Here is a 288,358-nt window from a genome sequence, read left to right on the forward strand (position 1 = left end):
CTTTCTTGCCACGCTAATTTCTCCCCCTAACTATATTCTCTAGACCGGCATAGTAAACATTTTAGGTTTTGAGGGCCATATGTTCTCTTTTGCAACTACTTAACTCTGCAGCCACAGATAGTATGTAAATCAATAGGTAGAATTACTTGCAAATAAAACTTTAATTACAAAAACAAGCACCTGGCTGGATTTGGCCATGGGCCGTTATGTGGTGACCCCTGCTTTAGACAACTGAACTACCTACAAATCTGGGGACATGGCATTTTCTTTTATCTCTCGAGTACTCCACAATGTGTTGTCTGTTGGGAATGTCTCTTTCCTTTGTCTGGCTACTTTCAGTTCATTACCAGGTATCAACCTGGATGCTATTTCTTCAAACTTTCCTTAGACTCCCTATCCCTCTACCTCCATCATTGCACTTACCACACTAATATATTTACCTACCGATATGCTTCCCTGTTTACTTGCCTGTCTTCTCCCACTTTTGTATAAGCTTCTGGAGGACAGAAACTACGTTCTGTCCACATTTTAATCCTTAATGCCTAGCAGAGTACTTGGCGCATATAAGCACTTGATGAAACTGTCAGTTTTTCCATTGAATGAAGGAAAAGACCATAGCCCTCTGGCTGACCCAGACCCTGTATAAACCTTCAGGCTGGGAAAATACTGCCTAACTAGACAGTTGTATCTCAATAGAAGCTGTGATCTGTTTTGGGCAAGCCATCCCTTTCCTTTGGCCTGGATGCTTCTTCCAGGACCAACCACTGTATCTCCTCTCAGGCAGCACCCATCCCATCTACCAGGCAACTCAGAGTTGTCTGACCCCACTTTCGGCAAGCATTCTCAGCCACTGATTTTAAAAATACACCCCGAGGGGGAAATTGCTACATATCTTTCCAAAGGCTGTTGTAGATGCCAAGGCAGTGGACAATGAACGATTTGTGGTTAAGGGTGGTGCCACCACCATTCAGCCAAGCATCCTGGGGACTCTCTCTGCCTGTTCAATGTCCTCCCTTTCCAGCCCATCACCAATAGAGTGGGAAAAAAGCAACTTTCTCTGACAAGCCTTCAGGTAATTAAGTACTAGAAGGATCAACCATGTGTCCTGTTCTCAACTAGGGTTAAATGTCAGGTAAAGACACAGCCCTTCCTGTGGGACCTAACCATCTATTTTAAAAAATAATTCAGGCTGGGGAACCTGGGTGGCTCAGTTGGTTAAGCGACTGCCTTCAGCTCAGGTCATGGTCCTGGAGTCCTGGGATCGAGTGCCACACCGGACTCCCTGCTCGGCAGGGAGTCTGCTTCTCCCGCTGATCTTTCTCCTCTCATTCTCTCTCTCTCTCTCTCAAATAAATAAATAAAATCATAAAAAAATAATTCAGGCATGTTTGAACCATTTAGAGGTTAGTAACATGCATTTATTTATTTACTCATTCAACCTAATGCCAGGCACTGTGGGATGCAAAGTCACAAAGACAAAAAGTTCACTCAAGGATATTCTCAGTCAACTAAAATATCCAGGAGGAATATATAATGTGAGAAGGTTTTAGAGTTAAAGGTATCAAAAGCTAAAGTTGTCAGAGAAAGTTCCATCAAGGACGTGGAACTTCAACTGGTTTTGAAGAAGGTATGGGGTACAGATTTATGAATGGAGAGAGAAAAGAATTTCAGAAGAGATGACATGGCCAGAGGTGAGGAGGAAAACCAAGTGTGGAGAGAGGGGAGGAGAGGTCAGGAGTGGGAGATAAGGATAGAGAGAAAATGAAATATTGTAGTGGGAGACCTTGAAAACTGGACATTTAACCCCAAGCGTCAGGGGATAATATCCTTCTTCTTTTCTTTAACTGAGTTTTAGTTCACATACCCTAAAACTCACCCTTTTACAGTATAAAACTCAGTGGTTTTTAGTATAGTCACAAAGTTAGGCAATGATCATCATGATCTAATTCCAGAAAGACAATATCCTTTTGAATATTTCTGAACAGAGAATTCATGGATAAATCTGTGTTTCAAGCAGTGTACCCCAGCTACAGGGGCAGAAATGATTATGTGGAAAGAAACTGGATGTGGAAACAAGCTAAGAGGTTCAGAGGCTTGGAGACCTAAACCAGAATAGGTCATAGGCCACCTCCTGTCTATGATCTCGCTTCATCCATGATAGTGAGGTTTATGGAAGGATAATTTATTGAGATAATAATCTATGTCTTTCTCTCATATTTTCCCTCCCTTGTTCCAAGAAGATAGCAGACATTTGTGTTTCTTAACCTAAGCAGTTTCCAGGAGCTAGACTAAAAGCTAGTTGCCCGTGGACAGCCACCCTTCCTGACTCTGTTTTAGGAGTTCTGAAGTCAATATTGGGATTGTGTTGGGGGAGGAGAGAAAAGAGACCCTTTGGGGGCAGTGGGAGCTGAAGATGAGGGAGCAGAGAGGGAGACTCCCCCCAGATTTTGAGGGGATTTCTGGTTCTGAGAGGCGGGGGGTGGTGACAGCATGCTTGACCCCATGCCCCAGGTCCCAGAGCTTCAGGGCTGAAACCCTCAGAAAAGACTCCTGTGCCCAAGTGTGGTACAGTAAGTTTATCAATTTTGGCAAGATGAACTAAAGACCAGAAGAGCTCTCTCCTAAGTGTTCCATTCAACAAAAATGCCCATTCTAGGAGATGAGGAGCCCCAGCGATAATGGAGACTGCATTAACCACCATTTTGGCAGGTTCAGTTTCACACTTGAAGAAGTTGAAGCACTGGAGACCTTTTTGAGAGGTCGTACAACATAGGGGTTACTCCTCCAGATTCTAGGAACAAACTGTCTGGGACTGAACCCATAAGATGGGCACATAAGGAAAGCTATGTAGGTGTTGAGTTATTATTATTTAATAAGAGGAAAACAAATAAAGGCAAACTATTGGGTGGAAATAAGTGTGGGGAAAATAGAAGGAATGAAGAATTTTAAAAGGCAATATTAAGGATGAAATACTTAAGGTAGATAACCATTTAGACACAAAGAAGAAAGGACAGTAAAATTAAAATGAATGAAGATCAATAGAGATAGAGAAATAGATTATTAGATTGATAGATATGAAATAAAAAGAGATTGAGAAATTAATACATAGTAAGAACATCACAAAGGTAGAACAATGGTGGCAAAGAGTATATATAATATACTCTTATTATATACATAATATATATAACTGAGAAAGTTATATAATTGAGAAAGATCAACTAATATGGTAGATGATAACTCAGAATGAAATATAGGAAATAGCATCCGATGCAACATGGAGAAAAGAGGGGACATAAAGGAAAGACTCAAGGGAGGTGGTGAGGACTTAGTCACAATGGATTGAATGACTCCCAGTCTGTGAGACAGAGGGGCCTACTGTACCCCTGCCTAACCCTGCCCCACCAACCCCCTCCCACACAGCTCAGCTCCATATTCTCTGACTTCCAAACCATGTTCCTCCAACTGAGGACTCCCTGTTCTCTGTTCTGCACAGTTCAGAAGTAATTTTCTTTTGTCTCGTTTTCTAAGAGCTTTGTGTATGCAATTCTTGTCTCCATTCCAAAAGACTGTTTACCACTCTCTCCACTTTCGTGGTATCTCACTCAGTATGTAGAGGAGAGAAAAATATGTGGAAGACTAGTCCCAGTATAGAAGTGGGAATAGTAAGGCTACCAGTATCACCACCCTGTAGGACATCGCCCATCACCCCTGGAAAGTTCATCTCTAAAAACAACCTGGAGGGGAGTGCCTGGGTGGCTCGGTGGGTTAAGCCTCTGCCTTCAGCTCAGGTCATGATCTCAGGACCCTGGGATCCAGTCCCGCATCGGGCCCTCTGCTCGGCAGGGAGCCTGCTTCCTCCTCTCTCTCTCTCTCTCTCTGCCTGTCTCTCTACCTACTTGTGATCTCTCTCTGTCAAATAAATAAATAAAGTCTTTTTTTAAAAAATAAAATAAATAAATAAATAAACAAACAAACCTGAGGGGAACTTGTCTAGCTTGCCACAGCACAATAAAAATTTATGTAGTATGTAATGATCGTTTCCCCTCATACTTCTCAAAGGTCCAGACATCTGTAACTCAATATTTTCCTATAAATAATTGGTTTCCCTACATAATTGTGAGCTCCCCGAGGTCAGAGATTATATGGGAAAAGCTTCAGAAATGCTACAGAATGAGCAAGGGCTTCTGTTCTCTTTATGCCACTCCCAAGCATCTGAAAATTTCTACCATTGTAGTTGATGTGCTCGGTCCTAAGGACAGAAACTGTATCATCAGGAGAAGGGAACTTTGGCATAAGAAAAGAGATCTATGAAGCTCTGTTTACACAGGTCCTGAATATAGGACAGGGCCTTGTAAGGATCCAGAGAGAGTTCTGGTCATTTTGGCCAAATGAAACTCCCCCAGACTGATCTAAACCTGTTCCTTTCCTCCTAGACAAGAGGAAGGAAAAGTCCCATTTGTAACCACGGAGAAATAAAAGTCTTCCTCAGTGATTATATACAATTTACAGCAGAGTGTTTCATCTGCTGTCCGGGAGCCTGTAATAGCTGGAGTTGCCCTTGTTCCTCTTCCTCCCTGAGGGCCAGAGCTGAGAAGTGCCCTGTGATTATGGGTCAGGGCATGGCATCTCTATGCCAAACTCGCTCAGCCTGGTTTGCTATTGTGTGCGTGCGTGCGTGTGTGTGTGTGTCTGTCTGTCTGCTTCCAGAACACAATTTTCCCACCGCCCTGCATGGTTTTTCAGTTCATAAATAATGAGTTAAGATGTCTTTGCCATCTCACCCATACTTACTGGAAGGGAGGCAGGGAAAAGGAAGGGAGGAGATTAGAATCACTCCCTGACCCTACAGCTTCACGGTGGATTGGGAACTCCAGTATCAACAAAGCAGAAAGACTGAAGTGAGTTGGGCTGAAATGTACTGATGTTTACAGTACAGGTGATGAGAACCTGAGAGCAACAGACTTCCTAGATTGTGAAGGCGAATGATGCCTCATGAGATAGCTTGTGACTGGTACTCTCTCTAAGTTTTGGAACACAGAAGCCTTGAGGAGAGTGGTATGCAATAAAATATTAGAAACCTTAAGTCTGGGTTGCAAACTTTTTCTATAAAGGGCCAAACAGTAAATATTTCAGGCTTCATATGCTATATAGTTTCTCTTACAACTTCTTAGGTCTGTAGTGAAAAAGCAGACCTAGACCATATGTAAACAAACTGGCATGGGTATGTCTCAATAAAACTTTATTTACAGGGACACCTAGGCGGCTCAGTTGGTTGAGGGACCAACTTCTGGTTTTGGCTCAAGTCATGATCTCTCGGTGGTGAGATCGAGCCCGAGTCGGGCGCTGTGCTCAGTGCAGAGGCTGCTTCAGATTTTCTCTCCCCTTCCTGTTCACACACTCTCTCACTTTCTCTCTCTCAAAAAATAAATAAATAAAATATTAAAGCAAAAACAAAAACAAACAAACAAAAAAAACCTTTATTTACAAAAATAGCAGATGGTTAGAATTAGCCAGTAGGAGGTAGTTTGCTTAACTCCTGCACTGAGTGTTTTAATAGTCTGAGGATCTGTTTTTGAAAAATCTTGATACTTTTAGAGTAAAGACTAGAAGACAGAAAGGATGGAGAAGGAAAGGAAGAAAACGAAGAGGTAATGAATGGGTAATAACTGTCTTTGGAATAAAAACAACTTGGAGGGGTGCCTAGGTGGCTCGGTGGGTTAAGCCTCTGCCTTCGGCTCGGGTCATGATCTCAGGGTCCTGGGATCGAGCCCCACATCGGGCTCACTGCCCCGCAGGGAGCCTGGTTCCCCCTCTCTCTCTGGTGCCTCCCTGCCTACTTGTGATTTCTCTCTCTCTCTCTCTGTCAAATAAATAAATAAAATCTTTTAAAAAAATAAAAAATAAATAAAATTTAAGAAAAAACAACTTGGAGCATCTGGACTTACAGGTTGGGTACAAAGGAAGTACAATCCCAGTTTGAGTCATTTGTGGGTGAAATTTTGGACATCTTTAAGTGGGGGTTTGAGTACTTGCAAGGAAAGCAGTTGTGATGAAGTACTGAGGAGTAGAATCTGGGTTCTTTTCTTTCTTTTTTTTTTTTTTAAGATTTTTATTTATTTATTTGTAAGGGAGAGAGGAGCGAGAGTGAGCACAGGCAGACAGAGTGACAGGCAGAGGCAGAGGGAGAAGCAGGCTCCCTGCCAAGCAAGGAGCCCGATGTGGGACTCGATCCCAGGACGCTGGGATCATGACCTGAGCTGAAGGCAGCTGCTTAACCAACTGAGCCACCCAGGCGTCCCTAGAATCTGGTTCTAACATGAGAGAACTATCTCTCTGTATTACTTATCTATTTCTGTATAGCAAATTAACCCCAAACCTAGTGACTTAAAGATAAGTGTTTGTTATCTCTCATCGTTTCTATTGGTCGGGAAGTCAAAAATGGCTTGGCCAGCTGTTTTGGCTCATGGTTTTTCATAAAATAAAGACAGGTCAGTTAGAACTGCCATTATCTGAAGGCTTGACTGTAACTGAAGGATCTGCTTACTCACCGCCTGGTGAGTTGGTGTGGGCTGTTGGTGAGGGACCTCCGATCTCCACAGAGATATTTGAGTGTTCTCACAACATGGCGCTGGCTTCCTGCAGAGTAAGTAAACCAAGAGGCCAAGACAGAAGCTGCAGTATTTGTATGACCCAGGATCAGAAGTCGCACACCATCTCATCTACCATATGTCAGTGGTCACAATGACCAGCCCTGATTCAGTCTTGGGGAAGGCCAGTGCCGGGTGCAAATACCAGGAGGCAGGAATCAATGGGGTCCTACCTAAAGGCTGACCACCTGCCATCTAATAACAGAGAGAGGTAAAAGATATGTCTATGATTTCAGTCTAGGATCTGCATATTAAGATGGCTTGGGAATTTGTGTTAGTTAGAATGCATCTGGCTAGAGCAAGAGACCAAAGCAAAACATCCCACTTCAAGTTGCTTAAACATTAAGATTGATTTTAAGAAAGAATCTAGAGTCAGAAGTTTTCAGGGTTAGTCAATTCTGTAGCTCAACAACATCAGGTTCTTGTTCAACCTTTCTGTGGTTTTCTTGGCTTTTCCTTCATGGTCACAAGATGGTTGCCACAGCCCACATTACATGTTTACACAGTTGTATGTGAAAGCAGAAAGTAAGGAATATCTATTGGGTAGCCAGCTAGCCCTGCTCGCCACAGAAACTGGTATGACGCTCTGAACTGAGTAATATGCATAGTGTACTTGTAACTTCCCTAGAACCCCAGGCTCTCAGGGATGACTAAGTCCAGTTCCCATGTAGTGCTTGCATCCATTCTGTTGGATCTAGGGAACATTGTCATACACCAAAATTTCCCCTCACTGTGGTAAAATAGCTTGGCTGCCATAAATATGACAGAGGCTTCTGGTCAAAGTGCAGAATTGTAAGAAATGTCAAAAGTTGAGGCCAAGTTATTTGGGGGACAATCCCTGAGCCCCTCACCGGTAGTAGGAACTTTGGAAGCGCTAATGGAGTCTTTTATTAGGGACTGCCTTGGCATGCTCTGATCACCATGTAGATGGCTATCTTTCTTGCCCTTAAAATGAGTTTCAGAAGAGGCACATTCCCCTAAACAACTTTTGCTTGTAACAATAAAACCCAAAATTGAATAACTAAGACCCAGGGATAAAAGTCACCAGGAGAGGGGTGCCTGGGTGGTTTAGTGATTAAGCGTCTGCCTTCAGCTCAGGTCATGATCCCAGGGTCCTGGGATCAAGCCCCACATCAGGCTCCCTGTTTGCTGGGAAGCCTGTTTCTCCCTCTCTCACTCCTGCTTGTGTTCCCTCTCTCATTGTGTCCCTCTCTCTCTGCCAAATAAATAAATAAAATCCTAAAAAAAAAAAAAAAAAAAAGAATCATATAATATGTAATCTTTTCTTATCTGGTTTCTTTCACATAGCATAATGTTTTTGAGGTTCTTCTATCTTATACCATGTATCAGTACTCTGTAACAGTTAATGCAAAAAGTATTCCATCTTGAGAGTATATGCATTTTATTTATGCATTCCCAGTCTAATGGACATTTGCTTGTTTCCATTTTGGGACAACTATGAATGATACTATTATTTATTCATGTATAAATCTTTGTATAGACCTATATTTTCATTTTTCTTTAACTTTTTGAGCATTTTTGCTCAAAACTATTTTTGGAGGCTGCATCATTTTACATTCCCACCAATAGTGTATGAAGGATCCGGTTTTTCCACAATCTTACAAACTCTGGTTTTTGTCTCTTTTTTATTGCAGTCATCCTGGTGGGTGAAAGGATATTTATTTATAGTTTTCATTTGCATTTCCCTCAGGCTAATTATTTTGAGCATCTTTTCATTTGTTTATTGTCTATTCATATATCTTCTTTGGTAATATGTCTATTAAAATATTTTGACCATTTTTTAGTTGGGTTACTTGCCTTCTTATAATTGAGTTGTAGGAGATCGTTATATATTCTGGATATAAGTTCTTTATCAGATACATGATTTGCAAATCAGATACATCAGATACATGATTTTCCCCAGTCTGTTCCTTCTTTGACTTTCTAAAATGACCATAAAATAAAGCACACTTTTAATTTTGATGAAGTCCAATTTGTCCATTCTAAAATTTTTTATTTATTTTATTTACTTTTTTGAAATGGATCAGTTATTTAATTCACAAACTCAACTTGTGAAAGAAAACACAGAGCGGAGGTAGCCCAGAAGCTATCAAAGAGCTTCGATTTTTGGCAGAATTTTAGAGTCCACACTTTCTGATCAACTTTGAGCTGCTCTGTAGTCCCACATTTCTCTTTCTCCATGTGGTAGGAGAAAGAGAACAAAACATCAGTAAGGTGTTTTGGGATTTTCACACAGTTGATATCAGTTTTGGTAGAGGTAACAATGACAGATTTCTGGAGTGTTCCACACAGGATAACTCAATTGAGGGCCAGAGGGCCAGCCACAAGTAGCAAGTCACTGCTCAGATGCGTCAGGAAAACCAGCATCTTGCCTCTGTGGTGCCCAGTGAGGACAGTGATAATGGTGCCAGGAGTGATCCTAGCTTGAAATTTTCTCACACGCTAACTGAAAGGGTTTTTTTGGTTGGTGTTATTGTTATTTTTGTTTTGTTTTGTTTTTAAGATTTTATGTATTTATTTGAAAGAGAGAGCACAGAGGGAGAGGGAGAAACAGACTCCTTGCTGAGGAGAGAGCCTAACATGGGACTCAATCCCAGGACCCTGAAATCATAACCTGAGCCAAAGGCAAGATGTTTAACCAACTGAGTCACCCAGGCAACCTGACTGAAAGGGTTTTGTTTGTTTGTTTGTTTGTTTTTTGTTTTGCCATGGATCAACAACATTTGAGGCACATTTTCAGTAGGATCATACCTAGGCATTTTGTGAAGTTTAACCACTCCGGGACCACCATTCTTGTCACCACCAGCTGGTTTTATGACAGTAGCAACAACCTTCTTCTTTTTCTTATCACCCATAGATTTTGTAACTGAATACTTCCTCTTGTACCTGGCCTTTCTGGAATAGTTAGCTGACCAGGAATACTGGCCAATTCCTTTGACCAGGACAAGGTTTTGGCTACAATGGGACTTCCACCTCTTTGGCCTGGAGGTTACAGTTCTTAACCTTGCCACCAGCATCAGGCTTCCTCCTCCTCTTCTTCTTTTAAAATTTCTTTATTTATTTGAGAGAGCGGGGACAGTATAAGAAGAACGAGCATGAGACTCCTTAAGCAGACACACCGTTAATTATAAAGCCCACTGCAGGGTTCCATCCCACAACCCCGAGATCAGGACCTGAGCCAAAATCAGGAGTTGGTCATATAGCTGACTGAGCTACCCAGGTGTCCCCAGCATCACACTTTTTGGCTTCAAGTTTCTTCTCTTTAATATCCAGCTTCTCAGATTTTTCACCCACCATCTTTCAAGATAAGAAAGAGCCAATTTATCATTTTTTAAAAAGGTTTTATTTATCTATTTGACAGAGGGAGACACAGCAAGAGAGGGAACACAAGTAGGGGGAGTGAGAGAGGGAGAAGCAGGCTTCCCATCAAACAGGAAGTCCAATGAGGAGTTCGATCCCAGGACTCTGGGATCATGACCCAAACCAAAAGCAGACATTTAGCGACTGAGTCTCCCAGGCACCCCAATTTATCATTTTTAAAGTTAATTTTTATGTGTAGTGTGAGGTAAAGACTTAAATGCATGTTCCTAAAAATGGACATCCAGTTCTCTTCAGAACCATTTGTTGAAAATTTAGCTCTTTGCCCCATTGAATACCTTGGCAGTTTAGTCTAAAGTCAACTTACCATAAATGTGCAAGTTTATTTCTGGACTCTCAATTCTGTTCTATTGATCTTCTATCTTTATGCAAAGGTTCTATTGAAAACTTACTAAAAAGTTAGTTTTAATAATCAAGATGGTAAGTTTTAAAATCAAGAAGCCCTCCATTTTGTTCTTTCTCATAAAAATGGCTATTTGGGTTTTTTAATTCATTTTCATATAAATTTTAGAATTTTATTGCCCAATATACAAAAAAAGGGGGAAATTTTTATTGATATTACATTGAATCTGTCTATAAATTTGGGGAAAATTGCCATTTTAATAATATTGAGTATTGTAATCCATGAACATGGACTGTCTGACCATTTATTTAGACCTTCTTAATTTCTTTTAGCAATTTTTAAATTGAAATTCAATTAGCCCAAATATAATACATCATTAGTTTTCTAATCTCCAATGTACAGGTCTTAAACATCTTTAGGTAGATTTATTCCTTGGTATTAAATTCTTTTTGGTGTTATTATAAAAGAAATTATTTTCTTAATTTCATTTTCAAGTTGTTTATTGTTAGTACATAAAAATAAAATTGATTTTAGCATATTGGCATTATAACCAATGACTCTACTTAACTTACTCATTAGTTTTCATAGTTTTTTTGTTTGTTTGTTTTTGTTTGTTTGTTTGTTATTAGTTTCCATAGTTTGTTTTTGTTTGTTTGTTTCATGTTTTTGTTTGTTTGTTTGTTTTGTTTGTTTTACTTCTTGGAACTTTCTATCTATAATATAATATCATCTGCAAATAAAGACCATTTTACCTCTTCCTTTCCAATCTGGTTGCCTTTTACCTTTTCTTGCTTAATTGCACTGGTTAGAACCTCCATACAGTTTTGAATAGAAGTGAGAAAAGAAACAAGTTTGCCTTGTTCCTTAATTTAGGGAGAAAGCTTTCAGCCCTTACTATTAAATATAAGGTTAGCATAGATTTTTTCATAGATGTCCTTCATCAAGTTGAAGAAGTTCCACTTTATCCTTGACTTTCTGAGTTTTTATCAGAAAATTATATTTATTTTAACAAACTTTTATCTGCTTATGTTGAAATAATTATAATCCGTTTTTAGTTTTTTAAATGGTGAATTACACTAATTTTTGAGTGATAAACCAAGGTTGCATTCTTGGGATAAATTCCACACTGTCTTAGAGAGTTACAATTTTTCTGTATTTTTTTTTATTATTCTTGTTCAATTTTATTTCTTTTTTTTTTTTTTTTGGTGTTTCAAGATTCATTGTTTATGCACCACACCCAGTGCTCCATGCAATACGTGCCTTCCTTAATACCCACCACCAGGCTCACCTAACTACCCCACTCCCCTCCCAAACCCTCAGTTTGTTTCTCAGAGTCCACAGCCTCTCATGCTTCATCTCTACCTCTGATTTCCCCCAATTCATTTTTCCTTTCCTTCTCCTAATGTCCTCCATGTTATTCCTTATGCTCCACAAGTAAGTGAAACCAGATGATAAATTGAATCTCTCTGCTTGAATTATTTCACTCAGCATAACCAATTTTTCTATATTTTTATAATTGATTTGCTAAAATTCTCTTAAGAATGTTTGCATCTATATTCATAGATATATTGATCTAAAGTGCTTTTATTTCCATTGTAATGTCTTTATCTGGTTTTGGTAAGTGGTAATGTGTGCTTCATAGAATGAATTTCTTTTTCATCAATTTTCTGCAAGAGTTTGTGGAGAATGGATATTATATCTTCTTTAAATATTTAACAGAATTTACCAGTGGGCCCTCTGGGTCTGAAATTTTCTTCTTGGCAAAGTTTTTAAATTTTAGGTTATTTATTTAGAGCCATTCAGGTTATTTATTTATTTGAGAAAGAGAGAGGGGGAAATTATTTATTTCTACTTGCATGAATTTTGTAACCTGGATCTTTCAAAAAACAGATCCATTTTGGTGAAGTTACCAAATTTATCGTCATAAAGTTGTTCATAATACTCCTTTATTATTCTTTCAATACCTGTAGAATCTGAAGGGATTTCACTACTCTCATTCCTGATACTGCTGATTTTCATCTTTTCTATTTCATTTTCAGTCTGACTAGAAATCACTAATTTTATTGATATTTTTTAAAACTTCAGCTTTTAGGGACACCTGGATGAGTCAGTCAACTGAGCCTCTGACTCTTGATTTTGCTCCAGGTCATGATCTGAGGGTTGTGGGATCTAGCCCTGCATCAGGCTTCATGCTCAGTGGGGAGTCTGCTTATCCCTCTTCCTCTCTGCCACTCCCCCCCACTCATGTACTCCCTCTCTCTAAAATAAATAAATAAATAAACAAACAAATAAATAAAAAAATAATCTTTAAAAACATTTCATTTCTTAGGTGCATTAATTTTCCTTTTTTTCCCATTTTTTTAATTTTATTGATCTCTCTAATCTTTATTATTTCCTTTATTCTTACTTTGTATTTAATTACTCTTCTAGTGTCTTAAAGTCAAAGCTGAGGTCATTGATTTGAAATCTTTCTTTTTTTTTCTAATATGGCATTTTGTGCTATAAATTTTCCTCTGAATTCTACTTTAGTAGCAGTCCACAAAGTTTTTAAAGTTGTATTATTATTTTCAATTAGTTCAAAATACTTTTTAATTTCCCTTTTTTTTTTTTTTTAAAGATTTTATTTATTTATTTGACAGAGAGAGATCACAAGTAGGCAGAGAGGCAGGCAGAGAGAGAGGAAGGGAAGCAGGCTCCCTGCTGAGCAGAGAGCCCAATGTGGGACTCGACCCCAGGACCCTGAGATCATGACCCGAGCCGAAGGCAGTGGCTTAACCCACTGAGCCACCCAGGCGCCCCTAATTTCCCTTTAGATTACTTCTGTCACCTGTGGATTATTTAGAAGTGGCTAATTAGTTTTCAAATATTTGGAGATCTTCCAGATGTTTTCTGATCTTCCAGATGTTTTCTGTTATTGATTTCTTAATTCTATTGTTGTCAAAAAATATACTTTATATGACTTGAATCCAAACAATATTGGCTTTTGGCCCATAATATAATCTGTCTTGGTAAATGTAATTTTTTTAGTTGTTGGTTTGGTTTATAGAGTACATTTTTGACATAACACACTCCACCTCAAAATGTTATTATACTACTTCATGTATAGCATTGGAATCTAATAGAGTTTCTTTCCTCCTAGACTTTCTGCTATTGTCTGCTATTGTCATACATTTTATTTCTACTCATATTATAAACTCTACAATATATTGCTATTATTTTAATCTATCAGTTATCTTTAAAGAGATTTAAATAAGTTTTAAAATTTTGTATATTCATCAACATATTTACCATTTTTTTAAAGATTTTATTTATTTATTTGAGATAGAGAGAGCAAGTGTGAGAGCGTGCATGAGGGGAGGGGCAAAGGGAGAGGGAGAAGCAGGCTTCGCACTGAGCAAGGAGTCTGCTGCAGGGCTGGATCGCAGCACCCTGGGCCCATGACCTGAGCTGAAGGCAGAAGCCTAACTCACTGAGCTACCCAGATGCCACAACATATTTACCATTTCTGATGCTCTTCCTTCCTTTAGGTAGATCCATACCTCCATCTGGTATCATTTTTACTCTCCCAAAAGGACTTCCTTTAACATTTCTTGCAGGATGAGTCTGCTAGTGATAAATTTGTTTAGCTTTTGTTGGCTGAAAATTACATTTAAAAATAAGATATTTTGGGGTGCCTGGGTGGCTCAGTAGGTTAAGCATCCAACTTTTTTGTTGTTGTTGTTGAGATTTTATATATTTATTTGAGAGACAGAGAATTAGAGAAAGAAAGAGAGAGAATGAGAGCAGGGAGTGTCAAAGGGAGAAGCAGACTCCCCGCTGGGTAGGGACCCTGATGCAAGGCTCAGTACTGGGATTCCAGGATCATGACGTGAGCCCAACACAGACACTTAACCAACGGAACCACCCAGACACCCCAACCATCCAACTCTTGATTTCAGCTCAGGTCATGATCTCAGGGTGGTGAGATCAAGCCCCACATCATGGTTCCTGCTTAGTGCAGAGTCTGCTTAAGATTCTCTCTCTCTCTTCCTCTGCCCCTTCCCTGCTTGTGTGCCTGCATGCACTAAGTGAATAAATAAAATATTTTTAAAGATTTTAACAAAAAATAAATAAGATACTTTGCTGAATATAGGATTCTACATTGACAGTTTTCGTCCAGTATTTTAAAGATGTTTGTTCACCACCTTCTCATTTGCAATATTTCCTACAAAACAAACAAAACAAAACAAAAAACTCTGCTGTTATCCTAACCTTTATTTCTCTGTACATAATAAGTGGTTTTCCTTTGGCTGCTTTTAAATTTTTTTGTTTGCCTCTGTTTTTTATAAATTTATTATAATTTGTCTTAGAGTTTTCTTGATATTTCTTGGGTGTGTGGTTTATTGAGCTCCTTGAATCTGTGACTTTATAATTCTCCTCAAAGTGGGAAATTTTTCAGCCATCGTTTCTGCAAATTTTTTTTTGTCCCCTCCCCAACATCAGAGACTCCAATTACACATATACTAGGTTGCTGGAATGATGCTCTGTTCCCTTTTTGAATTACTTTTCTCTCTGCAATGAGTTTGAATAGTTTCTATTGTTAAGTCTTTGATTTTACTGTTTTCTTCCACAGTGTCTAATCTGTCATTCATCCCACACTGTCTGTTTTCCACCTCAGGCACTATAGTTTTCATCCCTAAAAGTTCCACTTGGGTCGCTTTTATATCATCTGTGTCTCTGCTTACCATGTTTGATCTTTCCTCTAGCTTCTTGAGCATATAAAATATAAGTATAGTAACTGTGTTAATGTCCTTGTCTAATAAGGCTAACCTTTGGGTCAGACATGGGTTGTTTTCTACTTTTTACGTTTTTCTCCTTATTATGACTCATATCATCCTGCTTCTCTTTGTGACTGGTCATGTTTTATTGCATGTCAGATATTTGAAGTTCACCTTCAAATATTGGGGTTTGCATGTTCTCTTATTTCTATGAACATTCTTGGGCTTTTTCCTGGAGTGAATTTAAGTTACTTGAAAATAGATTTATCCTTTTGAGTTTTTCTCTTATTATTTGTTAGGTAGGCCCAGAGCAGCACTTGATCTGAGGATAATTATTCCCCATTACTAAGGGAAGACACTTGTAAGTACTCAACCTAATGTTCTCATGAATTACTGTATTTTTCCATCTGTCAGGTGGGAACAAGCACTGTCTCCAGCCCTACAGAAGCTCCAAGTACTATTCTCTCTAATCCTTTTGTGTAGCTCTCCCCCCCCCCCATCTTTAGGTAGCTTACACATATGCTAATCTGTACCCTGCCGACCACTCCAGAGGGTTGCCCCTCTGCATATCTCTGAGTTCTCTCTCATGCAGCTGTCTCTTGTCTGGTACTCTGCCCTGAAAACTCTGCCTTCATCTCCCACAGTCAACTTCATTTCCTCAATTCAAAGCGTTTACCAGACTCCACCTACATTTCTTCTCTCTGAGCCATGCTTGAGAATTCTCTTAAGACAGTAAACTGGACAATTCACCTCATTCACCTTGTTAATTTCTCATTTTTCAGGGAAACTTGCTCTATGTATCCTGATACATAATGTTTGAAAAACTGTTGTTTGATACATCTTTTCTAGCTTTTTAGTTGTTTTGAACAGGTGGGTAAATCCAGTTCCTGTTATTGCATCTTAGCCAGAAGAAGTCTTGAAAATGTTGCAGAGAGAGGGTCCAGACCCTTAGTCCAGGGCTTAATGATCACTGTTATTAAGGTATGCCTCTTCTGGGGTCTCTACTGAATGCTCTCTACTGAGCAAATCTAATTCTCTCCACTCTGGCTGGTCTGAACACATATAGCCCCGTGACCTCTGCAAATTGGCCACCTTCCAGTGTTCTGATAGTGCTTACCCTATTCCCATAGAGTTCATCCTGTATTTATATGGCTGGATATTGAGCAACAGACTTAAGGGCAAACACATCCAGATTTCTGGAGCTCTTTCTCTACATACTCCTTCTTCTTGGTGTTCTACCCTGCAAGTTCGTGCTGCCTCAGTCTCCTTCAAACACTGGTCTCTGCATCCTCATCTCACTGTGACCTCTAGGCTCTGCTTGGGTTCTGCTCTCCTGCTCTGTGGTCTGGAAAGTGTCTCCAGGAGGAAGGAAAAGGTGACACTAGAATCCACCTCATTTGTTTCCTTTACTCCAGAGATCACAGTCCTATACTGCCCATTAACCAAGGTCTAGAAGCAATTGTCCCATCTGTCGGTGTTCTTACTGTCTGCAGTGGGGGCAACAAATCCAGTGTGGGCTTCCCCATCATGGTGTAAGCAAAAGGCCAATGGAAATTTTTTTTTCATGACAAAATGAAAATCAGAATTTTGAAAATGTTTTTTTCTTTTAATGGATATGCCCCACTCCCACCAAAATTCTGATCACCCCTCCACAAAGGGCTGGGCCCTTGCTGAGAATACCCTGCCTAGGGAAATCCATAGATTCAAAGCCTTTAATTCAACATCTGTTCAGACATTCTATCAACTTTATTGTGTGGCGAGCACTGTGCTGGGTTCTGAATATACAGAGATCAATAAGACACCATTGTTTGCCTCAAGGATCCCACTCTCAGAATGATGACCTTGTCAAATTATTATAATATAACCTGGTAAGGGCAGTGATTGAGATAGGTACAAAGCACTAGTGAGGTGAGGATGGGCAGGCAGTGGAGATGGGGCCACCAAGTCCAGCCTAGAGACAGGAGGAAGGTTATTGGGGATTGCTTCCAGAGGTGGCACTTAAACTGAGTCCTTAAAGATGGGAAGCAATTTGCCAGGCAAAGAGAGGACAGTTAGAGCAAAGACCTGGGGGCAGAAGCAGCACAAAGTGTGCCTGAGAACAACAAGCCATGCAGGGATGCAAAAATCCCCAGAGCTGGAGAGGCCAGCAGAGGTCAGGACACCATGGGCCAGTCGTGCCACACTGGGGAGCCTGCCACTAAGGGCTGAGTCTCTTACATAACCCTGCATGGTGGCTGGCAGGGTGCATGCCCTCCTCAGCACGCAGTAGGTATTATTAGATGATGATCAGGAAAGGCAAATCTGAGAAACCGCAAAAGTCTGAGCAGAGCCAAAATCCCTTACGTTCTGAGGCTCCAGAAAGTTATCTGACTCCTCTGCCCCTTTGCAAATTCAGCTGAGATGTGCTGCCATGGTGGTCAGCCAACACTGAGGTGCTGCCTCCTTGGCAGTTGGCTAGCCCTCTAGGCTTGTATATATGGTGGAGGACAGTGGGGGGGAGAACAGGGGAGCGCGCGAGAGAAGAATGACAGAGCCAGGAGACAGGAAGACATAAAATGACAGCAAGATGGGAGCTCAGATTGAAGGATAGATCCAGAAGATGATTTCTGGGGTGGAGGGGAGGACATGGACTCCCCCCAGCAGACTCTGTACATCCTCGACCAGCCAGGTCACAAAGCAGAGGGCCCAGCCACCTTCCCTCCCCAAGGATGGGCAGCAGGGAGTGGAGAACAGTCTTGCATGTGAACTCAGGTCAGGATTCAGACACATGTAGACAACCAGTGGGCAGGCCCCAGCAGAAGTCTATTTACTTGAGGGGTGAGGAGCCTCCATCCTGAAGGAAAAGGGAACCGAAGCGGATGAGCTTGTCCCATGAACAAAGACTGAACGTGCTACAAGTAGGGAATCTGAAAATAAAATCCAGATGAATACATCACCAGAGGACAAGTAGTACCAGTCAGACATTCCTTTAATAAGTATAACTATGAGGAAGAGAACGAAGATACACGTTCCTTCTTTGAAAAAGAACACAAAGCAGTTTTCAAACCTTGAGGGCTTCAGGTCATGAGCTGTGGTGAGAAATGCCATATGCATGGCTGCCAGGGGGAGGTGGCAGGCTGAGGGACAGCATGGTCCACCCAGATGCTCTGCAGGGACCCCAGACAGGAGCAGTCACGTAGTCACAAACACGTGTGAGACGTGCTCTGGAAACTCCACAAATAACCTGGGAACGACTTATAGTAGGGTAAAGTCCCTCCATGTGAGATCGTAGAGGCAAAAACTCCAGAAATTTGGATCATAATGGAGTAAGTCCTGCTTACATGGGTGAGACCGGGAAAAATTGAGTCCCACTGGGAAAGAACAAAGTATGGATTCCTCCTCTGACTAGCTAGCAAGGCAGCACCTGACTTCTCTGGCAGAAGCTGAAGACCTTTGTTCTGGTCCAACTTTCTCTCTTAAATCCTCCCACTGGTAACAAGTTTTATGAACCCTAAGTACCTCTTTTGCTCAGCTCAAAGGCAGGGTTCTTCTTAATCCCTCCCCCTCGGCACATGCCCATGCCATACCTGCCAAGCAAACTCAACCCTAAAACACCAGGGGTAGGCATCCAGGTGCCTGTCTGAGCAAGAGGGAAGGGGAGGCAAAGGGAGGCGGCCAAAGGAGCTCAACGAAAACCTGAGACAGAAGAGAAAAAGACACTAAACACAAATAGTTATTCTATTTTCTATCTTACAATTTTTTGTATTTTCAAATTATCTATAGAAATAAGCAAATACTACTTTTTTCAAAGCCAAATGAGAAAAATACAAATAAACACAACTTTTCACAATCAACATGAGCTAGATATGCTGTCCCTTAGGGTCACTCTGCGGAGCTCGAGCTTTATTATGTAATACACAAGAGTCCTAGAACGCCACCTGCTCGGTGTTACAGAAGTGGTTCCATTGTGTAGGTGATGTGCCAAATTTGACGGAGCCGCACTGAGTGGTACCCCGCTCAGGGACAAAGACCCTGTCATGGAAGGAGACAGACATTAACATTGTTTCCCACTCACCTCCAGTAACTCTTGGCTCTTCCAGAAAGAGTGATTGACAACCCCAAAGGCTGCTGGGCAACTATTCGAAACAGGGGTCCAAAGAGAGGCCTCCCCCACCTGTTACTCTTTTCTCTATCACTTCACATCCATAGGGGTCCCTAAGCCCCAAGAGAAGGGTCAAGTGCAAATCTGGTAAACCAAGAAGCCCGAGCAGTTGTCAACTTAATTAGCCTTCAGGAGAAATATATGGATATATGAGCACAGTGGAGTTGCTATAGAGAAAAGCCCAGGAGGCACATTTAGAACAGGGCCTCATCACATCACCCGATAAAAATAAGACTCAGGCTTTTTAATAGAATGAATTACTTAAGTTTTATATTTAACAGGGACGATACCAAGGCTATTACTGGTTTTCAGAATATTTTAGGAATCTAGACTGCCTGCTTTGGCATATGTTAACAGCCATCACAACATATGCTCTTGTGGCCAGGAATTAAGAACTGGAAGCCCATATGTCTCTCTCCCACCTCCTGAGATGAGAGAGGGTCCTTCTTCCTCTGGGGTTGTCCTTCCTCAATTGGGTGAGAGATTTTCGAAGTGTTTGTGATAAAGGACTGAAGGAGAGCTCTACTGTGCTTTGCACAGGGCTGTTCGCATATATCATTGCTAATCCCTATCACGGGCTTATGAAATGAAGGTCTCATTTTGCAGATGAAAATAATGAGGCTCAGAGAGGTTCAAAATTTTTGCAAGGTCACAGAGCTCACGAATAGTGGAATCGGGACTCAGATTCAGGTGTCCTCCATTCAAAAGCCCATTGCCTTAAAAGACACCACCCACAATCTCTGCACACAAAAGAATCTGGGAGGGAGGGAGTCTCAAGAGATTTACCATTTTTACTGAAGTCTGGTGTGGACCTTGTTAGAGTTCAATCTCTCCTCTGAGGCAGTCCCAAAGTGGATGGGTGCCAAGTGATGATGATGAGCGCCTCTCCAGGTATCCAAGACAAGTGTTCATTTCAGACGGACCTTTTACCATCCAGCATGCTTCTGGGATGCCTCTTCCCTACATCAGCACAGCAAGCATAAATAAGACAATATTCCAAACTGATCATCAGTAAGAAGACATCTCCACTCCTCTTGCATACATGAAAACTTAAATATATGAAATCAAGTGAAGGTCACGTTTTTGTCTTTTGATTATTCATGATTCTCCTACTTTGCAGAGATTCTTTTGTATGATTTTCCATCAAAAGCCTACACAGTAGACTCAACCTGTGCCCACAGGTGCCAGTCACTCACAGTTTTTGGGAAACCAGGGTATTGGTGACAGTGAAGCTGGAAACAAGGTAGTGGAGGTGCCAGGGAGGGACAAGACGTTCGGGAAGCTGGGGGTCCTGGTGCGGAGGGGTTCCTAAGCAGAAGTACATGTATCCCTCCCCATTAATTTTACCAGCGGAGGATAATGGCAGAAGATGTCAGGGCTTCAGGGGGTCTGAGAGAACATATCAAGGGCAAGACTGAAATGCATGGCCTGACAGAAATTCTAAGCAAAGCATCAATCCAAATGAACAGGACAGAAAGGCAGAAGGCAGGTTCAAGTACAGACCAAAGGCTTGACCCAGACCAGAGCAGGAGGCTTGGAAACAGAGGGAAGGGAATGGTGTCTCAGAAGAATCCCTAAACAGTGGGATTCGTCCTAGGAGCTTTCCCCAAGCTGCCCATAACCTCCAGTCTGTATGTGGAAGTGAATCATTTGTGCTATTGAAATAATTCTATGATGTACTTTTAGCTTTTATTTATTTATTTATTTATTTTTAAAGATTTTATTTATTTATTTGATAGAGAGAGATCACAAGTAGGCAGAGAGGCAGGCAGAGAGAGAGGAGGAAGCAGGCTCCCCACTGAGCAGCGAGCCCGATGCGGGACTCGATCCCAGGACGCTGAGATCATGACCTGAGCCGAAGGCAGAGGCTTAACCCACTGAGCCACCCAGGCACCCTACTTTTAGCTTTTAATGAGCTCAGTAGACTCTGTGGTGGGCCAGTCTGGTCATCTAACTTCTACTATAGACAATTCTGTGAGGGGTTAAAAGCACAGGCTTTGGATTCGGGCCAGTTGTTAGCTATGGTAACTCAGGACAGTCACTTAGGTTTTCTACACCTTAGCTTCTTATAAAATGGGAATGCTATGAGTCAGATGCCAAGGATGAACCCAAGTAGGAAAATGGCCAGAGGACTCTGTCAAGGACCAGCACAACTTCTACCTCATTGGTTGGGTGAAGGCCATGGCCAGAAGAAGTTTGACCCTAGCTCTCTCTTCCTTGACAATCCTAAAGCTCCTTTGACCACTTCCCCACACTCCACCACCAAATCTCTATTCTCTCCTGTTAAAAGGGCTTGGTCTTTCGGTGTCCCCCAAAGCTTACCTTGGCATGCGTTACCGTGAGCTCTTTCCATGAAAAAGTCTCTAGGGTAGCTCAAAGGCCACGGTCATCACCTGCCGCCAAGCTTTCCCTATCACCATCTTTACCCTTTGCCCTCTAAATAAGGAAGTCAGCGGCACTGCCAGGCCAAGAACTTTTGCCCAGTTTGGGTTCTGGGTGGCCTCTTGCCTCCCTCTCCCCTGGGCCCCCAGCCAAATCCTCCCTCCCTCAGAGATGCTCCCTGCTTACTTCATTCCTGCCTCATAGCTGGAATGACAGTGGCTCCCAGAATCCCTGGGGTGTGGGGAGGGTGATGGGGGTCTGGGGAGCCAGCCAGGCCCAGGAGCAGGTTAATGTTACAGCCCTGGATAAGTGAGCTGGGACAGTTGACGTCAGGGTGATGATGGGTGGAGGGGAGGGACAGTCTGCTGAACTATAAAGATAGGTCAAATCAAATATAATCAACTCGGGACGGAGCAAGCGGGCGAGCTAGACGCCGTCCCCAAGCCATGGTCCCTACCAGCCTCGGCTCAGCCTGGGTCCCTCTGCTCCCAACCCGAGTGCCCAAAGCAGGCTTTGGTTTCATGTCAGCAGCCTTCATCTGCCTTCCAAAAATAAGCCCCTGCCGCCATGCTGAGGGGAGAAAAACAAGAAGGGCGGTATTTTTAGGGCCATTAATTCTGACCACGTGCCTGAGAGGCAAGGTGGATGGCCCTGGGACAGAGGCTGTTCATCACTATGTCCCGGGGAGCAGGACGTCTTCAGGGCACGCTGCGGGCTCTCATCTTCCTAGGCGTCCTAGTGGGCATGGTGGTGCCCTCGCCTGCAGGCACCCGCGCCAACAGCACGCTGCTGGACTCCAGGGGCTGGGGCACCCTGCTGTCAAGGTCTCGAGCTGGGCTAGCTGGAGAGATTGCTGGGGTGAATTGGGAGAGTGGCTATTTGGTGGGGATCAAGCGGCAGAGGAGACTCTACTGCAACGTGGGCATCGGCTTTCACCTCCAGGTGCCCCCCGACGGCCGGATCAGCGGGACCCACGAGGAGAACCCCTACAGTGAGTGCCAGCTATGGCCAGTCGGGAAGCGGGGGTCTTGGGCTCAAGCAGGGCTAAAAGACAACGGGGACTTGCTCTGGTGCATGGGGTCTTGTTGCAAAAGGGAGAGAAGTGTTACTCCCTGCTTGGATGCTCACAGGATAGCCGCCTCCCCTAGACTCACTTGGACCGTGGCTGGTTGCTCGCTTGATATGCTGAGGTCTGAGCATTCTGGTGTCCTTTGCCATCACCCCCCGGGGCCCCAGTGGCACTAATTACTTCAGCATTATAGGCACATCTATGGCCTTGGACGACCACCAGAAACCATCAGCAGGGAAGCCATAAGGCATGGGTGGAGAGAATAAATGAGGGGACTGGGACCAGGTTAGACTCAAGCTGATTTTTACTTAGCTTCCCTCTTTGACAAGGAAAGGCAAGTGATTTGCAAAATTTCCTGCTCAAGTACATCTTTCTTTTATAGTCCAACCTGCCTTCTCTGTCCTCAGGCTCCTTGTCCTAGGATTGCTGCATAGATAGACTCGCCCGACCAAGAGGGGACAGGAGCTGCAGAATCCAGTTAAGCCGTCAGCCTCTGTGTGGCTGCAGTGTTTGCAAGTTGAGATGAGCTGAGATTTGGTGAAACATGTGGAGAATCAACTTTATGAAAAAACTCATCAGCATTCATTTTTCTACCCCGGGCCAGGACCTCATGTGATTAAGTCAGAAAGCTAATCTTACGTAGCTAGGTTGTAAGCCTTGGATCTGGTGTCAGAACCACCAGCACCCTCCCCCCCCCCGCCCCCGCCCTTGTGGAGCTGGATCTTTGACAGTATAGTGGCAGGACTGGCCGAGTCCAAAGTGAGATCAGGGATACAGGGTCTGGCTTTCTAGGAGCCGGGGACGGGCTTAGATGTCCTTGTGGCATCACCTCTAGTTTGATATCCCATGCTGCTCCACACAAGCCTTGGGTAACGTGCCCCCCCCCCTTTCTTTGTCAGGCCTGCTGGAGATTTCCACAGTGGAGCGGGGTGTGGTGAGTCTCTTTGGAGTGAAAAGTGCCCTCTTCATTGCCATGAACAGTAAAGGGAGATTATACACAACGGTGAGTCTATGGGGCCGGGGGAGCTCCAGCTTAAGGGAGCAACCTCCAGCTGTGAGGGCTGCAGCTTACACAGCTGAAGAAAATGCTAGAAAAGCTTTGAGTAGAGAAGTGCCTATCTGTCTAGAACAAGAAGGAGGGGCCCGTACCAGTAACCCGCCTGGAAATCATACCTCGCTTGCTTCACAGTTAATTCGCATCTGCTCTGGGCCATGTTTCTCCTGACCCTTCCATTGTTGTAATTAATTAGGAATCATGGCTCAGGAGGCTCCTGGTTCTGAAGGAGAGCTGGACGCCGGCATAAAGCTGTCATCCGGGCTTATGGTTGGGTTTGATCCCCTGAGCTGGAGGGGCCCAGAGAAGCAAGGCTTTGGGGTGCTGTTCCGCAAGAACTCCCCTCTGAGAGGTACCCCTACCTATGGTCCAGCACACCTTCATCAGGGTGTTGAGATTTTACTTTAAGGTTTTAAGTCCTCTGACCCCTGATCCCAGAGGCTAGAGAAACATACTCAGCCCACCCTCTGGGCTGACACCCCACCGCTAGTCCCCTCCCCATCACAGATCACCCCTGGGAGGGCAAATGCTAGTCCTTTGGTGAACCTAGCCAACTTCTAAGCATATATACCTAAATCTCTGCTGTCTTTGACCTCCTGAGCCCTGGGGCTCTCCTCTCATGATTCAGCTTATTCCAAAATATGAGCTGGGAAAACATGCCTATGAAGTTGAAACTGGGAGTTCTTTTGACAGAAATAAGAAAGCTACAAAGGTAGACCTCTGAGCAATTGTCAAGGAATACCAGAGTTATTTATGAGAAGGGCGTGGAGTGCTGTTCTACCTCTCCTTGGAGACAGACTGAGCATCAGGAAGTGAGCAGAGAGAGCTGGGATTGGTGCCGGGTTCTGGGGAAGCTGTCCCTACAGAGGGGGTCTGCTCCCTACCCACCCAAAGGGGGTGCTCAGGTGCCCTCTTCTGTCTGATCTTTAGTGCTGACTCTAAGTCTGGGTCGGTTTGCATGGAGACAACGCATGGATTAAAAGTGGGTGTCTGGAGTAAGGGGAAGAGCTGGAGGGTAGGTGGCACCAGGAACCAGAACTCGGGCCCCAGTCTCTATACCACAGGCCCTTCTGCTGCAGGTGTGACACGCATTACCTGCAGAGCCCAGAGGTGGGTCCACTCACAGCCCTGACTGGACATGAGACCTTGGAAACCTTGGAAAGTCCTGCCTGTAAAGGGAAGATAAAGATCACACACACCTCCCAGGGCTGCGGGGGGATAATGCTTGGAAAGCCCTCCGCAGGGTGCCCGACAAACACTAGGTGCTCAATATGGGGCGGCTATTACATTATCTAAGGAGGGCGAGGCACCCCACTTTCCTAGAGGTGAGGCAGGTAAGACCTTTTGCATCCACGGCATCTTGGTGTTCAAAGTGCAGATAGATGTCAGGGACCTCTATCAGAGATTCATATCCAGCAGAGCTGGGGTGGGGGTCTGGATATCGGTTTGTTTGTTGTTTTTGAAGCTTCTTTGGTATTTCTGAGGCACAGAAAGGTGTGAGGACTACCAGGATACATGGCCTTTGGAGGGTTGGGCAGTAGAAACCTAGCATGAGCCTTGGAATTCCCACTCCATTTCTCAGACACCTGTCTGCACAAAGGTGATGGGGAAGGACAAAGGCTGCCTGGGACCAACATAGGTGTGGGTGCAGCAGGGCCCCTTCCTGTGGAATGAGTCATCTCCAGAAGCCCCTTCTCACCAGCCTGCACAGTACCTGGGATCCCACTGACTGGAAAGCCAGGAATGGAGGTTGTTGGCTGTGACACTGTCTGTAGGGGATCATTTAGCAGGTAGATCTCCGAGGAAGGAACCCCAGATTACAGAAGCCCTTCTCTAGTATTGCTTTCTCCTTACCCAGACGGAGGCTCAACTCTGAGCAGGGAAAGGGCATAAATACAGGAGCATTTATCCACATCCCCCTTGAAATGTGGGGCCCTGGCAAGAGAACCTACATGAGATTCCAAACTCAAAGCTTTAATCATAGTCAGAGAAAGTACTGCAGGGGCACCTGGGTGGCTTAGCCACTTAAACGTCCAACTCTTGACCGCAGCTCAGGTTTTGATCTCAGGGTCGTGAGTTCAAGCTCCACATCTGGAAGAAAGATGAAAGGGAAGGAAAGGAAAGGGATGGTGGAAAGAAAACATTTAGATCTCACTGCAAAGGGGTAAAGCATTGAGTAGCAAAAGGGAAGGAGCCATGCCGGAAAGTGGGCTGATTCCTGATGTAGGAGACACATTTGCCCCAGCCACCAGGGCCCATGACTTCAAAGGGGGTCAAGTGGGCCCATTAGCTGGAGGGTTCACTAAGTGAACAAGTCCAGGGAAAGTGGGGGGGGGGGTGCTGTCCTGAGGAAAGACCCATTCACTCTGCACACTCAACCCCTCTCCCATTTCCCAGGAACATTGGGTCCAGGAACACCTTGTCCGAGGTGGGAGCTCGGCCCCCCTGGAGCCCAGGGCCAGGGCACAGAGAGTGGGCCTGGAAGAGGGTGTCTGGCCAAACTGTGCCCCAGGCCTGGGCAACTGATCGGCTGAAGCACCTCTACCCCCTCCTGCTGCCCCTCAGGGGCCTGTTATCACAGTCTAAAAAAACAATTGCCAACTGATCCCCGGAGCCAGGAAGACTCCCGCTGGGTGATGATTTCATTCACACTATTTCCCTTAAGCCCCTAGAGCTGCCTCAGCTCCCCTGGCTCAGCTGCTACAGCCTGCAGCTAAATGAGATTTCTCTTGGGGGGAGGGGACCTGTGCTGGGGTTGGGGACACGGGACAGCTCATGGTCAGAGAATAAGAGCCCTGAAAAGCCGCCCAGGAAAAGTGGCCTCTTATCTGCTTCATCTCTAGGAAAGTGGGGTACACAGCTTCAGGACGGCCTCGCTCTTCTTAGATAATAACCATCCCATATTGAGCACCTAGTGTTTGTCGGGCACCCTGCCGCCCCCAGCAGCCCCGGGAGGTGTGTGTGATCTTTATCCTCCCTTTACAGACAGGACTTTGCAAGGTTTCCAAGGTCTCACGTCCAGTCAGGGCTGTGCGTGGACCCGCCTCCGGGCTCTGCAGGTCACGGACGGGAAGCCCACAGCGGAAGCACACCGGCAGGAGACTGGGGCCCGAGTCCTAGCCCCTGTCCCTCCTGCTTTCCACTACTCTCTCATTTGGGGCAAAATCACTGACCTTCTCTGGGCCTGGACCTCTGCTCTCTTGAGTGTAGCCAGAGGCAGAAATCAGTGAATTCCAATCTCCTTCATCCTTTTAAAAGTAAAATTGAAAAAAATCAAAGGTCTCCACCTGACAATGTTCTATGAGAATCCTTTGGCCAAGAAAAATGTACACAGACAACAAGCTAGTACGAACTGAGCTATGCTTTGAAGCGATTTTAGTTTTACTAATTATAGCTATCTACATCCTTCTCATCAGTAGTAGTATGACAGCGTGCAAAACACGCTGTTTGTTTCATCCATCAAGGCCTTTGATTATTCTCTTGGGCATTACTTCGGGACAGGGGAGGACTCAGCAGCAAAGCTCAGAGAACAGATTCCTGAGGGGATGTGTTGGCTCCAGGGGAAGGACTAGGGGCTGAGACCTCAGAGCCCTGCAGACAACTTTCCCCAGCTCACCGCCTGCCTGCTACAAAAGGCTACACCAAAGGGCACCTGGGTGGCTCAGTAGGTTAAGCCTCTGTCTTCTGCTCAGGTCATGATCTCAGGGTCCTAGGATTGAGCCCCACATCAGGCTCTCTGCTCAGCAGGGAGCCTGCTTCCCCCTCTCTCTCTGCCTGCCTCTCTGCCTACTTATGATCTCTCTCTCTGTCAAATAAATAAATAAAATCTTTAAAAAAAAAAAAAAGTCTACACCAGAATTAGAGAATGATGTGCCTGCTGAAAACCTTTCAAACACTGTAAATTGACAATGCAATTGTGTGTTACCAAAAAAAGGCAGGTGCAATAGACAGACCTCTTCAGGGCTTGGAGATGGTATTTCTCCATTTCTACTAAAGACAGGTAAAGAAACAGTCAGGGGCTGCAGAAGAAAGGGTCTTAGAAAAAAGAGCCTTTTTTTTTTTTCTCCTCACTCCCCACCTCCTTAAATACGTCTTCCCCCAACCCTTCCCAGGCACACACACAACCAGAGTAAGAGGGGCAGGTGGCCAAGGCAGCCCTGGGAGGAAGAACTTTAAAGACAAGCGCCCACCCCCAGCAGTCCAGGTGACTTAGCTCTGTTTGAAGACAAATGATGGTTGTTTCCTCCACCCCAGACTGTAAGGGGCATTTCTGCCAGAGGTGACACACTGAAACAGCCCTCTGCAAAATCCCTCTCCAAAATGCCCTTCTTCTTGTGAGAGCTGATCTCTTTGGAGTTTTGGTTCCTCATTAGACCTACATGGAATTTAAGACGTTGTCCTGGTGGGGCCTGAGGCCCGCCCGGCCCAGGAAATGTGATCTGGTGGAATTATTTTGATTTGTTCGAGTAATCATATATGGTAGCTCCTTTTCTTAACACGGCGTTCACTTGGCACCAGTGCTTTTCTCAGAGCAGCCAGCACTCCCAGGCCACGAGAACGGGGGGCTCAGGATGCCAGAGGCACGGATTAAGGGGCTGGGTCTGGATACCACACTGAGCATCAGGCAGGACAGTGGGAAAAGCCTATTGGCCTGAAGCGTCGGCTGCTTCAAAGAGTTCAGGGAAATGGTCTTGGCTTCCTGCCGTCTGAACCCTAAGGACGGGTGGAGGGGTGCAGAAAGGGGCAGGCAGGGGAAAGAGAGGGCTCCGAAAGCAAACTTCATATTTCACTGTAGATGTGTACGCAGTTCTGGGGAAGGCTGGGAATCTGAGCAAGGCTAGAGAAAAAGAACCAAACGAAAGTAGGAAAACATTTTTGTGAAAGGAGAGAAAATTTGAGTAATCCCTCAAATTCGATGAGCAGAGCACAAAGCACAGTGCGAATAAGCGCCATTGTGCATATTTAACAATGTTTCAGGAGCCCCAGATGCTAGGAAAGACTGGATTCTTAATCCACACATTCTAGAATGGAGGATACGGGCAGAAGGTTCCAGAGTTTCCTGCCTGAACCACTCTGTCCCTCCTCTTTCCCTTCCTCTCCTCTCCGCACGCTGGCACCAGGGTTTGGTTTCCTCTCTCGAGTTTGCAAACCACACTCGAAATCTGTCCCGTAAGCACCATCCAGATCAGAAATTCATTCTCCTGGACACTGACGGTGGGGTACTCTCCAGGGATATCTAAGTTACAACAGAGGGGAAAGTAGTGGGTGGCAGGGGCTGAACCGGACAAGGGCGGAGGGACCACCAGTTTCTGATAGAAATGTTTTCTTGGCTGTGTTTCCTGGCCCGTCTCCTATCCTGAACTCCTTTCCTGCTTTAAACCATCTACTTACATGACTAGGTAATATGTGAACACGGTGGGGCAGGGGATGGAGGGAGAAGGTACAAAAGAACATGCCGTGGAAATTTAGTCCCTTTCTCACTGGCGTTTGAAGCCACTAGTATCTACCTCCCCAGTGAAAGGCACTACCCGGCCTTGTGTGTTGCTCCCGGAAGAACCTGTGTCCCTGTGAGTGTGCCCTCACTGTTACCTTATAAACTCACACGGATAAGAGCACACTACACACCATTTCGAAGCTTGCCTCTTCACTTACCAGTATGGCTTTGAGACCATGTCAAGTTCATGCACATGGAGGTTCCGTATGTTTCATGGCTCACAGTATTCAATTGTAGGACTCTGCCAGAACTGAACTAACTTCTTCCCTCCTAATAAACACTTTGTGGTTTTTGGTCTTTTACTATTATAGAAAATGTTGCAGCGAGTAACTCTTGTACATGTGTAGGAGTGTGCCAGTAAGATAATTCCTAGAAGAAGAATTAGTAGTCCTTTTTCATTCTAGAAGATATTGTCCAATTGCTCTGTATAGAGCTCATTACAATACAGACACCCAGGGACATTAAATGAGAATTCCTAGTCTTCGTGCTCTCACCAAGAGAAGAATATTATCAAGGGGCACCTGGGTGGCTCAGTCAGTTAAGCGTCAAGGCTCTTGATTTTGGCTTGGGTCATGGTCTCGGGGTGTCGAGAGGGAGACCTGAGTTAGGCTCCAAGCTTAGCGTGGAGACGGCTTGACATTCTCTCTCCTTCTCCTTCTCCCTCTGCCCCTCCCCAGCTTGCTCCCATGTTATCTCTCTCTCTAAAAAAGAAAGAATATTATCAAACACCTGACTTCTATTAATCAAACAATTAAAAAATGTCTCACCATTATGATTTAGATTTCTCTCATTGGGTATATTTTCTCATGTTCAAATGAGAATTGTATTTCCTTTTCTGTGAATGGTCTGTTCATAAACAGTTCTCAGTTAAGGGTTCTGCATATAGTACCAAAATTGTACTCTCTGACACATACACATTGCAACTATTTTTTTATTTTTTATTTTCATTTTATTGGGGTTTTGTTATTTATTTATTTATTTTAAGTAGGCTCCACACCTGACATGGAGCCCAGCATGAATTTACGACCCTGAGATCAAAACCTGAGCAACAGTTGGAAGCTCAACTTCCTGAGCCACCCAGGTGCTCCAACATGGCAACTATTTTCTTATGCAACTATTTTTTAACTGAGTTTGCTATTTATATTTTTGTTTTGAGGTAATTTTTTTTTTCCAGGCAGAAGTCAAATTTATTGGTTTTGCTTTTTTTATGGTGTCTAGTTTTCAGTGTCCTGCTCAAAAAGTCAGCTTCCCGACTCAAGACTATTGAAACAAATTTTTTCTGGACTTTTAAGGTTCTCATTTTCACATTTAGATCTTTGCTAGTTGTAGAATTTATTGTAACGTAAGGAATGAAATAACAAGTCAAACTTTATTACTATTATTATTATTAGATATTATCCAGTTGTTCCAACCCCATCTTCTCTCTAGTGATTTGAAATGCTTTTATTTTATATAAATTTCAGATCCATTTTTTATTTTATATTGACATATATTTGGATCTACTTCTGCTTCTGGACTCTATTTTGTTCATCGATCTGCACCAGACCTGTTTTTCTTTTTAGAAAGAGAGAAAGAATACGTAATGTACATGTGCGTGCGGGCAGGTGTGCAGTGGCTGAGAGAGAAGGAGCGAAAGAGAAAATCCCAAGCAGGCGGCATGCTCAGCGCAGAGCCCCACATGGGGCTCAATCCCAGGACCCTGAGATCATGACCTGAGCCGAAATGGACAGTCCAAAGCTTAATTGACTAAGCCATCCAGGTGCCCATGCACCAGACTTTTAATCGGTGTAGTTTTATTTCTCAGTTAAATTTATAATCAATTTTGAGTGTACTTTCTCCTAGCGTTGTTGCTTCAGAGCTTGGCTCACCAACAATCTTAGCTCCTGTGGCTGACCCTACACCCCATGCACAGGTAAAGAAACCATGGTCCAGAGAGGCCCCAAAGAGCAGTGCTGGAGCATCAGCCTCTGTCCAAAGAGCAGTGCTGGAGCATCAGCCTCTGTGTACCCTAGTTCTGTGCTCTTCTCATACAAGCTCAAGGTCTCGAAGTCATTCAGTCCATAACTGCGGAGCTTAAAACCAAAAATGTGTCATAACCCACAGCAGGTTTTGCAGGAAGGGCAATCCAGGTTAAGACAGACTTTCAGGGCTTTTAATGTAAAGTAGTTTGTGATAGAGAAGAGTTATAATAACAATATTTTCTTCTTCACTACGTGCCAGGTGTTATAACAACGACTTGCTGTATGTTATTTCAATTCATGCTCACGCCAGTTCTATGGCATAATTATTCTTACTGTCCCCCAATGTAGAGATGAGAGAACTGAGGTTAAGTCAGAGGAGGGAAGGTTAAACCATGTGTCCCTGTTCACAGAGCTAATTAAGAGGTAAATCATCCTCGACGTACCCTCAAACCAGTGTACACTTATGCTTTTTACCTACTTTGATTAGTTTATTCTCTCTGCCTTTGGGACCGTCCTTCCACAAATACTTACTGACCATCCATAACAAGGCTAGCTTGGGAAAATCCAAGTGCCCAGTGTGCTGCTAGGAAGTCAGCTGGTGTGGCTGGCTGAAGCTTTCATATTCATCCCAGGTAAATTAGCACTTGTGGAAGTGCCTTTTAAACGATAAATGGGGAAAGGAGAAAGGGGCAAAGGTCAGGAGGGGAGTGTGCCCTTCCCTCCTCACACTGCACTGCTCCTAGCTCACTCTCACACTGCATTGAAGGAGCCAGCCATGGAGTCGGAGGGGGAGGGGTATGCACCTGCCTTGCTGTTGCCCCTGTTAAATCATGGTCCATTCAGCGTCACGTACCTGACAAGACAGTCCTTGTCTTGGGCTACTTGGAGTCTATTGGGATAGAAGAAGCTGTCCCTGGGGATCACACAGTCCTGTATGTGCTGCCTGAGAGGTGCAGGTGCCCAAAGGGGGGAGGGCGGGGTGCAGTGGGGGAGGGGCCTGGGAGCCCAGTGAGCTAGCTCATCACCCTCCCTTCATAACAGGAAGAGGCTCTGGTCCATCCCCCGCCTCCACCAGCCCAGGGTGCTCACAGTACGATTCCTTCAGAGAAGGTCAGATGACACCTCTGGCACAGCCGGCAGGCCATTGAGTGGGCTTTTTATAGCCGATGGCCTCAGTCAGCAGGAAGGAGTCAGAAATTACATCCCACCTCTCTCTTTTTGTTTCATTCTGTACTTCTTTCGAGACAGGATCCCAGATCTCCTGGCTCTTATCTTGCTCTTTCTTCCTCTAGAGCCCACAGAGCCGTTCCCTGTCCAATGCACAGAAATCTCCCCAGCCTCCCTCAGCAGTGGGCCCAGAGGCCTGGGGAGGAAGGGCCCTCTTTTCTAGGAATAAAGGACGACATGGGTGATAGCGGGAATGAACTTGTTGATGTGTGACAGGAAGTTCAGCCTTCATTTTCTGAACAGATGGTCCACACACGCTTCTCTACCAAATTAGCACTGAAGGGGCTGATTTATCACTGGCTCCAGACTCCACGGCACCACCTGCCACAGAGGGAACCAGGTTCTCTTCCCCATAAAAATGGCTGCTCCTCACCATTTCTGTTCCCAGACTTGCCATGAATGTCTAGGAGGCACCGGGCCTCTTCTGGGCTCAAAGTCAAAACCAAGAATGAACCTCTTTAAGGGGTTGCAAACCTAGGGCATAAGCTGGAATAGACAGAGTGAGTGGACACCAGGGGAAAGAAGAAATGGTTAACATAGTCAACAGGCAGCGTTGGAAAAGACCTGCCCGCCCAGGACACAGCTTGCAGGAAAGGGAACAAAGGCTGAGAGGGAGATCCTGCCCGAGATCACACAGCTAGAAAGCAGGGAAGTTACTAAGTGGAGCCCAGGCTCCCAGTCCTGCTCCACGAGACCACCTCTCACAGTGGACATGAGAAAACAGCCTGTTGTATCCTTTTCTGAATGGAATAAATTATCAGCGAGGTGCTAAGAGGAGAGCGCCCTTAAATTGAGGGTCAGGAGCCCCACCCCCTGTGATCCAGACCATTGCTGTCCCTGGACCTTGGTTTCTTCATCCTAAAGGAGGGGACGTGAGAAGGACCCAACAGCTCAGAAGTCTCTTCCTTTCTGACCTTCCATGACCCAGTTCACCTAGGATGGCTCAGAATCCCTGCTGGTTGTCTGACAGAGAGGAGGGGAGGCACGCCCGGTAGGGGGCCCGTTACACCTCATTTGTAACTGAGCCTCTGCTGTTTGTCCATTTCTTTGGCAGCCCAGCTTCCAAGAGGAATGCAAGTTCAGAGAAACCCTCCTGCCCAACAATTACAATGCCTACGAGTCAGACCTGTACAGAGGGACCTACATCGCACTGAGCAAATACGGACGGGTGAAGCGGGGCAGCAAGGTGTCCCCCATCATGACTGTCACTCACTTCCTTCCCAGGATATAAGGACCCGGAAAGGAGGCTCTCAGATTGAAAGCAACATCTTTTGTATCAGAATTTTGCACAAATGAACAATCCCCCTTGCCCCCCACGACTCCTGAGTCAGGCTTCTCTTGGGCTTGGGGAGAAGCCATACCAGACCCTATGGTATGTAACCAACCCAAGAAAGGGCTTGCAACCAACCTCCTAGAATGGCGATGGATATATGCTCTGAACTCAAGTGAGGAAAGAAGCTACACGGGGCATGTGACCATGTGCACGGGGAAAGGCCAGCATGGCAACATGTGCATGTGTTGGTGTATAACCACACATCGTTGTATAGACAGTCTGAGCAAAGGCATGGCAGAGTGTCGGGTTTCTTTCTCCCAGGATCACTGCAGCAGGAATCTGCCTGCAAGAATGTCTCCCGTCAAACCAGCAAGATTGATGTGGACTCTCATTGTGCCACTTCCCAATCATCCTTCCATTCAGAGGCCACTCGCATGCACGCATGGCGTGCGCAGGCAGTGGGAGCAGCTGTCCTCTAAGCATGGAGGGCGGGATGGAGGGGAGAGTAGGGTTTATCTGCAAACCAGAAGGAAAGTGGGAAGGCTCCAAACTTCCTGCCTATGAGGGCTCCGGGGACACTGGGCTGCCCTGACAGGGAAGCTGGGGGAGAAGGGATCCTCTTCTTGCAGAAATGGGGTAGAGCTGTGTCTCGAGCAGCTGGGGAAGGCCTGCTGGAAGCGGCGGAAGGGACTGGATGTCCTGCGGAGTGCCATTCGGCCTGGAGGATTCAGTGCTGTGTGTGACTCCAAGAACAAGACGGGGCCAGGCTCCCTGCCCATAACTTTTCCTCACTTTGAACTGGGTCTTATTTTAACCTCAGATGACAAGGATCCTAATAATGGCAACCTCTTTGGCGAGGGGTGAGGGGGTACAAAATAGGGCATGAAGGAAGTAGAGAGGCTTGGACTGCAGATGATGATTTCTCTCCAGCTACGTCCGGGAAACTCACCCAAGTCCTCATCTGATACTCTCACTTCCTTCTTGGTCGTCCTCATCTCGCATTCACACTGGTGGCTGGATGCAGTAGAATGGGCACCATGACCTCCAGACTTTGCCCCCTCTGCTCCCCCTACAGTAAGAGAAGAGTGATAGTTCTATGAACTCAAGCAGCCAAGCTGTAACAGCTCCTTGCTGTACAATGCCTTCTTGCCTCCTGTCCTTTGAGAGTATTTAAAGCAGAGGTTCCCCCCAAGTGACTATAAATGTTGTCTGCCTGGAGCCTTCAGATTCCTGAATGATTGGAATGTTCCTAAATCTGAAACCACAGAGAGCCATATCAGAGTGCAAATATTTTCGGCATACATGAACCATCAAGTTACAGAATGACCTGACACCCTCCGCTACTCTTAGGGGCCCCCTGCCTGGAAGACAACCCCCCATTTGCTGCAAATGCCTTCGCCTTCGACATACCTCTCTATTTGCAGATGCGACCATCTATAGATAGATCTGAGCTGAGTGACTATGAGCTGGACATGGAAGTTGGCTACTCAGCAGAGGCATCCTACAGGCTACCTCTCTGTCTGGCACACATCAGGGAGGACATGTGCTGGATGAGGAGGAAAAGGCCCCACAAAGGTGAGCAAAGATTGAACATACAGTAAGAGCTCAGGAGCAAGAGTAGACATGACCCCGCCTTGGAAGAAACTGGCAGGAGCTGGGGTCTTGGGTCAACTGGAAGGGGGAGAAAACTGGTCCATCTTGACCATTTGGAATATTCAAAGGGCAGGTCTGCTTGGAGGCAGAGGACAAAGCTGATTATCTTGTCCAGAGTAATTGATTAGTTTCTTTGACAGGGTACATCAGAAACTGATGCACTCAGAACCCGAGGCATGTAGCCATACCCAATGGAAGGTGCTGGGAGTGCAGAAAGGCTCTGGGAGTGCAGAAAAGTGTTAGGCCCCAAAGTGTTAGTTCCTTTCTTCCTAAACCTCGGAGCCAACTCGGCATGAGAGGGGATACATTTCTCAAGAGAGTCTCAAGGCCTCAGACTGCTAGACCTTGTCTGCATCTTTCTGGAGGCTCATAAAAGTGCTCAGACAGTGACAAGGAGTTCCTCCAAAAGTCCACTTCCATATCTTGTGCTAGGAATGAGAAGGAGAAGCTAAGACATGCCTGGGACCAGGCAGGCTTGCTATCCAGTCACCATGCAGAGGTACCAGCACACCCATTGCCTATGACTGGAATTGCTTCAAAGTTAGGAATTGCCTATGTCCTAACTGGCACCGGAGCCTATGCTATAGCAGTCGTTGAACATTCTGAATATATTCCTAGATGTGGTGATGCATCATTGACTCTTTAAAATGTCTCCTATCCAGAGGCATTCTCTCCCAAGAGCTTTCTCTTCGATCTGTAAGTGGTTTAGGCTTACAAGTCACTCTCCGGCCATAGAAGTGGGTTAACGGGCAGGAACAAAGGAAGATCAGCAAAGGACTGCTCAGTTCCTTCTCCCCTGCAACTGTGTCTGTGCACAGGTGTGTCTGATCACCATGTCTACTGAGCTCCAAACTGAGCTCTCGGCCCCATTGGATCCAAGAGGCTGTAGCAGACATCACGTAGGCAGGGGAAAGAATGACCTTCGCCTTCCTGCTGCCATGTACTACGAACAACTTAGGTCATCTCTCTCCCAGATCCCGAGCTATGATCCTGGTTTATAGAGTTTTGTAGTCATTGGCTTCTCTCCTATCCTGAACCTTCTCTGGCAGCTCCATGCACACTTGCGACTCCAGAACCCAGACGCTGCCTTATTCCTTCTTCAAGAGCAATCTATAAAAATAGGAGCAATGTACGAGCACATTCTTGGAATGAACTTCTCAGCTGGGGAGACGTGAGCTCAAAAACCATAGGGGACCCGGTAGAGCACCCTGTAGAGTCTGCACTCTCCTCAGGACAATGGGTGGACCTCAGAGGAAACAAAAAAACCCCAACTGCCCCATTGAAACTGTTGATTGTGATTGCTCCATCATTTGCTCCTTCTAATACCCCTTCCGTTCCTACTTGCCATGCGTCTTTGAACCTCCCATGGAAGGCGGCATATAATGTTGTAATCCCCTACCATTACCCGTCACAGCCTTCCCCCTCTGCTGCCACGTCCCACAACACATCCAGCATATGCACCCCATTCTGTGGCTCAGGAAAGAGAATATTTTCTCCTCTCTCCGGATCTAGGCTACAAAACTCTCTCCTTTTTAGACTTATAGGATTTTCTCAGGCCAGGAACCCAGGCCCGAAATTCTCTCCTGACTTTGTCACATGCTGGGAAGTTTGGAATTCTTCTCATGATGGTGCCGAGCCCCTTTCTTGTCCTAGACATCAGAGCCTTCAAGTTATCATTCTGTAGAATCCTAAGAGAGAAAAATGTATGAAAGTTCACAAGCTGTAGTTCTCCTTCCTCCCAGAGTTGTAGGTCCACTGCCCTTGCCCATTATGTGCCACGGCCACTGGTAGAAACATATCTACCAAGAGTAGTCACTGACCCCTAAGACACGGGGTTATTCTCTCTTCTGTCTATCCCCTTCTGCTGCTTTTCACGTGGACGGATGCTAGAAAGCACCTGTAACTTTCTGTCCCCAAAGGCTCTGGGTCAGATGTCACTGAGGAGGGACTCTCTGCCACTTGCCACTTTCGTGTCTAGGAAGTGGGTCTCTCAAATCTTGCCCCCTGCCTCTCCACTTGGCCAGGAATGGCTACTCATTCTGCTACCTTCCAGAATGATTGGGAGAAGCCCAGGAGAGAAGATAGAAATAACTCCATTCTGTCCTTACACCTGAGTTGATGTTTCTTCTTCCTAGAACGGAAGGAGGGAATGATTACACCCAAAACAGATCCCAAATCTAGTCCGTCATGCCAAGAGCCAACACAGAACCATGTTTGTATACCTCATTGAACTACTGAAATTCCAGCACTCAGACAGCTGTGTCCTCATGTGGTTTTCCCCTTTCTATAAATCAATAAGTACCTCAGACTGGGTCCCAGTGCAGAGCTGTCCTCAAGTTTGGGTCAAGTGAGTAGAAAAACCCAGAATTTGTTCAGTCATGTGCTTGTAAAATGTGATGCTTCTATTTTTTAATATGTATGTGCTATGCACAAACCATATCATGTTCCAGCAAAAAGTAAAAGGTCTTTTTATACGTTCCTCTAAACTGTCCGACTCTGCCCCTCCTATTAAAACTCACAATGAATCTCTGGGTTGTTGTTGATTTTCACCTTGATTCTTTCTCATCTGTCAAGGTGGAAGGCGAAGGGAAACAGAAAGCATGGATTCGTGGTGCTGTCCATATTACAGATTCATGGTGCTGTGGGTTATTAAGGCAAAGAGAATTCCTATGAGCCACTTAGTCCAACCACCATATTTTATAAATGGAGAATTCAGCCCCAAAGAGGAGGGAAGTTACCATAGACCATAATGAGGCAGCGACCCTCTTCCTCTTCTGCCTTGGTTAAAGCAAGATATCCCCATTTCTGTGACTATAACATTTACTTACTCACCCATCAAGAAATAGTTATTGAGCATCCTATTTCTGTGCTACATTGGGTGGAGCTTTGGGATATGTGAGTGAAGGAGATAGATGCATTTCCTATCCTTTCACAAACTTGCATTAAAAAATAAAAATCACCCAAGAGTGTGTTAAAATGGGGATCCCCTGGCCGCACTTGCAGAGAGACTGATCCAGACCCCTGGGTAGACCTTAGGAGTCTACCTTTGTAACACACACCCCTGGTGATTCTGACATTGAGAAGCCCTAGTCTAGTAGAATGACTGGAATTATAGAATATTTGAGCCAAGTTCTTTTCATAGGTTAAAAGAAGACGACCAGGGAGCTTATTTTTCTCACCCAGCATCCCAAAGCCAGACAAGAACCCATGACTCCCAAGTTTATTCTCTCTTGTTCCACGTACCCCTCCCCGCACCCTCCCATCCTCACACCTGTGATCTCCTCACTCTGTACCTCGTCATGCCACTCCCTCCCATATCCCTCTTCTATTCCACATGTAGTCCCTAGGGAGAGACTAAAATGTGTGCCCTCCCTTGAGCAAGACTGGGTTCTCAATAAATCTATGTGCTCTTTGGAAGAGCTGCCTGGTCTTGTGGCCTCTGTGCCTCATTCTTATATTTAACCACACAATTAATATTTCTAAAATCTGACTATGTGCCTTGGAATATCACTGTTGACAAATTATGTGTGGGCTTATATACCGGTAAGGGGGACAGACATTACACAAATAACCACAGCAAAATGTGATCAGTGGCATGAAAGATAAAGTCCAGGTGTACAAAACCCAGGTATGGGGGCACAGAACAGGGTCCTGAGCTCATCTGGGTGGACAAGGGCATCCACCCTACAGAAAGTTGAGCTTTGAGGGGTATCAGCCAGATTTGGGTCAGGCAGCAGGGAGGGAGGTCACAGCAGGTGCTTGAAGGTGCAGGTGGGAGCCCAGAGGAAGAACAAGACACTTGGAGGACCTGAACCAGGGCCAGTGTGTGTCCAGTATACAGAGAGAGGGAGGGGTGGGATGGAGCCCAAGAGAGGAGAATTCATTAGAAACTGTATCATGGAGCACCTGGTAAGTATAATAAGATGCTTGAATATACTTCAATTTTTCATATGTAATCCACCCTATTCAAATGTACAATTCAATGCTTTTTAAGTAAAGTTAACCAAGTTGTGCAACCATCACCATATATCAGCTTTAGAACACATTCATTACTCCAACTAGATGCTCTGTGCACATTACTCTTAATCTCCACTTCACCATGTCCACCGCAGGCAACCATTAATCTACTTTCTGTCTCCACAGTTTTGCCTTTTCTGGGTATTGTATGTAAAGAAATCACACAATATTTGGTTTCTTGTATTTGGCTTCTTTCACTGAAGAAGCTTTGATTTTCCTCTAAAAACAATGTGAGGTCCATCCTTGCTGATTTGAAGAAGTAACAGGACCAAACAGGGACTTTAGAATGAAAACTATAACTGTCCTTTGTAGAGTGGTGTGGAGGAGGCCAGTCCTCTGCAGGGAAAACAGCTAGAGAGTTTTGGAGTGCTCCAGGCTGAGGACATGGTGACAGAAGATGAAAACAGGTCTGGCCAATTCACACAGCAGTCCTGGCCCCAGGGAGCTCTTCATAGGCTGAACCTCCTTCTTCTAGAACATGGGAACAAGACTCCACCATTTTCCAAGGTGAATCTCAAGAGATTTCACATTCTCTGTTTGATGAGCTCTCTCATTCCTAGATGGACCAGCCAAAAAGTTCCTCTGCTGGTATCTGTGTCCAACATCAAGACCTTGAGGTCCAGGGCAATGGTTCTGAACATAAGCAAAGGGACTTTACAACCTCATTTTACAAATAATGCTTGACCAGGATGGCTGCTGCCTCTCTTTTCCTCAGGGTTTAAGAGAAAGTGTCAAAAATGCCAAGAAAAGCTAATATTGGGTATTGAACTATTATTATGAAAACAATATCCTGGGAGTACTCTGGAACCTTCCACACCCAGTTAAAATTTCTATGCTATATTCTCTTACTGTCTCCTACAAGAGGAAATGATGCTCAGAGTGAAAATTTCCAGATCTGCAAAATCCTCAGTTGATAAATGCATTTTTTAAGAATTAAGTTCATATTTAAAAAATATTTCAACATAAAACTTTGGGTACTCCTCTGGAAGAGTTTAAAGTTCAGTCTAAAAAAAACCCCAAAATCAGCCAACCAAAATATTCTACTCCTTGAGCATGCCTTCTAAGGTTGCCCTGAAAGGGAGAAGGGAGCCTATTCACAGTGGCTCTTTGGAAAGCTGAAGAGTCACTTGATTGGCCAGTTGTAGTGTTTGCAAAAAATATCAGTGATTAATCATTGCTTATTTCTATAAGGAACCCTAGAGCCCTCCCATCTGGTTTTGTTGGGCCACTCTCCATCTAACAGGCCAGTATATGTCTCCATGAGACAAAGCTACCTGTGGTTCCAAGAGACCACAGGGGTGTTCTCCCTCTTGGAGAGGTGCACAGACTGCCTGGTGTCCGTCCCTCCCTCTCTTTATAAGGACACCACTCCCATAGGATTCTGGTCTGCCCTTATGACCTCATTTAACTCCAATCAGCTCTCTAAAATCTCTATCTCCAATTGTACTTCCATAAGGGAATTAGGCTCCCAAAATATGAATTTTGGGGATATGTAGACATTCAGTCCATAGCAGTCCCCCACCACCATCTGGGGAAGTCTGGCCTCAGACATGATGAACATTCCAGGAAGGAGATTGTCAGTCCGTCCATTCCGCAGACATCCAGGGGGTCTGTTATAATCACAAGTAGCCCTCATGTGGGGGCCCTATTCTTTTGAGTAGGTGACGTTACCTCTAAGGCAATGGTTCACAACAGGGGAAGATTTTGACCTGCAATGGGGACATGTATGGGAGACTTGACAATATCGGGAGACATTTTTGATTGTCACAACAGGAGGTGCAGAGTGTGTAGAACTACTGATATTCCATGGGTAGTGGCCAGGGATGCCAAAGAACATCGGGCAGTGTACAGGACAGCCTCCTAACTGAAAGAATGATCCCGTCCCGAATATCAGAATATCAATAGTGCTGAGGTTGAGGAACCTGCTCTAAAGGGTAGCCCACTTCTCCTTTGTCCTGCTATTCTTTAATCGATCCTCATCAGAAGATCCAGGTTAGGAAGAAAAGGCTGGAAGAGAAGCTTCGGATGCCATTATCAACCTTTACACCCAGACCCATTCTCCAGGAGGTCCCTGTAAGAAGGTGATCAGTGGGTACCCAGGTGACTCAGCTGGTTAAACATCCAACTACTGATTTTGGCTCAGGTTATGACCTCAGGGTCATGGAATTCAGCCCCATGTCGTGCTCCATGCTCAACCTGGCATCTGCTTGAGATTCTCTCCTTCTCCATCTGTCCCCTCCCCCAGCACATGTGTTCCATCTCTCTCTCTCTCTCAAGTAAATAAATAAAAATCTCAAGAAGAAGAAGATGAAGAAGAAGGAGGAGGAGGAGGCGGCGAATGTGATCAGGACAGTGGTTTTTCACAACTTGTACAGAGAACAGGTTGGAAGATGGACACTGAGAAACCTTGCACTTGCGTGTCAGTTTGTATTTTGGGGTCTGCAGGGTGGCATGAGGGGCAGGTCGCTAAGATCAAAGGGAAGAACTCAATAGGCCCTCACTCTTCTTTCTCACCATCATCCTGCTTCTTCTTGCACCTGGACCAGGGCTCTACCTCCAGGCCCAGGACAGCCAAGCAGGACTTTTCGTTAGAACTTTAGCCATAAATTGTTTTTACATATGTAATCTTAATTTCTTCACTTTTTTTCAAAGATCACAGTTGATTCTCATTTCTTCAAGGTTATACAATTAAAACCACGTTCATGGTAAAAAAAAAAAAATACAGAAAACTCAGAAAATTTAAAAAATGACTTCCTCACTCATAATCTCACTCCCCAAAAACCACTGCTGTTAAGATTGTGCTAAGCTCTCCTTCAGTCTTTCATACGTAAAACAAGTGGGACCTGCCCTTGAGGGGAGGCTGCTGCAAACTATTTTATTTCGGTCTCTCCCCAGCCCTTTAAGTTTGCTCCATGGACCTGGCGCACTTGGAGGAAAACTCAGGTACTCACAAGGCTTTTCTAACACTTGGGGCTAATACAAAGCCATAGGTATATCAAGTTGCAAAAGAAACTTTTTTTTTTAGTTTTCTTTTTCATTTGAGTTGCAAAACAGAGCCACTATTCAGAAATGTTAACACCAGAATAATCTGCACTTTGGTCTTCACTCAAAGGTAAGACTTCCTCCCTCAACCCCAGCTGGGGCTGCTGCAGGTATGTGAGAAAGTATGGTCATGGTCAGTTTCTTCTCACTTCCTTGGGCAACTCCTCAGAGACTTGTTGTTCTTAAGGACCCTTTTGGGGTGCAGGAGGGAGGCCAGGAGGAGGAATGGTAAGGTGAGCAACAACATTCTCACCTGAGTGGCCCCATTATAAATTGGCTTTGTGTTCTCTGGGCCTAGCAAATACCTAAAACTCTCTCTTTCTTTCTCTCTCTCTCTCTCTCTCTCTCAACCTTTTTCTCAATCCCATTCTTTCTCAGTGCCTATCTCTTTCTCTCATTAGGTGCTGCTTTAGATTTTTCATGGACTGTCCGTCTCTGGAGAATTCTTGCCTATAACATTCATGACCCAAGAGTTCATCGATTTGGGGGGAGGAGTGGGGAATTTGCCTACTCCCTTTCCATTCCCTTAGAAGGCCAGAAATCCACCTGCAACTTCTTCCTGCCGTAACCCATTATCTCCACAGTAGGCTGTATTGAGCTAGCTCTGAGTCATCCCCTCTTCCAAATGTGACCCACATCCAGTCCTTGGGAAATACACACAATCCTGGCCCCTACAAACTCCAGAACAGAAGCAACCTGCCCTTCACCTGTACCACAGGAGCTGCACTGAACCCTCCTTTCTCTTGCTTTGGAGACCTCCCAGGCAGAATCACAGATTATCTATCGTGTCCCTCAACGCTGGGGATATGTGGTCCACAAAATGTTGTGGGATCTCGCCAACTGTCTAATGCACTCCAGCCCAGCCTAGAGTCCTCTAAAAAGTGTCCTCCTGAAATCCCACTTCTCAAAACCTTATTTTCTGACCCTTGATATAGATGAATCCCACAAATTCTTGAACTCCCCTCAACCCCTAATCTCCCCCCCCAATATTCTTTGGCTCTTCTCCATTCCTCTTCATCCAACTCCGCCTCACCCTTCTCCAGGGTAAGCTGTGGGCTCCCTCTGATTTCCGACAGGAAAATAACACATCCCAAAGTTTTTAACGGTCTTCTGTTCATTTTTAATTGGGAACAAGCAGCAAAACAATTACAAGTGAGTTAAAAAAGTAACCCATAACTCTTGATTAAAAATATTTTAAACCCACAGACAACAATTAGGAGGGTGGAGGAAGAGAGGTAGCAAAATTTGGAAGAGAATACAGGAAATAATACGAATTGTGCTTTTTGCCTTCCATTTATGGACTGTGTTATGTGTTTCTTGACTCGTTAATAAAACTTCAGGAAACTACAGATGTAATTATTTTATAAGGAAGAACAAAAAATATTCAGCAGAAAGAGCCATTTCTTCATGTTTTCCAAATTGTTGAAAAACGTGAAAAGATATAACTTCCAAAAATTTGTTCTTTTTCTAACTTTTTTTCTCTTTTCCCTCCCACAGTTCCCAGTGTTGTTTACTTTTTTGGCCAAGTACATTTCAATCATTGTGTACTTTGGTTCCTTTTCCCTTCAGGGTCTCTCTCTCTCTCTCTCCCTCAATCTCTCCCTTTTTTTTTTTTTCTTTGAACACGACAAAGATCATAAAGATTTTATATCAGTTTCCTGGGGCTGCTGTAACAAATGAGCCCACTCCATGGCCTTCAAACAGCACACATTTGTTTTCCCACAGTCTGGAGGCCAGTTGTTGGAAATCAGTTTCATTGGGATGAAATAAAAGTATCAGTCTCCAGAGTGTCTAAGCCAGACTCTGTCCTTTGAAGACTTCATCTTCTGGTGGCTGCCCCATATTCCTGGTTTTATTACCATCAATTCAATTTCTGCCTTTCTGGTCACATTATTTTCTCCCCCCTTGTCTGTCTAGTTTCCCTCTGCCTCTCCTTTATTAATTTACATGAAATTAACATAACAAAATCAACACAAATTGAATTGAATTCAATTCAATAACAATTTAAACAAAGAGTGCAACTCAGTGGAATTTGGCACATCCACAATGCTCTGCACCCATCACAACTATTTCATTCCGAAAAATTTTTTTCACTCACAAAGACCCTGCACCCATTAAGGCTCCCTATCCCTGGGAACCAATAATCTGCCTTCGACCTCTATGGATTCACCTGTCATGTAAGTCATATAAATAGAATCGTATAATATGTGGTCTTTTATGTGTGACTTCTTTTTTCAGCTTAATGTAAGCTCATCTGTGTTACAGCGTCCCTCAGGGTCTCTTACCCAGAACACCCGACCCCGGAAGGAAGTCAGAACAGCCGATATTAGACCTTTTGGTACTGCCCCCTTGTGGTTGCTTTCTTAATAATGATGATTTCATCCCTAGATTTCAAGATGTTCAAGAAAGAGCCACTGAATGCCAGTCGTGAGTTGGGACGTGGATGCTAATTTTAGAAATGAACGGATCCCAGCTTTGCCTAGAAAGAGATCATGAGTGGAAGACAGTCACCTGCCCAGTTAATGCTGCTCTAAGTCAGAAGACACAAGAAATCACAGAGGCAGAAGTGACTCACGGGAGAGGACAGGTTGGGGAAATGCCTGGAGGAGGGGCCAGTGGGGCTATAGGGCTGCAAGGATGAAAGGCACGTGGAGAACAGGAAGGCATATTCCAGGCTAAGAAGAGTCTGAGCACAGGCCTCGGTCAAAATATAAAACCCAAGCTCTGAAAAACAATCGGAGGGTTTTGAAGGGGCAGGAGGGTGGGAGGTCGGGGTACCAGGTGGTGGGTATTGTGGAGGGCACGGATTGCATGGAGCACTGGGTGTGGTGCAAAAATAATGAATTCTGTTACACTGAAAAGAAGTAAATTTTAAAAAATTGTTCTCCACTAAATAAATAAATAAATAAATAAATAAAACCCAAGCTGAATTTGGCTTAGTGTGGGGTTAGAGCGTGGCAGACGGGTGGGAGGGTCAAACCTTGGACGCACCGTTCAAAAGCTGCAGGATCTTAGGTGAGTTATTGAAGCCTCAGTTTCCTTCTCTATGGCAATGGGGACAATAACAGTGTCTATCTCATACAGTCCTGGTCAAAATGAAATAGATTCATGTACATCCAGTACTTTGTACAGTGCCTGGCCTATGTCAGGGTCCAGTAAAAGTTAGCTACTAGAGGCAAGTAGTTAGGATGCTTTAGAGTGCGAGCGGCATGGATGGGTGTGGGAAGGAATGAAAGTTGGAACCAGGTCTTGAATGCCAAGCCAAGGAGCTCAAAATTCCCTTGTAGACAGTGGTTGCTTCGTGGCAGGCTTTTGCAAGGAAAGTGGGGTAATGAGATCCTTTTTTAAGAGGAGACATTTGGGACAAGGATAACAGATAGGAAGCCAGGAAGATACTAGTTCATTTATTAAACAAGTATTTATTTAAAACCTACTGACTTTAAATAGCCATGCTGGTACTTGTAGAGATCAGTACACTGGAGACAGTGGGCTCCTGTTTATTGGAAGTTTCATTTCAGGGGAGAATAGACCATCTGCTAAGTCTCCACAGCCATATTACACGTCATGGCGGGAGGGGGAGGTAGGTGGTTGGCAAGGAAACACACAGCGCTAAAATGGGGAAGAATGTCAGGAACCTGGGTCACTTAAGTGTTCTGTGCCTCAGTTTCTTCATCCCTTAAATGCCATCAATAACCCTGCTCTGCCTACTGTGCCGTCTGTGTGTAGATTCACAGGACATGGTATTCTGGAAGAGTTTCATGAGGTGTTAAATCACTACAGAAGTAAGGACAATGTGCTAGTTCTTTCCCTGCCGATGGCAGGTTCCTGGTGAGATCTTGGAGACCTATGCTGCAGGATCCTCTGCGGTTGCTTCATCTATCCTCCTGAGCCAGTCCACATGCAAGACGGATTGGGTTCTCCTCTCCCCTGTCCCCTCTCCTGCTTCAAAGGACCAAATGGAGAGACAAAGGCAGGCAAGGAGCAGAAAGGAAGGAAGGAAGGGAGTGCGGGAGGAAATACTCTTGTTAAGTGTCAGACCTGTTCTATCAGTGGTTACCAGTGGGAGCACCAGGACAACCTGGGAGTGTGTTTTGTTGTCACAATGATCGGGGATGCTCCCAGCCTTTGTGAGCAGAGGTCACAGTACAGAGACATCTGCAACATGCAGGACAGTGGTAAAGAATTGTCCCGCACTCCGCTCAACGGTAGAATGTCATACAAGAGAAACGCCTGTTTATCAACCTGAACCTGGACTCCAACTCTATTTTACATCAAGCGGGAAGTGTTTTCCCACCGCTTTCTTAGGCTCTGAACTCTCCAGCAGGGGGTGAGTCCCGGAAGGACTGCCTGCTCTTGGTTTTGCTTGGAACTTTCCAAGAGCAGTTCACCATTTTGGAAAATCTTCTCATGAGGGTGCTCTGGTGGTACTAAATTATCAGAAGAACTGTGTTGTGGTTCCCATATTCACGGTCGTTCTGTGTGTGTGTGTGTGTACACAGATATACTTATTGAGCCCTGACTTCAAAAGTCAAAAAGGCATGTAATTTTTAATTAAACTTTTTTTGCTACTCTGAAATCCGATTTGTCCATTGCAAACTACATAGAAGCAACTACGTTCTTTATTTGGCCTGTTAAAGTAGTTGTGCTTGAACACTTAAATATTGAAATACAGAGTATTTGAAGTTACTTTCATTTCTCCTGCAGTTAAGGCATTCTAGTGATGTTCTTAAAGTGGTGTGTATAAATTCTATTAACTACGAATTTCACTTTAAGATAGTAAACAGGTGGGATGCCTGGGTGGCTCAGTGGGTTAAGCGTCTGCCTTCAGCTCAGGTCATGATCCCAGGGTCCTGGGATTGAGTTCTGCGTCAGGCTCCTTGCTCGGCAGGGAGCCTGCTTCTCTCTCTGTCTGCCGATCCCCCTGCTTGTGCTCTCTCTCTCTTTCTCTGTCTCTGACAAATAACACCTAAAAAAACCAAACCAAAACAAAACAAAACAAAAAAACAAAAAACACTTTAAAAATAAGATAGTAAACATGCTGTTAAAAAATATTTGCTATGAAATGTACTGCTTTGTGTGAGGGGGTAGACAGTTACTGTGTTGGTTCGTTTAACAAGAGCAGGTGAATAGATAAAGCTCCCAGAATTCCCTGGTGACCTGTCATCAGGGCAGATTGAGAACTGTCTCTATTTACCCCTTGCGTCCCTGGCCTTGTGGCTTCCTTGGAAGGTCTGTCTCGACAGCTACTCTGTCTGGTCTGATTTTAGCAGGCTGGAGCACCCTATCGCAAGGACCAGGGCAGGTATGTCCTCACAGTTGTCCATAACAATTCATACTGTGTCCAAAACCCCACACTAAGCCATTATACCCTGAGGATGTGATTGGGGGCAGAAAAAGTCCCCACATTACAAAGAATGGACAATGTCCTTCTGAGGGTTCTACCAGCCTAGGGCCGTCGCAGTCAGTGACCTGACCTGAGTCGCCTGGGCTAAATTTAAGTCCCCAAGGGACCCTCCCCCATCTGGATCCCTCTGGTGATCTGTCCTTCACCCTGGATATGGAGCAGCAAGAAGCTGGAGATCCGCCTCGCTTTCTCATGTCCCTCACAAGCCTGCCATGATCCAGCTGCATGTTTAGCAAACAGAAACACAGAGGCCAGTTAAAATTGGATTCCAGATAAACAGTGAATAATGTTATAGTATAAGTATGCCCTCCAGAGCTCTTTTCTGGACACGGCAGGATGTCTGGCTGAATTATTTCTTTAATCGTGGTAAAACAGACGTATCATAGAATTTACTATTTCAGTCGGTTGTAACTCTACATTTTAGTTGCGTGAAGTTCATTCACACTGGGCAGTCACCGCCACCATCCATCCCCAGATTTTCATCTTCTGCATCTTCTTAAATGGAAACTCTGTACCCACTAAACACTAACCCCTCATCCCTCTCTACCCTCAACCCCTGGTAGCCACTAGTTGATACTTTGTGTATCGACTTTGTGTACTGTGTGTATTTCCAGGATACCTCATATAGGTGGAATAATAGCATACTTGTCCTTTGTGTCTGGCATATTGTCATTCAGCATAATGTCGTCAACTGTTATCTGCACCGCGACACCAAATGGCATCATTAAGCCCATCCCTCCCTCCCTCCGAGATTCCTCTTCCCACAACTTATCCGCATCCGGAACCCGATGATGCGTCCTCTCACACACTTCCACGAGGGGCTAGGATGCAGACTTAGCTGGATGCCGTACTTTCAAGTTGTATAGAGTTTCCTTTCAGATACCCAGTTTCCATTCCTGTGCATCTTCTCATGCTCTGAATGTAGGGTTCCCATATTTGCCAAATAGAAGCACAGAGGTCAGTGAAAGCTGACATTGACTTTCAGATAAACAATGAATCATGTTATAGTATAAGCATGCCACCATGCAATATTTGAGTCATCCGTATACTTAAAAATAATTTGTTCTTTATCTGCAATTCAAGTTTAACTAAGCATCTTGGATCTTACCTGGCAACCGATTCCTAACACCCCTCCATGTTGGTGGGAAAGCCCTTGCCTTCCTAATCTCTCTTCCCCGTATCAGTCATCTATACCTACGGATGCAAGCAGTATGGATCTAAGTGAAAAGAACATTTCAAAATTTCAAAAGACATTTATACTTAGAGGACCTCATCTGAATCTCAGGTCCACATCCAGTTGGTAGAAAATCAGTTGGTCTTTCCAAGTTTTATTTACCTCATCTGAAATGAAGACAGTAACCCTAGCTGCGCAGTGTGTTTAAGAATCAAGTGGTGGGGAAATTGGACGGGGAGATGAATCATGAGAGACTATGGACTCTGAAAAATAATCTGAGGGTTTTGAAGGAGTGGGGGCTGGAAGGTTGGGTGAGCCTGATGGTGAGTATTGTGCAGGGCACGTATTGCATGGAGCACTGGGTGTGGTGTATAAACAATGAATTCTGGTACACTGAAAAGAAATTTTTAAAAAAGAAGAAGAATCAAGTGATACAGCATGTGTGAATTTCCTTACACATTTATTTCTTTGCTCTAACTGTGGGGTTATCTGCAAGGAAGCAAGGATGCCTTTGAGATGTCTCCCATGCCATCACTGTCTGAGTACATCCACATGAGACACCCAGATCAAGAGCCACCTAGCTGGGTCCAGTCAACCTCAGAACCGTGAGATGTATTAATAAAATAACTGTGCTTTTTTAAGCCATTGAATTTGGAGATCATTTTTTTTTTTCTTTGTGCAGCAGTACTTACTAGAAGAAGTGGGAACAACAAGTACAAAGGTCCTGTGGCAGAAAAGTGACTTAGGAGGAAAACACAAGGTGATGTGCCTCATTTTGGCCTTTTTAGATAAAAAGAGTCAGTCCCGTCAAGTCCTATACACAACCCAGTAACTCTCCCCTTCTCCGCATCCTTCCTGTGATCCTCGTCTGCCTCTTGAATACAGTCTTTTCTGGCCAGTGATGGCACTACCGTCTGGCTGCTGCAACCAGTCGTCTGTGATTCCTCTCACCCCTTTCATTGTAGTAAGAGTCAGGCACCCACAGTGGGCCCGGCATTGTGCATACTTAATTCTCACCGTATGTCTCTAAGGCGGGCACTATGACCATTCCCCACTGACTGATGAATGTTCTGGGGACAGATGTGGGGGAACTCGCCTATGCGCACACAGGTAAAGCAGCAGAACCAGGATGCAAACCTGGGAATGTCTGCCTCAGAGCCCACACTCTTACCTAGAGGGCACTACTGCTTTGCCAAACTGGTAAATTCACTGGACCACTGCCATGTCTCCTCATGCCTCTCGTGGATACTGGGGTTGGTGGCAATCATTATCCAGCTTGTCTTTCAGCCATCTCTGTTCTCACTCTGCAGGTTACCTTCAGGTGGCCACTAGAATGATATTTCTTGGCTCACATCTGTAGAATAGGATCTAGACTCCCTTTGCAAGCCCTTCACTTTCTAATCTTTGCAGACTTTCCATACCTCCCCCCCCATCCACCTTTCCCAATGTCACAAGGAATTCACTGTCGCCTATACCTGCTCCTTCTGAGTCTCTACCTATTGCAAGAGCTGATCCTTCCCCTAGAATGCCCTTTCCCATCCAGCGCAATTTCCACTACGCCGCTCAAGCCTCACCCTAGTGGAAGCCTTCTCTCCTCATGGCCCCTCTTCATTCCTTTCGTTCCCTGCACACATTTCTCCTGCCGCGCCGTTATTACACGGGACCTTGCCAACTTCCTCCATTTACTGGTTGTTCTTTGATGGCAGAGAGAGATTCAGGAGTCATCTCTGTATCCCAGCCTCAACATCCCTGCCGGCTTACAACACGTGTTCACTAAAAAAAAAGTCACATTGAAAGAATAAACGAACAAATGAGCATGCTTTGAGTATATGGGATGGGCTAGAGAAGTCATTAGAACATCAGTGGTGCTGTCGAGTGCACAGAGTGAGCCCTTTCTTAGTTGTCGAGAAAATATAACAATCATAAAAGAGGCAGATGGTTGGCCTGTGCACTAACTCACCAAGCTCTGGGTCCTGGGCCATGAGTAAGAGAGCCAACTAGCAAACAGCCAGTAGCTCTGAGACCCCCTCGGCTTCCTGCCGTGACGCGCCACGCCGCCGAGGGCAGAGAGCCCCTCCCCCACGTGCCCTCGTTTCCTCCCTCCTCCCGCAGGGGCTGTGAGTAATCGGAAAGGAAGCTTATGGGGAAAGCCCTACACAGCTGATGAAATGCTAGTAAATGGCCGCGTATGGCTGGCCAGCCCACAAGAAAAACATGTGGCCAAGTGCGTGATTCCTGTCACCTTTAGTCCCGTGCTGTGATTTATCGTAAGCATCTCTCTTTCAGCCAACAGTTCTAGGAATCAGGCGGGACACTGAATCCTCAGACTGCAAGGAACCTACCGAGGCCAGCAAGCCTATGTCTTCCCTTAAGACTGAGCATGCCCCAAGTACTTGCCCCCTTCTTAAATGTCTTCTGGACATTACTCATAGCTGCCTAGGGACACCTGTTCTGGAAGTTTCTCAAGTGAGAAAGTTTACCCACAACCAGTATCTTTTTACATTCAGCTCAATCTCCACCAGGTCATTTTCTGACTTTGTGTGACTCTGTGCTCAACACGGTAGTCAGGCCCTAAGGGAGGTCACCAAGACGGGTAAGGCACTGCTCCTGCCCCCAGGAGAAGTGGAGAGTGCAGAAGCTGAGACACAGCCTCTAGAAAAGGCCCACCTTGAGCCAAATTCTGTCTTCACCACTTCCTACCTACAGGACCTTGGGCAACTCACTTGACCTCTCTGAGACTCAGTTTCTCTACCTGTAAAATGAATGTGATCTTTAGTACCTTCCTTATAGGTCTGTTCTATGAATTAAATGAGTAAATATGCCCAAAGTGCTTAGCACAGCACAGCCTGGTACAGAGTAAGGAGTCCATACACGTCGGTTACGGTTACAGCACTGTGAGGGACTCAGACATGACCACAAGCTATTGCTAATACAAGCAGCATAATGATGTCTTTTCACATATATTCTACATTATGGCATTCTTTTTACACTTTATCTCATTCAATAAGACAACAAAGAGAATAAGAGGTGATAGAGGCCATTATTTGCTGCTAGAATTAAATGCTTGGAGCTGAGAGTAACCTTAGAATCAATCTAATCTCTATTTGGCAGAGAAGAAAAAAACATGTGGCAATAAATTGTCCACACCATACATCTCAGTGAGAGCAAAAACTGGAACTAGATCCTGGTCTCCTAACTTCCCCACATAATGCCCATTCTCCTACATCATCAGCATACATGCACAACTAGAGCAGAGATGGAGAGATGAGGAAAGTCCATCGGGAGAAATCTGTCTGCTTATTCTTTCCTTGGTAGGAATATAAACACAGAATGAGATGGTCCAGGGCTGGGCAGATAAGGTAAGACAGGTGGAAAACCAGCAAAGTTCACACGTCTGGTCTTGGCACTGTCTGGTTCAAATGGATTTTTGCTGAAATTAATTCTTAAAAATTTTTTTAAATGTCAAGGTTAAAATGCTTAGAGCGAGTATTTGGAGAGCTCTCAACTGGGTATAAGCTTTCAATGAACATGAAAAATTAATTAACACAAGAACGAATATTCAGTGTTGTGGTTGATTCTTTTTTTCTTTTAAATTTTATTTTTGAAGCAATCTCTACACTCACCGTGGGGTTGAACTCACAACTCCAAGATCACTTCACTAACTGAGTCATCCAGGTGCCCCATGGTTGATTCTTTCTCTGAAATCAGGAACCTAGAATATTTATCAATCTACTCACTTTTTCATCAATCATAACTCATACACTGTGTCTTCATAAAGGTCTGGCTCTGGGGTGCCCTGGGTGGTGCAGTCAGTTAGGTATCTGCCTCTCGGTTTTGGCTCAGGTAGTGATCTCACAGTCATGATCTCAGGGTTATGAGGTCAAGCCCTGTTTCAGGCTCCAGGCTCAGTGCTCAGCATGGAGTCTCATTGGAGCTCTCTCTCCCTCAGCCTCTGCCCCTCTCCCCCTCCAATAAATAAATCTTAAAAAAAGGGGGGGTCTAGCTCTGAGCTGGGCACAGTAAAGGAAACCCTCAAAGGTTGCCAGGGTAGCTTTTCTCCTGATCGGATGTTGTCACTGTCCCAGGAAAGAGAGCACGGATCCACCTTCTGTACCGACAAAGGCACTATAATCTCATGCATATGTGGAAATTAAGAAACAAAACAGAAGGACACAGGGGACAGGGAAAGAGGGAAAGAGAGGGAAACAAACTATAAGAGATATTTTTTTAAAGATTTTATTTATTTATTTGACAGACGGAGATCACAAGTAGGCAGAGAAGCAGGCATAGAACGGAGGATGCAGGCTCCCTGATGAGCAAACAGCCCGTTATGGGGCTCTATCCCAGGACCCTGGGATCATGACCTGAGCCAAGGGCAGAGGCTTTAACCCACTGAGCCACCCAAGCGCCCCGGAGATTCTTAATTATAGAAAACAAACTGAGGGTGGACAGAGGGATGTGGGTGGGAGATGGGCTGAATGGGTGATGGGTATTAAGGAGGGCACCGGTGATGAGCACTGGTGTTGTATGTGACGAATCACTATATTCCACACCTGAAACCATATTGCTATATATGTGTGTGTTAACTAACTAGAATTAAATAAAAATTTGAAATAAAAAAAAAATGTTGAAGGGCGCCTGGATTGTTCATTCAGTTATGTATGCATGGGCCTTCAGATCACATCATGGTTGGAGTCCTGGGATCTGGTGCTGTGTCAGGCTCCCTGCTGAGCAGAATCTGCTTCTCCCTCTCCCTCTAGCCCTTCCCTCTGCTCATGTGCTGTTGGTATATAAATAAATAAATAAATAAATAAAATCTTTAAAAAAAAAAATTGACCTGGCACAGTACTTTTGTAAAAAGCAGGCATCCAGTCTTTACTGGGTGGATGCATGGACTGGATGGACTAGAGAATTATTCTTGATGGTTCCCTGTTTGCTTGGCTAACAAGTGAATTACCAAACTTTTTTTTTTTCTTTTAACCAAACCCTTTTTAAGCTGAGCATGCTTTTCTGCCCATGGCACTCTCCAGGCTCACAAGAAGTATATGCATGTGCGCATCCCCCATGTGAAAAAGAATTTATGTACCAGATAGTCCAATTTTAAATTGAAACCCTCCAATTCTTTTTTTAAAAGACCATCCTCATCCATCTTCAGTTCTGAAATATTTCTACACTATCCTACCAGTGTTCTTACAAACTAGTAGGAATCATTGCAATACGTAGCTATCCATTGGTCATAGCGCTAAAATCTGAAAGTTATTGCTAGGAGACCACAGAGATCATCTGGGTCTGTGGTTATCAACAGGGCAGCACAAGAGACTCATGTGGGGCTTTTACAGGATGCTGATGATTAGGTTCCCATGAGTCATTTCTGGAATCTGCATCCAAAATCCCTTCTGAATCATGTGTCTGATGTACAGGCTGGGCCTAGTCTACTGCCAGGTGCTAGAATCTTTACCTGGGCAAAAGATCCAGCCCCCTCCTTTTACAGATGATAAAACTGAGGCACAGAGGGGATATCTAATTTGTGGTCACTTCTGACTAACTATATGTTGTCCAGACAACACTGGTTTCCGTGTGTGAGCCTCTGAGGCAGTGTCCTGGTGCTGCCCCCAATCTCCCCTGTAATTCTCTAATGAGGTTAAACTTCCTCTTTGAACCTAAAGCAGAGCTGGCACCCTCCTTCCCCTTCATGATTTTCCCCTCCAAGAAGCCTCAAACTAAACACTACCCTTCATCTTCTCGAACCCCCAGCAAGAGGAGAGAGGAAAGAATTAGCACCAGTCACAGTTTTATAAATGCAAATAGATTGCAAGCAGTCAACATAGCCCATCTCAGTGAATACAACAAAGTCCATCTCAAGTGCCGAAGTGGCAGCAAGTGCAGTCTGCTGTAGCTCAGTCCAACATTTGAGGCTTTTGTAGGAGTCAGTCCGGATTGTTATCTGATATTTATGCTTGACTAGTCTCCTTAAGATGACCAGGATGACCGGCTCTCTCAGAAAATGCTTAAATGGGTGGCTTAGGCCCAGAAGACAGCTTCTTCAACAATCAGAATGGAACCCAGCAGCCCATGTTAACCTAACGCGAAGCAAACGATTCTTTCATTCAGACCTCACTCAATTAAATGAACTGCTTCTCTTTGTTGGCCTCGTGTATTCATAGGATTTTCTTAAAGCTTTCCCACATTTTTGCACGCAAGCTTCCCCAGATTTCTCCTTTTCCATATGACCTGTGTCAGCATCTCCTCTTTAGCACAGAAACAGAGAATTCATAACTAGTCAAGCTTCTCAGTGTGACACTCGAGGCCTCCGGATTTGTCTCTCTTTGTTTCTATCCTCATGATTTAGGTCCTTCCGGAGTTTCAAAGATTCTTGGAATCTGAGCCATACTCAGAGGTACGCTGCTGACAAGTAGGGGTGGGAAAAGAAGGAGAAATTTGGGGTAAGGGAAAGCGAGGGTGGTCAGCAGGCCACCTGGCCTCTGTACCTTTGCATGGTTTCGTTTCCCAGGACAATTGTATCTGTGCCTGGACAAAAGCATTTTCTGAGAAATGATCATCACTGCTGCCCTCCTTCCTGGACCAACTTTGGCAGATGCTAGCCGGAAACAAGTCTTTTCTACTCTTTACCGGAATGGTATCCTGGTTGCTGTTTCTGGAATTCACATGTTATTGATGCCCTGTCCTCTCCTTACCATGAGGAAAGGCGAGACTCACTCATTGGACTGCATCTATGCATTTGGTCCATGCATTTAGAAAACATTCATTAGGTGCCCTCTGTCTGCTCAGACCAGGGTCATCCTGTGGAGGGCATATAGTTACTAGAGAATAAAAATTAATAAAAACACGACCCGTGCTCTAATGGCGATCGGCCTCAACCAGGAGGACAACACAAATGGGGAGATAGAAGCGGACCCTTTCCAGAAGACAACGTAGTACAAACCAGTATTACCCTAGGTAGTAGTTCTCTTCACGAAAAGTGCATCCAGTATAATTTTTGAACCAAAAAATGAACTACAGGCACACTACGTAAACTTTATTTTTTTTTAAGTTTATGAGGAAGAACACTTAACCAATCAGAGAGACCAGCTGAATCAAGTTCTGAAATTTGCAGAATTTCAAATTCCAGAAATCCTTTCTGGTTTTAAAATTCCATAATTCTTTAAAGTCACCTGAAATCTTGCCCTAACCTTAAAGACTTAAAGAACATGAATATGAAGAAAAACCAAGATCAAGGCCTGCAAAATAATTCAGTGTAATTGGGGCAAATACAGAGTTTATACAGCAAATCTCAAAATATTAAAAATGTAAACTCCCTTCTCAAAAGTTATAAAAGTCATAGAAAATTGTAAAATAAGTAAGTGTCGTCATGTTTTATGCAGATGATAAGGTTACAGAACTCATTATTTCCCAACGTTAATATAGACTGATATTCTGGTTAAGGTTGAGAAAGAAATTTATGAGTTTCTTTTCATTCATGAAATGCATGAATTACCATATGGGCATGTTTGGGGTTCCTGACATTTGAGGCTAACGGTCAAAAGAATGATATATCCTGGCCTGGGTTCTACCCCATGCTGTGACCCTAATCAGCTCCGAAAATGTGGACAAGTCATTTCCCCTCTGGACCCCCCTGAAAAATGAGGGGCTGGACTGGATGTTCTCCAAGTCCCTTCCTTCTCCACTTTTCTGAGAAACCATCTTTTGGAGCTGCTGGAGAAAACAGGATATAGGGCTCCACGCCCATGGGTCAGATGCAACAGGGTAATTCTGGCATACCGAAAAGACACCTATGGTGAATGCCTTTGTAAAAAGTTCATCTGTTTTCTGTTATCTCTATTGAAGTTTCTGTGTGCTCATTTGTCATTGCTTCTACATATACAACCCTGAGAGGTTATGGAGTCTGTGAGTGGTCGGAAGGACCCAGGTGAATCGGGGGGTGGGAGATGGTGGGGAGGAACATCTTTGAGATGAATCTTCTCTGAGTTTTGGAAGGCGAGCCAAGTGATGACAACTGAGACTAGTAACATGTGCCCAGCAGTCGTTCAGGTCAAGGGCTGAAGCCAATGAGACCAGCACCTCCCAGGAACAGCCAGCACGTGCAGCTGGGTGGTGTGACCCAGGATGGGTCGGAGCTACTCTGGGCGCCCCTCCTCCAATAAAAAATACCTTTTCTGTGTCACCCTGTTTAAAAACCACACTACCTGTGGACCTCCTGTTACAAGACAATAATTGCATTTTTGTTTAAGAAAATCTGAATCAAAGTTTTGTGTCACTACGTATTGGATTTAACTTACCTCTTAGCAAGCTCACGTCCAGGTTCTGTGAGATCAGAGGATCTCATTTTTATCCCATTGCCCACCAGGGTCATCGGGAGTCCTGTCTGTATCACTGGAACTATCTAGCCGTTAGTGGCTCGGTGGAGTAAAACAACCAGGTTCTAAAGTCATAACTAATCCAGGAAGTTTCTTAAACTAACTAAGCTTCCATTTCCTCATCTGGCAAGGCGGGAATCATGATCTCAGTTTTGTATGGTTATTGTAAGAATTCAATGTGATACTACAGGCCAAATCTCTGGTACATTGGAAGTAACAAGTATTATCATTGCTATATGTGGGAAGGTATTTGCATGTCCACAGAGGCCTGCTGGAGATTGATCCTGGTTTGAAAAAAAAATGAATTTCTGAAGCCCACATCTAAGATGGCCCCCAGAGCAGGTGCCCAGCTTGTAGCAGCTACAGGTTCAGAGGTGTGGGAATTGCCCTAGGGATTAAAAATATCCATGGCTCACCTTGGCCAAGACTAGGGTTTCTTCGGAAATACAGTTCCTTTAATATTTAGTAGACTCCCATCAATTTACTTCTGGTCAGTTCCATGCTTTATTAAATATGGGTCAAAGCATTTCTCTGGATGTGGTCTTTGAGACTCCTGAACAATGACCTTTGTGCTCTGCCCACCACCCTGCACTGGGGTTTGAAGACCTCTGCCCGAGAGTAATCCAAACCATAGTCTCAGGTAGGGTGTCCTCACCACAAAGTTGAACTAGCCCACAGCCTGTTCAGAGCATTAGGTAAAGAAGCTCAAAGGAAGGTGTTTGGGAGAGAACCAGCCAGGAAGGTTTTTCTGGGCCTCACTACCTCCTGAAGATAAGATCCTGCCTCCTTCTCTCCTCCCAGATGGGAATAAGCAGTAAACTTGTCTCTTTCTTATAGAATTTACTAAAGGTCACAAAAAACAGCTGGTATACCAGTATTCTGAATTTTCTCCATTACTATGCCCTAAGGGAGCACTTGCTTACTATCCCAAGGTTCTACTGAAAAGAGTGTCAGTCAATTCCCAGACATATAGGGTCTCCCGCTTCCCAGGATGGAATAGCAAGAGTCTTGATTCTCACTGCCTGTGGCCACACCTCCTCAACTCACCCATTCCTCGTTCGAGGGCACCTCCACTTCCTCGAGCCAAATTCTGTTCATATGCCATCTCTAACTTGAGGCTTATCTCCCACAACGAGGTCAGACTCAGCACTTGGACCAGGAGACACCAGTTTTGTTTGCATGGTGTCCCTTGGCTATTCCCTCTAACAAGTACCAGTTCTCTCCTCAGGCTGGTAGGAAAACAGTTGTAGCAGGACGCCTGGGTGCTCAGCAGGGGTAAGTATCTGCCTTCAGCTCAAGTATGATTTCTCTCTGCCTGCCCCTCCCCCTGCTTGTGCGAGCATGCACACACACACTCTCTCTCTCTCTGACAAAAAGATAAATAAAATTTAAAAAAGAAAAGAAAAGAAAAAGAAAAACTTGTAGCATTTCCTAATGCCACATGCAATCATGATTACATTTTTCCTCTGTTTTTCTTTGGTATCAAGAATTCTCCTGAACCCTGTCAGCAGGCTCTCCTAATGCCTCATTGGTCAAACTGGGCTGTCACTGGTAAGGACAATTGGGATCACCATGGTAGCTTTCAAAGTGTGGTTGGGGTCTCCTAGGGTCCCTCAGATCCTTCTAGGGGGTCCAGGAGGCCAAAACTGTTTTCATAAAAGCATGGACTTTTTCTGTCTCTGTCCCTTACAGTGGGGTTTTAGACTCTGTGCTGTAGGATAACATGATGGACTGAAACGCAGAAGCACATATCCGGCTGTCTTTTAGTAAGCCAGAGATTAAAAAGAGAGTTGCAAAAATGTGAAACAATGATGCTCAATTTGTGAAATTTTTTTTTGGCTTGGAAAATAGCAGTTATTTTCAATAAAATATATTAATAGGTTAACATATAATGGGCTTATGATTGTTACCTTTAATTCAAAATGGTTTTTAAATTCCTCAGTTTTCATGTCAAAAACAATAAATATCAATAGATAGACCCCACATAGATTTAAAAAAAAATCTTTTCGGGTTCTTCAATAATTTTTTAAGAGCAGAAAGGGGTCCTGAGACTAAAAAGTTTAAGAACCAACATCCACTGAGCCTGGAATGGGGTCAGCATTCCGATTCCCCAGGGCTACACAGAGGAGGATAAGAATCTGAACAAATTCACGGTGGTGTCAGAAAGAGGTAAAGGGGAAATATTTGCTGGGCTGGTAACCAACAGTATCCACTACAGCACACAATATTTTTTAATTAAACTGACAAGACCAATGGCTTGCCCAAAGTCATACACAAGTTCTGCTGGAGTCCAAACAAAAAACCAGGACTTCTGACCACGAGTCAGAATTAGTCAAACCTCTGACTGCTATGCTTTCGGCTAAGCCATGTTGCTTTCTTGCAATAGGGGAGTAAAAGGCTGAGAAATCCTGCTGAGTTTAGAGCAAGTTGGGTACGTTCATAATGTATAAAGAGGTATACATAGTACAGCTTTTCCAGAGAGTGATTTAGCAATACGTATGAGGAGCTTTGGAAGTGTTTCTACCCTTTAACCCAGTAGGAATCTACACAAAGGAAACGCTCAGAAATGTGAATGGAGTCTACGTGCAAGGGTAGTCATCAAAATGTTATCTATAATAATGGAAACAACGTGAATGTCCAACAAAATGGGAATACTTAGGTAAGTTCTGATAAAGCGGCTGGCTGTTTACAGTGGTTTTCTTTTGAGGCGGGAATACTCATAAGCATGCAGGTTTCACAAGCATGTGTTACTCTGGTGATCATAAAAATAATACAGAAAAAAATAACTATGATTTTGGAAAACTTTTAATGACACAGGGAAACACAATAGACTATTAAGGAAAAACGCGTGGCTCAATAATAAAAATATCATATGGTAGCATTTATATATGTGTGGAAGACTGCAGGAAGGAAGCATTCCATAATGTTAACATTTGTCCTAATCTCTGGAGTATGAGATAGATTATCGATCATTTTGCCCTCTATTTTTTCCTGAATTTTCCAAGGCTCTGGAACAAGAGCATTTTCTTCTTTTTTAAGTATGGGAGAAATTAAGGTTGTTATACAAATACATTGGTGCGAAAAGAGGAAATGAGAATGTAGTGAAGTCAAACATCACTGCTTACCAGGCGACGGCGGGGGGTGGGGGGCAGGCTGTGGCCGCCTGTGGCAGGCACTCTTGGTTGCCTTGCTATAGAACCCAGCTTTGCCTGGACCAGCAATGTGCCCAACTCCAGGAAAAATGCTTGCTCAGCCTTGCTGTAGCCAGGAGTGGTCCTGTGACCTCTTTCCAATGAAACAGGAGCAGAATTCCACCTAGGGCTCTGGGAAACTACCCCTTCTGTGTTTCCTTTTTCTTCCTGCCTTGAAGATGTACAGGATGCCGGGGAGGTAGAGCAGCCGTCTGTCAAGGCCAAACAATCATAGTCACATCAGCCCTGCTGTTGAGCCACTGAACCATCCCAGCAAACACCTACCTATGGATGTCTAGTTAGGTGACAAGAATACCCGCCCTGTGTGGGAGCCATTGTGGCCGGGTTTTCTTGTAGCCATGCAGGAATGTTGAAAGGACTAAATGAGATCATGTACGGAAAACGTTTTATACGTTGTAAAATACGATCCCATTCGAGAAATAATGACAACCATTGAAAACATCTAGTGAAAAAACAAACAAAAATTCTCAGAACAGCTTTCGGGCATCTTGTATGTCAAGTATGTGGAGGATTGGGTAGATTAACTCCACTTTAAAAGTGGCTGTTTCATATAAACCCCCATAGTCTGTGTGCACTCTAGGTTGACTCTAAACATCTTGCTAACCATATCTGTAGACAAGAGACTTCTTTGGGGACCATCAGTTTCTCCATCTAAAATGACTAGATAACCACTACAGCCCCATTAGCCCTCAGGTATCTTGTTTTAGTTCTGCTCCCAAATCCCTTGCACGGGCAGCCTTGGGCCCAGCGGGGTCAAAGGAAGCTGCTGCACTATACAATGAGCACGAATTCTAGATCTTTCGGGACAGTCCCAAATTTAAATATTCTGTTCCACTCTCTCAGTAACTGTGTTCATACGGTTCACAAAGTCTAGGCAATGTGTCTTGACTTTATGCTTCAAATACTGTCACCATAAACAGAGGACATTTCCACTTCTTTTTTTTTTTTAAGATTTTTATTTATTTGACAGCAGAGATCACAAGTAGGCAGAGAGGCAGGCAGAGAGAGAGAGGGAGAAGCAGGCTCCCTGCCGAGCAGAGAGCCCGATATGGGACTCCATCCCAGGACCCTGAGATCATGACTTGAGCTGAAGGCAGTGGCTCTAACCCACAGAGCCACCCAGGCACCCCGAGGACATTTCCACACCAAGATACAGTCTTGTGCACAACTAAAATATTAAGTGTACTATGGGTCTGTTAAAAAACTCTCTTATTAAACACAATGATCTTTAGTATTCTGGGATAAGCTGATATTTTCAAAAATGGTTTCTAAGAACTAATGAAGAAGGAGCTTAGGCTTTCAGTTCTACGTGAACTGAATGGCTCCCAGCTCTTGGATCCACTGGGCCTTGCCTCATTCCACGTCCTGTCTGAGACCACCTCAGGGGAGGCTCAAGAGCTGGGATGACTCTGTGGCACCTTCCCATGTCCCACCTCCCAGCTCCTGGTGTCTCTCCCTGGGATGACTTAGGACCTCCCGGGTAAATATCCTGACATTTCCATGGCCCCGTTTAAGGACAACAGCAACAATTTATATAAATAAAACTAACTTCTGCTTCCTGTTTCCACACTGTGTAAAAATGCCTGAAAAGGTTCTTTTTTTTTTTTTTTTTTTTTTTTTTTTTTTTTTACCAAATTTAGGGTGTTTCTGCTTGTGCTTGGTATGACCATACATGGGAGTGTCTGGGTGGCTCATTTGGTTAAGTGTCTGTTCAGGTCATGATCCCAGAGCCCTGGGATCGAGCACCACGATGGGCTCCCCGCACAGCGGGGAGTCTGTTTCTCCCCTCTCCTTCTGCCTACTTGTTCTCTCTCTCTTTCAAATAAATACATAATCTTTTAAAATAAAAAATAAATAAAATACCCTACATGGGGCATTTCTGATTGTCCTTGAATAGTCGCTCACATCCAAAGCTAAAACCAAAGTCTCCAAGAATCTTCACACCTGAAAGAAAGCTGACAATGAGTTGGCACCAAATGCCGCCAAGCACAAGGCTTCTGAAAGGCAGGCAAAGCAGCCCTGACTCCGGCTGGATTTATCCCTTCCCCTCCTCACCTGCCAGCATAGCACAGAGTCAACTGGGGAGGACGGTGTACTGGCCGCCAGCCCTTCAGAGAGGGATGTTGTATGGGTGTGTCTGAATGTGTGGGAGAGCTCCTTGGAAGGGACTCTTCAGATACTGTAAATACCAGTGCCATTTTAAAAAAGCGTGTATAACAAACCAAAAAATAAAAAATAAAAAATGCACATAGAGAAACAGAGAAAGACCCAACAACTGAAGCTCCCAGAGGGAGCTCATAGGTAACTGAGGTACAAAGTTGGGGCAGTGGCTCGGCTAAGGGATGCACCCTCCTACTCAAAGAAAACGCTGTTGGCTGGGCCAAAGGGAGATCTGATTTATCATTGGAAGGGAGGCACTCGGGGATAGGTGAAGATGACCGTCATTCCAAGAACCACAATTGTTCCATGGAGGCCGCCGTGCCACTGAGTACTCCAGCTACAAACAGACCCAGAGCAAACTAGAGGAAGGTCGGGACACCGGCCATTATCTACATGCAGCAGAACACACAAGAAGACCTCTCCCCCAGGAGCTAAGCGGGCACTGAGGGAGGAGGGGGGCAGACTCTCCTGTATCCCCAGTCCCAGTCACTCGAGGGGCAAGCCTGAGGTTTTGCTTCTGGTGGGAACAAGGGTGGTGTTTGTGACTAGTTATGAGATTAAAGTTTTAAGCTGCATTTTTCTATTTATCTTTCCCATCTCCTTGGGGGGGTCTCCTCATTGCTACCAACAAGCCCCTCCATTCAGCAAACCAACCCATCAAACAGAAATCTCTTGGATTCCCTGAGAACTGAGACAAGTCGGCATGTCCCAAAGAAATTCTACTAAGTTTTCAGATGAAACAGAAAAGAAATAATGACAAAAAGTTAAAATGTCATAAGGAAAAGTGATTTTTCCAAAAGAAGAGTGTTGGGTCCATGGTTAAAGGAACAAGACTGATACAAAGCGAAGTTCAAGCAAAGCTTTATTTCATGTCAAGCATCGAGAATCAAACTGACCGTTTGGGGCCATTTCTTGCAAAGAGGCTACCCCTCCCTGCCTTACAGAATAACTTTTATTTTTTTAATTTTTTTTATTTATTTGACAGACAGAGATCATAAGTAGGTCGAGAGGCAGGCAGAGAGAGAGAAGGAAGCAGGCTCCCTGCTGAACAGAGAGCCAGATGTGGGGCTCGATTCCAGGACCCTGGGATCATGACCTGAGCCGAAGGCAGAGGCTTTAACCCACTGAACCACCCAGGCACCCCCAGAATAACTTTTATAGAGCAAAGGCCATGTGGTTGAGCCTGGCTACACAGAGGTGGCCAATGAGATTGTAACACACAGAGAAAGCTGCACAGTCATATTAGGTCACACACGGGTGGTCAATTGAATTACAATTCACCCCATAGTAGCTATTTGAACTAGCCTATCACCTTGGTCAAAATTGGCGCACAAAAAAGCACCAAAAGGCAGGGCCTACATTCTTTGGTAGTCAGGGAGATAGCATGTACACTTTACTGATTAAATGTCTCTACCTGGCCTGACTCGTCCTTGCATTCTGGGCTCTGTTATCTCTCCCTGAACTGACACGTCCTGGTATATTGGCTCTTTTATTGGGGCTGGTTGGGCCATATTTTACCGATTTCCCAGACCCATTTCTAAGTGAGTTCCTCTGGGGGGCAGGGTCAATCTAAGTTCACTGCATAAACAACAAAATGGCTGTTCTATCAAGGTGGGGCTTCTCTGGCAGAGTAGGCCCTTACAAAGAGGGTCTGGATTTTGAGTCTCAGGGAAAGCAGTTAGAGTTTAACTTGTCCTAACCCTCTGGTCCTGAGGTGATTTCTGCCCCCTGCCTATACCACACACACACACACACACACACACACACACACACACCAGTACCCATGTCTTGAGGTAACTTGATCTACCTCTCCTTTCTTCCCAGCTTCTCAACACTTTCAAGGCTTGGCTGGTTCCCAGGACCCAATGACCCTTTCCCCTTCCAGACTCCATGAACAACCCAGGAGACAAGAGGACTTCCACTCCAGTTTACTCTCAGCACTCAGTAGGCCGAGCCCCAAGGCAGTGGAGATTGACACCACCAAGAGCCAATGAAAGACTGGGCCCAGCTATTTGGCCCACCCACCCCAGGAGGGTCTGGGGCGGGGCCAAATGAGCATCACCTGTCAGGGGATTGTGTTCTTACATAAACTTTTGTGGAATAGAATGCACAAAAAGGCCTTCAGAATCCTTCTAGAAGATACTGTATGGAGATCAACGTGCAGTTTCTCACCCAATCTACCAAACAGTTCTTCCAGAACAAATTTTTGGAGGGTGGAGTGTCAGATTAAGTTTGACTTGTGTTTAAGGGTTGTGTTATCTTTTTTAATACCAGAAGGTGAACTAAGACTGATGAAGTTCCCAGCAAATTTTTTTTTTTTACTTTTGTTTTGGGAGAGTTTGTGTGCACAAGCGAGTGGGGAGGGACAGAGGAGAGGGAGAGAGAGAATACCAAGCAGGCTCCACACCCAGCCAGGAGCCCTAGACAGAGCTCTAGCCCACCACTCAGGATCAGGACCAGAGCTGCAATCAAGAGTCAGCCACTTAACCAACTGAGTCACCCAGGTGCCCCCTCAGCAAATTCTTATTTTTGATCTTTTGCTGACTCTAGAGCTTTCATCCATGGTAGAGAAAGTCACATAATTTGTTCTGCTGAGCACCCCCTCTTCATGTACCTATCAGGGACTTCATGATGCAGTAATCAAAACTCAAGCACAAAGAATTACAGAACGAACATTATTTAACAGAAACCTTCACAAAGATACCAGGCCAACTCAAGCTGTTAGTTATTTACTGAATTACTTCAGGCATTTGCTTCATACATTAATGGTCAGTTAAGGAACTTGCCCAGGCTGTCCCTGACCTGACTATTGCTATGGAAAGTGGCAGGGCAGTGTGAAATCCAGACAGACCTGGGCTTTAATCCCTACTCTGTATTTACTAGCTGTGTTTGACCTTGAGTTATTCATGTTCCTCTCTGAGCCTCAGCTTTATCATCTGGAACATGGGTAAAATGTAAATGATTAAATGAAGTAATGAGGTTAAATATATAACACGCTTGCCTGATTACTAATGCAGAGTACAAAACTCTCCCCCTCACCCATCACCCACACACAAAGATGTTAGTTCTCTTAGGACAATATTTTCAAATGGTGATTCTGCATCAGAAATCCTTCGATGCTTGTTTAAAAATGCAGATTTGTAGACACCCCACCAGGATCAGACTCTACGGTTGTAGAGTTTTGGAATTTGCATCTTTAAAAAATTCTCCAGTTGATTTTTATACTCACTAAAGACTGGATCAACGACCTTAAGAAAAGTTCTCTGAACTCCCTTTCCTTTTCTATAGACTAGTACTCTCTCCTTTTCACCTAGGAGGAGTCGGAAGTATATGTTCATAGAATTCAGGGTATTCCGTGACATAGAATGCCATGAAATTAAACAAGATTGTTTTTCTATACATCCCAATAGAATAGCAATCGGAAACAAACTTTGTTTTCACTAGTTTTGTTAATGAGAGGCCTGTGCTAATAAAGTCAAGGTCATACACTGACATCCTTGTGAACACATTTTCTTTCCTCTTATTTCAAAGCAACTGGCAGTAGCCTTAAATATGCCACCAAAGCTATTGGCTCAGAGCAAGCCGATCCCCACTGCTGAATGAATTAAAACTCAAACTCTCTGCAATGTGTTTCAGTGCTTTAAGAATGATTACAGTGTTAGAAATCAAAACTTTATTTTCAAAGAATTATGTACAAGGATATTCATCAAATCCTTATTTATAATCCAGAAAATAATATATTATGCAGCATCCAGAAAAAATTACATTTTCAAAAATATTTACTGGTTTGGGGAAAAAAAGTCAGGATTTAGGGCGCCTGGGTGGCTCAGTGGGTTAAGCCGCTGCCTTCGGCTCAGGTTATAATCTCAAGGTCCCGGGATTGAGTCCCACATAGGGCTCTCTGCTCAGCAGGGGGCCTGCTTCCCTTCCTCTCTCTCTGCCTGCTTCTCTGCCTACTTGTGATCTCTGTCTGTCAAATAAATAAATAAAATCTTTTTTAAAAATGTCAGGATTTATCATTAAGTGGTTAAAAAAACTAAAATATACATACTCACATAAAAAACTATAGAGTTGTTTTGGTCATCTATTTTTAAATAACAAAACACTCTAAAACTTAGTGGCTTAAAACAACAATCCTTTATTACTTGTCACAATTCTGTTTATCGAGAATTTGAGTAGGGATTAGCAGGGTGATTCCAGGCGTCACCAGATGGAGTCACTTACTTAGTTGCAGTTAGCTGGTGGCTGTGCTGGACTAGAAGGTCCAAGAAGGCTTCACTCATTTGTCTGGCACCTGCAGTGTTCCTCCAAATGGCTCTTCTCAATCTCTCTCTCTTTTTTTTTTTCTCTTTCTGTCTCTCAGTCTCTTCCTCTCTCTCTCTTTCTCTCACCATGCAACTAGCATTGTTGCCTCTTTACATGACAACTGGCTTCCAAGCAGAAGCCTTCTAAGCACACAAAAACAGAAGCTGCATATCTCTTGAGGCTAAGCCTTGAAAGTTGTACAGTGTCACTTCAGCCATAATCTGTTGACCAGAACAAGTCATAGATCCAGCCCATATTCATGGGGAGAGGAGATAGACTCTTCCTCTCAGTAAGAGGAACGGCAAGGAATTTAATCCATGATAAATCCACCACAACAGTGTTAACTCAATTTTTTAAAAAATGTTCATATGCTTTGAAAAAAGACCAGAAGATAAAATAATCCCAATACAAAACATGTAACCAAATGTCAGAAGGGAAAGTAGAGTTAAATAATAAAAACCTATATAGATTTGAATCTCCCTGATGGCTAATGATGATGAACATTTTTCATGTGTCTGTTAACTATTTGTATGTCTTCTTTGGAGAAGCATCTGTTCATGTCTTCTGCCCATTTTTTGACATGATTTTTTTTTTTTTTTTGGAGTGCTGAGTTTGAGGAGTTCTTTATAGATCTTGGATATCAGCCCTTTGTCTGTAGTGAGCCTGGTAGTGGTTATTAAGGAGGGCATATATTGCATGGGGTTTGGGGTGTGATGCATAAACAATGAAACTTGGAATGCTAAAAAATTTTTTAAAAATTTTAAAAACCTATATAGATATTTCAGAGCTATCCTCAACCTCATCCCCAAACCCAGAGCAGAAGTTTGCATGAAATAGTTCAGCTTTAGTTGAAGGTAAAAAGAAATGGCATGGGAATTAGAAAAACATATACAGAAGTGGAAATAAAGGAAGACAGAAAGAAAGAGGGGAAGAGTGAAGGAAGAACAAAAGGTAGGAAGGAGAAAGGAAAGAGGGGGAAAAGGGAAAATAAAAGCAGAGAAATAATTATAGCACACGAAAGACAGGCAAAAACCCTAGTTAGGAAGAAAACACAACCCAAGAAAAAGAAGGAACTCCTTCATAAGTGTTTCACACTAAAAAGCATATTGAGAATATGAACTCAATAAAAACAAGAACTCAAAGATAAGATCTTTTTAAAAAATAGAATAAGACAAAAAAAAGAGAAGAGGTTGTAGAACTAGGAAAACAGAAAAGCAAAGCAAGATCATTAAAAAAAAAAGTAATAAATAGAGAAGGAACAGAATAGGTAGACTACATAGGAGAATATTTGTTACTGGAAAGGGTTGAGCTGGTGTCCGTGAATAAAGAAAACAGATAAGAACTAATGACAACTAGAGAGAGAACAAGATATACGAAGGAAGGTGAAAGACAACTCAACATAAGATTTTTGTTATCCCTGAGGTAGAGAAGGCAAGAAATAAAGTCGAAGCAATAAAGATAGAATCCAAGAACTTTCCTCGAAACAGAGGAAGAATCGAATCTGTGGAGTGAAAAAACACATGATTCCAGGAAAAACTGACACACTAACTTCAACACCAAGATACATCATGTTCACTTATTGAACTTTAAGAATTCTCATACAACCTGAAGATGGTATGAAATGTTAAATTGATAGAGCAGAAGAATCAACAACAGCCAAACAGTTTCTGACACTTAGGAAGGCCTTCTGAATCAAAATCCAGGCATAAAGAAGCAATTCACCTACAACGAGCAAAAGTTGAGCTGACCTCAGACTTCCATGAGCAATGTTTAATGCCAGAAAATAGTGACTTGAGGGCACCTGTGTGGCTCAGTGGGTTAAGCCTCTGCCTTCAGCTCAGGTCATGATCTGGGGTCCTGGGATCTTGTCCCATATCGGACTCTCTGCACAGTGAGGAGCCTGCTTCCCCCTCTCTCTGCCTGCCTGTCTGCCTACTTGTGATTTATCTGTGTGTCAAATAAATAAATAAAATCTTAAAAAGAAATAGTGGTTTGATATTTACAATGTTTTGAGGAAAATAAAATGGTTTCCAAAATTATAACCTCCAAGAAGTCACTTCACATAGAGGCTAACACCCAGAATTTCTCCAACCTGACAAAATTTAGGTAGTCAGTACCCAGGAACTTCACTTGAGGTTGATTATTTTAACAGAACTGCATATATTAAAATATTAATCCGAATAAAAATTCAGAAAAAGAGAAACAGCTGGAAAAGTACTGGTGGTAAGCACTGAAACTTAGACACGAACCAAGATGAAACAATTGTAGAAATGATGGTTACATGACAATTTTGGACAATATGAACTTTGACAAAAAAATTTTTATAAATTTTGACAACTTAAAATTAATGATATATTAACACAATTAGGGAGTGATGAGGAGAGAGCAGACATGTGAGAAATACTAGTTATTTTCTTATTATTTAATTTATCCTAGCATTTACCAATCAAAACTGCCTAATTTAAATATGAACCCCCAAAACACATAAGCAATGATTCCAACCTTTTTCATAATATTCTCATAATCTATTTTCTTAAATGTGAAAGGATTTTACCAAAACAGTATCTTTTGTGCAGATCACATATTTAACTGAAGTTTACCAAAGTCTTCACCAGTTTCACTTCCATTTCTTCCCTTTCTTCTGTTAAATCTAAGGAATATCTAATTAAAACATTTCTGCTTTAAAAATAGAATATATGAGGCCCCTGGGTGGTTCAGTTGGTTAAGCATCTGATTTCACCTCAGGTCATGATTCTAGAGTCCTGGTATTAAGCCCTGTGTCAGGTTCCCTGCTCAGCAGGGGCCCTGCTTCTGCTTCTCCCTCTCTCTCTCTGTCCCTCCCCCTCGGTGCTCTCACTCTCTCTCATAAAAAAATAAAATAGTTAAAAAAAAAAAAAAACAGAATAGATGACATGATTCTGTTTTTATAAAAGTACTTCTGCTAACATTTCCACCTACCCTTCTATCCATAAAGATTCTCATAGATATGCCTGGAATAGACTTCACTGAAGGGTGGGTATTTGTGGGTGGTGGGGTTTTTATTAACTTCTTTTTACTTATTTTCTTAAATACTTATGAGTGACTTATTTTCACAAAACAAAAAATCAAGAAAGATAGATCAAAAGAAAATACACCAAGTTGTTGTCAAGTAATTACTTACATTCAGAGAGACCATGGATATTTTTAGATTTTGTCCTTTTCTTTCTTTTTTTTTTTATTTTAAAGATTTTTATTTATTTATTTGACAGAGATCACAAGTAGGCAGAGAGAGAGGAAGGGAAGCAGGCTCTCCAGATTCTGTCCTTTTCTATAGTTTTCAAAGTTGCTCTTCTTTCAGATCACAGTTTGGTCTTCATTACTTCCTCCTGGTTATTCGCTGACCCTTGTGGATGAGACCCATTGTCACACCTTCTCATGGGTCCGTGTTCCGTGCTCATTGCAACATTTATCCCGCTTTAATGGTACTAATAAAATTGTCTTTCTTCTCTGCTAACACTAGCCATTTGAGCAGAGGACAGTGTCTGTCATTTTTTTTACTGCTAAAGTATCACATAGCAACTCCACTCAATAAATATTTATTACATAAATCCACATACTGAGGTTGTACCACAGAGCAAATACTACAGCAATATACAGCATACAGCAACTCCCTTTTATATTCTAAACAGACTCCTTTGTGGGGTGCCTGAGCCTTCAGCTCAGGTCATGATCCCAGAGTCCTGGGATTGAGCCCCGCATCTTGCTCTCTGCTCAGTGAGAAGTCTGCTTCTCCCTGTTCCACTCCCCCTGCTTGTGCTCCCTCTCTCGCTGTTTCTGTCTTTGTCAAATAAATAAATAAAATCTTAAAAAAAAAAATGGACTCCTTTGCTTTTGGCAAACCTATCAAGCTCTCAGGTATATGGATATTTTAATGAGGAAATCATTTTTCTAAAGATTTTATCTTCTTTAGAGCAGTTTTAGGTTTACACCAAAATTGAAAGGAAGAAACAGATTGTCCTTAGTCCATGATCAACTCCCCCCCACCAGAGTGGTACGCTTGTTACAACTGATGAATTTACATCAATACATAACCAACCGAAGTCCAGACTTTACATTAGGGTTCATTCTTGATGTTGTTGCAGATTCCATAGGTTTGGACAAACATATCAAATGACCTAAAATTCACCATTATAGTATCATATGGAGTATTTTCACTGCCCTAAAAATTCTCTGTGCTCTGCCTGTTTGTCCCTCTCCCCACCCTTCACCCCAGTCCCTGACAATCAGATTTTTACTCCCCTCACCTCTTCCAGGATGTCATATGGTTGAAATCATACAGTGTGTAGCCTTTCCAGATTGCCTTCTTTCGCTTAGTAATATATGTTTAAAAGCCCCTTCATGTCTTTTCATGCCCTGACAGCACATTTATTTTTAGCATTGCCTAATAGCTCACTGTCTGGATGTACTACAGCTTATTTTCCATTCACTTATGGAGGACATCTTGGTTGCTTCCACATCCTAGCAATTATGAATAAAGTTGCTACAGACAACCATGTGCAGGTTTTTCTGGGAACATAAGCTTTCAAGTCTTTTGGATAAATACCAAGGAGCATGGTTACTGGATCATATGGTAAGAGTATGTTTAGTTGTGTAAGAAACTGTCAAACTGTCTTCCAAAGTGGCTGCTCCATGAGGCATAAAATGAGACTTCCTGTTGTATCACATCCTCACCAGCACTGCCGTTGTCATGTTCTGAATTTTCTTCATTCTAATAGGTGCGTAGTGACATCTCGTTGTTGTTTGAATTTGTATTTCCCTGATGATAGATGATGTGGCCATCTTTTTTTTTAGTTGTGGTATAATGGACAAATAACATCATGTTAGTTTCAGGTATACAACACAATAATTCAATATTTGTATATAGTACAAAATAATCACCACAATAATTCTGTCTAGCATCCATCACTGTACGTTGTTTTTTTTTCTTGTGATGAGAACTTTTATGGAGCATCTTTCTGAATGTTTATTTTTGCCATTTGTATATAATCTCTGGTGATGTGTATGTTCAGGACTTATGACAATTTTTTAAATTGTTGTTTTTTTTAGTAAAGAGTTTTAAGAGCTCTTTGAATATTTTGTATAACAATTCTTTATCAGATGTGTCTTTTTCTCTTTTTAAATTTAAAATCAATTAGTTAACATATGGTGCATTATTAGTTTCAGAGGTAGAGTTTAGTGATTCTCAGTTGCATATAACTCCCAGCGCTCCAATATCAAGTGCCCTCCTTAAGGTCCATCACCTCGTTACCCCATCGCCCCACCCACCTCCCCTCCAGCAACCCACAGTTTGTTTCCTAGAGTGAAAAGTCTCTTATGGTTTGTCTCCCTCTCTGATTTCCTCTTATTTTATTTTTCCTTTCCTTCCCCGTGTTCATCTGTTCTGTGTCTTAAATATCAGATGTGTCTTTTGCAAATATTTTTTTCCCAGTTTGTGACTTGTCTTTGTCTTTCTCAGAGCAGAAGTCTTCATTTTAATGAAGTTTCATTATTTCTTTTATGGATCATGTCTCTTGTGTTGTATTTCAAAAATCATCACATACCCAAGGTCATCTAGATTTTCTCCTTTGCTATCTTCTAGGAGTTAGATAATTTTGTAGAGGAAATAACTTTAAAAATTTTTTTTAATTTTTTAAAGATTTTATTTATTTATTTGACAGACAGAGATTACAAGTAGGCAGAGAGGCAGGCAGAGACAGGAGGAAGCAGGCTCCCCGCTGAGCAGAAAGCCCCATGCGGGGCTCGATCCCAGGACTTTGAGATTATGACCTGAGCCGAAGGCAGAGTCTTTAACGCACTGAGCCACCCAGGCGCCCTTAAAATTTTTTTAATTGAGTATAGGCAACACACAGTATTACATTTGTTTCAGATATACAACATAATGATTCAACTTGTCTGTCTGTGCATTATGCTCTGCTCATCACAAGCATAGCTATCACCTATCACCACAAAACACCATGACAGTTTCCCTAACTATATTCCTCATGCTGTGCCTTTTAATTTGGTGACTTATTCATTCCATAACTGGAAGCCTGTATCTCCCATTCCCCTTCACCCATTTTTCCCAGCCCCCAACCCCCTCCTCCTTGGCAACTGTAACTTTGTTCTCTGTATTTATAGGTCTTATTTTGTCTTCTGTTTGTTTGTTTGTTTATTCATTTATTTTTTCAGAATCCACATATAAGTGATACTGTATAGTATTTGTCTTTCTCAGTCTGACTTGTTTTACTTAGTGTATTACCCTTTAGGCCCATCCACACTGTCAGAAATGGCAAAATCTCATCTTTTTTGAGGCCATGTAATATTCCATTGTATATAACACACACATATATATATACACATCTTTCTTATCCACTATTGATGGACATTTGAGTTGCTTCAGGCAATATTTTTTGTTTTTGTTTCTTGAGAGAGTGAGAAAGAGAATGAGAAGGAGGAGGACCAGAGGGAGAGAGAGAATCTTCAGTAGGCTCCACATCCAGCATAGAGACCAATGCTGGGCTCTCTCTCACAACCCTGAGATCATGACCTGAGCCAGAATCTAGAGTTGGACACTTAACCAACGAGCCACCCGGACACCCCCAGGCAATAATTTTTCAACTGAAAATGTAGTCCCTGATTTCCCATTTTCCCAATTGGCCCATTAGACTTAAAGTCCTCCCACAGCTGAAAGTCCCATGATTGGAGAAAATGAGGCAAATAAAGATTGAGAGTGGTATTCCTCTAAAATTTTTCTTTTTGTGATCTGATAAACACATCATTTTCCTTTTGAGTTTTTTAACTGATTAGCTCGAAACACCACCCTACATTCCTTCCTATTATTGTATCTCTGTACTTTAAAAGTGTCCACACTCTATTTTCTTTCCTGTCCCTCTTACTGTCCTCAATCCACTCAATACGGTTTTAATCTCACTCCTTTGAAACAGCTCTTTGCAAAATCATGAATGAAAAATTGCAAATTCTGGTCCCTTAGCTTATGTCTCTCCTCTGCAACACTTGACATGGTTAACCATGTCCTCTTTCTGGAAATCTTGATTCCTCTGGCTTCCCTGAGACCCCACTCTCCCATTTTCCCCCCATTCATGGTGATTCACTTTGATCTCACGAGGGAGTTTAACACTTCCTCTTCACTCCAACCCTGGGAATGGAAACTTGGATGTGAGTCAGTAATAAAATGGGCTTCCTTTAAGGTATTACCTGACACCTATTAGAATGTTTAAAACCAAAAAGATGAGAAATAACAATGTTGGCGAGGATATGGAGGAAAAGGAAGCCTCATGCACTGTTGGTGGGGATGTACACTGGTGCTACCACTGTGGAAAACAGTATAAAGCTTCATCAAAAAAATTAAAAATAGAAATAATTATATGATCCAGTAATTTTACTACTGAGTATATACTCCCCAAAATGAAAACATTAATTAGAAAAGATATATGCATCATATATTTATTGCAATGTTATTTATAGTAGCCAAGATATAAAAGCAACTCAAGTGTTCATCCATAAGTGAATGAACAAAGAAATATGGCATTAATTGTATATGCAATGAATGGGATTTCACTTATATGTGGACTCTAAAAAAAACCAACAGCTCTTTAATACAGAGAACAAACTGGTGGTTGCCAGAGGGGAGGTGGGTAGAGGGATGGGTGAAATAGATAAATGGGATTAAGAGGTACAAACTTCCAGTTATAAAATAAATAATCACAGAGATGAATAACAGCATAAGGAATATAGTCAATAATATTGTAATAATGTTGTCTGGTAACACATGGTGACTACACTTATTATGGTGAACACTGAGTAATGGATGGAATTATTGAATCAATATATTGTATACCTGAAACTAATATAATCTTGCATGTTAATTATACTGCAAATACATACATACATTGATATAAAAAAAAAATGGACTCCTTCCTTTGAGGGATCCTGATAGTAGCAGCTGGAACTTTTTAGTAGGAGGAATTAGTAAACTATGCATGAAAGCAGCAGGGAATAAATCAAACCATGCCGTCTTCTCAACCACAAAGATCCTTTTTATTCCTCCCCACTCTCTTGGCCTCCTTAGAAACCTAGTGGGCATCAGGGTAGGGCTGGAAGGAGACAAGACTAAATCAGCTCTGCTCTGACCCTCCAGAAAGGAGCCATCAATTCTGTCTTTTATGTATGTGTCTTTGTTCATTTCCTCCTTTGGGAATTAGAGAGGTAAGACCCCAAGGAACAAGAGCACAATGGAGGCTTAGAGGAAAGAGGCCAAGAATTAGCTGCCTTTGTCTGTCTGTGGTCAAGATCTCAAGTTCAAGTTAGTGATGCCCTCAGGACTCTCCTACCACCTGCCACAGCTCCGCAGTGTGGAAGTTCTGGCTCGGAATGAAGACAGTGCATTTGCCTGTGGTGTCTTCTTATACCTTCTTTTGGGAATCCACCACAACCAAAGCTAGTTAATCCAGGAATCAAGTACTCAGACTTCTCAACCAAAACTCTATGAATAACATTTCTTGATCTCCTCTGGGCTCCTCTTACTCCACTCTCTTGTTAGCTGTCAATCCTTCCCAGATACCCAGGGCCCTTCTTTGTTAGTCCATGGGGATAATACACCCCTAACATTGTTTCAACTATCGCTTGCATGAAAACAACTCCCATTTCTCCACCACCAAACCTGATCTCTCTTCCAACAGCTACATACCTCTTGAAGCACTCACACGAAACAAGACCAAACTCATCTCTCCTACCAAACCCATTCCTTTGTGGTGTTCTCTATCCTAGTGATGGTGCCATCAGCCCTGGAGGCACTCAACTCAGAAACTCATAGGTGGGGGTGCCTGGATGGCCCAGTGGGTTAAAGACTCTGCCTTCAGCTCAGGTCATGATCCCAGGGTCCTAGGATCGAGTCCCGCATCAGGCTCTCTGTTCAGCAGGGAGCCTGCTTCCCCCTCTCTCTCTGCCTGCCTGCCTCTCTGCCTACTTGTGATCTCTCTCTCTCTGTCAAATAAATAAATAAAATCTTAAAAAAAAAAAAAGAAACCCATAGACTATCTTTGACTCACCTTTCTCTCTCCCTAACCCCCACTCATTTTTTTCTTTGAGTTCTTCTTTCTAAATACTCTCACTCTATTTTTTTTTTTTTTTTTTTTTTTGCTAGCTCCTAATGGCCCATGCTTTGCTTTGGCCTATAACTGTCTGTCACCTAGAATATTTTGAAGTTTTTCTAACCAGTCTCCCTACATATAGACTTGTTTCCCTGAAATTTATTCATCACACTGCTACCAAAGCGATCATACTGAAACCCAGATTTGACCATGCTGATTCTAGGCTCAGAACTGCCAAGGTGTCCCTATAGGCTGAGGTTGCATTCAAAATGTCTCAATATATCACAAAAGCCCATTTTTAATCCAACTGTGTTCCTCTTCTCCCCTTTTATTTCCCAAGACTTCACAACTCCTTTTATGTTATGGTCCTATTGAAATTCTTACAGCTCTCCAAAGATGTGTTGCTTCATGACTCTGCCCTTCTGCATGTGATCTCCCCTTTTAAATCACACCTTCTTCTTTGCCGATTTGGATGCCTTTAATTTCCTTTTGTTGTCTGATTGCTGAGGCTAGGACCTCTAGTACTATGTTGAATAGCAGTGGTGATAACGGACATCCCTGCCGTGTTCCTGACCTTAGCGGAAAAGCTTTCAGTTTTTCTCCATTGAGAATGATATTTGCGGTGGGTTTTTCATAGATGGCTTTGATGATATTGAGGTATGTGCCCTCTATCCCTACACTTTGAAGAGTTTTGATCAGGAAGGGATGCTGTACTTTGTCAAATGCTTTTTCAGCATCTATTGAGAGTATCATATGGTTCTTGTTCTTACTTTTATTGATGTGTTGTATCACATTGACTGATTTGCGGATGTTGAACCAACCTTGCAGCCCTGGAAAGAACCTAGATGTCCATCAACAGATGAATGGATCAAGAAGATGTGGTATATATACACAATGGAATACTATGCAGCCATCAAAAGAAATGAAATCTTGCCATTTGCGACAACATGGATGGAACTAGAGCGTATCATGCTTAGCGAAATAAGTCAGGTGGAGAAAGACAACTATCATATGATCTCCCTGATATGAGGAAGTGGTGTTGCAACATGAGGGCTTAAGTGGGTACGAGAAGAATAAATGAAAGAAGATGGGATTGGGAGGGAGACAAACCATAAGTGACTCTTAATCTCACAAAACAAACTGAGGGTTGCTGGGGGGAGGGGGTTTGGGAGAAGGGGGTGGTATTATGGACATTGGGGAGGGTATGTGCTTTGGTGAGTGCTGTGAAGTGTGTAAACCTGGTGATTCACAGACCTGTACCCCTGGGGATAAAAATACATGTTTATAAAAAATAAAAAATTATAAAAAAAATAATAAATCACACCTTCTATCACACCTTGCCCATGGACTAATTCGCACTTCTTCAAATCTCTTCTCAACTGTCGATCCTTCTGTGAAGTCAAACGTGACTTTCCCTGGCCAGGTCTAAGGCTCTTTCTGCTGCCTCCCAGTGTCCTTTGAACATACCTCCTTCGTGGGACAAATCACACTAAGTAATTTTCTCTCTAGCAGGTGCCTTTCCTCACTGGACTGTGAGCTTCTTAAGAGCAAGGATAATGTCTTTTCGCCTGTTTATCTCTGACTCTAGCACAATGTCTAGTGTGTGTTAGCCACTTAATAGATATTCATTGAATAAGTGGATAAATATTCAGTTAATCTCACCTTGAAATATCTTTATGGGGTAGGAAAAGAAATGTGCATACACTTAGTAGGGGTTGATGGGTACTTTGAGAAAATACAAGGAATGAAAGGGTATGTTGATTACCTACTGTGGGTCACAAGTACTTTGCATATGAGGTAGATACTGTATCCCAATTTTACAGACATGTGAACTAAGCTCAGAGAGTTCAAGTAACTTTTCCAGGATGACAGCCAGTAACGGGGCAAACAAAGGTTAGAAACCTCATATCTATAAGACATCAAGTCAGAGTTCCCATGCCATATGGCCCATCAAAAGTACCCTGGTAATACCACCTTGCCTTTGAGGTTCCCCAGCTGTGATGTAGAGAAGACTAAAGAACTGGGTACAACTCTTTGGCTGGCTAGGAGACCTTGAGTCAGCCAATAACTCTCAATGTTCTCTTCTGTAAAATGGTGGTATTAACACATGTCTCCGCCCTCCCAGAGCTGAGATGAAGTCCAAGTGAAGCCGTGTGGCCTTGTTTGAAGGACAGTAAGGGAGTGAGAGGTGCCCAGATGGTTGCCATAAAATCATAGTGAATGAATGATTTCCTCAAGAATATGAGAACAAGCCCAAAGGGAAAAGGCTACGTACTAACCAATGCCTCTCTACAAGGAATGTTTCAGTGATAGGTCGAAAAAAGTCTTCGGGTTTGGACAAGGCTGGTGGGTTTGGCTTCCTTTATGTGGTGAGTTGTCCCAGTTCTGAAGGAAGGGAGCCCCATGTTTGGAAGGGAGAAGGGAAAAGGAAAGGGGAGACTATGGCACAGCCAAGGCAAACCTCAGCTCCGAAAACATGGTACCGTAAAAGGGGGCCCAATTGAACGGATGTGTCTCCCTGGAGTGGGAAAGCCGAACTAACTGGAGACAAAGAGTAATCCACCTGGAAACTGCAGAGCCTTCCACTGCTTCTGAGGCAACGTCACACTCTTGGTCGCCTGTCCCGACAGCTTTGGGAAGGAGATGGGGCAGGAGCCCTTACCCCTGCCTGACAGACAGGAGCCTGAGAGATGTTGAGAATGAGTGTCGCAGCTCAGCTACTCAGGTCACGTGGGGTGCAGCTGGGATCTGAACCCACGGTTTGTTGTTGTTGTTTTTAATCTCATTTCTGTTTTCATTCCATCTTCAGGGTTCTTCCATCCAAGGCGCTAGGAGGAATCCGTTCCTCCATTCAGTGAAAACTTACTAACCAAGCACCGAAAATACGCCAGGCATCAGAAAGAACTCTGAGGTAACGGTGACTCCGAAAGGGCCCTGTGAGGCATTCTGACAGCAAGCGAGAGCCGCGTGGGAAGTGCCCGTAGCTGTGGCAGGAGCTGGGGTTTGGAAGAGGAACAACGCCAGCAGGAACCATTTGCCATATACCAGGGAGAGCAACGTGGCCCCTCTATGTGAGGCTATCGTGCTTGCCATGTTATTAAATCCTGTCAGCGGGCTGATGAGGCAGGTACAATTATTATCTCCTCTTTCCATATGAGGAGAGACAGGCCCTGGGAGGTGCAGTCACTGAACAAAAATGGCAGGCCTGGGATGGGGCCCAGCTGGATTTCTGACCCCACTAAGTCCTCTGACTGCGTTAACTCTGAGCTAGGCTGAAGACAGTGGTGCGTGCCAGGGGAAGAGCTGTGGCGGGCCAGAGTCCAGACAAGGGCTGGAGGTGTGAGGCTGGGCTCCCGTTAGCTCTCCCGTACACACCCACCTCCTCCCCATCAGGCGGAGCATCCTGTCTGCCCCCCACCCCCACGTCTCAGCAACTGTGACCTCCAGCAGGCTGAGGGGATGCTGCCTCCGGAAGCCCCAACATCCTGCATTCTGCTGAACCCACAACGTGTCAGGCCGCTCGTCCCAGCTGCAGCACACAGACAGCCTGACCTGACAGGCTGGGGCTGTCTAGCCCCTCAGCTAGAAATAGACCTCTGAGAAGTGTGTGGTGGCTACGTGTCCACAGGGAGGGGAGGAGGGAGGGCAGGGGAGCCAAAGAGTCCCAGGATCCTGAGATAACACGGGTCCGGATGTGCAGAGTCCCAGACATGATGGGCTGGCCCGGGTCATAGGCTCGAAGAGGTGAGTGGGAACCAGGATGTCTGCTCCCCGACGTGGGCTGCGTGACAAGGTCCAGGCATCCTGAGAGGGTGGACTGGGTTCCTCTGGGCAGCCTTTGAGCACCAATCAGATCAGGCAGACTGTGTGTGTGTGTGTGTGTGTGTGTGTGTGTGTGTACACAAACATGCTCACAGGCGCGTGCACACACACACACACACACAGCTCCTCTGCAGTCTCAAGTTTCTATTGCCCCGTTTCTGGGCAGAATCCCCACTTTGGAAGCATCACTATTTTCCCTCTGGTCTTGATCAAAGGTCTAGAGTACAGTAACAGAAGACAGCTACCTAGCAAAGCCTTGCAGGCAGAATAACCAAGGTCTGTAGACATTGCTCCTTCTTTCTTCACCTAGAAAAAAAAGGTTTTTTTTTTCTACTTGAATCCCTTTATTCAGCAAAGAACAGAAATGAGGTCCATAAGGTGACGATGAGTTTGCCAAAGGCGGGCTCCCTGACTCCTGCCTCCAAGGTCCACTCTTCTTACCATATGACGTGAGTCAGCAAGGGTAAGACCAGGGCTGGAGACAAAATAATTGTGCAAGGAATGATTCCAAAACATTCACTGTTAATACTAAAAGGAATTAATGCCCTTGAGGTGGGAGAAAGTGAAACTATGGGAAACCAAACTCTCTCATCCTTGAGCCAGTGCCAGCACCGTGAAGGGACAGATGGATCTGTTTGCAAAGGGCCCGTCCAATGCCCAAATGCAATTTCCTCTCTCTCCATAGCACCCCCTCTCTGAGGACACACACAGCCACCCCACCCTCTATACAGCACCCCATATGGCAAATGGCACGGGCGAAGCATGAGATGCCTACGCAAAGGAGATGCAAAGAACCACCCTGTTACTCATAAGGCAGCCTTAGAACCCTGATCCCCTTCCAACAATTCAATCCAATGAATAAATGTAGGTGTGCGGTAGTGGAACAGAGTCTTGCTGAGGGTCAGGAGCCTGATCCAACACTGAGCTCTGCCACTAAGATGGCCGTGTGACCTTGGGCAAGTCACCTCCCAGGCCTCAGTTTTCCTCATTGTAGAAACAGGCCATAGTGGGGATCTCCAAGGTTCCCAACACCCATGATGAGGTTCTGTGTTTCTGTGACCCACATAAAGAGGAAAGTAGGGGGAAGTAGTAAGGGAGGAAGGGGAAGAAAATCATGTGGGAAAAAAAAATGGGTTCAGAATTCATAAAACTCTCAAGCTCGAAAAACTCCGGGTGGACTTCTGACTGAGAAAGGCACAAAGAGGAACCCCGTGGGGCTGTGCTCGGAGGAAAAAGCTGGGGGACTCCGTCCCTCAGGCAAGAACTTCACCCCATGACAGCTGGCCAGCTGAAGGGAGACTTGCTCTCCTATAGACTTGCAGCAATAGACAAAGTAGACCGTTTCTTGGGGGACAAGTGAGATACCCATTATGAAAGTGTTTTTGAAAAGTTTTAAAGATCTATTTAAAATAAACACGAAGTAAAAAAAAAAAAAAAGATTTTTCTTGGAGGCCAAGGAATGAGAAAGAGAAAGAGAGTCAAGGAGGCCCCTTGACGTGTGAAACGTGCAGGATTTGGGAGGGCGTTACAAAGGGACAGACTTTTTGCTGAGACTTCCATTCAAAAGCTGTGTCTCCCACGCTCCCCGGCTACGCGGACTGCCCCATCTGACCTAAGTCTTTGGCTTTGCTCTCAGTGGAACAAACAGAACCCTGTTCTTATCACCCAAAGTGAACTTTTTTTGAAATTGTTCACACAGGCTGGGCCACACCCCGCCCAGGGCCACGGGTTGTCTTATCTCCCACAGTAGAGGTGGAGGCCGGGGGAGGGTTTCCAGTAAGAAGAGAGGCAGTAGCGGAAGGGAGGAGGGGTGAGGAGAGGAGGGAAGGAAAAGGGGCTGGAAGCTGCAACGGTTGCACTTGTCCTGGGTCCTCAGGTCTCCAGCTGCACTCTGACCTCCAGGGCATAGGGACTCCCCAGCGAAGGCACTGTCACCCCCTCAGTCATGCTGTGTAAGCTTCTTGTTATGGTACCAAGGGCAAGGCAGCATGGCGTGGATTTGGTAATCTTACAGAGGAAGGTGTATTTCATTTTGAAATGTATAATGAGGATTCTATTTATATATTTAGATTTACACTTGAGTATATCGGTCAGGCTGAGGCTGCTGTTAGAGTGACCTAACTATCAAATTATAAAATATATATTATCATCTATGTGATAGTCAATATTAGATGAAAGGCACTTTCCTCCATTAAGTTTATCCTTAATCCAGTGTGGACATGATAAGCAAGGCAGGGGGAGAGAAATGAGTCTGGCTCCAGAGAATGTAAGCCCCTCCCAACCCCATGCACAGGTAGACGATCGCGTGTAGCAGGTGACAAAGCACATAGTTTGAAAAGGGGTAGCGACTGGAAGACACGCAGTGACCTTCTCCAGAGAAACTCCCAGCATTGCACACCCCACCTCCCCAGTTTCCAGCTGGAGAAACTTGGGTGCAGAGAAAGGAAGTGATGTCCATGAGGTTGCATGTACAGATTTAAAAAGAAATGAGTTTGGATTCTGATGGGGAGCCGCTTGGTGGAACAGGGGTGGCTGAGAGATTTGCTTATGTCTTATTTAAAGGAACGGAAGGTAACTCATGAGCCATGTGCAGGGCAGTACTTCCTGTTTTAGTGCATTTCATTGATCTGATCCTGAAATGAATCCTTCCAGACAATGATTAAATTTTAACACCTGTTGAGGCAAACACCACCGCAGGCCATTTTTTAAAACATACTTTTCATGGGGATTCCCGGTTGGCTCAGCTGGTTGAGCGACCAACTCTTGATTTTGGCTCAGGTCATGAGTTCAGGATTGTGGGATTGAGCCCCACGTCAGGCTGCACACTCCACGGGGAGTCAGTTTGATATTCTCTTGCCCTCCCTTCTCTCTCTCTCTCTCGCTCTCAAATAGATGAATCTTAAAAAATAAAATAAAATATGCTTTTTTTTAGAGCAGTTACAAGTTAACAGAAAAATGAAGCAGAAAGTACAGGGAGTTCGCATATACTTTCCTCTCTCCTCTCCCTTCCTGCACACAATTTTCCCTATCATCAGCATCTGGCATTAGGGTGGTACATTTGTTATGATTGCGGAACCAAACTGATACGTAATTACAAACCAAAGTCCAAAGTGTATTTACATCAGGGCCCACAAGCTTTATGTTGTGCATTCTATGGGCAAAGGCATTTTGGCAAAGGCGTCATGTCATGTACCCACCATTACAGTAACACACAGAGTAGTAGCCCTAAAGATCCCCAGTGGTCCAGATCTTGGCTTTGTGTGCCCTCCTGGGGCCCAGCTCCCCTCACTGTGCAGCGGCTCACCGGGGGTGCCATGGGACTCCCACCCACAAGGACAGCACAGCCGGCACCAACTGCAGGCACTCAGTTCTGAGCCCTCGTAGCCTGAAGGGTCCGACTCACCATGGAAAACCTTTGCTCTTAGGGATGTCCCTGGCAGTACCAATCCTGATCCTTCTCATCCCCAGTATACCTTCCATCACTGTCTCTGAGGTCTCTCTTCCCATTCTTCTATCTTCAGAATTCTCATACTCAGTATGGTGTCTTACACTCTCGGAAAACTTCAAACCTCTAAGTAAACGAGCACTCAGATACGCTTAATGGAAGCATATTTGATTGATTGATTGATATCTTCTGGTAAACAAATAGAAGTTTAATAACAAATATTATAGTAAAAGCAAGTTAAACTTATTTTGTTGCTAAATCAAGTGTCAAATTATTTGGAGGTATTTGTGCCAAATTGTAGGACTAAGAATTTCTTTTTTTCTTTTTTTAAGTTTTTGATGTAATATTCAATGATTCATTAGTTGCATATAACAACCAGTGCTCATGATAACATGTGTTCTCCCTAATACCCATCCCCCACTCCTCCCTTCTGTAACCCTCAGTTTCTTTCCCAGGGTCCACAGTCTCTCATGGTTTGTCTCCCTCCCAAATTCTTCCCCCTCAGTTTTCCCTTCTTTCCCCGTGCTTCTCTGGACTATCCCTTATGTTCCACATATGAGTGAAACCATAGGATAATTGTGTTGCTCTGCTTGACTTATTTCACTTGGCATAATCCCCTTCAGTTCCATTTGAAGGCATATTTTAAGTTAAATATATGCTTATGTTTTAATTAAATACTCTCAAACATTGGCTATTTATACAAAACAAAACACTTTTACATTGTGAAATAAGTTCAGAATAGGTGGTAAAATTTAATGTTATGCGTTTGAAAATTGAACCCTTTTCTTTTTAAAAAATTTTTATCATGTTATGTTAGTCACCATACATCATTAGTTTTTGTTGTAGTGTTCCAAGATTCATTGTTTATGTACCACAGGCGATGCTCCATGCAATCCGTGCCCTCCTTAACACCCACCACCAGGCTCACCCATCCCCCCACCCCCCTCCCCTCTAAAACCCTCAGTCTGTTTCTCAGAGTCCACAGTCTCTCATGGTTCATCTCCCCCTCCGATTTCCACTCCCCTTTCACTTTTCCTTTTCTTCTCCTAATGTCCTCCATGTTATTCCTTATGTTTCACAAGTAAGTGAACCCATATGATAATTGACTTTCTTAACCCTTTTCAAAAGGGTTGAGTATCTAGCACTCAGGTGCCTACCCTTCTCATCAACAGTCATTACTGGACCATCAGGGTCAATATTTATGAATTTACAAGACCCGCTTGTGGGTTTCACTGGCCCAAGTGGCAAAAGTGAAAGCCATTGCCAGCTAAACCTTCTAGAGAAGCACCTAACATTTCATATGGATTTGAACTCTTTTCCACGTTTTGGTGTTTTACTTCTGAGTGCTAGGCTTCAGTCCTAGGCTTCCTTGGAAAAAGGCCTGTCCTGAAGACACATCTTCCCAGGTGCCTTTATTTAGGAAAAGCTACCATGATTTAAAAAAAAAAAAAAAAACCAACAACTCTCTCTCTGCCTGCCTCTCCATCTACTTGTGATTTCTCTCTGCCAAATAAATAAATAAAATCTTAAAAAAAAGGGGGGGGGCGCCTTGGTGGCTCAGTGGGTTAAGCCACTGCCTTCAGCTCAGGTCATGATCTCAGGGTCCTGGGATCGAGTCCCGCATCGGGCTCTCTGCTCAGTGGGGAGCCTGCTTCCCTCTCTCTCTGACTGCCTCTCCATCTACTTGTGATTTCTCTCTGTCAAATAAATAAATAAAATCTTAAAGGCTGGAAATTTTGTTTGGGAGAGGTGAAACTTAAACAAGTCGTTCGGAGGGAAAGAAGAGAAGGGGAAAAGATTGACCTCATGGGACATACAAGTTCTGGACTAAGAGGTAGTTAAGTTCCTGTGGTGACCTGCTGGCCCACCTCACAGGACTGTTTCGAGCATCCAGTGGGGTACTAGATAGGAATGTGCAGGTTATAGGTTGTGAGTTGCTGGACAAATGCAAACTATATTCTGCTCAATGTGTTGTAGGCTCCTGGAAGAGCAAGACTATATACTTTTTTTTCCCATTCTTAGGCTTCCATAAAGATTTTCTACAAAACACTAGCCATAAAATTGGCTTTCTATAAATAGTTATGTGTTGATTGAATGAATACATTAGGACAAGAGAGAATCTGCACCCTCTAGGTGCAAAGAACGGGAACTGACTTACCCATAGCCTTCCTCTTGCCCTCTCAAACTTCTAAGGAAGCATGTTTGTTTTGGGTGTTTTTTTGTTTGTTCGTTTTTTTAGAAAGAAAACTTTTTTTAAAGATTTTATTTATTTATTTGACAGACAGAGATCACAAGTGGTAGAGAGGCATGCAGAGAGAGAGAGGAGGAGGTAGCAGGCTCCCTGCCAACCAGAGAGCCCAATGAGAGATTCAATCCCAGGACCGCAAGACCATGATCTGAGCCAAAGGCAGAGGCTTAACCCACTGAGCCATCCAGGCACCCAGGAAGCATGTTTTAACTGTCAGGAAAACAAGATACAGGAGTGGCATTTTCAGGAAGGTTGGAGCACCTTCCCCAGACAACTTTGAGAAGAGAAGAAACCACTATTTGTCCAGGATGGCTTAGAAATCCACCTCCCTGGGCCCAGGGAGTGAAGACAGTGAATGATGGAAACAAAGCTATGAAGAGGCAGGAATAGTGAGTGAGCAGGGGTCTGTAATCCTACCATCTGTAGATGGAGCTTTTAGACAGAGTGTCAAACAGAAAAGAAAACAGTGAGCCACCTTGAGACCCAGCTCCTGTTCTTTCCTTCACCTTGATCCCCTCTAGGTGCAAAGAGCAGGAGCCAACTTATCCTGGACTCTCCTCTCACCCTCTGAAGCTTCTAAAGAGATGTCACACATACCAGGATCTAGGAAAAGGCTGCTCGGGGGCATGGTGTACTGATTTAGTGTTCATAACTAAAATCCCCTAGAGAGACTCCTTTACATCTTACCCTGCATATTTAGGCTGGAAATCCTGAAAGGAAGTGGAAAATTGAGTAGGTCACTGAAGGCAGGGCTTGGTCTTTTTGTACTAATTTCAGTGCATTGTTGGGACTCAAAGTGATGCTTTGGATGCATTAAATGTATCCAGATTCAGTGCAGATTTTTGCCATTAGACTCCAATCTGGTCTCCCAAATGTTGTCTCCTGAACTTCCTGTCTCCTGAACCACATCCCCTGGAGTTCTGGAAAGTGCCTGGTACTTGCAGAGAACTTTGCTCCCTCCTCTTATCTCCCGTCATCATCCATTGAGCACTTGAAGAAGTAGGCACAGCTGGCTTTCCCTGCGGATGTATCTTGCTACAGTTTTAAGGACCTTTGATTCCACACAGCAAGGTCACAGAAAATTATCAATTAATTCAGTACAACAACAAGGGCAAATCATTATTCCCATAAGAAGCTTCCTTTAATGAAACAGAGACAGTGATTACTCCGTCATTCCTTCCATTTGCTTGAGGTTGAATCAGCTTGCATTCTTCTGTATCCTCGGTGTACTTTTGACACATTCTTGTGAAGTAGAAGACCTTATCTTTTCCATACTCCCCCCCTCTTACCACAGAATCCCCTATGTAGGTGCACATGAAGGGACCCTCATTTGAATCACAGCTAACTGATCAACTGTGGACTGTGATCCAGCTTGTCGCAAACCTAAACCTTAAAATCATTCCAGTGGCCTCATGTTGCCAAGCAGTTCCCAACTAGCTCAATCTGCCACTGAGTGGAAATTTCAGCTCCACAGAGAGGAATCACCAACTGATAGCAAACTGGGTACCTCTGAAGACCCCAGGAAACATGCTGGGAGCATGGATGGTTCATGGGCTTGGTCAGACCCATCAAGACAACAACACCTGGACAGTCTATGTTAAGTACATTTTTCCTGAGAAGCTTTATCAGACCAGAATATTAGAAACTCAGAGTTGGAAAGAGCCCCTGAGTTCATCTATCCCAACCCTAGGTCTGATACAGGAATCTTCTTTACATCTCTTGTTCCTTGCAAAGTCATTCAGTATCATCAACATCAAGGTGGGTGGTATCTCCCAGGTAGATTTGGGGGAAAGTGCGAATAGTTAGGCTGCACATTCAGTAGGCCTTAAGGTTAGCGTTGGGGTAGTTATGGTGATTCTAATGGGTCTCCAGGTTTGGAACCCACTGGTAGGGAATTCAGCCTGGAGCTGTATGTTCTGCTCCGTGTGTGCTAATGGGCATATCCTCTCCTCCACTCTCAATTTTTCCATATCTCAGTGGAAAGAATTATTCTGAGATTCTGTGCTCTCCTTTGCTGTCACCAAGTGGGTAGTGCTTCTTCTCCCTGCCCTGTACCCATTCCCGTCAGAAGTAAGCCTACTGTCCTAGACTGTCCTCTGCCTTCAGATCCAGTAGGTATTTGGGGCTCCTTCTCGGAAGGAAGTCTGGAAGTGGATTAAGCTGGCACATCAATTCTCTTTCCTAAAAACATAAGCTGAAGCCACCAGGGAGGTCCCCCTCCAATCACCACAGGAACAACGTACCACGTACCACAGGAACAGTAACCACGTACTTCCCGAGACACCTGCTTTGCCTTCCCACTGCGCTCGGGCAGGTGCTAGGAAGTGCCATTCTCTGTCCATCCTACAAGGCCCCCTCAAGTCCCGCTTCCCTCAAAGCCCTTTTTTGACCACAGTGTCCACCCTTTGTGCTCTCATCCTCTTCTGAATGTCATTAATATTTTCATTTTTAAAAGATTTTATTTATACATTTGAGAGAGAAGAAGCAGCGGGGAGAGGCAGAGGGAGAGGGAGAAGCAGACTTCCTGCTAAGAAGGGACGGCCCCGATAAAGGACTCGATCCCAGGACCCTGAGATCATGACCTGAGCCAAAGGCAGACGTTCAACAGACTGAGCCACCCAGGCGCCCTACTGTTAGCATGTCTTACATATCTAGGAATTTAGTTCTTTTCACACAATGCTTTGTACTAAACAAGGTTTTCTTCTGCTCAGTTATAGTAAAGGCCTTCAAGGATGTTTGTTCTGCAAACATTCCTGGAACTCCTTCCTCCTTTCTCTTTTGCACAGGGAAGTTTCTTGATACCCACTGATTGTTTCACAGTACTTCCCATCCCTACATTTGCGACCAGAAAAGGAAATGTGGAGTTCACCACTGGCAAATGTTCCTGAATGATTTGTATTTCAATTCTGAATGCTAAGATATGGTACTATATTTATGGGTCATTCTATGATCATTATTAAAGAAGACTGTCTTGTAAGTCCTAGATAATCTACCTAACCTGGGAAGGCAGCACCCCATATCTTAGAGGCACTACCTGGGCAAAGGCCTGTGTTTGCTAGAGAAACACTGGACACTACGATGCCTTGGTGCTACTTGCACTCTCTTACTGAGTTCCTGGGTCCAAGCCCTTTTGCCCTAACATCTTGTATGGGTTTACACATCTAGCCAAGTCATTAGGCGGTCTGGGGCTGGACTGTCCAAATTCAAATCCAATGTCAGTCCACATATTGGCTGTACATCTTGGGGGCACAGTACTCAAACCATGGGCATCCGTTTCCTCATCTGTGTAAAGGAGGTAGCAGCATCTCCTCAAAGGGTTATTATGATGATGACATGAGTTACTACAAGGAAAGCACTTAGTAAGCTCTCAGTAAGTGTTAAGTTGTCATTGTGATTATTACTGGAGAAGCAACCTAGGGAACCAGGAGATTCTGTCCTAGCTCTCCCACTTAACTGCTTTGTGACTTTGGACATATGAATCCACGATTGCCATTTCTTCGTATATAAAATCAAAATATTGGTAATGTCTAGTGGGACTGTCTCACAGGGTTGCAGTGAGATTCAGATGAGCTGGTAGATGTAAAAATTCGCATTTTAAAATGTTTTCTAAGCCATTAAAAACCTGCACAAATATAGAATAACAAATGGCACCTCTTGTCTGCACCCGTATGATTGTACATTCCATTGTGCTTTGTGCAATGGTTACTTATGGTTTCTGCCTCCTCTGTGAGCTCATGACCTCATTGAAGCAGAGATCACCTAGCTCTCTCTTCTGGCAACCGTGACGTCTAGCCTGATGCCTGCATGCACTCAGTGAGCGGAAAATTAGAAGAGGAGCAGTATCCTCGTGTATGTATTTTCCTGGCATGCGTTGCAATAGTTGCTCCCCATTGGACTATAGGCACGGCACTGCCCCCGCCCCGTCCGGCGTAGCTTCCCAGAGTGCACACCTGTCAGCAGGGTCTGCAAGGAAGTGTCCAGCCCCAGGAGCCAGCCCCCCAGGAGACACGAGCTGTGAGACACCCTGGCCTGCTGCTCTGCCCCTGGGACCTTCCCAGGTTCTCAGCCGCCAGCCTTCCCATTTCCATGAAGTCTCTGAATTACTCTACATACAGTTAAAGAGACCATAATACCAGCTTAGTTGCCCTTACACAGTCCGAACTAGGAAAACCGAGAACTCAAACCTCAGAATTTCCTAGAGCAGCAGTGACCTCAAGGTTTGGTTTCCTTTCTTCCTATTTTGAAATCTTCCCAAGGTGACAACTTGGGCTTTTGGACTCTGTTTGCAGTTCCTGTATCTTCATGAAGAAGGATCTCAGAGGGTGCTCTCTGCCTGATGGTGTCCTGTATTATTTCTGTACCTTCAAGACACCCACCTGGTGCTGTGCACAGAGAAAGCACCGGATACACAGTTGCTGATCAGAATTAAAAGGATGGAGAAAACCAAAATGAGTAGACTCAATGAGAGATTAATTGCACAGGAGTCTGTCGACTGCAGGACTGAAGCTGGGTTTTTTGTTTTTTTTTCCAGAACTGCTGGCTCCCTTCACATTTCCTGGTGGAAGTGGGACAGGTCAACAGACAACCCAGAATCGTAGATAACTTTTGCCCACACATCATTCACTTTTTGGAGCGCTGGCATGAAATTGAGGGGTGTGTGTGTGTCTGTGTGTGTGTGTGCGTGCGTATAACAACGTGCCTTCCGTGAACCTTGGAGGGCTCTGCGTTCTCTTCCAACGGGCTGGTTACAACACAGAGGATGTGGACAGTACAGTTTTTCCTGTTTGATGTCACACGGCTACCCTTTAAAAGTCCGAGGGAAAAAAGGAGGGAATCCAGCTAGGATCCGCAGGCCAGATACCCACAAAGAAGAGGAGGAAAAGGCCTGGCAGGCACAGGCAGTGTCAGGTTTCAAACTCCAGCCAGCCATTCAGAGCAATGTCAGTGACCCGTCTTGGGCTCCTGGTCTCTGTCCTGTGCTGGGTAGTCAGAGCCTATCCCAACGCCTCCCCGCTGCTCGGCTCCAGCTGGGGTGGCCTGACCCACCTGTACACGGCCACTGCCAGGAACAGCTACCACCTGCAGATCCACAAGGATGGCCATGTGGATGGCACACCCCACCAGACCATCTACAGTGAGTAGGGGCAATAGGGGCTTTTTTCCAGCCGGGAAGGATGGAGAGCTCCTCCATCCACCCACCTCCAAGGGATCTGGGGAGGCCTTGGGCTAGACCAGAGTGCTACTCCAGCCTCCTAGCTTCTTGCCTGGAATCCAATTGTGTGTGTGTGTGTGTGTGTGTGTACGCACGCGTGCACGCGCACACATGTGTGCTTAGCCCCGGGGAGAAGATTCTTAATTAGCATTTACTTGTTTCTTCCAACACGATTAATTTGTCTTAACTATAATCCCTCTTCCCACAATAGCAGCCACTCTCACTTTGTCCTATCCAAAGAGTCCAAAAATGTACAGAAAGAAAGGCAAGGAAGCTGAGAGGGGGAAAAACCAGATAGGTCATTGACACTGAGTTTGGCTCATAAACTTTGGACAGGGCTAACAATGGAGGTTACAGAGAAGATTCCTGTATCAGACCTAGGATTGGGATAGATGAATTCAGGGGCTCTTTCCAACTCTGAGTTTCCAATATTCTGGTCTGATAAAACTTCTCAGGAAAGATGTGCTAAAGACAGACTGTCCAGGTGTGTTGTCTTGATGGGTCTGACCAAGCCCATGAACCGTCCATGCATCCATGCTCCCAGCATGTTTCCTGGGGGCTTCAGAGGGACCCAGTTTGCTATCGGTTGGTGATTCCTCTCTGTGGAGCTGAAATTTCCACTCAGTGGCAGATTGAGCTAGTTGGGAACTGCTTGGCAACATGAGGCCACCGAATGATTTTAAGGTTTAGGTTTGTGACAAGCTGGATCACAGTCCACAGCTGATCAGTTAGCTGCGATTCAAATGAGGGTGCCTTCGTGAGCCCCTACATAGGGGATTCTGTGGTAAGAGGGGGATAAGTATGGAAAAAGACAAGGTCTTCTACTTCAGAACAATGGGTCAAAGTTACGCCGAGGGTACAGAAGAATGCAAGCTGATTCAACCTAGAGCAAATGGAAGGAATGACAGAGTAATCACAGTCTCTGTTTCATTAAAGGAAACTTCTTATGGGAATAATGATTTGCCCTTATTGTTGTACTGAATTAATTGATAATTTTCTGTGACCTTGCTGTGTGGAATCAAAGGTCCTTAAAACTGTAGCAAGATACATCCGCAGGGAAAGCCAGCCGTGCCTACCTCTTCAAGTGCTCAGTGGATGATGACGGGAGATGAGAGGAGGGAGCAAAGTTCTCTGCAAGTACCAGGCACTTTCCAGAACTCCAGGGGATGCAGTAGGGTTCGGGAGACAACATTTGGGAAACCAGGTTGGAGTTGAATGGCAAAAATCTGCACTAAATATGGATACACTTGGTGCATACAAAGTGTTGCTCATTTTATTCAAGAGATATTTAACAAAAGCTTTTACTGAAAGAAACCCTCAAAGACCCGTCCTTGAGCATGATGGAGAGAGTGCGAGACGGCTCTGGTGAGCTGTGTGTGGAACAGTGTGAGTGCTCTGACTTCAGCCAGCAGCCTGAGCTGGAGAACTCTTTCCTCAAATATCTACTGGCATCTGGCTCAGAGGAGGCACTCATTCCAGTGGGGAGTGAATTAAAGTGATTGAGAAGAAGCAAAATGAAGGGAAATTATTTCAGACCTTTTTTTTTTTTTTTTTTTTGGTTAGGAATGATTTTATTTTGTCAGATGTAGACAATAGCCAAGCATTATGTCTCTAGAAATCAACACAAACCAGCAGAGGGCAACTCGGGTTGGGGGGTCTTGCTGGGGGGAAGGAGACTTACTCGTCCTACTTTACATAAACCTTAATACTATTCAAATCAGTCATTGTGTCATTACCCAAATAAATGTATATACAAAGGTCAAAAGTTAGCTAAAACGGAAAAAGGAAACACTGAGGCGTGCAGATAAGTAGCACAAGTCATTCACAGACTGGTGGAGGATATGCTTACACTGATGGAGGGTGTGTGGTGTTTTATTCCTCCTAATTAATTATACCTTGCTGGTGAAATATGGTTCATTTGATCATTGTGCTTTAGGCAATTCTTGATTAATAGCTGAGTGCCCAACCCATCTTTGGGTTGTCAGTCGTTGTGAAATTACCTGCCTGTAAGATTCTATAACCTCCTTTGGGGCTCACAGCACTGAAGTCAGAGAGCCTCTCTGATATCTGTGTCTCTGATCCTGCTATGAAGAAGGCCACCCGCCCACTCCCCACCATCCCCGTTTCATTGAAAACAGCAGAAGAGATGCCTATTACCTGTGGTTAATACCATGTCCAAGATCCTGATATTTTTCCTTCTTCCATTTTCCCCACTGGTGCTCTCTCTACTTGAAGCTGAATTATCCTGGGGCTCTTTAATCTTGCAAAATAGTATCTTTCTTTCCAGGAGCTCGAAGCACTTTACATCCACCATCATCATTTACCAGCATGAGAATAGAACAGAGCCAATCATTGTCTATTTTTTTTTTGGTAAATTCTTTTTTTTTTTAAGATTTTATTTATTTATTGGACAGACAGAGATCACAAGTAGTCAGAGAGGCAGGCAAAGAGAGAGGGGGAAGCAGGCTCCCTGCTGAGCAGAGAGCCCTATGTGGGCTCCATCCCAGGACCCTGGGATCATGACCTGAGTCGAAGGCAGAGGCTTTAACCCACTGAGCCACCCAGGCGCCCCTACTATTTTTTTTTTTAAAGATTTATTATTTATTTGATAGAGAGAGAGCATAAGGGGAGGAGCAGAAGAAGAGGGAAAGGGAGAGAATCCTCAAGCAGAGTCCCTGCTGGGCACAAATCCCAGGATCCTGAGATCATGACCTGAACCCAAATCAAGAGCTGGACTGTCAACCAACTGAGCCACCCAGGTGCTCCAATAATTTCCCACTTCTAGAGCAGAGTGGAGGCAAGTGGCAATAATAAAATTACTAACATTTTAGAAAGTGTTTTTATTGTGGAGAAAAATATTATCTTGTTACACCCTCAAGATGACCAAACGAGGTCAATAATCCCACTACCTCTGAAAAACAAAGGTTAAGGAACTACATTGGCTAAGGTCACCTAGAGGACACCTTGACCCCAACCCCATGCTTCTTTTGGGATCACAGGCCAGTCCATTAGGCCCACCTGGCTGCAACAGGTTGTCGTGCCTTCTTTCTGCCAGATTCTGCCCTAGAACCTCCGCGGCCTGTGGAAACATGCCTTCCGCACAGGCGAAGGGAAGGCCACCTGTCTCTTCCCTTTTCTGCCCTTTCTCATTGGTTCCTATTGGTTTGACTCAAGACTGTGCATCATCTGTAGCAGCTGCTCAAGTTTCCCCTCCAGGCTGTTTGCTACTGGGACCGCCCCCAGAGCCCAGGAGATCACGTGGCTCGCACAGGGCCCACGCTGACCCTGAGCACCAGGCCCGCGTGGCTGCTGAAGTCTGGGCTTGCCGTAAATGGCAGGCCAGCGCGTGCTACCTAATGCCTTCCATTTGCTCCGTGCTCCCTGAAAAAAGTCACTTTTCCAACCACCATTGTGTTCATTTCTGATCAGAACCCTGTAAAGTCCCCAGGCCAGTTACTATCACCCTCTTTACGCAGCTGAGGAACCCGAGGCTGGAACAATGACTTGTCCAAGGCTACTGAGTTAGAAAGTGGCATAACTGGGACCAGAATCCATGTGGCCTGGTTCCTGGCTCAGTGCCCCTTCCCTGACCCTCTCAGGGGCAGTGTGACTTGGGATTCTCACGGGTTGCGCCACGGATCTTGGCACTAGGTTTTGTCTCCTCAGGCTGGGGATGGTTTCTGTGGGAGGTGATCGCTGGGTTGTAGGAAGATGATGTTAGAGTGGCTGTCCCGACTTTAAATCCTGTCCTTGTTCCCTCTGCACATAAATGGGGATGCTGCTGCCACCCATGTTAATACTAGTAAGACTAACCAGATCACAGTTGTTTGGAGAATTTAAAATCTGTAAAGTACCTAAGTGCAACCACTCAAAACCAGTGACTATGTGTAATTTTTTCCCAGTTAGGCTGAAAATTCATCAGAACAGAAACTTATTTTTACACATTTCTTTGTTTCTCTCAGAGTTTGTCCTACGATTAGCCATATATTTGAGACCCGTAGGCAGACCTCATCATGGGGCAATTTAAATAACCTCTGCACCTCCTATACTCCACCCCACTTCCAGAAGCCTCCCTCAAGGCTGACCCGTAGCCAAACATGGGAACAAATTAATGTTTCTCCTTGGTCTTCTTGCTTTCTTGTCTTTCTGGGCTTGCTCCCGCCCTCATTCCCTCTGTCCCAAATCATTCCAATTTTAGTCCAAACGAAGCTCTATCCTCAGCTGGTGTCTAAGTATTGTCTGCTACTCTCCTCAGAGTTGAGCCTACTCAGGGAAAGGGGGGAGACCCAGGTGTAAGTCATCCCACTTCCTGAGCACAGATCCCGGGCATTTTCAACCTCTCCATACTACATTTCTAAAATAGAAGTTCAAACAGCTGCCGGGGGGGTTGTGAGGCTAAAGGAGATGCATATGGAAATTCTGTGGTAAGTAAATGCAAGTGACTTTAAAGACTTAAATGATTTTTAGCAGAAAATGTCAGGTAATTAAGCAGCCTTTGGGGTGGAACTCTTGCTGAATGATAGTCTTGCCACAAAACAGCTTTAGAGTTTAACTGGTCCTTGGTACAACGCATTGCAATTGTTACAATTACGTGAGGGCAGGCAGTTACTGATTATTTAAAGTGTGGGCAGTATGTGTGGGGTTTAGGCCCTTGTTGGAGACTGTTTGTTGAGTGGGGACACTGAAAGACCATGAGGGACTGCCCTGGAGTGGACACCGCCAAGCAAGAAGAGGACAGAGAGTAGCAGTAAAGATCCAAGAAGAAATACTGTGCATCTGTAGTATCTAATAGACACAGAGAAATAAGCCCTCTCCTCCCAGGGAGCTCACTCTAGGGGAGGCCCTAGATAACCTGAACTTGGTCAAGGTCAGGTGAGTGACATACACTCTGTAATGCAGGTGAGGGCATTCATTCTGAATAGGGAGATTAGGAAACTCTTCATAGCAAGTGACATCTGAGCCTGGCCTGGAAGGATGAGAGACTTCAATAAGCAGAGAAGGGAGGGGGAGATCAATTCTCTCGCAGTTCTGGGTTCATAACGGGTGGTGGGTGAGGGATCACGGACTACCGTGCAGATCCCTCAGTGAACGTCAGGCTTTATTTACAAGCCGGATCCTCGAAGGACATCTCGGTGTCGATTTAAAAATCCCAAAAGCCCAGAAGGCTTGTGAGAGCGTGATGACGGCCACAGACATGAAGAGGCATTAGCCGGGCAATGGGGGAAGTAGAGACAGAACAGGGGAGAGGGAAACATGTGTCCGGCACGGAGGAGAGAATGCTGGGAGTTCAGAGTGCTCCGTACAGACATGAGGTGGAAGTAGGGGCACATGGGGGGTGGGGGGGGTGGGAGTTTGCAAGGGGGGAATCAGAAGAAATGAAGCTGAACAAGTAAGGACAAGGGAGGGTGAAGTGAAATCAGCACTCTGAGAATCCACCCAGGAAGGTTTCAGGCAGGTGCATTTTCAGGAAGGGCACTAGGAATGGGACACGCAGCCAGGTTTTGACCTCGATGATTTTCTCCGTAGGCGCCCTGATGATCAGATCAGAGGATGCCGGCTTTGTGGTGATCACAGGTGTGATGAGCAGGCGGTACCTGTGTATGGACTTCCGAGGCAACATCTTTGGATCCGTGAGTTTCTTTTTTGGGCTGGCCACCATTTAAAGATAATCCGTTTCTTCCCCAGAACATAAAATCTTAGAAAGATTCCACTGGCAGTGCTTGGTGATGTTTTTACGGAGTGATTTAGTCGATCTAAGTAGTAGATGTTCAGGTTTATGCAGCTGGGGCTTGAACCCCAGCTAGTCTGGTTCTGGAGTTCTGGTTCTCTTAGCCTCGAGTTCTGATCGCCTACGGGCACCCATCCATGCATCTATCTACACAGCACCTTATACGTGGGTCCTCTAGTGAGAAGCCATGCGTGTCTTCCCGATTCTTTTACTACACCTTCTTGACCTCAGGCTGGTTCCCTCACTTTTCTCCACATCAGTTTCCTCACCTGGAAGAAGTAAATTGGGATCTCCCTCCAGTTAAAGATCTGTCATGGGGACACCTGGGTGGCTCAGTCAGTTGGGGACGTGCCTTTGGCTCAGATCATGATCCCAGAGTCCTGGGATCGAGTCCCTCATCTGGTTCCTTGTTCAGCAAGGAGTCTGCTTCTCCCTCTCCCTCTGCCTGCCACCACACTCCTGCTGTGCTCATTCCCTCTCTCTCTGTCAAATAAACAAATAAAATCGTTAAAAAAATAGGAAAAAAATGAAGACTTCTCATGAATGATCTCTGCCTTAACTGTGGTCGCTGGTCATTCAGATTGGTAAGCATAGGATTTCCCAAATCACAGGTTGCAGGCATAGTCCAAAGGATTTTGAGGTCATACAGTAGGAGGACTGCTCATCTCAGGAACCTCTTCCCCACCAGTCAGACCCACTAGAAATACCATGACAGCAATGATTTCCTGCTTGGCTTGTTGCCATGTCCCAGCACCCACTACAGTATCTGGCCACAAGTAGACAACTCTTTGTGGAACAATATAGGCATTCAATTAAAATCTCTCTGGACCACACTTAGGCATATAGATAGTCCTCCTCTGTAAAAACACCGTGGAGTTTGAGGATTAACGGAAACAACATGCGCAGGGTCCTAGAAGGCTTTCGGTAAAACCCAGTACTAGTTAGTGGCAGAGTGAGGGTTCAAACCTAGTCATCTGTTGCCAGAGTTCCCAGCCCCAAATCCCAAAGGACATCATCTCAGTGTGAGTACCCTCTGTTATGTCTGACCCTACAAATCCTATACCCCCTCCTTTCTCCAGGCAAGGAGACAGACCCAAGCCAACTTCCAGCCAAAGGCAGAGGCGGGAGGGCCCGGGTCGTACTGAAGCTGGCCGTTCCTCCACAAGCTGGATAAAGGGCTGCCTGCGGTGGCCAGCCCACAACCAAGCCAGCGAGTGCAGGGCGGGAGGGCCCGGGCTCGGGAGCTGTGGGCTCGGGAGCTGTGGGGGACGCTGCCGCAGCTCCCTGCAGTTCCCAGCCGTGCTGCCTGCTTGGGAACTGGAAAGCTGGAAAGCGCAGGCCAGATCTCCCCCGCAGAAGGGAGCGAGGGGTTAAGGACGGCCCCTGATGGAGCCCCGGAGGGAGGGCTAAGCCAGGCCCAGCACCCCCACCCCGGAGGGGCTGGTGCGGTCCGGGGGCGGAGCACGAGGCCGGGGGTCCGCGGGGCGCTCACCCCACCGCCTTCCCTTTCAGCACCTCTTCAGCCCCGAGAGCTGCAGGTTCCGACAGCGGACACTGGAAAACGGCTACGACGTGTACCACTCCCCGCAGCACCGCTTCCTCGTCAGCCTGGGCCAAGCCAAGAGGGCCTTCCTGCCGGGCACCAACCCGCCGCCCTACTCCCAGTTTCTGTCCCGGAGGAATGAGATCCCCCTCATCCACTTCAACACCCCCAGGCCGCGGCGTCACACGCGCAGCGCCGAGGACATGGAGCACGACCCGTTGAACGTGCTGAAGCCCCGGCCCCGCATGACCCCGGCCCCGGCCTCCTGCTCCCAGGAGCTCCCGAGCGCCGAGGACAACAGTGTGGTGGCCAGCGACCCGTTAGGGGTGCTCAGAGGCAACCGGGTGAACGTGCACGCGGGGGGGATGGGCGTGGACAGGTGCCGCCCCCTCCCCAAGTTCATCTAGGGAAACCAGAAAGGAATCCTTTCCCAGCCGCCTTTCAGAAAACCAAACTGTCTTCAGAGGGACCCGCGCCCTCCGCAGTGCAGGGAAAGGGAAGGTGGGGGTGGAGCGGGCAGTTAGCGCCAGGAGGTCCCCCGAGAATGTACCTTTAAGGCCTGAGTCATGGCAGTTTCACCGCCTTCCCCACCCCGCCTATGCCACTGTCCGAACTCTGAAGCCCAGAAAGATAAAACTAGAAGTTTCGTCTTCCTGAAGGAGCGAGGGATTCCCACCCCACCACCACCCATCCCCCCAACACCCCGGGCAGTTCCTCTTCCCTATGCCTCTCCTTTCCATCAGTCCAGCATTAAAACCCAAACACAGGCTTAGTGAGCTCACCACCTCGAAGGTGAAGGAAAAGCCAACGCCAGCAGCATCTCCAACTTCTCCTGACGTTTGTGGCACCAGCCCCGACCCTGTTGGCATTGAGTCTGCAACCTTGACTAGGCCATTAACAGCTGACCTGGGCAAACTGGTAAAATCCTAACCTCAAGGCTTTTCTCTTCCTTGAGCATCTCTGGAGAAGAGCTGTCAGAAAGATGGGTAGTAGGCTCGTCAAAAGGGAACTAGAACGCTGGGATGACCGAGGCATCAAGAAATCAAGCTAGAAAATTCAACCTCCTTGTGGAGCGGCCCCTCTTGCCAGGCTCTCTCCCCTTCTGTGGAGCCAGAGCGGAAGGGACGAGAAGGACCCTGCCTGCTCCCAAGCAGACCGTGATATAACCCTGTCTATGGGCCCTGTCTTGGGCTTTAGTGAATTTGGCCAGGGGAAGAGCTTTGGCATTGGCTCATGAAAATCTCCCCTGCTAGGAAATGGAATTTTTTTTTTTTGAAATAAATTTTTAAATGGAAATAAATTCAAATTCCCCTCTGAGGCATTTATGAAGCCTACTTCCCAGCTGAGTAGTATTGCATTCAGGATTAACTACCAAACTGACACAGGGAGGGAGTCTCGCAATGACAATGGGATTGCTCTTGGGTTCCGTTTTCTGTGGAAGTGAAGTGGCATCAAGGACTCAGGGGAAAAGAAGTCCAATAATCAGGGGATCAAAATGTAGGAGTTACCCAAAGACAACACTGTCAGTTCTTCTCTATGCTCTGCTTATCGCTCTCCAGCGCTGGCTCCAGAGGTAAACCCTCCTGGGCTGACATGTTCCAGTCTTGGCCACTTGCAAATTCTGGGGGCATTACATGAAGACAGTTTTTGGTCCCGTGAAAACCAAACCTCACTTACCCAACAGCTGAGGCACCAGCCAGGTGGGCCTGATGCTCAGCCTCCCTCTACCTAGCTTTACCACCTGACTCAGAGTCTTCCTATGGAGGGGAAGAGGGGGTCCCATGTTCCTACCTCTGTTAGATGGCCACCCACAGAGCAGAATGCTATCTAGCAACAGCTTCTTCGCATCACCTTGCTTTTTCCCACTGCCATCATGCACCCAGCCTGAGAAACAAATCTGTTCTTTTTACTTCTGAAATATTGGACAACTGTTTTCATTTGATGGTTTTAAACTGAACTTTAAGGACTGGTTCCTATTCTGAAACACTAAAACTGTGTATGCTCCCATATAGCAGTGCATGGCAAATATTTTCTCCATAGTTTTCATTTCCTGTTAGAGATATTACACTGTCTATAAGCTTTTGGAAGCTCCCCCATACTGATAACTAGACATAAAATCCCGGAAAAGACTTTGGCAGAAAACTGGTCATAGTCTTATACACGCAATACCATTTATTAGGGGTTCTTCCTTTGGCAGAGCCGGGGTAGTCCCCACAATTTCCTACGTTCCTTAGCATGTGGCAATATTTATTTATTTATTTGGAAAATTTGCTTATCGCTCAATATTTATAGATATTTATAAAAGTGTAACCCCACCTTTTATCTTTCTTCTGTTTGAAAGAAAAATAAAATTTATCTCAGCTTCTGTTAGCTTTTTCCTTTCTGTATTACTCGGTGAAATCATGTCAGAATATGATAACGAAAGGGATTATGGGAGGGCAGCATTGTGAAAATCCAGAGACCACAATACTGAATTCAAATAGAGTGTCAGAATTTTAAAAGTCAGTCTTTGCCATTCATAAATGGACTCAGCAATTTTGATTGACAGCATTACTGAAAGCAAGGAAAATTTTTTATCAACACTGAATTTCTGATCACTCGAGTTCAGAAGTGTTTTAAGGAGAGAATTTTGTATTTGGCAAATACCCACAGAGTTAACCACGTCAATGTCCCAGTGAATCATTTGCGATGTACTGGACACAGACAGTGTTACTGCCCTATGAGACCTTGTAGCAGGACACCAAGATAATGAACCCACTTCTCTTTCTGAAGCTGGTGCCCCTAGAATTCGTTCTTTAATCTCTACCTGACAACTCCCCAAACACAGGAAGCAAAGATGCCCAGGAGGCCTTTACATCACAATTATATACAAATACACATTTGTATTCAAATTTACATCAGCTCAAGCCTACAGTTAGTTTTCACCAGCTAGCCTTTTTCCGTAACAAATGGAAAAGAATTTAGTGCAATGTTTGCTATTTTAACCTGCCTTGGAATGATCTTCTGACAACCCCAGACTGTCTTCTGACTGCATCCAAGAGTCTGAATACCAAGTCCTCTGCACCACAGAGAAGGGGGAGGGACAGGAATCAGGACAAATACAGGACTAAAGATCAAATGCCTTATTTCTTTAATCACATAAAACGTTAAGACTTTCCAAAGGCAGATTATTGTTTTAAATTTCTCCTGGTTTTTGTTTTTTAACATCGCCTCTGCTTATAAAGTTCATCCCTCCACAGTATTTCTGAAATAAAAGGCAGAAGGGATAAGTGATTCTGTTTTATTTCTGGCCCAAATAAACCATTGTGCCAAAGTAACCATTTTGGAATAAATAGGTCTTCCTTCCATTACAGAAGGAGAATTAAACACTGTAGAGAAAGATGTCCTATAAACATTGCCCCTCCACAGACCTGGAAGAGTTCTTTTCTCTGTCCATGAAAGTTCTCCCTGAAGAGAGGAAAATTTATAACTTTTTAACACAACACAGTTAGTGGGTGAGAGTGGGAGAAGGTAAGTGAAGAAAAATGTGTACATCCCACTTTTATAATACATTGTGCAATCTGGCTGCTAGAAGCTTCAGAGATCTAACCATAGGCAGGACACCCAGTATTTAAAGCCTAACCTTTATCTTGTCTGTACAATTATAAATCCTGGTGGGATAAAGATAGCATTACAGCCCTTACACATATTTGTATAAATACTTACTGTTTGTGCATAACTTGCACACATCCTAACTAACCTACTGCCTAACTTCCGGCCATAAGACAGAACCGGTACCAGATGTGCCATCTGCCCAAACAGCTAGAAAACAAAATAGATGAGGCAATTGTTTCCAGACTATCAACTTTGGGAGAAAAACAGCAAGTCACCATGATCACCTCTCTTGTCCTCACAACACGGAGGAGACGGAGCCCAGAAAGGGGCAGCAACTGCCCTGCTCTGAGAAAGCAGCTGGCTTCATGGGGGCAGGGGCGCTGGCAGGAGAGCTGCGCAGAGGGGAGCCGTCACAGTCTGTGCCTTCACTGCAGGCCTCTGGCCAAGGGCTGGGTTGCACCTGCACAGGGCAAAATTCAGCAAGACCCTACAAAGACCTTCTGCTACAGAACTGGGAGATGAGCAGGGAGTGACACCAGAGGCCATAAAAATGCTGAGAACTATCAGAGGTCCAACGAGGCCAGGGTGAAGGGGCTCACTGAGCACATTGACATTTAACTGAGACATTGAAAGGCCACTTCTTTAGAATGGGCCCCTAAGAGGACACACCCCAAAAGCTAAATTTGAAACTGAAACAGACCTGCTGTAACAGGGAATCACACCATGCCTGACAAGGCCACAATGCTCTGCCGCTGCTTTAACGGTCTTTCAGAACAAACTCAATGCCATTTAAAGGAAGATGACATAAACCAGACTCCATACATAGTATCACCCACATCCTGTGAGAAAAAGGGGGAAATGGCCCCAAGTAAAGAGAAAATGCAATCCCTAGAAACCAACCCAGATGTTGTAATTAGCAGGCAAGAACTTTAAAGCAGCTATTATAAATACATGTGAGGTTTTAAAGGAAAGTATGACAGCAAAGAATAAACAGATCAGGAATCTCAGGAAATGTTTTAAAAATCCATACTTGAAAAGGAACAATAACTGGAAAGAAAAAAATTATTAAACAACCTTTAAAGTAGATTGGAAAGGAAAGAATAAATAGTGGGACGGCTGGGTGGCTCAGTCTGTTAAGTGTCTCCCCTGGGATCAAGCCCCATGTCAGGCTCCCTGCTTGTCAGGGAGCTGGCTTCTCCCTCTTCCTCTGATGCTTCCCCTGCTTGTACTCTCTCTCTCTTAAATAAATAAAATATTTTAAAAAGGAAATCAGTAAGGATAGAAATATCTGAGAAACACTTTATTTATTTATTTATTTATTTGACAGACAGAGATCACAGGTAGGCAGAGAAGCAGGCAGAGAGAGAGGAAGGGAAGCAGGCTCCCCATTGAGCAGAGAGTCTGATGCGGGACTCGATCCCAGGACCCTGAGATCATGACCTGAGCCGAAGGCAGAGGCCCAACCCACTGAGCCACCCAGGTGCCCCTGAGAAACACTATTAATGAACTTCGCAGAACTTACATTTTTAGGACACGAAACCCAAAAACTATAGAAAAATACGCTTTTCAGGTCCAGGTACATATTAAATGTCCATCAAGATGGATCCTATATGGTGCCAATAAATAGTCTCAACTCAAAAATTCAAAATCTTACAGAAAAAAAATCAGTGATTGAATAAATAAATAAATAAATAAATGAGGGAGAAGAGTCTACTCTCTCAGGCAGAATTCCAAAAAAATCACGTGTATACTCTGTCTTCAAGGAGGGGAACGTAAAGCTCCGCCGTGCAAACTGATTTTCTCCCAAAGGGTAACCTGACCACGGAGAGACCTCATAGACACTAGTTCAGCCAGGTGATCAAGATCAACATTAAAGTTAACATCAATAACTAAAGGAATATGTCGTGTTCATAGTACATACTCTTGATATGGGATAAAAATGGTACTTTACCTGTATTCTTCTCTCAAAAAATTATAACCCAACTCTAATCAGGAGAAAAACATTAAAGTCCCACAGAGAGGGATCTGACAAAACATCCAACCAATGTCCCTCAAAACTACCAAGGTGATCAAAAACCAAAGTCTGACAATAAACTGACGAGCCAAGAGGGACCTGAGGAGACATAACAACTAAGTGTAATATGGTAAAAATGGGACTGGGAGTTCTGGAACAGAAGAATCATTAGGTAAAAACTAAGGGGATCTGAATAAACAATGTGCTTTAGTTAAAAATAAGGCATCAGTAGTGATTCATTAATTGTAACAAATGCACTATGACAATAAATGATATCAACAGTAGAGGAAACTGAGCACAGGAAACTCTTGGTACTACCTTCTCACCTTTTCTGTAATAAAGTCCGTTGGAAAATGTACATGGAGATACAAAGAACTTGCAACAGCCAAAGAAAAGGAAAATAAGAAAAGCCAGAAATAGAACCACATTTACACGGTCAATTGATTTTTGGCAAAGGAACCAAAGCGATCCAGGGAGGAAGTCTTCTCCAATGCTGATGGAATAACTAGATATTCATGTGAAAAACCATGAACCTCAACCCCTTACACAAAAATTAATTCCAGATAGAACAAAGACCAAAATGTAGAAGGGAAAACTATAAAACTTCTAAAACAAAACAAAAGGTCTTCATAATCCAGTTAGGCAGAGATTTCTTAGACCACAGGAAGCAATAACCATAAATCAGTCTTATGAAAATTAACAACTACTCATTAAAAACATCACTTAGAAAAGTCAGTTAAGTGCCTGCCTTCGGCTCAGGTCATGTGCTCAGGGTCCTAGGATCAAGCCCCATAGCAGACTCCCTGCTCGGTGGTGAGCCTGCTTCTCTTTCTCCCTCTGTGATCTCTCTCACTTTCACTCTCTCAAATAAATAAATAAAATATTTGAAAAATATTAAAAATGAAAAAACAAAAACTGGAATATTATGAATCCATAAAAGTGTATATACGCTTACACATGCACACAGATAGCTGACAAAGAACTTACATCTCCATAACGTATGAAAAGTTCAAGCTCAAAAATAAGTGGACAAACACAATTTTAAAAAGACATTTTGGGGACACCTAAGTGGCTCAGTTGGTTGGACGACTGCCTTTGGCTCAGGTCATGATCCCGGAGTCCCGGGATCGAGTCCCGCATCAGGCTCCCAGCTCCATGGGGAGTCTGCTTCTCCCTCTGACCTTCTCCTCGCTCATGCTCTCTCTTGCTGTCTCTCTCTCAAATAAATAAATAAATAAATAAAATCTTAAAAAAAAAAAAAAAGACATTTTGTGGGGCGCCTGGGTGACTCAGCTGGTTAAACCCTCTGCCTTCGCCTCAGGTCGTGGTCTCAGGGTCCTGGGATCGAGCCCGGCATCAGGCTCTCTGCTCAGCCAGGAGCCTGCTTCCTCCTCTCTCTCTCTGCCTGCCTCTCCGCCTACTTGTAATCTCTGTCTATCAAATAAATAAATAAAGTCTTTTAAAAAAATCAAAATAAAAAATAAAAATAAAAAAGACATTTTGCAAAGAATGCTACATAAATAGACTATATGCATGTGAAAAAGTGCTCTATATCATTAGTGAAAATTAGTAAAAATTAGAAAAGAATTAGTAAAAAATTATGACCTCCACAAGATACCACCACATATCCACCATCATGGCTAAAACAAGATTTAGGATATCCAATGTTGGTGAGAATATGAATCGCCATACTTTATTGGTGGGCATAAAATGATATGACCACCCTGGAGAAAAGTCGGACAAATTTTTCATAGACTAAGCACACATCCACAACTACTCTGCTACCCAGCAATTGCACTCCCAGGTAGCTACCCAAGAGGAATGAAAACATATGTCTGCAAAAGACTTGGAAAAAAACAAAAGTATTTTCAGCAGCATTTTCATAATAGCTTCCAAGTTGGAAATGGTCTATGTGCTCAACAATAGAATAGACTATGGTACATTCACACACTGGAATTTAATGCAGTAATAACAAGGAAGACTGAGGGAGCCTGGGTGGCTAAGTCAGTTGACCGTATGCATTTGGCTCAGGTCACAATCTCAGGGTCCTGGGATTGAGCCCCATATCAGGCTCCTTGCTCAGAAGGGAACATGCTTCTCCCTCTGCCTGCCACCCCGCCCCTCCTCCTTGCTTGTGAGTGCTCTCTCCCTCTTTCTCTGACAAATAAATAAAAAACTTAAAAGAACACCTCCACCAACAAACAAGGAAGACTGAAATTAGCAACGGGCACCCCTGGCATCCAGATCTTGGTGTCTAAATGTCACTCAAAGGAAGCAGGGTTTTTGGAGGAAAAGCCAATTCCCAGGACTGGGGCTGCAAAAGAATAATCCAAGTTGGGAGCACCTTATTATGCCGGAAAGTAGTGCTTCTTAGAGTATGACGGAAATATACCAACAGCACACAAGAAGCACCTTGAAAGGGCCCTCACAGAACAAATTTGGGACAATCTGAGCACAAAATAACAATACTACTGAATTCTCAGTCACTGAATACCCCTGAGTTCACAGTGGTATAAATAAATAGGTAGGGAAGGAGGGAAAGTTCTATCCTACTGTAGAATACCCATTAATAAATACAGAAGTAAAACCAGAGTTAGAAAATAATCAGTGGGGCACCTGGGTGGCTTAGTTGGTTAAGCATCTGACTTCATCTCAGGTCATGATCCCTGGGATCGAGCTCCATATCAGGCTCCCTGCTCCACAGTGTCTGCTTCTCCTTCTCCCTCTGGTGCTTCCCCTCCTTGTGCTTTCTATTTGTCAAATAAATAAATAAAATCTTTAGAAAAAGAAGAATCAATGGAGACTAAAAAAGAGGGCAGAAACTCAACAAGGAACCACATAAACAGCAACTTTGTGGCAGACAGACTTGGACATACACCATGGACTTCCCGATGAGACTCATGAAGGACACAACCTTTCTAGGGTAATTTGGACAAAAAGCATAACATGAATCTAATAATAATGAGAAGAATCAGGAGAAAAACAATAAATAAATAAACACACGCATACATAATTTCTTTTTTTTAACAAGGTCAAGGAAGACAGGCGAAGAAATGATTCCACATCAGAGGAGAAGGAAGAGACCTGGCAATTAAACGCAGCAGTCCTAGGCTGGATGCTAGAATGGAGAAAAATCAGCCATAAGGCACATCCGTGCAATAATTAGAAACATTAGATATGGTCTGTGGATTACATAATAGATTGTACCAATATCAAATTCCCTAGTTTTGGTATTTATTCTCTGGCTTTATATGAGAACGTCTTTGCTCTTAAGAAACACACAAAGAGCATGACATCTCCACCTTACTCTCAGGTTTCAGGAGGAAAACACACACACACACACACACACACACACATACATACATATGTTACTAGAACTATTCTCTATTTAGTGTGAGCAAACAGAAGCTCAGGTGTATTAAGAGACCATATGAGCCACAAAACTATGAGCCAGGCCTAGAACTTGCATTCAAGTCCTCTGACCACAAACCTTTCCTGGGCCACCGACTGCTCCCATGAGACAATGATCAATCAACAAACGCTCTCCATAATCCTTAGTGTAGGCCACAGGGCCACCCCACCTCCCCTTCCCTTTGGCCTTCCTCTCCTACCACTCTCCCAACTCCCACTGCAGGTCAAATGTGCAAAGTAAGATCCCTGCTCAGGGTCTCTGCATTTCTCTACTCCCCACCTGGGTTGCTCTTCTCTCAGAGGTCAGCAGAGCTCACTCTAGCCCTTCAGAACTCTGAGAACACTTTAGAAAGCCCTATTGTACTTAACCCTAAATAAAGCAGCATCTTCCCTCACGTCTCTATTTGCCTTACCTTGCTCCATTTCTCTCACTGATCACACGCTGATGTTACTTACCTGTCTTCCTTGACAGACTACAGGTTCCAAGAGGATGGAGACTTGGACTATTTTTTTGTTCACTGCTATATATTTGCAGCTCTGATAACAGTTCTAATAGTTCTTATAATAGCCTGACATGTGGGTGCCATGCTTGGGAAATACGTATTGAGTGACCAGATAAATTAACAAATGCACTGGATTCCAAATAAATCTGCAACTGAATTTTTCTGGAAACTGATTCTAAAATGTATATGGAAGAATAAAGGAGCACAAAAATAGCTTGGATAGCTACAAAAATGAAACAAGAAAAATGACACAAAAGTAGCCACAGAGATCAGTACAACAGAATACGGTCCAGAAATCAACCCACACCGTATATGGTCAATTAATCTACAAAGGAGGCAAGAACATGCCAGAGGAAAAAGATAGCGTCTTCAACAAAGGGTGCCGGGAAAACTGGATAGCTACATGAAAAGGAATGAAACTGGACCGCTTTCCTACCCCACACACAGAGACAAACCCAAAATGGACGGAAGTCTTTAAGTGAGACATGAAACCATAAAACTCCTAGGAGAAAATATAGGCAGTAATTTCTCTGACATCAGCCATGGAAACATTTTTCTAGATATGTCTCCCCAGACAAGAGAAACAACAGCAAAACGAAACTATGGGACGATAGCAAAATAAAAAGTTTTTGCACAGCAAAAAAACCATCCACAGAACGACAAAGCAATCTATTGACTGGGAGAAGATATCTGCAAATGATATATCTGATAAGGCATGAAAATTCAAGATACAGAAAGACCTTAATATAATCCAACACCAAAAAAATAAATAGCCCAATTAAAAATTGGGCAGAAAACCTAATAGACATTTTTCCAAAGAAGATATACAAACGGCCAACAGACAGATGAAAGATGCTCAGTATCACTAATCATTAGGAAAATACAAATCAAAATCACAATGAGATATCACATCTATCAGAATGGCTAAAAAAAAAAAATTACAAGTGTTATCAAGGATACAGAGTAAAAAGAACCTCTGTGACCTGTTGGTGAGAATGCAAACTGATGCAGCCACTATGGAAAACAGTGTGGGGCTTACTCAAAAAATGAAAAATAGAATTACCATATGATCCAGTAATCCCACCACTGGGTATTTACCCAAGGAATATGAAAACACTAATTCAAAAAGATATATGTACCCGTATGTTTACTGCAGCATTATTTACAATAGCCAAGACATGGAAGCAACCCAAGTGTCCATCAACAGATGAATGCATAAAGAAGACGTTGTATATATACATAAGGGAATATTACTCAGCCATAATAAAGAGATCTTGCTATTTGCAACAACATGGATGTACCTAGAGGATATAATGCTAAGTGAACTAAGTCAGACAAAGACAAATACCACATGATTTCACTCCTATGTGAAATTTAAGAAACAAAATAGAAGAAACAAAACAAAAGAAAGAAGAAAGAAGAAAGAAAGAAAGAAGAGACAAACAAAAAACCAGACTTGTAAATGTACAGAACAGGTTACCAGAAGGGAGGTGGGTGGGGGCATAGGGGAAATAGTTGCAGGAAATTATGAGTACACTTACCATGATGAACACTGAGGAATGCACAGAATTGTTGGATCATTATATGTGTACACCTGAAACTAATTAAACTTGAATTAAAAAAAAAAAAGAAAATGTAACAAGAGGAGTTATGTACCCTACAGGATATTAAGTTACAAAGCTACAGGAACTAATTATGATATTGTGATGGGACTACCTAGCTCACTAAAACAGAACCAAGCCCACTGACTCCAGCAAATATGGGCCCATGGAGGTATAAATAGAGTAGAATCACAAATCACTTGGACAGCTCCTAATAATGATGTTGGGTAACTTTTTTACTACAAGGAAAAAATATATAAATTTTGAATTCTTACCATATATCATAGAAAAATAATCTCTAGATAATCTGAAGATCTGGCATTCAAAAAATCCTTTAAAATCCTTTAAAAATATAAGAAAGTTGGAAGCCACTCTATGACCTCCTAGTAGAATACAATAATGGACACAATACAATGATCTGACTTAATAACAAAAGACACTTAACATTTAAAAAAATGCTTAATAAACATCATGTAAAAGGTAAGTAAACTGGAAGATATTTGCCACGTTACTCTGCAGCTGACTAAGAAAAAGCCAGAGTCCAACAGTAAAACCAGGCAAAGATCATACACCAGTGATCACCAGTGAGGGGATCCTGTCAATACACATGGAAAAAATGCCCAGACTCGTTAGGAATCATGTACAAGCTCATTAAAGCAATGACATTATACTTTTCACTCATCAGATTCGTAGAATTTCATCAGACAGCATCAAGTGTGACAGAAATGTAAAAAATAGGAACTTTCGAATATTGCCAGTGAGATGGAAAACCAGGCCGGTGACTCTTAAGACCCGTTTGACTCTTATCAAACTGGAGATGCACATTTCTTATGCTACTGTACCAAGAGAGAGGCAGAAGGCTGTTCCCTGAAAGAAAATACTGAATATACACAAATGTCCACTACAGGAGACCAAATGAACAAAATGTGCCACGTGTATTTAATAGAATGCAGTGATACTAAGTACATCCATACATATCAACATAGATAGAGCCCCATGATATAGTACGTGAACATACAGAATACAGATTTGATGATATTTATGTACATTTGAAAAAACACTGAAGCAATACCGTTTCCTTAGGATCCAGGTAAATGGTCGGGAATGGATGAATGGACACACAGACGCACCACACCCTGGTGGTCTCTGCGGAGTACAAGAGGGCATGGCACTTCGGGGACTAGTTAAAGGAATCTCACTTACACCTCAGTGTGTTAATTTCTTAAAAAAAAAAAAAAAAAGGAAGAAGGGGGAAGTTATTATTTCTGGATGGTGAGAATGCAGACATTTATTATTATTCATCCTTTTCGATTCCCTTTTCAAGTTTCTCACTTGCGGACTCCTCCCTCCAGTGCCCAGCCACGTGCTCTCTTCCAGTGCTGGCAGGAGAGGGGCAGGGATGGAGCCACTGAGAACAGTGTTAATACTGAACTTCACACAGGACTTACAGGCTGTCCACGGTAAATTTGGACTACATGTGATTTTGGCCTTCACCAACAAACTTTAGTATTAATACCCTTGTAAAGTGAGACTCACAGCATTCATCAGCATGATAACTTAAAAGCAAACTACATGGAAAACACTTTCATTTCGGTGAGGATTTTTTGAGGGGCCAATCTTGAGTATAAAATTCAGTTAACCAAAATCCCTTTGCTCTGGTGCCATCTGGTGGACAAAGGAAGCATTTCACCCCCCACAAAAACCCACAGCTGGGGTTACCGGAGCAACATTCTTTCCAAGGAAGCATCCCCCTTCCTTCTGAGGTTACTGTGTAGTTCGCTAGTAACCACTGACTCTCATCAGCCTTCCCCAGACTAAATTCTTCAGCCTATAAATTGGTTGAGAAAGAGCTGCTCTTTTATCTTCTTTTGCTCAGAGATTTCTTCTTCAATGTTTCTTAGTCAAATGATGTTTTCTCTTCTTTCTCACCAGACCAGTCTGCAACCATGATCTCCATTCATCCATATTTCAAACCCTCCACAGTAAAAAATTCTAACAGTTGATTTCTATATTAAAAATTTCAGTGTCGTTTTGTTTTATACAAGACAGAGGATGGTTACCGATGCGAGTCATTTAAAGGACATTTAAAATACAGTATGTTCTTATTATAAATATGCAATGGGAATTATAAATAGTTCCTTCTTTTAAGCACTGGGTGATATAGTAAAAAGCATACAGTATCTTACCAAGAGCCAATAGAACAGGCTAGATTTTTCAGATATAAAAGAAAATAACAACATAAAGTAAAAGCAAAAAAATAGTTACAAGATCATGTATCCCTCAATTTGCAATACTGAATTCCTTGCTTCATTTACAATCCAGATATGTAACTGACCAGGGTGGTAAAATTACTTTGGAAAATGCCAAGTGTACTCAAGACAAAATAAGTCAGTCCTAAATGGTTTCCATTAGTGTTCTCTGTGGCCATGATTCCATTCAAGCTTTATAACCTGCTGTAATAGCTTTTTAACTGTTTCCAAATCAGCACTAGCAGAGGATGGAAACAAAAAAAGCCAAAGGCACTCCCTCAAAAGTTCAAAATTGCTAGATTTTGATGTAGATTTAAATTTTAGTGAGTTTCAGTCCCTCCATTCAGATGATCCTGTAGGTACATACAAACACACTGGATTGTTGGATTCACTTCTCTTCCTTTCTCAAAGTTTACAATAAAGAGACTAATCCCTGTGTTGGGACTGACTGACATAAGTTCGGATTTGTTCAGAGTAGAGGGTAAGGAACACTTAAGGTCAGTCAGAAAATAATTAAACAGGCTTTTCATGTAAGCGCCATGACTCACAACTAAGACACTGGCGACTAATCCTGGTGCGTCACTGTCTGAATTAGATTCAGAGGCACAGGTTTTTCCTAAAGGAAATATCTCTGCCAGAGAAGTTTCCAGACAGTTGCTTGGAGCTCCTTGGGAAAACTGTTCATTCTGACCTGCTTCTTGCAGGATCAGTTGACAAAGAATATTGAAAAAGTCTTTTCCACGCATTTTTACCTACAAGAAATTAAAATAAAGTGGCATTAATGACTGTCTTAAAACACAAACATAAAACACGACTGACTGGATTTTTCTAATAGGTCAAACAGAAGGATTACAGAAGCAGATAAGATTCTGTTTCTAGTCATCCGATCACCAGTAAATGCCTACCAAACTTCTAGAATGATGGAGGCACACTGGGGGACAACAAGACACGATTTCTAATTCCTCACTTCGAAGCATTTACAATCTAGTTAGGGCGACTTACAACTAAAAAAGAAGCCCATCGAAGCGTTAACTAGGTAACTGCATCTAGAGCACATCAGTTCGGTTAGAGCAACCACCAACAAGGACAAAATGTCTTGCCTTTACTAAACTAACAAAAAGTCCTTCCAAGAAAGTTGTGAAAATAAAAATTAGAGGAAGCAATTCCCAATAATGCAAGTCAAAAGCAGAACTCCCAAGAAAGGCAAGCACGGTGATGGGGTCACTTACAGAGCTAAAGATGCAGGAGGGGGAGGCTTAAAGATTGTGAGTCTTGAATTATTTTGCCTCGAGTGTTTTGCCTACCACTCTCCTTGAACAGCACCCACTGCTCTCCTGCCTACTACTACCACTGCTGAAGGGATTGCTGCAGATTCAAAGCCTTTTCTTCAAGTACCATCTAATAACACATGTCCTTTCAGTCTGGTGTTGGCAATGGCTGTCAACTTAACAGTAAATAAGAAAGACAGCTTAAAAAGGAAAAACAAAAACATGACACAGAGTTGTTTTAGGAACCAAACAATGCTCAAACAGCTTAGCTAAGATTTAGAGATATTTCATTTACAAAAGAAACCCAATTTTAGCTACTTTGATGTTGGCAAGTTCATCCATGTGGCAAGTTGCCCCAGGGCTACGTACCTGGTCTAAGGTCTCTCCTCCAGGTGGTGTGAACATAGGGCATTCTTCCCCGGCTGCTTTGGCCATGGCCCTTAGCTCACTTAGGGCCCTGCCTTCTGCAACCCCGTATTTCTGCAATGGTCCAACAGACAAAAGTGCCTCTAGTGAATTTGCGATACAACGATTACGTACACACTTGCGACAAACTTGGAACAATCATTGTGGCAAAAAGCTTGGTTTCCTTCCACTTCATTATCTTTCAAACTGATCATGAGAACATGCTCCGTAGAGGCTGCAAGCCCTAAAGAAGACAGGTGACACCTTAAATTGTCCACCGTAGCCAGATGGGTTGTACGGAACAGCACACTCAAGGAGACAGTGGGGCTTTGTTGGGCAAATACAGAGACTTGCACAGACTCCAGGGCTAGAGATTAACACGCGAAGTGCACCATGGTTCAGTCAGCCACCTCCTATTTACACGCAGTATCCGTACTCTCTCATTTGATCCTAACAATGGCACTATGAGATGGGTATCTTCAGCTCCATATTCAGAATTGGGAAAGCGGAGTTTCCGAGAGGTTAAACAACTTGCCAGCATTCCCACAGCCAATACAGTGGAGCTGAAATTCAAACCCAGATCTGTGTGTTTTCAAAGCTCGTTAGCTCTTTAGATTCATAAAGACTAAGCCACAGCCAGGGACGCAGAAGTCACTGAAGAAATACAAGTGACCAAGAAATAGGAAATCTACCTCACCAGGAATCTATAATGTAGAAATTAAAATGGCATCTTTCAGAAACTATTAAATTAGAAGACCGAAGAGACTACCAATTGCTAGTGTCTATGTGAGAAAAACTTTCTCCTACATCATTCATGGAAGTATAAACTGGCACAGCTTTTCTAGAGGGAAATTTAGCAATATGTATAAAAGGCTTTAAAAAAAAGTACAAACTCAACAATTCCACTTCTAGGAAATGTATTAGGTGTGTGTATAAAGAACTGCAAAGAAGGTTTATTTTAACATTATTTATATCAGTGCAAAATCTAATCACAACCCAGGAGTCCACCAGTAGTAGCTATGCAAGATCCATATATTGGAATAATGTAGTCACTAATTAGGTGATCATATCCATGTGCATTTATTAGCACTGAAATACGCAGGGAGAAAAACTAGTTAAAAAACAACACATAGAGCAGCACCTAGATGGCTTAGTCAGTTGGGCGTCTGACCCTTGATTTCAGCTCAGGTCGTGATCTCAGGGTCATGATCTGAGCCCCGTGTCAGGCTCCCCACTCACTGGAGAGCAGACTGCTTGAGATTCTCTTCCTCTCCCCCAAGTTGTGCTTGCTCCCCCCTCTCTCTAAGTTAAATAAATAAATCTTTTTAAAAAACACATATAGTGATCAGGTAGGAAGGGCGTTAGGTTTGAGGCTGGCGTAGAGGAAAGTAACTACCATGGCTTCCAGGGCTTTGACGGAACCTCAGATGCGAGGCCTTCTGGCCAAGCGTCTGCGATTTCACGTTGTTGTATCCCTGGGGATTGCAACTTTCTAGAAGTTTGCTGTGGCCGAACCAAGAAAAAAGGCATACGCAGATTTCTGCAGAAATTACGATTCCGTGAAAGATTTTGAGCAGATGAGGAGGGCTGGTATCTTTCAGAGTGCAAAGTGATTTGGAATGTAAAGAATTTCTTTGGGTTGAGTCAATTGAAGTTTGTCACTGACCTGTGTTCCTGAACTATGAAGCACGAATATTGGGTTATGGAATAGTTTGTCTTGATAAATAAACAACTAACAAATAACAAAAAAAACCACATCTAGTAGGGGTACACTTAGAAAAATGTGTATACAATCAGATAGACTGACAGACAAACGTGAAAAAAGGTCAAGAGCACACACACCAAAATGTTCAGTTATCTGTGCAGGGTAGAAATTTTTAGCTGTATTTTTCCCCAAACTGTTCTTACTTTTAATTCTCTACAATGATAACAGATTACTTGCATAATAACATATTTAATAAAATATTGAGACAAATCACTTGTTAAGGTTTACACTGATGGTGCCCCAAAATTCTAACATCGCCATCAGACAGAAGTCCTACAACTAAATGTTTTTTTTTTATAAGACCATATGCACAGTTGTCAGGTGCTCTTCCAATTCCCAAGCTCAAATTCTCACATCCTCACCTATAACCGGAACAACCTGTATTATAAAGGAGAACACTAAACATCGTTACTTGGTTTGTTTTTTTAAGAATAGAAACATGCATTCATTAGATACTGTGTGCTGGAACACATCAGGCAATGAGGCGAGAGCAGTGAAGAGACCCGGAGGGACACACAGCTCCCCACCCTTGCTGAGACCGCAGTGTGTGGGGTACTAACTTAGAGCAGTAAGGGAACAGTGCCATAATGGAAGGAACTACCAGACATGGACACACACAGCAGAGATAGCTAATGTGCATTTGTGGGGCGGCAGCAGGTCGAAGCCTTGGGGTGAACAGAAGTTGGCCAGGTTTGGAGAGCACGTATCCCAGGTGGAGTGGAGTACAGATTCAGAAGTTCAGGGAGGAAAGAGCACAGGGTGTTTGGATGACTCTGAGCAGATCCGCAAGAGGCCTGTCACCAGCAGCGCAGAACATGGAATCCAGGGCCGGGTGGCCTCAGTCTCAATCTGAGCTGTGCCACACACTAACTCTAGGATGCTGGGCGCAGACTTGACCTCTGTGTGCCTTGCTTTCTGCAGCTGGAAAAATGAGGTTTCTAAGTCTTTACGACAGGGGGGTGTTGTGAAGATTAACAAAGCTGCAGGGACTGGAGCGGGGCCAGTGTGTGGGGAGCACCGTGCGAATGCTCGCTGGTATTATTAAGGCTGGGCACGGAGCACAGGGAAGAGGAAGGAGGCAGATGGAGGCAACAGATTGTATCCTACAGCATGCTGATAAGCCAGGCTGGGGCTTGGATGGCTCCTGAAGGTAAAATGGAAATAGTGAACTGTTCTACACAGGTGCACAGCAACCACGTTTTCCAGACTACTCTGGCTACAGCACAGAGATCAGATGAGAAGAGCGAGCATGAGTCAGAAGACGGGAGAATCGCTGTTCCGGGGGAGCTAGGAGACAGAGGACACTGAATGTACAGGACAGCCGCAGTGGGTGCGCAGAAGGATGGGGCGCTCAGGAACTACGATACAACAGCAGAACTGACAAGACGATGGTAGGATGTGCAGGTGGGGGGCAAGTGCACATCAAGAACGTGTGGTCTGAACAAATGGGTAAAAGCAGGAACTGGGGAGAGACAAGGGGGTGTTTCCCACTGAGCCGCAGGGCACACACGCAGAAATAAAAAGTAGGTAGTTTGATACGTGAGCTTAGGCAAGAGATCTCAGCTGAACGTAAATATATACATGGACATCCACTGAGATCACAGGGGAGGATGGAGCTACTCAGGAAGAGAGCACGGAGTGAGAAGACAGCCCAGCCAATGCTCCCACTCTCCCCACTGGGGGTGACAGGCCCCGCCCAGCATTCCACTGAACTCACAATGCTGGTTTAGCACTGGGCCATGGCTTCTCACGCACAGAGGGAACCTTTCTGAGCAGCAGCTCTGAGCAAGTTGTGGTGTATATTTTGGACAAGCATAGAGAACACATGCAAGTTATGAAAAGCAAGTCTTTAGAGATGTCCCAGCCATTCGATGTTCCTCCCCAGGTACTGGAGAAATCACAGGGCTGCCAGGGACATCAGCCTGCTTACAGGCCTGCACTGGAGCAAAAACTGCCACTCTAGGAGGAGACGTGGGGTCAAATCGCAGATCTGCAACTGAGGTGTGGCTTTAGCTAGATCACCATTTCATCAAGATTCATTTCTAATATATATAAAATGGGCATAATAGAGTCTATTGAAGCTTAAACTCAGGAAGTATGATAGGGAGGCTGAGATGAGAACTTTGCACTTTTATATTCAATTCTCCTGCACTAGTTCTCATGAACAGATGTTGCTTTTACAATGTAGGACACCTGCCTTACACAAATTCAATAATTACATAAGATACTATGTATGAGCATATGTAACAGCCACGGTCACACAGCAGGTTCTTAACATGTGTTAGCTGGTTCCACATCCCTCACAAGAAGGCATCAGATAGGGCGCCTGGGTGGCTCAGTTGGTTAAGCAACTGCCTTCAGCTCAGGTCATGATCTTGGAGTCCCAGGATCAAGTCCCGCATCAGGCTCCCTATTTGGCAGGGAGTCTGTTTCTCCCTCTGACCCTCCCTCCTCTCATGCTCTCTCTCTCTCATTCTCTCTCTCTAATAAATAAAATCTTTTAAAAGAACAAAAACAAAAACAAAAATGAATGTATCACATAGGGCCTCCTGGGTGGCTCAGTCATTAAACATCTGCCTTTGGCTCAAGTCATGATCTCAGGGTCTTGGAATCGAGTCCTGCATCAGGCTCCCTGTTCAGCGGGAAGCCTGTTCCTCCCTCTCCCACTCCCCCTGCTTGTGTTCCCTCTCTCGTTGTCTCTCTTTCTGTCAAGTCAATAAATAAAATCTTTAAAAAAAAAAAAAAAAGAATGCATCAGATAAACTGAGATGATTTGCTGATAACTCATGGTGAAGAAAAATATGTAATTAAGTTACTTACTCTTTCTCGAAGTCTTGAATCATACTTTACTGTCAAATCTTTGCAAACGTTGCTCTTCTCCAAAATCCCATGCACAGTCTGAAAGCGGAAAAACAACAGTTTCTTTTCTCATAAAAATAGTCATTCTGGCCCAAATGTCAAAATACATCATAGTAAAAAAACAACAACAACAACCTGGGGGCACCGGGGTGGCTCAGTGGGTTAAAGTCTCTGCCTTCCACTCAGGTCATGGTCCCAGGGTCCTGGGATTGAGCCCCGAGTCGGGCTCTCTGCTCAGCAGGGAGCCTGCTTCCCCCTCTCTCTCTCCCTGCTTCTCTGCCTACTTGTGATCTCTCTCTGTCAATAAATAAATAAAATCTTTAAAAACAACAAAACAAAACAAAACCTAGAGGGGTGCCTGGGTGGCTCAGTTCATTAAGCATCTGCTTTTGGCTTAGGTCATGATCCCAGAGTCCTGGGATTGAGTTCTGAGTTGGGCTCCCCACTCAGTGGGAAGTCTGCTTCTCCCTCTGCCACTTCCCCTGCTTGTGCTCTCTCCCTCACTCTGTCTCTCAAATAAATAAAATCTTAAAAAAAAAACAGAAATAATTTTCCTTTGTGAAAGTTGCCTCTCTTCTGTACTGCTCACCCTTTGTCTCTTCACACAAATTTGGTTATTTCCTTCTGTACTATCTTCTAGTTCAGAGGTCAGGAAACCATTGCCCAAATCCAGACCGTGGCTTGTTGTTGTGAATGAAGAGCTATTAGAACACAACTGCTTACATATCGTTTGCGGATGCTCTCACAGTACAACAGCGGAGGTGAACGACTGTGACAGAGAGCATACAGCCCATAAAATTTAAAATATGTACTATATGGCCTTTTACAGAAAAGGTTCCAGTTCATTAATTCTCCATTCAGGTGTGCCTAAATTACTGTTAAACCCATCTACCAAGTCTTAATTTCAGTTTTATTTTCCGTTCTAGAATTCATACTTTGTTCTTCTACATCATTTCCAGTTGTCTGCTGAAATTCTCAATGCCATTTTTTAATCTATGCGTTCAACGGTTATTTTAAAGTCCAGGTCTGGTAACCAGTTATCAAAGAACTCTTACAGCTCTTCTGTTGTCTTTTGTCTCATTTTTGTTCACAGTCCTTTCTCTCCTGGTGCGCCTGGTTACTTTTGATCAGCAAGACACGGTATTTGCAAAACTGTAGAAATAATTTAAGTCCACTATCTGCCTTTTTGATCTCCTCCCCACAAACTAAACATTGTCATCATTATGGTTCTCTATTATCAATATTTGTTCATCTTTACCTTTACCTTTACCAATGTCTGCTCACCAATCTTTTCTGAAACTCAGACCTCCATTCTGGCACTATTTTCCTTCTTCAATTATCCTTTCAAAGTTTCTTTATAGCCTGTTTGTCCAAAATGTCTTCATATCACCTATACTTGAGAAAATGTTTTGCTGGGCATAAAACTCTAAGTTAGTCTTTATTATCACTCAGTACGTTAAAAATAAAAACTAATTACTAATACTAACAAATTTGTTGAGAGTCTAATACTGGCCATTAGTGGATGATGTTTGTCCTTCTTATCCTCTGGAGCTTTGCAATTTTGTTATTGTAAGCGTAGATATGGGTTTCTTTTTATTTATCTTGAGTGGGATTTTTCACACTCACTAGAACCAACAGTTCTGATAAATTATCAACTGTGACTACTTTGACCCCTTTCCCATTTTAATATCTCCTTCTAAAAGACACCAGACTTCATCATTTCTTGATTTCCTTTAAGCTCTTATATTTTAGTCTGTTTATTACATTGTGCTACATTTCAGTTACTATCTTGCATTTACTTATGAGAGCTAGCGACTATTTCAGCCATGTTTAATCTATAATTCAGTACATCCACTGATGTTTTCATTTTTGGTTTATTTACGTGTTCTGTATTTTTAAATCAATTTTATTGAGGTACAATTTACAACAAAAAAAAATACACCTTTTTGAATGTACAATTCACTGAGTTTTAAAAAATGTATTCACCTATCTAAATACCACCAAAATCAAGATATGGAAGAATTCTGTCACCCTAAAAGATTCCTTCGTGTTTGTCCCAGTCAATCCCTCCCACTCCTGGCTTCTGGCAGTCACGGATCTGCTTTACATAACTGAAGATTAGATTTGTCTTTTCTAGAGTCTCCCATAAATGGAATCCTCCAATATGTACTTTTCTGTGCCTGGCTTTTTTGGTTCAGCGTGTCTTTGAGACCCTTCCACGCTCCTGCTGATCTGTAGTTCACCATGTGAAGGTAACACAGTTCATTTATCCATTCACCTACTGTTGAGCACAGGCGATCCGATTCTTTGCTTATTACAAACAAGGGTGTTCAAAAGTTACATACAAGTCTTTCTGTAAACATATGCTACTTCTCCTGGATAAATTCTTAGGACCGAAATTGCTGGATCATATGATTAATATATGTTAAACTTGCACTGGTTTCTAAAGTAGTTGTTCATTTTACATTCTAACTAGCAATGTAGGAATTCTAGTTGTTCCACATTCTTTTATCTTTTTTATTTTAGGCAGTTTCAAATGTTCGGGTAATAGTATCTTACTGTGGTTTTAATTTGTATTCCCATTAAGATCAATTCTACCTAGCATCTTTTCATCTGCTCACTGACCGTCCGTATTGTCTCTTCTTTTAAAAAGTGCCTGGTCAAATTCAGCTCCATTTGAAAGTGAGTATTTGTCTAATTACTGAGTTGAAAAAAAAATTAGATAAAATTTCGATTAAGTTAACCTAGGGAGAAGGTAGTGGGGTTATGGACATTGGGGAAAGTGTGTGCTGTGGTGAGTGCTGTGAAGTGTGTAAACCTGGTGATTCATAGACCAGTACCCCTGGGGCTATTAATACATTATATGTTAATTTAAAAAATAATAAACTAACTAAATAAATAAATAAAAATAAAAAATAAACCTAGATAATTTGTCAGCTATATACACACATTATATATATAATATACACATTTATAATTTTCTCCCAACTGCATCTTATTTATGTTTTGTACTAAGAAACCCTTATAAAGATTTTTTTCTGTTTTCTTATAGAAGATATACAGATTCAGCTTTCAGATTTGTGCTGAGATCCACTATGTTAATTTTTGTGTTATAGGAGGTAAAGGCCAAAGTTCATGTTTTTCCATATGGATAGCCTATTGTTTCAGGACATTTTATTGAAAAGAATATCTTTCACGTGCTGAATTACCTTAGCACTCTTGTCAAAACCCAACTGATAAAAAAGATTCTGACTTCCAGGGAAAATGGTGGAGTAGGAGGAACCTAAGTTCACCTTCTCCCATGGATACAACTAGGTAACATTCACATCAGTGTAAGTAACCCAGAAAATGACCCAAAGACTGGCAGAACATATTCCACAACTGAAGGTAGAGAAGAGGCCACATTGAGGACTGTAGGAAGGACAGAGACGTGATGGGGAACGAAACAGACCCATAGGCCACCCACAGGAGGGAGGGAGCCAAAGGCCTGGAGAAGGAAGAGAAATAGACCCTCACATCAGGAGGCACAGAAAGCACGTGTGGGGAAGGTAAATCCCTCATAACATTTGGCTTTGAAAACCAGAGGGTCCAAATTTTGTGAGTTCTTACAAACCGCCTGGCTTAAAACCTGAAATTTAAAAAACCAAGAGGATTGGCTCTGGGAGAGCCCTGAGAGCAAGAGCAAGCTGAATCCAAGCCCTTAAAGAGACAGCACAACAAACTGCCCAGCAAGACAGAGCACAGAAGCAGCAGTCTGAAAAATGCCTGCAGCATACCAGAGAGAGAGTTTTTTACTAATCTCAGAGCAAGTCCAGAGCAGCAGCAGTCACAAGGAGACTCCCCAGGAACAAATTGGGGCTGACATGCGCCATCTCCTGCCCAGGGCCCTAAGGCATTCGCACATGTCCTCCGTGGGACCCAGCAAGGCAGGCGTTCACTACCAACTTGCTAACTTGCCACCCTACCCCCCAGCACCTTGGGGATCCACTGCCTCCAATATGATGTTGGCCCAGCCCAACCAGGGTGGTGCCACGGGTCTGGCGGTGTATAAGGAGCCCAGGCAGTGGCCAGCGCCACACCAAAGTGACTCCTGCCCTGGACACATATCACACTGTGGCCCCAGCAGTGGGCTGAAGGCAGATAACGGGTCTGCCAGCAGGCCCGGCCCACCAATGAAAGCTTCTTGGAGGACAACAAGGTGAGGGAGGGGGGGACTGCCCTGCAGTCTGGTGCTACCACAGCTCTGGCAAATGCCTGGTCTGACTCAACTCAAGCCCAAGGTGGCCCCACCAAACTGGCCCACTAACAACACAGGGACCAACCCTGCCCACAACAGGCAAAGAGAGTCACTGCGCATGACTGGTCTGAAGGCAAAAGCGGCTTGGCCATGACAGCAGGGAGCCAACAGCATATAGGAGACACCCCTGAAGCTCCAGGTGCTGATGAAGAGGGGACATTGCACTGCAGGATGCTAGAGGACCTCTTTGTCATAAGGCCATGACTTTCAACAGCAGCAGATGTAGCTGACTTTCCTAATACACAGAAATAGACACAGCGGGTTACACAAAATGAGGAGACAGGGATATGCCCCAAATGAAAGAAAAGGACAAAATCACAGCAAGAGACCCAAGTGAAATGGAGATAAGTGACAGAGCCGATGGAGAATTTGAAGTAACGCTCACTGGATACTCACTGGAGTTGAGAAAAAAGTGGAATACATCAATGAGGCATTTAACACAAAGAAAGAACCAATCAGAAATGAAGAACACACAAAATGGATTACTGGGACTTCATCAAGATAGATTCAATATTTACCTGTCAATAATTACTTTGAATGTGAATAGATTAAACGTTCCAATCAAAAGAAATAGGGTGACAGAATGGATTTAAAAAAAAAAAAAACCCTATCTATAAGCTGCCCACAAGAGACTCATTTCAGATGTAAAGACACATGCAGATTGAAAGTGAGGGGATGGAGAAACATTTATCATACAAATGGGTATCAAAAGAAAGCTAGAGGGCAAGACTGATATTGGACAAAATAGACTGAAACAAAGACTGTAATAAGAGACAAAGAAAAATACTATATAATAATAAACAGAAAAACCCAACAAGAAGATAAAACTATTGTAAATATTTATACATCCAACAAGGGAGCATACAAATACATAAATGAATTAATAACAAACACAAAGGCAGTAATTGATAGGAATACAATAATGGTTGGGAACTTTAATATCCCACTTACATCAACAGATCATCTAAACAAAATCAACAAGGAAGCAGTGGCTTTAAATGACACACTGGACCAACTGGATTTAACAGACAGATATATTCACAGCATTTTATCCTAAAACAGCAGACTACACATCCTTTTCAAGTGTACATGGAACACTCTCCAGAGCAGAGCACATTATTAGGGCACAAAAATCAGAAAGACCAAAGTCCCACCATGTATCTTTTCTAACCACAACAGTATGAAACTAGAAATCAACCACAAGAAAAAATCTGGAAAGAGCACAAATACATGCTCTTTCACATGTTTAAAAGGCACACTACTAAATAATGAGTGAGTCAACCAAGAAATTAAAGAGGAAACCAAAACATACATGGAGACAAATTAAAATGAAAACACAAGGGTACACAATTTTTCCCAAGATTTTCCTTTGGGCTGCAGCAAAATCTATCCTAGGAGGGAAGTTTATAGAAACACAGGCCTACACCTCAAGAAGCAAGAAAAATCTCAAATAAACAATCTAACTTACACCTAAAGGGGCTCGAAAAAGAACAAAACCTAAAACCAGCAGAAGGAAGGAAATCATAATAAACAGCAGAAATAAATGAAGTAGAAACTAAAAGAAGAATAAAACAGATCAATGAAACCAAGAGCTGATTCTTTGAAAAGATCAATAAAACTGATAAACCTTTAGTCAGACTCCTTCAAAAATAATAATAATGAGAGGACTAAAAAAGATCCACTGACCAAAAACCCCAAACCAATTAAAAAAAAGAAAGAAAAAAAAAAACCCACAACAACAAAAACACCCTGACCATATAGGTGTGGATCCACTTCAGGTCCCTCAATTGAGGATCTTCATTGTATTCTTTAACGATTTATTTATTTGAAGCGCGGGGGGGGGGGGGGGGGGGGGGGGGGGGGGGCGCATGAGTGCACACAAGTGGGGTAAAGGGCAAACAGAGAGAATCTCAAGTAGACTCCCTTCTCAATCATGGGGCTCAATCCCACAACCCATGGATCATGACCTGAACCCAAATCACAAGTTAGACACTTAACAACTGAGCCACCCAGGTATCCCTATTTTTCCATTTTTAGTCTTGTTTCTTAATTTGGGGATGTTGTTTCTCTATTTCAAATTTCTATGACTTCATGTTCACTGACCTCTTCTTTAACAGTATCTAACCTGCTAGTAATTCCCTCCTGTCAAATTTTCATTTCAGAATATTGTATTTTGATCTCAAGAAGATGAATTTGGTTCTTTTGTATCTTTATTTCTTTCCTCATTATGTTCCTCTGAGCACAGATCAGCCTCACTGTTAAGGTGTGATTTTTCTGAAGTTTCCATTGCATGTTTGATATATTTAACAAAATCTCTCTACTCTGGATGGTAGCAACTCAAATGATTCCCAACCTGTGGGAGTTCTTGACATTGTCTGGCTTTTGGCTCCCCAGCAACTGTTCTCTCCCATAGTTGTTTTACACCTGGCCTCATGCAATTTCACCTATGCACAGGCAGACTCTAGTCCACTAAGGATTTTAGGGTTTCTCTATCCATATTTCTAGAGTTCTTTCTCTGTGTAGCTCCCTCTTCCAACACTCTGACCCACAATCTTTAGTTATTTAATCTCCCCAAATCCCAAGTGCTGTCTTCTCAACTCACTGAGGCCACTGGCTCTATCTGGCTTTCCTACCAGCATCGGAAAGTTGCATCAGGTGGAAGACCAGGACAATCCAAGGCTCACCTCATTTGTTTCACTTCATTTGGGGATCACAGGCCCACACTGTCTGAAGTCCAATGTCTGTAAACAGCTGTTCCACAAATTTTGTTCTGTTTCACTAGTGGCTTATATGCAGGCAGACTATACTCCAAGTCTTTTATTCCCTCATGGGGAATTATTCCCTCCATGGAGTCTTTAGAAATATATTTGGTTCCTTTTTAATTCTCTGGGGTCATTTATATAGTAAACTCTACTAATCTGTTCCCTAAAGATATTTCAAACATGTCTTTTATTTCTTGACAGTAACATAGTTGTTTTCTTTTTTAACTGTGTCTGGATTCCAATATTTGATGTCTTTGTGGGTTAAATTCTCCTGTCTGGTGTTTCTGCTGGCTCTCTCTCATAAACCTTCTTTGTTTTTGCAAAGATACTTTGTTAGACATCTTCTCCAAGCTACTTTAATTTAAAGATTACCAAAATAAAGTACAAAAGTAAAATGAAGAGAAAGAAGTTCTGTTGGCAGGGAAGGAGAGGACTGGGGATGGTATCTGCTTGTGACTGAATTTCCTACAGATTCTGGAAGCAGTTTTTAAGGTTATAACTGTTGAGACTCTTGACTCATCAATCTTTTTGTTTTGTTTTGTTTTGTTTGTTTTTTGTTTTTTTTTAAAGATTTTATTTATTTTATTTGACAGAGAGAGAGATCACAAGTAGGCAGAGAGGCAGGCAGAGACAGAGGGGGAAGCAGGCTCCCTGCTGAGCAGAGAGCCCGATGCGGGGCTCGATCCCAGGACCCTGAGACCATGACCCGAGCCGAAGGCAGCGGCTTAATCCACTGAGCCACCCAGGCACCCCTTGACTCATCAATCTTAACCTTGACTTTAAACTTACCTGCTTCGTCCTCATGAGGTCACTGGAGAAAACATGAGTAAACTTCACATTATTAAGAAATATACCAGCAGCAGCTGCTTGTTTAAATCCAGTTTCTGAAAGAGGCTCATCTACTCCTTGTCCTGTGGTAGTCAGAGAAGGAATAATAACACTCAAATGTAAATATAACTGATGCAAATAAATCACATGTAAGAAAATATAAATAGAATTTATCTACATTTTATTAAAAGATTTCCTTGGGTACCCTTCTATATAATTTTTCAGAAAACCAAAAAAGGAAGTAAAATTAAGCTATAATCCTATAAAGGCTCAGGTATTCAAATGTTTCCCAAAAGAATGTCTGCCTAATGGTAATCAGATGATGATGAGAATATTCATTTGTCTCCAGCTCCCCTCTCTCGTGTCTGTCCATCCCCTCATTAGCTGTATTTTATTAATGCTGGCTCTGATCTTATGTTCTTAACCCAGGTGCTGCATTTGAAAGGCAGGATCCTCACCTAAATAGTTTCCCTTCTTTACCTCCACTGCCCAAATGCTCAATATTGTATTATTGCCCCTCACTCTTGCTCCCTTCCTCCTTCCTTCCTTTTCCTTAACAACAACAACAATAACAACAACAACTTTGGAACCTTCCTTTTTAGGAGAAGGGCTAAAGGGTCCTTCTATTGCAAAAGAACTAAATGGTTGTGTTTGTGTATGTGTGTGTTTTCTGCTCCCAGGGTCTAAGGAAAATCTCTAAGAGGAAATGCAAAGTAACCAAAATACCCTAAGTTGAAATCTGAGTATTAACATTTAAAAATATGGAGTTGCCAGGATATCAGCACAAGCAAGGGAGCAGCTGGGGGAGGGAGACTACTGCGTGGCACAGCAAGGTGGGGAGGGCTGAACTCAGCATTCCTGGAAGCCAGAGATCCTCCATGGAAACTACTATAGTTTCAGGTCAATAGTATATATTAAAATCCAATGCCAATTCGCTTCAGAGCAAATCTGACTGAATAAAGGCTAACAAGTTTTCTACTAAGAGCAGATAATAGTTCAGTCATTAACTTAACATATAAGAAAATAATCCATCGTGAATGAAAGTCAGCAGAAACAACAAAAAGAAGATTCAGAATCAATACTTCAGATATTGAAATCAGCAGATACAGACTCCAAACTGTAAATAAAATATAAGGATGGAATCCCAAAAATTAGCAATTAACAAGAAACCATCAAAAATAACCAGGGAGCTTTCTAAAAGAACCAGATGGATCTTTTAATAATGAAAAATATTATGAATTGCTGAGAAGGGAAATAATCCCTCAGGGAATAAAGGCAGATTCAGTCACAGAAAGGCTCAATGAACTCAAAGACAGGGCTGAGGTATTACCCCACATGAAGCACAAAGGAGATGAAACACATCTCACTTCTATTAGAGACATGAATGACAGAATGATATTCCCTAACATATATCTGACTGGAACTCCAGAAAGAAGAAAGAAAATGGAAGAGAGAAAATATGAAGAGATAATGGCTGAGAATTTTCCAGAAATGATGGAAAACATGAATCTATAGATAAAGAAAACACCAAGCAGATAAATTAAAAGAAAAAAAAAATCCATCCTAGATATATTAAGGGAAACTATAGAATACTGAAATCAAACAAAAGATTTTAAAAGTAGATGCAGAGAAAGACTGATTGCCTACCATGGAATAAGATTTGGCTGAGAGAAGACTTCTTAACAGGAGCAATGGAAGCCAAAGAAACAGCACAACAGTATGTTCCAAATGCTAAGAGAACTTTCAGTCTAAATTGTCTAGGCTAAAGAAGCTTGAATAGAATAGAAATAGAATTGTTTGGAATAAAAACAATTAAAACTATCTTTACCAGCAACTAACTGCCTAGGGGACCTTTCAAAGAAGACACTTCAGGAAGGAAGGTCTGAGATGGAAAAGAAATGAGGAGGAGAGAAACCGGTGAATATATTTGTAAATGTAAACAAACATTGTCTAAATAACAAAGCAAATAATAATGCTTATGTCCTATGGTTTTAAAAGGATAGGACTAAGATACTAAGCAACATTCATATAAGTTCCTTGTATTTTGGGGGGAAAGGAGATAATTGATACTATACTTCATTAGATATGAATGGTAAAAATTTAAAGGTAACCATTGAAAGAATGGAAATAGTTTATCATTCTGAAGCCAGTAGGAAAAGGGTGGGGGAACAGAACCAAAATCAGCTCCATAGTATTTATGAGGTGACACTTAAGACATCAGCACCCAGAAAGGTTGAAAGGAAAGCAAGAGAAAAACATATACCAGGCAAATTCCAAGCCCAAAACAGCCAGAGAAGCTATATTATACTCAGAAATGCAAGACTTTATGATGAAAGTCTTAGGATCGGGAGGATATTATAAGTAATCAATGACCCAATTCATTGGGAAGACAGAACAATGTTTGTGTATGTGCCTAATAAAATATACTCAACTGTTTCAGAGCAGAACACAAAAAGCACAAATTGACAGAATGTCAGGTACTAAACTATAAGCTGGCCATCCCCATGGCAAATCCCACATCTCATCCATAAACTGGTATTTCGGTCATACAGGCAAATCAGTAAATTTACAAAATTAGCAAAACGTAGAAGATCTGAACAACAAAACAGAGGTTGATTATTTGACCTATAACTCTAAACCCAATAATCAGAAAACATAGCTTGTTCTCAAGCACACAATGGTAGATGCATAAACACTGAGCATGTTAACAGATTTCAAAGCGGATCATCAAATAAGCCATCTTGTCAGAATACAAAATGTAATTGGAAGCCAATCATATAAGATGAAGAGCAGAAACAAAAAGTCCAGTCATCCAGAAATGTAAAAAACAGTTCTAAACAATTCATGGGTCACTGAAGAAATCATAGTGGGAATTTAAGACACCTGGTGCTGAATACCTATGATATGACTACATATCAACACTGTAGTTATGCAATAAAAATGGCACTTGGAAATATATAAGGTTTGAATGTTTTAACTTAAAGAACTAATAAACATCTAACTGACAGAGGTAGGGAATGTACACAAAACAAATAGCAAAACCAGGTGAGACTACAAAAATTTGTATTGCTGCTCCACTGTCGGTGTCTAATGAAATGAGACAGGTGAGCAGTACTAAAAGACAGGGTGATGAGGCACAGGAAGTACAGAGGCTAATTTGGGTGGGGTACATGTCACTGGAAAACAAAGGTTCATTTAATTATCAGACTAGTTTTCAGAAGAGGGAATGGGGCATGAAAATCAGGTTCTGCAAACTCCAGATGTCCCTAAGCAAAAAAATTAAAAATAAACGCTTTTATAATCACAGCACAGAAATAGCCTGTCTGGCTGACAGTTTACCCAAGATATTCTTTAAAAGCTAGCCTTGCTGGATCATAGGGAGATTAAAAGGTCTGAACCCAAATTAGCAGATCAAGGGAGGAAGAATCTGTTCAGAATAAAGTAAGAATCCCACGTGAGAATAGGAATTCTCTTTCTAAAACCTCTTCTTTGTTATTACTAAAAATAATATAACTATCTTAGCTGAAAAATACCATTAACACCAGCCAGCAACTTTCATGTTTCCAAATATGAAATCATTTTAAGTTACAGCAGTTATATTTTAAGACCACTAGACTCAACATAACCCCTGAATCAGCTGACTGGGCACTTGAAGCTACCTATAAACAACATGGAATCCTGTTCTTTACATTCAGTTCAATTAAGAGACTTATTCCTCTTGGTGACCATCTGCTCTGATCATATGACACTTTCTCTAAAGCTGTTCACAATACAGAGCTGCCCCCCCCGGTCTACCCTCCCCGACCCAATCTGATTAACTCACACATCACATTAACACTAAAGGAAAAAGCTAAGAGTATACTAACCTTGAATTATTTTCTCCTTGTTTAATCTTGTTTCACCACTAAAATAGAGAGGGGGGGGAAACTTTTGTTACCAAATTATGTTATTTTTGAAATGAGAAAAAAAATCAATGAAATGATACAAACCATCAATGTAATGATATTCACAAAGGTAGCATATGAACTCTGTAGCATACTTTTTTTTTTTTTTAGATTTTATTTATTTGACAAAGAGAGAGAGAGAGAGAGATCACAAGTAGGCAGAGAGGAAGGCAGAGAGAGAAGGGGAAGCAGGCTCCCTGTTGAGAAAAGAGCCTGATTCAGGGCTCTATCCCAGGACCCTGAGATCATGACCGGAGCCAAAGGCAGAGGCTTAACCCACTGAGCCACCCAGGTGCCCCTGTAGCATACTTTATAATCTAACCTGTAAACACGTGTTCTAAACTGCTACTTGCAATTGTCTAATGATTTAGTTGATGAGCCAAGAATTTCATACTGTCACAAATTAAAATGTTTAGATCATGAATCTAATCATAAGTAAACTGTAAGAAGAAAATTCTATTAAAATACATATGTAATTTTTATTAAATAATCTTGTAAAAATAAATACATTGACTAAAATTCTTTTTACAAGCACAAGGAAACTGTGAGTCCGTCTGTTGCCGGACTGAATAAGAGCCAGAGAACCTGAATTTAGTAGGAAAGAAGTCCACAGGCCTTCAGATGTCCTGGCTTCTCCTAGTTCCTAGATTTCAAGCTGTTCTTTCTCATAATGCTGACAACTATCTTGCAGACCATGCTGAAAAACTGAGGTTTGAGGACTGTGGTTTGAGAAATTTAAAAGCCAAACCAATTCAATCCTGAGGTTACCAGAAGAGAGAACAGAGTGGGAACTTTATCACAAAATAACCATGATTTGAAGCTGGACGGGTAAGAAAGTAGAGGGGGCTGTGCTACCTGGACCAGACCAGAGACAGCAGGGTATTCCTACAACAAAAGCAATCAAATACATGAAAAGCTATCAAGAACTGAGTGGAAAATTCTTTGAGGCCTTTCTATGTGCTAAGTAGAGCACCAGGCACTGGAAATGGAGACACGAAGGGCGGGTGGCGGACTGGGAGAAAGGAGCTGGTTTGTTCTGCATGGACACTGGACAAAGAATTGGAAATGGAAGGTAGAAATAGTGAATGGGTTTCTTCAGATCAAGTTGTTTCCTCATTTGGTATCAAATGCCCACTATTTATATGATTCTGTGTCAATGAGAGGTGAAAACCCTTTAAAGTAAACTTCACTGCCACATAGCCGGCTAAGGAACAAAACTGCTCTATCCTTAGTGGCTCGGTTAGACTTGGGTGCCTCTATTCTTAGTCTGTAAAATGGGGACAGCAATAGCCCTATTGAAACAGGACTCTTGGGGCACCTGGGTGGCCCTGTCAGTGAAGTGTCTCAGGGCTGTGGGATTGAGCCCACGCTAGGGGTGCACTCGGGTGCAGGGTGGGATGTCTGTTTGAGATCCTCTCTCTCCCTCTGCCCCTCACTGCCCTCCTCACCTGTGTGCACGCTCTGTCTCTCTCTAAAAATACATAAATCTTTAAATAGGACTCTTTGGGTAACTGAATGAATACAGGCCAGGCAAACTGTATTGCGGATAAAGGGTTTCAACACGGCTCAGCTTTTAGTAAGCACTCAATAGTTCTGTTTATAGGTCGTTCTTGGTTGGACAGAGCTACCCAGAAATCAAAGAGTCAACTTAGTGCATTTTAAATCCTGTAAAAATTGTGAAATAAACCATAGAAACAAATAACATACCATAAAGCCAACATTCAGGTGACCCCAGCCAAGGTAACAGATCACCGCCAGCCTCCTAGACCTTGTCTCTTTCTGATCACAATGTGCTCCCACCCCCAGTGGATCCACAACGTGGACATTTAGATGACCACTGGCTTCGCCTTTCTCCATGGCTTTCCCACCCATGTATAGCACAGATTAGTTCCCCCTCCCTGAACCTTATAATGAATTGCTTCTGTGTTGCTTCTGTTCTTTAACATTGTTTGCGAGATGCATCAGTGTTGCTGAGGGTGGCTACTTACCTTCTCAAGATTGTATAACGTGCTTAAGAGTTTACCACAATGTATTTATATGTTCTATTCTTGATATCTACATTGTTTCCAGTTTAGAGCTAAGCTGCTATGAATATCCTTGTAGAGAGTGCCTCAAATTCTCTAGGGCCTCTGGATCAGCATCACTGATACTGCGGGAAGGCTTTGGAAATGCAGATTCTCAGCCCCACCCCAGACCCCTGAATAAGAAACTCAGGGGTTGGGGTCCAGTTAATCTGTGCTTTAATAAAGCCACCTGGTGATTCTGATGCACATTCATGTTCTAGAAACACTCGAGGAATGACAAATGACTCTTTTTATAAGCAGTTTTATGGGAATTCGGTCACACATGTGTTCGTATGTTGTTTATGACTTCTTTCACACTATACTGGGGGAATTGAGAGTGCACGGCTTATAAAGCCTAAACTACTTCCTACCCTTTAAATAAAAGTTTGCTAACCCACACCTAGTGATAGAGGCCTAGCACTAGACTTGCTGAGCCACAGAGTATGCAAACATTCGGCTTTATTAGATGTTACTGCAGTGGTCATAGCAATTTACATGCCCCAGCAGTGTTCCACATCCTCTCCAACATTTAGCAAGGTCAGAGTTTCCCATTTATGCGAATCTGGCACTAGAACAGTTTATCTCAGTTTGATCCGAATTTGTATTTCCCTGATTACTGTGAAGGCTCATCCCCCTTGCTCTGTTTAAAAAAAAAAAAAAGCACTAGTTAAAAAAACAAAACAAAAGCCCTCACACGGGATTGATTTACCTAGATCTAGAGAGGAATGCCATCAGACCTGAGAGTCAGAATCACAAACCCAGGCCTCAACCTGGTACTCTGTCCCTTGTTTACAGAAATAGTTGTTGGCCAACCTCTGCTTACAGCAGTGGTTCTCAAACTGGAGGGTGTTATCAAAATCCCCTGGAGGGCTTATTAAAACATAGACTGCCGGACCTGGCCAATACGTTCTCATTCTTCAAGACCCAACACAGAGAGCCAGCTCTCTGTGGGAGTCTTTCCTTCCCAGCGCATTTCCCCACCTACCTATCCCATTTAACACCCACAATGTTATACTTCCATTTTACCCAGCACCACTATTATAAGTTACCACCTGTATGCTAATTCACTTTTTCAGTTGTGTGTCTATCTGGCTCCAGCTCCTTAAAGGCACAGCCAGAGGTTGCCTCACCCTAACGTGCCCATTACCTGGAGAAACCCTGGGAAATAATAGAACCTCAGTGTATGCACTGTGCCGATGAGAGGCCATGGAAGTCCCTACCCAAGTAACAAATCTGTTTGCCCTTTGATCCAGCAACCCCATAACTGGGAATATCTGCATTCATCCATATTTAAAACAATTACCAGTCATGATATCCTTTCTAATAGCAAAAGATGCTAAATAACCTAAATGTCCATTAATAGGGAACTGATCGCATTAACAAATAGATAGTGGTGTAGTTACACAATGGAATACTATGTAACTGTGTCCCCTAAAAAGAGAGTGATTTATGTAAAGACATGGAAAAATCTCCAAAATATAATAAAGGGAAAAATCAAGGTACAGGATAATATTTTAAAATGTTACCTTTTTAGAAGGGTGGGAAATAAGAATAAACATTTGGACCTGCACAAAATAAAACAAAGAAAACACTGGAAGGATACATAAGAAACTAATAAATATGATCATTGAAGGGATGAGAGGAGAAGAGGTTAAGACCAGGGAAAATTGTTCTGATTTCAAAATATGTGGATGTAGCTTTAAAAAAAATATACGACAGGGGTGCCTGGGTGCCTCAGTTGGTTAAGCGTCTGCCTTGGATTCAGGTCATGATCACCAGGCCCTGGGATAGAGCCCCATGTTGGGCTCCCTGCTCAGCGGGGAGCTTGCTTCTCCTTCTCCCCCACCCCTGTTCATGCTTTCTCTTGCTATCTCTCTCTCTCACATAAATAACATCCTTTTAAAAAGATGTATAACAAATAAATTCATTTTCTCAGAACTACTTAGCACTGATTTGCCATTATTATCATTGTTGTACTTAATATTAACGTCTTATACTCTAAAATTTATTCAGAATCATACAAATTAGATGTGAAAAAAGACATTAATCTCTACCATTCAGACAGATAAAGCATCCAGGGTGAGGATTAGAAATTGTCATTTCTAATACAGAAAATAGTTCCCAAACATTGGGTGCACTTTGTGTGTCAGCCTCATAATCTTGCTGAGATCAAGAACAAAAGAACTGCTGTTAAATACAAGTAATGTCGTCTTTAGACATTAGCTTTGTAGCCAATTCAATCTCCAGCAAAATTTAAAGAACCTTCCCTATATCATGTTTACTTCTATACAGGAACCTCAAAAGCTTCTGCCTACTTTATTGCCTACTTTATGCTCTCCTGCTCATTTTATAAATTTATAATCAAGGATGAGGAGAAATTTAATAATTTTTTAAAGATTTTATTTATTTGACAGAGAGAGAGAGGAATCACAAGCAGAGGGTGTGGGAGAGGGAGAAGCAGGCTTCCCTCCAACGAGCCTGATGCAGGGCTCAATCCCAGGACCCTGGGATCATGACCTGGGCCAAAGGTAGACGCTTAACAACTGAGCCACCCAGGCGCCAGAAATGTAATCATTTTGCCAGTGCAGGCTGTTACAAATACAAATTCAACAGATCAGAACTTCTTGTATGCTTGCTAAAAAGATAGCTCACAATTTTAGTTTAAACTCAATAGCTGATTTGGTAAGATGCAGAATAACATAAAAGATTCTCTCTCTCTCTCTCTCTCTTTTTAAGTTTTTTTTATTTATTTGACAGACAAGTAGGCAGTGAGACAGGCAGAGAGAGAGAGAGGAGAAAGCAGGCTCCCAGCAGAGCAGAGAGCCCGATTCAGGACTTGATCCCAGGACCCTGGGATCATGACCTGAACTGAAGGCAGAGGCTTTAACCCACTGAGCCACCCAGGAGCCCCAATATAAAAGATTCTATTATCAAAATGTTATACTATAAAAAAATGGAATACCAGTACTCTGACAGTTTTCTAATGGTACTGCCACACCATCTAACTATTTTTGACAAAGGGAGAAAAAAATAGCAATGATATAATGAAGGATTTTATTTAGCTATAGGTCAATAGAGACTGCTGCCAACATTATTATATTATTAACAATTGCTGGCATTCTGCTGGACATTTTTTGCCTTGAAATCCCTTTATAAATATTACAGAGTGGGAAACCTAGAAATAGATTTTTCCCCCCAAACTTTCATAAATATTTAGTTTTACAGCTTTTATCAGCTTTATCAAGAGGTTTATATAAATCCTTAAGGCAAATGTTTAAAAGTTTGTTTTGGGAGTAGGAAAGAAAAGTAGGTGGCTTAAATAGTTTTACTATTAATCTACTTCCCTTAACCAAAGTTTGGCTTGTGATAGCGGTAGAGAAAGTAGAGGAAGCCGAAAGGTCAGAGGGATATATTTTGAAGGAGTCAGGAATAACACTACTCATTTTCAAAATCTGCGGTGTGATCCATTTCCAAAGCAGAACACCCGACTCTGCAAGAATCCAAATGCTTATGCCAAGAAGTTGAGTCTTATGACCAGCCATTTATAGGCCCTCCAAATATGCATCATTCCTTTTGTAGGTTATTACACTGTTCTTCACTTCGAAAGGTATTGTATTTTGTTAGCTCTGGTTTATAGGCTATGGGATTTCTATAGGAGTCATTTCTAAAACTTAATTTCCCAATCATATCCCTGTAAAGAATTCAAATTCAATCAAAAACTACTGTTTGCCACAAGACGGAGATAAATCATAAGAAATTAATAGAGTTGGGGGCATGGTTTCAAAATAGTATGCTTTCACATACATGGAAACGCAAAGCCTCACCTGATATTTAATCATGAATAAAGCTTTATCCTAATTCCTCTCTGTCTCTTTATCCTAATTTCCCCTCTGTCTCTGCCTGCTTCTCTGCCTGCTTGTGATCTCTGTCAAATAAATACAGCTAGGACTACCTTCTTTATAAACAAAAACACATCATGAGTTGGGTGTTACATTTTTTTCCCCACAACCTATCTAGTGAGAGTTTCTGTGTTATTAGCTCTTGAAATCTTCCATATTTTTGAATGAATTATTTGATAGAGAGGAATTATCCCAATTGATCAACTGTATTTTCAGAAAACAAATACCACAGTAACAAAACAATCACAAAGATGTTTATAAAAGTTTACAGGTGACCTAGCATTTACTATACTTGCTTTATTAACGACCAGAACAATTATTGGCATTCAGCAAAAAGTAACTGCCAATAGAGATAGCATTATAGAAAAAAGGGGGGGCGGGGGGGGGTTATGGGCATTGGGGAGGGTATGTGCTATGGTGAGTGCTGTGAAGTGTGTAAACCTGGTGATTCACAGACCTGTACCCCTGGGGATAAAAATACATTATATGTTTATTTTTTAAAAAAAAAAGAAGAAAAGAAAGAAACAGTGTTGCTATCAATAACTTTACTAATCACCTTTAAGTCAATAAAAGTAAATTTAATTGGGGTGCCTGAGTGGCTCAGTGGGTTAAAGCCTCTGCCTTAGGCTCAGGTCATGATCCCAGGGTCCTGGGATCGAGTCCTCCATCAGGCTTTCTGCTCAGTGGGGAGCCTGCTTTCCCCTCTGTCTCTGCCTGCTTCTCTGCCTGCTTGTGATCTCTGTCTGTCAAATAAATAAATAAAGTATTTTTTAAAAAAGTAAATTTAATTTAGTTTGTAAAAAATTTTTTTAAGTTTTAAGAGCTAGCTAAAAATGGAAGTGAAGGGACTCCTGGGTGGCTCAGTCAGTTGAGTGGCTGCCTTTGACTCAGGTCATGATCCCAGCATCCTGGGTTGGAGCCCCGCATCAGGCTCCTTGCTCGGCAGAGAGCCTACTTCTCCCTCTGCCTCTGCTTGCCTCTCCCCCTGCTTGTGCACGCTTCCTCTCCCTCTCTTGCTCTCTCTCTGACAAATAAATAAAATCTTAAAAAAAAAAAAAAGCAAATAAAAAAATAAAAATGGAAGTGAAACGGGATGGCTTTGTAGGCAACTAATTGCAAACACACACAAATAATATATCAAGGGAACCTTTAATGGGTTTTTAATTTTAATGTTTTAATGGGTTGTATAGGTGATAGAAATGCCAACCTACATATTTTGGGGTTTTCAACAATGCTGTGCTACAAGATCATAAGAGGTTACAGTTAAATAATATTAAAAGACTCCAAGTTTGGAATCTTGGATATTCTATTCCAAAAATGATACATACCCGTAAGTATAATGAAGAAAAACACATTATGTAGTAACAGTACAACATTCATGAAGGAAATGGTTGAACTTAAAAAGACTGCATTTCAGGGCGCCTGGGTGGCTCAGTGGGTTAAGCTGCTGCCTTCAGCTCAGGTCATGATCTCAGGGTCCTGGGATCGAGTCCCGCATCGGGCTCTCTGCTCAGCAGGGAGCCTGCTTCCTCCTCTCTCTCTGCCTGCCTCTCTGCCTACTTGTGATCCCTCTCTGTCAAATAAATAAATAAAATCTTAAAAAAAAAAAAAAGACTGCATTTCTAAAGTCTTCTTGCATTATCTGAAGGTATTTTTCAATAAAATTAACCATCTCTTAAAAAATACTGATAATGTCATCAGTTTCAAAGCACTTGACTATCTTAGTTATACAGAATCAGGTCATGGAAAAGTTTGGTGCTATTCCCAATATTATGCTAAATGACCCAATCTTCTGGATTCCAAAAAGAGTCATCATATTTAACTATGGTGACTATTATTAGCCAAGTTTGAAATTGTTTCTTTCCCTGAAAGAATCTTCAATTCTTAGTTTGGAGGACTCAGAAGGGAAAAGAGGAATGATCCAAACAGAGTTAACCATAACCTTACCAATTATTTCAAAACTTTTAATTCCACTTTCCCACTTTCCACAAATAAAACAGAACAAAGCAAACTATTCATATCACTTTTCCCAATTATATTAGCAGAAATAAAAAGTAGTCACGAAAATGGCTGGTGATATTCCAGCAAAAAATATATAGAAAAATATATATATAAAATATATATATTATATATAATATATATATAATATATATAAAATATATATATTATATATAATATATATATAATATATATAAAATATATATATTATATATATATTTTTTGGACAGAAATCACAAGTAGGCAGAGAGGCAGGCAGAGAGAGATGGGGAAGCAGGCTCCCCACTGAGCAGAGCCCGGTGCGAGGCTCGATCCCAGGACCCTGGGATCATGACCCGAGCCGAAGGCAGAGGCTTTAACCCAATGAGCCACCCAGTTGCCCCTCCAGCAATCTACAAATACTGGGTTTTAACTCAATAAAACAGGAGGCAGAAGAGTACAGTGGTTGAGAGACTGGGCTGCAGAGTCATGCTCCTTTGGTTCAAATCGCAGCCCCCCATCTAGCCAGGTAACAAGTTACAGGCCCTCAGCATCTGTTCCCTCACCTGCTAACTGAGCAGTTCTAACCTCACTGGGTTGTTGTGGAACTTAATTACAGTGGTGCCTGGCACATAGTAATTTATAAAGACTCACTTCTGAATTGATTCTTCATAGGATATCTTTAAGGAATCAATTTTTAAAATGAAGGCCCTTTTAAGAACAGGAAGAGACAAAATCCAGATTCATGTAAGTACTGCCCAACAAGAATCTAATTAGACAGCACCTTACTTTTCAAGGGACGGTGTTATCCAGAATTCCTACAACTTTGGAGCTTCACTTACAAGTCAGGCACGGTGCTGCCTGAGTTAAGGCATCCAAAAAGTGCAGTAACACTGGAAAAGGAGGGCTCTATTTCCTGCTCTGCTACCAGTAAGTTATATGGAGTTAAGTAGGTCATAAAATGGTCATAAAGCGTTCTATAAAATGGAAGGGTGGAGAAAGAAGAGACAGAGAAACCCGATTTTTGGTTTAGTCATCAAAATCCTGTGAGTCCTAAAGGGAAAATTCTGCTCACTTCCAAGATTATTCTCCTATAAAGGAAGAACAGGGCCAAAAAAAAAAAAAAAATAGCAGTTAAAGTCAGCTTGACCAGGTTAAGTCCTATTAGTATTCTTCTGAGCTCCAGAACATAAAAAGTGGTATCTTGTTTATCTGTATAGCCCAGTACACTGGCATGCAGTGTACAAAATTGTGGTCTGATAATAAAACTACACATAAATATGGAGGATTCACTACATTTTTATTAAAGATGTGTTAGAGAATTAGAAGTTATCTAATTCTTGAGATATATTGATTTCTTCCTCTCCGTTGAGCTTTGCCCCGAGTTCTTACACTAGCCCAGTGAGGTCGGTATTATTGTCATTACCCCCACTGAATGCATCAGGAGACTGAGGCTGCTCACGGAAGCCCTGGTTACAAGGCTCCTCCTAGCCAGAGCCCGGATTCTAACCCACGTCTATCTCGCTTGCAAAATCTGTGCTCTCAACCACCCTGGGCTGCCCTCCCATCAACACTCGGCCAATCCGCGTTCAGAAGGGAAAAAGATAACAGACTTAAAGACATATCTGCCTTTCCCTCCACCCTACAATGCTACGATAAAAATATGTGTTCGGGGCGGTGCGGTCGGCTGAGACCGGGCGGAGGCCCCCCTTCCTCTGCCAGCAATGTCATCTCCGGGGGGAGGAAGTAAATCTCGGATCTGTGCCTGCAGCTGCCCGGGCGAGCGAGGCGGGCAGCAGACGGGCAGAGAGAGGACAGCGGGAGGCGGCCGGCACAAACACATCTGCCTTGGGCGAGCCGTCCCGCAGACTCCGCAGACTCCGCCGCGCAGCAAAAAGCGGCGCCCAGAGAAGTCCGGGGACAGGGCTGTCCTCCTTCAGTTTACACTCCGCCGAGGGGCGGCGAGCCTCCGGACCTCAGTGCGCTCACCCGCAGTGCGGGACTCGGGCTACTTAGGACCCGCCTCCCTCGCTCGGCGGTGCTCGGGGAAGGGGGGTCCGCGGGAGACGGCCCTGGCGAAGACACCTCCGAGACAGCCGGGTCCAAGCCCGCCCCACGAGGGGACAGCAAGGGGGAGGGGCAACGGTCTGGTCGCCCAGTCCAGAACTCACTGACCAGAAGCGAGGCGGCACCCTGCAATACTCACTGCCGGACCACGGTCAGAGCGAAGCGCGTCATCTTCCTGGCGCCCGGAGGGACGGAAAGTAGTGGCCGCAGCTCGGCTCGCGGGCCCAGCACCCTCCGGCGCGCCGCTTCTCCGCACTGCGGGACACCTCGCCCACACCACTTCCGTCAAGCCCCGCCGGCCGGCCGGCTCCGCCGCCATAGGCCGAGGCGGCCACCAACGTCATCCCCGTGGGGCCAATCAGGGGGACTTGAGGCCCATAGGCAGGCGGAGATTGGTGAGCGATGAGGCCCCGCCCAGGGCCGTAGCGCTTGCGCCCCTGCGCGCAGGCCTGTGATTGGCGCGCAGCAGGTGCGTGCGGGACCCGCCCCGGAGTCCGCAGTGGAGGCGATTCTTGCCCGGGCAAGTTTGGATGGGGGAGACTGGCGTGGAGGGTGGGGGGGGATAAGGGAATCAGCGCACGGTTTTGGGGTTGATTTCGTTTGAAGCTGTAACGCAGCTCGTAGTCCTACCTCAGGGCTGCACTGCTCCAGACACATTGGGTCCTGGGAGGTATTACTGTTAGCCCCTAACACGGGGGGTGTGGGGCCAGCAAGGCCTGGGGACTTGGCCCCGCCCCGTTTGGGTCCCCGCGCGCGCCTCAGCAGACACACTCGTGCTGCAAACTTTGCTCAGATTTGTTTTGAGCGCGTTTCTAGACTAGGCCTCGTCTTCGGCTTGCTGAACCCGGTTTCACCGAAGACCCCTGCGGAACTAATTAACCGAGAATCCCCTCGCCCGTCCTACGGGATCAAGTTCCTCTTCCTCCACCCGGGGTACTTAAAGGGGCTCCCCTTCCTCCGTCCTTGGTTTCAAATTCCTCTTCCCCCTTTCCTGGTCTAACCGACTTCCTCGGAGTCCCCCCGCCCTCCCTTACCCCGCCCCCTGGCTGTAGACCTCCGCTGTATTTGGAGTTGAATTCAGTCTCTCCTCCCCTTGCAATAGCCTAAACCCCAGTTGCAGGGGACTTAAGTGAAGTGTTTTCCACCACCCGTCCTTTTTTAAAGAGCATCTGGCGAATGTTTTCTGTTATTATTTTTAAATTTTTCATTTTCTATAAACATATATTTTTATCCCCAGGGGTACAGGTCTGTGAATCACCAGGTTTACACACTTCACAGCACTCACCAAAGCACATACCCTCCCCAATGTCCATAACCCCACCCCCCTTCTCCCAACCCCCCTCCCCCCAGCAACCCTCAATTTGTTTTGTGAGATTAAGAGTCACTTACGGTTTGTCTCCCTCCTAATTCCATCTTGTTTCATTGATTCTTCTCCTACCCACTTAAGCCCCCATGTTACATCACCACTTCCTCATATCAGGGAGATCATATGATAGTTGTCTTTCTCTGCTTGACTTATTTCGCTAAGCATGATACGCTCTAGTTCCATCCATGTTGTTGCAAATGGCAAGATTTCATTTCTTTTGATGGCTGCATAGTATTCCATTGTGCATATATACCACATCTTCTTGATCCATTCATCTGTTGATGGACATCTAGGTTCTTTCCATAGTTTGGCTATTGTGGACATTGCTGCTATAAACATTCAGGTGCACGTGCCCCTTTGGATCACTATGTTTGTATCTTTAGGGTAAATACCCAATAGTGCAATTGCTGGGTCATAGGGCAGTTCTATTTTCAACATTTTGAGGAACCTCCATGCTTTTTCCAGAGTGGTTGCACCAGCTTGCATTCCCACCAACAGTGTAGGAGGGTTCCCCTTTCTCTGCATCCTCGCCAGCATCTGTCATTTCCTGACTTGTTGATTTTAGCCATTCTGACTGGTGTGAGATGATATCTCATTGTGGTTTTGATTTGTATTTCCCTGATGCCGAGTGATATGGAGCACTTTTTCATGTGTCTGTTGGCCATCTGGATGTCTTCTTTGCAGAAATGTCTGTTCATGTCCTCTGCCCATTTCTTGATTGGATTATTTGTTCTTTGGGTGTTGAGTTTGCTAAGTTCTTTATAGATTTTGGACACTAGTCCTTTATCTGATATGTCGTTTGCAAATATCTTCTCCCATTCTGTCAGTTGTCTTTTGATTTTGTTAACTGTTTCCTTTGCTGTGCAAAAGCTTTTGATCTTGATGAAATCCCAATAGTTCATTTTTGCCCTTGCTTCCCTTGCCTTTGGCGATGTTCCTAGGAAGATGTTGCTGCGGCTGAAGTCGAAGAGGTTGCTGCCTGTGTTCTCCTCAAGGATTTTGATGGATTCCTTTCGCACATTGAGGTCCTTCATCCATTTTGAGCCTATTTTTGTGTGTGGTGTAAGGAAATGGTCCAATTTCATTTTTCTGCATGTGGCTGTCCAATTTTCCCAACACCATTTATTGAAGAGGCTGTCTTTTTTCCATTGGACATTCTTTCCTGCTTTGTCGAAGATTAGTTGACCATAGAGTTGAGGGTCTATTTCTGGGCTCTCTATTCTGTTCCATTGATCTATGTGTCTGTTTTTGTGCCAGTAGCATGCTGTCTTGATGATGACAGCTTTGTAATAGAGCTGCAAGTTTGGTTCAACATCCGCAAATCAGTCAATGTGATACAACACATCAATAAAAGAAAGAACAAGAACCATATGATACTCTCAATAGATGCTGAAAAAGCATATGACAAAGTACAGCATCCCTTCCTGATCAAAACTATTCAAAGTGTAGGGATAGAGGGTACATACCTCAATATCATCAAAGCCATCTATGAAAAACCCACCGCAAATATCATTCTCAATGGAGAAAAACTGAAAGCTTTTCCGCTAAGGTCAGAAACACCGCAGGGATGTCCGTTATCACCACTGCTATTCAACATAGTACTAGAGGTCCTAGCCTCAGCAATCAGACAACAAAAGGAAATTAAAGGCATCCAAATCGGCAAAGAAGAAGTCAAATTATCACTCTTCGCAGATGATATGATACTATATGTGGAAAACCCAAAAGACTCCACTCCAAAACTGCTAGAACTTGTACAGGAATTCAGTAAAGTGCCAGGATATAAAATCAATGCACAGAAATCAGTTGCATTTCTCTACACCAACAACAAGACAGAAGAAAGAGAAATTAAGGAGTCAATCCCATTTACAATTGCACCCCAAACCATAAGATACCTAGGAATAAACCTAACCAAAGAGGCACAGAATCTATACTCAGAAAACTATAAAGTACTCATGAAAGAAATTGAGGAAGACACAAAGAAATGGAAAAATGTTCCATGCTCCTGGATTGGAAGAATAAATATTGTGAAAATGTCTATGCTACCTAAAGCAATCTACACATTTAATGCAATTCCTATCAAAGTACCATCCATCTTTTTCAAAGAAATGGAACAAATAATTCTAAAATTTATATGGAACCAGAAAAGACCTCAAATAGCCAAAGGGATATTGAAAAAGAAAGCCAAAGTTGGTGGCATCACAATTGCGAATAATGTTTTTTAACAGCGCTCGGGGCCTTGAGAGTTACTTAACCTCTTGATTACTGGTAAGTGAAATGGTAACAAAGCTTACTCGTGCTAGCTTTACAATGATAGAGCTTCATAATGTTAACCTTTACACTGGTTTCCATTCATTTTTACTTGAATTCCCCTATTTTATAATGCATCTCCCCCCAATTATATATGCAAAGATGGGTTTAGAGAAGTGATGCATGGGATTTATAGGCACACATTTCAAAACACGTGTGATCACATTTGGCCCTCAGAACAAGTCCAAGGTGGACAGGGTATCCTCACTTAAGATAGGAAGAATCTGGCTTAGAGAGAAATGAACCAATTACTCTAGGTTCACAGCGGGTCCATGGAGACAGAGGACTGGTTCAGGGATTCTCAAACCTACCCATATACTGGAACCATCTAGGACTTTTTGAATGCCAGGCCACACCCCAGAAAAATTAAATCTGAACCTCTGCAGGAGAGATCCAGACATCAGTAATTTTTTTTCTTTTTTTCTTTTTCTTTCTTTTTTTTTTTTTTAGTCCCCAGCTCTTTCCAATCTCTTTCCAATGTACTGTCAGCTTTGAGAACTAGAAGCTTAAGACAGTGCTCCTCCAACTTGAACACTCGTACAAATCGCTTGGGGATTTAGTTAAAATGATTCTGATTTAGTAGACCAGGAGTAGAGGCCCAATTCAGCATCTCTAGCAAGCTTCTAAGGAAACAGACATTTCTTGAATGATGGTGGAAGGATAATTCAGAAGGTTCTAAAAGGAGGCCCAAATTATCATGGGAGTACACTGTCTACACATAGTAGATAGCTCATATAAGTCTTCTGCATGCCTGAATGAATGAATCAGCCCAACAGATTCTCCTGGAAGTTTGAACTAGAAAAGGGAAATTAATTAGTTAGTTATATGTGAAAGCTAAAGAGAAAAAGCATCAAGAGAAGCTAAGTTCAGAGCAATAAGGAGCATATAGCCTGAAGCTATGAAGAGACAGAAACCACAAATAATTTAAGCTTGAGAACAGATTTACAGAGTATGGAGTAAGAACAAGCAAGGTAATGGAAGAAATCATTAAACACACAAACAGAAGCAGACACAATTGTGTAATGCAGAGACTACCTGGTCCCTTGTCCCTCCAGGTGCCATAATAACATACTTTGTGGTTTCTGTTTTTATAAAAAAACCTCTTTCTCTTTAAGGGAGTCTGAGTACATTTCTAAAGCTTAACTAAAACCAGACTTCCACTTTGTCTCATTTAACACAGTAATCTGCAAGGTATGAATTATTAATTTAATCTATTTTTTAAGGTTTTATTTATTTGAGACAGGAAGAGACAGAGCATGAGCAGTGGGGAGAAGGAAAGGGAGAAGTAGGCTCCCCACTGAGCAGGGAGCCCAGACAGGGCTCCATCCCAAGACTCTGAGATCATGACCTGAGCCAAAGGCAAACACTTAATCAACTGAGCCACTCCGGCATCCCTATTTTTATTTTACAGTTGAAGAAAATAAGGCACAGAGAAGCTAAGTAATTTCCCATCTTTCAAGATCTCAAAACTGAGTTTGATCCCAGGTAAGTATGTTCCAGGTGGCATCAAAACTATAACTATGAAAGTGAGTGCTGGCTTTGTTTCATTATGTCCCTGGCTCCTATCAAAATGCTTAAAACACAGTAGGGACTCAATTAAAATTTGTTAAATGCATGAATGAGGAATATTTGTTATGATCAATTTCTCAAATGAACCAATATCTTAAAAAATTATCTGATAAAATGGGAGAGTATTAATTTAGGAGAAATTTAGAAAATTATAAAGCACCAGTATTAACTTAAAAGAATTATGCAAGAAATATGTATAGAAAGAGTGTTTTCATTAACTTTAAGAATAAAAAAATAAAGTTGAGAAATGAGGATCTTTGAAAGAATGGACATAAGCTTGCATTATCCACTCAACAGCTCCGGATTTCTCTTCAGCTTCTAAAATGAACAGGAAGGGGCGCCTGGGTAGCTCAGTGTGTTAAAGCCTCTGCCTTCGGCTCCCATGATCCCAGGGTCCTGGGATCCAGCCCCACATCCGGCTCTCTGCTCAGCAGGGAGCCTGCTTCCTCCTCTTTCTCTGCCTGCCTCTTGCCTACTTGTGATCTCTGTCAAATAAATAAATAAAATCTTAAAAATAAAATAAAACAAAATGAACAGGGAGTTGGTTTAAACTATGTTTAGATAGAAGCTAGAAATAACCACTGGTAGACTTTTGTTGACAGCCTATCACATCACATATGCCCTTTTGTAAAAAATGAAAAAGGTGCTTTGTTGTGGTATAGCATGTGATGGAATTCTGAATTAGTTAGGATGGGCCAAATTATGAGGCACCTGGGTGGCTCAGTCATTAAGCATCTGCCTCCGGCTCAGGTCGTGATCTGAGATCCTGGGATCGAGCCCCACGTCGGGCTCCCTGCTCAGTGGGAAACCTGCTTCTCCCTCTCCCACTCCCCCTGCTGTGTGCCCTCTCTCACTATGTCTCTCTCTGTCAAATAAGTAAATAAAATCTTAAAAAATGAAAAAACAGACCAAGTTATGCTGAGGTAACAAATTAACCCTGAAGTTTTCTGTGCCTTACCGCATGAAAGTTTCTCTCTTGTGTAACTTGTCTGACATGGATCAGAAAGGGCCTTGGCTCCACATAGTTACTCAGGAATTAGGGTTGACAGACATATCAATTTAAACACATAGATTCATGAGTCCTGAGACAGGAGAGAACAACTGAAGGTCTTGAACCAGTTCTTAGATGCTTCCGCTGTGCATTGTCCAGAGCTACTGACATAGCCCTACTTAACTGCAAAAGTAGTGGGGAATGCACGCATGTTTAGTGAGTGGACAATGCCATCAACACTGGACGAGTTGGAGTATCCCAGGATTCTGCCCTGAGCTCTCTTCCTCACCTAACCATGCAGTCTCCTAGGTGATCCTACCCTGTGTATAGATACTAAATCTCCAGTCCGCAAGTTTCCAGTCTCCTTCTTCTTTGTCCAGGTACCTACCCAGCATCTTCACTTAGATCCCCAGTGGGCATCTCAGGCTAACTTTGTCCACAGGGAATCTTTCATTTTTTCACCTCCTAAGACTGCTCACTCCTCCTCAAGTCTTTCTCATCTCATGGCAATACCTTCTACCCAGTTGCCCATGCAAGCCTAGATTCTTAACCTTAACCTAACATTCTTCATCATATTCATCACAAATTTCTGTAGGCTCAATAATGCTGTGAGTTTTAGTCTGGACTTTTAGTCATGTTTTCAAATAAAGATTTAATTATAGTCTTCACTGAAAATGAGCCAAGGGTGAAAATGCTTGATCTACTCAGGATGTGGGACCAGGGAGGAGAGCATGGGTTGGCATTGGCTTCCAGATACTTTCAACAATAGCATTAAGGGTGAAGTTAATTATATTGGTACCAAATACTGGCTTTCTGGTTAATAGGAGTCGGTGAAATTTCTATTTTTCTTGTTTATAATTTTTTTGACTAAAGGAGTTTTTTTCTTATTCTGAGAGTAAGACTGAAATAGTCATAGACTTCAATCTATAGGATTTCAAAGATCTTTAAAGATAGACATCTTTGAAATTGGTGAAGATTCATTTTGTCAACTCATCCATGGTCATTTTGGATATATGCTTCGTGTGTGCTCAGGAAGAATGTGGGTTCACTCGTGATTGGTGCAGACCTCTATGTATGTCTGAATTGAGCTGACTTATGTTGTTCAAATCTTCATCAATCAACCAATAAATCTAAAAGCTTACAAAAAAGTTCTTGTGTGCTTTACCACTGAGTCTATGTGCTGAGTCCGTCGTTCTTCCTTATGACCTTACCACATCCTATCCTAAGCTCTATCATCTCTTGTCTGGATGATGGTCGGAGTCTGTGCTCTTGTACGCTACACAGCCTCTCCTACTCAGCGGCCAAAGGGATGTCTTTATGATCACATCATGCCAGCCCCTTGGTGGAAAATTCTATAATGGAGTCTCACTGCCACTAGAATAGAGTCCCAACTCCTACAAGACCTGGGTGACTTGGGCCCCCTCTAGGTCTCCAGTCCCATTTCTCTGTTCACTCTCCTTCTTCGCCAAGCCCTAGTTATAATGCTTATTTCTCTTCCTAGACCATGACATGCTCATTCCTATCTCAGGGTCTTTGCATTTTTGTTGTTGTTGTTGTTCCTTCTGCTTCCAAGCTCTTCTCTGAGATGTTTGAGTGGTTATTTCCTTCTCAGCTTTCAGATCCTAACTCAAGTCACCTTGTCAAAAGGCCTTCCTGCAAGCAAAGCAGCCTGCCTGGAGACCATCTATCATCCTATTTTATCTGAAACTATACCACTTATTTACTGTTTTTACAGGTTTATCACCTGTCTTTCTCTGCTAGAATGTAAATTCCTTGAGGCCAGGGACTTCCTTGTTCTCTTTCATGCCTTCAGTGCCTAGAATGGTGCCAGACACATTGTAGGAACTCGGTCAGTATTTACCACTATTGGAAATCATGTTCCTAAGGAATATCTAATGATATGGTAACATTCCCCTGATACGTGATTAAATGGGGGGAAAATGGTAGGATAGAAAACTATTCACTGTGAGGCTGATGTAAGAAAAAATACAGACATTTGGGGGAAAAACACAAGAAGAAATGTGCTATTTGTGTCAAAGATTTCTCTAGGCGATATTTATAATGTTAAAAATGTTTATGCTGTTTTTATTACTAAAGGACTTTTTCCATAAATATATGCAAGACGCCTTTCACAAAGAAAACTATTCAGGGGTGGGTGAGAATGTATGTACGTGTTCTCTCTATGTAGCCATTCACACACACGAAGGCAAGCCAACTTAGTATTATTACCATTTAATACAGTTGAATATTCAAAAAAGAAATCTGAGTTCATGAGCTTTTTTGTTTTCGGTTTTCTGCTTCCTTTTAGAGTTGGGCTCTGATGATGTCACTTTATGATTTTAAGAGCATCTGTAAGACCAAAATAGAGACAAGAAAAATTTTTTATAATTTTTAAAAATTTTTTTATAAGCATAGAATGTATTATTAGCCCCAGGGGTACAGGTCTGTGAATCACCAGGTTTACACACTTCATAGCACTCACCATAGCACATACCCTCCCCAATGTCCATAACCCAACCACCCTCTCCATACCCCCTCCCTCCCGCAACCCTCAGTTTGTTTTGTGAGATTAAGAGACTCTTATGGTTGAGACAAGAAAATTTTAAGACGAGAAATGGACAGACAAAACTGACAGCAGATACCAGTACAAACTGAGGGCCAACAAAGAATCGTGGCTTTGCAATTACCCAAGTTATTCCAACAACAGTACTTTGCTTTTTCCCTCTATCGCTTTTAAGTTGGAAATTATAGTGGCTTATGCAAATTTAATAAAAGAGAAAGTCTTGGACTTTCACTGGCAGGGATTTCCTTGCCCCACCCACTGTCATAATTGATTACATGCTGTACCCTGATGGAAAAACAGAATTTCTAGGCCAACAGAAAATCACAAATACATGGTAAACCATCTGCTTTGTCCGCTGACTGAGAAATAATAATGTGACCGATGATCCGCGCGAGAAGGGGCTGCCGGTCCAACTGTGCCCAGTCCTCCATCAGCTTGCTGTCTGAAGGTGGCCCCCTTGCCAACGTCGGACATCTGTCATCCATGGTTCTCCATTATTGCTCGTTCCAAAAAAAAAAAAAATCATATCTGTCCATCAAAAAGCTTTTCTACTGATGGACAGTCGAAGGATGCCTTCTCAGCCTGACGCGCTTCTGGGGAACTCCCCTTTATGTGAATACATGTATCCACTAATCCCTTTTCATGCCTCGCTTTGAGCCTGTCACTTAGTGGGGAAGAGAACTCTCCCCAAGCCCAAGTTCATAGCTGTTTGGAAGAATGGCAGCAGCACAGAGAGGTTACTATGAAAGTTATAAATGCTTACAGTTTTACTGCCATGGTATCAAGAGTGCTCCCCTCCAACAGGATTCACAGAAAAACAACATCTCCTTGCACCCTGGGCTTTTGGGAAATCAACATGTGCATACATAACGCCTTTAAAAAACAATTCTGCCACGTTTGCATGTATTCAGACTGGCTGATTCTTGTTCTTCCTATGTAATACACTTGACATAGACTACCTCACTTAATTCTCTTAATTCAGCGAGGAGAGACAGCAAGAGAGGGAACACAAGCACAGGGAGTGGGAGAGGGAGAAGCAGGCTCCCCACTGAGCAGGGAGTCCGACGCGGGGCTCCATCCCAGGACCTGAGGATCATGACCTGAGCTGAAGGCAGAGGCTCAACCAACTGAGCCACCCCGGTTCCCCGAGGTTTCCCATTTTTTAAAGAATGAGCAAACTCAGAGCTCTTGCTGTTCATCAGTGGAAGCCCTGGGATTCAAACGCAAATCTTCTTGCTTAAGTGAGACTTTCCGCTTGGCACCCTGACTGTCCCTGTCACGATGCGTGTGACACTTTGTATGAAACATACAAGGGCGTGGCACAGTCAGTAATACTCCACTCCAAGCACTGGGGGATAGTGAGTGGGAAGGCCCGGGCTTTTGCTTCTGTCACAGCCCTGACAGAATGCTAAGGAAAAAAGAAGACCTTTAGGACCCTAAAATCTTGGTCTCTTGGCCCTAGTATCTGGAAAGATTTAAAGTATGAAGCAGTAGGAAATGCCATATCAAAGCAAATCTTCCAAAGTGCTTTCATTTTGATTTTGCAGAGACATATGGAAAATATAAGTAAATGATTGCTCTTGCTTTTTTTTCTTTTTCCAAAAAAAAAATCTCGTAACCTTTATACCCAATGTGGGGCTCAAACTCATGATCCTCAGATCAAGAGTCACATGCTCTTCCCAACTGAACCAGCCAGGCACTCCTAAATGATTGTTTTTATTTTTTGTTGTTGTTGTTGTGTTAAGATTTTATTTATTTGTCAGAGAGAAAGGAGCACAAGCAGGGGGATCAGCAGGCAGAGGGAGAAGCAGGCTCCCCACTGAGCAGGGAGCCTGATGCAGGACTCAATGATCCCAGGACCCTGGGATCATGACCTGAGCTGAAGGCAGATGCTTAACCAACTGAGCCACCTAGACGTCCCTGAATGATTGCTTTTAGAATATCTAAGGCATCAAGAATTTCCAAGAACTGCAGACCCTGAAGTATCGGACCACCTCAATGCCTCAACTGCTGGGCGACCCTAACCTCAGAATGACAGAACCCTTGCAGGGCCTCGGGACATAAATTTGGGGACTCGAGAAGGGGAAGGAGGAGCTACCCTGGAGGTGGAGAGACCCCAGAGAAGGAGCAGTTGTGTAGCACCCTGGGCAGCCTTTTGTCTTTCGGTCCCCAGCCCCCAGCCTGGTGTGGGAACAGCAGAATATTTATTTTCCATTCCAGAGTAGTGAAAACGTCACCGAGACAGGCCCAGTAGCAATGTTCGCAATTTTCTTGAAATACTTCAGAACATGTGGCCTCTGTGGGTGATTCACGTAAGCCGTAACCCAGAGGCTACCAGCATTCCTTGTTGGCTCCAGCTGCTATAACAGAACACCACCGCTGGGGGCGCGGGGAGCTTCACGTTTGTTTCGCGCAAGTCTGGAGGCTGCAAGTCCGGAATTGGGTGCCAGCAGGATCAGGTGCTGCTGAGAGCCCTCTGCTGGGTGACCGACCACCGCTTCTCTTTGTATCCTCACGAGCCGGAGAGAGAGCTAGCTAGCCCTCGGGCTTCATCTTATAAAGCCCCTAATCCCATTCACGACCCGGTCACCTCCCAAAGTCCATCAAGTTTCATTAATAATTTTCAACATATGAATGGGGTGGGGGTGGCACGCAAACATCCCAGTCAAGGATGTGCAATCCAAGGGTGGTCCAGAGGTACCCTAATCAGGAGAACCACAATCCATAGAACTTCAGTTACCTGTATCCCGATTGCTTATGGGTGCTTTAATGAGCATCCTGAATTTCAGAAATGAGGATGTACTGGTGAAAATAGCCTGTGAACTATAACAATGCGAGTTAGTTTGGGGCCTCATTGAAATCGATATCGGTATATTGGCCTGCTGAAGCCATCTCAGAGACACTCCTCGCCTCTGAATAAACAGGCAGGCTGGCCTGCTCCTCATATTTTAAACAGCCCTGTGTCCAGCCACAGGATGAGGAGGCCTTCTGATTGCTTGTTACTGACTCTAAAAGTAAGAGACTCCTCCTACCTTTGGAATATTTACCTGGAGGAATGAAAGCTTCACGCAAGCTGGTGGTAGAGACAGAGCTCTGAGCTCTTCCAGCACTACGGGGACAGGTGTGAAGCACTTAGGGCTTGCCCTGTCTGCTAAAGACCAAGGCAGTTTAAATCCTGGTGGGAGGCCAACTAAATATTAAATATGTCTGCAGGCTGCCAATCACTGAGAAGAATCAGAAGTCATGAATGCACCAGCCACTCCCAGACGGAGTCCGAATGTAGTACTAGCCCAGAGAGAAGCAGGTGAGGGAACAGCTGGTCCCTCTCGTGGCCAGAGAGGGGTGCGGTCTGGGCAGTCTTTCTACAACTCAGGGCAAAAGGGTCTTTTTGAAAGCTGTTCCCGTCTGTGGTGTTGGCGCCACCTAGTGGGCTTCCCAGGAAGCACCACACGTTTAGACTGTTCAATAGACTTCTGCTAAGGCCAGAGGGTGGTCAGGGCTGGGGGTGACCAGTAAAAGCCAGAGCCAAAGCCAATCACCACAAATGAAACCCAAGCCACGTTTTGGATAAAGGAGAAACTCAAGGCTCCAGCAGGATACCGAGGTGGCATCAGAGGGGACAGCAGAGCTCTGTCTTGCTATCTTCCCAGGCCACCCACTGCTGCTTGACCAAGATTGTGGTCAGGGCTGAGGAACTCTGACCCTCTTTCATGCAGGGGAGGCCCCCAGCGCCCAGAGCGTGAAAGCCACCAGTCATCATCTCGAAAGTGCCAGCCTTGGTTCTTTGAGTCTAGGAGAAATTAGGTGGGTGGGCATCCCAAATTAGTGTTTGTGGTTGAATTCATCCTGTTTTGTGAGGATAATGTCTGTGTTTACAACATTGCAGTTTCATTATATCATGTTTGTTCTTCAAGCTATCTGAATATTTCCCCTTCGTTTTTAATTTGCATTACCCCATTGCTTTATTTATGGAAAGGGTCAAACTGTTTCTCTGGTAGTTTCCAAACTGTGCTGCATTTTACCAAGTGTTTTCCTAAGATGCATTTGCTTGAGGAACCCTGTGCTCTGTCTCCTCAGAACGTGTCCCTTCCCACCCTGGGGTATCAATTTACTCCACAGGCATTGGCATTCGCTGTTAGAGCTACATGCATTCTTGTAGGCTATGTGTTCTGTTTCCACACTGAAAGCTCCTTAACCACTGGGCGCAGGTGTTGCCTTCTCAGCTTTTCCTTGAAGGCTCAGCATAGACCCTGCACACACGGGTGTTGGCTGTGGATACCCAGTTTTTCCTGATAGGCTGAACCTTCCTGGCCACAGACACCAGCCCTTCTGCTGTCATTACTAGGAGAGCAGGGGAGAAAAAAATTGGGTGCAATATTCAGTTTTGAATACTCGTTTCATGGCAGTATGTTGAGAATATTGTAAAGCCAATTGGAACATTTTATTTTGGTGTTACCTCTGTGTACTGCCTAACAGTTCCAGATCTTGGGAAAGCCTTAAGAGGTATGAGAGTAGTCACTAGCGCACAGAAGACCTGAGATCTCTAGTTCTTCCCTCCACCACTAACTTCCACTTTCAGAAAGGGCACTTTTGTCTGAGGTTTGAGATTTTCCAAGTGTAGGAAGAGATGGCTCTGACTGAGCATGTGAAGGGGCCCTGAAATTTATCACTAGCAGCTGTGTGGAATGAAGCACCTGTGTTGTCTCCTCCCTTCCCACCCTTAACCATTCGCAGTTCTGAATGGAAGAAGCCCGTGATGTTTCTGGATGGCATTTGGAGGAAGGAATGGTGTTGTGGTGTTAATTAACACATAGGCACCGATACTGCTGTATGCAGGACAAACAGTTGGGGGAATGGGGCGGGGGGAGGGACCCAACTGTACAACAGGTTGTGCAGAAGAAAATTCCAAGGATGGTTAAGAGTGTCAACCTGGGCCCTTGAGGGGGCCTCGCAAGAGGCCTCGCAGACTTTACTAGGCAGAAACCCATGCTTGTCTTTAAACGTGGTGACTGTCAGTGGGGGATGGAGACAGGGAAATTTCTAGGCTCCTTGGAAGATTAGAAATTCTGTTAAGTGGAGTTCAGAATAACAGGCGACGTCTTCATTCGGATTTTCCCAGTGACCAGTATTAATCTTACCGTTGCAACTTGGGTCAGAATTAAACTGGGACACAGCCTCCAGTGGCTTTGAGAGAGGCAGGGATCTATAGAGGGCACGAGTGAGTGTTTATAGCAACATCAAAATGGCTATGAAGTCATTGCCCTTTGCATTACCCATCGCTTTTGTGAAAGAGGCTGGTCTGAGGAGCTGAGGTCCAGGGGCAGCTCAGACCAGGGCCTGGCAATTTATTTGTTTTTTTATGTGTTTTATAAACATATAAATATGTATATGTATAAATACGTATATTTATATGTGCACTCTTCCACCCCCAACCCCCTCCTAGGCTCTGCCTCACCACCCCTCCCCCAAAGGTAGTTATGACCCGATCTTCACAGGAGAGTTATAGACCAGGTTGGAATCAGGTGAAAGCCTCGAGGTGCTGAAGAATGAGTCAAGACACCTTCAGAGATGGAGTTCTCCAGAGACCCCCTCAGAGTCTGGAGATGGCGCCCAAGACCTCTGGCACCTCCCAAGGGAGGAGATACTCACTCACAGCAAGAGTGAAGAGCCGGCAATCACCAGGAACCAAGCCCAGTCGCGACAGCGGGGATTTGCCCACCTTAGGAAGGTGGGCTGACGCTTCTAATTTATGAGATGGCTCCCCGGGGGGGACCCAAAAGGGAGGAAAAAAGTCATTAACTACGGGTATCGTAGTCACATGGATACACACGTGGGGTACCTTTCAGGTTAGGATTTGTGTTTTATGCCACTACCACTTGTTGCCAGTAGAGTTCCGACAGGAGAAAGACGTGTTCTAGTCTGAGGGCTGCCGGTCTATAAAGAAGTCAAAGTGGCCAGAGGATTTTTAGGTCAAGGTGAGTTTATTGTCCAAATAGCATAACCTAATTGCATCCAAAACCATTTGCAAATCCATCTTTAAGCTGGTCAGAATAACAGGCCATTATTTTTTTTTAATCGCTTAACACTGAACAGGCAGGACCTCTTCAAAGGCAGCTGACTATACCATGTCACCATCATAACCAATAAAACATTTTTTTCCATACTTCCTAAAAACCTTTTTGCTTATACTGATCATGCTACTTTAGCACTTGCTAGCATCCCGACCAAATAAACACCCACACCTCTTATAGAGTACATTGTGAGAGAATAACATGGACTCGATATGGCATCACACTCATTTTAAAGCAAAAAAAAAAAAAAAATTATAATAATAATAAAATAAGTCCAAGACGAGAAACTGTAACTGAGAGAGAAAGAGATCTGAGGTACACGGTACAAGGGTAATGAACATAATGGAAAAAATCCAATGGCCTAGTGATTTGCTGGGGACTTAAGAGTTGGCCAACAGTAAGAAACAAAAACCAATTAAAACAAAACAAAACAAACAATTTTTTTTTTTAAAGGACAGGCACCTGTCAAAATACATTGGATACTGTAATGGCTACAGTCAGTAAGGCACTTTTTCCCCCAAAGTAGGCTGCAGGCAAAGGAAGAAATGTTGCAGCAACAGCGTGCACGTGTACATTTGCTGATGGCTTCTTGAAACCTGAGCCAAGAATCGGGTCTGATAGTCCAGCTAAGTCTAAAAGCAGAGACAAACAAATGTAGGAGAATAGCTCTGGCCAAAAGGACTGTTCTGGGTTTTTTAGAATCCAGAGTCATGAAAAGCCACGTGGTACGAGAAAGTCATAAACGTCCTCCTGCATCTTCCTGCCCTATTTTGTACAAACGGACGACAGCATGAGTGGCTCTTCGAAACTGCTCCGAGCCCCCACCGATAGAAGCCTGCACTCATTCTATGTAGCTACAATTTGTCGGCTTAAGGGGACTTTACTGTCTCAGCACTAATTTCCCTTTTAAAGCTATTCTCAGGGTTGGACTGTCTCAAAGATAAACAAAGAGGAATCCTTTTGGCTTAGAAGCCAACTGGCTTACTCAGACTTCCTCCCCGTTCCTACCTCCCATTCCCACACTACCAATATTATCTTCTTGAACTAGAAAATCATTATTTACATGATATAAGGTGCAAGTCTCTTTCTTCTCCCAGCCCTGCCCCCCTGTGGCCCATGGAGAGAAACTTCCCCCGCCCTCTCGTGAGCAAGTCATTCAATCTCGCCTCCCGCTCTTCACCTCTGTCCTCGAGGTCCCCCCCCGGGGGCAGTGTGGAAAGGCCAGACCACGGGGAAAGCCACACCTCCCTCTGAAGAGAAGCCCATCCTGCTGGCAGAGGGCTGCTTCCAGCCTCAGGCTGCCTGGAAAAAGCAGCAGACCAAGAGTCTCCTGTACAGAGAGCGTAGACCAAAGGGGTCTGGCTGTTGAGACATGGTAAGCTCTTCAGTGGGGTCTTGGGACAGTTCCAGAATAAAGCCTCCTCTGAGACAAGCCCCTTCCTCTGAGGTGCCCTCCTCTCAACATGGGGAGACATTCTAAGGAGGGACCTGTCCCCTGCTCCCACCTGTAGGCTTCTTGGCCGGTAGGAACCTGCATGGAATTGAATAATGCTTAGCATACATTTTTGGCATACTAGGACTTTCCCCCTGGGATTTGGCCAAAACAGGGGAAGGAATAAAATTTGGCAGGCTTAGGGGAACAATTTAGCTCCCACTGATGGAGAAAAACAGTTAACAACAATGACCCAAAAAACCAAAAACCAAAAACAGAGAGGAGGAAGAACAGAGAAAGACAACAAAGTAAGAAAGACCAGAATATATCTGGAACCCCATTTGTGGGAGGTGAGAAAGAGAAAAAAAACCCGTGGGAGAGAGCTGAACTCCCTCTCACACAAAAATTCCTACCGAGGAAACCAAGATCTAAAGAGGGGGCATCAGCTAACTAAGAAATCCAAGCTTCCTTCTTTTGTTTACAGAGGGAGTAGGTAGAAAAGCCAAACAACCTAGCACCTTCCCCACCAGTAACACCACACCTCCCATCACACCAGGCCCCAAGAACAAGAAGGAGAAAAAGATCAGAAGGCCCCAGTGGCACCCAGAGCTCCAGGAAAACTGGGAAGTTACAGACTGCAGGGAGAGCCTCTAAGCCTCTTCCCTTCCTTATTCATCAGGTTCTATTTGAGCTTAGTTAAGAGATGTCACTGTTGAGTGACTTTGTACCTTGCTTTCTTTAGGCTCCAAGACTCCCAAGGACTAAGGGACCACACCTCCTTCCATTCCGTGTTACTCCTCAAGGGTCTGAAAGAGCGTCCTAGGCTAAGTGAGCTCTTGACAAAACACTGGCTGTTCAGCTTTCCTCTCCAGAACTTCAGAATTCACCACCCACTGTCCTACCCGAAACTCCCTAGAATTTTAGGGTTGTGCTAACTCAGCAAATCCTGAACCCTTCCAAACATACTTCGAGAGACTGACTCACCCAGAATGGCATCTCTGTAGAGACGCAGCCTCTCCACCTCCCTCCAGCTCCCACTCCCACACTCATCTGACCTATTTTCCCCATCACGCCAGTTCAATACAATTCCGAACCTGAAGACCACTGAGTGCCACTTGGCAGAAGGGCTGGCCAGCTGCGGTCTGAGACAGATGGGAGGAGGCACCCTTGCGATCCCGCGCACGGCAGATTCATATGCCCACAGATTCAGACCTAGAAAAGCCTCTGAGATGATCCTAAACTGGGGATGGCCATGTTGGGGAAGGGGAAAGAGAGATAAGCGGAAGAAAGCTCTGCTTTAAGAAAGGGCCACAAGATGAGGATCTGCAAATAGCCTGCTGGAGTTCTTCTCTGTCTGTCTCCTGATACCTCGTACCTAGTGCAAATTATGACTTCCTAGTTCACTGCACAAATGTTTGTGCTGAACGTCTGGCCGGGGGTGGGGGGGAAGGGAGGGGAAATCCCTTGGTTCAATTGTATTTTTTCCATCATGATGAGGATACCGGAGTCAAAATGGAAGCCTAATGACCTTCATGACTGAAAAGGTCCCCAGGTGTCAGACCCAAGGGCCAAATCCATCCCACCCTCCCTCTGAGAGGGGCTTGTGGCCTCCTCACTGACCTCTCCTTTCCCCGCACTAACGGCTCCCAAGCAGAAACTATGCAGTTGTGAGGTATTATGAAAACAAAAATGTGAATCATTTTCTTTTGTAGCTATTGAGTTTGTCCAGTAAACCTGAGGTAAAGAATGCTCCGTCTTTGAAGAATGTGATAAGAGAGAGAGAGAAGAAAAAAAAAACCCAAAAACAAAAACAAAAGGAAAAAACAAAAAAACAAAACAAAACGGGGAAAAAACAAAACAAAAAACAAAGAAAAAAAACCATCATACGCTACCAGAAGAAAAAACTATGGAAGGGCTTTTCCAGTACGAAGAACTCCTATCTCAACCATCTACTTCAGGACTTGGAATTTAAGCAGTAAAATAATATATTATAAAAATGTTTATAAAATAGCAGCACACTCTGTGAAACATTACAGCTAGGTACTGTTAATGTGAATAAGGATGAATGATGATCTTAGCTTCTTAGCAGCGCAAAAAAAAAAAAAATCATAAAAAACTGAACACAATAAAATGAAAAATAAGAGACCCTTAGATTTTTCTCCATCTTCAACCCTCATACTACGAAACAAGGCAGAATCTGTGTATAAAATAATTCTTCAAAGCAGCCCTGTTCTGATTTTTCTTTCTAACTTAAAAAGGCAAATATTTTAATAGCTTCATTACCTGTCAATTATAATTGTGCAAAAAAAAAAAAAAGTTGTTGCTCCAACCTCTTTGCTAACTGAATGCCTCTAAGAAGTGGAGAGGAAAAAAAAAATTCAAGTACGCTGAATACAACTTTGCAATGAAATTAACGAAAAACAGAAAAGGGAACAAAATGCCACACTCTGATATTCAGCTGTCTGTCTGCACCAGCAGTAACTTTTCTTTCCATGTCCAAGGGAGAAGTATGTAGGTGGGAATTAAGATCCTTCTTTGCCATCGAAATGGTAACAGATCTTTGTCTGTAGGCTTTTTGGAGGAATGTTGTGATGGGAATGTCAGTGGAAAGGGGTGTCTCTTGAGTCCCGGTAGGATACCAGAACTGTGTACCAAAGAATGTTAGATACCAGAAGTGAATAGTCACCCAACTTGGGCAGGAGGGGAGGAGCACAGGAGAAGAAGGGAGGAGTCTATTCAGCGTGACTTGCATAAACCATCCCATCTATCGCTCGGGAACAATGTTTCAAAGTGCTTTTCGAATGGAATGGTTTATAACAATGCTCAACTGTGGACCAGACATGCCAATCAGCACCAAAAAAAATCAGTTTTTTAATAAAGGATGCCAAGGTCACATTGCCCTCTTGAATACATTAAGAGAAAAGATTCCATTCCAGATCCCACCCTTGGTCTCCATCTGCCTCCAACTCATAGGAGTTTTGGTTCTGGCCCAAAGCTAGATTGCCCCTTTTGATAAAAATATGGTGGTGTCTGCAATGAACCATGTTTGGAAGAAGAAGCAAGATGTCAAAAACACATGAAACCCAGCATCCAATCACCTGTGTCCAACCGGCAAAATAAAACATCTCTTTTAGGTAGCAGCTACTGTAGACAGCAAGAGTTCGTAACTAGAGTCAACTATGCTCCAGACTTAATAACAAATAGGTGGTCAAGAGCAAAGGGGCTTCTACATCCAAAATGGTTCAATCAGGTTGAGAGATTGTTTTGTACTCCCTCCCCATTGTGTCCCTTATTTCTAATTCTTTCTTGAGTTCATTGCTTTGCAATCTAATCATGCCATAAATGGCATACGCAAGTTCCTTGAAATTATCCTACAAGGGGTGTGTACATGCTAGTTCATAACATGAAAAAAAAAAAAAAGCCTCGTCTAATTTGTTCCCATATTTGCAGGCATACATTTTCTCTAGCTACTCTGCAGGTTTTCCTGTAAGCATTTTACTATTACCTTTAACATAATCAAACAATAACTGTTCGCATATACAAAGGGATTCCCTTCTGTTGTACTTCAAATAGGCACCAAATGCTTTTAGTTATTCCGTTTTTATAGGACCTTTTTCTCTCACTTCTAAAAAGATCTTTCAATACGATCTAGGTGGGGGCAGAATTTTTTTGTTTGTTTTTGTTTTTAAAGTTTTATCCTAAAACATAAAGAACAAAACACAACCAGAGAGGAGAGAGCAGATTTGAACGATTCTCTCCCATTCAGCCCGACCGCGTCCTCACAGGTCAATATCCCGCACGTCCGTAGGGGTGCTGGCCTGGTCCAGCTCATCCTCCGACTTGGACCCGTCCCCCTGGTCCTGACGGAACTGCTGCAGGCTGTTGAGCAGCACCACCTCAATCTGCTCCTGGCAGGCTTTGAGGCAGTCCTAGAAGGAGAAGAGGTCAGATCAGAGCTGTGAGCAAGACCAACGGTGGGCAGTGCACTTACGAAGAAAATACACACAGCGGAAGCCTTGTGCGCTATGTGCCAGTTTCCCGATAGAAAGATGTGTCCCGGCAGAGCCGTGGGACCACACTGCTCTGAGTGAGGTGCACCGCCGGCAACATCGTCACGCCCTTATCCCGGCCCATTCCAGATCCATCGAAACAGAATCGGGATTTTGGCAGAAGCCCAGTTGAGACCAAAGCACGTGAGAGTCTGGCCAAGATTCTGAGCCTTTTACAGACACCATGTACCCCCCGCCCCCCCCCGCCGTCATCACAGCACCAACTGGGCGCTTTCTGCTTTGGACGGTGGGAGGTGACGCAGACAAGGCGATGGCCAGTGCCACAGACAGAGCCGCAGAGCTAGGCTGGTGGCGCACCTGATGATGGGTAAGAAGGGAATGGGCTGAACTGTACTCACAGAAAACGCCTAAGCTCTTAAAAAGAAAACCTCCTTTTCCCTGCTTCCTTACCGCCCTCAATTCTTACAGCACTGCAACACGGAATGTGGACAGAACTCTGGACATTGGAGCTGCCCAATTGGGGAAGAAGTAAGAATTTGCAGCATTGTTTGATATTAGTCTATATTTGGTAGGGAAAATTCAGAATAAATTTGTCCCGGGCAGAAGCTTCTGTTAGTGGGGTGCCATGGAATGTGCCACACTCGGGTGTCACTGGGGGGGGGGGGCTGGCACTTAGCAGCTCGAGGTAGAGAAAAATCACTCTTAGCAGATACATGCCCCCCTCCCCAGGCTCCCTTTCTGCACTCATGGGGCATCTACAGAGAAAATAAGTTAAATCGACTCTGTTGGGGTCTTCCCACAGCTTATTCTAGGCTTCCCCTTTGTTTGTTTCACTGTGCAATTTTCACTGTAGCCTGGAGGCTATGGTTTGCCAAGCACAAAAGCATTATCTTTATTTTCCGAAGATCTAAAGTAAAGGGACACAGTTTTCATGCCTCCAAATATTCCATTCCTATCTCGTCCATGCCACATTTCAAACTACAGCTTTCTACAAAATTTAAGGTTAGGAACAACAGGGCACCTGGGTGGCTCAGTGGGTTAAACCCTCTGCCTTCAGCTCAGGTCATGATCCCAGGGTCCTGGGATTGGGCCGCATAGGGCTCTCTGCTCAGCGGGGAGCCTGCTTCCCCCCCACCCCAACCCACCGCCTGCCTCTCTGCCTACTTGTGATCTGTCTGTCAAAGAAATAAATAAAATCTTTAAAAAAAAAAATTAGGAACAACAGCTGCCCGATTGTGAAGGGCGGAAACAGGGTATCACCCAGAATGCGAGACAAATGAAGAAAGGGAGAGTCGTATTTGCGACCCACCCTACACACAGCAGCGGGGGCATTTCACTTCTCGGATCTGTTCCCCAAATTGTAGAATAAGGACGAAACACACTCACCGGGTCGAGGTGACCTCTGGAGCTATAGATAAGGTGCTAAATTCAATAAATGAATCCCATTTCTTGTGATAACAAACAACAAAGCCCTCCTGGAGCCTGAAAGAATTATTTCAATTTCTTAAAAATGAGGTATGGATAAGAATTTGCTCCAGATTGCTGAAGGAGGCACGGTGGGTCTGGCACTGGGGGTGGCGCGTGGAGCGAGAGAAACAGAGCCCAGCCACAGAGATCTCTGGGCCACTCCAAACCAGTGAGCAGTCCGGGGCTGGCCACATCTCTCGTACTTCTGTGGCGTGTCCTGGTCTCATCCTCTACCCTGTCCGACCCCCTAAGTACTGACTGGAAACCTTGCCTGTGGGCCTCCTCCAAAGCCTACACACCCAGGGGGGTGCTGGGCTCCCAGGTCACTCCCCACTCGCCCCACGAGCTCGCTGTGAAGGCAAAAGGCATCACGTCTATTTCAGTAGAGGATAGTGGAAAACCCGAAAGCCTTACGATCTAAAGAAAATGGATCTTAAATAAAGATAAAGCTGGTGTGAGCCAACAAGGCAAACAGCAGCTGGAGGCAAAAGACTCTCCACTTCCCCTGGGAAGGTCCTGCATCACAGGTGGACGATAGGGCCCAGACGGTTTTCCTTCCAAACCCGGAATAGGTGGCTTGCTCTCCATTTGATTACCGTCTGAAGAAGCCAATGTGTTCTGAGAGGCCATGCTAGGGGGTCTACCACTGTCCTCAAATGCCCCGTCTCAGTTCTCAGGTGCTCGCTGCCCTCCCTCATTCCCCTTAACTCCTCACTGAGAAATGAGGGGCTACAGAATTTAAATGAATATTAGTTTCCTCTTTCTTTTTTCTCACAGAGAATAATGAGTTGAATCCAGCCAGTTGTGACAGGTCTGTTCCCTCTAGAGGTCCTTCAGGAGCTGGTGAAGGTTAAGTTTATAAGATTTTTTTTCTAGGGGGACGGGGGATTGGGTCAGAACCCCTCCATACCATAGGGACGGTAAATGCATGCTTGCCTCCAGGGAGGACAAATCCTATCCCAAGCATATGGCAAAAAGAGTTTATTCCCCCCCCATGTATAATTAATACATGTGTTCTATTAGCTTCAGGTGTGGCATAAAGTGTTTAACAGAGGGTGGCAGGACTCCCACCAGATTGAGGGACCGGTGTGTGTGTAAGGGAGGGACAGACAATAGCTCTGAACAATGATATTCTGAAAGAAATGCCAGTCAAGTGTCAGCCACAAGTCCTCTTTAACGAGAGGGTTTCCCATGGCACAGCCATTTGGAGAAGAGTCCCTAACGTGAAGGTGAAGGTCATGTAGAAGACCCTCCTCCGCAAGAACCCTGGTGCCTCCCACGGATCCTGTCCAGCTTTCCTTCCTCAGAGCCTGTATTTCGGTGCCATGGGGAGGTTATCGGGGTCAGCGCCCCTTCCACCCCAGAAATACAACCAACTCAGGACTCCATGATTATCACTGCATCAGCCACATCAGCATCCCTGAGAAAGACAGTCCTTCACATGAGCCAGAGCTCAAGAAAGCGAAAGAACCTGATCTGGGAACGTGTTAAGAGTCTTCGCTCTGGAGTCGCCAACGAGTCTGTTTCTGGCATTCAGCCTTCCCTTCCAGCAGCCTGAAACCTCTAAGAATAGTTCTGGAAAAAATCCTACAGGGAAGGCTGGGACACTGGACAGTCACCTCTACAGGACTTTCAGAGCCATGGGACTGACGATCAGATGCCTCAAGGGTCACATTTACGTAAGTTCCAGCCAAGAACACGTGGTACCAGCTTCCCTGAACAAAATGAAGGAAGCTTTCCTATAAAACACTTTCCTCAGCTCTGTTTTCATTCCAATCAAAACCATGACTGATCATGGCCAGCTCTTGATCTGATACCTCGCACTTGAAAAGATAAAGGACTACAGCAGTCACCCCAGAAATGAAGGACCCTGAACCCCAGCCCCTGCTCTCTTCTAGATTCATCTGGGACAGAGCAGGAAGCTAAGCGTCTCTGGGGCCAGTCATGTCCCTCACTCCTGGAAGGTTCTCTGGGGCCTCTGCCTAACCCTCCTTCATGGCCTCCTTCTTCACAGCTCGGCTATCATCAGCTTGAGTTTCAAGTGCAGATCGCACATTCCTAACTGGATAAAGAAACTTGAACGGAAGAAACTGTCTACTCTGTGATGGTGGAGACAGAGAAATCAGCACCCCACCTTCCTTGAGACAGAACTCACTCCTGGTATTTTAATAACCTCCATTATGAACCATTCTTGGGCTTGCAAAGAGCATGAGAATTTTCTAGAAGCTGATGGAAAGTGAAGGGAAAGGGAAATGTGTTGGTGGTTTTACTACCTGCTGCCAGACGCGCCCACCCCACACAGGCCCCCATTCCCGCCCAAGGAGCTCCCACTCTCCCAAGCAGCAGGGCAGGACCATGCAGGGGACTGGGGTGGGGGGAGCGGTGACCTGAAGAGAGGAGGAACCCTGCCTCAAACCCAGCGGGGCTGCTCGTGCTGGAAAGTCAAGCGGAGAGAAGGAAAGAAAAGAGGGGGACAAGTTCAAAGGCCCGAAAAGAAAAGGAGGCAAAGCTGGAGTAGAGCAGAATCATAGTTATTTCCAAAGGGCAGAATCACAAGACGCCACACGGAGGCAATTACAGGGTCAGGGGACTTGGAGGTCCAAAGGGCTCTGGGAGCTCACACAGCCACACGCCCACATTGTGCAGCTAGAGAACGGAACTGAAGCCCGGTTACGGAACTCGTTCCCCGGTTACGCTGAGTTACAGGCTAAGCCTGGCTGTAAACGGGCAAGCCTCCAGCTTCAGAACGCTTCCCCCTGAGACCCTCTGCTTCTTCCCAGCTCTAAGGAAAGACCTATAGGCCAGAGAATCTCCAAGAAAGGGAGACGTAGCCCAAGGGGCTGGGGGTGGGGCAGTCGGAGGGCGGGGGACCACAGCTCCTCCTGTGAAAAGATGCTACGTGCATGCAAAGTGCAGTGGCTCTGGGACCTCTGCTTTCCGGCAGCCTCCAAAAGCACCCATCATTGTGTTAAGATGCCCCAAATTAAGCTGATTAAAAGGAAAGCCATAATGCTCGTCTGTCAGCCTGGACAGGTGGCACTCCACAGCGCTGGAGGTCGGGCAGACCTCCAACTCCGAGGATGATAGGCTCCCTCCCTGGCCCCTGCCCCCCAGCCCCGGAGCCCTGACAGCCCTGTTTGTGATCTCCAGCTCGTTACACGGGCCTCCGACTTCCTCTGCGCGCTGGCTCGGGCTCTGCGCCCTGCACCCTCCTCGGCCTCCATGAATGGGCTGACGGAACTCCGACCATTAGCCCTCAGTGTAACTGCACCACGCCATTGTCACCACACACGCAGTGCACTCAACGGGGGGACAAAGGGCTGAATGAGCCCCAGACCCGCGGCCAGCTCAGGCAGAGACAACTTAGGAAACTATCTCATTCTTTCTTTCTTCACAGGCTGTTTGGCTTATTTCCTTGCATACCAAATGAAGCCCGCTGAAGAAATAAGGCAGGAAAGGGGAGCCTGAGCCTCCAGTTCTATTCCGTCCCCTCCCCCACCCTTCCCTTCGGCCACTCTTCCCAAGGTTCTTGACCACAGGCCCCGTCAGCCCCAGCCTTACAGGGGCCCATAGTAAGGGAAGGTGTGTCAGGAGGGGGTCGGTGCTTCTCTCTAAGGAGGACAAAGACAGGGGCTGGGGGACCCAGCCCAAAGCACGCAGTCAATATGGAGACTTCATCCCCTGCACAGCGAACAGCTTTTTAACAGCTCACTGACAACCAAGATCCTAACGTGCCAGGATGAGCCCAAGGGAGGGGCATCCTGGAATCTTCCGTGGGTGATATTTAAGAAGGGGACAGAAAAGGATGAATATGGTGACCAGGGGACTAGCGTCTGCTTCCGTTGAATTATCTCCCAATAGCTTCAAAGCATCGTCACGGCCCAGGAGCGTGACTTCTGCGTTTTGATTAGACAGTTTGTAAAACTGTGTCACGTGAAGATGGTGAGTTTTGCTCGGGACACTGGCATGTAATAAAGGCCAAGATATAGGGCTTTCCAAAGGTCTGGAGAGACCAAAGATTTAGAGACACACTCTAAGCCCATCTGCCTGGCCTTTGTGTCCTCCGTTCCTTCCTTCCTGCTCCCTCCCTCTCTTCAGCATCATTCCCGAGACTCTGCCAGGGGCTCTGGATAAAGAGCGCAGTAAAAGTTGGGTCCTGTTCCAGAGGCTCTATAGACAAGCGAACAGTGAGATAAACGCTGGCACAAAGTACGAGCCGAGTGCCGAGGGACGGAAGAGGAACCCCGACTCTGCCCGGCAAAGCCAGGAAAGGTTCACCGGGGAACCAGGACGCTCGATCCCTCCTCTCAAACTCACCCTTGGCAACGGAAGCCCCGGTAGAAGTTTCCCCAAAGCCAGCACCGCCTCACTGGCTGGCGTCTGTTTTTAGCAACACTTATGACTGGAAGGAAAAAGTACTTAAAATATACCACCCTCTGAGACTTTTATTCCCCGTAAAACTGTCAGGCTTCTCACTCAGCTTTCTCTTTGGAATGAAGCGTTCCGGTTTATTTTGGCAACCAGAGGGAGCAACAAAGACCGACTTTCTCAGAGCCGCATGGGTCCCTCCTATCAAAGCTATCTGCCGCTGGCCAGCGAGCCAGAGACACTTGTCTGCCCGTCTCAAAGGAAATCAAGGGGACCCGCTTTCCCCAGTCCGCCCCTGACAACACGTGGGCAGAGAACACCGTCCACTCGAGGAGATCACAAATTACAAGGCGCACGGGGCAGGCACAGAAACGTCAGGACTCCAGGTCCTGGTTCGCATCTGTCCTATTTGCCGCAGCCAGTGTGGCAGAATGTGGCCCTGTGCACCTGACTTCTGCACGGGAGAGCTCGACACCAGCCTGTGGGCATTTCAGACCGTGGGTCTGACAGCAGTGTGCGTGTGTGTGCATGTTCCAACTGTGGCAAAATAAACCAAATGTGACATTCACCATCATTACCATTCTCAGGTGTACGGTGGCCTTCAGTATATTCCCTTTGTCATGTAACCATCTCCACCATCCATTTCCAGAACTTTCTCATCCTCCTGAAGCAAAACTCCATACCCATTAAAGAACTCCCTTTTCCTCCCACTCCCGGACCCTAGGAACCCCGATTTTACTTTCTGTCTCCATGAAGTCCACTATGTGAGGTATCTCCAGTAAGTGGCCCCATCTGTGTGTCTTTTGGGGTCCGGCTTCTTCCACTGAACATGGTTCGGAGGCTCATCCATGTGGCAGCGTGAGTCCATATTTCCCTTCCTCTTTAAGGCGGACTCCTATCCCACTGCACATACATACCACGTTTTTGGTTTCTCCATTCCAAGGACATTCCTATTGCCAAGTACCCTCTGCCAGGAGGCCTGCATTTCACATTAGGCCTAGTGAGCTCCTTCCTCTGGGTCTGCTTTCCTCCTCCATTTATGCTTCTTAACACTTCTGCATTCATTTGCTAGGGTTTTGCATGCTTTACTTGTAATGTGCCTTACAGTCCCCGAGCTCCCTGCCCATTTTCCATACATGACCCACCCGTCCGAATTTCTGCCTCCGTGCCTTGCTCATAGTGCAAGTCTGCAACAAGTGAGCCTTTAATAAATCCCTCCAGAAATGAATGGAGAGGAAGTGCTTGCAACACAACACAGCACTTCTTGACTCATGAAATGGTAAATGGGCTCAGGAAGCAACACTTGCCCCCCCCCACCCCCAGATACGGATGCTTTCTGAATTCCAGTCCTTTTCTTTTCCTTCACTCTTTGAGCCTCAGCACTTCAGAGAGAACAGCCTGATGGACTTTTCCTTCACTCTTGAGCCTCAGCACTTCAGAGAGCACAGCCTGACGGACGGGAGGAGACCTACAGCTCCTGGAAGTCAGGCACAGGTGGCCGGCCTCGCCCAAGAGGACTCGAGCCTTTTTACTCAAAACATTGCTAGGGGAGAGTGAGCAAGCCTCTGGGGCCCACAGGTGAGCTTAGAACTCACAGAGGTCTGAGGCTGTTGTCTGAAAAAGTGCGAGGGAGTTTATGTTCTCCTTTGCTCATGCTTGGTTGTTAATACTCAAATGCCGACCCGGAGGCCCAGTTCCGCAGCTGGGGTGTAGGGGACCTCTAGCGGCTTCTGTACTCATTTAACCCGGTCTGACGGCTGACTGACACGGATACCCCAGCTACACAGTATCTGAAAGGGGCAAGCGGTTTCTCCAGTATAAGATGAGAAATTGGTTTAAAGTCTTGAAAAGTGGCCGGAGAGACTCAGTGGCACCTCCGGAGTGACCTCTGTCCATTTGAAGCCAATGAGGGGTGAGAAAGGAACATGTGGGAGAAAGCCAGAGCCCTCTGGGGCCACCAGCCAAGCAGGGCAAAGTCCATAAATATCGGAAAGAGGTTACAGTGCTTGGGGTGTCAAATTGCTGTCACTGACATTTTTGTCTCTGGGGATCAGGGGAGAGCCTGTCTTAAGCTGGTTGCTGTTGGGAGTCCTTTTTGTTAGGCAACCTTAATAGGAGATAGTCAGGAAAGGAAAGAAGCACATCATTTCTATAAACGTTACGTTCTGTCCCAGATTTGCCTCTGGAGAGTTGGGAAAGCACTCTTCACGCAAAGCACACTGGAAGGGGTCTTCTCGAGCTGTGTTTTGGGAACCATGTAGTACACGGTAGCACAGGCCTCTGTGGAAAGCCTCTGTTTGGGACCTAGAATTTTAAAAGCGTATCTAAGACCTGCTTCAGAATAGGAGCCTGGGTTTGTTCCATGAGGCCCTTCACCACCTCCTTACACCAGCTCCTTGAGGTGGTAATAAAGCCCAAAGCAGAATACAGATAGGGAGGAAAGAAAGCCAGCAAGCTGCAGCCCTAGGCCCTCGGAGTTGTCAGCCTTCCCATCAGCATCCCCATGGGCATCACCATAGGCCTGTAAGCCACGTTATCTCTTAACTCAATCTAGTCCCACAGCAAGGCATTCCGAAGTTCCCTGGAGCTTCCAGAGCGGGGGCTGTGAAGCTCGTCTGCATCTTGAGCCTCTCCATGGGGACACACCAGGGCCTCCCAGCGGATAGGATTCTCCAGTTGTCTTCAAAGCAGAGGCCTTTCTCAAACAAAAAGATCCAGGAGCTACAGTTGGTGTGCAACTGTGCAACGTTCCCTGGTTGGTGGGGGGGAGTGGGAGCTTCCAGGTTCTAGCCCAGGCTCCACTGCTGACCTTTCCCCCTCCCCCAGCCAGTTTCCCAGCCCTCTCCACACCTCCCATGGAAAGCCTCGGCTGGAGGACACAGGAGTGGCCTCTCTGACCTCTCAGAGTCACCCTGGCTTGGACCTTCGAAGGACTGCCGTTTCCTAGCAGCTGAATCAGAGCCTCGCTTGACCTTGGTCTCTCAAGACCTTTCTTCTAAGGAGCTGCAAATTCTGGCAAGCAGAGTTAGAGTCTCTGGGCAGTCCACCGGCACAAGAATGGAAAAATCTATAGCTAATAATAGTTCCTTGAATTACTATGGCCCTTTATTCTCTTAGAAGCACTTCTTAATCCATTACCACATTAAACAAAAGGGAAGTGAGAGGCGGGTGGGGTTGAGAGGTGTGTCAAGGCCAGACACCCTGCCGGAGGTGGGGCACCTCTTGGATCCCTCTCCCACCCAACCCCCAGTGAAGCAGAGCCGGCCTCCAGCCCTCTCTCCTCTGGGTCTCCGCCTGAGTGGGTGGAAGCAGAGCCCGAGCCTGACAATGTGGGGGAGAAACAGCCTGAGGACATGGACATAAATGGAAATGAAGCAACACTTCAGACCCACGGGGGGAAGCCCACGGAGGAACATTAGTAAACAGCCCTCCTCCCACCTCATAGCTGTTTGCTAGGTTCTTTTCTCTATCTTACGGCACACTGGCTTTCAAAACCTTAGGAGGAAGTCTCGTCTATGGAATTTTGTACTGGGAGGCTGGATCTTGGAAAACAGAAACCACCATTGAAAATTAAAAAATGTAAAAAGTACCTCCAACACACCGTCATCAAGCCAAGTATCTCTTTCCCTGAGCTGAGAAAAGAGACATCTGGTTTTAACCAAGAAGATGGCGTCCACCTACCACATCCGTGTTGGTGATCTTGGCCAGCAGATCGACCAGGGCATCGCCAGTGAGCGAGCTCACGTCCTCATCCTGCTGGAGCCCGCAGATGGCGGCTCCCACACTTCCAGTTGCGATCATCGATGGCGGGTACATGGCGAACTTAAAGTCTGTGAGAACAAGAGGCAGAGGGTCAAGGCCCAGGAAGAATTTGGATCTGGGGATCCCCAGCCTGAAGATCCTCAGAAAGAGGATGGTGAGAGGTAGGCTGCACAGGTGATCCTCACGAACAGACACGTCCTCTCCTGAGTCTTCCTTCCCGAGATACCCTTTATTTATTTGCCATCACTCTAGAAGGTCCCGAATCAAATGGGGAAATGGAGGCAGAGAAGCTGGAGAGCTTATCTGAGTACACACAGGGAATTCTCAGAAAGGGGACTCAGGTCCCCACAACCCTGTCTGGGACAAGGGGCAGGAAGGTGAGTGAGATGTATTCCCCCTCTGAGGGTCATGGCAGGAGCAGAGCAGAGAGGTCGGAGATGAATCGCTCAGGTGCCATATAAGTGAGACAGACCAAAGGATCTAGATGGTGGAAGGCAGGAAAGGTATACAAGCGAGTACAATTTTATGAAGACCAATAATCCTGATGTTACCTTGCCCTGTTATTTTGTGGACAGTCAGCAAGGACTAATATGGCCCAAAACAAAAGATGACTTTATTTAAACAAAGAAATGAAAAAAAAAAAAAAAGGAAGGGAGAGAGGCAGTAATGGAGGGGATGAGGGCCAAGTTTCACACAATCCCCAACTTCTAGCCCCAATGCCAAGGGCCCTTAGAACACGAGGAGAGAAAGCAGGTACCCAGTATGCACCATTGCACCCTAATCAGATGGGTGACTTGGTTTAGATTTTATGGCGCTTGGGCCCAAAGTTCCCATTTTCTGGCTGGAAAAAAGAAGAAAAGAGTAGTTCACTAAAGAGAAGTACAAAATGAGGATAAATTTAAGGAGCTCAAACCCTCATCCATTGTCATTTCTCCAAAAGCAAACAGGGGGGATATTCCTATGCGTGGCTCAGCTTGGGAGACCAAACACCTCCCGTTCCTCTGCGCGCTCCTGCAAAGAAGCCAGGTGACCAAGATCACCTACTTCCCAGTTACCAGGAGGAGAGGACGGCACCCCACCTGACTGCTGTGACTGCTTCTAAGAGCTACTAATGACCCATGGGCACAGTCCCGTCCGTAACCCACGAATGCACCGCATAAGCTGCGCACAATTACCCTCACATGGGGGAAGAGAAGGGGTGGACTTCTGAGGGCTGGAAGGGCCCTTACCTGGGCCTTGTGCTCATATGGGAAGGACGCTACCCTGTTACTGTCTCTGGTCAGTCCTGGAGTGGAGCAAATCCTCCAGTGTGCTACCTCCGCTTCTATAGCATTACCCCCGAGTTCACTGCCTCTAGCTGTGCAAGGGTGCAGGCGGGAGGGAGACACAGAAGGGGGACATGGGTCACACTTCCAGTTATAGCATCACCACTAGGCTGAACTATAAAAGGAGTGTACCTTAGTATTTCCCCTTCTTCCTGTGCCATGCCCTGTTAAACAACATATTCCATTAAAGCGCTTTAATGAGGACTCCATTGTCCAGCGTCGAGTTGGTGGTGTTCTCGGCGACTCTGCCGATCCACTGAACCGTGCCCACACCTCCCATCTTGGCCGAATCCCACAAACAGAGCGAGCCCGGCCGTCTGTCCGTCTGTCTTTCCCCTTGGCTTTCTTTCCTTAGCCCACTCCCCATCTCTGCCTCCTGAGGGATGCATATCACAGCGTTCTTTTCTGCCCCACGCCTGCTGTCCACTAACCCCTCCCGTGCCTGCTCTATCCCCATGGTCGGTGCCAAAGGCGGCCTCCCTGCCTCCTGCTCTGCTGTAGGTCTCCTCCACATGGGCTCACAGGAGTGTTTCTCTGCCCAATAACCTCGTTAGCTTCCCCCTGTGACATTCACAATGCAGATGAGGCAGCCAGCCCATGGCCTTGGGCCCACAAAGGCCCTGGGTGGGAGCATCTGGCAGGGAATGACAGGAGGATATCCCTGGCCCTCCCTTTCCTCTGTCCCAGGCCTCCGACCAGGAAGAACACCTCACACATGCCTATCTTTTGTTGTCCAATTGCACGCAAAACTGACTCCTAATTTTAGCAAACTAATTAACTTCTGGAAGCCAGGGGGTATATCCGGGTGGTCCTGGGGTGCGGCAGGTGCTAAAGTTGCCAGAAGGACTGGATCTCCCCTCCCCTTCTCTCACCACTTCATGTTTTGCTTAGGAAAACGCGGAGGGGCCTCCTCCTGGCGTTACTGTCCTCTGCCTTCCAGAAATGGGGAGCAATGCGTACAAGAAGCTAGCTGCCTCTGGGCAGCTCAGGCTGGGTAGCGCTCCCCCTGCCAGAGAAGAGCTACAGGAGCTGGGCAGCCACTGCGCCGCCCCTCTGCCCCACACCGTGGGAGCAAGCCAGGGACTTTCTCAAGTTTCGTGAGCAGCTGCTAGGCTCTCCTCTGAGTAAGTCCAAAGGAGGTGACATTAGCACTACAAGCGGGTCCAGACTGTGGGACCTTGGGTGAGTCATTGCCTCCTCCAGTCCCTGGCATTCCATTTGTCTAATAGAGGGTGCGGCTGGATCTGTGTTTTTCTGACTTGTAGCTGCACCTCACAGTTGGGTCATGAAACCCATTTGTGGGCTGTTTTTGTTGCTGTTTAACCGAACAGAACAGGATAGAAAGTATCAGGAAGTAATCATGTAGTAAGAGTAAATACTGTCTTGAGAAACTTTTGTAGCAGTTTGATGTCCATTTATGTATATCCTGAGTTGTGTTATAAAATGCCTTTCTTTCTTCATGGTTTAGGCCAATAAGTCGGAAGGCTGAGAGCTGGCTAACCCCCCAGGTGCCTTCCAGCTCTATGTTGCTCGTCCTTAAGGATCTAGAATGAGAACCACTCCCAAGAAACGCAACAAGCATCAATAGAACAAAGCATGGCTTCCACTGGCTGGGGAAGTCACAAGGCATTTCTCTCCAGAGAGCACGGCTAGTTCCACATGGCCTCAGGGGCTGCCCCAGGACCCTACTCAGGGACACCCCCCTCTCTGTCTGTAGGGGAAACAGCAGAGAGGAAAACACCCGAATAAAATATCTGAAGGGTCGTGTCCTTGTACTAGCTCTAGTTACCTAACTTCTGTACTCACCCGTGGAAAGTTTCACTCAACCCACTCAGCCAGTCCTGGAAACTTTAAACTTTGGCTACGTAACTGGGCTGAAGAGGGTTCAAACTTACCCACTTGGCCAGGGGGAGTGGGCAGAGAGTTCAACATCATGCACACATGCTATGACCAAGATGACAACCTTCCAGAAATATAGGAATAAAAATACACACGTGCACGTGCAGGTGACCGAAGTAGGAGTCACAGAAAATGTACGTAAACGTACGGAAGAAACAGAAGTTAATTGTGTAAAACGTCCTCCTAATACTATTTTACTTCGGCAAAAATAAAATACCAACTAATAATCTCTCAGAAATCTCTTATCTCTCTTGGTCAAAAATACCAACAAGCTAGATCTTGGTGCAAAAAGCATATCCAGGGGCGAGGGTCTACTCCTATCCTCCGCTGCCCGCCCGGAATGGTAAAAGGTGACTTCTGAGACCCTCCTTCCTCGCAGCTGAGTTAGAGGCAATTAATTGGCCAGTGATCCATTCCTACAGAGTCATCACAAGTGTTTCTCCCTGTTCCCGGAAGCAAGGATTAATCTCCACCCCCCACCCCAGACATAAACAGAACACACGGCACATGGGGCATTCTAGATGGCGAGGTGCATACCACATGGGTAGCTAGTAAAGAAACTTCTCAAAATAAAGGGGGTGCTTAGGGGAACAGAAGCATGAAGATACTTACAAAGACTATCTGAGGGGGCGCCTGGGTGGCTCAGTGGGTTAAGCCACTGCCTTCGGCTCAGGTCATGATCTCAGGGTCCTGGGATCGAGCCCCGCATCAGGCTCTCTGCTCCACAGGGAGCCTGCTTCCCTCTCTCTCTCTCTCTCTCTCTGCCTGCCTCTCTGCCTACTTGTGATCTCTGTCAAATAAATAAATAAAAAATCTTAAAAACAAACAAACAAACAAACAAAAAAAAAACAAAGACTATCTGAGGACATGGGAAGAATTTGGGCCAAGCGGCTCCGAGAGCTGGAAGGTGGAGTATGGGGAGGCCGATGCCTACCACCAGCCCGCTGTGTGAAGATGGGCAAGACACTTGACCTCTCTGAGTCTCCATCTTCTCCCCAGCATATCAGAATAATTGGACCCACTTCGTAGGGTTGTTCTGAGGGTGGGAATAAAATAATCATGCAAAAACACAGTGCCTGGCTCCTGTTAAGCAAGCCGTGTCCTACCACCACTATTCTGACCACGGGAACCTTCCAGGGGACTGTGAGAGGTAATCCCGACCAACGGGAGATGCGGTTCAGCATCAGCAGGCCTGAGGAGGAAGGGCCCTGTATCCCTGGGCTCCAGGCGGATGCTGACAGCAGCCCCACCGTGCCGAGACCGCCGGGAAGAATGAGGGCTCTGTGTTGCCTAAAGAATCTTTCACTATCACTTGTGTTCTATTCCAGAAGTGACCTCATCGAGTCCCCGAAGCCTCGTGCTGGTTTGACAGAAGTGGGAGAAACCCGACGGCCCCTATACAATAAATGGAAGCCAGAAGCTGGCCACTCCCTTCCCAGTGCCCCCATATTCCCTCAGGTGTGGTTTGCCCAGAGCCACATACTAGAAGCCTCTGACACGACCTCCTCCCTCCTGGGGAGGTGGGGGAGGCAAGGAGCACACCTGAGGAGAATCCCAGCTCTGTTGGTTGCTTACTCATCTAAGTAGTAGTGGTGAAGTATTAATAAAAACCAACGTAAAAGTCATTAGTTTCAAAACACTTCATTTTACAGGTGAAATCAATGAATTCTTTTTCTTTTTTGGGGAGAAGAGAGAGAGAGAGTGTGTGTGTGAGGAGTACAAGTGCCGGGGGCGGGTGGCGGAGAGGGCAGAGACAGAGGGAGAAAGAGAATTTAGTTAAGCAGACTCCATGCCCAGCACGGAGGCTGACACAGGGCTGCGATCTCACAACCTTGAGATCATGACCAGAGCCACGATCAAGAGTCAGATGCTTCACCAAACGAGCCACCCAGGCTCCCCAAATCCATGAATTCTTGATCTGTCTAATGCCTGATCCTGGGCCTGGGGTTAAGGTGAGACCTTTGGACTGTGAACCCAGTGCTCTTTATACCTTAACAGAATGTGAATAGCTCCTTAAGGCCACCTCCCACATCCCACAAAGGAAAACTGGGCAATTTTCCTATCAGCAGTGCCAGAAAAGCTCCCCAAAGCGAGCTCAGGTCAGAGATAGGTCCGAGCCATAGCACCACCAAGCTGTGTGACCTCCATAGTCCACCTAAACTTCCCAAGACCGCCACAGGCACTCCCAGGGCCCCATTGGGTTCCGTAATCTGGAACAGGGCAGCGAGGGCTTCGTATTCAGACTTGGTATCTGCACGCCCTGGTAAGAGGTCACTGAAGAAAGAGCTCTGAGCTAAACTCAGTTGAAACCACGGATTAGATGGCCCTGCCTGTAAAGTCAGCGGGGATTGTTTTGGCTATGGGAATGGAGACCTTGAAGTCCAAGAGTGACCTCTGTGCTTTGGATCACCACTAGGGGGCGAGAGAGATCTGCTCTGAGGCTGAAGAGAACCAGGGAAGACCTAGTCTCCCATCTCCCCCATCTCTCCCCCACCTCTGACCTGCACCAAGGTGGAAGTTAAAAAAGGCCAAGATCCCAGGTGCTCATTGGCCCAGCAACGATGTGGGTGGCACACACCTCACCTACCACCCCCGGGATGCCTCGCCAAGCTGAGGCCAATGTGGCGCCTTGGTGGGAGGAGGGGAAGGGAGGGAAGCGGCTGGAGAAGAGCAAGCAGCCTGCGCCTCAATCATTTTACCGCCAGATGGGAAGGGAGAGAACCCTGTCCCACCGCCTGTCCCCATGGGGAGCACTTGCTGAAGAACAGCCACTTCCTCACGTTTCCATGCCGTCAGCAGCAGAGAGGGTGCAAGGGCTCCGAGAAGGGAAGGTGGTCTCAAGTCTCCCCACTTGGCCACCACTAGGGCACCCCTCCCTTTTTGGATAAGGGGCTGCATCACCTACCCTCTCCGGGTCCTGGCTATGATTATACCTCAGGATGGAAGGTCATGAATCTTCTTTAGGGAAAGCCAAGAAGACTGGGAACCCAAGGGGTATCATCATCACTAGGGCTCGGGTCTTAGCGACTGGAGTCTTGGGCGGGCCTACTCACATGCATGGAGCCAAGAGCTTAGCCCAGCACCTGGAGGTGCCGCCCAAGGCAAAAAGAGGGACATGTGGGGTTAAGCACCTCTGCCCCACCTCCACACCAAGTTCAAACTCAAGGTCATCGGCTTTCTAGACGAACTGGAATCCTCTGTTGAGCATGATATCATGCATCAGGAATCTTCCAGTGCCAGAGTGCAATCCTGAGTCATCTTCTCTGGTCCTTCTGTCCTCATCTGCAGACCTGGGGGACTCTACTGTCAGAGCTACAACCAGGGGTACACTAAGGCTCAGTTCTGCCTCCCCAGGATCAAAAGCTTCAGGAAAGGGGATGGATGCCAGGGGCTGGCAGTTAGGAAGGTCTGTTTCTCACCCCAGTGCCCCTGTGGACCACGACTGGCCCTGACAGGGACACCGGGCAGTTGGAGGCACTCTCTCCCACCAGAAGCCATTTTGAGCTGAGGAGGGAGGGGGCAGGAGGGCCCCTCTCGGCCTGGCTGCCATCTTACCCTCCGGCCTGTGAAGAAAACTGCAGCTTCATTCCCCTTCTCACAGCCCCTCTCTGCTCTCCTGCCCCCTCTCTCTTCCCCTTTCACATACACACATGCACTCCCCACACAGCCTAGGGAACTGCCAGCTCTTTCACAACCAGCTTTCCCATCAACTAGCCACACAGCCTCAGGGCTGGCCATCATCTCCTCAGAACCCATCATCTCCTCAGAACCTTGTAGGCCTGCGAACCCCGGCTCCAGGTGCCTCTTCGGCTTTGGGCTGAGGGGCCAGGCGGGAGCTGTGAGGCACCTGGAGCAGACAGGATGGTCTCGGTGTCACACCTACCTTTGGTTCTCGGTTACTTGCGCCCGCTACTTGCCAGATGGTCTTAGGCAGTCAACCATTTGTCACCCCTGGCCCCCAAATGCAGTCTCTCCTCTAAGTGGGAGATGTTTCCTCCAAGAAAAGCAGCCCTTGGCTTTTATACTGTCGAGCCAACTGCTATAAAACTCCACACTGTGAGGTTGCTATGTAACCCGGTCCTTCATACAGACACAAGCACAGGTCAAGGAAGAAAAAGCCTTGTGAGACAGACCCATCTTTCCCAGACTCAGGAATCTTCTGAGAACGCCCCTCTGTCTGACCAGTCCACACCTAAAACTTAGTACCTTAGTACCTAAGGCTTGCGGTTTTCATTCGGTTGGAGTTATTCCTTCTATCCTGCCTCGCTTCCTGCTCAGGTTAGCTCAAGTCTCCCAAAAGGCAGTCATTGTGACTTCCCCTGCCATCCCCCAGACCTCTGTCCTCAGGACCCGAGTTCCAGGCTCCCTACTCTGGCAACAAAGTTGGCAGCCACCCCAAGAATCTAGGCAGGAAGGTCAGAGGTGGGGGGCAGGATCCCCAATTTTAGAGAATGAGCCTTTACAGAATCTGGAGATCTACCCATGCCTGGATAATTCTACCCACCATCTCTACCCTGAACAGAGAGGAGAATGGAGGGATGGGTGGACAGACCCCAAAAGATCTGTCAGTCAAGAGACAAGGTCAAAGCAGAACTCTGGCTAACAGCTGGGCAATGGGGGAGCTTAGGGTCAAGGGGTCAGCTGTCCTAGGGCCAGAGAAAAAAGGACGGGTTGACTCCTCCCCCACAGTGAATCATGACAATGGAGAGGAAGGGCCTGGGAGACAAAATGACAAGTCAATGAGGGACTGACCTCTAGGGCCCCGGGTCAGACAGCAGGAGAAGAGAGGAAGCAGAAGAATGGCTACTGTCCAGGGGGCTCCAAAGAATGGCCGGTCAGGGCTGCGGGAAGGGCAGCTCACTCTCCCACAAAGGGGAACAGGGCACACGCACATGCCATGGAACCCATGAATGGGTCTGGATCAGGAAGGGCAAGAATGTGGAAAAAACCCGTGCTCGGGCTTCCAGTGTGGGTACCTGGGGACACTCCAGCCCACGAAGGCAGAGCAAGGGATCCTGCTGAACTTGGATGAAGTTCCTAGTAGGAGATGGGGGTACTTTCACAAGGAGTGCCACCACACACTGTCTACACATTCCTGGGCTCAGGAAGCACCTCCTTGCACCACGTCTCCTTCTGATTCTCCTTCTCCTAAATACCCTGAAAAGCCTGTACAGATCACGTACCCACAGATGTGTTTTGCAGACAGAAGCTGAGGTTCAGAGAGGTGAAGAGGCCTGTCCAAGGTCATCCAGTGAGAAGTAGCACAGCCTGACCTTTTGACTGAGAACACAGCATGCACACTTTGGCCTACTGTGTGATCTGTCTGTACTAACTCATGAATACCATGTAACAAGGTATTGAAAGAAGTTAACTCCCTAACTCCCCCCCGCGAGTCCCAGCTATAAAATTCAACAGCTCTTGGCAAACTGGGGCGGATCTCTCTGCACCGCAGCCCGCCCCACTCACCCACCAACCTCCCACCTCCAAACCAAAGATCTGCCCAGACGGTCACTTCTTCACCTATAGTGTCTCTCTTTTGGAAGATTAAGTTCCATGATCTCTCTCATGGTCACTACCAGGAAAACAATGGTACAAACTGGCCAAGGTTCAGTTTCATGAGACAGTGTCAAACCACTGCCTTTAGTTTATTAGGGGAAGTGCAAAGCAAATGGGCCAGTAAGAACTATGTATCAAGTGTGGGATCAACAGGGTGGGTAGAAAGCTTTTACTATGAAAAACCCAGTCGTGATTGCTACGTTAAAGCTTGCAACCAAAATCAAAACACCAGCACTTGAAGCGAGGGCATCTAGTGCTGCGAACCTGAAGTCCCTGCTGAGAGCCAGCCCAGTTTACTCTCCCGGCCAGCAGAGGGAACAGCTATACATGTGTGTCCTCCAGTAAAAAGAACTCCTTTGGCCTCCCTTATCAGGGCAAGCCGCGTATTTATCTTGACAGTGTTCCTTTAACCTGTATTTGCCCCCAGCCCCCAAATTTCCTCTTGGGCTTATCTCCAAGCCATCCTTTTCCTCAAAAGATTAAAGATTTAAACACAACCAGAGAGCAGTATATATAATCTTCAAAGAGCACTTTAGACATCATAAAGAATTATTTTTATAGGCCGTATTTTTTTTTTCCCCTTACCACACCTGTCGTCATAAACCATTTAGGAGTTTAGCAGAGAAAAAAAGGAATATACCAGCTCAGATAGTCGGGAAAACACAGCCCATCTCCTAAGCCCCTCAGGCCCATACCAGGGAGTACCCCCATCCTCCCTCCCTCCCTACGCCCTTGACCACCCTCCCCCCAAGGGGCTCTTCAGCATGTGTCTGCCCCTCCCAAGGCCCCCTCCGGCTCCAGCCTGCTCCTACCAGTGGCACACAGAGCAATGAAGGTCTGCGCATGCTTGCGGATCAGAGACAACTTCTCGCTCGGCTGGGGCAGCTTACGAAGGATGTGCTCGATGAAGTCGTGAGGGGTGACGGCGGCCAGGTTCCACTTCAATTTGCCCAGCACCACCAGCTCCCACTCCTGAGGAAGGGAGTGGGGGAAGAGAAGAATATAAAACCCAAAGGTGGACCTGGTGTCCTGCCTGGGACAGGGGTGGGGGTGGGTGGGGATCCAGATCGGTTTTAAGGATGCTCAGGAGGAGGCTGCTGGATGGGGAAGTGGGCCCTTTGGCAAGTGTCCCCCAAAGCTTGGTAGCTGTTGACCTATCTTCTTAGGCTTCCAATGGGAGGCGGGACTGGCAATAGGGAGAACCCAGGTGTCTGTTGCTAAGACTCTGTTTTCTCCTATTTCTTTTCCTTTTGGCTTCCCCACCCCCGGCCAACCTGGACTTGCAGGCAGTGCTGAAGCCTGCCCACCCAGAAAGCTGAACGTGCGAAAAGATAGTGCCAAGGTCATTGTGGCCCTTAGGTAGTAATTTGCTGTCTATGTCTCTATCGCTGGACTAATAGTTTTTTAAATCCTCACAGGAAAATGATGTACACAGATAAAGGTCAAACTAAGGTTCCTGGGCCCAACTCCTGGGCAACCAATCAGCTGCCTTGTAGCTGGTGCCAATAAGTGCCATTCTTCTCTGCTTCAAAACCTTCCCCTCCACTCATAATGCGGAAGTCCTGGGGAAAAGACACCCAGCCACAGAGCGCCCTTTCACCTAAATGTTTCATAGGCCTTTGTCATCGTGACTTAAGGATCCACTGGACGGTCATTAGCAACCCCATGTTGCAGCAGGAGGTGATTGGGGCAAAGTGAAAATGCTTGTGCACAGTCCACGGAATCCCTCCGTTCAATGCCAAGGGGGGACAATGCAACCCCGACTCTCACGGGCTTCTTCTCACCAGCAGCCCACCTCATGAAAAACTTCTTTTATCCCTTATCGGGATACATTTGGGGACTTGTGCTGAAAGTAAAACAAGCCAAAAAGAAACCCTAAAAGTATGTGCCATCAGAGGGAAAACGGGCCTATCCAATTAATTGTCTTCAGAAGAAAGAGGCAGAAACCACCCTGCTCCCTCCCACATCTGCTCTAAAACCCCCCAGGCTCTCTTCCATTTGCTACGCCAGGAACCAGAGCCCCAGCCCCCTCCTGAAGCCCGAAGAAAAGAGGCTGTGCGACTCCCTTCCCCTTGCTGGACCCCAGCTTTCTCCAGTGTTAACTAGGACTTCTCCAGATCCCAGCTTCTGGGAAAAAGAGATAGGGAATGGAAAACACAGGCAGGGTTTTGTGGAGCAATATTCATTAGCTTGGCTGGTCCTGGAAAAAACTGGGGTGTCCTGAAGAACACCATTATCCACCATCATGTTGAAATAAACAAACCAAATGGAAGATTCATTTTCCTGGTCTCCCATTAGAAAAACAAACTAGTAATGAATTCTAACAATTTCTTTACATACTTTAAAGTCCGCCTTGGCTTTTTACAGAGGGTTGGGGTGTGGGGTGGGGGGAGGAAAAAAAGACAAAATTACGAAACAGCCCATGTCTTCTAAGATGGCTTGAAATTCCAGCCCTTTCTTCTCACAGGGGAATGTGAATCTAAAACACTCTTCTTGTACTATTATTAAAGGAAGCAGATCTCCCAGAAGAAAGCACCTTTCTGGGCCTCCCAGACCAAACCAGAAGCAGCTGAAATCTGGCAGCGGTTCAAAGGTGAAGTCATTCATGCCCCCTCTCTCCACATTCCCCGCAATTCCTCCCCCGTCCTTGCACATGTCTGGCACTAGATGGCAGCACAGGCCCAGAAAGGGAGGCCTCTCACAAAGAGCTCAGTTCTACCAGCCTGTCGGAGCCCTGTGGACTTTGTGCAGGCCTCGCCAGTGAAGAGGGGGAGGGGCGGTCAGAGGGGGCCCCCTTTTGCGAACAGTGCAGAGAAAGGTGTGCAGACCACGGAAGGTGGGCCTGGGAGCCACTCTACCGTTCCACACTGCTGCAACATGGATGCCTAAAGTGTGAAGCCACAGGGAAAAAGACGGGTGGGAGAGGGGGGCTTTGCTGGTAGAAAACCAGAGGCAAGAGAAGACCCCTGTCATGGGACAGAGGTCACCACCCCACTGGAGCTAGGAACCCAGGCCTCAGATTCCTCCAATAAAACACCAAATTTGGACTTGGGTCAAAAGTCAATTTGATGAGATTTAGTGAACAGCTACTATGTACAGGTATCTTTCGAAAATCTTGAGACTTCATAGTCTTTGAACTCTGGATTCTTAGGATACACATCACAAAACACTATCATGTGAAGACATTCCTACCATGTGAGAAGTCGAACTATTTCTCAGAATTCTGTGGTTGAAAATTTGGAATTTAATTAAAATGTTATCACTGTGTCCCAAATCTCCCCTACACACACACACACACACACACACACACACACACACACGCAAGCACACAAGGGCACACAACTGCAAATGAATTTCACCAACACAAATGTCTCGGGGGATCTTATTCATGGATGTAACCTTAGTGCTTAGCACAGTGCCTGGAACACAGTAGGAACAAAAAAGAAATCGTATTAAATGCATTGTCTCCTAAAATGTAAAAATTCCAGCAGTGTGGTAATCTGGGATCCAAAGGATTTGTTTGGGGAGCAGTGGGTAGAAGCTTATCAGGCCTGGAGAGAGCAAAGATGGAAGGGCGAAGAGAAAGGGGGGAAGAAAGGAGAGGGTCATTACCAGCAGCTCCTGAGGCTTGATGGAGTTGTCAGTATAAATGCACAACTTCTCTGCCGTCAGAGGGATAGTCTCTTTGAGCTTGGAGGCCAGGAACATGCACACAGCCCCCAGGAGCTGCAGATGGGTCTTAGGAGTTGGGACCCCAGCCAAGAAGCGGTCCAGGTAATTCATGGCCAAAGGGAAGACCTCCTCTTCACACTTCTGTTCCTCGCAGACCTACAATGGGAGCCGGGAAAGGGTTGAGAGGGGGTGAAGGGAATAGTACCAGGAAAAGACAAAAAAAAAAAAAAAAAAAAGAAAAAGAAAGAAAAGAAAAGGCATAACCTATGGAAACAAGCAAAAATATTTAATTTTTGAGTGGGGAGGGGGAGGGGAGTAGAATATGTGATAAGAATAAAGACGAGGAAAACAGCGAAAATCTAAAGAGTCCGTCTGCCCCGGGGTGTTCCCCAGGAACGTAAAAAAGGAGGTGAATGGAAGATCCGAACCCGGGAGGCAAACAAATACGCAGTAGCCGCCCGGCTCCGCGACGCTCCCTTTGGCTACTGACTTCTTTGCTCACTCGAACTCACTCACACTCTCTTTTTTGGATTTCGTCATCTTTTCAAAAAATCAATAAAAATATTCTGAAAGCTCCGGGGGTCTTCTTCTTGGTCTCATTCGGACCCCCAGACCCTGCTCTATCATTCCCGACAATTGGAAAAAATGTCCGGGGGGGTCCCTGCGACACAGACGCCGCTATTGGGGGGGTGGGTGGGGAGAGGTGGGAAGAGAGGGGGAGGGAGGAGAGGAGGAAGCGCCGCAGCCTCGGCGGCTGGACTCGGAGCACGGGGAGACGGTTTCAAAAAATAATTAAAAATCGAGGAAATATCCTAGAAAAGCCGTTTTGGCGTGAAAACCCCAAAGAGGATCCAGGCTTCCCGAAACGGAGGGTTCGGGTGCCGGAAAGGTCTGTATCTCGACCCCTAGGGCTTTGGATCCCGAGGGGAAACTTGGAGGGGTGAGCGCCGCGGCGGGAGTGTCCGGCTGCGGCCCACAAGGGCAGAAACTGGGGACCGTGGTGCCGAGCTGGGGGAAAGCCGAGGAACGGGGAGCAGCCGGAGAGAGACACGGGGGACTCTGACCTCTCCTTTAGGGGTGCCCCGACATCCCCCCCCTACACACACCTCCTCCCCCCCCACCCCACCCAAATCTCCGCACCGAGGAACCTGGAAAGCCAAACTGTAAGTAACCTTCGTGAGGTGGGGGTTGGGGGAGAGGGCACAATTACAAGTGGGGTGGCCGGGATAACGGGGTGCGGGGGGGGGCGGGCGACGTTTTCCAGCCTTTCCAACCGGAGTTTGCAAAGCAACATGGCGAAACCACGGCAGGTCCAGAGTTGTGCATACGTGGGCACACGGCTTGCTCGGCAAAGATTTGGAGCAAGGGTAAATAAGTGTTTCTTTTGGGTTCCCCTAAAACACACGTTTCTTCATTGCGACTTCCGGGGCTCCTGAATTCTCCGTTTCTCTCCTCCTCTCTCCTCCCCCTCCCTCCCCCCCCTTAAGTGCCAACGCGGAGTCGCGACCACATGCGGGGACCTGAAGCTAGGGCGAATTTGCTCTGGCCTTTGGGGGGGGCTCCTTTTTTTTACGTTGGGGCCCCCGATTTCACACTCTTGCTCCCTTCTTCACTGCACCGTAAGCAGCCGCGGCTTCGCCAGACAGGTCGGGATGGGGGTGGGAAGAAGAGGCAGCCACATGCAGGCACACGCGCGCGGGATGCTCCCCCACCCCCGCCCCAGGACAGCCTCATTTCTCCCAGATTTTCCTCCCCCCTCCCTTTTCCCCCTTCCCTCCCCCAGTCAGTCTTGCATCCTGCAGGGAGCAGAAACGAAGCCACGCGTCTCGCCAAAGGGCGCGGGGTAAACTCGCGCACGGGAGCGGAGAGGCAAGCGCGGAGCCTGCCCTCTCCCAGTTTTAGGGTCCCCTGCGGGGTGGGGGGGGTGGGCGAGTATTCGGATGGGGACACACAGAGTCTGTCTGCAGACTTACCTCCAGCATCCAGGTGGCCACCATCCTGCGCATATAGGGCTGGATATCCTTCTGCACGCATTTGAAGTAAGAGCACTGGGGAAGGTAGCGCTCCTCGATGGTGAGCAAGTTCTGCAAAACGCGGTCGTCGTATAGCAGGTTGGCGTCTGGCACGGCCCTGCGGACCGGGTCCACCTCGCAGCACAGCAACTCCATGGCCAGCCGGGCGCCCGCTCGCTCCCCTGCTTTCTCCGGACTGGAAAAGTTGGGGGGTTTTGGGAGGGGGGAGGGGACAGGGTTCCCCTTACCTCCTTCCTTTGGCTAAATAGGGACTTTTCGAGAGAAAAGTTATGGGGCAGAGAGAGAGAGAGAGGCTGGGGGAGAAGAGAGGAAAGGGATGGCGGTGGGAGAGGAGAGCCTCGGGGGCTGCTAACTCTGCCTGCCCTCCCCTTCAAACTTGTCTCGCTCTCCCCTGCTCGCTCTTCTCTGCTCTGCGAGGCAGTGACGCAAACGGGCTGGGCAGTTAGTTCTCCTCCCTCTCGCTGCGCTCCCCTCTCCGGTTCCTCCTCCCCTTCCCTCCCCTCCCGTCCCACCCCTCCTCCTTTCAATCTCTCCCTCCCTCCCTCCTTTCCCCTCTTGTTATTAAGGAGAACAGCAGCTGGCCCGACCTAACTTCAAACGCGGTCCCCCGCCCCCCCACCCCTCTCCTTAGCTCTCCGAGGCCCTCTCCCTCTATCCAGCCCTGCATGCCAGGGGCCCCGATAGGGGAACCCACAAAAAAAAAAAAAAAAAACCCACCGATTTCTATTTATTCCCTCTAATTTCGCACATTCTGTGGGTGTATCTTGCCAAAATACGACCCTCCAACCTTGGCTTCTCAAAATTGATCTTTCTACTCCTGCCCATGTATGTAGGATCCGAGAATGAGAGGTAGATCGCTTGAAGATGGGGTAGGCTCAGGCAATTTAGAAACAGACCCCTTAAGTGAAGACTAAGGAAAGCGATTTTAGAAAATAGCAACCTTGGCTATCCAGAGATAAAGGCTCTGTTCGGACGTTTGAGTTCCTGATCACTTCAAGGCTGTTTCAAAAGCTCGATTAAAGGGGCCAGAACAGTGTCCCCACCCACCCCCCAACCCCGCTTGTGTGTGTGGAGAGGAAGAAGAGGAAGGGGTGGGTGTTAGGAGAGAGGGGGCGGCTTCTCCGACGTGATAGAATGTGACCCTAGAGCAGAAACCCTCCCCTTCTTGGGGGCGCTACAGGCGCCACGGGGAGCAGCGGAGAGGCGCCCAGGGTTGCCGCAGGCCGGGGGGTGGGGGGCAGGGCTACCATCGGTTCCTCCGCGGCCCGCGGCCACGCAGGAAAAACCCGCTTCCTCGCCCCTGCATCTGCTGACAAGCCGCCCGAGGTGTCTGCGCCGAGCGTGGCCACACTGATACAGCTTTCTAGGAAATAGCCCGGGAGGGGGAGGGGATGGGAGGGGGGCGAGGGAGGGATTAGGTTTGGCTCCCCCTCTCTCCCCCTGCGCAAACAACACCACCCCTTCCTTTCCCCGGAGGCCCAAGACTTCCACCCTGGGTCCTTCGCTGGCATCCTCGCCGACCCCTTGGGTTTACGCTTCATCCGCCAGCCGGGGCTTTCTCCCGGGGAGCGGGATTACGATGGAGATGCTGCCCGCGCAGTCGGCTCTGACATGTGCTCAAATGCATCCCCGGGTCAAGGCTGCTTTTACAGGGGATATGGTGGCGTTTCCTTACCTCCTTCCTCCCTCCACCCCGCCCCCCAACTTTCAGTGTAATTTCACTTTGGGGGGAAGGGGACAGACCCCAGAGACCCCAGCAAGTTGGCCCAGCTGGCACGTGCAGGGAGCATGGCATGGGTCAGGGCTCGGGACACACCGTGATCGACCGAGCACCTCCTTCACCGAGAAAGGGGGCCCGAACCGGGGCGTGGAGAGCTGGGGGGGGGGCGCTGGGTGAGTTGTACACTCGGTTCCCTGAAAGGGGGGGAGTGAATAAACCAGAGGTGCTAGCGATTAACTCAGGCCCCGAGGCCAGCCCCTTTAAACGAGGGTGGGGCGGAAGGGATGGGGGAGTGAAGGGGGGAATATCGCTTTAAAAGGGTGAGTAAGAGTTTGGGGCGCCGTCTCCCCTCCCTCTATTTGCATAGCCAATAGCTCTGGGGCTCCTGCTACTGCGCGCTGATTGTTACCGGGCAGATTACTTTTTTTTTTTTTTTTTTTTTTTTTTTTTTTTTTTTTTTTTTTTTTTTAGTAGGACGCGTTCCCCGCTACATCAAAAGGAAGCCAAGGGAGGGCGGAGGGAGAGCGGGGACTGGGGCGGGCGCGGGCTGGGGAGAGGCCGGGGCGCCTGCGACCTTATCAATAGCCCAGGGAATTAGTATCCAATCTACCGTAGGTAAAGAAAGGGGAGGGAAGAGGGAGGGCGAAGAAAATGTCTAATTGCTGTGGAAGCCATTAGCTTTCGGGAAGCAAAAAGCTGAGAAACCCAACTTGCAACTCAAAATGAAACAGTCCTACGTAGTGGGTGACACTCAGGCTGAGTACAGTGTTCCTCGGAATAGAGTCGGTCCCTAACAATTACCTATTGATTTTAGTCAACTTGGACTTCCCGACTCAAGCTTGAGTCACTCCAAATAAATATATTAACTTACATTTTAAGACCCGACTCCATGAAGGAATTACTCAGACTTCACCCCAGCCACCTATCAGCGGTTCAAAGAAAGCTGGTGGGGAGGGGGGGGCAAGGGGTGAGAGAGGTATTTTTAAAGTATAAATCTAGCCTGACAGGCAAGGACAGAAGTCGGCGAAGGCTTCTAGCCTCTTGACATCACTTGATAACTAACCCAGCACGGTCTTCTCTCCACCTCCCAGCAGGGAAAGCATCCCCAGTCCTGGGCTCCTGAAGTGGGGAGAAGGGGGGAGGGGAAGAGGCGGGTGGTCGTCCTCCCGGCCTGGCCCACCCTGGGGAGAGAGCCTGGGTGGCGAAGTCTCAAATCTCAGAAGAGCGCCGAGGGCCCTCTCGCCCCTTCCCTCCCCTGTACCCCCCACCCCTACTCCTGTCTGGCTTCCCTGAGAAATTCCGGCGGGGCGCGGGACTGGGGGAGCGGTAGTCGCGAAGGGGAGGGGTACAGAGGGGCGCGGGCAGATGCCACCTCTCCCCGTGGCCTCTTCATTCACCTAGACCCACGAGTACGGACGCTTCCCGCGTGGCAGGCTCGCCTCTTCAAGTTCCCCCATTCACTTCCCCTTCCTATTACGGACTGTTCCCGAACATTAACCTCGCATCGAATCAGTCCCCCAGTCGGGTTTCAGTCTCCAGCGCACGGGGTGGGGCGTGAGAGGGTGCGGAGGTTGGCAGGAATGTCTCCGCGAGCCTTGAGCTGGAAACTGAGTTTTCCCTTTGGGTCGCCACTCCGACCATGTGTTAAGATCTTAATTTTGCTTGTAAAAAAGCACTGCGCCTAGCACGCGGGAACAGGCACGTTGCCTTCTGGGCAAACGTGCGCTTTTTCTTTGCGTATATACTCAGGTTTAGAGAAAAACCCAATCTCCTGTGCTCTGACTTTTAAGTCAAAACTGGTCACTGTGGGGGGAAAAAAAATTATGTTGGTTCTTCCTTATCCCCTTTTCACCCTCAGGGGGAAAAAAAATCCTGTCCTTTATAGAATCAGTGATAAACTTTGGTGAACATAAGTTTTATTGAACTTTTATTCCTTTCTGTGCCGGCTCCCCACCCCCTTCTCCTCGCGTTTTGGAGTTTCGGTTGGAAAGTGTACAAAACCCTGTAGGTGTAGGGTGCAGCCGGGTGTTGGGTGTCTATCGGCACATTTCTGCAGGAACCTGCAAACGCTAATCACACATGCTCCCAACCTCACCTGGCAGCTGCCGGCGGGCCAGTTGATCACGTTGTCGGCTCAAAGCTATAGAGGCGCGCGAGTTCGAGCCCCGCTGTCTCCGTACAGGGGCGCTCCGGCCGGGTGGGGGGAGGGGAGTGAGTTCAACCTGGGGAATGGAGACCATCGCCCTCCCCTAAGTCCTCCAAAGAGTTGGACTGTGTCTGTGGTTCTCCACTGAGGGATGATCTGACAATGCAACCCAAAAACCCGACGGTTAGTTAAAAGTAAGTGGTAAATGTCCTAGTCTCAGCTCCTGGCTCCCGGGACACCAAAAAGAACTAGAGAAAGTACAGACGGAGAAATGGGGGGGGGGGTGTCACAGGAAGGGAGTGAAAGCGAACTGGAAGAACGTGCGGAAGGAAAAGGACAGGTCGGGACGGAGAGCACAAGGGCAAGGAAGGTGCGTAGGGACGAGCCGATGGAAGGCTTCCCAACGCCGGAGCCCTGGGACTCCAGGTGTGAATACGTTTCCGGGACCCAGTCGCCGCCCGCCCGCCCCCAGTCGCCTCTCTGGGGCGCTCGGGATCCAGCGGGGGGCAGCGTCGGGCCCGGCCTGTGCATTAACACTGCCCTTTCGGTGTGTCTCAGCCCGGACCGGGGCTGTGTGCCTGAGGCAGCAGATGCGATAGGCGTGGGTCAGGAAGGCTTGCGCCTGCCGTCTGTTCACCCACCTAGCCTCTCACTCCCCTCCCTTGGAAATAAATAAATAAATAAAAAGACCCGAACTTCCCCCTCTTCCTGTCTGATTCAGCTGCAGGACACGCCTCACGAGGCCGAAAATAGCTCTGGAAATGCATTAGGTTTATAAAAGTGAATTTTCCAATAAGATCTGGGGCGGGGGGCGCCTGGCCCGCGGCGTCGGCGGGGCCTGGCCTCCCAGGAGGAAAAGGAACCGGCCGTCTCGGGGCTTCACCCTCCCCCCGGCGCGCCCGGGAGGGGGCCGCTGGGCGGCGGAATCGCGCCTCCGCTCGGGGAGCCACCACGCGGCTTTTTCGCGGAATTTTGACGTCACCCACACGTGGGGGGAAGGGGCTGGGAGAGCGAGAGGAAGCGGCGGGGGAGGGGGCCGCGGGCGGGAGAGCGGCGCGGGGCGGCGGCGGCGTGTCCGGCACCTCGCGATGGGCGCTCGAGCCGCGGGGCAGGTCTGCGGGCCGCGGCAGGCGCGCGGGCGGGGGCGCGGCGGTGCGGGGCTGCCGGCGGGCCGGGGCGGCGACCCTCCCCCCGCGGCCCCCCCCCCTCCCCGCCGCCGGCCACCCCCTCGGAGCTCAGTGTTCACGCCGAAACCCGCAGCAGCCCGGGGCCGCCGAAAGGGCTCGTTTCGGGGGGTCGCGGGCCAGCCCCGCTGCCTGCCGACATCGGACTGAATATCGCGACTGCCGGTCGCGACGCTCGGCCGCTCAGCTTCCTACCCGGTCTCCAGGGAAGGAGACGGGACCGTGGTTGTCGGTTCCGGTCATGAGTTCTGCGTTTGCTCTGACACCGGGAGTGTTTTTTCACGCGCGACATATTCCTCCCCGCCCCCCGCCCCCTTCACCATTTAACACGAGTGGGTTGATGCTCGAATAATTACGCGTAAGCTCCATCTCCCGAAGATGGCTAGGAGCGATACTGCATGGATTTTACCGGGCGAGGACAAATTCCATCTAGAAATCTGCTTGTCCAGAGAGTTCCACAAACAGACGGGCGAAAAGTGCAGGGCGACTCCCCTCCCACTCGCTGGGCACCCATGTGGTGTCGGGACTCGGGGAGAACCTTCTAGACTTCAGGGGCTGGAGATTGCAACTGCAGAGAGAGCCCGTGCACCTTCAATTTCCCCTCAATTTGGGCAAACTCTTTCTAATCTTCCGGTCTGGGGGTGGGGGTGATACCTAAAATGCGACGTTCTCTGAACCCACAGTGACAATTCTGATTTACAAGGAGCTGTAGTGAGAATGTTTGGGAGAAAAGGAGTAAAAGGGAATTGGCTTTTCCCTTCATTAGGTGGACTGTTGGAAGAATCAGAGGCAGAAAGCTGGGGGCTTCTTTGAAAATGTGGGTTTGAGGTGGAATTACTTGTTTCAAATGTAAAGGAGAAGCTTTCTGTTCCAATCAGATAGGAGGTGTGGAAGTGTTTCTTTTTTAAGATGACAGAGTTTGATTTTGAGTATTACTTTCTTCATTCGTTTTAGTACATTCCCTCTATTTTTATCTTATTATTTATTTCTTTTTCGTTTAATGGTTGCTGATCTGACCCAAGACATTCTGTTTAGTTTCTTTTGAAGAAGAAGAGTTATAATTGGTGATAATATCAATACTTACTGTTGAAGCTATTTAAGAGGGCTTCCTTTTTAGTGCCTGATTTGATGGACACTTGGTTTGTGTATACAAAGGTTAAAAATATATATATATTGAGGAAAAAAAAAAGGAAAGAGCCAAGGGAAGTACTTTAAAAACGTAAAAGATAAATGTCCTTTAAATTTTACTCCTGCTTCATTTCAGACACCTAAGTTGTGGGTGGTCAAGTTAAGCACTTTGTAGATCTAAATTCTTGGTAAATTGTCAAGACTACCCCATCCAGAAATTTTTTTTGAGCAATAGTCATTTTTATTTGTTTTCTAGACACTTCAATTTTGTCCAGGTTCATTCATTCCCCTTTACAATGTCTGCTTTCAGGCATGATTGAATATTCTTTTGATTTCATTGTTTTATTCAACTCTGTATCAGTTACAACCAAATTGAAGCGATATAAAGTATTTCTAATAAGTATTTCTTATTTTGTATTTTATTTTGCAATCTTTAAACACAAGGATTGCCAGCATCTGTTAGTACAGTTTGTAACATAATTCTACAACATGCTGAGTTCATATTCTCCAAACTTTTATAACTAATTAATAAAAACCGGAGAAATAGTTTTGTTGTTGGGGCTTCTTGGAAATTTTTTTGCTGGTAGTAAATTTCAGGAGGCAAGTTGAAAATTTTTCTAAAATTATTTTCTGGGTGATCCTTTTGTTGGCATAAAAAGGAATGAGTTTTAAAATGTGAAACAGGTTGTTTTTAAAATTTTGTAATCTCCAAAATGTGTACCTCTGGAGTGATATATTCTTTCTATTTTAGGGTTGACCTAAAAGCAAGCAGTTTGTAGAAGTGTTTTAGACAATCCAACCTAGGTTGGATTTAGACTCAGGAGGAATGCATTTCCTCTTTGCTCAGCCTTAAGTAAGGGCATCTGCTTTTACATGAACTTGAAACAAAGTCTGCGCCTATGCATTATGTAAACAACTGAGAAAAGCACAAATCCAGAGCAGAGGGGTTTATGTGGAAGGTGAAATTAGAGCAGAAAATACTAATTTCTTTCTGCTGTTAGTCATCTCAGATCACACTGTCACTGTGGTCCCATTAAGTAGAAATTAAGTACTTCTTTCTTTGTGATGTAAAAAGGTGAGTTCCTTCAAGACCTATTTATTGATGATAATGATGCTGGTGATTCTTCCGTCTCCTTTCAATGAGTGTGTGTGAAGCTTCACATTATTTTTCTTCAAAAATTGTCATCAAATTGTAAGAAAAAAATTATGAAGACTACGTTAAGTTTTTGTCCTGGGAAGTAACACCAAAAGCATTCAATTTTGCACTTTTGAAAACAAAAAGTCACCAAAATTTATTCTACCTATTGCTTAGGGGGAGAGAAAAACACACACGATTAAAAAGGAACTAGAAAATTCTTTCGTCTAAATTCTAAATGCTTTCCTTCATCATGCCCACGTATGTTTCCATTTCTGAGACCAGCCAGGCAGTTAGTCAGGCAAATGCAGAGACCCAGGACCAAAAAACTCTTTCCTGGTGTCAAGGAAGATATCCTGAAGCAAACCGTTTGGGTTAGTTTACATAAAGTTTCAGATGAAATGTCTTACATCTGGCCACCAATTATTTTAGGATAATGAAACATTACTTAAAAATACACATATATTTTGAGAGAAGAGAGTCTAGCCCTGTACAGGCCATTTTGTGTGTCTTCCTGAAATCATTTAAACTCAGGAAATTTAATTGCATCAAGGACCAGTGCATCAGAACTCCACTGTGTAATTCCAATAAACTGGGTGAATAGTTTTTCTACCCCTCACGTCTAAATATATATTCTTCTAGTTCTTCTCTTTTTTCAATAATATGGTATATCTAATTTAAAATTTCCCTAACAAAATACTGAATAAGGCTCAAATGTATTTGCCTTTTTACAAGAGAAGTTCATATAAATATTCTGTAATTACCAGCAATTTTTGGTCATCTAGCAGATGATTTAAGTAAATCAGTAGTGGCACTGCAGTGAAGTTGGCTACATTGAGGATGAAAATCATACTTAGCTCAAGAAACCCAAGTCTTACCTTCCATTTAAATACTTAATACTTTACGGAGGCTGCCTGTATGTTTCACTGAGTGGAAATCTTTCAGCTTTAGGAAAGCCTTGTTCGATATAATAGATTACATGCAGTCTTGCTTGGAAATGGGAATGGACTATAGGACCTCATGACATTTTGTCCAGCCACAGAATATGCCTCTGTGTTTAGTAGGAGTCTGCGATTGAAATTCTATACAGCATCCATGCTGAACGATCACATATGTGTTAAACTGATAACATCACCCGTCTGTGCAGATACATCAAAGCAGGTCGGGGGCATGCTTCAGATCTATCAGGTAGAATTTTAATGGTTTAAATGAGGAGTCAAATTTGCGGAGATTTCTGTGCTTTGGAGAATGCAAACTTTTGTGTTGTATTCCTTCATTTTTGAAAAGTAAAAACTGAGTCCTTACCATGTGCCACACAGTGTGCCAGGCATTGGGAATGTCATGGGCATAGTGTTAGACACTCAGTGAATGTTTTGGAAGGCGGGCAGGAGGGAAAAAGAGTTGAAGAATACAGTCCCTAATCCTGAAAAGCACGTTCTCTAGTGATTAAGCATGAGAAACGAGTGCTTTAAACATAGTAAAGCTATAGAACAAAAGGCACAGAAAGAGATGCCATGTTTTGCCCATCGCACACAACCTACCTGAGCCAGGGAAATGGAAATTTATCTTCCCTTTAAAACTCGGTCCAGTCAAGTCGTTGTTATTTGAATTGCACAGTGTTTTTTATAATGTTCTTAAATTATTCTCAAATTATGTTCTTAATTTGTTTATACTCTGTTGGGACTAGTTGGTTGGATGTCTGGATTACATGTTTGGGGTTTGGTTAGTCATTTTTAAGTTGCCAGAGATGAAGCTGCTTTCTTGGTCCATCTGAGAGCATTCCTTTCTTTGAGTAGCTCTATTTCCCAGAGCATCTGTTTCTCGTCTGAATGAATCCTCCCTGAATCCGACAGGGTATCGATGAGTGTTTGACTCCTTTGGTTAGGAAATGGAGGTCAGAGTGGATCATTTACTTGTCCCAAGTCCCCCAGAAGTTGACAGAGCAGAAGATAGACTCTAATTTGTAGCCTGGATGTCTTCTAAATGGATGCAGGAAATACTATCCTTCCCACAGCAGGGTGAAATGGCCCTGGGCTAGAATTTAGAATATTTGCATGCTGGGTCCTACTTGACCACCAAGCAGCACTGTGACCTGCAGATGCCTTCAATGTTTCTAGTTTTGAAGTTCCTCATTTACAAACTTGGCTAGCTGCAGTAAATGATCAGTAAATTCCCTTTCGGCTTTAAATGTTATGTCCCCATAACATGGCTTTCTCTTCATTATCATCACCATCATCCATAGGAATTTTGTCTTAGAGCGTCTTTTATATATATATTATGTTTTACATAACAATTCTTAAATTGTGAATTGAGGCACAGTCTCACTCCCTAATTATCTTGGAAGATTTTAAATTCTCCCAGGTCCGAACCTTTTAAATTCAGTTCCTTGTGTGGGTGGGTACTTTGAAGCATGGTGTCAGCTGATAGAAATTGGTGTTTTCATAATCCTAAATTGTTGGAATAGGATGGCAGTCTTTAACAAATATATGGAATGTAGGGGTGCCAGCGTGGCTCTGTCGGTTAAGCAGCTGACTCTTAATCTCAGCTCAGGGCTTGATCTCAGAATGGTGAGTTCAAGCCCTGCATTGGGCTGCATGCTGGGTGTGGAGTTAACTTTGAATGTGTGTGTGTGTATGTGTGTGTGCGTGCGCGCGCGCGCATATGTGCATGCATAATGTAAAAATATATGGGGAATGTTAAAATATATGGACTGTATACCTTTTCCAGGGTGCATAAGGAAATCCCAGCACATGGGGCAAACTAACCAAATGTTTTATTCCTGCAACCCAAACACAGCCCCCATCTGAGCACATTTAAACATAGAGTTTTGAATGGACCTTAACTTGCATGCCCTTTTTAGGTGACTAAGTGACAGCTCAGAGCCTTATGGGCACTTTAAATGAAGCACATACTGAGCTACATGGAGCTTATGTGTAACAGGTGGCTACTTTGGTGAAAAGGGAGTACAGCAAATTTCCAGAGTTGCCATCTTTACACGGGACATCCCTCCTTGCTTTCTGGCATGTCCTAATAAACTAGGAATAAGCAAATAAAACTTTCTTCTGTGTTCCACTTTTCTTCGTCACTTTTCATTGCTTTGAACATGTGAGAAACTTCATTCATTGGGATCCTTTGTACTCCAATGAAATCTACTTAGATTTAAATTATTTGCTTTATAATATTATGTGTTTATAGGCATGTTTCCTTTTTAAAATGTGGCTACTGAAAAAGAGAAACTTGTAATGAATAAACAGTTATACTTGGAATAGTTTCTAGACAATGTTCTACATTTTTTGTTTGTTTGTTTGTTTGTTTGATGTATGACATATGATGTCATGAAGAAAGCCCTGGACTTAGGGATGGAAGAGGTGGGTTCTAGTCCCCATTGTGCCACAAACTGTGTCATCTGGGGCAAGATTTACATGGGATGACATTTTAGGTTTGGAAGGGAACTCCATGAGTCTCCCAGTCTATACCCCTTTTATCACAGAGGAGCCTTTTTAGTGTCCCCGCCCAATAAAGATGATGTCTTTGATCAAACATTTCTGCTGATGAGAAACACATGTCCTATAAGGTATCCTCATTGTCTGTTATATGGATATACATTGCTTTCTTAGGTTGAACAAAATACTTCCTCAGCATCTAAACTTAGCAGCATTGGTGTCTACTTGCTATTGGTGGGCTTTGAGCTAAGTCCTTTGCCACATAAGATCTTCCCAGGAACCATGTACCATAAGGATCCTAAAAGATGATAGGTTAAATGGCTTATTGAAGGTCTCACAGCTAATTAGGGGCCCAGAATTTTTTTGTTTCCTGGCAAATTCTGCCCACAAATGTCATCTGTGGCTACTGACACAAGAAAGGTGACTGTCTCTGTCATTTAGGCTGACAGCTGGTCAAATGTTTGAGGATGTCGTCTCACCCATTCTCCCCTGGGCTAGACTACCCTTTCTCTCCAACTGTTCTTTGGATGCTAGTCCCTCATTAGCAGGCTGTCCTCCTCTGGATCTGAATACTTTGCTGATATCCATCTTTAAGTGTATCTTTCTTATTGTGTGGCTAATGAGAAAGAGCAACCTGGAGCAAATTTAGAAACCTGCAGACTGTCTAAATGGTTACAACAAAACACACGAGGGTCAGGGACTGCCATTCACCTCCTCCCACCCACTTTTCTCTTACCACATATTTGGCACCCCCGGTGCTATTGAGGCAGCCTAGACTAGACAGGAAAGAGAAAATTGTCACCCCATCTTCTGGAGGCTGATCTTATTAATGAAACCCAAAATTGCACTCCATTTTCTCATCTATAAATTGGGTGAATTAAACTCCAGATGATTGTATCTTGTGTTTTGCAGCTCCAGGGAACAAAACTAGTATCTCTCATAAAACAATAAAAGGAGGAAGATTTCTGCTCATATAGTGAGCTTTCTCTGCAATCCATTCCAAAATGGCAAGGGTTACCTTCAGTGATTAAATAAAGGACCTCGTTAGGGCTGTTACGAAAGGATTGATGAATTCCTTATTTGCTCCGAGCCTAGGTTTCCTCATCTGTAAGATGGAGATGATAATATCTACCTAGCAGAGTGGTTGTAAAAAGTGAAGGCAGTGAGCTTAGCCCTTTACTCTGGCATACAGTAAGTGCTGACATAAGTTAAGTAAGGTTGGTTATTATTGTCAAACTGTATCAATTTGTATCATTACACTCTCCCTAATCTTATTTCTTCTGTCAGCATTTTATTGTGTTTCCAAAGTTATTCTGTTCTCTAACTGGCCTTACGTACTTATTGTTCATTTTAATTTTTAAGATTTTCCCTACTTTGAACTTTTGGACTGGGTGCCTTACTTTTTACCAGACCATAACTACCTGTGACTTTTGCCTCTCCAAGTAGATTTTTCTTTTATCCTGTCACCTTTTCAAACTTCTCTGCCTTTTTTAAGGCAGAAAAATGTCATTATTTGTCTTAGTTAGCTGTTCTCTGGAAAAGCTCCCATCTCAGGGTTTGTCACTATTTGACCTGACTCAAAGCTCGCTCTCTGTGAACAGGTTTATTCCCAGCATGTTTGTCCAAAACAATCTGTGGCAGTTGCTTAACATTCCAACCACCTGAGGTTGCAATACCATTGGGGTTAATAAGAGGTTGGCTAAAAAAATTAAAAGGAAGTACTGGAACATGTGCTGTCCATAGGGACTTTGAAAAGCTCTGACATGTCCTTGGGAATCTAGAAGGCCACATTCATGTGTATGGCTTTGCATGTGCCCAGGAAAGACCTGAGAAAGCCCTAATTACTTGCCGCCAGCTGATCTTAAGCCTCTGTGCAAGAGTAGAGTTTTAAACTGCCTGCCAGATTGTTGAAGGTGTGTCCACACATACACTAGAGTCCCTTGTTAAAGGCTCAGAGACATATTGGTTCAAGGCATTTAAGGAAATCTCTGTCTAATCATTATTTGACCATGTAGCAAGCTAAACAGAGACTTCCGTGGTTGGGCATGACCAAGAATACAGATTTTATAGAATTAGTCCAGGAAAGTCACTAAGTAAACAAACAGCAACAAAAACAATAAACCTAGTAGTGCGTGTGTGAGTGGTGGTGGTGGATCTGATTTGCTTATATTACTTGAAATGTCTGGCTTTCAGTAAAAAAATTATGAGACACACAGGAAAATATGGCCAATACACAGGGTAAAAAACAATCAGTAGAAACTATTCCTGAGGCAGCCCAGATATTATACTTATTAGACAAAGATATTAAATCAGTTATTTCAAATGTGAATATGTTCAAACCACTAAAGGAAACCATTTCTAAAGAGTTAAAGTATAAAAATAGAAAATATCAATAAAGAGAAAAATTATTAAAAAGAACCAAATATAAATTCTGGAGTTGAGAAGTATAATAACTAAATTGAAAAATTCAGTAGGTGGATTCAACTACAGATTTGAACTAACAAAATTATGGACTAGTGACCTTGAAGGTAAGTCAATTGAGATTATCCAGTCTGAGAAACAGAAAGAAAAGGAAATGAAGAAAAATGAGCAGTCTCAAAGACCTGTGGGGTTCCACTCAATACACCAACATACACATAATGGGAGTCCCAGAAGGATAGGTGAGAAGGGGACAGAAAAAATATTTGAAGAAATAGTGGCTGAGCATTTCCCGATTTATTTTGAAACATTAATCTAGAGACTTCTAAGTGGCTCAGTTGGTGAAGTGTCATGATCCCAGCGTCCTAGGATCAAGTACTGCATCGGGGTTCTTGCTTAGCAGGGAGCCTGCTTCTCCCTCTGCCTGCCACTCCCCTTGCTTCTGCTTTCTCTCTCTTTCTGACAAATAAATAAAATATTTTTAAAAAACGGTAATCTACACATCCAAGAATAATATGATTATTATTATCATATTATTATGATGATAACGTGTTCAGGGTGCTAAGAGAAAGACTGTTAGTCAAGAATTCTCTACCTGCAAAATTATCTTTCAAAATAAAGGAACAGTCAAGACATTTTTAGATAAACAAGAACTGGGAGAGTTTGTTGCTAGCAGACCTTCTGTACAAGAAATACTAAAGGGAGTTCTTGTGGCTTAAATGAAAAGATGCTAGATAGTAACTCAAATCCACACAAATAAATAAAAAGCACTGGTAAATGTAAACATGTAGGTAAATATAAGAAACAATATAGATGTTGTGGGGGTTTTTTGGTAACAACTTTCTTCTAACCTAATTTAAAAGCCAACTGCATAAAGTAATAATTATTGAAATGTGCTGATAGGCTTATAATGTATAAAGATGTGATTTGTATGACATAATAGAACAAAGGAGAAAAGGGAACAGTATTATATTGGAGTAAAACTTTTGTGTACTATTGAAATGAAATTGATATTAATCCAAACCACATTATTTTAAATTAAAATGTTAATTGTAATCCTTAAGACACTCACTAAGAATTTTTTTTAAAGGAAATGAAAAAAAAAGTGAAACAAAAGAATTTAGAATACATCAATGGAAATACATCAATGGAAAAACAGAACAGAAAAGACAAAATATATATAAAGAACAAATAGCAAAATGGAAGATGTAAATCCTACCTTTCAGTAATTACATTAAATGTAAATGTACTAAACACTCCAATCGAAAGGAAATTATTGGCAGAATAGATAAAGAAACATGATCCAAATATATGCTCTCTATGAGAAATAACCTTTAGCTGCAAAGACAAAAATAAGTTTAAAGTAAAAAGCTGAAAAAATATATAGCAAACACTAACCAAAAGAGAGTTGAAGTGGCTATACTAATACCTGACAATAGAGACTTTAAGACAAAAACTGCATAAACTGCATACACCTTGAGAGACTCTATGTTTTGGTGGTTATGAAAGTGAGTTCTGGAATCAGTGGGCTGAAGTATGAATCTTGGCCTTACTACTTATTAGTTGTACAACCCAGGGAAAATTATTTAACTTCTCTGGACGTCAATTTCCTCAACCACAAACTGGACATGCTGGTAACACCTACCTCATAGGATTCTTGGGCAGAAAAATGTGTGACAATATGTAGAACAGGTGCCTAAGGCAGGGAAGAAGTACTCAATAAATTGATTCCATTACTAGATCACTGGCTTAAGCCCATGAACATAATCCTGTCTGTCTTGCCAGAGTGATTGAGTTAGAGATGGGTATGTGAACTTGACTAGTCTGGAGGAACTTTCACAACTGTAGTTTGATGATGTGGTCTCAGATTTGAGAGTGGAATTGCTGGGGTCATTTTTTTTTTTTTCTACTAGCAGGAAGCCCTCCTGAGAATAAAGATGACACACATAGTACAGCAACTAAGAAAGTCAAAGAGAACTGGACCCACAGCCCTGGTCAAGTATCTCCTGAAGTGCCTCAAGCTCTGGAATTTTCCATTGCTCCAAGCCATTTAAGAAATTTAGTATTTAGGCTACTTTATTAGTTTTCATTTCATCATTTCAACTAAAAATACCCTAACTAGTACTCCATATTATTATTATTATTACTTTCCCATATGTATTCAACCCTTTCCCATTAGATTGTAATATCCTTTGCAACAGAAACTAACTTCCTAAGCACTGAATTGTCATGCCACTTAGCACAGTACTGTCACATAGCAAGTTTTCATTCACCTACGGCTATGCCTCGGTATTTATTCCCCTTGATATTTATGCACTTTGAGCATCTATAAGGCAGAAAGAGAAGGTGCCAGAGTCCCAGGTAGAGTGATTCCTTGTTGCTTCTTTATCTTCTTACTGCACCATAATAATAAGAAAGTAAAATACTTAATAGATTAGCTAAACCTTGCTAAGATCTAGATATGGTACCCAAAGAGTGATCTTTTTTCCTCTTGGTCACCTATGGCTACTATTATTATGTCCTGCGTTACAGATATGATGCTTGAGAGGCTTAAGTCATGTAGGTCACACAGCTTGTACATATTGTAAGTTAGGATCCTGCACTCAAATAATTGTATCCATGTCTTTAAATTCTTATTCCAACTTACAGCAAACAAAACTAGAAATCATAGATGATGTGTTATGCATGTGACTTACATATAAAAGATGATGTAGAGCTCTGAACCAGACCTATGCTAAAAAAAGAGGCTTAGGACTGGGGTACCTGGCTGGATTAGTCAGTAGAGATTGCAACTGATCGCAGGGCCAGGAGTTCAAGCCCCATGTTGGGTGAGGTGCCTACTTCCAAAACAAAAACAAAAACAAAAACAAAAACAAAAAAAAGTGGGACTGATACCAAGAGATTGGTAAATAAATGCAAATTAAATTCAAAGAAATGTTTAGGGGGCATATGATTCACTTTTTAATGATTTCTCCCAACATTTTCAGAGAACCCATTACCTGTTCAATGACATCATAGAGATCTTTACTTTTGGGGTGGTTTTTTTTTTTTTTTTCTTTTGAGTAGGAGTTTAAAACCTAAATAAGTTCATGCCAAACATACTGTTCAGTAAATTGATGTTTTGAAGTTAACAGTAATCTCTTGGGGTCTTTCTATGCCAGTCCATGTAGATCTACTTCATTCATTATAAAGACTTTTTTATTATTATCCATTTGCAAGGAGAGACAGAAGCAGAGAGAGCACAAGTAAGGGGGCTGCAGAAGGAGAAGAAGAAGGAAACTTCCTGCTCAGTAGGGAGTCCAGTGTGGGGTTCCGTCCCAAGCCCTGGAGATCATGACCTGAGCCAAAAGCAGTTGCTTAACCATCTGAGCCACCCATAGGCCCTAACTGCATTTGTTGTAAACGCAGAATGGTTTTCAACTGTAAGAATGTACCATAATGTGGGGCGCCTGGGTGGCTCAGTGGGTTAAGCCTCTGCTTTCAACTCAGGCCATGATCTCAGGGTCCTGGGATCGAGCTCCACATCAGGTTCTCTGCTCGGCGGTGAGCCTGCTTCCCTCTCTCTCTCTGCCTGCCTCTCTGCCTGCCTCTCTGCCTACTTGTGATCTCTCTCTCTCTCTGTCAAATGAATGAATAAAATCTTTAAAAAAAAAAAGAAAAGAATGTACCATAATGTAAGTACTTCCAATCAGTAGGGGTTCAGGCACACTCTCTCACCAATTTTGCCTTTATAAAGAAATTTCCATCCAACGTCGCTATATGTGGCTTCTTTGAACAGTCAGGTGTCCATGGGAAGAGGAAATCTTGGAGTCTTAATTCTATAAATTAAGTGGTCTGAGATAGAAAGTGAGCATCTTGAGGTTCCTCTCTTCAGCAACCTTACAGTCTGCAGGGGATCAGACACATGCACACATAGTTTTCACATTAGTGTAACAGAGAGGGAGTCACCTCAGTGTTACCGGAGTGCAGGAAGAGAGAGTAAGGGGTTCGGTTGAGTGGATGAATGACAAGGCTGGATGGAGGATGTGGCACTTGAGTCTAGGCTTGGAGGAAGAGAAGGTTCTGACATGTGGTCTGCTGTGATCTTATCGTTGCCTGGCAGTGTGCCTGTTATTTGTCTGGACTCTTTGTTAAAACCATTTGGTTGGATGAAAAGTGGCCGAGATGGAAGGGAAGGATGCTCTGGAGAAAGGAGACAAAGCTCAGAAACAAAAGTGGGAAAATGCAGGGTGTGCTCAGAGGGCTAAGGGCAGGCTGGTGTGGCTAGAACGTCTTGAGAACTGATCACTTCACGGGAATGAGGGGATGGAGAGACATCAAAGGCTCGGACGAAAAAGCACTCAAGAGGGATTTAGGTTTGCCTGGAAGAAATTTTTCTTCAGGGGTGTGATGAAGGTTGGGTAGAGAAGTTAAGGACAGAGCAGACAGCCCTCTGATTGGGATGATAAGAGGCAGATAGACGGATCCACACTCTTCCAGGTAACCCAGCAGTTCAGGGTTGCACTGAATCTATTTAGTACGGCAGTCTTCATGCTTCACGTTTGGGGATTGTTTCTGTTTTACATTGAAGTTAAACAGCTATGTGCAAGAAGGACTGCAACGTTTTAGAGGAAAAAAAAAAGCCCTACCTACTTTTAACTGCCAGTGTGTCCACATCCATAAAAATGCTCTCTCTGCCCCATGGATTTCAAAATGCACTGTATCTCATTTGTTCCATAAAACATCAGATGCGGCTTTAATGGCCTAACCCCAAAAAGATAACTTGACAGCCCTCACACATTCAGCAGCATTCCAAATAACCTTTTGCTGGGGCCAGCCTTCTCCGGGGCCATGTGGATGTCAGACACACACAACGTGAGTCACGCTGACATAGCTGGGATGCCTGGATTGCGATGGAATCTCAGAGGTACCAATCGCAGGCCAGAGAGATGCCATTGGCTAGAGGAAACAATGCCAGAGTGTTCCCATCTCTGCAGAAGGCAGGGTGTTGATGGTGTCGGGCATGATGACTGCAGCCAGGGGAGGACGACAGCCCTGAAGCAGGATGGGCACAGGTTGGTAAGTTTGCCCCACTGGGCAGATGGGTTCCAGAGGCTCAGGCCATGGTCACACCCTTTTTCCCTGAACTCTCCCCCCAACCAGAAAAATGAAGAGGGTACAGATTTTTTCTAAAATGACTTCCTGAACAGAATGCCCTGCTGTCTTCTGGGTTTTAGAAATCCAGAGCTGATAAGCATCACCAAAATGTACGAAGCACCCACACCTACCAGTCATTGTGCTAAGGCATCCTACACATGGCCCATTTAATTCTCACAGCTCCACGCTGAGATAACTTTCACCCTTCCCATTTTACGAAGGAGGAAACCCAGGTTAGGGCGTGTTAAAAATTTACCCAAATCCCACAGTCAGTAACTGGCAGACTCAGAACTTGAATGAGTCTTTCAAAAGTCAAGGCCTGGGCTTCTGACCACACCATTCAAAGCCACGTGGCTGGTCCAAGGGATCTTTGCCACACACAGCAGCTACCCTCCCAGATGGCAGATCTCTGAGTGTGGGGCAAGCAAGAAAACTTCTAAAGGGGATTCTTTTTACTCCCCTGGCTTCCTGGGGGTGGAGTAGATGAGTTTAAGCATGTTGTTCATTCTGCACTACATTGCTTCTGTGACTGAACTGTGCCAGGAGACCCCAGGCCTGGCATGGTGAGGCAGGGCAAGGAGGTCCCAGATTCCAGATGAGGAAGCTCTGGGGAGGAGCTGCAGACTGCAGTCAACATGGCAGGCATTGAGTTTGGTCATCATTTTTCTTTTTCTTAAAGATTTTATTTATTTATTTACCTGACACAGAGAGACACAGTGAGAGAGGAAACACAAGCGGGGGAGTGGGAGAGGGAGAAGCAGACTCCCTGCTGAGCAGAGAGCCTCATGTGGGGCTCCATCCCAGGACCCTGGGATCATGACCTGAGCCGAAGGCAGAGGCTTAACAACTGAGCCACCCAGGTGCCCCATGGTTGTCACTTTTCTAGCCAAGGTCTGTCTCTGTGTTTGTCTCTTTCTTCAAAATTTGTTTTTCTTTATGGTGTAAACCTTTTCCCAGCATAATGTGTGCCAAGAACGGTGCTAAATCATTCACATAAAGTTATTCATATGGTCCCACGGCTGTGCAATGAACTGGATACTGTTATTATTTCCGTTTTTAGAAGAAGAAGAAACTGACCTTTACAGACGTTAAGTGATGTCTCTAATGTCAGCCTGATTCGGTATTCTGCTCTCTTAACCATGATAACACAATGATGCTAATAGTGCCTCCTGGGGCGCCTGGGTGGCTCAGTGGGTTAAGCATCTGCCTTTGGCTCAGGTGATGATCCCAGGGTCCTGGGATGAAGCCCCACATTGGACTCCCTGCTCACTGGGGAGTCTGCTTCCATCTGTCCCTCTCCCTGCTCTTGCTCTCTCTCTCTCTCAAATAAATAAATAAATAAATAAATAAATAAATAAAATCTTTTTTAAAAAATAGTGTCTCGCACTGTACAGGGCACTGTTTCAAGTATTTCGTTTATAGTAACTCATTCGGTCCTCACAACACTATGATAAGGAATACTATTAATAAATGGGTAAACTGAGGCACAGAACTGTTGTGTCATTTGCCCAGGCTCACCCAGCTGATAAGAGGCAGAGCTGGGATTATATCTGACCACTCAATTTGTGATAAAATAGGAAGACATGCCTCAGTTTTTGTTTCGCTTTCCACTTGAACTGGCCTGTGATAACTTGGACTGGGATGCCAGAGTGCTGAGAATAGAGTCTCTGAGCTGGGCTGGGAGGGGGCGCCAGTGACTGCTGTGTCCCTGCAACTCTGGGATGGGGGCAGTGGAGACGGCAGCCACAGGCTGGCAGCCCTGCCAGGGAAGGCCGCAGGGCCCACTCGTGGGCTGGAATCCCCATGCTAGGCAGAGCACAGAGATGAGTCATGGCTTCTAGAAGACCAGGAGAACGTGGTCTTTGGGAGAGGTGAAAACCTGAGGGAAGGGCTGGCATGTCCTCAGCATTCACATCTGAGAAGGGCTGTTCTGTAGGGGTGAGGGTGTAGGTAGCAGCTCTCCCAAGAGCCGGCTGAGAAGAAGTAGCATTCTGTTTAGGCAGCAGCAGGGAGATTTCAGGGAGAAAGAGGGATACATCCTTGACAGGCCACAGAGCCTTTGCCCAGAGGAGGGGCCTATGTGATGGGCCACCCTTAAGCTGATCTCTGCATTATCTCGGCCCCTAACCTTCTGAAACCCTATCCATCTTTGGGGCTTTGACTCCTCTGCCACCTCCTCCGTGAAGGCTTCCCTGATTGACCATTCCCCCACATACCTGCAAAACTCCGTTTCATTCAGTGGCCAGAAAGCCAGGGTATTTGGATGTCTACGTCAGTGCATATTCATTCAGGGCAGGGGTCCCTTGTGGGCTTAGACTGTTCATTCAGGTGATCAGTACCTCAGACCCTCTGGAATCTAGTCCAGGCAATCCTGGGAGCTTTCCTCCCCTGTAACCCCATTCTTAGAGCAAATATGCCCTCTCTGCTGTTCATTCGTCCTTGGGTGCTGGACGCCTGTCAGCTCTCTGGTACGGTGTCTCCTGGCATTACAGCTCTTTACATACACGCGTTTCTCAGATGCCCACAGCGTGACTGATACAGCTTTCTGGGCGCGGATCTCATTTAATGTCCCCAATAACCCTGTAAGTCAGTGTTACTATGACAGGGTGTTGCAGAGAAAGAGACAAGAAGTCAGGTCCTCTGTGGCTAAGGAGCACACCGGGACTCAAAGATGATGTCAAAACCTTGGGCATCAAAGTCTGGGATTTGTTTCTGGCTTGTCCTCAACAAAACGAAGTCAGGAAACTTCCTATCTACACCTACAAAGGTAGATATCTGTCTCTTAGAGGTCCTAGCAGTGCCTATACACAGTAGTTGTTCAATATTGGTTTATTGACTGTACAAAGACCTTTATAGTGTGCTTTTTCCATGATCGGTGAGTGGAATTACTTCTGAGAAGACGAAACAGTGTCAAATCCTTAATAAACAAACTCAGGTAATTCTCAAAGAAGTGAGAGATTTGCAGACAGTGTCCTAGAGAATTTTATTCAGAGTCATTAGGGTAGCTGTGATATGATAAAGAAAAATAGCTATTTGGTCTTCGTCCCTGGTTCTGACACAGCTCCTAAATCCCTTGGAATTTCCTGTGTGAGAGGATGACATGAGCGTTCTTTACTCGAATAAGACTACTCTCCATAGTCCCAAATAGCTTGAGGATGGGGAACCATCTCCAGAAAGACCCAGGCATGATTAGAGGGTTGGAACTTTGAGTCCCTTCCCCCAGCCTCCTGGGAAGGGAGAGGGGCTGGAGGGTCAGTCAATCACCAATAGCCTGTGATTTAAGCAATCATGCCTAGGAGGGGGGACATCCCAACTCCATGGGGACCGAAACTTCTGCGCTCAGGATTCTTCCGGACCTCACCCTATGGACCTCTTCATCTGGCTGTTTATTCGGACCCTTTATAATGAACTGGTAATAAAAAGTAAACTATTGTTGAGTTCTGTGAGACAGTCTAGCAAACAATGAAACCTGAGAAGGGTCTTATGGGAACCCCTGAATTTACAGCTGGTCACTCAGGAGTACAGTTGGCCACCTCGAGCTTGTGTCTGGCATCAGATGTAGGGCAGTCTGGCAGGCCCAAGCCCTTAACCCATAGCATCTGTACTAACCCCAGGAATTGAATTTTAGGGCACCCAGTTAGTGGGAGAATTGTCTGGTTTGGGAGAAAAGCCCACACATTTTGTGTGAGTAAACACAGTTCCTGGTAGCAAACAGAAAAGAGAAAAAACAGTTGGGAGTGAGGGGTACAGGCAGATGACCCCATTTCAGCAAATCAAAACCACTCTGTTAACTGCTCTTCCCTCTCTGTCTACCACTTGTAGGAGACTATACAGTAAAACTGGCTCATACCAGGATTGATGTGGAAAATTCCCGGAGATGCCAAAGCACCAGTATCCACTTGACTACATCTCCAGTCCTGGATAGTAAGACCAGGTGCCCCATGGTGACCTCAAGTCAGAAGAATTCCCTAACTGAGATCACCAAGAAGGTTGCATTCATTTCTCTGTGCTTGCCAAAATAGGAAAGTCGTCTCTTGGTTTTGAGAGATTTTTTGTATGAAGCATTGAAACAAAGAGTTGGGTTTTTTTGTTTTTTTTAAGTTAACTTCTAGCTCGTAAAAACGATGTTTGGAAGAACTCCTGCAAATGCTACATGCCTTGGTCATTTGACTTTTTACTGTAACAAGCAAATCGGAAGCCATAAATAAATTGGGGAAAAGGGTATACACTTCACCAAAAGATTCGTTGCTTATCTAAACACTTCATCTTGGTACTTCCTTAAATTGCGGGCACTTCTGGTACATTTTCAATGGGTTCATTCACTTGCGAGTGAACTTTATATATGCCATTCAGAAAATCTGGTGAAGTAACTAACATTCTGAGGAGTGGACATTTCATAAATCACTTTCCTTGATGTAAGATGAAAAAAGTGACACCCGCTTGAATGCATTCACTTATTTCCTATATGGTAAGATGCAACATGTACAAAAAATGGTTCTGGTCGCCATAGAAATGTAAGGAGCTGGCTATTAAAATCTGTCTTTGCAAGGGTAAAAAAAAAAAAAAATTGATGGCGTGTACCCGATTTTGAAATACTTAAAAATTGCATCGTGTTAAAGCTAAAAGGGGCATTTGTATCTCTTTTCCTCACTTTAAAGATGAGGAGAGAACAGCCTGGAAAAAATTAAGTGCCTTGGTCACATTGAAAGGCTTTGTCTGTGGCAGGCTGTCCAATTTCAAGTTTTTTTCCCATTACCATGCATCTCCTTTGTATCCAAACTATCTGGCAGTCCCTGGTTAGGACTATTTGGTCCTCAGCTGCTGTCATGAATGCTTACTCATTCCTTGATTCCACTTTTGTATTTTTTTTCCTTCTATTATTGAAAAATTTCAAACATAAAGTAGAGAATATAATATAAATAACTCCCATGTGCCCCTCACTCAGCTTCTACAATTATTAACATATGACCAATCTTCTTTTATCTGTACCTATCCTCAGCTCTCCCTCCTGCCCAGATGAATTTAAGGCTAATCCGAACATCATGTAATATAATCTATAAATACCCCATGTGTAACTGTATACGAACCCTCTCATATCTATATCTATATCTACAGTGATTACAACTAACAAAAATTAACGATAAGTCCTTGATATCATCAAATTCCTGAAGTTTTCTGTTCACATTTCTGTGTGTGTGGGTGTATGTGTGTGTGTGAGTCTTTGTCTTTTGCAATTGATTTGTTAGAATCAGGATCTAAACAAAGCTGGAAATCATGTTTCAGGTATCAGGTGGAATGATCAGCTGATCATTCAAAGTTCTTGCCATGGAATGTTTGCAAACTAGGAGGAATAAATAACATACTAAGAATACTTTGTAATCATCATGGATCACATTTATATATGCCTTTACACATCATAAGCTGCTTTGAGCCACGCATTGGTGTCGGATAGGGTAGACAGGTATCATTTGCCTCAGACAGAGGAAACTGAGGGGAAGGGTTTGCCCAGGATCCAATTGATGGTCAAGTCAAGACCACCCAAGTTGTCTGACTAGGCTTTTCTGACTGCAACAAAGTAACATTATAACCAGAGATGCTCATTAACCTTCACAGCAACCCTAGGAAATAGGTGCCTTTATTCTCACTCTACAGTTGAAGAATCCAAGGCATAGAGGGGCTGAAACATTTTTCTCAAGGTCACCCAGCATTAGCATTTACACCCAGGCCTTTCTGATTCTGGAGCTCAAGCTGGTAATTTCTGTAATATACCAGTGTTGCACTGCAAGGCAACTCTACATTTCAGTGTTGAAAATTGGCCTGTTGACTTTGTCTTTCTTCCCTCTCCCAGTTTGGCTTTGACCATGAAAATTACATTCAAAACAATTTCTACTTTTCAGACATGGCCTAAACGCGGAGGTGATTTTCCTTTATCTGAAGTTCTACACAACTCCCAGCTAAATAATTAAGAGCTGAAAGTAAATCCTAGGCTCCTGACCTGTCTGCTCCAACCTCACACAGCCAAAGGCTAGCGACACACAGTCCCCGCCTTGGCCTGGCCCTGCTCACTCTGTCTTGTGCTTTCAGGAGCAATCAAAGCCCTTTTTAGAAAATGTTTCCTGGGCTTCTGTGGCCTCGGGTGGACAGAGTTTTCCACTAGACTTTTTTCCCCCCCCCCCAGCCACACTGGCCCTTAAGAAGATGTTACTCAAGGCTCCACACCTACTTCAAACATTTTTAGGGGCCCTGGCTGGGGCCTTGTGCAGGACTGCCAGGAACCCTACAGAGAGGAGGAGCCCAGCTTTGGGCCTTGCCTTGGTCACAGTGTTTACTGAGAGCTCCAAAGGCCTGCTGTCAGTGTGGCAGTTCTTTTTTCTCACCCTTCCCCAGACAGCATATTCTTGTTAGGCGGCTGTGGTCCGCGGGGCCGTCTTTCTACCCCCCGGTTGCTTTTCCCATGTTTGTATCCCTGGTGGGATCACCACCCCCTTCCTTTTTTTAAGGGTTTTCTCCCTAAGTCTCTCTGTCGGGGAACAGCTGTGCTCTGATATTAGATAGAATGTTTCCTGTGCTCACCACAAGCTTATGAACAAAAGGGTTTTAAGAACCCTGATAAATGAACAAGGTCTCTGGGAAGATGAAATGTTACCAACATTTCAAACAATCACAATCCTTGTGCATTTCGAAGGCTTTGCCCTTTCAAAGCAGTGCCGGCCGGGTATTTGGTTGTGGAGCCTTGGACTTTTTTTTTTTTTTTTTTTTTTTTTTTTTTTTTTTAGTCTCCCCATCGACCTGACATGGGAAAGTCAGTGAGAAGATGGCCCTTCACCGGCATCAAAGCCCCACGCTTGCTTTCCCATCGGCTGTGTGTCTCAGAGTGAGGCCCCTTTGGAGGAGTTCGGTTGGCGAGGAGAGCATGGCAGGGCTTTCCGGTTTCTGTGACTTTCCAGGTGCTGCTGTGGTTCTAGCCTCATCTGAAGGCACAGACCATGCCGACTTACTATGGTTCGGAGTCATGATTTTTCAGCTTTACGTTGGTGTGAAAACCATCCCCACTCGGTAGAAACTGTACTTCCGATTTTGAATTATGATCTTTTCCCGGGCTTGAGATACGCAGAGTGATGCTCTCTTACAACACCGGGAAGCAGCTCCCAGTCAGCCATGTGATCCCAGGATCGACAACCAATACTCTTAACATCAATTCTGGACCCAGACAGCTATTCTGAATTTCACTTTCAGTACAGTGGTCCATCAATTACATGAGATATTCAACACCTTATTTTAAAAAGGCTTTGCGTTAGATGATCTTGCCCAACTGTAGGCTAATGTCAGCGTTCTGAGGACATTTAAGGCAGGCTAGGTTAAGCTATGACGTTTGGGAGGTGAAGTGTATTAAATGCATTTCGACTTATGTTTTCAGCTTACAGTGGAGTCGCTGGGACGTAACCCCATTGAAAGCTGAGTCAGATCCGTGCTGGTAGCACAACTGTAGTCGCTGTGTTGAGCACTGGACATTATCTTCCATCTGCAAAGCAATCTTAGGAAGTCTGTATGTTTCACCCATAACTTTCAAATGAATATTCCAAGACTTGAGGAATATAAGTGCTTGGACCAAGGTCACTGCAAGCGAGTCGTAGAGTCCGTATTTGAGCCCAGATTTAGGGGACTCCAAAGCCTCTGCCTCCTTTGAGAAAAATGGCATCCCTGAGCATCTGGCCAGAGCTGACTGGACGGGGGTCTCCCAGACTGTTCTGCTGCCCTTCTTGTATTCAGGACTTCATTCCAAACTAAGGGACTCTCCCATCTTTAAATTCTTCTCCTCACCCCCATCCTATCTCCCATCCACACCCTCTGAAGTGTCTTCCTTGACACACACCCCCCCCCCCATTTTTAGTGCCCTTCAGACCGGAGGACTCTTGTTTCGATTTACCCATGGCTCATTCCAGGGGCCCGGCTCAGACATTCACTACCCAACTCCAGTTTCTTCCTGGTACTGCTTTACATGGGAACAGAAAGGTCAAGGCTTGAAGTAAAATGACAGATGGAAAGAAAAGCCTCTCCCAGCCCGCGGAGCTCCCGTGAAATCCTTCATTATGGGATTTCCCTTGTCAGGGCTGTGAGGAGAAGCCTGAAGGCTCATGGCAAAAATCGACAGCACATAAAGGCACTGTATATACAGCCATTGCTCATCACTGTGAAAACATCTGACAAGCAGTCCCAAGGGTGGGGGCAGCAGGGTGATGGGGAGGAGGAGGGGGGGAGAGGAGAGGAAAGAAAAGAGGAAAATGACCAGCATCATGATTTCATTTCCTGCCTGTTGGCCTGGTGCCTGCTCTTCTCCACAGAGATCCAAAGAGGTCTTTTCAAAATGCAGCCAGAAGGATTTAGGCTAGACCAAAGAAGAACATCAAAGCCACCTGAGCCTACACCCAGGCATAGATCATCAAGGCAGTCCTTCTCTGGCAGTGTCTAAGACTATGTTCAGACTCATCACTTGGTGGGGGGGGGAGGTTAGGGATGGACCGGCACAGAGGCAGGGGTATGGACTCTACGGTTTTGGTCCTGTGGATTCAGGAATGAGTAGTCATGGGTTGCTTTTGGAGGCATTCTCTTCCCAAACTAGAGTAGGGTCAAATCAGTAAGTCCACACAAGAAGCTGCCAGGAGGAGGGCACTGATGGGGCAAAGCCCAGAAACTTCCAGCTCTAGCCATAGAGCTAGCCTTTTCTGCCCTCATGCCTCCCAGTCTTTTCTAATTTCCTGTACACTTTGAAGCTTCCCATTACCCCTATGGAAAAACCCAGACAAAGCATAGTTCCTTCTGGAATGTTCACGTTGATAAAGAAAAAAGACTTGCCCCGGACACAAAGTTCATCACAAATCATGTGTCCCTAGCAAGCTTGGGAGAAGCCTCATTTTCATGGGGAGATGCGAGTTGGGGGGGTGGGTTCCCAGAACCTAGATGTCGTGAGGATGCCCAGGAGTGAACTGCTTTCCCTCCACTGCCCCACGTGCCCCTTAAATGGGGCCCTCCAGGCTCTTTTATGCAGGAGGAGGTTATGCAATGAGCAAAGTCATTTTCACAACCACCCCAGGGAGTGCGCTGTGCCACCTAGAGAAGGTGTGCGGGGTGGGGGTGGGGCGGAGAGGTAGTGGGGCATGGGGAAGGTTCCACGGTTTCCAAGCAGGCTAATGAGCAATGGAACCTTGAACTGATCATTTTACTCTCTCCGGTCTCTGTTTCTCCTTTGGCCAAAAGGGGTTAATCTGAATTATCCTGCTTGGGAAACCGTGAAGCTCAAGCGAAATAAAACTTGGGATGTTCTTCGAAAGGTTCAAAGTGACATGTAAGTGGTGGTTGTTATTTTGCATGTCAGGGAGTAGAGACATAGGAACCCATGATGGGCCACTCCACCCCTTCTTCCAGAATTTGCCAAGCCTCTGTAGTGGCCGTGCCCTGCTGGGAGCCGCGGGAGGAGACAGCTCCAGAAGCCAGCACTAGTTGGAACTGGGGCTGACCGAACCACCCTCCTCCCTCCCTCCTTGCCCAGCCTGCTCCAAACCCCAGGAAAGTCAGAGTTTCTTTGGAAACTTAAGCTGTGCCTGCTGGACCAGACTGGGACGGGGGTGGAGGCTGCACTCTGCCAAATGGTGGGCAAGAGTGGCATGACAGCTGGAGGGAGTGGGGACCCCTTCTCCTGCCAGCCCGTGCTAGGCCTACCACTGCCTGCTCACAGCGTAGGCAAGGCACTGGGGCTCAGAGTGGGGGCAGGGTGAGGCTCAGAGAGCCTGTGTGTGGGATGCTGGAGGGGTCTGGGGCCAGCAGGCAGGGCATATGGAGCACACTGCCCATAGAAACCAGAAGGAGGATTGGGTCCAGCCTGGCAGTCCCTGTCTGGCTTTTCCTCCACTGAAGGAGGCGTCTTTCTTGGCTAGAATCATGTGAAGGACCATGGGCTCACCTGCTGCTCTTGGTGTACGAAGACCCCTCTCTCCTCCCCCCTGACTCCAACTCCCCTTTGCCAATATACATTCCATCCCCCCCCCCCTACACACACACAGAGTTCCACCCTCAGGAGGACACCCAAATGGAGACAACTTTCTTGTTTGCTCCCGTGGGCGACATGTGCCTGCTCGCCCTGTCTCCACTCTCCCTCCTGCCTGGCCACCTCGCTGAGCAGGATGGCTCACAGTGCATGGCCAGGGACATGGAATCGACAGAGAAGTCTGTCCGAGGTGTGACTGCTGTCACTCGGTGCACTGTGGTACAGTGATGTCCATCACGACACCCGGGATTCGTTTTTACAGCCTGACCCCTGACTGAGCTGGCCTCTCATAAGAGAGTCCACGTTCCCTTGCGCAGGGCACGGCATTTTAAGACCCACTTCGATAGCACATACTAGTTTAAAACACGAAAATGTACAGTTACTTTTACACATGGGAGGTGAAGCGATGTCACTGTTGTCACTGACCCAAGGAGTCCCCAGTATTTTTTTCACCCCCATCCCCAGTGCTGGTCTTGGCACAGTGATTTTGCCTCTCTGGGGCCTTAGCTTTTTCATCCTGGAAAGAAGGATGATGGCCCAGGTTTCCCCCCAGAAGAACCGCTTAGTAAAAATAGGAGGAATAATTAGGCTAATATTGGTAAAATGATAATATATAGGATATTATATCATATACAGGATACCATGCATCTTTCACTTTTTTTTTTCTTTTAATCTATACCCCCAAAATGTACAATTTTAGTTGGTAAAAACTTCACTCCCAATTCCTCTTCTGTACCTTCCCCCTCATTACGGTTTTCCTGAACTGCCAGGACTGCCTCCCAAACCCCTGAACCTCTGGAACCCCTGCTTTTCTGCAATACTGCAGCGGCCTGAAGGGTGCCTCTCTCCACAGCTGCCACCTCCATTCTCTTGGTTCTTCTGAGACCGACGTTCCCGCAGCCTGAAACCCCACCGCCTTTCAGACGAGGCCCCGGCTGGTGGAACCTGCGAGACCCGCAGGTTCCCATGTACATGCAGTCCACTAAGTCACAAGTGTTCATTATTGGTAGTAGTCGTTCTGTTACCCCACCTTGTTTACAGAGGGGCAAACTGAGGCTTGGAGAGATAAAGGAACTTGCTCATGCTGTTGGTGATCAGAACCCACTCTTGCTGACTCCAAAGCTGGTGCCCTTTCCTCCCGGCCATGCTCTCTTTCTCTCTCTGCTGCCTCATTCCCACCTCTTTTCACTTCCCTATACTTTCTTATTCCTGGACCTTGGAGGAGTGACATGGAAAGCTTCTGGGTTTCTTTCTACAGGGTGTTCTCTCTGGTTAGTGTATACTCACGTGTCTGTCCAGGAAACTCCTGCTCATGCTCCAGATTCTTGCTCAAACATTTCATCCTTTGTGAAATCTTCCCAGACCCCCGAAAGTCGTTCCTTCATCTACTTAACATCTTTTCATCCTGTTTTCATCCTTGTCATCCCGTCTTTTTATCCTACTGTCAGTCTGTCCTATCACCCTGTTGCCACTGAACGGCCCGTCCGCCTCCTGTAGGAACCTGTGGATGCTTCAGGGTGGGACCAGGTTGAATCTGTCTTTGTTCCCCTCACCCCGTGTCCCAGTGCCGAGCCCAACAGTTTTTCAAAACACTAAGCCTTTTACATCGACTGTCTTACTCAACCCTCCTATAACTCGCTAAGTTATTATTTTCCCCCTTTTCCAGATGAGCAGATTGAGAAGGAGGGAGGTTATGATTAGGCTGGGGGTGGGGTGCCAGGGGATTTGTTTGGAAGCTGGGTTTCACTATGCATTATTTTTTTCTTGACACATAGTGTGTTTGGGGAGAGGGCGGCTATCACAGTTTCATGGACTAAATCCCTCCCTTGGTACCCACTTGTAGAGGGAAGAGAAGTCATTTGCCCAAGATCACATGGGTGGCAAGTAGCAGAGGCGGCACCTGAACTCTGGGTAGTTGCCGGACAAGACCTCGATGCCTGCCAGGAGGCACTTAGTGAGAAGTCGTTAGGTAATGAGTCATTAGCACGGAGTTTACAACAAGAAACCCATAGGACTCATTTTGTTTCTAGCTTACAGGTTCATAGGGGAAATAAGTCATTAAAATGTACATAATGACACATGCAAAAAGGACACACCGGGCAGGGCAGGTGCATAAAATAGCAATCGGCAGAAATCTCTGTGTTGAGGAGCTGTTTTGTAAAGGGAGCTGGGAAGACAGGGTGGTTTCTGGGTAAAAGGGAATAGGACTCAGAATTGTGCTGAAGAGGAAGAGGTGGGCTGTCATGTTAAGCAGGAGCCTACCTACCGTGTGGGTTCCAGGTTCTCCATCTGCAGATGGGGGCTGGATTTAACGGTCTCATCGTCCCCCTTTCCCCATTGATACCTCGTGACTCTGGTTTTGTTTTCAAACCCGAGGAAATATTAAACAGATACAGGCATCACTTAGACCCTCTGCAATTCCTATGATTTTAAAAAAAAACTTCTCAGAGAATAGCCTCTCAGACGTAATTGTCTGTTTTGAGACTTGTCTGCGGCCGGATCTCATCAGGAATCAGCTTCCCTCCATCCCTGTCCAGGGACTGCGTGGATTTTAACATTCAGTAGTGTCAGGAAAGTCAGCTGCAGGGAAGGGAAAAAAAAAAAAAAAGAAATCATCAAGTTCTCCAAAGCCAGACGGAACTGGTTTGAGATTCTTCGTGCTTTTGTATGATCTGGGCCCACGGTGTGGATAATCCACTACTTTGATCCTGAAGTGGTGGGTAATCTGACAGTGAGAGAGGAAAAGCCTGTGTGTTTCCTGTGTGTTTCCTGGGCAGGTGAGTGGGCCCTTCTCAAGGAGGCATGAAGAGCTCAGTCCTAGGCTGTTTTCTTGCACAGGGTAGTGGGGAGTCTGGTCGCTTCCCAGAAGCCAGCCCACCCCACCCCACCCGCTTTGGAGAGTAAGAAGGAGATGAATGTAATGATTTTGGTTCCAAGCCCAACCACGGCTGCATCAGGGCAAAGGTTACCAGTATTCAGAGTCTAGGGGAGTAGCCGCTGCCTGGGAAAACCATGGAGCTGCCAAGCGCCTTCCATCTGAGGATCCCAGCAGCAAGCACTTGGAGGGAAAAGGCGCACAGGGAATGGGGGTTGGGGTGGCCCCCGGGGGTTGCTGGAAAAAAGGCTGCTGAGGGGAACCATTCCTGCCGAGGCTCTGGGCACAGCCCCTTCTGAGCGGGGGAAAGGTAGACCGGTGGGAGATGGTGACCATGGACTTTGTCCCTAAACACCATCTAATAGGATGGTCGAGGCAACATGAGTCCTCGTGCCTGCTGCGGGCGATCCTTCCATAGAGGAAATAGTTTTAAATGTGAATTTAACAAGTTGTTCATTTGCACCAAGTGGAGACGGTTTACAAGGAATACTACTTTTATATGTTTGGTCCTGGATTAAAAATAAAATCTGGGGTGGTATATTTGGAGCCCATCTTTACGAGGGTGCCGAAGAAGTTTCTAAGAAGGGACCATGTGCGTGCCCATGGTGTCTCCCGCTCTCACTCCTGCCTCTGTTTTTTCTCCCTCCAGCCAGGGAAGGCAGAGCCGTGGGTTATGGGAGAAGGGGGGAGCAGAAAGAGGGCCTGGGTGGGTTCACGGCCATGTCTGGACTTGCTCCCTCTCCTCTTTTAGGTCTACTGAGCCTCCTGGGATTCCATAACTCAGTCTTCTTGCCCATTTGGGGGAGCTGGGTGACCTTTCCCAAGGACTGGGCCAGCCAGTTTCTTCCAGCCCAGACTCCTCCTGAGGCTAGATGCTCCTACCATTGGACAGGCTAACTCCTGTGATCCCTGCTTAATCTCATGGCTCCCAAGGTCCAATATCACCTCCTCACACAGTACTGGCTTCACCTAGCTTACGGGAAAGACAGTCCACTTGGGGTGTTCTGAAGCAGACTGTAGACAAAGAAGAAAACTTTACTTTTCTAACACAGAGAAAATGCTACTGACCACTCCCCTACCCCCCACCATCAGTGTAGGATGTTCCAGGAGTCTTTTCTGGGTTCAGTGCCAGAGATGAGGATGAGAGAGACAGAAAACAAAGGGACAAGCATGCATGCTTCCCATAGCTCATAGTCTCTCACCAGACACAGAGGTAAAACTCACAGTATTACAGGGGAGTAAATGCGGCTCCTAGAACATAGAGGATGGGGGATTTTCACATCCTTCCAACAGATGGCCAGAGGAATCAGGAAAGCTTCGAAGAGAATTTGATTCGGAATTCAGAGGACAAGAGGATTTTGGTGAAGAGGGTTGGGGAACGGCATTCCCAGGCATAGAAGTATCTGAGCAAAGGCTTGGGAACAGGAAATGTTGTGTGTAAGGGATGGCCCCTCTTACACTGGGCCCAGACACAGAAGTTTAGGGGAATGGGTGATTAGAGGTAGGGTCCAAGTGAAAGGGTGAAAACTTTGTTGGAGATGCAGGGGTTTCTAACCAAAATATGGAGTCCAAGTTTCACCATATAGATGTTGAATTTTATTCTCTGGGCTCTGTGGACCCACGAGTGTCATGAGTCTGAACAAAATCGTCTGCACTTGTTTGCACCTTCCGATCTACAGAAGATGGTGTAGATCCAGGAGCTCAGCCCAGGTAACACTACCGAGCCCGGGAGAGCAATGACCTCGTGGCCACAACTGTCTTCATTGGCCCCATGCCCTGAAGAGCCCAGCTGGAGGCAGGCATGCATATACTGGGAGTGGAAGAGCAGGACGGCTGGCAGAACCAAAAGGTACCCTGAATTTCAGCTAAGCCAAGACCGAGATCCAGAAACAACTCAGTTCTGGGTAGTGAAAAGAAAAGTAGGACCAAACGCTCCTCATCAGGATACCCAGGCTTCCTATGGCTCTGCCACTATGAAGGTAAGTATGTTGAGATGGAGAATTCATTCAACATGCATGTATTGAGCACATACTGCATGCTAGGCACGGGGCAAGACCTCGTCCCCATCTGCCAGGATGCTCCCAGTTTAGACAGATAGATAGGTTGTTTCAATACACTGTCATAGATGTCCTGATGTTCCTTCCTCCCATGGTTGTCTGTGACCCCTTGTTCTGTACATGGGTTTCTACAAACCAGACTTAGATGATGGCCAGGTTGCTGGGCCACTGGGTACCACACCTTGGGCTCTCTTCTCTCTGTATGAGAGAAAATGCAGGTGACCCCAGGCATCCAGCTTTCTGAACTCCTTCAATCCAATAAGCACCTTTCCCAAACAGCCTCCAAGCACCTGGCTCTTGTTCCTCTCTAGGAGTCAGAATTTGAACAGAAGCTGTCAGTAAGGGCTGTGCAATGTACAGTGGAAGCATTCCACACACATGCCAGAAAAGGCCTGGATTCCCCCTACAGCTCCTATCCCCTGCCTCGGCCTGGAAAGGGGAGTCTTGCTGTGATTTTTCTCAAAGATGATGGCCGCCTTCCAGATACATGGACTCCCAAGGGTCAAGGAAAATCCCACTGCTTTAATGAGGAGCCAGGACACACAGACCCCAGCAGAACAGGCAGTGCCTTGGGGTCAGAAGACTACAGACAGGCTCTGTAATAAGGAACGTGCCTGAGACGCAGGGCTGCAGTGTACCACCCAGCCTCCCTGCCGCAGTCTCCCTGTTCACTGCCTCCCAGGCCACATTCCTAGTACAAACCAGATTCTACCTCCCTGCTACTTCCTTCTCGCCTTTACTCCTTCCCCCACTTGGGGTCTGCACGAGGGCTAGTCACCACCTTCGAAGTGCCAGACCCTTGTGTTTGTCCCTGTATCTTGCAGCAAAACCCGACTTCCAAGTAGTCTTCTGGACCAATCCTCAGTGATGCCAATCACTCCATTTCAGTACTTACCCTCTTAGGCTTCCCTTCACCGGGCATAGTCTCTCCATGTCTCATTCTGTGCTACGTGACTAGTAGGGAGACGGACACCCCCATCAACTAGGGCAATGGTGTCCTCCTGGGGTACACACAAAGGGAGGTGTGGGCGATACATGGGTTTGGGAAGAAGATGGGAAACTCCTATTTATTTAAAAAAAATACCATTGTAAGGTGGGATTTTCAGTAGTAATGTATCAGCATTGGTTCATTAATTGGGACAAATCTACCATACTAAATTAAGACTTAATAATAGGGGAAACTAGATAGGGTTAGGGGTATATGTGATAGGGGGGTATATGTGAACTCTCTGAACTATCTTTACATGTTTTCTATAAATCTAAACTTTTTCTCAAATACAAAATTTATTTTAAAAATAAAATGTAAAATAACCCATATTTTTCGTATGTTTTATGATGTCCACAATGTTTCCATAAAGGTCCAGCATAGTTAGAACATAGGTTCAGCTGCAGGATGGTGGGACTCAAGTACAGAAAAGCATCTGGAGCCCAGTAACCCCCCTCTGGAGTGAAGTCTCTTCTCCATCAGGCTTTCCAGAGATCCAGGCTCCTTCTGTCCTGTCCCATCACCTTTGCTCCATCTTATCCTACTCCATGGAGTCCAAGAAGGACTTACTACCAAGCCCACACTCTAGAGGGCAGCAAGGGGGGGGCGGTGAGGGCAAGGGGCAGGTTCCAGAATCTCTACATGGCTTCCCCTGAAATCCTATTGGCCAGAATTTGACCCAAATGGCTATCCCTAGCTGCTCCAGCAATGGGAAGTGTTTTTACTTCAGATGGCCGTGTGTTTAATCCTGTAGAAGAAAGGAAAAGGGATAATAGGGGGCAGCTGGCAGTCTTGGCCGCAATTGATAATTTTATTTCACTTACAATTTCAAAATAATTAGATGTGCATATACTGAGGAATAAAAATGTATATGTTTTAAAACTGATAGGGGCATACAATCCAACAAGTTGAGGCTGCCGGTTTAAACACTAGCAAGGGGTCAGGCTGCATTTCTAATTCAGGCTTTCTGGACCCTGATGCATGGTTTTTTTTAAAGATTGACTTATTTATTTGAGAGGTTGAGAGAGAGAGAGAGAATGAGCAGGGAAGGAGCAGAGGGAGGAGGGAGAAAATCTCAAGCAGATACCCCATTGATCATGGAGCTGATGCTGAGCTCAGTCCCAGGACCCTGAGATCACGGCGTGGGCCAAAATCAAGAGATGGATGCCTAACTGACTGAAGCACCCCGGCGCCCCCACAATCCATGACTTTACTCCAAGGTCCAATCGAGTCTGAAAAACATGTGTCAGTTTCTCTGCTGTCAGGTACCAGACACTCCAAGCATCACCTCCTTTGGATCTGTTTCCTAGTTCTCTGGGTCAACATCTCTGTACGCAAGAAGCCTATCTATTTTCTTTGGAGGATCTTTATTTCAGTTGGGAGGACTAAGGAGTGAGGAAGAGGGGCGAGGAAGGACAAGGACAGTGTCTGCGAGAGATGGGCAGACAGAGAAAGAAACAATGCCAGATAAAGAAGGAGAGAGATAAAGAGAGAGTGGCTTGACATTGGGCTTGGAGCCCAGGAGAAAAGTCTGCAGAGGTGGAGAGGGGCCAAGCAGAGGAGAGGCCCACAGAGTGAGGCTGGCCCAAAAGGAAGTGGACATTTTTCTGGGGGCCTATGAGACCACTTACCCTCCAGTGGTGGGGAAGGCCAGCAGTGCACAGGCTGACCTGGGAGTGCTGCTCCCAGCCGATGACTGCACACTTACCCAGACAGCTTTGCCAAAGTTATTCTGCCCCAGAGGTCATCTGAGCGGGGAAGAGAGGAAGGGCTATTTCGTAGGGGGGAGGAGAAGATCCAGTCACTTCTCTATATCCTCTGTGCCCACCCTCTGCACACATGGGACAGATTTTGTGCAGACCTTGCATTACTTGCATAGGTGAATTTCTTTCTGTGTCTTTCTTGTCCCCCAGGAAACCACTCATGCCCCCAATACTACCCCTTCTCACCTTGGTGCTTAGGGAAACAGGGGTTCAAGCCAATTGGAATGGGATCACTTAAGTGCCAGGGAGGATTTCCGTCTAGGGGAGTGGGGAGGGCTTCATGGAGGAGGTGTAGTCTTCAAGGACAGGAAAACACTTTAACTAGTTGAGATGGGATGAGGAGGAAGGATGTTCATGGCAGAGGGAACCCTGATCAAAGGCAGGAAGCGCGGAGTATACTAAAGGAGCAATGAGGAAGGAAGAAGGAGGGAGGAGAGTACCAGGAAGCTGGGACTGTTCCTTATACTGGTAACAAAAATGTAACAAAGTGACTTCCCTCAAGTTACAGTTGATAAACAAAACTCTGTGTTTCATGTTTTGTCTACAGAAGATAGGGTCAGGACCAGGTGTCAGGACTCATGGTCTGACAATGGGCAGCATTCTATAAACCCCACTGTCCCAGAAGCCCTGGGCATGTGGCTTTCATATCTGCAGAGGGATGCTTCTTTCTCACCCAAAGGGCCAAAGATTCCCAAGTCCTGGCTACTGGGGTCTTCCCAGCCACCATGGAGTAACTGGTGAGGGGGAGCAGAGCTATTGAATAAGCCATCAAACCTCTGGGTAGTCAGTCAGCCAACAAATAATTGTCTTTTCTCCCTCCCCACTGGCTTCTGCACCAGTCCCTGTATTTTTTTTTTAGAACCTCTCATTCTGTTCGCTTGCATGACATAGTGTGTTCTAATCCTCCTCCTGCCCCGATGGTGCTCTTTCTGTGTCTCCTTTGCTCTTGCCTTTCCTTCGCTCACCACACCCATGGCCTCCCCCACATTGCTTTCTTCTTCCTTGCACACTCTGTTGAGTTTTATGAACACTCTCATGGCTTTAATGGTCACTCCTGTAATGTAGGTAGTTCTCTGCAGATGTTGCGTATTGGCTGAAATCCTTTGGGTGGCAAGCAACAGAGACCTTGACTCCACGGGCTTTAATAAGGAGAACCTTTATTATCATGCAGCAAGGAGTCCTGAGGTCATTTCTGAGGTTGGATAATTTGGTAGACTGATGATATCATCAGAGACCATTTCTTTCCATCTTTCTGCTCTGCCATCCCCAGCATGTGGGCTTTTGCCTTCAGCCTTGTCCCCTCACGGTCTCAGAAGGGCTGCAGCAGTTTCAGGCAGTCTACCTCATCGAACCATATCTAGAGGCGGACAAAAGGAAGATTCTCTTTTCATCTTTTTTTTTTTTTTTTAAAGAGATGAATCTTAAAAATGTGTAGAATTCTCTTTGCAGACATATGTTATTGTCCAAAACTGTATTACATCCCCAAATTTAAATACTCGTAGGGGAATGGAATTATCTGTGACTATGGAGCCAATCAAGATTCCCCCATAGTTCTGGGGGTCTGAGGCTGGGCTAGGGTCTAATCTCCTCTGGAACATTGACCACTCTACACGTGAACATAAGGAAGGCACAGTTACCTAAGAAGAAGAGGGGAATGATTGTTAGGTCATCAACAGTATCTGCCACAGGTGTGACGAGATCTTTGTGTCCCACCCAGCAGTTTCTCCTAAATCCAGTCCTGCAACTTCATATCTTCTGATATTTCCATTTAGATGTTTTCAAGACCTCCAATTTGACCTGCCTCTAAGTTGAGCACCTTCCTCAGAGCTACTCCTTCTCCTGACCCCTCTGCAATAACCCCATGATTCTCATAGTCTTCCAGGCTGGACACTTTCTGCTGGTCTTGCCCCCCCTTTCCTTGTCCCCATAGCAGTCACTGATAAGAACACCAATAAGTTGAGAGTAAAATGGAGATTTGGTCAAGGCAAATGTGCAAGTCAATGAGAGATGGCAAATAGTTTTTATCTTGTATACCTACTTCAATTAAATAGTAAGAGCTACACAGAACCTTGTGTGAAACAGACTCACAGGCAAGTCTGGGCTCTGGGAGAAAGAGTGCTTCGGACACTGGAGAATAAAGTCGTGAGATATACACCATGGATTTGGTATCCTTGCGCTGGGGTTGGTTTAGGGACATTAAAGGGATTGACTCTGTGGGAAAAGTCACAGCAATAATAAGATTAATATGAGTTAACACCCGTCGAGCACAAATAGTACAGCAGGCACTGTGGTGAGGACTTGACATGGATTGTCTCATTCGCTAGTCCCAACAACCTGGAAGGTAAGTACCATTATTCCTACCATGGGAGGAACTAATCTTTGATTAAGTAACTTGCCCAAGATTATGTCACTAACAGATGGAAAACAGAGGGCTCAGCTGTAGGCTCATCAGACCCCATGGCCCTTGTTAACTAAGTAACCAGGGTCATGGATCAGCACCTTCATCCCCGACACTAGGGCATTCCTCCCAAACCTGAAATATGTGCACAAACTAGCTAAGGCTCTTACCATTCATCTCCTTTTTGGAGGAGGGAGAGGGCAGAGGGAGGAGAGAGACTCTTCAGCAGGGCTCCATAACACAACCCTGAGATCATGCCTGAGTTAAAATCAAGAGTCACACACTCAATGTACTGAGCCATCCAGGCATCCCAACCTATGGCTCTTATTAAAATGCAGGTTCTGAGGCGCCTGGGTGGCTCACTGCATTAAGCCTCTGCCTTCGGCTCAGGTCATGATCTCAGGGTCCTGGGATTGAGCCCTGCATAGGGCTCTCTGCTCAGCAGGGAACCTGTTCCCCCCCCTCTCTGCCTACCTCTCTTCTTGCTTTTAGGAGTATTCTTAAACCCCAGATATTCCATCATTTTGTACACAAAGAACAAGAGAAGTGATCAGAGAAATGCACCTGTTCTGTTGGAAATTCTAAGAATTTGACCAAACCAAATGCCGGGGAGGATGTAGGTCCACACATCTCTCATTGCTTATGGGTGTGTAAATTGCTACAACTACTTTGAAAAATCTTTCCATATGCTACAACATAGTAATTTCACTCTTAGTTACATAAAAAAACTTTCACTCCCCGCCTCGACTCCTTCCAAAAGACATTGCATGGCAACATTGCTCTCAATATCAATAATAAGAAAGGAGATTATAACATGAATAATTCATACAATAATATTATACCATGTTCAAAATGAATGAACCACTGTGACACACAGTATGGATGAAACTTAGTAGTATTATGCTCCGTGCAAAAGTAAATCTCGAAATAAAACCTATAACTATACTCTTTCTATAAAATTAAAAACAAATAAAATAAGTATAAGAATACATATAAACGAGATAAAATTATGTAAAAAGGAAGGCAAGGAAATGCCGCATCCAGAAATTAGTATATTGGTTACATTGTATTGGTGGAGGAGGCCGGGAGGTTGGGAGGAAGAAAAGCCACAAGTTGGGTGGTATGTTTCTGGGAGTTTTTCATATTAAAAATAGAAATTAAAACAACAACAACAAAACCCAAATAGGGTTATGCATGCAACAAAGATAGGGGTGTGCCATGAAATGAGTATTATGATTAATACAGTTCAGTGCAATTGAAATCCACCTTTGGAAATGAAAGAGGGTGGAGAAAATGAAGTGCGATGGCCGCGGACAAGTTCAGGATTTGGAATCAGAAGATCCCGGTGTGTAACTTTGGGAAAGTTACGTAAAGACACGGAGACTCCGTTTCCTGAAAGTACCAGGAGCTACACCAGATAGGTTTGTGGTGGGGGTTAAACGAGAACCCCAGGGTCAAAGCCTTGTGTCCGCTGCCCAGCATCCCACCCAGAGTATCTGCCCCCCGGGTCCCTCTTCTGCTGTACATACCATCCGCACGTTTGTCCTCAGGAAGATTAGGGCACAGCGAATATTAGGGGCACCTTAATGAGAAGTCACAGAAGATCAATAATCAGAATGAGGGGAAGGAAGGGCAGCCCAGCTCCTCTGTCTGGGTGATAATTAGGTTGGGGATTTGGGGGCTGATTAAACGTATCAAAGTCTGTTTTTTTCTCAAGGGTGAATTATGCCCTCCCCAATAATCTTTTGTATCCCAGTGACTCCCTAGAATCGCTTATTTTTTAATTTTAGGTTTTAGAGGCAGCTTAGCATGGTAGGATACACATAAGCTTCTGTAGCAGATTAGTAGGGCTTCCCCATTTCTGATTTTCCTCTCTCCTGAACACAGAAGAGTCATGTTGGGCCTGTGAGTGATCTGTTCACAGACCGCGGGCTCAAGTCCCGCAGTCTGGTCATCTTCATGTCTACCTGTGGAAGCTGGGCGCACCCCTCCAGCCCTCTTCCTCAGACGGACCGATCACAGAGGTCCTATGTCGGAGGGGCAGAAACAAGAGATGGAAAGACATAGGGTTGCTCAGTGACCTCAAGGAGGGAAGCAACCCTAGGAGACACTTGGACCTGCAGCAGCTTTTGCATGAGTGAGAAATACACTTTCTTTCTTTTTTAAAGATTTTATTTATTTATTTATTTATTTATTTATTTATTTATTTGAGAAAGAGCTAGCAAGAGAGAGAGCATGAGTAAAAGGGGAGGGTTAGAGGGAGAGGGAGAAGCAGGCGCCTCACTGAACAGGGAGTCTGACGCAGGGCTCGATCCCGGGACTCCAGGATCATGCTCTGAGTCGAAGGCAGATACTTAACTGACTAAGTCACCCAGGCCCAGAAATATGCTTTCTTCATGTATATGTATCTACGGCTACTGACATTTCAGAGTTTGTTACACATCATAGCTTAGCTTAGCTTCATACAACTGTTTCTCTGATTGTCTTGGGTTTCAATGCTAATTCCATTATTTACAGATTGCATGACCTGGAACGAGTCCCTTAATGAGCCTGATCCTTGATTCTTTGCCTTAAAATGGTAACAATACTTCACTGTGCTATTTTTCCCAAAATAAAACAAGTGAATGTATTAACAATTCTTTTCACAGTGTCTGAAACAAACTAGGTACTCCTAACTCCCAATTATTATCATTACCACAATGTCTAGGCGCTATGCTAGGCACAGTGGGAAGTCTGATAAAGTATAAGATACATTGTCCCTTCCTTAAGACGAATAGATTGTATTTGCGAAAACAGCCCATGCGCTTAGAAGAACTTCACAAAGCCTTACAAGAGATTGTTGATACACCTGAACCTGCAGTCAGTGCTATCAGACCAAAGAGGAGGGATTGCTCCAAGGATACTAGGACAAGGTCAGGGACTACCACCTGACACATCTTGAGTCATACAAGAACTTGCACTTCTCAAGTCCTCTAAAGCAGCAGGTGCAAATGGGAGCTACCAAGTCACCATCTGTGCCGGCCTGAGGATCTAGCTGGCACAGGCTGGTGAGAATCTTTGGCCATGACTGGTTGATCTGATTAAAAGATTCACAAGGCCTGTGCAGACGTGGACCTAAAGAAAGGAAAAGGTAGAGAGGTTTGGGAGCCCTACATGTGGTCAACCTGGTGGGAAGAGTGTACTGACTTCCAAAGCTCTATTGACCGTAAGAGGCCAGGCTCTGAGGCACAACCACAGAACCCCAAGATGTTTGTGGCCTTTCGCTGAGCTGAGCACATCGTTCCTTCAGAGCTTAGAGTCTGTAGGAGAGAGCCAAGGGTACAGCGGGTGAGAAAGGAGCCAAAGGGAGCCACTGGGGTCATTAAGGATCCGGTTCCTGTTTTTATTAAGGGTCTGACAGATAAGACTCAGAAGCCTGGACCAGGGCCAGGCCGCAGGGATGTGGCGTGGGTTGCCGGGTTAATGTTCAGAAGTCAAGAAGCTGTCAGAACCCTCACTGGGTGATCGTAATTGCACGCCAATTAAGTATGCATTACAGCATTGGAGGGAAAAAAGCAGGTTTCCCCCACCCACCGGCTCCCCACCTCTGTCAAGGGAAACTAAAAGCAAATCTATGACACACAGATTTGGCCGGAGCTTCAGAGACAGAAACATTCGAGACTTTGGGGCATGGAGGCTTTGCCTTCAGATCTTGACACCATCTGCCCAAATCTCAGCCATCTGAGTCTTTTTCTATATGGTCAACTGTGTGAGCAATTTAGGCCCAAACCGGGGGGGGGGGGGGAGGGGGGCTGTGCCTAAATGGTGCCCCTGCATGGACTTCTTTTTTTGAAAAGCACTTTCTTTGTTCTTTTCAGACCTTTTCTTCAAACTGCTGTGCAGCCCTAGGCCCATGCTCCATGCTTACAGTTTGGGAAGCTGAGGCCTGGGATGGGGTGATGTGTGCAGGCCCTCTCACAGTGGGTTAGACGAGAAGCCATTGAATAAACCTGAAATAGCCTTTTTCAGACCAACCTTTTACTAAGAGGTTCATGCATCTGCCGGTCTAAGCCTCGGCTTCATCATCTTTAAGCTAGGGATGGTGGGCAATCGCAAAAAACAAAATAACAAAAACAAAACAAAACCCAAAAAAAAGGAAAAAAGAAAGAAAGAAAAACAAAACAAAAACAAACAAATGAAAAATAAACTAGGGATGATGTTGCACGATTCACAGGGATGCTGTGCGATTCCACGGACGTTACCATGGAGGAGAGTCCCCGGCTCAGCACGGAGCACATGGCAAGAGGCATTCTGGATTAATAGAATCTGAAATGTGAATTTCCAGGAAAGGGGCAGGACCACCCACCAGGACAGTGTCATCCCCATGGCCACAGCTCCTTTATGACATGTTGGTGTCCTCCCTCTTTCTCCTTCCTGCCTGGCAGCCCCCCAGTCTCCTGGTGTCTGCCTGGCCCCATTTTATAGACAGGCTGGCTTTGCATTTGGGGGAGATGTTCCTTGGTTCTTGGGAATGGATTTTGGAACCTAAGTAAGAAAATCTTTACCTGGGGCGCCTGGGTGGCTCAGTGGGTTAAGCCGCTGCCTTCGGCTCGGGTCATGATCTCAGGGTCCTGGGATCGAGTCCCGCATCGGGCTCTCTGCTCAGCGGAGAGCCTGCTTCCTCCTCTCTCTCTGCCTGCCTCTCTGCCTACTTGTGATCTCTCTCTGTCAAATAAATAAATAAAATCTTTAAAAAAAAAAAAAAAGAAAGAAAAAAAAAGAAAATCTTTACCTTTGGCTTAAAGTGAGTCTAGAACATGGTGATGGGAGCTTGGGGGAGTGGTCAAGGACAGGCTAAAGGGCCTCTCCAGCCCTAAAAACACATCTACAACCAGCTTGGGAAGCTCCAAGTCCCTCTCGGTCTCCCCTCCCCCTCTTCCAGACAGTTCTTCTTATGACACTTTTTTTTTTTTAATATTTTATTTATTTATTTGACAGACAGAGATCACAAGTAGGCAGAGAGGCAGGCAGAGAGAGAAGGAATTAGGCTCCCTGCTGAGCAGAGAGCCCAACGTGGGGCTTGATCCCAGGACCCTGGGATCATGACCTGAGCAGAAGGCAGAGGCTTTAACCCACTGAGCCATCCAGGCGCCCCTCTTATGACACTTCTGTGGGCAACTTTGCACCTTTATTCAAAGCAGCATAAAGATGCTGGGGCTGGAGAGGAGGGTGCAGTGCCATCCATCCCCATCAGCAACTCTTCTCCTCCCCATTAACTCCTCGTTTAGCGAAATGTGGATAATCACACCCACCTGGTGAGGTCTTTGTGCAGACTTGAGATAATGCGGGGCCTGACCCTCGGTAACTGATTTTGATGATGTTTGTGTTTTGTGTGCTATACACTGTACGTAGAAGAACTGTCCTGTCTCGTATTTTTAGATATTCCATAGGGATAACACAGCACAGGCACCTTCACTTCCAAGTGTCCTCTCTTTAACAGGGAAGACAACAATCAGGCTAAATAGACCTGATTCCTCAGCTGTTCCTCACATCATCTTGTCCTCTCCCCATGCTGCCTATATGCTTTGGGATGAGTCCAAATTTGCCAGTACCCCCTGTAAAGTGGGCCCCAGGAACATAACTGTGTGCTTCAGGAGAAGGCTCACCAGAGAAGTCACCATGTTTCATTGTAGACCCAGTGGAAATTAATACCAGTCTCTATTCCAGAGATAAGCAGTAAGATTTCTGGAGACTGGGGACTAGTCAGACAAAAAATACATATCCCCACAGGAGGCAGGAAGATTTCTGAGGTTCTAGAATGTTCTACACCCTGACCTAGGTGTTGGTTACGTGAGTTACTTATTTTTAAAATTGTTTTATTTTATTTTATTTTATTTATTTATTTGACAGAGAGAGATTACAAGTAGACAGAGAGGCAGGCAGAGAGAGAGAGAGAGAGGGAAGCAGGCTTCCTGCTAAGCAGAGAGCCCGATACGGGACTCGATCCCAGGACCCTGAGATCATGACCTGAGCCGAAGGCAGCGGCTTAACCCGCTGAGCCACCCAGGTGCCCCATTTAAATAATTCATTGAGCTAAACATTTTTTTTTGAGCTGAGCATTTTTATACAACAGTTTTCTTGAGATACAATTTACATATCACGTAATTCATCCATTTAAATTATATAATTCAATGGTTTTTAGTATATGCAAATGTATATAGCTAAAAAACAATCATTTGCTACATCTCTCATCCCCACAAAAAAGAAACGGTACCTTTTGACTATCATCTTCCCAGAACCCCCTCCTTCTCAGACCTAAGCGATCACTAATCTACTTTCCATCTCTATAGCGTGACCTATTCTGCACATTTCATATAAATGGAATCATACAATATGTGGTCTTTTGCAGGTGCCGTTTTTTCATTTAGCATAATATTTCCAAGATTTATCTATATTGTGGCATGGGTCAATACTTTATTTTTTTATGGCCAAATCATATTCCATTGTGTGGATATGCCACTTTTGTTTATCTGTTTATTAGGGTTTTCCACCTTGTGGTTGTTATGAATAATGTGCTACGAGCATTTGCGTACAAGTGTTTGTGTAGACACGTTTCCATTTCTCACAGGTATGCGCTGAGAAGTGGAAGTGTTGGGTCATACGATCATCCCATGCTTAACTTTTTGAGGAACGGCCAGAAAGCAATTTCCATGGTGGTTGCACAATTTTATTTTCCCACGAGCAGTGTAGAAGGCTTTTGATGGTTGTACATGCTCCCCAATACTTGTTGCTATCTGTCTTTTTGATTATGGGTGTGCAATGGTATCTCATCGTAGTTTTCATTTGCATTTTCCCTGATATGACTCATTATGTTGAACATTTTCACTTATGTACTTTTCTTAACATACATCCTACTTTAATAAAAACAATGTACTTTTAAAACATACTTCGTTCTTGACCCTTGATACAGACCTCTGGAGGCTGACAATGTTGCATCTCCCAGATTGGATTTACTGCTGGGGTGTACCAAGCCGTCTTGGTATCAAACTAGACCGGAGCTGCTCTCCCTCCCAGCAAGAAATTTCCCCTGGATCACACACAGACGGTTGCTGAGTGTACCCGTGTGGGGGTGTATAGCTCTTCCCACACATTCAGGTAAACTCAGCTTGTAGAAGGGAGTGGAAGGTTACTATTCAGACCTGGGTCAACCATCTGAAAGACTATATGTGACTCAAGTCCTTGTCTTTTCTGAAGGCACAAAGTGTGGGGCAAGAAGATGGATGTGCTCAATCCAGATATGGGGTTTAAGGCCAGAATCATCTCCGGATCAGGGGAAAGATAGCCCTTAACAACATGTGTTACATGCCTTATTTTACACATGGGGAGCCTGAGGCTTAGAGCAGTCATTCACCCAAGCTTCCGAGTAACTCAGACTGCAGAAAGCCCTACTTTTCAATTCACTCCCTCAGACAATGGAGTGAAAGCTTGGAGCCTTGGCATTAACCCTTGGGTGCAGTTGGCTGTCTTTGCAAGGCAGCCTGATGGCCTGGTCCTGGGAGCTCATGTTCAGCCCCGGGAGGCCAGTCACTGTCATGCACGCCTCTTGGTCCCCTGGGCTATTCTTCCTCTGCTGACCTGTAGGCTGGGTTCTTCCTTTTCTGCCTGTTGGGTGCAAGATCTTCATGTTTCTAGCTTCTTCTGGCACCAGGCACCACTGTAGCTTTGAAGGGTAAGGGAGATGCATTGGTTGGGTTCCCCAGGAAGTAGAAGTTGAGGCAGAGTCAGGAGTGCAAGGGATTTTGAGGGGAGTATGTGCGAAAGAAGGAGAACAAGCAGACTTGGGCAGGGGAACCCATAAGATTCACACCGAAATTCTCTGGCAGCTTGATGGGGAGTGACAGAGCAAGGACTGCCCAACCAAGGAGCCCTACATGGTGGAGAAATTGCTGGGTCTTCATACAACCACCTCCCTCCCACCTGTCCCCTCCAAGGAAGTTGAAGTGGACCCCGAGGGAGCTAAAATCTGGCACCTATTATCTAGACACGCTCTTTAAAAGGGGAGCTGAGCAATACTTGTCCTCATCACCAGTGCTGCAGGCAAAGCCAGACAGTAAGTACTCCAGGAATCAGTTACTGACTCAGTCATGGACTACAGACCTGGACTATAAACTGAAGAGCGGGTTGATTCCCATCTCCCCCCACCTCCTTTTCTTGTGGGTCACATCATGAGTGGTGTGTCACTGAGCTGGGTGGACTCTGCAAGGTCTTTGGGCCTCAGTATTCAACGACTTGGGGACAGGTGAGTTACCTCATGTCCCTTGTGCTGTTACTCCCACTTGAATTCATGTCTCTGCTGAGGGCCACAGTCACCATGGTCCTTGTCACCGTGTTCCCAAATTTTCTGTGGTGCTAGATTGCTAGTGCAACTAAAAAGGTATAATACAAAAGAAAATTCTAGTTCACCTTGTCTTCTAGAAATCTCTTGTATTTGGAACAGTCACATGCTATGCCAAACAGAGGATGAATACAGTGACCTTCTGGGTTCTACGGTCTTGACTGCCTTCCTCCTTACCCTAAAAGGGCTGTAGAGACTTCAGTGGCCTAATGGAGGTGGAAGCCTTTGAGCACCTCATTCCAAAGTTATCAGAGCATCTTTTGCCTAAGGCTCTTGAAACCTCTTAAAAGCACCACCATATTTTCATCAAATAAAAATTGCCCAAGAGAGATCTCCTCATTACCAGCCCTTGGTGGGAATCTGGCATTCATCCTCACATTCCCTTATGATCACAGTCTTACCACAAAGGGCATCATTCTGTTAGTTTATCGGCAGAGCAGTCTAGGGCAGAAGGCAAAAGCATCAGAGTATCTTGTCCGCCTCCTCCCCTCTGCTGGGGTCCTGGCCGTTGTTCACCAGCATGGTCCCTAGCACTCTGGTCTCTTTGGCATGGTTATTTTGTTTGCCAAGTTAACTTTTATTTAATTCTACTTCCCACTGAAGACCCACTGAGAGAATTTTGCCCACTGTTTAAATCATGGGACTAGTATGTTACTGGGAAGAGTATGTCCAAGGTGCTGTGGGAACAGGCTAGGCAGAAGACAAAGCCTGCTCACACAGGAAGGGACTTCCCTTCATTTCCTCATTTACAGGTGAAGCCAACACAGTGAGCAGGTGCCTGGCAGGGCTGGACTCAGTTCACCTGATCCAAGTAGCCTGGTTCTTGCTTCTAAGGTATAGAGTGAGGTGGAAAGAACTCAGGCTTTAGAGTGATGGGCTCTGGGGCAGATGACTTAGCCACTAAGAGTCTCAGTCTTCTCAACAATAAATTAGAGACCATAACTCCCACCCTGCAAGATTGCTCTGACCAGAGATAATATATGAAGAATGTATGAATCATAATAGACACTCAGTAAGGGGTAACTATTAAAATCATTACATTTTCTGCTATAACTTCAACAAGGAGTTATTGGACAGGTACTCTATCTATCCATCTGTTCAAACATCCATTCATTCATAAAACATTTCTGAACTCAGAATTGTGTTAGGCTCAATGAAGGGTCCTACCAAGAAATAGAAAGCAGGCTCCCTTGAGTCCAGAAAACTCAAACTCAAGTGGAAAACAATAAATTAGAGGAGAGTCAAATTATAAAATGGAAACCATCACACCTTCTCGACCATGCTGTAAGAGTGAAGTGGGAAAGCCTTCAGGCTCAGCCTCTGGCCCCAGGTGGATTCTCTTAATGGATAGCCTGACTAGAGTTGTATCTTACATGGGGACAGACACAGTCTGTCAATCTTCTATGAACCCGTGAAGCATGAGTTTTAGGGTCCCTCAATTGGAAGGGCTTCTTCCAAAAGTCTCTGTACCTAATTTTGTTTCTCTTGCCTATAGGGGGCCCCCCAAAGTGCATAAACTTCAAGGCCTCAAATCTTGGATTATCCCTTATGGAGGATTGCGTTTTAAAGTCAGAAGGTTAAGTAGGAATCTACAAGTTCATGCCTCACAGCATGCCCTCGGAGCATTGGGAGTGAGGAGATGAGATGAAGAATCAGGATACCTTGAGATCTGAAAGGAAGGTATGAATCAAGGCAGGCCAAACTGGGGAGCAAGAATTTGAAAGTTGGAAGCCTGAGGCAATGAGAGAAGAGATGAAGGGGTCAGGTGGGGGGGATGTGAGGGTAGGGAACTGTACTTGAAGCAAAATACCTATACAGTTTTCACTTTACCAGTGCGAGAATGGAGTATAATGCATAATGGTGGGACCGTGTTTGGAGCCACGATGATCTGCGCGCTTCTTCCTTGAGCACCGTGACTTCGGACAGGTCAGGGAACACTTCAGAATTTCAGTTTCAGTTGTGAATGCTAATAGTCCTACTCATCTTGAAAGTGTTACTTTTGAAATTTCAGATTACAAAATTAGGGAGATATTTTTGTGGAAATGATTTGTGAACCATAAAGAACTCTGTTTACTAATATAGGTTCTAATTCATTTTACTCATACTACAGATAGAATTTTCTTGTTCACCAATGTGATAATAGTGGAAAGTACCCTTAGAGGAAAAAAAACAAAAACAAAAACAAACAAAAAAACCCTCTACCCCTAGTATTCCCAGAGTAAAAGCTCCAGCTTATTTACATGATTTTAAGCAATTCCCGAACTTCTCCAAGCCTCAGTTTCTCTATCTAAAGCATGGGAGTTATTATATTTTGTCTTTAAACCAGTGAGGTAAATCTTGATCAGATTTATCTTTAAGTTGCCTGGGAGGAAATAAATGAAAATCACCCAATTCACTTTCCATATTCTGACCTTTCCTAGAATATGGAAAGGAGAATGCCTCAAGACTTTGAGTAACAGGGAAACACCCTGAGGGCCACAGCCCCCTTGGGCCAGACAGTAATGAGAATGACATTGGTTGAGTGCTAGCTGTTGGACATACAGCTTTGCCCCAGACTCCTAATGAGCCCGAATGGTTTGCCTTATACAGATATTTGCAGGGAATATCAGAGAGACTACTTAAGTTCCCAACCCCGATAAATGAAGGAGCGGTACTTCAAACACAGGTCAGTGTTGGAGCCTCCCTTTGCTGGTGCTCCCTGGTTGATTTTCAGCTCCTTTGTGTCCAGGGCAAAGACGATTGAACCAATAGTCTACAGGGAGTCAGGCTGGTCACAGGTGAGGAAGCATGAGGAAGCATAAGCCTCTTGTAGACTCCGGTATGTTGTGAAATTGCTAGCTATTGTTTTTAAACCAGGGAGAAAGTTTCCACGCATGCTCTGACAGAAGGATTGGTTTCAACGTCTGCTGGTTTTTGCCACCATTGCCTTTTCTGGATCAGTGTCCCAAATAAGAGACTCTATGTTCCTTGTAGGTCATGGCTGTTTCTGTGAACCCATCTTTTCAAAGCTCTAATAAAAGAGGCCATCATGGTGCCCGCATGTCACAGAAAGAATGTGACCTCACAGCACCACACGGCAAAAAGGGTTCAAAAGCAAAGACGACCTCAATTTTGGAGCGTTTCCACTTGTGATGTTTGGCATCCTTCAGACATGGTCTGAGAAACTGACAGGACCAGCATCTTCTCAGCATCCAACTATTGAGGAATGACCCGGATGGGAGGATCTCCTCCTGCCACAGATATACCTGTGGCACTGACCACCCTTCCCCCAACCCTTAAGGCAGTGTCTCTTCTCTATCCCATGCGTACCCCACTTGGTTCACAGGTCTCCACTATTAGATGAGTAATAAAGTAGGATATAAGCCTCCCTTCTGGCCAATCCCAGAAATAAAGTAACATGTTCAAACACCCTGTTATTATTATTACCAATGATAATAAGAGGAATAATGAGCAAGAATTGCTTTTATTAAATAAATCAGGAAAATGCACTTTACAACATGTTCCAGAGACACGTCAAGAGGCTCTCTAAATGCTTGGATGGTGTTGGAGCATGCGTTGCTTACCATTACGAGGGAGTTTCTCTACAATTACTGGTCTCTCAACAGCAGGTTAGGACTCATCTTATAAATATATAATAACATAAACGGGCTTTCTGTTTATCAACTATTACATTACAAGTGTGTGTTTTCCTCCTATAAACCCTCTTTTTTTTAATAAGTGTATTTTGGAAATGATACCATAATTGTCATTTAAAGTCTAAGATAGTTAACCTTGATCTGTTGCTATTCTTCTCAATTTTAGAGTTAAGAGGGAAATCTTTGTTCACTTAGCTCTATAACTTTCTCTAGGGTCAAGTGCAATATTCTGAACATGCCAAGCATGCAATAAAGGTGCCCAATAATTGGCTTTTTTTTTTTTTTGAGTGAATGAATAACTACAGAGATCTTAGATGTCATCGGCATCACTCCCTTGCATCTTAATGGGGCTGTACCTGAAACCATCCTAGAATGGTAGCAATAACAATGTGGGGGAGGGGAAACGGACTGGTTTAGTCAGTATAGCATATGACTCTTGATCTCAGTGTTATGAGTTCAAACCCCACATAAGGTGTAGAGATTACTAAAAATAAATCTTTATTTTAATTTATTTTATTTTTGAGAAAGAGAGAGCACTTGTGCAGGTGGGTGGGGGCAGAGGGAAGGGAGACAGAGAAACTTAAGTAGGCTCCACACCCAATGTGGAGCCCGATCCTGAGCTTGACCTCACAACCCTGAGGTCATGACCAGAGCTGAAATCAAGAGTCAGACATTCAACTAACTAAGCCACCCAGGTGCTCCATAAAGAAAATCCTTAAAAAATAAAATAAAATAAAATAAAAATACATAGGCAAGCACACAGCTTGAGAGTAAATATGTCCAAAGTTGGAATTCAGTCTTCAGTGTGCCTAGTGTATCCGATAACTGGAATAGGTAGTTTTTTCATTCAGTCCCCCATTTTTCAAAATTATTTTCCATAATAATGATTTTCTTGGTTAGTTCTACAGTTTTAAAATAGAAATTAAAATTTAAAAGATAAACAATAATATTAAAGATATCATCCAAATTTAGTGAAATACTTTATACATTGTCCAAAATGAATTGTTACTAAAGAAAATATTATACCTTGCAGTTCACACTCCGTTCCTGTGTTTTAGAATTTAAACCTAAATAAGACTCTAAGTCCTCACTGCCTCTACGCTTACTGTGTTGTTATCTTTTTCAGTGTGTAGGGTTTTTTCCAAAACCATCAAGCAATTCTCAAGTTCTCAGTGGACACTGGGTGTTCCACAAATTAAACTCAATTCTGATGCTGGCTCTCTGGAGACTGTGTCAGATCCCAAAAGTAAGGGTTCAGTCCTACAGGACTCATCACATTTCCAACACCAATCTCAGGTTCTGGATATTACTTGTTCTTCTAACCAACTGGCTATAAATAAGAGGTACCTATGACCCTCTCCTTGCATTTGATTAATTTGCTGGAGGAGCTCACAGAACTCAGGGCACTAGTTTTCTTACTAGATACTGGTTTATTACCAAGGATATTAAAGGATATGAGTCAATAAGCAGATAAAGAAATATTTTGGGGTGAGGTCTAGAAAGGTCTTGAACCCTGGCACTTCGGTCCCAGTGGAGTTGGGGAAGTGCCATCCTTCCAGCTCATGGACGCATTCGGGTTCACCAACATGGAAATGCTCTGAAACCCTCCTTTTTGTTTTTTATGGAGGCACTATTACAAAGGCACAATTGATTAAATCATTGGTCGTTGGCGATCTCTTCAACCTCCAACTTCACTCCTGAGAGGTAAAGGAGGAAAGGGTGTGACTGAAAGTTCCAAAACTCAAAGCCCTGGACAACCAGCCCCCATCCCTAGGGGCTTTCCAAAAGTCACCTCATTAGCGTAATCCCGGTTGTGGTGGAAAGGAGCTTGCTGTGAATAACAAGACACTCATTTCACCTTTATGGCTCTGAAGTGGTTCCAGCAACTAAGGACAAAAGAGCAAATATTATAACAAAAGATGCTCCCATTGCTCTCATCATTCAGGAAATTCCAAGAGTTTGGGGAGCTAAGCCAGGAACTGTGAACAAAGACCAAAATATATATGTATCACACCATTTATTTCAAATCAGCTGCTTAAATGTGAGAAGTTATGATACCACAGGGAGTGAAGATATGAAGTATGTCTGGAGGAGAGTTCCAACAATTCAGAACCATCATATGCCCTTGCAAACATACCCTTGGAAACAGAGTCCTTTGGCTGAGTCCTCAGGGGTAGGGTGGGTCAGGGAAATGGGACTATATAGCTGGGAGTTCCTTTTTTTTTTTTTTTTTTTTTAATAAAAGCTGGGAATTCTTAAAATTAACTGCCATATGGAAGATAATGTTCCCTAAAAATGGGCTAATTTGAATCACATAAGTGCTGTCTGTCTGTATAAACTCAACAGTAATCATAGCAACTATTTAGAACTGAGACCAGTACAAGGTTTGGTGGGGCAGGGAGCATTTGCTCAATGACTGTGTTTAGAACTGCAGTGGCATGTCAGGTCCATTGACTTCAGCTTCATTACTGTTTTTAAATTCTCTACAGAAAATGCCCCCCCATTACCGTCTCCTTGCGAGCAGTCCATCCTCAGAAAACTCATACGAAAGGAGCGAGGTTAGGGAGGGCAAGAGTGATCCAGCTGCCTGCCCACAGAGGAAAGCTGCTCTTCTCAGCTCCACAGGGCCTTCACCTCTGCCAACTGACAAAACTAAAACAATCTGGTAGTGAGTCTGATGTCTTTATTCAAAGGAAAATAATCCATGAATTGGGGGAGCGTAGTGCCTCACACGGGGGACCCTTCCTGAGGGATCTGGGACAAGTTTGAGTTCTATAGAGCCTGAGAAAAGACAATGCAGAAATGGCATGATTGGCTAGCTGGTTCTGTTTTTCAGGGCAAGATAACTAGCCAAAGCTGAGCTGGAGGATTGTGATTGGGGTATGTTACATTTCCACCTCCCCCGACCCATAGGTGTATCTCAAAAGTACAGGCTGACTTAACTTTACATTTAGGACCTGGGCTGGGCCACTGTGGGGGCCTCCACTATGTGATGTGGGTCCAGACATATGAAATAACTCTACCGCCTCTCACATTGGTCTCCCTGCGGAGGGAACTCACGTCTGAGTCCAGCAGGGCTGAGGTGGTAGTAACAGAAAGGTAGTAACAGAAACCCTGTGAGATTTTAGGGTATGACAAATTCAGTTAAGGGGTCTTTCTCAACAGTGTATTACCCCGAAGTAACAGGGCTCATTTTGTCCCCTCACTATAGAATGCCACGTGGATGTGCAGGACCTGCTATACTCTGCAGTACCCAGTGCCCAGAAGAGGGTGATAAGCTCAAGAGAAAATAGCCATAGAGCCCAGGTAATAGCTGACCACAGTGGTGACCTGGCAGGCACTCCCACTGAACCATTGGCTACATGCCTAATTACAATGTTATGTAAGATTTCTGTGATCTTGCCCTTGCTGGGGAGGAAATATTATCCTCTCCTCTTCAAGGTTCTTTTGGCTGGTCTAAGAATTAAATTGACTTGAGAAATTAGCAGGAGAAAATCAAATTTAATTACAAACCAACTAGGGTTCCATGAGAGTATGAGGCCCACAGTCAGCTAGGTAGCTGAGGCTTACATGCCATCCAGAAAGACAGAGAAGGGGGTAGGAGTCTGGGACTTCAAAAGGAAGGAAGACAATTCATAGGAAGGTGAAAAAGACTTAATGTTTGGTAAACAAATGTTTGTTGGACTCTACTGAAACAATGGGACCCATAGAGGAATTTTAATAAACAGATTTGCTAAGTTCCTGTCTGCCACACCTACTTCATATTATACTATCATTATCTGTGGTAATAGCTCCCTTCCTGGAGCAAGTCCTCCCAACTAAATTTTTTGGGGCAGTTAGGGGGAAGGTCAAAGTGTCTTCTTGAGTCTTCTGTTTCTTAAAAATAATTAGGCTAAAATAATCTGCAAGTCACTGATACACATTTTGGAGTGGCAAATTTTGTATCCTTCCCCGTAAAAATAAGAACTTCCACAGAGTTTACCTTGTGTTCCTCTTCCAGTAATTCTATAAGGTGAATACAATCACTACCAGCCTTATATCATAGCTTTTAAACAATCTGATCCAGAGAGAATGATCATTTCTCCAAAGGTTATCCAGCAAAGACTTGAACCCTGGTCCCTTTAAGCTTTTGTTTTTTGGAGTAATCCTGGTGGCCTTGAACAAAGCTGGCAAAGAAGGAACCATGAAATGTGCACTAAAAATTTTGATATTACGTGGCTTGTGAATATGGAAACTCAGAGGCCAGAAATGAAAAACTAAGGCCTCTTTAAAAATAATTTTTTTAAAAAAATTATTTATTTATTTGACAGACAGAGATCACAAGTAGGCAGAGAGACAGGCAGAGAGAAAGGAAGGGAAGCAGGCTCCCAGGCAGAGAGCCCAATGTGGGGCTTGATCCCAGGACCCTGGGATCATGACCTGAGCCAAAGGCAGAGGCTTTAACCCACTGAGCTACCCAGGCGCCCCTAAAAATAATTTAAAAAAAAAAAGAATTTATTTATTTATTTGACAGAGAGAGATCACAAGTAGGCAGAGAGGCAGGCAGAGAGAGAGGAAGGGAAGCAGGCCCCTTGCTGAGCAGACAGCCCGATGCGGGACTCCATCCCAGGACCCTGAGATCATGACCTGAGCGGAAGGCAGCGGCTTAACACACTGAGCCACCCAGGCGCCCCTTAAAAATAATTAAAAATAAAAACATTTTTATTGAGATATAACCTCATGGAGTGAAGTACACAAACCTAAGTGTACAGTAGATGATCTAAGCTTAGAATCCCATCTGGATCAAGCTAGAAAGCATTTCTAGTACCCTACAGGTCTCACCTTTAAGGTGAGAACCTAACCTCCAGCAGACCTGGCCCTCTCCAGGGATAATCCCTCATTCTGGGCTCTCTCTCAAGAGATTAAAGATTATTTTCTCTTATGCTGACATTTACTATACCAAACAACTTACAAGACCGATATTTCTCATAAAATTAATTATTTTTGTAATTAACTGAGCAAAAGTGACACACCCCATCCTAAGATGTTTGTCCTTGTTCCCCACTCCTAGAATGAGCTGTCCCCAGATATTTACCAGCATTGCTCCCCCACCTCCATCATGTCTTTACTCAAAGCTCTTCTCTGTGAGGATTCCTCTGAGCAGACTACTTAAAATCGTAACCCCCCCCCACATTCCATATTCTACCCCTTCCACAACACTTCCCACTACTTGACATCATCTACACTTTCCTTACTTGTTTACTCTCTAGTCTGCACCCCGACTAGAATGTAAGCTCCTTGAAGACAAGGCTGTTGGGCCATTTGGTCTGCTGCTGGATCCCTGGGGGGCACTGAGGATCTGCTCAATAAATATTTGTTTGAAGAAATGAATATCATGTAGCCTGACCCCCCAAAAAACTCAAGCAAATGACTGAAAACTTAGTTTGAACATTCACTTCTAGTTTGGGAAGTTAAATGTAGAATTGTATACATTTTATTGGGAATTACAAGCTCATTCTTAGTAGGTTACTATGAGTTACAAATGTGAAGAGGACATTCAAGGAAAGATGAAGGTCTTCAGGATCAGAAGGAATCGTGGCTCTGCCATTCCCTAGCTATATGAGCTTGGGCAGCTGTGTTTACTGCCCTGACCCTCGGTTTTCTCCTTGTTTGAAAAATGGGGCTGAGAGCATGGCTGTTTCACAGGACAGTCGTGAGCATTAGGTAAAGAGTTGTTTAATAAAGGGAACTTATTTTTATTATGCTCTTCTCAGAGTCATATTAATGCTACATAATTCAAACCTTAGCAAGGAAGCTGGAGCAAGTTTTATCCCCATGCCTGCAGCTATAAAGAAGTGCCTTGTAAATGAGCAATTATATTTCTCAAAGTTCCTTAAACCCACACTCATCTCTCTGATTACATTCCATATTACTGGGCTGAGATAAGAGTTAAGAGTTCTACAACCAGATGCCTTTAAGATACCCAGTGGAAATTTCTCACAAAATTGGTGGGTGTAAACAAGACCCGGCCACTTCTTGAAGATGCCCTCCAGATTTCTCTTCAGGCCATGTGACTCTATGCCGCTCTTAACCTTGCAGGAGGGCTCTTTTACCTATAGATTCAGGATCTCCAAGCCCATCAACATGATTAGATGGCCTAGAAGGTCTTTCTTCCAAGACTCCCCAGACCGGGGTTGTGGGGGGGCGGTGTTGGAGGCAAGAGGGAGCTGAGAGAACACTGCCATCCAACCGCTAGAGATGCTAAGAATTCCATTATAGCTTTATTCTTTGGCATGGGTCTCTTGTCTCTTAGTCTGCAGGAGGTTATCAATCATTAATCCCTTCATGTGAATGACTTTTCCAGATCCTTTCATAAAAGCAAGGGAGAAGAGGGGAAGGGGAAAATAAGAGTGAGAAGTAACTAAGGAAAAGGTGCCAGCTGTGAGGGGGAAAGCTCCTGAAAGAGATTCGAGCTGGGAGCTGCTAGCCTGAGTTCTTGCAAGTGTGCTTCTGAGTCCAGGGGTGGAAGTCTTCACTCTGGCTGGACACACAGCCCCCTCTGTGACCTGTCAGCATTTTTTATTTCACGGTTGCTCTGAAGAGGTTGCTGTCCCCCACTTAACAGTTTGTTATACTTTTCTGGCATTCAGCATTTCTTAGAGACTGGGGGCTCCAAGGGAAGCCTGGAAGCTGAAGAAGTTGTTCATAAACTAAGGCCATAGGCAAACAAACAAACCAAAGAAAAGATGGAGGAAGTGTTCTGATCTAGGTTTCCAGGGCGTGTGCCTCTGACTGTTGCTACTGCAACTTTTTCCTTGTAGGCGATTAGATTTCAGTGGAACCGGAAGAAGACTTGTTTTCCACCTACAGCTGCATAGAGTACACGGTGTAATTGAATGCCATGCAGTAAATGCTCTGACCAGTAATTTGTGACTATTCAATAAATATTTCCTGCATGCTTGCTGTGTGTAAAACATAGGATAAAAGGCTACTTTGGTGAACAGGACAGACAAAGCCCCCACTGCTGGGATTTGCATTCCTGAGGGGTGAGAAAGACAGCAAAGAAATAAAAATAAATAAGAAAATTGTGGATCACGATAGTGCCATCAAGAAAACAGAGTCTTGTGATAAGAGGGCCCGTGTGTGTTGATGATGTGATAGGTTGGTCAGGAAAATCCTTTCTGAGGACAGGACGTTTGAAGTCAGGCTTGAATTCTTGAGGATAGTGCAGATGTGTGTGAACAGGGAAATGGCATGTTCAAAGGCCCTGAGACAGGAATCACTAAGTACTTGAAAGATCCATGTGCTTAGATCACAGAGAGAGAGATGGGAAGAAGCAAAAGATAGGTCAGAGAGGATGGCCAGATTTGCAAGACCTCATTACCATGGGAAGAAGTGTTCAAGAAAGGGAGATGACAGTGGGTGGTTTTAGAGCAGAGGCATTGCCTGCCTCTGTTTTTTTTTTTTTTTTTTAAGATTTTATTTACCTGAGAGAGAGCAAGAGAGAGCAGAGAGAGCGGGGGCGGGGGTGGCGAGGGGAGAGGAATGGAGGGGAAGGGTGGAAAAGCATGTCAAGCAAACTTGGTGCTGAGGGAGGAACCGATGTGGGGCTCGATCTCTCGAGTCTGAGACCACGACCTGACCAGAAACCAAGAGCAGAATGCTTAACCAACTGAACCACCCAGCTGCCCCACTATTCCACTGCAATATTTTAATTGCACAATGAGATTGGAAAGAAAATTTCCTCCAGTTAACTGTTCTCATGTTTCAAAGATGCTTACTAAATATCTGTTGAAAGAATGAACTCGGGATTCCTGGGCAGCTCAGTTGGATAAGCATCTGCTTTTGGCTCAGATCATGATCCCAGGGTCCTGGGATCGAGTCCGCATAGGGCTCCTTGCTCGATGGGGAGCCTGCTTCTCTCTCCGCCTGCTCTGCCTGCTGCTTCCTCTCTCTGTGCTCACTCTCTCTCTCTCTCTGACAAATAAATAAAATCTTAAAAAAAGAAAGAAAGAACGAATGAATGAATGAATCACAGAAGAGAGCCAAAGGCTGGTCAAAAGGACAGTGGCCTCAACCTGGAGCTGGAAGAGGCGCCATGCCGCTCAGCCGGATGCATGACCCTGGGCAGTTCATGGAACCCCTTCAAATCTCAGTGTTGTCATCTGTAGAATGGGGTAATAGCTCCCTAAATTGCTCCAGGAAGGTGTGGTGAGGATCAAAGGAGAAATGTGAAAAATGCATATAGGAAGAGCGATGGATGATAAGGCGGATGATGATGCTAAGTTTTTGGTTATGTTAAGCCACAGCGGGATGCTTGACTTTAACTCTTAATCCTTCGATTCCATGAGTTATCTTCCAGCTTTGTTTGGAGTCCATTATACTTCTCAGCCTGGACTCCTGTCAGGTGGGTGGCTGGCAGTCCTGCCTCTGCTTATTCTTAAGGCCTCAAGGGAAAGCCCTACGCTCTTGTACACAGTACAGATCCCTTGTCCTTGCTGTGGTACCAAACAGCTGACAATATGCTTTCCGAGATGTTATCTTATCCTGTGCCGGCTCCTCTGTAAAGGAGGTGGTCAGGTTTGATTTCCTCTACCCTGCCTCTCTTCCCAAGACTCCTGGCCATTCTCAGCTGTGTCTTTCCAGGCTAACAGGTCCTAAAGGTTTTTCTTCTTTGTCTTATTAGAGAGACTAATCATGGCTAGGGTGATGGGTGTCTATTTTGTGGGAAAGAAATTCTGTAAAACCTCCCTAAGTGTTCCTGTGTTTTGCAGCTTGTCAGACAGCCCTTGGCTCTAATCTGAATCCCTGTGACTAGAACCACAGCCTCTGAGCCTCAGCTCTGTCTTCGGATACCTCTAGAGCAGCACCATTTTCTGGCACCAAGATGTTTGTTTTTTTGTTTGTTTTTAGATTTTATTTATTTATTTGGGAGAGAGAGAGCACACAAGCAGGGAGAGAGGCAGACTGAGAAGCAGACTCCCCACTGAGCAGGGAGCCAGATGTGGGGCTTGATCCCAGGAACCCAGGGGTCATAATCTGAGCCAAAGGCAGATGCTTAACCGACTGAGCCACTCAGATGCTTCGAGATGTCTGTTTTGTGTTGACCCAGGCATGCAGATTGTCAGAGTAGGAAGGAGTCTTGAAGATAAGCAATTGCATCTTCTTGTTTTGGCCCCCCAGGGGCACAGTCGCAGTTAGAACTGGTCGTGGCACTTTTATACATCTCACGAGGAGCACGGCCTCTCAAGCTCCCCACCAGTACCAGTGTCTAAGGACCTGGCAAACTTTCAACAGTGAGAACATAGTAGAAATATGACCCTTTTTCCTAGAGAACTGTGAGATGGTCCTTCCAGATTCCTGCTAGTGGAGGGCTTCAGAATGAGGAAACAGAAGAAAAAGCCAATGGAAGCATGAACTATTGGCTGGTGTTCTTGGGACTGAGCAGCCTGTTTCCTGGGGATGTGGACTCAGGCAATCCTATTCAAAGCTCTCTCTGCTTATTTACAAACTGTCATGTCCTTTGCTGAGCCTCAGTGTTCTTGTCTGTGAATTAGGGATAAGAATCATGGAGTATTTTGAAGGATTAAATACACTTCTGCACTGTGCCCCAGGCTTCTCCGTTTCTAGTCACGGGTGGGGTTTGGAGTAGATGGCCTCAGAAGACCAAGAGGGAAAGAAAGACATCTTAGTTATCAAACAGCTTTCACTAACCAGACTTTGCTGAGCTATTTTCCATAAATCAGACACCCTTGAATTATGTTACCCTTGAAATCCAGAAAGGTATGAAAATCAAGGGAGAACATACTGGGGACAAAATGCTTTTTGGGTTCTGCCAGCTCAAGCTCCTGTGGAAAGTAAATTTATGAAAGATGCTTGACTGAACCTCAAGCCTGGCTGCCTTCCCCGCCCACCACAGAAGCTCAGCGGGCCAGACAGCCCACAGGAGGAGCGCCCAGGACGGTCTCCAACCACCATCACTCAGTTGCCCACACCCATGGCTGCCCAGAGCCAAGACGGGCTAGGGGAGACAGGGTCACACTGCACAAAAGGGTTTACAACTCAAATCCTTGAAATATACATGTGCCAGGGCACCTGGGTGGCTCAGCCGGTTGAAAGTCTGCCTTCAGGTCAGGTCATGATCCCTGCATCCTGAGATCAAGCCCTGCATTGGGCTCCCTGCTCATCAGGGAGCCTCCTTCTCCCTCTCCCTCTGCTGCTCCCCCTGCTTGTATGCTCTCTCTCTCTATCAAATAAATCAATAAAATCTAATATATACATTAGATTTATATATATATATACATATATATATATATATATAAAAATATATAAATTTTATTGATTTGACATAGATTTTATATATATGCCAAATGCTCTAGTTTCCCAAAGTTCACAGGTCAGTTGAGATGTACTCAAGTCCCTGATTGGTGAACACAGGGATAATAGAAACTTGGGAATTTTTATGAGTTTTGACTGTTTCCTAAGGTAGACAATAGACCTACCTTGAGCTGCTTTCTCTAAGGTCATATTAAAGTGAATTTGTATTCCCTGGGCGCACATTTATTTTGTGAGGGATGGGATAAGGGTGGACGAGAGGCTTGTGTTGAGGGCAGAGGGGAGCATTTACCCTCAGATCAGGCGAGATGCCCATCTTCCGAATTAGGGTTGACCAGTTGGCTTACTTGTGCTAGGACCCTCTATGTGAGCAGGTAGAATTCATGAGAGAGTCCCTAGTGTTGCATCGCTTGGCTCTTAGTCTTAGCTGCTGTCCATGCAGCTCCCCCACCTCTCACTCATGAATGAGCACAGGGGAAGAGAGAAGTCCATTTTCCCCTTACCCTGACCAGGTCCTAGGCTTGACAGGGATATGCAGATCATTGTAAAATGAGCGAGACTCTGCCTTTCTTGCCTCCCCTCTTCACCCCTTCATGTTTTGAATCAGTGGCACTCACTCCAGGAGGCTGCTTGACACTCCCATTCCCCCACCCTGTGCTTATAGCAGATAAACTCTCATAAACAGTGGACGGGGAGAGAGATGCCGATAAAGATGCGGATAAAGAATGCCTTCAGGATAGTAAGAGAAAGCATCCGTACTTCTTGGGTGTTGAATTCACGTGGGAAGCAGCCCCCTTTCCCCCAGGTCCGTTTTTGGTATGTCTTGCCTGGGACAAAAGGTAGGGTTTTTGCTTTTGCTATAATAAAATCAATGCCTCCTTCTTAAAGAAGGAGCAAGGGCTTAATATTTTAGGCAGCCCAGGGCAGACTAGGGTGAGGATTTTGTAAACAACCTGGAGTCAGAAACGACAGAGGTTGATGGATAACTCCACATTAAGTTTGGAGTGGGATCTTGTACCCCTCCTGTCCCCTTCTCCTGCCCTTCTTCCCCTGCTGTGCGTCGCTGATTTCACACCGGCACCAATGGACGTGCCTCCCTCCAGTGATTCAAGGGGTACGAGAGGGTGGGAGAGTCCTAAGAGGAAATTTAACCCCAGGACCCTTTCCATCAGAGAGGCGAGGCATTGTCTAAACAATCTGTCACATGAAAGATGGGTCTCTGTCCTCTGTGTCAGGGAGTGTTAGCAGAACGTCATCTGTTAAGGGAATGAGAAATCCCTTTTATCTTGGCCTGTTTCTTTTAAGCAGTTTTACCGCTCTTAGAATACCTTTCTGCTGAAAATATTCTGAATGTCCGCTGCCCGCTTCCTATCCATTTGCAGAAGGAAGAATTCTTCCCACATCCCTACCTGACCCTTGCTAAGTAGTTGCTTGTCCAGGGGCCCAGAAAAGCGGGTCAAAAGCTGGACTGAAAAACCAACTGCACATTTCATCTGGCTCCCAAAGTAGAAAGGACAGGACCGACCTATGTTTGCATGGACAAGCACATTCTGCAAAGTTGAATAGTAGCGCGGTAGTGGCAGACCAAAGACTTAGGAGTCAGCCAGGACTGGGTTCAGATCCTATCTCCACTCCTTAAAAACCCTTGTGCCTGGGGCGCCTGGGTGGCTCAGTGGGTTAAAGCCTTTGCATTCAGCTTGGGTCATCATCTCAGAGTCCTGGGATCGAGCCCTGCATTGGGCTCTCTGCTTAGCGAGGAGTCTGCTTCCTCCTCTCTCTCTGCCTGCTTCTCTCCCTACTTGTGATCTCTGTCTGTCAAATAAATAAATAAAATCTTAAAAAAAAAAAAAAAAAGCTGTGTGCCTTTGGGCAAATGATGCTCTCTTTAAATACTTTCCTTGCCTGTTTGTTGTGAGGATTAAAGATCATGTGTGCAAAGTGTCTGGAACATAGTGTGTACTAAATAAATGATAATTCTAGCAATCTTCATTGAGTTGTTTTTTTCTTTAGATTTTTATTTACTTATTTGACAGATCACAAGTAGACAGAGAGGCAGGCAGAGAGAGAGAGAGGGGGAAGCAGGACTCCCTGCTGAGCAGAGAGCCCGCTGCGGGGCTCGATCCCAGGACCCTGAGATCATGACCTGAGCCAAAGGCAGACGCTTACCCCACTGGCCACCCGGCGCCCCCACTGAGCAATTTTTAGCACATTCTCTCACAGGTCATTCTTACATATGTGCTATTAATACTTATGTTCATCAATAAATAATTGACTTACCAAAAAATTATTGAAAAATAATGAGAGTAAAGAATTAGGTCAGAAACCCAGAGCTTAAAATTTCAAGTGAAACACAAAAGAGAAATCATCTGATTCCTACTACAGGGGTCTCCGGGCCATCTTGCTTGAAATTTGGGGTGCCATGAAGGGCAAAGGAGGTAGCTGGCTCTCTTCTTTGGACAAAGGTCAGTCCGGCACCTTCAGTCTGCTCATCACTTGTCTCAGATACGCAGCCTGTGCACTCTGCAGTCTGTTTCTGGAGAGCAGGGTCTATGAAATCGCTGCTCACAATTCAGCAGCCACTGGCTGCCTGGAGGGACTGGTTTATTGACGGATAGTTGGCTAAGCCAGCCCAGCGCCAAGGTGTAGCTGTGTCTGGGTCTGGCGATAGAGGCAGAGCCTTCATTAGAGAATTTAAGGGGATGAACATTGAGGTTTCCCAGGAAACTGCCCACGGGAGGATGGACAGTTTGTCTTCCAGTTTGTTTGTTTTAAAATAGCTTCGGAGAGAAGAAGGAAGGGATGTGGGGAAGGTGGCTCAGTTCTCACTGTGGGCCCTCTGCATGCTGGCCCTCTGAAGATCCTGAGCGCTTCACTGTGAAGAGTGCGGTCCTGAGTCGTGGGTCTCGTTCTCTCTCTAACTTCCCATGTGAAACAGCTCATTTTCTGAGCCTCAGTGACCTGGTATGTAAGACCACTAAGATCTGCTAAGATTTCTTTTCTGAAGATTTTATTTATTTATTTGAGAGAGAGTGAAAGAGAGAGAGTGAGAGTTCATGAGAAGGGGGAAGGTCAGAGGAAGAAGCAGACGCCCCCCACCCCCATGCTGAATAAGGAGCCTGATGTGGGACTTGATCCTGGGACTCCGAGATCGTGACCTGAGCCAAAGGCAGTCGCTTAGCCAACTGAACCACCCAGGTGCCCCACTGCTAAGATTTCTTAACAGGACAAATATTCTATGATTCACTTCCCAGGGTTTATGTTGATGAAGAGTTGGAGTTTTGAAGAGTTACTGACTTTTTCTACTAAGATTCCAGTATGCCAGAGATTTCTGGACAATGTGTGCCTCTCAGGGACTTAATCTGCCAGAGGCTTACCCCATGGACCCATCTGGGAGCCCCTAATCTGCCATTTTCAAGTCAAGCCCTGGATGTTAATGATATTACAAGGTCAGGAATTTGGGCCTCTAGCTTATTATGTTAGACCATTCAATACTCACATAGTGAGCCAATGACTAAGGTGCCCTCCAGGACCGACCAGGGAGGAGTTAGTCTCCTGCTGAAACATACCGTGGTCTGGAGCCATCCAGTGTTTCATCTCTTCTGGTGAAGCCATAAATCACTTCTTGTCCCACAGTTATTTTCATTTGTCTGCAGATCCCCAAACATGTAGGAGTCAAGTTGCTGCCCCATTCTCATCACCACAGAGTCACTGGGAATTGCATGCTCTACCGAATGCCTCCAGGAAGAAGATATGCTTTTCATTCATTCATCTCACAAATATCTATAGAGCATCTACATGTGACAGGTGCTGCCCTAAGCATTCCCAATTTAATCAGGAACAAACACCAAACCCACCCTCTGCTCTGAAGGACTTTACAGCCCAGTGGGGGGCAGATATCCATACAATATGCCAACATTCAAACCAACCCTTGTGTAACTTCCAACTCAGCAGAAGCATTCTGAAAGAAAGGAGACTGTTCTGGGTGAGGGCTTGCTGATGGTCTCTTCAAAGCCCCCTCTCCCTTTTCTTTAGTTGCTGAATCCCTATTTGGTTAGAAGGGATAGAGGGCCCAACTGGAATTTTACTTTCCCTAGCCTCTACTGAAGACAGGTGTGGCTGTTGAGTCAATTTGGGTAGAGTAGGGTAGAAGTTCTTGGGTGGGACCGCTAGGAACTCTCTCTAACAGAAGGTAGGTGTCGTGATGGCCAGAGCTCTGGCGAGCCCTTTGACAAGCCTGAGGAAGAGGGCTCTGTCCCAGTAGACACTGTAGTTTCATCACTAGTCTCGGCTGCCTGTCTCTGGGCTGTTTGTTTCGTGAGAGAAAAGACACGCTCTCCCCATCATTGTCTTTCCCCTCCACCACCAACCGATCTTGTTGAAACCACTGTGTGGGGATGGGGAGTGGGGTGGGTGTCTTTGCTGCTTAGAGATGAATGAAATTCCTAGCTGATAGAGCATTTCACATAGAAACCTGATCCCTGTTGGGAGGGTGTATGAAGAGAGGGGGCACATACCAAGGAGGAGTGGGAAGTAGCAGGAAGAGGTGCTGGAGAGGGGATGGCTGGGTTTGGAGAAAGGATCAGCCGGAAGAGGCCCCCTGGGGAGAGGAAGCAGGCTGTGTTCCCTGGAGCTAGAGGCCAGGGCAGGTAGGATGCAGAATCTGAACAGTGGAGGGGAATGAGTCAGGGAGGTGGGCGGGACCCATACCACACTGGCCTTTGGACATCTCCCTGAGAGCAGCAGGAAACTGCTGAAGAGGAAGAAGCAAAGGAGGGTATGATCACTTTTGGAGGGGTCATCTAAGCAGTAAGGAGTAGAAAAGAGTGGAAGCCAGGAAACTAGTTTCTGTACTTTGAAGCCCAGAAGGGGCTAGATGGGAGGGATGCTTTGTAGCCTGGATGAAGATGCTAACAATTGAGGAAAGTGAACGGCTCTGAAAGCCATTCAGGAGGTAAAATTAATAATACCTTTGGAAGTCAATTGAAGATACAGGAGGGAGAGAGAAGACAGATTTGAGCTCAAACTGTCTGGGTTAAGTTCTGGCTTTATCATTCACTATGTCTTATCTTTACTATCTCACATAGTTTCAGTTTTCTTATAGGAAATATGGATAATATCATTCCCAGGAAAATATCTCCAAATAATACCCGACTCTGAGATTTGCTGGGGATTGAATAAGACAGCACGTGTAAAAGTACTTGAAAAAATAAAGTGTTACAAATATAAATATCAAGCTTTCTACTAACAATGATTAAAATAAGAAATATTTGGACCATCTCAGCTCTTGATAGCAAAAATTATTAACAGTAGTTACCATTCACTGTGTCAAGATGTTGTGTACTTTACAAATATCGATTTTCAACTTCGCCACAATCTTTGAGATCACTGTCCCAATGTCTCAAGTGAGAAAATTGCAAATGAGAAAGATCAAGTAATTCCCAAAGTCATGTAATTAGCAAATGAGAGAAGCGGGATTTGAACCAGAGCTGTCCAGAGTCAAACTCTGCAACAGTACCCTGTACAGTACTGTGCCCGGGCCTCAGGTCCTGTTTCTGGTAGGTAATATCTTATCTCTGTGTGATGCCTTCATTTCTTCTGGGATCTGTATTTACAGTTCAACTTATTTTCAGATGACAGAGTTGTGCTTTTCCCATAGAATTGATGTTGCTGGCACCCCATGAGACTCGTAATGTGTACATGGAATTATTATTCAAAATAATATGTTCTTCCCTTCACCTTATGTGCCTTCTTTCTCTTCCTAGCTCTTAAAGCACCTGCTGTTGTACTATACATCTACTTAATTACCCAATTCCGATCTGGTGGCTCAAGTAGAAGCTTGAGGTTCGTCTGTCTTATTTCCCTTCTGTATGCGCCAGGGTTTGGAACAGTGCCAGGCACAAAGTGGGCACTTGGTATTAATTTGTTGCATAAATGAATGAATAAGGTTTGAAATGGCCCCAGGTACATTGCTTTATCCTGTCTCCTGTCTCATGAACACAACTGTGGAAAAGCTGACCAAGTTAGAGGAACCCTTGATAGTTGACGAGTCTATGAGTGGTTCTCAATAGACAGGAGGCAATTTCAAAACCCCTTGTGGGTTTTTTTTCAAATCAGCTACGTGTTCATTCAATTCCCCCCTCTCCTTCCCACCCTTCTTTCCTCCTGTGTTGGACAGGAGTTTTCTGAGGGCAGAGACCTCACCTCAGCAGCCATATTTGGTGTCTCACACTCAGTACTTCCCCAGACATCAATGAGCAGGCAGGAACTAGTGAATTACAGGTTCTTGTCTCTTTACCGTAGGCTGCCATGGCCTGGTCCACAATAGCTCAATCTATAGGTCCTCGAGCGCCAACACAAAGCTGGCTCAAAGGCAGAGTCAGGTTGGGGAAGATGGGAATCTCTCCAACAGGGCTGATTGTATTAGCTAGCCCTGCAGGGCCAAGTGGCCTGGGATGACTAGCAGGGAGGTACGGAGTGGGGAAGGTCTGCTCTGGTAGAGCAACAGCTGCACGCACATGAGGTCCCACCCATTGTTGTCACCTAGGAGTGACAGAAATTCTGCTCCACATAACTTCTGCTAATAGTTAGGGATCCATATATTAGAAAGGAAGGGATTCAAGTAGAATTCAAACTAGGTTTGAATGTCACCTCTGCCACACACACAGGCAGTTTCTTACCTCACCCAACCTCAAACACTTCCTGGGCCAAATGGAGACGAAGATACCTCAACCTACAACTTACAAAAATGTGAAGTGAGGGAAAAGGTAGTGTGAGGGGTTCACACCAACCTGAGGTCCTTAACCTCATTAAGTTGCTTCGAAAATAAAATGAGATAATGTATACAAGGATTTAGCACAGTATTGACCCTTACAAGCCCTGGAAAAATCATCATTAAATTGCCTTACAAACTATAAAATACCGCACTCATGAAAGGGATTATTACATACCTAGTGGGAGGCTCCCCAGAGGTCAGGGAAAGGACCCCTCCCAAGCCTCACTCCCATGGCCCTACCCAGATGCTTGACATTCCAGCCTCTGGCCCTTTGGGCACCTCTGTTGAAATGCAGATTTTATCTAGTACTGTTTAATGGCATTCATTCAAGTTATTAGCACCTTAACTCTAATCAGATTAACCTCCGCTGAAATAGGAGTCTTGGGCCAGAGAAATGTGAAGTGAGGGAAAAGGTAGTGTGAGGGGTTCACACCAACCTGAGGTCCTTAACCCTTGGATGGCCTGGTAGGACTTACAGCAGGGACTCAGGGGGCCTGGGGAGCTGGAGGCACACTACCCCACCCCCACCCCTGCCCAGCCCTGCCCAAAGAGTAGGGACTGAAGCAACAAGGCACCAGGTGCTCCAAAATGAGCAAAGCTCTCTTTCGGTCCTCGCCTTGCTGTAGGGATGATCAGCCAGCGATTTACTTATAAAGCCCGAAGGAGTTCGTGGTGGTCTGGGATCCTACAGTTTCTCAATCAATAGATCTTAAAAGGTTCAACTAGTCTTCTGGGGAGATGGGGAGGTGGGGAGAGGTGGAGGGAGGGACTCCTGATGGGCAGACTTTTTCCTTAATTAATAGATTTTATGTTTCTGAGTGGGTTTACGGAAAAATTGAGCAGAAGGTACAGAGTTCCCTTATACTCCTCCAAGCCCTCAGTTTCTCCTGTTACTCACATCTTGTCATTAGTGTGAGACCTTTGTTGTAAAAGATGAACCAAAATTATTAGCTGAGGTTCGTGGCTTGTGAACTTCACGAGGGGCCACTCCTTGTGTCATACAATCTGGGGGTTCTGCTGGATGTACAATGTCATGAGTCCTCCGCTATGGCATCCTACAGAATATTTCACTGCCCTAAGTCCCTTTGCCGTTGGAGGAGTCCTTACCTTCACAGTAGGTTGAGAGCACCAGTGTTGGGTTGGGCCTTGTTTTAGAGGGAGTGCACCTGTCCAGAGATCCACAGGTGAGAATGCAACCCCCCTCCCCTACTGCTCAGGGGAAAGATCCAGCCCCACTTGTGGGGGCCCCCCAGGGGCTGGAGGTGGGTGGGACCAGCTTAGCACCCTGGGTGGAAAGCACTCCTTTCCTTCTTCTGTTCTTGTTCCCTTTCTTTTGTTAATACTTTATCTTTTCAGGGTTTATTTATTTATTTATTTTTATCTTTTCAGGTTTTAAATCTTTTGGCAGGCCCTTTAGAAAAGTCTTAGAGGTCCTTTGCTAATTGTTATTAACCTTGACTAAACGTTGGAATCACCTACAGAAGTTTAAAAAAAAAAAAAATCTCAGTGCCTGGGATCTACCCTGGTTTGGTGGACTTGGATTTCCCCAGGGTGAGGCCCAGGCACAGGTGTTGATTCAGAACCTCCCCAGGGAATCTGAGGCTAAGTGCAGCCCGGGTGGCCAGCCTGTTCTAGGTAACATGCCTGTTACCTAGGTGTGGGGAGGGGGCGGCTGGAGGGGGGCTCCTTCCAGGGGACCCTCCCACCTCAAAGCAGGAGGAGATCACAGAGGTCTCTATCATGCAAGTCGCTCAGGAGAGAATACTGCACATTTTCGCAGCTGTTCACAGAAGGGCAGGTACAGGATGGTGGAGCAACATTCTTTAAAATCCCGAAAAACTGGGAAAACCTAATGCGGAGACGATCACATAAAAGTGGCAGCTCCAATGAAGTAGACAGACCCGTGAGCCTTACCGCGCTGGGCGATATTCACGATAGGCACCCCCTGCTTGAGCCCGGGAGCTGACCAGTCGGAACAGAAGCCTGACGGGCAGAGTCCAGGAGGCCGCCCTGTCGCTGCGCCCGCACACCCGGGGGGAATATCAGCTTTGCTGACACATGAGAAACATCTCCAGGGTGTCGTTAAGTGGAAAACGCCAGTACCAGAACAGCATGAAGAGTGTGATTCCCTTTATGTAAATAAAAAACAAGCACTAAAAATAGGCGTAAATCTACATATTGGACAGTAAATGCAGAGAGAAAAAAAAAAAAAAAAAAGCCGGGAAAGAGATTAGTCCTGGGAGTGGTGTGGGAATGGTAAAGAGGCTTTTTAACATTTTGGTTGGTGCCATTCTGTATTATTTGAATTTTTTGTGGTGAACATTTGTTCATGTATGATACTGAAATTAAAAAAAAAAAAAAAAGTAATGATTTTCTTATGAGAAAAAAAAAAAAAATGCCTGTGGGCCCAAGAGTTCCAGGCTGTAGTTCCGGTTCCCTCACTTGGTAGCAGGGCCGGCCACCTGGCCCTTCTGCGCCTCAGTTTCCCTATCTACGAAGTGAGGATCCTGTGATTTCACACGCACAAGGTGGGAATGAGGATTAGCACCAATGCAAATGTGTGTCTGAAGCCAGGTGGGGAAGGCTGCCTTCCCTCACCAGATAAAAATGAAAGGATTTCCTTTTTAGCGATTCCGGCTGAGAGCGGATGGGTTTGCGTAAGATGGAAGAGCGGTGTGCTCCGCAGGACTCACTGTGCCCCTTCCCGCTTCTAGTCAAGCTACCTCATTCCCATGTGTTTCTGTTTGTCTATTAATCCACTCCCCCAAAAGTCCAGTAAGCAAGCGTTGTTCCTTGAATTGTGCGTATAAACCCCAGGAAGTGACCTTATTGGGAAATTAAGGTCGTGGCAGATGTAATTGGTTAAAATGAGGTCATACTGGAAGAGGCTGGGCCCTTAACCCAAGAAGGCTGGTGTCCTTACAGGAAGGACGCACAGGGGAGAATGACAGGTGACAAACGGCTGCGGAAGCAAGCCCAGGAAGGCCGAGGATCGCCAGCCCCTCCAACTTGCTACCACCTTCAGCATGCTTTTGTACGGTGTTCTCCTCCTGCGAAGCTTCATCCGCCCAACCCCCGCGCGCCATCTCCCGGCATGGAAGCCCATCGAAGCAAGAGCCTGTATCTTATTAATCTTTGATTTCTAGTGTCTGGCAGATTATTGTCACTTAGCATGTGCTCAAAAATGCACATTAAGTCTATTCCTTCAGTAATAAAAGATCCTTGCTGATAGCAAATATGACCCTGGGGTCCAGGACCTGGGTTGCAGTCTCTGGTGGCCTTGGCTCTCTTTTGCGACCTTGCCGACCCCCACCCCCACTCCCCAACCGGGTTCTGGAAGGTTTGTATGCCCTCCTGGTTGGTTGCTAATGTTTTCCTTCTCCAACACTTGGTGGCTTTTGCTAAGAAATACGTGGTCATTTCTGTTTCTCTGACCCTACCAAGTATTATACTTTATAAGAAGGGCTTTTGATATCATTCAGTCTTTTTTTCAATGAACTTGGATCAGAAGATGCTGAGGGCTGCTCACTGGTGTTACATGCAGCATATTTCTTCCTGAGATGCTGTCTACATAACATAAAATGAAATAAAGGTATCCATCCATATAATCTGAGCTCTGAACCAGCAAAAAGTTAGAGACCTATATAGAATTTCCATTATTGAAATGGAAAATGGGGAAATGTTCATTAGATAATATTAAAGGAAATGATAAAAAATCACACATGCTGTGATCTTGCCATACCTACCACTAAAAAAATGATACACTCAGAAAAAGACAAGGCTGGAAATAATCACCAAATTGTTAAATTATCTTTGGTTGTGAGATTATTATTTTGCTTCCTTAATATTTTTGTTTTCTACAATGAGCATATATTACTTCATTTTTTTAAAAGAGTTTTTTATTTTTCTTTTTTTTAGAGAGAGAGCATTTGAGTGCACACAGAGGAGCAGATGGAGAGAGAGAGTCTCAAGCTGACTCCCCGCTGAGCGTGGAGCCTGACATGGGGGCTCGATCTCATGACACTGAGATGTCAATAGGCAATAGGCTAGGCATCCCCTTCACTTTTTCTTCCAATGACTATCTCGTTGAGCCAAGATCATTTATTTAACATGCAAAATTATCATAAATGCTCTTAAATCTATTTCTTTCTTTAAAAAAAAAATTCTCTATTCATTAGAGACTGAGCACAAGCTAAGGGAGAGGCAGAGGGAGAGGGGGAAGCATACTCCCCACTGAACTGGGAGCCCAACGTGGGCTTGATCCCAGGACTTAGAGATCACAACCTGAGCCGAAGGCAGACGTTTAACCATCTGAGCCACCCAGGCACCCCCTCTTAAGTCTATTTCTGAATTTTCTATCTGGTGTTAGCGATCTTTGTTTCTATTCACGTTTTAAGGACTTTGAATAGTTTTTTATATATGGTAGTTTTAATCATCCTTGTTACTTTCATCTTTACAAAATTTTCCTGTCTATTCTTGGTAATTTTTCCACATGAAATTTAGAACCAACTAGTCTATTTCCAAAAAAATGCCCTTTTGGTATTTTTATTGGGATGACATTAAATTTACAGATGAGCTATCTTTGACAGCTTTATGGTGTTGAGAATCCTAGGACACAGTGTGCCTCTGCATTGTTAAATCTCCTGTTGTGTCCTTCAGTAGCATTAAAATTATAAATTATGGAGCCTGAATTGCTTGTTAAGTTTATTTTCAGGATTAAAAAATTAAAGAAAATTTTTCTTTCTTAATTTTTTGCTTCTTCTAAATAGGGTCTTTGCTTTCTTTGTATTTTGTAACAGGCTATTTTTATAGCTGTGAGTCATGCTTGATTTCCATACACATGGAATTTATTGAATTCTACTTGAGTTTGCTGTATTTTTCCTTTGATTCTCCTTTTTTCCAGGTATACAAGGGATCTGCAAACTATGTCTTCTGGGACAAGGCCAGCCATGGGCTTTTTTGATACAACTGAGAACAAAAAAATTTGGGGTGGAGGAGGAGCAGAGGGAGAGGGAGAGAGAATCCCAGGCAGACTCTGCACTGAGCACGGAGCTGATCATCGAGCCGAGTAAGGAGCCTGACTCAGGCTTGATCTCATGATCCTGAGATCATCCCTGGAGCAGAAACCAAGAGTCTGATGCTCAACTGATGGGGCCATCCAGGCACCTGGGATTTTTTTTTTCACATTTTGAAAGAACTGTTTTAAAGAAGAAGGAAGAAGGAAAAAGATGACACAGAAATCATTTGCTATCTGGTCCTTTAAAGGATGAGTTCAGTGACTGTTAAAGTATACAATACTTTCACTTGCCTTTAATAATAATTTATCTCTACCTTTCTAATTTTTATATGTCTGATTTCTATTTCTTCTTTAACTACCTTTTCTGGGGTTTGATGATACTGGGCAACTGTGTTCTGTTCCTGAGAGTAAGGGAATTCCTTTTCATATTTGTGGATTTAGGAGGATACTGGCTATTAGGTTATGACAGGTGTATGCTATCATCTGAAGAAAGTACCTATCTATTCTTACTTTCTTAAGCATTTTACAGACACTAACAATTAAACAATGTTTAATTTTATTTTTCACCATCTATGGAGAATGTCATCTTTTTTCTCTGTTAAAATGGAGAACCATACAAAAAGTTTTCAATATTAAATCATTTTTACAGTTCTGGAATCAGCCCTGTGCTTTGGTGTTCATAGGTGAGAGTGATTTATTTATTTTTATATTAACTCTGTCAGGTTTACCTGATCTATAATTTGACAGCTTTCCTTTCTAAAAGTCAAAGCTATAGGTACCAATCATTTAGAGAAGTAAAGCTTTACAAGATTTGCTGCAAGAAAGAGAGCACGCCCGTTCCACTCCTCACCTTATCCCCTTTCCCTAGAAGCAATCACTTTCTATTCCTGCTGTATCAGATTCCTAGGGTGCTTTAACAAATTGCCATCTATGTAATGACATTCAACAATAGAACTTGATTCTCTAACAGTTCTTTTTTTTTTTTTTAAGATTTTATTTATTTATTTGACAGACAGAGATCACAAGTAGGCAGAGAGACAGGCAGAGAGAGAGGAGGAAGCAGGCTCCCCGCTGAGCAGAGAGCCCGATGCGGGGCTCCATCCCAGGACCCTGAGATCATGACCTGAGCCGAAGGCAGCGGCTTAACCCACTGAGCCACCCAGGCACCCCTCTCTAACAGTTCTTGAGGCTAGAAGTCTACAGTCATGGTGTCCATAGGGCCATCCCTCCTGGGGGACTCTTGGGAAGAATCCTTCCTTGCCTCTTCTAGTTTCAGGTGGTTGCTGGTGTTCCTTGGCATTCCTTGGTTTGCAGCTGTGCCCCTCCAGTCTCTGCCTGTGTCACCAATGGCTTTCCCCTGTGTCTGTATCTCTGCCTCCCCATAAACACACTGCTTATTAAAATCTGTCAATGGGGGCATGTGGGTGGCTCAGTTGGTGAAGTGTCTGCCTTCGGCTCAGATTGTGATCCCAGGGACCTAGGTTCAAGCCCCAGGTCTGTCTCCCTTCTCTCTCCCTCCGCCCCTCCCCCTGCTTGTGCTCTCTCTCTCCCTCCCTCTGTCAAATAAATAAAATCTTTTTTCAAAGATTGACAAATGTTTTAGAGCCCACCATCATCCACTATGACCTTACCTTAACCTGAACACAGCTGCGAAGACCTTATATCTAAGTGAGATCACATTATCAGGTTTTGGGTGGACATGAATTGGGGGGGAAACTGTAGAACCAAGTACAGTCTTCCTTTTAAACCCCCAAATGCATGTTGGTCCACGTGGAAAATGCATTCATCCCATCTCAGTATCTACCAAAATCTCAACTCATTCCAGCATCTACTTTGAGCCTAAAAATATTTTTTAAAAAGATTTCATGTATTTATTTGACAGAGAGAGAGAGATCACAAGTAGACAGGCAGGCAGAGAGAGAGGAAGGGAAGCAGGCTCCCTGCTGAGCAGAGAGCCTGATGTGGGGCTCGATCCCAGGACCCTGAGATCATGACCTAAGCTGGCTTCAGAGGCTTAACCCACAGGGCCACCCAGGCACCCCTCCTTTGAGTCTAGAATCTAAATGTCATCCACTCAAAAAGCCCCAAATCCTCTCATTTAGGTCATCTGAATTTGGGATGGGACAAGCCTCTGGGTGTGATCCATCCTAGGGTCAAAATTCCTCTCCCTCTGTGTACATGTGCAACTGGAGAATTAGTTTTCTGCTTCCAAAATCAAATGTTGAGCTAGGCACAGGATAAATATTCCCATTCTGGAAGCGAGGAAATGGAAGCAACAAAGGGTTCATCTGTCCCAAGCAAGTCTGAAACTCAGCAGAGAAAATTCCAGTAGGTCCCAGGGCCAGAGAGTGAGCCTCTGTGGTTCAGTGCTCTCTGGCCCCCAGGGCCACGGAGGTCCCAGCCTCTAGGTCTCCGGTTCTACCCGTTCTGACCCCTTACCAGTGACTCTGTCTTGTACATTATAAGATACTGAGCTCTTTTTCAAAGATTATTCTTCCTTCATTCCATTTTGTCTCTGCCCCTATCTGTCCAGGCTGGCAATGTTTCAGCTGGTATAAAATTCTCTAGACCCTGCAGGCTTCTGTGGATGTAAAGAGGATCCATGTCCTTAGACATAACCGTTCTCCTCAGGGCTTTCTAGAGAACCCCATCTTGATTCCTGCCTTCTGCCCAGGGGGCTGGTTGTATCCACAGTCACACCCAGCTGTCCAACACCGTGGGGGGTGTCTACATGGGAGTATGCTTTCTCATCCTTTCTAATATGGATAGCTGAGAATTTTCCAAATCAGCCGATTCTGCTTCCTTTTTTACTTGATAGTAAATTTATCTGCCTCAGCTTCTCTCTGTTCTATACTATACTGTGCACTATAAGCAGCGAGCAAAGACCCAGCCTTCCATACTTTGCTTGAAAAGCTCAGCTGAACTCTTCAGTTCATGACTTACAGGTTCTACCTTCCACCCAGCAGTGTAACACAATTCAGCCAGATGGTCTGGCACTCCTAACAAAGGCCCTATTTCCTCCTGTGTCCACCAGTACACTCCTCACCTCCTTCGAAAGTCTTAACAGAAGCCCCTTTAGTATTTCTGCTGACATTCTTTTTATAATGATGCATGTATTTTCCAAGATGATAGATGCTGTCTGCCATTCTTTTCACTTCCTTTTGAGCCCATACCAGAATCATCTGCAACATCCACATTTCCACCAATTGTCTCTTCAAGGCAATCCAGGCTTTTTCTAGCCTGCACCTCAAAATTTTTCCAGCCTCTTTCCATTACTCAGTTTCAAGGCTACTTCCACATTCTTAGGTACTGGTTACAGCAGCACTCTATTTCCTGGTACCAGAATCCAGATTGCTCAGGGCTTTTGAGAGAGATGAAACCAATTTATTTCAAAGAATTGGCTTACTTGATTGTGGAGGCCAGGCTGAAATCCACAGGGTGAGCCAGCAGCCTGAAAACTGTGGCAGTGATGATGTTGTATTCTTAAGGCAGAATTTTGCTTTCTCTGGGAAACCTCAGTGTTTGCCCTCGTGGCCTTCAACTGATTGGATGAGGCCTACCCACATTATCAAGGGTGACTATTTAAAGTCAACTTAAAAGCTTCACAGCAACATCTAGGTTAGTGTTTGTTTGTGTGTTTGTTTTTTAAGGTTTTGTTTATTTATTTAAGAGAGAAAAAAAGAGAGAGAGTTTAGGAGCTGAGGGGAAGTTCAGAGGGAGAGGGAGGAACAGACTTCATGCTGAAAAGGGAGCCCCACTCAGGGATTAATCCTAGGATCCCAGGGATCATGACCTGAGCTGAAGGCAAATGCTTAACTGACTGAGCCACCCAGGCACCCCTAGGTTAGTGTTTGATTAAACAGCTTAGCCAAGTTAACACATAAAACTAACCATCATACCCACTAAGAAGCAGTCCAAAATTAAGACATTTTACTTATGTATGTATGTATTTATTTATTTAATCTCTACACATCCAATGAGGGGCTTGAACTCAAGACCCCGAGATCAAGAGTCACATGCTTTACCAGCCAGGTGCCCCAACGTGTTTTAGGTTTAGAAACGGTTTCACAAAACAACAGAAAATGATAGTCCTTTCGAAAAAATTACACCCAAGTTTTCAGAAACTATGAATTGTGGATTATGAGGTACAACATAGAACTCATCAAGTCAAAGGTTAGTAAGGAACACCATGCGACTTCTTTTTTTAAGTTGTAAACTGTGAACAAACATGCAAAGGCATGTAAGAAAAATTATTTACACAATTTTAAGAAAAATAACAAAATAAACTCTTACGTACTCACCAACTAGGGCAAGAAATCGAACATTATCATCCCTCAGACGTGCACCACTGTGCCCTTTACCAGTTGCATTTTCTCTCCTCTTTCCTCACTCACAGACAATTTTGTGCTAATTATTTTCTTTCTTTTCTTTGGCGATTTTACTTCTTAAGTAGAGCTAACAATCCTTTAAATTATTATCTATTTAATTACTAAACACGAGTAGAATTCTACTGTATGCATTTTCCTTGACTTGCTTCTTTTTGCCCAATGGCTTATTTTTAAGATTTTCCCTATGCTGGCACACATGGCTCCAGCTCATAGAGTTTTTACTCTCAGAGAGTATCCCCATGAGTGATAATACCTCAAGAAACCTATCTGCTCTACTGTGGATGGACATTTGGTTCGCTTACATTTTGTAAAAGTCTTCTGGTGCACATGTGAAAGTGCCAAAGAATTCCCCCTGGTGATGATGAGATCTTGAATTCCCATCAGCAATGAGCTGAGAGTTCCATTATTCCACATCCTCCCCAACCCTTGGGATTGGCTGGATTTTTAATATTTGCTACTCTGGTGGGTGTAAAAAGTATGCTGCTGTAATTTAAATTTGCATTTCCCTGATTAGTAATGGTTGAAGATAGTTTTATATACATATGGAAAATTTGTGCCTCATTTTCTGTGGGATTTTATGAATTAATTTTGCTAAATTTGGGAGGAGGCTGTTTGTCTTCTCCTTACTGATACCCAAGAGTTTTTGTATTTTGGATACTAATCTTTTTAGATCTTGTTATTTAAATGTCTTCTCCCATTCTCTAGTTTTTGGTAGTGACTTTTGATGAATATGTGATCATAACTTTAATTATGATCTTCATTTTAAGAAGATCATGAGTTTCCTTATGGCATATTGAGCTCCCTTCCAAATGCTTATTGCTACTTGGATATCATCTTTTTTGTTTTTTAAAGATTTTATTAATTTATTTGACAGAGAGAGATCACAAGTAGGTAGAGAGGCAGGCAGAGAGAGAGCAAGGGAAGCAATCTCCCTGCTGAGCAGAGAGCCTGATGTGGGGCTCGATCCCAGGACCCTGGGATCATGACCTGAGCTGAAGGCAGGGGCTTTAACCCACTGAGCCACCCAGGTACCCCACTGGATATCATCTTTCATGAAGTTTCTGTTCAAGCCTTTTTGTCCATTTTAAAAACATTTATTTGTCTTTTTCCTATCCTTTTATAGGAGTTTTAAATATATTTAATATGTTTTGAATATTTGTCCTTTCTCATACATATATATGTATATATACACACATTTATATATCCTTTTTCATATATATAATATATATTATATATATGGTGAATATTTTCTCCCAGTCTGTGGCTTGTCTTTTCCCCTTTTTAGTTGTCTTTTGATGAGCACAAGATTTGAATTTTGATGACTCCAATTTATCATTTAAAAATTTTATGGTTAGAGGGCACCTGGGTGGCTCAGTGGGTTAAAGCCTCTGCTTTGGGCTCAGGTCATGATCCCAGGGTCCCGGAATCGAGTCCCGCATCAGGCTCTCTGCTCAGCAGGGAGCCTGCTTTCCTTCCTCTCTCTCTGCCTGCCTCTGCCTACTTGTGATCTCTGTCTGTCAAATAAATTAAAAAATAAGTAAATAAAAAAAATAAAAATGTTATGGTTAGCACTTTTTGCATCCTGTTAACAAATATTTTCCTACTCCAAAGTCATGAAGATATTTTCCTATGCAATCTCCTAGAAGCTTTATGGTTTCAGTTATCATGCATGGTTTTACGATTCATCTTTTATTCGCTCTTATTTGAGAGAGAGAGAGAGCTCAAGCAGGAGGGGGGGTAGAGGGAGAGGGAGACAAGCAGTCTCCCCACTAAATGGGGAGCCCGAGGCAAGGCTCAATCCCAGGACCCCAGTATCATGACCTGAGCCGAAATCAAGAGACTGATGCTTAATTGACGGAGCCACCCACGTGCTCCTATAATTCATCTTAATTAGCTTTTGTGTGTGCTATGAAATGGGAGTCATACATAATTTTTTTCTATATGAAAATCCAGTTGTTCTAGAACCACTAATTGAGAAGTTCTTGTTCTTCCCAGTGAGTCATAATGGCACCTTTCTCAAAAATCAAGCGATTGTATTCGTGTGGTTTCATTTCTAGATTTCACAATTCTATTTCACTGTTTGTTATGACAATACTACACTGTCTTAACCTCTATAACTTTATATAGTCCTGAAATATGACAGTATCAATTCTCCAATTTTTCTTTCCCCTTCAAAATCGTCTTGCCAATGGGTACACATTTTAGAATAAACATGTTGTTTTCTTCTAAAAGGCTACTGGGATTTTGACTGAGATTGTACTGAATCTGGAGATGCATAGATCAATTTGGGACAAACTAACATCTTAACAATAATGAGCATCCCAAGCTATGAACGTGGGATATCCCTACATTCACTTAAGTCTTCTTTTCTTGTTCCTCAAAAATATTTAAAAATTATCAGTGTAAAGCTCTTGCACATATTTTGTTATATTCGTTCCCAATAATTTGATTTTTTTGGGGAAGCTGTGGCAAATGATTCTATTTTTTAGTTTTATTTTCCAACTGTTCACTGCTAGTATATAGAAAATATATAAGTATATAACTATATATAAATATAGTATATATAGATACATATAAATACGATTAATTTATGTATATTAACCAATGATCTTGCTAAATTCATTTGCTAGTTAAAGCAGTCTGTTTTTAGATTTCTTTAGATTTTTTCTATGTCTGCTTTCATAGATAAAATTTAATTTTTTATTTTCTAATATTTATGCATTTTATTTCTCTTTCCTTCCTCATTGCACTGACTATGACCTCCAGTATAATGTTAAATGGAAGTGTGAGATTGGACATCTTAGCCTGTTCTTAGAGCAAAGTATTCAATATTTGACTATTAAGTTTCATGTTAATCAGTCTTTAGGAGATATCTTATCATTAAAGAAGTTCTTATTTATTCTCAATTTTTTGGTTATGGTTAGATACTGAATTTAATAAAATATTTTGATTTTTTTACTGTGTTAAAATGATCATACTATTTTTTCCTTTATTCTCTTAATGTGATATATGCTGTTTTTCAAATGTTGATCTCATCTTTCCTCCTACCCTAAATCCCACTCATAATATATTATTCTTTTCACATCTTGCTGAATTTGATTCGCTAATACTTTTATGAGGACTTTTTAATGTGTGTATGTTCATAAAGGATATTGGTTTGAATTTTCTTTTTTTGTAATGTCCTTCTCTGGTTTTAGTAGCAGGGTTATTTTTAGCTTCAGAAAATTAGTTGAGAAGCATTACCTTTTTACTGAACAAATTTGAATTTCACTGTAAAATTTTCAGCGCCTGGAGTTTTCTCTTTACAAGATTTCTCTTTACAAGTACTTTAATACATCTAGAGCTAGTCACATTTTCTATTTCTTCTTGTGTCTGATTCAGTGAGCTGTGTTTCTCAAAAAAATTATCCACTCATGTAAGTCATCCAACTTATTGGCTTAAAGTAATCAGCATAATATCCTTCCATTTTTCTTTAGTATCTATAGTTTGAAATAATATCTCCTTTTCATTCCTGATACTGGTTATTTGTGTTGTTTTTCTTCTTGATCAGTCTTGCTGGGGCTTTATTAATCTTACTCATCTTTGTTCTATATTTTTATATATCTGTTTTCTCACTTCTTAATTTATGTTCTTACCTGTATTATTTCCTTCTTTTCATTGCATTTCATTTACATTTCTTTTTCTAGTTCCTTGAAATGGATGCATTTAAAGCTATACATTTCTAAGTGTTAGTTTAGTTGCTTCCCAAATTTTTACATTCTATTCACATTATTATTCAATTAAAATATTTTCCAATTTTTCCCCTAATTTCTTCTTTGACTCATGAATTTTTGAAAAATATATTGTTTAATTTTCAAACATTTAAAGTTTTTCCATTATTTTTCTGTTTTCTATGGTTAATTTTTAGTTTAATCCTGTCGTGGCCTGAGATCATACTTATATGATTTCTGTTCTTTACATTTTATGAATATTTGTCTTTTAGTTCAGCATATAGTGTGTTTTAGTAAATATTCCTTGTGTATTTAGAAGAATGAATATTCTACAGTTGTTGCATATAGTGTCCAAGACATGCCAACTGGGTCAAGTTGAATAAAACTGTTGTTCAAATCTTTTATAGCCTTTTTTTTTCCGGTTTTACTGGGGTTTTGTCTGTTTATTCTATCCCCTGACCGCTTTCAGTTCTGTACACTTATGCTTCACATTTTTTGGAGCTCTATTATTAGGTGCAGGTGTGCTTTGGATTGTTATGTCTTCCTGATGAATTGATCTTTTTTATAATTCTTTAATGCCTTTCTTTAACTTGGAAATAATTTTTTGTCTTAAAGTTTAGTTTTCTCTGCTGCTAATATAACAAAACCCAGCTATATATATTTATATATATATTAGTATATATATAAAATTATAACCAGCTTTCTTTAGGTTAAATTGTGCATGCTATATCTTTTCCCATCTCTTTATTTTCAGCCTATCTGTGCTCATATATTTAAAGTATGCCTCTTGTAAACAGCACATAGTTGTGTTACTTTTTTTAGTCTATTTGAAAATCTCTACATTTCAATTGTTGTTTTCAGTGTATTTATACTTAATATAACCACTGATGTGATTGTATTTAATTCTATTCTCTTGCTATTTTATTTGTCACATTTACTTTCTGTTCCTCCTCTCTTCCTTTATTTTTGATTTATCAATTAGTTTTTGTTATTAAATTTTATTTCCATTTCTTTACATTTAATCTTTCATTTTTATGCTTTTGGTTTGTATCTAGTAATAAGCATATATTACATATATGTAATATAAGTTATATATATATAACATATATATATTTCCATTTTTTGGATGTTTTATACTATGCATATATTCTAGAAGATTACTCTAGACATTTTAATATTTATACTTATAAAAATCTGGGCAAGTTTATATTTTTATTCTTTTCTTATTCCAAGAGCCTTGGAAAACTTTATATCCTATATGGTCTGCATATTAATTTTATCTTAGAAGAATTATAGAAGGAAGAAAAAATAGTGGTGAAAACAGTCAGTGAAATAGAAAATTAACATTAAAATATAATTAAGTGGCATCTGGGTAGCTCAATGGGTTAAAGCCTCTGCCTTCGGCTCAAGTCATGATCTTAGGGTCCTGGGATCAAGCCCCAGATCGGGCTCTTTGCTCAGCGGGGATACTGCTTCCTCCTCTCTCTCTGCCTGCCTCTCTGACTACTTGTGATCTCTGTCTATCAAATAAATAAATAAAATCTTAAAAAATAATAATTAAAATCTAAAAAGATTAAGGATATGAGGGAAAATGACCGATAAGGAAGATAAGGACTATCCAACAAATTAACAGTTTTGTTTTTTTTTTAAAGATTCTTATTTATTTATTTGACAGAGAGAGAGCACAAGCAAGGGCAGTGACAGGCAGAAGGAGAGGAAAAAGCAGACTGCCCACGGAGCAGGGAGCCTGACCTGGGACTCAATCCCAGGACCTTGGGACCACGACCCGAGCTGAAGGCAACTGACTGAGCCACCCAGGCAGGCAAATGGTCGGTTTCTTTAAGGAAAAAGAATGTTGGAAATGAAAATAAAAAACAAAAAATAGATCATAGGTGAAAATGTTTTTCAAAAGACTTAAATGTGTGATTGTAATTGTATTCCAAGTAAATCTTTGATAATGAACTGTCAAAACTATTATGTATCTCAGTAAAGCTACTGGAATTCTAGGATTAAGAATTTTTTAAATGAAGAAAGATAAAAGTAATAAATAATCCTGTGTGATTCTAAACAGGAATGCTAGTCATTTATGAAGAAAATAATATCAGGTTGGTCTGAGGTTTCAACAGCATCCTAACATTAGGAAAAAGCAAAGGAAGATTTACAAATCTCAAGGAAAACGTGTTGCACAAAAACTTTCATTTTATCTGAAGGCTCTGAAGGATATTTTTAAAATTCTCTTGACCGTTAGATTGAGCATATTAAATTCACATTTTTCTCGGGCAAAAATGGTCCAACATGGGCAATTTCATATAGTTTAACCTAACACTTGGTGACAAAAAGATAAATGGGAAAGCCATGTTAAAAATATTTAAATACAGAATGACAATTTAAAAAGTATTCGAATTACAATTTCAGGGGTATCTGGGTGATTCAGTCAGTTGCATCGACTTTTGGTTTAGGCTCAGGCCATGATCTCAGGATCATAGAATAGAGCCCACGTCAGGCTCTGCGCTCAGCGGGGAGTCTCCTTGAGATTCTCTCTCTCCCTCCGCTTCTGTCCCTTCACCCCCTTGCCCCATTCTCTCTCTCTAAAAATGAATAAAGCTTTTTAAAAATTTGTGCAAATTACAATATCAGAAGAGAGTGTAAAGGCTATCAATTTGGCAATGTAGGAATAATAATATAAGTAAATCTTGAGATGGAGAAAGGAAAGGAGAGGGGAAGAGGCTTAATTGCACTTATTTCTTCATCCTTAATGTGGGGACAGGGAGATCTGGAATGAATTGAATGTGTACAAAGCTGGGAACAGGGTATGAACTGGCTAGCTCCAACCCATTTATCGTCCTGTTTTCTTTCCCCTTCTCCTCCTCCTCCTCCTCCTCCTTCTTCTTCTTCTTTTTTAAGATTTTATTTATTTATTTGTCAGAGAGAGAGAGAAAGCACAAGCAGGGACAGCAGCAGAGGGAGAGGGAGAAGCAGGGAGCCTGATGCACAACTTGATCCCAGGACCATGGGGATCATGACCTGAGCCTAGGGCAGACACTTAACCAATGGAGCTACCCAGGCATCCCTCTTTTCCTTCTTTAATAGACGTTGGAAAGCTGAAATTCTAGCTCTCCCTATACCTCTTGCCACTAGCACGTACAGGCTAACACCATTTCTAATCAGAGTTGAACGTGCAAATCTGTTTGGAGAAGATTTATTTCTTGAATAAAGAGAAAAAGTCACAAAAGGAGACGACTTTGGCCCTACCTGTCCTAAGAGCTTTTGTTTAAGCCTTTCTTACTGAAGTCCTGGTTGTTGGAGAGAAAAGCCAAATGCATTCTTCGCTGATCTTGATTTTGGTGTCTGGAGGTAAACTGAGTCTACAGGGCATCAGTCTGAGGCAAACGGTCCCATGCTTGTATCTCGGCTCCACCATTTGCTGGCTCTGCGACCCCAGACAAATGACTTACCCTCACTTCGTTTCTTAAATCTGGACAGTGGAGACCCTAAATCTGTAACAGTATTTTGCACATTCAAAAAGTGTGGGGCTAGAGCTTAGCATAGCGACTGGTACATCGTTTGTGTGAATTAGCGGCGGCTCTCTCAAAGCCCAGTGTTGGCCACGCTGCCTCTCTAAGACATGGTCTGAACCCCTGTTCCACAGCCCTGTGAAAATCCACAACGTACTTGTGCGAAGTGGACTTCTAAATGTAGCCCCCAGGATCCCTAGCTCTTGGTAGTTGAGTCCTTGGATGAAATCCCTCTCCTTGAGCCAAGGTTGGCCCTGGTAGTTTGCCTTTCTTTGATCAGAGTATGGCAAAATCAACGGGATGTCCCTTCTCTGCCTATGTTACAAAAGATCATGACTTCTGCCTTGCTGTTAGACACCATGGCCCTCCTGGTTGGTGTTCCCACCTCGAGTCACCATTTTGGAGAGGCCCATGTGGCAAGAAACGGAGGTGGCCTCTAGTTTACAACCAGAGAGGGGATGAAGATTGGCAACAATTATGCGAGTTTGGAGGGGAATCCTTCTCCAGGGGACCTTGTGGATGATACCCCAGCTTTGAACGACACCTTGATCACAGCTGGACTGTAAGAGACCCTGAGACAAAGGACTCAGTTGAGCCATGCCTGGATTCTGACTCCTAGAAAATAGGGCTAATAAAACAAAGTGCTGTTTTAAACTACTACATTTTAGGGTAACGTATTATGCAATAGGTGACTAATGACTTCCCTTAGAATCTTGATATTGGTCATATTTTTCTGCTTTAGCAATCTAGTGTCTCTGTATTTCTGTAAAAATATCCGGTCTGATCCAAATATTTTTTGAGTGAGGTTTTTTTTTTTTTAATTTTTAAGATTTTTTTATTTATTTACTTGAGATATATAGAGAGATACAGTGATCAAGAGAGCAGGAGTAGGGGAACAGAGGGAGAGGGAGACGCAGGCTCCCCTTGAGCAAGGAGCCCCATGCATGCTCGATCCCAGGACCCTAGGACTATGACCCAAGCTGAAGACAGATGCTTAACAAACTGAGCAACCCAAGAGATACTTCAAATGAGGATTTGGGGTTGGGAAAATCTTCATCCCTTCTCTCCTTCTTTCTCTTCATCTGCTCTGAACGACGGACAATAGCAAATTCTTCTTTTGACCTGTGCCAAAGAGTTCCACTCGTGGTTTTGCCCACGGGCCCAAGAATCTGTCAAATAATACTATTCTTTCCTAAGAGAAATTCTGGAAAATCCGTGTTTTCCCATTTTGTTACATGGTAATATTACTAATGTTGGTGGACCGAAATAAAATGCAAAGGGATCATGGGCAAATAGACAGGAGACCAGAAGGCTGAGGTGTGAGGCAAATCTTTAAAGTCGGGGTAAGGGCCAAAGGGAAACTTCTCTGTGCACAGAGAGAGGATGAAAAAAAAAAAAGAGTTTTCACTTTAGCAAGAGACAGAGTGTCTAAGATGTCTTTCTTGCAAAGCAGAGGGTTGCAGGTTAAGTTGTTCATTTATCTGGAATCTTCTAGGTGTTCCTCTTCTGAAGGCCAGAGAATGATGTGACCTGTGTAGCAGGTTCTCACCAGTCCTCTGAAGAACAAAATATCTGTCCAAATTCAAATGTGAAAGATCAGAGAGAAGAATCTGTGGAACCATTCAGCAGGCAACATGGCCTTGGGCTTTCGTCCCCATGTTGCCTGACTCTTGTGGTGTTCCCTTGACCTTGCTGCCTGACAGGGTATACAAAGAGGAGGCCAGAGGAGAATTTCTCATTCTCTTCCTAAAGTTGTTGAGAGGGGGTGAATTAGCAAGATGGAGCCCAATGTTGAAAATGAAAGATTTGGATGTGGAAAATGGGGAAGTACTTCTACTGGATATGTGGGAGTGGTCACCACTTGGAGACTGAATGAACACTAAAGTTCTGGGCAAAGTGCTAGCACCTGGGACCAAGGGGAAGTGCTGGGGGCCAAGTACTCAGGATAAAGCATTAGCACATAGTATTCAAACACAACCTCTCCTTTCATGCCTCCGTGTTTTTACCTTAAGTCCAAGTTGGTGAATGGTGGGGCTGGGATGCTTCTTAGGCCTCCAAAGCACAGTCCAGAACGTTTTCTGCAAGGTGTGGGAAGGACCCACCAATGCTGTGGACTATTGGTGAGAAATCTAGTTGCTCTTTGCACAAAGGAGGAATCACTAGAGCACACCAATAATCCCAAACTTACCAAATGTGGGAACTAGGGCCAGACTTTCACTTTCTTTCCAGATGGCTCCAAAGATTATTTGCTTTCCCTCAACTCTCAGAATACCTCCACTTCCACCCTTACTCTGACTTGAGAAGGAAAAAGGAAAAGCCCTCAGATGGAGCTCACTATGGACACTGAGCCGGCAACTCTTCCTCTTCCAGCTGTGGGTCTAAAGTGATCTCTCTCCATTTGCTCGAGAGTCTATCTTTCCTGCCTTCTTAGCCACTTTGGGGCTACTGATAACTTTTCTGCTCTCTTGTTTCTTCAACTTCTTCCTCCACCTCTGAAGACTTCTCATAAATTTGAAATATGTTCAACCCTCTCCTCTATATAAAAACCTTTCCTCAATCCCATGTCCTTCTCTGGTCATATCTTTCTCTGTCCCTTCACAGCCAACATTTTTGAAAGAGATGCCTAAACTCATTGGACCCTGTTTCTCATGTCTCATTTACTCCTGAGTGCCCTGTAAGCTGGGTTTCATTCCAGTCACCTCAGTGAAACTCTTGTCCCCAAGATCACTCTGCACCTATAAGTCTCTAATCTATGGACACTTTCTAGTTCTCTTCTTATTCGACATCCCACAACATCTGACACAGCTGTCCACTTGCTCCAGGAAACGCTTCTTTCTCTGGCTCCTATGAGACCACTTTCCAGCACCTGGCTGGTTTTCTCCTTCTTTTCTGATTGTTCTTTGATCTATATGCAATTCCTCAAAGTTGCCCACAGAATGGGCTTCTGTCTTGGGTTCTTCTCTGTCCTCAGCCCACTCTCCCTCATGGCTTTATGATGACCCATCAGTAACCCCAAAATCTGTCTTTTTAACACAAATTTCTTTCATCAAAATCCAATTGTCCACTAAAATTTTCCTTTGGAGCTATCTCTGGAACCTTAAATTCAGCATGGTTAAAATGGAAGAACTCACCTTTCCCCCAGACCTGCTCCTCCTTTTGTGTTTTCTCTCTTGTTAAGTGATATTAACACCCACTTGGTTGTCTGAGCCAGAAACCTACACATGACTCTTACCTATTCTTTTTGCCTCACCTTTCACAGCCAATCAGGAAGAAAATCCTGTGATTCTAGATCTGGACTATCTTCCAAATGCTTCCATTTCCATTCTTCTCCAGTGTCACCACCAAGACCAAGCCATGTGTCTCTCCTGGGTTATCACGATCATTTTCTTTCTTTCATTCTTTCTTTTTTTTTTTTTCAAACTGGTCTTCCTCCTTAACACTGCTGATTCCTTTCCATTGGTTCTCCATGTTGCAGCCAGAGTGATCCTTCTCACATACAAACCTCATGGTCGATTAAAGCCTTTCAGTGGTCTCTCATTCCCGTTTGTTCTCCTTGGTCAACAACCTCAGAACTTTTCTCTCATACCAGCCTCTACTTTGGCCCATTGCTAGCCACGTCCAGCCTCACACTTCATATACATCCTAACCCAGGGCTCCCAGGTTGGCTACCCATTGGCCCATTAAAAACCACAGGTGTGTTTTATTTGGCATATGCAGTATTTTTTTTTTAAGTTGAGCCAATATTTAAAATCAGAGAATTTCTCATAAAAGTCCAGGTTTCCAGATTCTTTTGAAAAATTGGAATATACATTTGCACCCCTCCTCCCACCATTCTTGCATGGCCACAATATGTTGGGGCTGAGTATGAGCTGTTCCTTTAGATGGGGCATGATCTCTTGCTCCATCTTAACTATGGCGGTAAGGCTGAGTACTAAGTTAACATGCACACTGGAGGAAAGCGTTAAGACCTATGATAAATGTGCATGTCAGGTACAACAGGAATACAGTTGCGGAAGTGTTGATTTTTGCTCAAGAAATAATAAGAGGAAATGACGTCTGCCCTGCGTCTTGTGGGATAAGCAAACCCACCCCAATAGAAAGCTTGGAGGGACAGCCATGAGGGGAGGTAGCATGAGTCCACCCTAATTCTATAGGTTAAAAGGATTTGTGGTAACAGAATTTCCAAACACATAAAGCAAATCTGAGAGCACTGAAAGAAGCAGCAGGCAACTCCACTAGTATTGCTGGAGATTTCCATGCTCCTTTCTTACCAATGCTTGCCCCGGACAAATCACTCAACCTTTTGGGACTTAGTTTGGTCACCTGTGAAGTGGAACAGTGCTAGTCCATGCTTAATTTTTGGAGCTGTGGGAGTGAAATGGACACGGAAAAACTCAGTAGGCTCTCAAGAGCTTTACGCACGTAAGACTGATCGCTTTCCTCGTGGGTAAAACACAATGTTTTGCTTTTGCTTGTCATCACGAAGCAAACAAAACAGGTCAACAGACTCTTGAGTATTTTCTTTCTGTCCCGTACTGGGCTAGGAATTGAGCTCTAGGGAGGGCTCAGACAACGTGAACACCCTCAGGTGGCTCGCAGTCTAGTACAGAAGGCAGACGCTGGTAATTATATGTTTTATATCTGTATAGTATATGTATATGTGATTATATATATTTTATATAATATGTACGTTACATTATAAGTAACAATTTTTTTTTAAAGATTTTATTTATTTATTTGACAGAGAGAAATCACAAGTAGACGGAGAGGCAGGCAGAGAGAGAGAGGGGGAAGCAGGCTCTCTGCTCAGATGCGGGACTCGATCCCAGGACTCTGAGATCATGACCTGAGCCGAAGGCAGCGGCTTAACCCACTAAGCCACCCAGGTGCCCCCTATAAGTAACAATTTAATGCAAAATGCTTTCACCTAGAGGAATTCAGAGGGCACCAGGCATCACCAAAGCCTAACATTTCTCCCTTCCTTCACTGAGTCAACAAATCTGTACCTACAGGGGTGCCAGGCTCATTCTGGGGTATACAAATGCTAAGTGAGACTGCCAAGGTCCCTTCACTCGTGGATTCCACTCCTGGGGACTGAGTGGTGAAGGTGATGATACTGCTCAGACAATAAAAGAGTAAATAAATCCATACGATCCAATAAAGACAAGTTTTTGAAAGAAGACAAGCAGGGCAAGATAGGAGACAAGGTGGCAGAGGGTGGGGAACTCTAGATGATGTGGTTGGAAGGCACCTCCTTGATAAAGGCCTGAATGGTGTTATGAGTCTGTGAGGTGAATGGTGGTGAGGGTGGTGGACATGTGTGTGTGCTGGGAAGACAGGAGGAAAGCATTTGAGATGGACATCAGCAGCTTTGGCTATATTCATTATTCAATATTTCATTATTATATCTATATTTGGCTATATTCATTATTTTGTATTAACTGTGGTTGGGTGACTAACAGGAAGCATATCTAGGGGTAAAGCTGCCTCTGCAAACTTGGCTGGGGTGGAAGGGGTGGGGTGGGGTGGGCATCCCACAAGTCAGGGACATTCTCTCAGTGACCCAGATGGGAGCCCCACCTTTGGCAGGATTCTAAGGAGGAGTGGGGAGGGAGCTGCACATTCAGCCATCCCTGCAAACCATGCCTGGGGTTGGGGAATGATTCTGAGAGGAAGAGGGACAACCCCAGCAACCTTCTCCTTCTAAGCTTTGTTCCTTCATCCCTTTGCTCCAGTCCGGTTTCCTCAGAAGTGTGTGTGTGTGTGTGTGTGTGTGTGTGTGTGTGTGTGACTCTTCCATAAGGTACTTGTTTTCAAGCCAAGAATTCTGGAAGATTGGAAACCCTGAAGACCCCAAAGGAATTAAGCACCAATATATATAGAAAATCCAGGCACCGTCTGAAGGAGAGAGCATGTTTTCTTTGGGGGCAGGAGAAAAGAGCGAGGTACAGCCATGGGGAGCCAGGAATAGACTAGGAGCTCTCGAGATGGGCCTCCTAACCCTGTTGGTCCCATCCTCCCAGGGCGACTTCGGGGTTCGGAGGGTTTCCTTCTGTCTTCCAGACTGCTTTCGCCTTCATTCAGGCCTTCTGAGTTGGGGGGGGGACGGAGGGAGGGGAGGGCGGGAGGAGCCCTGCGGGTGTGAGCGTGTGTGTGAGCCTGTGTGTGAGCGTGTGTGTGTGTGTGTGTGTGTGTGTGTGTGTGTGCAGCTCTGTGCACGGCATTCCGGTTTGGGGAACGTTTTACAGAAAGCAAACGTCTAGCCAAGTCCATTTCCGCTCCTGTCTGCCCTTGCTCACAACTGCTGCGCCCCCTCCCTCGAAGCCGAGGCCCCGGGGTGGGCGCGCCCCTCCCGCATGCAGACAGGGGCCTGGGTGGGAGCCCGGGGGCACCCGTGGGCTCAGATGCCACGCGGATGAGGTCACATCCTCTCCCTCCCGGGCCCTCGGCGGATGAAAGGCGAGAGCGGACGGAAATGCACGCGGCGCGGGAAGGCCGGGCTTGGCGTGGCGGGGCTGGATTACATAATAGAGAGAGGGGCTGGCCGCCCGCAGCGGGCCGGGCGCCGGGGCAGGGCGCGCGGGGGCCGGCTGGGGTGCGCCCGCGGGGAAGGGGGCGCCCCCGCACAAGGGCTTGGAGTCTTCTCCGCGGTCGGTCCCTTAGCCGGCCGGGGAAGTGGTGACAAATCAGCCGGCTGGGGCGTCGCAGAGGAAAACGTTCTCTTGAAAAGGGTGTGAAAGTGAGGGGAGTGGGGGGCGCTGTTCTGCTTCGCACCCGGGGACAGCGGTGGGACTCCAGCAAGGAGCGGGCACGTCACCCTGCAGGGACACGGCAAGACAGCCCTAGGGGCGCGCTGTCTTGGTGGGACAGCAGCTGGCCCCCTTTGCAACCCCCTAAAATAATTTCCAACCTAAGTTTGAAAACCACCCATTTTAAGCACCCAGAATTTCTCACCATAGCTTTAAAGAGTTGTCAACGTTGTAACTCTTGCCCTGTTGACATTTCATGGATATTTACAAATACACCTGGTTGTATCCCTTTAAATACAAAAGAGAATCTAGCTACTTGACCCAGATCATCATTCATTTGAAAAATACATTTTTAAGCTCTTAAAGGGCAAAAGCTTTACCTAGTTCTCTTTTCTCCTTGAACCCCACAGGATTTTATCTAAACAAGACTATTCTTATGGCTGAAAACGTTTTATTGATCATGTTTTATGGATCAATGAAATTTTCTTTCAGATTTTACACAGTATGCTTATTTTTATAATTATTTCATAAATGGTAAACTTCGGTAAAATCGGCAATTAATCAGAAATTTTTATTCTCAATCAGCCCCTGTATCCGTGGATGAATATTACTTAGGTGATTCAACATCAATTCCATTTTTACGTTTCACTTTCATGGACATTTTGTTCACATGAAAAGTAGACGACAAGGGGGCAGGTGTTCATATGGCAAAGTCACTCGAGTCTTCAAACGCATTCCATGTTCTTTGCCAAAATATCACATAGTGATGTGTCATCAAAACTGTTTTGTCAGCTGGTGATTTATCAGCTGATAATCTATGTCCCCCACCAATTTGTTGAAAACAAAGAAATAAAAGCCCTTTGACTTATGACTGGATTTGTCATTCAGATACTAATGTCATTGCTTTCAATTTCTGGAAATTTTGCTAAGAAGGCTTTACTCTGACATGTTAAATGACTGTAAATTATACCTGTGACTCTTTCATTTAAAGGCAACTTGCTCAAACAGATAAACTCAGCTTCAGGAAATAGAATTGTTCATTAACTTCTTTGCTAATACATCTTGGAGTTAAAATGCTTTTATTTTGTCACTTGCTTTAACTCAATTTTCATGAGAACCTTGGTAGCACAAATTTATCTCCCTCAATTTGTGGAAAATATTTACTAGATACCAGTCAGCCAAACCAGACAGCTTTCTATCAGAAAGAGCTCGCTGTCACTTCCCCATTTGAGGAATGCTTTTGACAACATCGTCACTTCTGAATTCCAGATAGAGAGTGGAAGAAACAGCAAGGGGACCCACCATCAGTGTGTCATGTGGATGAAAGATAAAGGTGGCACCTTTTACGTCCTCCACTGAGGCTCTTTGGTCTTTGCTCTCACAGGACTGCCCCTCAGAAGAGACGAAATCTTTGGCATGAGTGGGACGGAAGAGTTCATTCAATGAAAATCACGATCAGTCCAGTCCCATTCTACAGAACATCTGAATTGAGAACATCCCATCATTGGCCAAAATATCCCATTTTTAAAACCGAGTTTTGTCCTTAACAGAAACATGTATGAAACAGAAAGGGAGGGAGGTCCCCAACCTGATGCTTTGGTCAAAGGCTTCACGGACACCAATGTTTCAAACAGTACCCCTTTTTGATGCCCCCTGAGGTTTTAATGCATAGGAGTGACATAGTGCCTTTATTGTGGACGGGATGAAGGTCAAGGGAGGAGGGAGAGGTGGGACCCCCAGCTACTAGTGATGGCAGTCCCTGGGCTGCATATTTTATTTATTTATTTGACAGAGAGAGAGATCACAAGTAGGTAGAGCAGAGGGCCCAATGCGGGGCTTGATCCCAGGACCCTAGGATCATGACCTGAGCTGAAAGCAGAGGCTCAACCCACTGAGCCACCCAGGTGTCCCATCTGGGCTTGCTTATTTAATCTCCCTGGTATTCTTGAACCCTTCCTCTTCTCTCCTTCTACACCGACTTGGCCTTAGTTCCAGGCCTCATTATCTCTCACATCATTCCCACCACGACTTTCCAGCTGGGCTTGCTGGCTCGGCCATACGCATTCTCCACACTGCTGTGGAGTACTTTGGCTAAAATGCCAGTCTGACCAGGCTACTCCCTCTCACCTATAGCAAGAAAGTGCAAATTCCCTCCTATGGAGCACTGGGACTCTACCTGCCTTTCTAGTGCAGTGTCTTCTCTTTCCTACAACCCATGATGTGTCCAAGGGATGGAAAGTAGGACTTCCTACGGGGACCTCCACATCTTACAGCGAGTGACAGATGTTCCAAACAGCCCCTTTTAGGCATGACAGAGCTGGTGCTCCCCCACCCAACATTATCTGAGGGTTGTAAGATGATCTTTCTATTCACGCTCGCTGACAAAAATTGCAACATTGACTTTAGGACTTGCTATCATCAATTGCCTTCTTTCAAAATACACATATTCCTGCGAGAGAGAATGCATGTTTGTCATTAATATTGCCCCTCAGAGGGGACGAACTGTTACCCAGACTTTGCCCAGATAATTAGCTAGGAGAAGAAGTGGGAATGCCCTCAAAAGAGGGGAAGACAATTCTGGAACATGGAGGGCTGTCTGGGATGGGTGGTCCAGTGTGGAGCATCGAGATTAGTCCTAAGAACAGCTACCGGGGAGAGTGATAGACCCCTGGGGTCCTTAGACAGAGGGGACACTGACCTGCTGTTCGTCACATCTGTGTTTTGGGTCTGGTTACCTTGTTACCATTAGGAGTGGAAATTTGTTGTCACGGTAAGCCTTCAGACAGGGAGTCATGTCCAGCCTGTTCTCTGTCCTACAGAATGAAAATGACATTGTATCACCTTACAGAGAATATCTTTCCCCTGGTTTCCACAGCAGAGCAGGACTGGGGACAAGCCAGGCAAGCCTCGGTAAGGGACGACGTTTCGCGAAAGGGATTACAACACCACTGACATAGAACAGAACAGACTGATGGATTGATTGATCGGTCGGTTGATTTTTAACACTGACACATCAGAGCCACAGTAGTATATACGGTGAGAATACTTTGATGAACCCCTTGGTGGATATTTGTGTAGGTAAAGGCCCAAAGAACATAACCAAAGCCCAAGTAACAACTAACAGGCTCTCATCTGCCTTCACGGAAGCGGTTATTGACGACAATAGTCTCCCTGTTGTCCACAGTGGTGCTTTCTGCAGTTTCTGTCAACAGCCGTCCGGAAGCAGATGATCCTTCTTCCAACACAGCCTCCACGCCACGGCACAGTGCCTACGCCATTTCACCTCCCTTGTCCCACCAGGTCGCTGTTGGCTCCTTGCGCATCGTCACAAGAGGAATAAGGGTGAGTACTTAAGTACAGCTCAGTAAGACACTTTGACATAGACAGACCATGTTCATATCATTTTTATTGCAGTATATTGTTATAATTGTTCTATTTTATTATTAGTTATTGGTATGGAGCTCTTGGGGTGCCTAATTTATAAATTAAACTTTATCATAGGTATGTATACTAGGACAAAAAAATAGTGTAGAGGGGACTCTGGTACTATCTGCATTTTCAGGCATCCACTGGGGGGCTTGGGATGAATCCCCCATGGATAAGGGAGGACTCTTGTTTTCAGCTCCTTCTTGCTTAGGGGTGTGCAGGTATGGGGCCAGAGCTGAATTACTCAGAGTGGTGGACAGCATCTCCCCTCCCTCGGCCACCAGCTTTATCGAGGTAGAATTTACGTGTAACATTGTGGAAGTCTTATACATGATTTGATACACTTATATGTTACAAAAGAATTACTACCATAGCATTTGCTAAAGTTTCTACCATGTCCCAGAATTGCTGTGTTTGTGTGTATGTGCATGTGTGCACCCGTGTTAAGAACTTGTAAGATCTACTCTCTTAGCAACTTTCAAGAATATAATACAATATTATTAACTATTACTTAATTTGAATATTATTAACAATATTATTAACTATAAACTATTAACTAATGCTGCATATTAGATTCTTAGAAATCGTTTTCTTGTAACTGAAAAATTTGTAGCCTTTGACCAACATCTTCCCACTTCCCTCACCCACCAGTCGCCGGTAATCACCACTCTGTTTCTGTTAAGTCTGGCTTTTTCAGATTCCAGTTATAAGTAAGATCATACATATTTGTCTTTCTCTGACAGACAGTGTCTTTACTGCCTTCCCCCAGGAAGCACCTAGCACCTCTAAATAAATATTGAGCATCTTTTGGATAAATGTGATCTTTCCCTCTCCTTGGCTCAACATTAAACATTTTAGGGCAGATTATGCCCCTGCTAGGGAGGTCTGTCATGTAGAGGAATAAGTTCCATTCTCAGGCAGTTATTAGTAGGATAATTTGGCATGATTTTAATCATGTCATCCATAATGGCTTTATCAGTAATCAAGACAGAATTCTGACATCTGTTTGCTTGAGTATAAACTCTCTGAGTTTAGAACTGGAGCCCGGAAAAGGGAGTGTTACATATTTGGCCCCCTGTATTAGTTTCCTAAGCCTACCATAACAAATTACTATAAGCTGATAGGTTTAAACCAATAGAAATGTATTTTCTTACAGTTCTGGAGGTCACGAATCTGGAATCAAAAGATTGGCAGGACCACCCTCCCTCTGAAGGCTCGAAGGGAGAATCTTTACTTGCGTCTTCTAGTTTCTTCTGGTGTTTCTTGGTTCGTGACGTCATCCCTCTGCCTCCATCTTCCCATGGCCTTCTTCCCTGTAGCTCTTCCTCTGTGTCTGTGTCTCAAACCTTCCTCTTCTTTTTCTTATAAGGACACTCGTCACTGGATTTAGGAAGTACTATAAATTGGAAATGATCTCATCTCAGGATCTTTAACTTAATTACAACGACAAAGGTCATATTCATAAATATTTGGGGTTAAGACTTGGCCATATCATTTTAGAGGACACAATTCAACCCACTCTACTCCTCCAAACCTAACATCTCATTAAGGAGTAGAGAACATTGAACAATGGATAACAACTTTCATGTCTGGACCACAGAGCATATGTGGATGGGGACTTTGGGCATGGCTAGGAGACAAGGCCTTTGCAACAGGGACAGTGGGGTTTGAGCTTGGCAACTGGTAGTAGTGTTTCCATGATGTCACTTGGCTGTTTTTGGTAGCTGTGCTATTAGCTTTCCTAAAAAATGAAATTTTTATTGAAGTACACCTATCATAGGTGGGCAGTGTGATGAATTTTTGAAAACGGAACACTCTTATGTAACCAGCCCCTGGATAAAGAAAAAGAACATTACCAGCACCCCAGAAACCCCACCAGGCCAGTTACTACCTGCCAAATACCATTCTGACTTCTGACAGCACAAAGATTGTTTCTGTTTGTCTTTGTAGTTTATATAAATACAATCATACACTACGAACTTCTCTGTGTCCATATTCTTTCACTCAACTTATGTTTATGACATCACCCATATTGTCATGCATAGTTGTATGTCACTCATTTTCATTGCTTTGTAACACAATTGGCTTTTAACAGGTGTGGTCTTGGCAGGTGGCATCAGATTGTACCAAGAATGGGCCATGGAGGACCTCATCTTTGTGGGTCACCCACAAGTGGTTGTTTTAATACAAGCATAGAGAGGCAGGCTAGCAAGTAGGGTAGCTTTTTGTTGGACTTCGCAACCAGAAACAGCAAGAATTTGATTAAGAGGAGGCATTAAGAAGGATGAAGAATGAAGAAAGGATTTGATTAAGGAGAAATGCATGCATTTCCATGAGGTTATTTTTTAGGTGTTAGGGGGATAATTTTAGTGTGTTCCTTAGCAAGATCTTCAAACCAAGAGGCCAGGACCATAAACGGACATTCTATAAATTTTGCAGACTAGCAGTGAATTTTGCATTTTAGAGAGTTAGTCACAGGTATCTTTAGGCAAAATGAGATAAACTACCTCAAACTCTGTTCTATTTCTTATACTGCTTTGAATGTCCTTTAGGACCAAGAGAGAGGACTGCAGAGGAACTAACTTTAAATTCCTGTAACTTGCCCACAAATTCAAGGAAAACCCCCATTCTGTGATCTCAAGGTGATTCCAGATTTGTTACTTATACATACTCTGACTGTGGCTCTAAATGTCAGGGACCCAAATTGTGACTTCCCTTACAGAAAGATAGTAGATTTTATTAAGAGAGAGAGAAAGGAGAAAAAAGAAAGAAAGAAAGAAAGAAATGAGGTCTTTTATCATGAAAAGAATGCTAATGTCTAAATTTGCGGTAGAAAAACCAATGTACATTATTGAAAATGTAAGGTAAAATGTTCTTCAAGGAGGAAATTAAAACGATGGGCATATTTTAGATAAGCCTATGGCAGAAACAGTGTTTGGATTCCACTGAAGTCCAACAGAAGAAGAGAAGCAAATTTTTATGAAAAGCAGACTGGAATGAATTTTGCAGGGGGAGCCAGGATCCAGGAAAATTTGAGAAGTGTCTGTCTTAGATCTACCGGGAGGACAGCAGAGCAAGAGTGCATTATAAAAATGATGGGTAACTGCTCCTTGAAAGATGGGACAGATATTCGAAATGGTTACCGATATGGTTACCAATACCAATATGACAAATCTACAATGAAAAACAGAAGTATCAGTTTCAAGTTCTAAAAAGAAATCGTTCTACGAACTTGACTGCACGACCCAAGAGACCCCTAAGACTAGAGGACTATCTGCAAAATTTGTGAAATCTGTTTTCTCAAAGACAGCCCAGGAAAAGTGAGATGTAAAGTACAGCCAGGCAGGACAGACAGAACCAGCCCAGGCTGCACTGAATCTTGGGTTGGTAGGAGGAGACCTCTGGGTGGGATTTTCCAACACAGTAAGGTGAGGGTGTGCAAGATTTGTCCAAGCAGTGCTTGCTTTGGACAGACCCAGAATTAAGGACTTCATACCATTATGAGAAACCCAATAAGAAAAAACATTTGGGGGATTATGTTCAGAAAACAGTCACTGGAAAACGAAAGAAAGGGATGGATTGGTTTTGGTTTTGTTTTTGTTTTGAAATAAAGAGACTAACTTAAAAAACAGGTTAAACTAATACAATGGTGAAAGAAGTGTGGTGTGGTCCAGAAGAAGAGCCCACTAGGGCAGTATCTCACCACTGCTGAAAAAGATATGACAGAAAGACATGACGTCTAAAGTGCTGAACAATTTTATTTATTTATTTATTTATTTATTTATTTATTTATTTGACAGAGATCACAAGTAGGCAGAGAGGCAGGCAGAAAGAGAGGAGGAGGAGGAAGCAGGGTCCCCACCAAGCAGAGAGCCCAACATGGGGCTCGATCCCAGGACCCTGGGATCAGGACCCGAGCCGAAGGCAGAGGCTTTAATCCACTGAGCCACCCAGGGGCCCCTTGAACAATTAAAAAAAAAAAATCTAGAAAGAGGGTCTTAAGAAGTACCTGGAGAGCCAGAATCATCATCCACAACTTTAGTTCAGGATTCAGCCAAAGTGATCTCCCATTTGGGAAAAATGGGGAATGAGGGGGAGTCTTCTTGAGGAGACAGGTCATGGGTCTTAGTACCTCCACAGCAGGAGGTAATGGATACCCTTGGTGGGATGTTCCCCCAAATGTCTGCCCACAACAGGGGTGGAAGTGCTTATGCTTAAGGAGGTGCTAGAGCCCTCAAAGAAATGGATATTAGGAGGTTATGACCATTGTAGTTGGGAAAGGAAGGTATTTCAGGTAAGAAGACCAGGAGACTGGAGCTGCCATGATTGCAAATTGCTAAACTTAGTGTGAAGGCAAGGAAGTCTCAAATCCATCATCTCAGAGAAGAGACATCATGCATGGTGTCCCCCACTCCATGTAGCACCTGTATAGTGGCAAAGGAAACCTTCCAAGGGGAGATTTGACCCCACTGAGTTTAGGTGGACCCCATATTCCAGGCTAACATTGCCTGATGGGTATCCTGGCAGAATGGAAGATGTTCTTGCTCTGTGTCTTCTTTTCCTCACATCCTCTGGGCTCCTTCCATGGTCTTCACAGCACTGGTTGTAGGACCCAGGGAATACAATTTTGCCTGTGGTAACTGTTACAAGACGTGGGAGTTCATTGTGTAGCTGTTGTACCATTAATCTGTTGGGTTCACCATATTAGCTCTTTGGACACTTTCAAGATGAGGCTCATGAGAGAGTTGGTCACCACCATTTCTGAGGTGCTGAGGGAACCCCACTCATTCCCACCAGAGATAGCCTGGGCGTGGCTGCTAAAGAAATCCTAACTCCACCTACATACTCAGACCTTCCTCAGCTAAGCAGAATCAGAAACCAGGAGAAGCTTCAATTCATCCATCTAAACTTTAAAACTTCAGACTTGGGACTTTATGTGATTTTTTAAATTTTTATCTTATTTCATTTTTTAATTTATTTTAATTTTTTCTTTAAGTAATCTCTACACCCAATGTGGGGCTTGAATGATGACCCCAAGATCAAGAATTGCATGCTCTCTTGACTAGGACATCCAGGTGCTTCCACGGTGTGATTAATTTAAATCCAGTTCAAAAACTTGCAAAAACCTAGTAATACACTAATTCAGGATATTAAGATAGACAGTGAAATTATAATGAAATACTTATTCATTAACTGGGTACTTATTTTATTATTTTTTAAAATATCTGACATATTACATACATTTTATGTGTTTTTAGATTTTAATTTTTTTGAACTTTGCTCAGTAAGAATATTTGACCATTGAACTTTAATGTGTCCCACAGAAATTCACGGTGAGAATGAATTTATGTACTTATTTATTCATTATTTATTTAATTCTGTATGAACCCATGAACATTTATCTTACTCAATTCTATCAGTTAACCTATACCTATTATTATTTATTTCATTACTCAATGTTCACAGGTCCATGCCGATATAAATAAATAATTGAACAAACATATACATCAACAGAAAAAAAAAACAGCTCTTTCTCAGTAGAATTCCAATTAGCAAATGTAGAAGGAATGAGAGAAGTAGAAAAGCACAACTTGGCAACATGTCACATTAAAAACTGTGGTGCATATTAAACATCAATGGGTACTAGAACTGTAAGGTGCAAATATGATGGAAAACAGGATATTTGCATTGCCTCAAAGCATCTCCTCACAAGATGTTTATTAACCAGGAAGGAAAAATAATAAATTTACAGTGGAGAAACCTAGCAGACCCCATCTTAACCGAGTGGTCAAAGTTGACATCCTCAGTAATAAGAAATATTGACCATCGTGGGGCTCCTGATACGATGCATTAAGAAGAATACAGCATCATATCTGTGTTAGTCTTGCCAAAAATACATAACCTCAATCTAATCATGAGAAGGAAACATCAGACAAATCCGAACAGGACATTCTACAAAATAACCAGCCAATACTCTTTTTTTTTTTTTTAAGATATTATTATTTGACAGAGAGAGAGATCACAAGTAGGCAGAGAGGCAGTTAGAGAGAGAGGAGGAAGCAGGCTCCCTGCTGAGGAGCCCGATGTGGGACTCGATCCCAGGATCCTGAGATCATGACCTGAGCCGAAGGCAGCGGCTTAACCCACTGAGCCACCCAGGCACCCCTCTGAACTCAATATTCTAAAGAGAGACTCCGATATCTATGTCTGCTTGAGGAAGAACAGGCTTAAGGAAGGAAGTGTCAGGGTTCTCTGGTATAAAGAAGTTTGCTGGATGTGTCCCTTCCATGGCGGAGGTGGGATTGGACTCTCAGAAGTGGGGGTGGAGGGAGGAAAGACACCTCAGTAAGTAAGGTTGTCCAGGTGGGAATCTGGTAGTCCCATTTGACGCACAGAGGAGAGACGTGAGCTTTAGATGTTTATATTCAGGAATCTGCAGGGGCACCTGGGTGGTACCATCCATTAAGCATCCAATTCTTAGTTTCTTTTAAAAAAATATTTAGCATCTTCAGCATGTAGGTAGGGGAAGCCAGAAAAGCTGCTGACACCATCTAGGTGAAGGGTGTTGGGAGAGATTTAACTGACGGACGGATGGAAGCCCCAGGAATAGACACATTTGAAGGATGGGTGAAGGAAAGGAGCTAGCAAAGGAGAAGACATAACCTCAGCACAGGGCACATGGACAAGGGAGGGGATGTTGTCTCGGTCGCCAAGAAAGACGGGAGGCATCCATTGTGCTGAAAATGCTGGAAGCAATGGAGCCAGGGCCCGGATGAAGGAACCCAGGAGTCAGAAGTGGGGTCCCAGCTTCCAGTGGGATGGGGTGGAAGGAGGGAGTTGGGAAGGTAGCAGAGGAGCTGTGGGAAGATTGCCATTTGTTAAGGCTGTGTGGAGAGGTCATGAGATAGCGTTGAGGAGAGTCAGCAAAAGTTTGTAAAAGCTGTTGTGGAGAAAGGGGTAAAGAAAACCAAGAAACAAAAACTAATTTGCGAGCAACCCGAGAGGGCCCGGCTGAGGTTGGAGATCCTGAATCTGAAACACGAGTTTCTGTGCTGTGTGGTTTGCTCTAGTGGGGCTCAGCTGCCCGTGGGGGGAGGGAACAGAAGGTTGGGAGTTGCTGGTTCTGGTTGAGTTTGGCTGGGTGGGCGTGGGCACACTGGCCTAGCTCTCGTGGCTTCTAGGAATTATGACCTCTGCACAAGCTGTCCCCTTGGTGTGGGGACTTTGTTCTGTCTTCTTTCTCTCCTGCAGGCTGACAGAGTGATGCAGAGACAGCTCAGAGGACCTCTCCCTGGGGAAACTCTTCCCCTTCATGGAAGCTTCTCAGCACGACATACTGAGATTATAGCACAGAGCTTATGTCTTGTCTTCTGACATGGGGAGGGATGGTGACCTCTTCATCTCCAACCAGCCCAGTGACCTTGATCCTCCCCTTTTGAGCACCCCGCTGTCCTAGTCTGGGATGCCTGTGGAACACCATTACAACACTGAAACCACCCGAGTGCTGGTGAGTATGCAGATGGGCATAGCTTTACTAACGCCCCTGGGGGATTGATGGGAGGGGTGGCAGAGGGGGAAGGGGAAGTCCGTTTATTTGCCTAGACAGCCGCCCTCTCCAGGGACATTAGAGTCACCTGTTTAACTCTTTCATTTCATAGATGAAGAAACTAAAGTGAAGGTCTAGGGAGCTTAAGCATTACTCAACTGTAATACAACTACTTTTTTTTTTTTTAATTGATGGGCTTTTGGGGAGCAATTTTACTTTTGGAAAAATTAAGGGGAACCTCAGAAAGTTCCCCTCTATGCCTCATTCCCCCTTCCAGTTTCCCCTGTTGCTAACATCTTGATTAGTGTGGTGCATTTCTTATAACTGAGCCAACACTGATACATTATTAACTCAAGTTCAGAGTTTACACTAGGGTTCATTCTGCTTTTTGCTCATCATGTGGGTTTGGACACATGTATCCACCTTTACAGTATTGTACAGAATAGCTTCACTGCCCCAGCAATGCCCTGTGCTGTCTATTCAACCCTCTTCTCATCTCTGCCTCTTCCAGAATGTCGTCTGAGATGACTAGATGACTAGAGTCATTCAGTATAGCCATTTTCAGGTTGGCTTCTTTTATTTAGCAATACACTTTGAAGTTTTCTCCATGCCTTTTTATGAGCTGATAACTCCTTTCTTTTGAGTGCTGAATGGTATTCCATTGTCTGGAACTTGCCGCTGTCCATTTATCTATTCATCTTTTTTTTTTTTTTTTTTAAGATTTAACTTATTTATTTGACAGAGAGATCACAAGTAGGCAGAGAGGCAGGCAGAGAGAGAGGAGGAAGCAGGCTCCCCGCTGAGCAGAGAGCCCGATGTAGGGCTCCATCCCAGGACCCTGAGATCATGACCTGAGCCAAAGGCAGAGGCTTTAACCCACTGAGCCACCTACATTCATCCTTTGAAAGACATGTTGTTTGCCTTCTTATTTTGGCAAATATGAATAGAGCTGCTTTAAATATTTCTGCATGTTTTGTGTGTGTGTACATAGTTTTCAACTTATTTAGGTAGATATCAAGAAGTGGGGTTGCTGGATTCTAAAGTATGAGTATTATGTTCTGTAAGGTATTGTCTAACTATCTTTTAAAGTAGCTGTACCATTTTGCATTCCCGCCAGTGATGAATGGGAGTTCCTGTTGCCTTATATCCTCACTGGCATTTGATATTAGGGCCTTGGATTTTTAGCCATTCTGACAGGTGTGCAATGAGATCTCATTGTCTTAACTTGGAATTCTCTGAATTGGCCATCTATAGATCTTCGTGAAGTGTCTGTTCAGATCCTTCGCCCAGTTTTTAATTGGGCAGTTTGTTTTCTTATTGTTGAGTTTTAAGAGTTCTTTGTATATTTTGATTTTTTAGAAGATTTTATTGTTATGTAATCTCTACACCCAAGGTGGGCCTCGAATTTATGACCCAGAGATTGTGAGCTGTATGCTCTACTGACTGCGTGAGCCAGGAGTCGGGTAATTCTTGGTGTATTTTTAGAAACCAGTTCTTTATCAGACATGTGTTCTGCAAAAATGTTCTTCCCGTGTGTGGTGGCTTATCTCTCCATTCTCTTAGTATAATTACTTTTTGTAGAAGTATAATGTGCATATACACACACATACGTTATGTATTTACATGTGTGTGTGTCCAAATCCTAAGTGTAGAGCTCTAAATATAATAAATGTCTTGATATATATACTTAATGTAAGTGTGTAATAAGTGTACAGATTGTAAGTGTACTTAATTTTTACAAAGTGCACGCCTCCAGGTAAGCAGCACCCAGATCAAAGGAGAAAACTTCCAACAGCCCCTAACGTCATTTCTGTGTCCCCTTTCGGTCACTCTTGGAGGCACTGGTGACAGCTATCCTGACCTCAGACAACATAGATTCGTGCTTCCTGTTTTACATTCAGCCACAAATAGACACACACAGAATATACTGCCTCTTGTATCTGACTTCCCTTGCTCATCCACGTTGTTGTGCACAGAAATCTTCTTCCATTCTGCTTTTCCTTTTCAATTATATATTATAGAAGCCCACAAGCGATGGGTGTTTGTGTGTGCGTGCGCGTGCACACGTGTGCATGTATGAACATGCAAGTGTGTCTGTGTGCGTGTTTTTTTCCACGTATTGCCTTCCCCTGTGTGTGGTTCTCCATCTCTCTTGAACGCAGTGGATTCACCCGACACTTCAGGTTCCTCTGGGTGGTGGATTGTTTGGCTAAGACGGCAAACCTTGTGTACACGGTGCTCCCCACTCTTCCCCATCCACCCTCACGGCATCCCTGATGCCCGGAGAAGGCCAGGCAGCCTCAGGGAGCTGGGAATGTGGCCCACAGTGCCAGGGGGGACGTGGAGCAATGCCTTCCCCTGGGACTGGGA

The 288,358-nt window shown here is 44.6% G+C and overlaps 4 protein-coding genes, 3 long non-coding RNA genes and 2 pseudogenes across 9 annotated transcripts in view; 6 read left to right on the plus strand and 3 right to left on the minus strand.

Annotated features, from left to right (window-relative positions):
• Nucleotides 1–8,712: 8,712 nt before the first annotated feature.
• On the minus strand, nt 8,713–9,965 carry LOC101694216 (annotated as a pseudogene).
• A 12,125-nt stretch (nt 9,966–22,090) lies between these two features.
• On the plus strand, nt 22,091–37,913 carry FGF6 (fibroblast growth factor 6). The gene is made up of 3 exons (XM_004778279.2): nt 22,091–22,660; nt 23,638–23,741; nt 33,529–37,913. Exons 1-3 carry the CDS (start codon nt 22,315–22,317, stop codon nt 33,703–33,705), a joined length of 627 nt encoding a protein of 208 aa, XP_004778336.1. The 5' UTR covers nt 22,091–22,314; the 3' UTR covers nt 33,706–37,913.
• Nucleotides 37,914–90,347: 52,434 nt separating this feature from the next.
• Nucleotides 90,348–100,742, plus strand: FGF23 (fibroblast growth factor 23). The gene is made up of 3 exons (XM_004778280.3): nt 90,348–90,866; nt 96,471–96,574; nt 98,185–100,742. Exons 1-3 carry the CDS (start codon nt 90,671–90,673, stop codon nt 98,620–98,622), a joined length of 738 nt encoding a protein of 245 aa, XP_004778337.1. The 5' UTR covers nt 90,348–90,670; the 3' UTR covers nt 98,623–100,742.
• A 9,512-nt stretch (nt 100,743–110,254) lies between these two features.
• TIGAR (TP53 induced glycolysis regulatory phosphatase) lies at nt 110,255–140,018 on the minus strand. Of its 3 annotated transcripts, none has more exons than XM_045071641.1 (6): nt 139,861–140,017; nt 129,638–129,675; nt 125,733–125,854; nt 117,846–117,923; nt 113,225–113,335; nt 110,255–110,559 (listed from the first exon to the last, which is right to left on the minus strand). In XM_045071641.1, the coding sequence occupies exons 1-6, from the start codon at nt 139,890–139,892 to the stop codon at nt 110,545–110,547; spliced, it is 396 nt and encodes a 131-aa protein (XP_044927576.1). In that variant the 5' UTR covers nt 139,893–140,017; the 3' UTR covers nt 110,255–110,544. The 3 variants fall into 3 exon arrangements, with proteins under 3 accessions (XP_044927576.1, XP_004778338.1, XP_012904328.1); XM_004778281.3 differs by having other exon boundaries at nt 110,255–112,339; XM_013048874.2 differs by lacking the exons at nt 110,255–110,559; nt 113,225–113,335 and adding an exon at nt 113,342–113,504 and having other exon boundaries at nt 139,861–140,018.
• LOC123389631 lies at nt 114,658–114,898 on the plus strand (annotated as a pseudogene).
• A 3,160-nt stretch (nt 140,019–143,178) lies between the features above and the next one.
• LOC101684335 lies at nt 143,179–154,377 on the plus strand. Its single transcript, XR_006604291.1, has 4 exons — nt 143,179–143,352; nt 144,806–144,879; nt 151,731–151,821; nt 153,961–154,377. It is a non-coding gene; the product is annotated as an uncharacterized LOC101684335 (long non-coding RNA).
• Nucleotides 154,378–154,479: 102 nt separating this feature from the next.
• On the minus strand, nt 154,480–184,548 carry CCND2 (cyclin D2). Its single transcript, XM_004778282.3, has 5 exons — nt 184,053–184,548; nt 182,020–182,235; nt 179,220–179,379; nt 169,547–169,695; nt 154,480–159,949 (listed from the first exon to the last, which is right to left on the minus strand). Exons 1-5 carry the CDS (start codon nt 184,245–184,247, stop codon nt 159,800–159,802), a joined length of 870 nt encoding a protein of 289 aa, XP_004778339.1. The 5' UTR covers nt 184,248–184,548; the 3' UTR covers nt 154,480–159,799.
• LOC123389647 lies at nt 182,800–206,661 on the plus strand. The gene is made up of 2 exons (XR_006604290.1): nt 182,800–182,968; nt 206,245–206,661. It is a non-coding gene; the product is annotated as an uncharacterized LOC123389647 (long non-coding RNA).
• Nucleotides 206,662–285,466: 78,805 nt separating this feature from the next.
• LOC106004269 overlaps nt 285,467–288,358 on the plus strand; it is an 8,869-nt gene continuing 5,977 nt past the window's right edge. Inside the window, exon 1 of the long non-coding RNA XR_001177212.2 lies at nt 285,467–285,949. This is a non-coding gene — a long non-coding RNA (uncharacterized LOC106004269). The remainder of the gene's footprint in view (nt 285,950–288,358) is intronic.

The sequence above is a fragment of the Mustela putorius genome, unplaced genomic scaffold (genome assembly GCF_011764305.1).
Source record: "Mustela putorius furo isolate JIRA1106 unplaced genomic scaffold, ASM1176430v1.1 tig00003988_pilon_pilon_pilon, whole genome shotgun sequence".
NCBI classification, from domain to species: Eukaryota; Metazoa; Chordata; class Mammalia; order Carnivora; family Mustelidae; genus Mustela; species Mustela putorius.

Bases quoted from the DNA above. Each gene is read 5' to 3' on its own strand.
- CCND2 (XM_004778282.3), bottom strand. From the start codon at position 184,247: ATGGAGTTGCTGTGCTGCGAGGTGGACCCGGTCCGCAGGGCCGTGCCA. The intron at 179,380-182,019 runs GTAATGACCCTC...TCCCTTCCTCAG, and splicing joins TCAAGCCTCAGGAGCTGCTG to GAGTGGGAGCTGGTGGTGCT. The intron at 159,950-169,546 runs GTAGGTGGACGC...TTCTCCTTCTAG, and splicing joins AGATCACCAACACGGATGTG to GACTGCCTCAAAGCCTGCCA.
- TIGAR (XM_004778281.3), bottom strand. From the start codon at position 139,892: ATGACGCGCTTCGCTCTGACCGTGGTCCGGCA. The intron at 117,924-125,732 runs GTAAGTTTAAAG...TTCCGCTTTCAG, and splicing joins ACCTCATGAGGACGAAGCAG to ACTGTGCATGGGATTTTGGA. The intron at 113,336-117,845 runs GTAAGTAACTTA...GGACCATTGCAG, and splicing joins ATTCAAGACTTCGAGAAAGA to AAATACGGGGTTGCAGAAGG.
- FGF23 (XM_004778280.3), top strand. From the start codon at position 90,671: ATGTCAGTGACCCGTCTTGGGCTCCTGGTCTCTGTCCTGTGCTGGGTA. The intron at 90,867-96,470 runs GTGAGTAGGGGC...TTTTCTCCGTAG, and splicing joins ACCCCACCAGACCATCTACA to GCGCCCTGATGATCAGATCA. The intron at 96,575-98,184 runs GTGAGTTTCTTT...CTTCCCTTTCAG, and splicing joins GAGGCAACATCTTTGGATCC to CACCTCTTCAGCCCCGAGAG.
- FGF6 (XM_004778279.2), top strand. From the start codon at position 22,315: ATGGCCCTGGGACAGAGGCTGTTCATCACTATGTCCCGGGGAGCAGGA. The intron at 22,661-23,637 runs GTGAGTGCCAGC...TTTCTTTGTCAG, and splicing joins CCACGAGGAGAACCCCTACA to GCCTGCTGGAGATTTCCACA. The intron at 23,742-33,528 runs GTGAGTCTATGG...TTTCTTTGGCAG, and splicing joins AAGGGAGATTATACACAACG to CCCAGCTTCCAAGAGGAATG.